Source organism: Protopterus annectens, chromosome 3.part0 (assembly GCF_019279795.1).
Source record: "Protopterus annectens isolate FY-2018-M chromosome 3.part0, PAN1.0, whole genome shotgun sequence".
NCBI lineage: Eukaryota > Metazoa > Chordata > Ceratodontiformes > Protopteridae > Protopterus > Protopterus annectens.
The window spans coordinates 441,576,735-441,865,092 of record NC_056731.1 but is presented as its reverse complement, the minus strand read 5'-3'; the positions used below and the strand labels follow the sequence as shown (position 1 = coordinate 441,865,092).

General features: G+C 39.7%; 1 protein-coding gene across 1 annotated transcript; it reads left to right on the top strand.

The window, feature by feature from the left end:
• The first annotated feature begins 69,603 nt into the window (after positions 1–69,603).
• Positions 69,604–70,971, top strand: LOC122797268 (chemokine XC receptor 1-like). Its single transcript, XM_044066112.1, has one exon. The coding sequence runs from the start codon at positions 69,716–69,718 to the stop codon at positions 70,769–70,771; it is 1,056 nt and encodes a 351-aa protein (XP_043922047.1). The 5' UTR covers positions 69,604–69,715; the 3' UTR covers positions 70,772–70,971.
• The last annotated feature ends 217,387 nt before the right edge of the window (positions 70,972–288,358 follow it).

Below are 288,358 nucleotides of genomic sequence, written 5' to 3'. Positions count from 1 at the left end.
CCGAGACTTGTCTTGCAGAGGTTATTGCTAGGAGCAGAGCTGTTTTCCAGGATAAGAATTTTATATCAGCTGTTGAGGCTGGCTCAAAAGGAGGCAGTGTGAGTTTTTCCAAGACATAATTGAGGTCCCATGCAGGTATTTGTGCTCTCCTTGGAGGTCTTATGTTTTTGGCCCCTCTGAGGTACTGCCTTATTAAAGAACGAGAGAAGATAGGTGGTTCCGTATTGTACTGGGCTGAAATGGCAGAGGCATGGATCTTAATTTATGAAAAGGATAGGCCTCTGTCCAGCATCTCAGTTAAGTATTGTAAAATCTGAGAAATGTTTGCAACAAACGTGTCAATTCCTTGTGCCTGGTTCCAAGCACAGAATCTCTTCCATTTTTCTGCATAAGATTTTCTGGTACTGGGCCTCCTGGCCTCCAAAATAACATCCATCACAGCTTTGGAGAGAGGAGTGTTCTGAATGGCTACATCATCCGCCATGCTGCCAGATTTAAGGTCCTGAGTTTGCTGTGCAGGATCTGATTGTTTTGTTGGGTCAGTAAGTGAGGAATTTGAGGCAATGTCCAGGCTGGACCTTGAGACAAGTTCTTTAGGATTGGGTACCAGTGCTGGCATGGCCAGTATCATTTTTGGCTTCTCTTGCCTGACCTTTAGGAGTACCTTGGGGAGGAGAGGCAGTGGAGGAAAGGCATATACTGTTTTTCCAGCTGAAGGATAAGGCATCCACTTTCCATGCTTGCTTGTGATAAGTCCTTGTGCAGAATCTCTGTAGTTGGCAGTTGTGAGGGGAAGCAAATAGATCTATGTCTGGGCATCCCCATTTCCTTGTTATCATGCTGAAGACTTGTGGATCCAGTTTCCACTCGTGGGGATCCATGAGGTTTCTGCTTAGTTCGTCTGCCAGAGTATTTATCTTTCCTGGCAGGAATTGTGCTTGCAGGTGAACTTGATAAGTCAATGCTGTGTCCCACAAAGTCATGACTTGTCTGCAGAGGGGGTAGGAATGTGTGCCTCCCTGCTTGTTTATATACCACATGACTGTAGTATTGTCCATCTTTATCAGTAGTTGTCCTGGATGAAGTAGATCCTTGAAAGCTGTCAGGACATTTTGAACAGCTAGCATCTCTTTTTGATTGATATGATGATGCATCTGGCTTGTGGGCCACGTGCCCTAAATACATTTTTCTGCCATGTGGGCCCCCCAGGTATAATCTGATGCATCCGTTGTTAGTGTCTGCCTGGCTGTGGGTAAAGTGAATGGCTGTCCCTTGTTGTGGTGACAGGCCTGTGCCCACCATCGAAACTCCTGTTGCAGGCAGGGAATGAGGGTAATTAATGTTTCCAGGCTGTGGCAATGTTGAGTCCAAACATGTTTTAGATACCATTGTAGTTTCCTCATATGCAGTCTGGCATATGGAATTAGCAGAATGCAGGATGCCATGAAGCCCAAAGCCTGCAGAATTTTTCTTGCAGATAACTGGGTCTTTGTTGCCAACATTTTGAAGTAAGAAGTCAGTTGCCTTTGTTTGTCTGGCGAGAGATAAGCCATCTGGTCAGTTGTATTTAAGCTTGCACCCAGGAATATTATATCTTGAGAGGGTACTAGTTTTGATTTATTTTCGTTTACTGTGTACCCCAGGCAAATTAGTAATCTTTTTACAAACGCCAGATGCTTTAGTAGAATGTCCTTGTTCTCTGCTTGAATAAGGCAGTCGTCCAAGTAAGGATATATTTGAATTCTTCTTTGTCTGCAAAATGCAATTACTGGTGCCAGGCATTTTGTGAAGACCCTGGGCGCATTAGATAAGCCAAAGGGCAGTGCAGAGAATTGGTAGTGCACTGAGCCAGCCATGAATCTGAGGTATCTTCTGCAAGATTGTCTGATTGGGACATGCAGGTATGCCTCTTTTAGGTCCAAAGTTACAAGCCAAGCCTTCTTGCTCAGCATGGGCAGAAGCTGCTGCAGAGTCAACATTTTAAATTTTGGAATGTCCAGAAATGTGTTTAGAATAGACAGGTCCAGTATTGGTCTCCAGGCTTTGTCCTTTCTGGGTACCAAGAAAAGTCTCGAGTAAAATCCTTGTCCCTGCTCTTGCTGTGGTACTCGCTGAATTGCCCTCATGTCCATGAGGGATGAAACTTGCTTTTGTGCCTCTGCCCATTGATTGTCTGGCAGGTCTGGCATACCTTTTGCCCTTGGCAGGGTGTGAAAGTGGAACCTGTAGCCCCAAGACACTATATTCAAGACCCATTTGTCCTGGGTGATCATGTGCCAATTTTGTGAAAAAAGTGCTAGTTTTCCCCCTAAGGGGGCTGCCAAAAGATAAGTGCTTGGTGCTGGCAGAGGAAAGTCATTGGGACTGTTTCCTGTATGGCTGTGATTTGTCTTCTCCGCTTTTGGAGGTAGACGCACCCCATTGTTTAGGCCTGTATGAGCCTTGGGGCTGGGATCTGCCTCTGGGGCATCTGTATCTGCCTCTTTGTGGCCTGTCTGACACTGGAAAGGACCAATTCTTTGTGAGCCAGTTCAGTTCCTGCTAAATCTGGGTGGCTGCACCTGTAAGAAATCCTTAATTGTTTGCATAGGTTTTGCTTTGTCCTCCATTTTCTTCAACACCAAAGTATCATGCTGTAATGGAGCATCTAATAATTTTGCTTTAACATGATTAGGCAGATTCTGTTCCTTTAACCAAGCATGCCTCCTAATGACAGAACCCGTAACAGCGGCCCTGCAAGAGGCCTCCAGACAATCAAAACCACATTGCAAAGTATGGCTTCCCACTTGTTCATTTGCATGTAATAAATCCTGCATTTCCTTGTTTTCTGCACATTTAGAATTTGTTAATATTTTCTGTTTAAGCAGTGACATTAAGTATTGCTGATATTTAAGCATATGAAATTGACAATTTAAAGCCCTCTCAGCGAAGGTAGCAGAAGTGTAAACCTTTTTCCCCCATCTGTCCAGTGCCCATGAATCCCTATCAGAGGGGATAGGGTTTTTTGCAGTGAAAGCCTTGACCCCTTTGGGACCCTGAGAAATAGTTTCTGGGTCAGCAACAGGGTTTTTATAAAGAAATTTATGTGAATCTGGAACCCTGTAGTATCTGTCTGGCTTAACAGGTGCAAGGGGTAAAGAGTCAGGAGACAGGCCGGACTCTGAAAATACATCATTTACAATGTCTAAAACAGGGGGCGATAGCAAGAGGCCTGTACTGAGGTATTAAAGGAAAGTCTCTGAGCCTTTTCTTAGATTCTGAGTAGTCTTGGCTCTCCCAGTAGAAGTGCTCCCTCATGGTATGCAGGGTTTCCCCAAAAGAATAATCCTCAGGAGGAGAGGCTGAAGGGATAGATTCTTCAGCAGCAGAATCCTCATAGGGAGGAAGAGAGTATTCCTGTTCAGAACAGGAGTCAGAGGAAATGGAAACCTGATCTGAAGATTCATATTCTGTCTCTTGCCTAGGCCTCTTATCAGGAGGGGGAATGGGAACCCCTGATCAAAGTAATTAGGTCTTCGGCCATTTTGAGAATCTGTTTTTTAGGCATGGAGGCCTGCCCATGGGCTTGCTGCACTTGTTTCTTTGTCTTTAGTGGTGCTTTAGTCTTTGCCTTTGAAGCTGTAGTCGGTTTTACATATAACTGTGTAGGCCTGAAAACACCCTCAGAAGCCGATGCCTGCTCAGCGGCTCCAGACCCATCTGAGGGAATATTTTACAAGTGTCCAATACCTTGAGTTTTCATCAGCCTTGTTTGCTCCATGCAAGAGTCGGAAGCAGCCTGCGGCTCTGAAGTAGCGGGTGTCAGGGGCTGTGAAAGTGCCTCACTGAGAACCGGCGACTGACTTAGAAGAAGCCTTGTCAGTTTTGGACCTCAGATGCCTGTCCTTTTCCTTTTCCTTGCGTTTCTTGTGAATTGCGGCAGTCGGGTGGCTATCTGACGACATTGTGTAATTAAATCTTCGGCCAAAGTAACGAAATGCAAAATCGTACAGATGCTTAATAGTGCATTGGTTACATCTAGCACAAAACCTGCAATTAGCAATGTCGTGATCAGGGCCTAGGCAAGGAATACAATAAGAATGAAAGTCCTTATGAGGTATTTGCTTCCCGCAAGAAATACAATTTTTCTGACATCGGTCTGGAGCAAGAAAAAAGTTTCCCCAACGGGGTACTTAGCTTTAAATGAAGACTTCGGATCTGAAATTCGAACACGAAAATCTCAGGAGTCGGCCGACCGGCACTTGCGAACTGCTTCTGCTTCGGGCACTGCACGGCAAGAAAGACTAGAGAAAATGGCGTCGGCTGCATCTTTTATACCCCTGGCACACTGAAGTCAGGGAAGAGGCAACAGCAACTGACGCCGGACCAAGACTTTGAAATTCAGGCCAACTGTGGGTAGCCTACCAGCAGGATAACCCAAGAGTAATGACTGCAACAGTGAAATACGATGAACATCCCCTTCCGGACCTCAGAGGTTTCAGTTAGAACTGTTTCAGACCTACACCAACATTACACTTCATCGGATTTTTTAAATAGAAGTGTTATGTGTTACAATTCCAAGAACAGCTCACAGAGCTAAAATATCTACAGCAGTACCTAACTTGGTTCAGAATATACCATGAAAGAGAAACTTTCTTCGGGGTGAGGGGTCTTTTCAAAAAATGTAGAGGATATCGGCACACACAAACATGGCCCACAGCATACAAAGCAAAACAAGGGCATGTAAACATGATACTTGCTGACGAGAGAACGTCGCAATTGCAGTCCAACTCGCTCTAACCTTTAAAACGGCTGCATGAAACACTAATGTGCAGCAGAAAAAAATATATATATAAACGAGCACGGCACACACAGATGCTGAAATGAGCATTAATAATAACATGCAAAAATTAGAAAAAACAAACGAGCAGCAGTAGTGATAAATATACGAGCTATCACTATAAACCAACACTTGCATAAAAAAAAAAAAAAAAAAGAAGAGACGGCTTATTCTGAGTATCAGTAATGAAGATAAACGCAGATAATACTCACCAAGCCGAATTCAGCATGCAGCATGGGACCTGGCTAAAACAGAAGGCAGCATTCACACACGGGAACACAACAACTAGATAATTAACCGAGAACCAGCAGTATCAAATAAAGTGTATAACCATAATACAATAATAATATACAAAATACATATAATTATTTATCAGCAGCAAGCAAATACAACAGAAGGCTAATCTAGATAGTCGGCAGAAGCATACACTAGTGAACCGGGGACATGTGCATTTAATTGAAAGTTTTGATACATACCCAATAACTGTTTCAGATCATGAGCCAATAATAAGTAAGATAAAATGCTGGATAATGAATGAAAAATGAGACACTGGCACTTCCCCACCTGTCAGTTAAATAGAGAGGAATTTAAATAAGTGGGTAGTGGAAATTATTCAGGAGTTATTAGGGAATATAAACATTTCTCCAGAGGATATAGCTAGAGAGTGGGGTAAAATGAAAGTGGAGGTTAAAATAGGTTAGAAATATAAAGAAAAGAGCTATGGTTAAGAAGTAACAAGAATTACTTGGACTGACAAAGGTTAAAGTATTGCAAAATATTTGAAATATGACAGAAGAAGAAGAGGCACCACTGCACAGTATTAGAGAGAAAATAAGGGACTATCTGGATAATATGCATGAAGTTAGAAAGATTGCTGTTAAGCAACTGTTTTTGATAGTAACTCCAGAGCAAAAAACATTTAGCATGTGGCACCCTCAAACAGAAGCATAAACTATATCAGGCAGCACAAAATAGGGCTATAATTGCATTCAAACAGGGGCTGTGTGTAGAATTACATTTTTATTTCACTAGGAAGACTTATCTTACCAATGAAGCAAAAATGCAGGCAATCCAAACTTTTCAGTAGTCCCTCAAACAAATGCAGTTGACAGGATACACGTACAATGAAAAGGAGTTCCACACACCACATGGATTTTATTAGTTTGAGTGGGCTGGGTAAGGCAGGTCTGACATCACAATGTGGGAAGAACACTGGCTCTTCTATACAGCATGCAAATCAGGCGGGGATTACATCACTTTGGGGGAGGAAACATCCCAATAGCTAGAGCAAGAGCAGATGGCAGATGTGACATCATAATTTCAGAGCCAGCTACAGGTTTTTCAGGTTGGTTTGCAACGTGAAACAAAAACAGTATAGAAAGCTAGGAAGCAGAACAGGGAAAACAGTTGAGTGGGTTATTTTTTAAAGCTGCAAGGGTGATTTTTTTAAGCTTTATCAAAGAACAGGGACTGGAAGAGTCAGCAGGTTGGGGAATCTGCTTTAATATCCTGTTGTTTTCCTTTAATGCACATACTATGGCTCAAGTCTGACATTAATGTGACTTTAGGTAATCTTATTGTAGATGTCATCAGCAGGCCTTGTGCAGGCCGAGAGTTTGGAAGCCTACATCAACTGTAAGGCCCAAAACAGTGCAAAACCATGCCAATGTGGAAGTCACACTTGTTCTGTAGAGAGGTGCACACACACACACAAGTACACACCAAGTGGGCTGGAGTGAGATTAGAATCCCTACCTATATAGTTTTATAGACTACAAAACACAGTACTTAACCACGCCACAGCTCAGGTCTGCTTTATAAATAACTGCAGGTGAACTAATCCTAGAGGACCTAACCAAGCCCTGTGATGAACAGCTTGGGAGGCCTACAGAGTCACATTACTTCCTACTGTCATCTGCGGCTATTCGTCTCACAATCAGATAACTGTTTAGTAGCCTAGCTATGTGACAACAGTACCTGTTTTGAACAATCAATTTGCCCTGTCCATTTCAGTTGATGTATGTGTGGTGAAATCCAGCAGACACAGGGGGCTGTAGTGAATTTGGCTGTTGTTTCTGGTACAGAGACAAACATATGGCTTCACGATACATGTACATGTTCATATTCATATTCTTATACTGTGCCATACATTTTCAAGGTTTCCACATGCAGTCTTAGGGAGGCATGTGGTCTTGAATAGTAGGGCACTATAACTCTCCACTGTCCAGATGTTCGCAGCAAGTCCACAGGTTTGACTAACATTTATGTGTGTTTCACCCTAAATTGTGGTTTGCTGTCAAATGTGGCATCTTTTACACATGAAGTGAGAAGACTGCTAGAAATCTGAACTTCAGACTTTCTAATAGTCCTCTGAATGCAACACGTTATTCTGTGCACTTCCACATTTTATAAGTTCATTTTCTAAAGTTGAGCCCTTACTTTTGGTCCTTTGTCCAACATTATATGTGGCTTAGTGCAGGTTTACTTTCTACAATTTGGGTATGTAGGGCACTACATACATATGCACACACACACACACACACACACACACACACACACACACACACACACACACGTGTGTGTATACATATATATATATATATATATATATATATATATATATATATATATATATATATATATATATATATATATATATATATATATATATATATATATATATATATATATATGTATATAGATATATGTATATATATATATATATATATATATATATATATATATATATATAAACATTTTTTTAAATAAATTGTGTGAGAAGCAGTGGATTTGCGCTCTGCGTAACTAAGTGTATGGGCATATGCGTTGGCAGTTTTTTTGGACCTGTTTGCATGTTGCTACAAGGGGGGTGTGTATTACTTACATCAGAGACTTAATGTTCCATAAACTGATTCCAGCCCACACCTAACTGTAGTCCAGGCCAGGATTTTGTTTGTTACACAGTCTGACCTCTGTCCCTGTTTCTGCACTGCTGCTCTTCACACAAACTGGCTAAGGCTTATTAAATAGGCTGCAGACGTGACGCAGAGTGCAAATGTGTAATTATTATGAGAAAGAGGTTAATAATAGTGTAGCACACACAGAGTCACAGTCTGTAAAACACAACTTATTATTAGTTCACATCCAAAATATCTGGATTAGAGCCCTGAATACCATCACACAAGCTGACTGCCTTAGTCCTTTGAGCCACAAAAGCTGCTTGACAGAAAGGGTATCATTCATCACACAATCACCTTCATAAATATGTACATTGCTATTCCTCAGTTACCTATCACATGCAATGTAAGATCAAATTCTGTATCCCTGTCCTGAGACTGTTTGGCATACTGACTTTGTGAAATGCTCATATATCATAGATGAATTACTGTTAATGGCAGTTATAAGGGGGCACTGCTGTTTTGAGTGGTAGGGGAACAAATCCTGTGTTCTGCTAGGATACACAGTAGTATGTCATTTAACCTCACTTTCTAACATATCTTTTGAATGATTTACCAGTAATCTGTTGCAGTAGGACTGCATGAACATTCCATGCATGAGACCTACTGATTACAAATGGTGATATGATAGTGGAATGGGTGTCTGTAGTCCCACGTGGATGTAATTTCTGTCCAAATAGCCCACTATAGTTACTTGCATAATGGCATATCATAATAATCCACTAGAATACTGTGTAGGTTATGGACTTACCTTGCAAATGCAGCAATTGACACAACTGTAGTTCAGAGCTAACTCTTTTTGATGCAAGCAGTACACAGCCAATACATGGATAGGTAAAGGATGTGTGAGTTGGCTGGCATCAATTTTAATATATGTATGTAAGTAAGTAGGAGTAAGATATTAGCCTCTAGGTACCTAAGTTGTCAGTGAATGTGCTATGCATTGTCTTTTAGCCAAAGCCAAGCCATACAGAGCATGCCTATGTCTGCCTACAGGGACATCAGCAGGAGGTTCCTCCTCCAAGTCCTCTTGTGAGTTGTGGCTGTGGTGACCTAGGCACTGATGGGGGGCTGTGTATCCCTTCCCTTTGCTGATCCTGCTGCAGCTGTTTCTGCAGTATCAGATTGTGTAACATAGCACTTACTGTAAATATTTCTGCACATGTACACATGTGCGTGGAGTATACTGCAGGGCTGTACCGGCTATATCAAGGCACCGGAACCATGACTTCAGATGCTCAAACACATGCTCTATGATGTTCCTAGTTTGTGCGTGTGCTTCATTATGGTATTCTTCTGTGGGTGTGGGTGCATTTCTGATGGGTGTCATCATCCATGGTTCCAGGGGGCATAGCCAACATTCCCCAGTAAATGGCCTTATGAGATGTCCCCCCAGCGAACATCTGGTACAGCTGTGATGTGTGCTAGATATGTGACTCGGGATAACTGCCAGAGTAGCCAGCACACGCATTCATGATAATTCCCTGGACATTGCACACAACTTGGTAGTTGATGGAGTGGTATCTCTTACGGTTAATATAGAATCTACCCTTACCACCAGGTGGTGCCTTCATGTGTACATGAGTGCCTTCAGTGGCACCTATACTTCAGGGTAGTGTGTTACATGGTAGAAATGTTGCATATTGCTGGCCCTCACCTCAGGAGAAACGGGAAAAGATATTTGCTCACCATTCAGGAATTGGTACAGTATCCTGGATGCTGATGCCTGTGACACCCCCATCATGTCTCTAGTTGGTCTTTGAAAAGTACCTGTAGCTAGTATGCTAAGGGCTACACATACCTTAGTTTCAACTGAGATGGGTTTCCCTCTGTTAGCTCTGGCTCGAAGTTTAGGGCAGCAGAGTCAGTGAGTTCTTGCAGTATGTCCCTTTCCACCCTGCAGTGCTGTACAATCTCCAGCTCATGTAGCTCCTGGAAGGTTACTCTGGGACTGGACACTCTTCTCCTTCTCAACCTAGGCCTTGACTTCAGCATCTACCACATACAGATGCAGAATAGCTGCAACAGCCCCTAGCATTATCTCAGTTAAAATTTCCATGTCTCTACTCCAGTGGTCCAGAGTATTAAGGGAAAATCAGAATGTAGGTTGTATGCATACTTTATACAGTTCTGAAGTAGGCCCACCATGTGGGATTGGCTAATTATGATGCATTTCACCTGCTTCTCATGATTTAAAGGCCCTACTTTAGTGCTTGATGCTGCACTGTGTTCAGCGTCATGCAGCATAAATATGCAAAACTGTATTTTGTTAATTGAATACATCTGGTTTTCATTTATAGCTGTGTAGCTCGTGACTGGGATGTGGGTGGTCTGATTATGCAAACAAGTTAAGCTATGCCCTGTTTGCGGCATGTGACATGCTGCACAAACATGCGCATTAAGCACACAAACTCCTAAAAGTGACATGAGACACCCCCTTGATGTCATCCCCATCCACTGGGAATATAAACCCCATGTAGGAGCCTACATGAAGTGGATATCCATACACAGTTGCTCCCTTTAACAGTTCAACACATCCACAACATTTAACCTTCATTTGAAAAATAGTCATGCTGACAGCCTAGAAAATACACAATTCATAGACGTGTAACCTGGTTAACAGCACTATAGCACAATTGTGTAGACCCAATGCAAGGTCTTACAGTACTTTTGACTAGGGTACATTATGGTGTTCTTTTGCTTTTTTTTTTTATTTTTATGTTAAGCATGTTTGCACTATGTGGTGCATAGTGCAAGCAAGCGGTAATTTAAAAGAAAAAGAAAATATTGATTTAACACAATTCCTGCTGTTTTCAGGCATCCGTAGTTTATGTTTCCAACATTTAGATATGGGATCTTATTTTTTCAAGGGAATTATGTCCATATTTATGGACATTTACATCCCCTTCTTTCCGTGTAGACTCCTGTATGTGGAAAATTTCTGCTTACAGTACTAACAAGGACATGGAGTCTACACAGATGCATTATGGGTTGTTGGATCACTCCACCTGGTTAATTTGCATAAAATTGAGCTACTTAAGCCAAAATCTGCATTACACGAAAAGTTCATTAGTTGAACGTGCATGCATCTGATTGTGCATTGCTACATGGAGATTATTGAATCTACAATTGTTCACATCTGTGTGCGCATCATGGCATGATGCCCACAAGGGAAAAAAAATTCATGTAAGCTTTATTGAATTTCCCAGGGTGTCTTCTCATCTCAAACATCATTTTTGAGTGTACCTCAGGAAAAGTTGCATGAGGTCAAGATGTAGGGAGAATATGTGATGTTGGAGAATAATTATGCCATTGTCTTCTGAGTCAGACTGTACCAGTTATGTGAGCTGTACTTAAGCCTTATAAAACTTGCAGCAGGTAAACTAAAATATATAACTGAATCTGAAGTGTGTCTTTCAGTGACATCAGAAATCTGAGAATTTGTCTTTTTTCCTGTGCAGTGTATAGAAAAAAGTATCTGAAGTTTGTAACTTAAATATGTAACTGCATTCTGCAGTGGAATACAGGATCTGTGCATAGGATGTAAAATGTATAGCAGACCCTTGGTTGCTGCTATGAATCTGACCTTAACTAAGACATTTGACACACTGCTACATCTTGCCATTTTATTAACATTAAACTTTCTTAAAGTAGACTAATAAGTAAAAAATTAGATTAACTGCTGTCTGTCAAACAGAGCTCAAAGGATAGTAATAATGATTTTAAGACAATTGTATATGCATAGGCCTTCCATATAGATCTGTTCTGGGTTTATCACTATTTACTGAAACAACAAAAACAACAGGCGGTGTAAGCAAGACTAAGAACCAAAAGAAACCTTGCCAAAACTGCTTAAGGCAGACAAAAAGAGTAAAATAAACTCCTGGTTAAGCACAGTACCAAAAACATGCCCCACTATTCTGCACCACTGATATTTTATTAAAGCATTTCAAACCAGTTACCTCAAAAGTAATCATAGTGTCATAATTCATATTGAGTTTGTCAAAATTCCATGTAAATTAAAAAAAGAAGTACAATTATTTAGGTTTTGTGCAAAATAATTAATGGTCCCAGTGGGTCCTGTCCATAAAATTATCTTTGTTTCTAAAAGTGGTGACTGAAAAAACAAAATAGAACTTGGAGAACTCAAATCCTATTAACAACCTGGTTTAAATGACATGATTCCAATACATTCACTACTAAAATTGAAATCTATATGTTTAAAATATTTGTGTGACATGGTCTACACATTTGTAGATGTTATTTTTATATTTAGTGTTTAATATTTAATTATTTTATTCAATTGTTTAAGTATATTCAAATGTCTTGTCTACTTATTTTAAGATACATATTTTTAAGACTGTTATTTAATTATTTATTTGATATTTGTTGACTGGGTTAGTCTGTCTGTGCCCTTTTTCAGCGGAGGCCCAAAGCTCCAAAGTACAAATTATACAAATAATACAGAAATTCACAATTTAAAATTTGCAAGTAATAAATTCATACTACTGTTTTTGGAAGTAATGTAAAATAAGTATAGTAAGAAATATGAACAATAATTTAAATAGGTGAACAATAATAGAACATATTCAAGAACTCTTCAAGATTTTTTTCATCAATACATTTATTTTATTAATAATGTGCATAATATTAAAAAATGCATAATTAAGTCTTTTGACACAATTTATGTAAAAAAAAATATCCTAAACCTTTAAGACAAGCCGTTGAAAGGAAATGATGTATGAGAGGGGTCAGATTCTGAAGACGTTACAGTTTGGGAATGAAAGCACGTCATTCTTTAATAAAATACCAGTGGTGCAGAATGCTGGAGCATGTTTTTTGGTATTGTGTTTAACCAGGAGTATATTTTACTTTCTTTTTGGCTCCCTTAAGTGGTTTTAGTGCAGTGTCTTCTGGTTCCATCACTCTTTAATTTGCTATTTTCCACCTTTCCCAGATCTCCACATTTGTGGCTTGGTAAATATGTGGGTGATTGTATAACATGGATATCTGTAACATGCAATAATGAAATAAGAATATTAAGTGAATATAGCATTAGAGAGTGGTTAAAAAACTAGGCTTGCATTTTAATGCATCTAAATGCAAATATGTGTTTTTTTGGTAAATATACAATAGATTGTAGAATTATATTATACAGTACATCCTTGGGTAAAATGATTGTGCTTAAGAGACTTGTCATTTTAATAGATAATTTACATTTTAACCTACTACTATTTAGGACTATGGCAACTAGGGAGCTACACCATCTAACATAGCTCTTTACATGATATATCAGGCCAATTTAAGAGTGCAGTCCCCCATTCTGTGTATATAATCAATACAAAAAACTATTCTTTAGGCTCTGAAATGTAGATTCACTAAACCTATACCTTGTTTGAATCACCCGACACAAGACAAAGTTACAGATACTCAGCTTATACACTATCACATACAGAATGTTGTACAGTAAGTTAAGTTATGTTTGGCTTTTAGGGTGTACACATCTGAAATAGTGTGATTAGAAAAGCCATAGTTTATCCACTAGAATGTATACAGAACTAAATAAAACAAAAAAGAGTGATGTGTGTATAATTCAGTTGCTTCCCTGGTGATGAAACAGACTGCTTGAAACAATTAAAAATGTTATTAATTTAGAACTTTTCAAAGAAAAGTTAGATTTGGCTGTATGGGAGAAGATGTTCTTCTACAACATATTGAAGTCAGTGTTCCTTGTTGACCTTAGACTCTAAACACTAGTTTGAGAATGTATGAACTTAAGAGCAGAAAACTGTAATTGTTCTGCCTTTTTATTACAAGATCTGTGGCTGTTCCTAACCCAGGAAGCTAGAAGCTATAAAAGCACTATTAGAACATTCTTAAAGAGAATAAATGTGAAACTGCTTTATTGCATCAGTGGTTTCTGTATGTAAGATATAAGCCATATACACAAAGAGCAAGAAGAAAAAGGTTCCATGGAGCTTGTGATGTACACACCTGTGAGTTTTTTATGCATTTATGTCTCTACCTGTGATATTTAGAAATTTGTCCACTGTGAGCTTAGGGCTCTTCAATTGTTTTCATTAAAAAATAGCTAGGAAAAAGCTTTGCTGTGGACAAATGTTTTCCTTCCTTATAATAAATTTGTTCAAAGGGATTATTTTCTGTTTTCCCTATGCACATTTATATTTCTGTGTATATTTAATTGTTAACTGTACCGCATAAGTCATTCCTTCTTAAGTAAATTATTTTTGTTTATTCATGTTTAAAAAGCTTGTGGCTGATCATCTATTTACTTATGTAGTAAATGATAAGAGTACTAGTATCCACATCCAAATGGCTAGAGTGCTCTGCTACACACTATCATTTGTGTTTACAGTTATCTGGAGTAACAGGAGTCTTCCACCTTTAGCCTGTACAGAAGTTTGTAGTGTTAGGAATATTACTAGTTTTCCCTAGAAATCAGTCTGTGTATCTGTGAATGTATAATTTATTCAACACATAGTTACTGTGAGCAAGGGTGCACTGGGATACATTAAAACCCAGAGACAGAGGTGAGAAAGGGGATCTGGGAAGATAGACCAAAGATTCTGCCAGATTGGGTGTTCAGTGTGAAGCTTATTTGTGGGTGTATATGGGGTAGACTACTATCCAGGGCAATAGTGCATATTTTCTGCATGGTCTTGTGGCTAGACCACACTTGAGTTCTGTAGAAATTCAAATTTGTGACACTTTTGTATACTTTAGTCTGCTTAGTATCTGTGGTGTGACTGAAGAAACCATACTGCTGGAGGCCATCAGATTTTAGATAATTTATTTTTGGACAGTGCAGCAGATCTGATGATTGTAGCCTTTCCCCACCATGCTTCCCAGTAGTGTCAGTGGTGGAATTTAAACCCTCATCTGTCTGTTACATAATTTAGGCTTTCATGTCTGGTACCAGTTCTAGGAGGCTGCTCTCAGAGCTAAACAATAATTTGTTCCTTCAGTCTATGTGCTGTCTGTTGCCTCTCCTCTCTTCTGTCCTTTCTGTTTAGAGCCAACACAAGTGGTATAATGCAGGAATTAAACCAAGAACCAAAAAAAATAAATAAATAAAAACATGATTCTTGCAATAGGAAAGCACAGATGACTCCCAGGTGGAAAACTAAATAATTTCACTCTCACACAAAAAAAAAAAAAAAATCATTACCTCTCTTCGCTCCTACCTGTTTAGGTTAATCCCTTAATGTATCCCTATCTTAATTAATTATAATTATTATTATGCATTTATTTATTGACATTTGATTACCAAAGAAGTCCAAATGGCTGCCCATTTTCAGTGGGGGCCTGGGGAGAAGTGCTCCAAAGTATTACAAAAACTTTTTAAGAACAATAATCTTACAGTTTTTAAAAATAATACAAAAACATCTGTGGTTTAAATGATTATACCATTATACCAAATTAAATATAATGTGAAAACATTGGTTAAGGTTAGATACAACTTATATGACAATGATTTAATATTTAGAGAAATGTTAACTAGTTTATAAAGAAATTAAAGGTAAGTTAGTATAATAAAAACAGGAATTGCAACATGAAGTGAGAGAATAAAACAGGATTATGGCATATTTAGAAAGAGTCGGGCGGGAGGGGGGGATTGATTGAAGTAAGGAAGTGAGTAAAGAAGTAAGAGTAAGGAGATGTGACGTATGAATATGTACCTGTTCATATTTGGGGATGTAGTTTATCCTGGGATTGAGTAAGAACAGTGCCAGATTTTTGGCTAAGAAGTCTTTTATAATGGTTTTAAAGGACTGGATGAAGGATATTGACCTGATGAATACAGGTAGTATAGCATTGTTCAAGTTTTGATTTTTGTAATGCTTGGAGGTTAGTAAGGATGGGAGCACCATAAAGTAGTGAGGGGAGGAGGTTAGTAGTGGCAAGTGTAGTTTTAGTTGCATTACTGTGAAGGTTTGTGGCTCTCTAAAGCATCCCCAATTTTTTGGTGATTTTTTTAATGCAATTTTGTATATACAGGCCAAATTTAATGTTATCATCCACTATCATCTCTAATAATTTGCTACGAGAAGCAACTTCAATGGTTGTATTATTAAGTGAGATGATTTTAAAATTTTTAATAAGATAGGGATTTGGGTGAAAAAAGTAGTTGTTTTTTGGGAGTTGAGCATGAGTTGTGAACTACAATGTCATATTTTACTGAGTGTTAAAGCTTCGTCAGAATTTTTTTGAAGATGTGCCCAGTTGTCAGATGTGCATCTGGAGTCATCTGTGTATTGCATTAAGGAGGCCTGTTGTGTGGCTATTTGGAGGGTGTTAGTGAAAAAGTTAGAGGAGGGGCCAAGAATAGAGCCTTGTGGCACACCAGTGCTGACTGGGAAGTGTGGAAAGGGGGTGCATTGCCATTTTGCCTATTAATAACAATTGGGTAAGTAGCTTTTGAGCCCTAGAAGGGAGCTATGATAGACCTAGTGAAGACATTTGAAGTCTGCTGTGACAATCTCTGTCAAAGGCTTTAGATAGGGCTAGAAATAAGGTGGACTCCAGAAGTGCAGTGTTAGTACTATGGGAGGGACAGAAGTTGTGTTGTGTGGGGATAGGAGGTTTCCTGCTGGTGATAGTTTAGCAACTGTTTTTGAATACATTTTTCAAGAACTTTGAGGAGGGTGTATAACATTGATGTAGGTCTAAAGCTAGTAAAGCCTGTTGAATTTCCGCCTTTGTTTAGACGGATAATGTGTGATTTTTTTCCTGAGAAAGGGAATGTGGGATTCCTGGATTTGATCTAATTATAAGGACTATGACAGGATAGGTATTGCTGTCAGTTGCTATTGGTACTCACTTGGAAGGTCTTCAGCTAAAGTAGGACACGGTTTGAGTTTATTTAAGAGTAGTTTTATATAGTATGTGAGCACAGGTTTGATTGTGAAAGTGAATGTGGTGATATGTTGCTGTTGGGCAGGTTTGGGATTGGATGTTGGAGAATCCTTGGTTATGGATGCTATACTGTCTATGAAATAAGAGTTGAATTCTATTGAAGTTTCAAGTGGTGAGTGATTGGAAGAGGGGTTAGGGTTGGGTTTTGGCCAGGATGTAAGATTTCTTTAATGGTTGAGCCCAAGTTTTTAGGGTTCTGCTTATTACTGTTCTGAAAGTTATTATAGTGTATTTTTTGTCTTCATTTATTTGTCTTTTTAGTAAGGTTGTGAAGCATTCTGAAGTTTTCGAGATATTGTGGTGTTTTATATTTTTACTATTCTTTCCACAATTTTTCTCTATCCCTCATTAACATTCTACCAGGTCTGCAGAATGAAGAGTTTGGGGTTCAATTAGTTTCTGCTCATAACTCTTCCCTCCATACTTTTTATCCTTATGGTGAACTTTGTCTGAATTTTTTCTGCATTGTAACATCACATCTTGTTTGACTTCCAAAACTGCAGGCAGTACTTGAGACATGGCCTCATCAGGGCCTTGTAAATTAAGAGTATTACCTCCTTAAGTCTGTGACTTACCTCCCTCAAATTGCACACTATTGACCTGTTTGTTTCCACTACTGCCCTCTCAAACTGGTCTTGGTTGTCTAATCATGGTGTGTTAATTGCTTCCTAGTATGTTTCCTATTCCATTACCTATAGTTCAGCTTTTCCATCTGTTATGTTCTGCTTGAGCTGTTGTTGCCTAAGTGCAGCACGCTTGTCTGTACTAAACCTCGGCTGCCACCTCTCTGTTAACTTCCTCAAGCTCTGCCTCTCTCCCTTTCTACTGTAGCCACTGTTGCTATACCATCTACAGAAATAGACTGAAGAAGACAGGACCCAGAACAGATCCTTGCAGGACTCCAGTAGTCATGTCTCCTGCTTCTGACAGCACCCCCTTACACTGTGTCCTCTTATTCCCTCTGTCCAGTCCATCATTTTCTGTCCCACTGTAATTTATTTTGTTTAGTTACTGCCTTCTAAGGCCTTTGCCTACCAGTTTATATTGGGACCCATGGCAGAAATATTCCAGATGCATGCTGCCGCATTTAAAATTGTATTTGCATAAGTTATACATATGACTATAAGAAAATAGCTAATGATGTTATAACTGACATATTAAATAATTCCAGTATGTACTGTCATGTATATGTATTCAAAAAGCAATAATTGGAGGTGGATTTATCCACAGAATGGGTCCTTAATGAGGATTCAGCACTACTTGTAGATTCATTAATTATATAATTTGGCAACAAAAACAGAAGCTTATTTAAGGGAATCTATCTATTTGAAACATTAAAAGGATTTGACATGAATGAAGGTTGTATGTTTTCCATACTTGCAAATAGTAATGGCATCAACTAAAGTGCTATTTACGAATAAAGAGATGTTTCAGATGAGAAGCGGTTTTGAGAGTCATACTTTCATTTTTAACCACCTTTCTGTTGGGTGATACTGGAAAGGATCTTTTCATCAATATATTCTTTTGGAGAACATGATGCCTCAACAGGGACACTGCTATTTGTTTTCCTGTAAACCATGAGGTTTTTAGACTGTTGAATGAAAGCAAACTTAACAAAGCAAATCTAAAGCAAAAATGTAAGGCAAAGTTTCTACAGAATAGTTATTATGACAAAGGGTCTAGAACACTCAAGAAACATAAGTCTAATGAAAGACTGAAACAGTGTGACAGCAAAGAATGGAGCTCAGAAGCTAGAGCTCTGTAGTCTGATACACCATGCCCTTATCAGGTACAGATTCCTAAGCAGTCAACTTAAGTAGAAATCAAAGACCTTTCAAGCTAGTTCATGAGAAGAAATGGCAGCAAACATCTGAAATTAAGTGTTGAGTGATAGTATCCATGATTCTGAAGCAGTTGATCTGAAGTAGTTAACTTCATTTGTGCATCAACCTATGGGTTATCGGATCCACATCGGATCCGAGCCAGCAGTTTCCAACAGCTAAGATCCGAGTTCCACGCTCCTCCCCCTTACCTATAACTCCCTGCCATCCCTTCCTGACCTCAGATCTAGTTTGCCGCGGTTACACCAGCAGCTTGATCTCGAGCTTCCAGGTCTTCAAGAGATTTTCTGTGAGAAAAATCTTTTCTTTTTCGATTATAGTTAAAGTTTTTGAGTGAGTTTTGTGTGTGCATTACCTTTCCATTAGTTTTAGAGTGATTGTTAGCCTTTCCTCCCCCGTTTCTCGTGAGAGCATTAGGGTGTGTGTGCGTGTGTGGTTTTTGGGGCCTAGTGTGTGCGTTTTTAGATTATTATGTCTGAGGCCGCCAAAACTTTTTTCTCCAAGTGTACCAAGTGTGGCCATAAGCTTTCCCCGGCTGATGGCCACACTCGGTGCATTATATGCCTTGGGGTTGAACATCTGCCTTCTGGCTGCTCTATTTGTGCAGCATTCAACCCCAGGGCTATCAGGGACCGGAGGTCGAAGCTGATTCTGGCGGGACTTCTGCCCCCAGACTCGGCTCCGTCCTCCAGTCCCTCTGTGGCTCCTGCCGTGGCTGTGGCAGCACCTCCAGATACTTCCCTTCCCCTGGCTGGGACTCATCCTCCCACCTTGGGCCAGGATGATAGGGAAGCCAGGAGGGAGAAGCTCCGAGAAAAACACCACAAGCGGCGGGTTGAAGCATCTGCTTCAGCCCCACCAGCCAAGCGAGCTTCTCCCCCCGGAACATCCGGGCCTTCTCCTTCCCAGCTCCGTTCTTCCAGCTTTTCGCCGGGGCCGGAGGAGGATGAGGCCCGGTCTCCCTCGAGGTCATCAAGGCGGCATTCCCATCCCGCCTCGGTAGCCTCTTCTAGGTCCACGAGAAGCCTAACAGATGCAGACTTGGACCGGATGATGAGAAGGTTCCTCCAGGCCCAGCTGCAGATGGGAGTGCTCCTGCCTCCCCCCCACCGGGGGGGAGCTCGACCCCTTTTTTTGCCACAATTGCCCCTTCCCCGACCCGCTTTCCAGGTTCGGGGTCTACGGAGCCGAGTAGCGTCGGAGCCGGGGGAATGTCGGCGCTGATTGAGTCGGGTACTTCAGCGCTGACAGCACTCTCGAGCCTGTCTGGTCCCTTTTCTTCAGATCTAGGCTCTCAGAGTCAAGAGTTGAGCTTCAAATCCAAGGCGGTCAGTATGCCTTTGGCTCCGGCTAGGTCAGAGCGTACTGGCCCTTCGGATCCGATCACATCGGCTCTGGCCCCGATCTGCTCGTCGGATCTGAGGGAGGGTCTGCTCTTGGATCCTAGGGAGAGCGGCTCTCCTTCGGCATTCGACATGGTGGAGAGGGTTCTGTCAAGGGATTCCATGCCCCCGGCCTTAGTTACTGCTCCACCCTGCACTCCCTCGCAAACAGGTCCGACTTCAATCACCCGGCCCCAGGGACAGCCTGCTCAGACATCCCAGATCGTTTCCTTATTGGAACAGGATGTGGTTGGTGAGGCCTCCTCGGACAGCCCCCCCGAGGAAGTTCCTCACAAACGCAAGTGCAAAAGGAGGCACTTGGACTCCCCTGAGTCTTTGACAGAGGACACGGACTTGGAGGAAGGGGAAGGTTCCCCAAGATCACCCCTCGAAGACGTCTCATTTGGAGACATCATGGAGATGCTCAGGATCAGAGGGGGGTGGTCCACCCCAAAGCCTACATTGGACGAGTCCGTGTTCCTGGAGGCATTTGAAGCAGGCCCGTCTACCTCTTGGGTATCCCCTCAAGCCGATCCCCTGGTAGATCTGATCACTGCCAGGGCATGGAAGGAGCCGGACACTGTGAAGCCCGTCCCTAAGAGGCTAGACAGAATTCTTAGCCCCCCCTCGGACAGGTCACATTGGAGTAAGGGAACCCCCATAGATGCCACCAAAAGGGAACTGGCCCAGGAGAGTCCCTCGGTCCATCCCCCGGACAAGGAGTCTCAGACAATGGACCGTTTGGGGAAGCGGATGTTTGCTTTAGCCACCTTCTCCATAAGGTCGCTGAACTACATGGCACACGTCATACGGCTCCAGCGGGATCTTATTAAAGAATACGCTGGGTCACCCCGAGAGTCCATGTTGGCAGAGGACAAACCGGTGTACTCTACCTGAATGGCCACTCTCAGGTCTATTTCCAATACCTCTATGCGGCTACTGTGATATGCTACAGAAGGAGCCGCTAGAGCTAGTGGAGCGAGCATCGTCCTAAGGCGATAGGCATGGCTCAGCCACTGTGATTTCGCGGAACCCTTCAAGGCGTCATTCGCTAATGCCCCATTTGATGGTTCTGCCCTCTTTGGCAAGACCGTACGCCCTAGAGGCAGAGGGGGCCCAAAGAACTTTGGGTCCTGAGAACTTTTCTCAGATCGGCCCATGCAGCAACCCTGAGGGATTACCCGACTGCTCCACTCTGGAGGCAGTCGGGGGGCATTTCTCAAAGCACCTAGCAGCTTGGGAGTCCATCACGACAGACCACTGGGTGCTTCGAATTATATCCAGAGGCTACGAGATTCCATTTCTCCATCCCCCTCTCAGACCCAGATACCTCCCCGATGTCCCACCCGATCAGAGGGAGGCCGCAGCCACAGAAATTCGTCAGCTGCTAGAAAAAGGAGCAATCCAGCACATCCCCCCAGACCAGTATGGATCAGGCTTTTACTCCAGGTTCTTCTTGGTGCCAGAAAAGACGGGGGACTTAAGACCAATCCTAGACCTATCCCTCTTGAACCTGGCAATAGCCAAAGAAAAGTTCCGGATGGTCACTCTTCAATCCATTCTCCCCCTCTTGCAGGAGAATGACTGGATGTGCTCCATAGACCTCAAGGATGCGTACTACCACATCTTGATGGACAGACGATCCAGGAGGTTTCTCCGCTTCAGGCTAGGAGCCAGCCATTACCAATTCAGGGTCCTCTCCTTTGGTCTCACCACGGCCCCCCCGGGTGTTCACCAAAGTGTTAACGGTGGTAGCGGCCTACCTGAGACTCCAGGGAATTCAGGTCTTTCCATACCTGGATGACTGGCTCCTGACCGCCCCCACAAGACATCTACTCTGCACAGCCAGGAATTTCTTTCTTTGACTAGCTCCCCGGCTGGGGATCACGATCCATGCTGGAAAATCCTCCCTGCTCCCGACTCAGATCATAGATTTTATCGGAGCCAGATTGGACACAAACCAGCTCTTAGCCTTCTTAACTCCAGACTGGATGTGATCTCTAAGACTCCATGTGCAGGCCATTCTTCATTGCCCAGCCCTTCCGGTGGAATTGGTCCTGAGGGCCCTAGGCTCAATGGCAGCTACCATCAATCTCCTTCCCATGGCGCGCCTAAATAAGATTTCTACAATGGACCCTCCAAGTCCAATGGTCCTTCCTGCGTTATCCCCTGAGCCATCCTGTCCCTCTCAGCAGGGTTTGCAGGAGAGCCCTCTTATGGTGGCTCCAGTCTCCGGACCTGCAAAAGGGGCGCCCCTTCTCTATGTCTCCTCCCCTAGCCACGGTGACCACGGACGCCTCTAGCCTCGGGTGGGGGGGGCATTGTTTGGGCAGGACCGTCCAAGGCATGTGGAACCAGACGGAGACCTCATTGCATATCAATGCCCTAGAGATGAGGGCGGTGCTGTTAGCGTTGCAAGCACTTCAGAGCTTTCTTCCCGTCGGGACTATTGCGATCCAAATAGACACTATGTCAGTTGTTTGGTATATCAACAAACAAGGGGGAACCAGGTCCTATCCACTTTGTGGAGAGGCCATGAGAGTTTTGGAATGGTCGATTTCCACCAACCGCTTTCTCATAGTGACGCACATTCCGGGCTGGTCCAACATCCTAGCGGACAAATTGAGTTGCACCATCCTCTCGCCATACGAGTGGTCTCTGAATCCCAAAGTAGCAAAGCAGATCTTCTCCAAATGGGGTTAACCTTGTTGCGATCTTTTCGCCTTTCCTTCAAACACGAAGTACAACACCTACTTCGCTCTAATTCCCCCACCCAGGGAATCACCAAGAGATGCTCTGGTGCATGCTTGGCCACCCGGTCTACTTTATGCTTACTCACCTCTTCCCCTGATGCTGAAGTTTCTGCAGAAAGCCAGACAGTTGGGGAGCCCAATAATCCTCATTGCCTCATTCTGGCCTCGTCAGACATGGTTTCCATATCTATGGTCTCATCTAGTGAATCCTCCCTGGATTCTAGATCCTGTCCCGGATCTGATATCTCTCGCTTTGGGCCTGCCGGCCCCGAACCTGGACAACCTCAAGTTCGCAGCTTGGTTGATCCAGTTCCACTGTTAGCTAGGACTCCCGGTATTTCTTCCCTGGTCAAAGCGATCCTAGTAGCTGCTCACAAGCCATCTACTAGGAAAGTTTATCATAGCAAATGGAAACGCTTTTCTATTTGGGCAGAACATCAGAAACTAGATCCTTTTACAGCTCCGTTACCAGCTGTGCTGGATTTTCTGTCAGGATTATTTGATCAGGGTGCTAGCTCTTCCACAGTCAAAGTCTAATTGGCGGCAATCGCTTATTGCCATGTTGGATGTGGTCTTGGCCCTTTGACCTCATCCAGATTGTGTAGGGCCTTCTTAAAAGGCACCTTCTTACTAAGACCTCCGTTGAAGGATGTAATTCCTCCTTGGGACTTATCGCTGGTACTCCAGGCTTTAACAGCTTCTCCCTTTAAGCCTGCTGCTTTGGTAGATCTCAAATTCTTATCCTGGAAAACTGCTTTTCTGGTTGCTATTACTTCGGCGAAAAGGGTTTCGGAACTTCAAGCCCTTTGTGCCAAGCCACCGTACTTGACTTTCCACAAGGATAGGGTATTCCTCAGGACCAATCCCTCTTTTCTGCCCAAAATTGCTTCCGAATCTAACATCAACCAGTGTATTAATTTGCCAGTCTTCTTTCCCAATTACCAAAATAAAGGCGAATACAAGTTACACTCTTTGGATGTACACAGACAGTTAAGATTCTATTTGCACAGGACAGCCGGTCATAGGCAATCAGACCAGCTGTTTGTGTCCTTTGCTAAACCCAGTTTGGGGAAATCTGTTTCTAAAGTCACACTGTCCAGGTGGATTTCCCAGTGTATTCTCCTGGCTTATGAGAGTTCTGGCTGGCCTGCTCCTCATGGAGTCCATGCCCATTCTACTCGGTCTGTTTCTACCTCTGCTGCTTTTCGAGCTAGAGTTTCGTTGGATGACATTTGCTCTGCTGCCACGTGGGCTTCTTCTCATACATTTATAAACCACTATAAGTTGGATCTGGTTTCCAGAGGGGGAGCATCCTTTGGCTTTGCAGTGCTCCGGAACATCCTTCCATAAGGGCCTCCCAAGATTCAGGTAGCTGGGGACTCTGTCCCATAGGTTGATGCACAAATGAAGTTAACTACTTCAGATTAAGAAGTTATGTACTCACCATAACGTTCCCTCTGAGTAGGTAAACTTAATTTGTCAGCAACTGTCCCTCCCTCCGTCCCCCTGTCCTCTTTGGATGTTCATAGATATTCCTGCTTCATGGTGGATTGTATCCAGTTTACACTAGGCAGGTTGTGATTGCAGGTCTTGCTTTTAGGCAAACTCGATCTGAGATCAGGAAGGGATGGCAGGGAGTTATGGGTAAGGGGGAGGAGCTTGGAGCTCAGATCTTAGCTGTTGGAAACTGACAGCTTGGATCCGATGTGGATCCGATAACCCATAGGTTGCTGAAAATTAAGTTTACCTACTCAGATGGAACGTTATGGTGAGTACATAACTTCTTATTCCAGAACCTGAGTAAAGGATTAGAGTTACTAGATCTGCTCACCATATCATGCTGTTTTATAAACTTTACACCAACCATAAATAATATGGTAATGGCAAGTAGCATCTATGATATTAGCGTAGATCATAAAACATACCATCCCATATTAGCAGTTGAAATTACACTGTGGTTTATTGATATTGTGTTCAAGGGTCCTTGACGTCATTTAGCCAAGGAGCTAGAGGTGATTAAATATCTTCTTTTATTTTGTGGCTGTTGTTATTTTATTCTAAGGGTTGGATGTCTGAGGGCATGTTATCAAGTTACTGATAGCAGCTTTTCATAAAGTGCCACAAGATTTTGTATTTATGAGGTAGGAGGTGGAAATGGAAAATATTACTTTAACATCATGAATAGGTTATTGGCAGTGAAACATAGATATTCTATCCTAGATCCTACAAACAAGGTACTATCGTATGTCACACTAATAAATGTAAAGCTAAGTATATTTTAAACTACACCATGGATGAAAGCAATGCTGAGATTTTTCACAGGAGAGGAGATGTATTTTCATGTGACAGAACATTAATACTCTGAAAGAAGGTCATGAATTTGAGCAGATGTGAAATAAGAATATGAATGCACGTATTACTAGTGGTATGGTAAAATAGCAAGACGAAGCATTCTGGTATAAAGTGCCAGGAATATTCAGTCTTTACATATATCCATAAATAATTAATTAGTTAATTAATTAAGCTATCTAATGGAGAAAGTAATACATGCTGGATTTTTGAGGTCTGTCAGACAAACTATGCAATGCATGGGGCCACTTATGGGCTGGATTCTTGCATTTACATGAAGAGAACTCTATGGATACTTTGAGAAGGAATGTATGCATATATTAGTGTCACTGCTAAAAAGAAGCAAGGCTTACATCTGCTAAACTATCAAGGCAAAAAACACAGCATCCATGGGACCGGATGGTGTCCCCGGCTGTGTGCTTCATGAACTCAATGAGGAATTAAACCCACAGTTAGGACAGCTGTTTAATCTTAGCCTCACCTCAGACTGTGGTCCCACTTCATATTAGCTTGACAAGCCTTATCTGCAAAGCCATGGAGAGGATCATAATGGAACTCATAAATAAAGACATAGGGAACTTGCAGACTTTGGATCCAACTCAGTTTGGCTTTGTCAAAGGCAGATCCTGCCTCTTAAACTTGGTTGACTTTTCGAGACAGTCACCAAGGCCATTGATGAGGAAAGGCAGTCCATACAGCCTACCTCGACCTGGCAAAGGCCTTCACACAATACCCCACTCAGGTATCATCGAAAACTCATCAGCTTGAATGTAAACCCATACATCACAAGATGGGTTGCAAACTGGCTAAGTGACAGAACCCACAGGGTCAGAGTTGCTGGAGCCATGTCAGACTCAAAGCCTGTCACAAGTGGTGTCCCACAGGGCTCAGTCCTGGGTCCACATCTACTTTTCTGAAGTACAAGCAAACACAGGAGGGTTATGGCTGACAAAGTTTGCAGATGACTGCAAACTGGTCGAAAACACATCTGACACAGATATCCTCCAGAAGGGCCTCACAGAAATGGATAACTGGTGAGCCATGGCCTGAAGTTAAACGCCAAAAATGCATAGTCATACCCTAAAAAACAAGGCTACCCCTAGCTACCATATAGGTGGCAATCCACTGAGCACAGAAAAGTCATCAGAGATCTGGGGACCCAGGTTGACAGTAGCCTTCGTTTGACACTCATGTTGCTAAAGTAGTTAGGAAAACCTTCTATATCACCCACCTGATCATGAAGGGATTCACATCTAGATCAAGGGAGGTCATCGTCCCCTGTACTCATCACTTATTAGACCTATGATTGAGTACAATGCAATGTATCTGACCAGACACCTGCTGCAGCTTGAAAGGCCCCAAAGTTCCTCACCAAAAGGATAAAGGGTCTCAAAAATATGTCTTATGCTGCCCGACTGAAAGAACTCCAGCTCTATTCAGTCTCATACTGCTTGCTCAGAGGTGACCTGTGCCTGACATATAAGGCCATGTCAAACCCAGATTTGATGAATATGCTTCACCTCAAAAATCTAGATCCCTCAGAACCACAAGGGCGGAGACTTAAACCTTGACACGGTTATAAATAGAACGTGCTGGAGGGACAGATTCATCACCCAGAGACTCCTATGCTGTGGAACAAAATCCCGGTACATGTGAGGCAGAGCACCTCTGGTCTTGTTCAAGAGGAATCTTGACCAATGGATGGAGATTGCAGATATACCCCAGGGATTACTTCAGTCACTGCTTGACAGAGGCACAGCAAAATGATAGGCATAGTTTTTATTCAAGCCACATAACTATGGGCTAGGCTTATAAATGCCCTTGGGCAGATAGCCTAGTATGAACCTATGAACCTATGAACCTATGAGTGTGACCCCTGCTCTAATTTGTATTTATGATTTTATAGGTGGTAGACAGTCATCTGCAGGGTGAGTTGAGAATAAAGTGTTATTGTGTAAGATGGTGGACTTGTACTATAGACTGGGCACAGGTGAAGGGAAATCAAAGTCTGAAAAGAAAACACATCCCTTAAGAAAATAATATAATAGATTTTGAAGTAAAATTTTTATTTGACTATTTTATTTGACTTCTGTTAAAATATTACATGCACCCCATTTTCTGTAAATGTATAAATGTAGACAGTGTTTTGCATGTTTTTATATTTGCAGTTTATGTATTCCTTAGTGAAATGTTATAGTGATATTGAATGGACTAACTACTGCAGTGGTGGTGCTGCGGTAGCGTTTTCGCCTCACAATTAGACATTGCACGTTCAATTCTCAGTTAGAGCGTCTTCTGTGTGTCGACATGCGTGAATGGGCATTCCTTCGTTGAAGGTTGTGCGTTAGGCCCGGCAAGCCAGCATGTAAAAATCTACTGCCAATCATTAGCGGACCGGAGTTCCACTGTGGCGACCCCTAACCGGGAAAAACCAAAAGAAGACAAAAGACAGACAGCTTCTGAAAAATTATACATTGTTATAGTGTTTCTCCAACTGGAAAACATTGTATATAATGTTAACATCAAACAAAATACAAACATGCAGCATTACTAGATAAACATACTTAAGTGATGTCAGATATGGCAGTGAGATATAAAGTAATATTTTCATGTATGTATTATGTGACCTAATGAGGACTCGAGCACTGTTAAGGCTCATTGCCTTAAATTAAATTCAGTTTACATTGTGCCAAATCACGATGATCAAATTAAAATTTTGTATTATTATAAAACACTTGGTTTCTAAAACAAAGAAGAAACACCTGTGCTTCAGAGATGTTAAGCTACTACAGAGTAATATTTTCTTTGTCTAATTCCCAACTACTTAAACAGTTATTTACTTCATAGGATCATCCTGTGCCTTAGAGTTTGTTAATAAAGTATGTATAGTTTTGTGTGTGTGTGTGTGTGTGTGTGTGTGTGTGTGTGTGTGTGTGTGTGTGTGTCTCAATGGTGAATACTTTCATTCTCTAAAAAAATTATTTTATTTGTCACTGAGTGTGGTTTTATACTAATAGTAACCATTACTATACAATAATAATTTGATATTTGGAGTCCTTGATTTATTCTTACTGCATTTTGTTTTGGTCATGACAATACCACTGATGGGTAAATCCTGATGCAATGCAGAGTACATAGTCACTATACTATAAATGATTGGATTCAGTCTACTTCTTGTTATGGATATATGTGAAAACGAGGTTAACAATTTGTAGCATACAAACATGGACATACTGAATTGCTGCCCTTTAATTCTGCTAATAAAAGAATTAAATGATGGTGGAAGAAACAGCACCTGGATAATTTATAAAAAAAGAACAGAAAGATAACATATGAAGCCTGATCAGAAAGTGTTTGTGCTAGAGAAAGAAAATGTAGTATACAACAATGCTACAAACAACACAAAAATTAACTATAACTAGAAGCATGCATCTTAATCAATTACCCATAAGTAAACCAACCTATACAGATATCAAACAAAAAAGCAGTTTTTCTGCTCCTTGCTGTAAATAAAAGCTTATTTATCACTTGAAACACCAGATTGTAAAAACAGGAAATAAGAATTCTTCAATTCCTTATGATACATTTAACAAGTAAAATGTACAAATATGGATTTAAGTTTCGAGACCATTGTTTCAAGGCATCATCAAAATGGAAATACCCTTCACCCAAAAATGGGATCCATGCTGTGCAAAAGCAGAACCAGTTCATGATGATCTTTTTATTGTGGACATATTTTAAAACTGCTTCTTCAAAATCATTAGCTGTATCATTTTTTAGTTTTATATGAAATCAGAGGATGATATCATGGCTACTTGTAGTGAAGAAATTAAATCTGTGTACTGAGGAAGTTGTAAAAATAGTATCTCAGATGTATTAGGCAAATAGGGTAGGGAAATGATGTCACAGAAAATAGTAGGCTATTCATTCAATGGTCACTTAACCAATAATCTAAAAGGATTAAAAGTCACTTTGATCTAAAGGAAGCTGCTACAGGAAAATATCCCATTTCCCTCTGCCAGAATAAATTTGGTTATTATAGTCAGAAAACTTGGGAAGGGGGGACACTCTGTATGAGGAATGTGAACAGTTTTGGCCTCTTCCTTCAGAAAATGTATTGTGAATTCTGCTTTGAACTGTGTGTTTTCGTTCAAATTTGGAATGCAATAAGGTCATTGGTCAGGTGTCCTAAATCAGTCACAGAAGCAAAGTATGGCCAAAGTGGGCAGATATCTGTTAGTGATCAATACATGCCATTGAACCGTGTTGTGTTTAATAAATGTTTTCTACATTTCTGTAAATTAGTGCTTAATCATTCATAGTAGAGATGAAAAATCCCATGATCAGAACACTTTGCAGTAAATAAAAACTGTATGAAATAGTGAATGAAAGAATATGCAGATTTTGCTCAGAAACATTTGCTTCTATTTCTGATTTGGGCTTTCATGTTTTCCATTTAACAGACTTCTGGTAGGAATGCATTTAAATAATCAGCTGTATGTACTGTATGATACAGTGTACCTATGTATCACAAATACACTGTCTTGAGCTCTTTTTCAAGTGATAAGACAAGAATACCTAAACTAAGATGGGATATGGTCAGATGAAGTGCAGAAGGTGTTTTATACTAATGAGAGACTAGCATCAGCATCCTGGATGTGTGGCAGTGGTGGACCTTTACAGCACAGGTCTGCTTTGAATTTTGTATAAGGTCTCTGGTTACACCATTCAATGTATGAGACTCTGACAGCAGGACAGATGAATTATGATTACAGAAAAAGGTGTAATGCACTCAGAGATGCATTAGCAACCTGTAATCAGAGACACCACATGTAATGGCTTTCCATGTTCCTAAGCTGCATATTACATGATTCTTGGATAGTTGTGAGAAAGGACTATAGAAATTGCCAAGATGAGCTATCGTGCCATTGAGGTCTAATGCTCTAGTAAAGATCCTTGCTTACTTCTGAGACAAACTGGAAATAAATTAAGATGTACTAGACATACTAGTCACATCTGGATTCCAAACAACTCTAGAGTCTATGAATAGCCACTCTTATAATAATAATTACACCAGCTGGAACGTCTGTAAAAAAAAAAAAAATAATAACTAATCTTGACATACCACCACAAGTACCTTTGGTTAAAAGTAATTTGTTACATACAGAGAAAGGGAATAAGCAGAAAGCTGGTGACACTTGCGTACCGTTGCCTATTGACTCAGATTGTAATACAGATTATACTGCATCTCATACTTTTGCGAAGGCAGCTGTGTCTTTGGAATTCCACCCATTAAGATGTTCAGAAAGGATAGTTAATCAGACAAACAATGATGTGGTTACACTAAAATGTTCAATGCAGGGTTTTTCCACACATCCTCAGGTGATGTACAACAGTACAAAAAGAAAGAAAAAAAAAACGGTATGAGGAACGGGACATTGGAATTTGTAGCCGTCGTTATTATTAGTTTGAAACATGAGGATATAATGGTGACGAGAAAAGCATTACAATATTTTAGCTACAGTAATTTATGTAGTAGTGGTAATTTTTTTAACGTATTTGAAAAAGGTTTTAATTTTGTCCCTACTAACCCTCTAGAGACACTGTTTAGTTATTGACAGCATTTAAACTTTTTATTAGGATGTTAAATTCAGCATGGCAATTTAAAGATGGAACCAATGTTGGGTCTCGAGATTAGTATGTTCAGAAAATGAAGAACTTGTAACAACCCCCCCCCCCCATATGCTAAAACAAAATTTTGAGAAAGCATGCAAAAATGATTTTTATCAACTTTTTTAGGAAGGAAAATAAATTCCACAAGTTCTTAAATTTATCTAAAAAAGAAAAATATCTTTTGGATTTTATCATCAGTGATGTAGGTATTAGAGTTATAAAACCTGACAAGGAGTTGGTGGGTTAGTTTTTATGGATACCATTAATTACATCAGTAGACTGTATACTTTATTACTTGATTCTGAGAAATATTTGTCAGTATTGCATAATGAAATAAATACTACCTATTATCCTTTAGATTTATTTTGATTTTTAAATGACAGTCTTATGCACGGTATTATCCCTTCATCAGTTTTTGAATTTCTATTCAACCCATGCAGTATTATCACTACCATCTTTGGGATCCCAAAGGTCCACAAAAATATTATGTACCCCACCCCCCCATTAAGGCCTATTGTCACAGCAAATGCATCTAAAGATGATATCCTTAGATGGTATGGCTGTTTACATAGGATGTTAAAATGTTTTTGTGATGATAATGTGTATTTATTGAAAGAGTCATGGGGCTTGTTGGAGAAATGAACTCCTGGTCTGTGGGATGAGAAATAAGTTTTGTTACCAATGATGTTGTGGATTTACTCAGTAGTATTCCATGAGAAAAAGGTTTGGAATATTTTAATGAAACTCATTTGTATGGAACTACTTCATCTAAGGATATCATCTTTCTTATTGAGTCAATGTAAATGGAGTTAAACAACAATTTTATCTATTTTCAGGGAGAATTTTTAAAACAGTTAAACTAAGAGTATAGCTATGGGGGCAGCTTGCACCCCCATGTTTGCAAATATGTTCATGCTGGCTTGAGAAAAGAAGTTCATTTGGTCATCTGAATTTGCATGTTGTTGGACTTTCTATGCTTATTTTTTGGACAATATTTTTATATTATGGACATATATAGCAAATAGATTATATGGCCCACTACCGAATTTTTGAAATTTACTTTTAAATACAATATGAAATGTATAGATTTTTAGATATGTTGATTTCCAAGATAACAGGTCAGTTTGTATATAACATATACAGAAAGTTACATTTTCAAATAGTTTTTCGCATTTTAATAGTTGTCAGACTATTCAGATTTAAAAAAGTCTAATTAAAGGACATCTACTGCGAATTGCCTACATAACCTCTGATTTTTATTTTGTTTGTACAAGAAAGAGATAACTTGTTGAACATACTCAAGGAAAGAAGTTCCCCACAAATGTTTTGAAAAATTATTAGTGAAGAAATCACCCCCCCTACATTAACATTCTCACTCCGAGATCGCACTACAGTTGTAGTCAGTACTATTTTTGGCAAAATGGATTTTCGGCGATTTGGACGCTATGTCAGAATTTTCAGCTAAATGGATTTTTGGCGAAATGTCATAGACTCGTAGCCAAAACATGATTCAATAAGAGAGACAGTCACAAGATCACATACAAGAGTGGCCAACATGCAACTCAGGTAGACTTCCTCCTAGTAAGGGAGGGACACTGGGGTAGAATCAATGATTGCAAAGTTATCCCCAGTGAAACAGTCGGCCCAAAGCATAATCTACTGGTTGCCAAAAGCAGCTGCAAGCAATGGTCAGAGAAGACTCTAATGTCAACAGAGACCAGACTGAAAACCTGAAAGTTCACTGTAGAGAAAGTACAGCAGTTCAAGGAATTATCCAGGGCTCCAGCACCCCAAGAAGAGGAAGAAATAGGTGGAGTTGAAGAAGAATGGCAGTGCCTCAAAATAGCATGTGTGAGGACTACAGAACTGATATGTTGCCACACCAGGTATGGAAATAAGGTACATAAGGAAAGCTGGTGGTGGGATGCAGAAGTCCAGGAAGTCTGCAAAAGGAACAAGGAGTACAAGAAAAAGTGGGAGATGGAAAAGACCAACCAGGCTAAGAAGGAACACTGGTTGGCTAACAAGCTAAGAAAGGAGTTGCAATAACAAAGAACAGGGCATCAGAGGCACTCTATAAGCTTCTGGAAAATGACTCAGTAAGGGGCACAAAGAACCTATATCAGGCTGCAAGGCAAAGACAAAGAGATAAAGAAGATAGTTAGACACCTGTCATATGGGATGCCAGCAACAACCTGCTCACCAGTTCACAGGACATCAAAGGCACATACAAGGAGTATTTCCAACAGCTTCTGAATGGAGAAAACCCCACAGAAGCTGTACTGCCCCAGAAACAGCCTACAATTAAAGAATAAGAGTAGCCCACCCTAGAAGAATTTAGAATAGCACTAAGGAAAATGAAGTCAAAGAAAGCAGCAGGCTCAGATGAGGTCACAGATATGATAAAAATGCTGGGTGAGATGGAGGAAGAAATCGGTCATGTAGGTACTCATAGCAGTGTGGAGAGAAAGGCATATCCCAGATGACTGGAGAATAAGCATACGTGTGCCAGTGTACAAGAACAAAGGGGACATCCACAACTGTAGGCAGTACAGAGGCATTAAACTCCTGTCACATTGCATGAAAGTCCTGGAGAGGGTGATTGATAAATGGATATGAAGAGTAGTAGAATGTAAGATGGGAGAGGAGCAGTTTGGATTTAGATCACGATGCAGCACAACTGACTTGATGTTTGCAGTGAGACAGATAGTTGAGAAGAAGCTAGCGATGAGGAAAGAGTCTAACTGGGCATTCCTAGACTTGGAGAAAGCAAATGACAAAGTCCCATGAAAGCTAATTTGAGCAGTACTGCGGTGGTTCAAAGTCCAAGAAACATTTGTAGAATTAGTGCAGGGTATGTACAAGGACCCAATGACTCAAGTATGAACAGTGTTTGGTCTCACAGAGGAGTTCCCAGTGGGAGTGGGTGTGTACCAAGGTTTACCTGCCTGTGAGCCCACTGCTGTTCATACTGGTGATGGACTACATAAACAGGTTGGCGGGGATAGATCAACAAATTTGGTGTATGCAGACGATGTGGCATTACAGGCAGACTCTGAGCAAGAACTTCAGCAAAGGATAGGGGAATGGAATGCAAAACTGAAGGCACATGGGATGAAAATAAGCACAGGTAAGACAGTGGTAATGGCAGCAAATTGGGGAAATCAGCAGAAGTTGAGAACTAAGACAGAAGGAAAGATAGTGGAACAGGTAAATACCTTCAAGTATGTGGGAAGGGTGTTTGAGGAGAAGGGAAGTCTGAATGAAGAGGTCAAAGCTCGAACCAGAGGGGCTGCAGCCAACCGGCATAGAATCTCAGGTGTAGTCTATGACAGAAGAATGCCAAAGAAGCTGAAAAGTTAGGTGTACAAGACAGTGGTGCGACCAGTACTACTGCATGGTACAGAACACTGGGCAGTAAAGTCAGAGCAGATGATGAGAAAGCTAGAGGTGATGGAAATGAAGTGCATGAGAAGAGTGGTAGGATGCACACTGTGGGACAGGCAAAGAAATGACAACATAAGAGCAGAAGCCAAAGTAGCTCCAATTGCAGAAAAGATCAAAGAGGACAGATTGCAGTGGTTCAGACACATGCAGAGAAGCAGAAGACAGTCTGGTGAAGAAGATTTGGGACAGACAGGAAGAAGGTAAGAGGAAATGAAGATGTCCAGTAAAGAGGTAGATGGATTGTATGAAAGAAGATCTGTGACAGTCAGGCATGAGTGTCAAAGAAGGCAAGAGTGTGGCATTGAATCGAGAGAGAGAGAGATGGCAACAGTTAGCACCAAACCCTGACTTCCATGTAGAAAATGGGGAAAAGGGAGCTGATGATGATGATGGTCATGATGATGACAACTTAGTAACATAATATTGGTTCTTTTTAGTCATGTGAGGGAAGACAGGGTTATTTGAACAGGTGTTTTTTAAAAGAATGTTCTGATAATGTACTTGGTGGATATCATTTGGATGAAAACACAACTAATTTTCTACATTAAATATGTTGTTTGTATGTGTATGTGACGTCACAGTTTTCCATTTTTTTTTATCAAGCATTCGTGCTTCTGCTCGACTTGTGGTGATGTGTCGAGAATAACCATTCTCATTTACTCTTCTCGCCCTAGAGAGTCCTGTCTTCAAAAATAATAAGAATCTTGGGCTGAGTTTTGTTCGAGTCAATGAATATAGACATTTGAAACTGTCAGTGCAAAGCAGTGCAACAGACAGTATCAGGTATCCATCACCCCAGCACTTCTTACCCAAGTCACATCTGCACATACAATGTTTACAGCAAGTGTGATGTGAGAGAGCTGCAAGGGAAGACTAGAACTACATGTTTTAAATGATGCTCCAAACCAAAGAGTAAAAAGTTACATACAAATAATTTAGCAAAAGCTGCAAGAAAGACCAAGCAAGGCTAGAGTCTTCACTAGGTGGTACCTTAAACCTCCTGTAGTAGAGGTCAATGGGATATATGCAAATGACCCACTTAAGAGCATACCATCTAGCCTGGCTAGGTCTTCCTTGCAGATTTTAAATAATAAGTTACTTTATTTCAACATGTTATCTTTAATTATTTATCTTGCTTTGAAGATTTGTGGAAAGGTTGTGTTACTGTATGAATGTCAGGTATGTGTGAACTCCCTGATTTCAGCCTTCTGATAAGAACAGCATGTTTTAGCAGTTTTGCCTTTATTTTATTTTATTTTAATTTATAAATTAATTAGTTGGGTGGTCGCGGTGGTGCAGTGGTCAGTGTTGCCATCTCATAGCAAGGGGTTCTCTAGTTTGATTCTCGGCTGGGGTGCCTTCTGCGTGGAGACTACATGTCCTCCCTGTGGTCGCATGGGCTTCCTCCAGATGCTCTGGTTTCATTCCACATCCCAAAGACATCCTGTAGGTGGTTTGGACACTCTAAACTGGCCCTAGGTGTGAGTGTGTGCGTGCGTGTGCCTTCTGTGGAGGGTTGGGTGCCGGACTGGCAACTCAACAGTGTGATACTTCACTGCCAATCCTTCTGTGGACAGTTGTTACACTGTGGTGACCCCTAACCAGGATAAGCCAAAAGGAGATGATGATTGATTGATTGATTGACTAATTAATTAATTAATTAATTAATTAATTAATTAATTAATTAATTTTTTGTATATGCTGGGGGTTGGAGCTTGGATTAACTTTTCCTCCTTTTAGGGCTGGGGTCTGTTTATGTTACTAGTTTCATTGGTGTTTTCTAGGCTATTAATCTGTGAGGATGTTAAGAAGCTTATGCACACCTATGCCACTTGTTAATACCTTGTTTAATAAAGATGTTTAAAAAAACCTAGTCTTATTCACATGGTACTTTTTAGCCCTTATATTTTGTGTATAAATAACCCTGAGACAGGCAGAAGTTGGGTTATTTGCTTGTTGCCCCTATCCATGAGTGTACATTTCTAGTGGATGAAACAGCATGAAAGCAGAAGGGGCAGTAGCCTGCAGTATCAGGAGGTAAAGCAGGACGTGGCTACTGAGAAAATGCAGGACTGAAGACTGAAGAGTTGCTGGTGGCTGTATGACGTCTGGAGTTTTGGTCATTGGCTGTGGAATTTGTAGGATGGTGATCCAGCTACAGAATGATGAAATTAGGTAGCTTTTGGGATTGATGTGGAAAAGAGGCATGCTTCAGGGTGTGAACATGTGGGGATAAGCACCTTTAGTCTAGTATGAGCACGTGGATGAGAGTACACCATGATTGGTGGTAATGCAGTACAATTACTTGTGGGCAGTGACACAGTATTATCAAGGTAAGGTAAGGTATGTAGGTGAGCAGATAAAGATGTAAGATAACACACAAGGCTGTGGAAGTGCAATATCAAGTGGAGGCATGAAGGGATGAAGAAGCTGGGGAGTAACTGATGGACACAGTGATAGCAGGAAGCAAGAAAGAAAGGTAAGCAAGATAGCCATTTTCTGGGCAGTAGATATGAGCAACCAAACAGAAACAGATTTTATCTGTTCAGGAGACAGAGATCTAGGGAAAGTGATAGAAGGAAGTGAGACTCTGGAATCAATAATATAGAATGGATTAGAAAAAGCACATGGTGACTAACATGATGAGTTAATGTTTGGCTGTTCTATTAACAGATAAATTAGATGTGGTTACAAAGGAGAAAGAAGAATGCTGGAGATGGCAGATTCACTGGCAAACTGGTCTTCATTATTGGAGGTGTGGCTCTGCTAAAGGCAGCTAGCAAGGAGAAACAGCCTCAAAGTGATTGTGCTTGTGAGGATAAATTGCTTAGCCAAAGAATACACAGAACTGGTGAAGCACTTTTAGAAAGACTTTCTGAGTATGCTTTGCAGGAGTTTGTGATCTGTTTCCACCTGAACTTTATTACCACACATATATACATGTAACTTTTCACAGCCACACAATATTGCTCACTTTTAATTTTCTTTCTATCAGAACATATATCTTTTGTGCATCTGTAAATTTTCTAAAATGCTGAGGTGGTACAGCGGAAGTGTTGTTGCCTCACAGCAAGAGGTTCTCCTGTTCGATTCTCGGCTGGAGTGCCTTCTGTGTGGAGTCTGCATGCCCTCCCCACAGTCGAGTGACCTCCAAAAGACATGCATGAATGGGCGTGCCTTCGCTGAAGGTTGGGCAACTTGGCACCATAATAATCTACTGCCAATCATTAGCGGATCGGAGTTCCACTGTGGTGACCCTTAACCGGGAAAAGCCGAAAAGACAAACAACAACTGTAAGCAATGGGTATATTTTCTTGCAGGATCATACCTCCAGATCAGACTGACATCTACTGGAAACACAACTGACTTATTTATATCACCAGTTAAATATAGAATCATGCAAAAGGTGGAAAGACTCATATTGCACACTAATGAAATAAAATGTAGTTGCATTCCACAAGTAGTTGAAAATAAAGTTTATCCAGTATACTAGCTAACTTTTTAATTCATTTATCCTTTACAAGTCACAGTAAAAAAGATTTATTTACCAACAACCAGTTGAATGTTTTATCAAATAGCACAATTTAAAAATTCAATCAATTAATGCAGTTTGAAGAACATAACATTTAAAGTGAAGAAATAACATTAAATTACAGTTTGAAGGTATCTCAGCTTTTGAGCACATTTTGTATTATCATTTTTTTTCATTTGAACCAAAACCTTATACAGTCTCATGAAGTAGTTGACACTTTGTTTCATATTTTAGAAGGTAAATTCTGTTGCCTATGTCTAATCCATTACATTTAACTACTGACAAAACCTGAAGCCAAATATTATCCATAAAACTGAAATTACTATAATATTTGCCAAAATCTTCTACCTTGTATTCCAGATTGCATTTCAAGAAATCATGTCAGTCCACCAAATGTATTCTTTTGCTATGACATTTAATTGAAAACTAAAGTCAGAAAACCACTTTCAATGAATAAAAAAGTGTGGGGGGTTGCGTGGGGGCAGCCACTTGCAACTCCGCCATATGATGGCAATTCCCTACTGCCTAACTTATTTCTACCAGCTCTGAGATCACACAGCAGTTTGGAAAAGTACAATCTCGATAATCTCTGAAAGTCATTTTCAGCCATTAGTATTACACTGAACAGCCTTTGGAAATAATGTTCCAATACTGTTACATGCAATGAGCATTCAGTTTTGCCTATGAAATTGATCATATTCAGTTTTGCCTATGAAATCGATCATGCTACAGTACAGAAGATAAACGGTGGTGGTGTGGAAGCAAAATGCGAGGACATCATGTGTGTTGATATGGAATAAACATTCATTTAAACACAAGTATAGAAATCAGAAAGAATAAAAATGTGCTTCTCAAACAGGATGCTATCTAAGATTATGCATTTCATTTAGGAAATCAAACAAAGCATCAAAGGAGCAAAACAGCAAAGCTACAGATTAAAGCAGAAGGAGGACAGAAAGAGAACCAGAAACCCAAAGTTCCAAACAGAGGAAAGGACAGTCAGTTTAGTTGGGCAGAAAACAAATCAATGTGAGAAACAATGGTGAGTTACAAAAAGGTTAGAGAAAGGTGGCGGTACAAAAGGGTAACAAAAAAGGAGCACTAAAAGAATACATTCACTGTATATTAAAAAAAGGAAGAAAAGGGAGCTTTATCAAATGCAGCCATCAGAAATATACAAGATAAGGAGGTTATCATATCCAGCCATTAGAAATGTCATAGATAAGTAGTTTATCAAATCCAGCTATTAGAAATATGAAATATTCAGGATAAAATGATTGATTACGATAATAACAGAAGATATACTTACTTCTTCCAGATTCAAAAGGCAAAAACAGCTGAAAGAGTCAACAAGAAGAGAGATAAGTAGAAGTTTGGCTTGTGCAACCAAAGCTCAATATATTAGCCATCTCAGAAACATGTTTCTGACCCAGCTCACCATTTTCCTTGACACTCCTTATGGAGACCATTTACATATACATATACTACGCCTGAGAAAGGCAAGTAGATGATAGTCACTTCATCTTGTAAAAAAACTGTATACTTCTCAGTACTAGAAATATGTCAGGGCACGTGTTTTTTTATTTAATAACAAAGTCAAGACAAGAGATTTTACTTAGCTACATATAGCCATGGCATACACAATTCCTTCTCCTTCAAACAGCTGTTTTCAAAAAATGTAGCTGAACTTTTATACTAATTTGTAGAAGAGACTAACTAGGTGATAGAAGCAGGAACATACAAGAAATAAAGACACATCTTGTAAGGTCATAAACAATACACTTACCTGTTAGTTCAAGCTAGTCAAAAGTCCATACCAAATATTAATCAGAGAAGGAATTCTCTGTAAGTTGTCAAAGTAACTGTTTAAGGCATAATTGTGAGATACTGGCTGGAAATCATAGAGAAGTACAGCAGACCTCTGCAGTGCTAAATGAAGGGGAGCAGGTAGTATGATATAGTCACATCACAGCTAATGACATGCAAGGTAAAACAAACCTATTGCATTGCAGGAAAGAGCAGCACTACACTGGCACATTGGATAGGTAGCGCTAAAGATGTGCAGGTTATTGATCTGCGAGATAGTAGTAATGTCATCCTCATTCATGTGCTCAGTAAAGCAGTACATGGCTGCCATTTCAGACAGCTTACTATTAGTCACCACATCAAAGTCCTGACCCACTTCATCATTGCAAAGATGTGGAAATGGGGAGAGAGGAAAGAGGAGCCTGGCAAGCAGAACAAAGCACACAAGGATAACCATGAAGTATGATAGGCGAGGCGAGAAGGAAGGAAGGGCAATTGTTTGTCGGGTAGAGAGCCCCATTTTCAAGATATGAAGAAGCAGGAATGGTTTGGGGATGGGCTAGAGGGAGAAGGGAAGTGAAAGTAGCAAGGGGCATACAAACACAAAATACAGCATATATGCACATAAAAAGTAGGGATGACAGTGCATGGACACAGACTGACAGAAGATGGATTACAAACAAAGTCTGGGGAATGATGTCACTAGATCATGGGGACCCGTCTGGGCCACTGTCAGAAGAGGAGTCTATGACCTCCTCCTGAGAAGCGCCCACATGGACCTTCAGCAATTCCTGCAGTTCACCTTTAGTAGGGTGACTCCATTCCTTGCTGAGAGCCAAATCTGGTGACCATTGGTAGCCCAGCACCATAGGCATGTGCTGACTTATGCTGAAGTAACTGCTAGGACTGCATGACCTCAATCACAAATGAACTTGCAGAAGGAGAAGAAAAAGAAAACACAAGACTGCACACACACAGAACAGCCACACTAACAGCTGCACATTTCACAGGACAGTGGCACAAATGTGTTTTGTTCAGTATGTAGGCTTATTTTTGAAGGACCTTATATTTCATTGGGTTATATTCAACAGACTATTGCAATTCCTGGGAGATTTACTTGTAAATCCAAGGGGTGAGTGTATATTAGTTTGTGTTTTGGGTGCAATTCTTTTATGTGGGAATGACAGCTAGAAGTTTAAAGAAAAGAATACTTGTGTTCTGTTAAGGTGAGTGATGAAAGAAATGCTATGTTTAAACATTTAAAAGTTTGTAAAAAATACAAAAAGTTCTTATTTTCTGCACAAGGACAAAACCCATTGGATTTTAGGGGAGGCAACCACAAGAACTGGGTTGAAATGAAAGAAGTTGAATGGCGAATTAAACTTGAGACTGATATTTATACCCTGCTTTAAATGACATGGTTGATATAAAATGGATTTGGGAGACAGATGATTAAAAGTAAATAAGTGATGCTACTAATATTTTTAGATATGCATTTCAAGGGTTTAACTAGTTTATCTCTTTGTTAATTAATTGTTCAATTGATTTTTGCATTTTATTGGGTGGTTCAAATGTATATAAGTTTGCATTTTTTGTAGGTAAATGTTTCGGAAGAAGTCTTGTGACAAAAGCAGTTAATAAAGATTTTTACGCTAATTCCTTGGTGTTCCTGCTGCACCTTTTATGTGGTTTTCTTGCTTTTCAGTCTGGGAAATGCAAATCAAGTTTTCTTTAACAAATACAGTATGAATGTAATTTGAAAATATGTGATCACAGCAGTAGAATGTACATTATATCCAAAACAATAAGAGGTACAATGTTTAACAAGTACAGTATAAGTAAAAATCGAAAACTGCATCTAAACAATTAAACATATATCTATACGTATGTGTGGTGTAAACTTTGGCTCAAGATGATTGTCACTGTTGAATTGACACCCCGACTCCATGTGCAAAATGGGAAAAAGGGGTTGAGGATGGATGGATGGATGGATATATATTGAATATAATTGTATATAATTGTGTCCTGGCACTATTAAGGCTGTCCTTTATATCCACTTTCTCCTGCTAGACCTCCGTTGTGATTACCAGCATAGAACCACGAATAAACGAAGTATACAAAAACTAATTCTTTAATAAAAATAAACAAAACAAACGTAGAAAAACATCAGATTTAGCGCTTTCATCTCCTGGAACAGAGACTTCTTCAGAATCCAGTTATAAACTAATACCAACAGTCTTTTATATTGTTCTTAATTCCCAATAGTAGTTGAGTGAATTGATTAATTGCTTAATACAATGTAAATTTAAAATTTAAAAGGGCATTTCATCTTCATGTTGAACCACATCAAATGCAATGACTAATACAGGGTAAAAATGTTCTAAGTATACATTCCTTAAAAATACTGAATAGTTGAATAAATAGATGTATAATAAGTAAATAAATAATTATATATAATTATATATAAATATGATTATAAATATATATATAAATATGAATAATGAATTATGAATAATAAATTATGAATAATAAATAAATAATATAATAAATAAGTAAATTATTTCTATATGGATAATAAATAAATAATTCTATACAAATAGTAACAATAGATAAAATGTCTTGAATTGTTTAAAAACTTCTAATATACAAAATGTCAACAAGACATTCCAAGGAGCTTATCAAAAAAACATTTCAAAAAACATTTCAAAAAACATTTCAAAAAGCATTATAGGACTATTTAAATCTTATTATTGCAACATCCCTTACAGTATTTTGATCACCTTCTTTACAACATATTTATGACATTTTTATATATATATATGTGTAACTCTTAAATAACATTTTATAACCATTATATAAACATTATATAAACATTATATAAACATTTTATGACATTTTAATTTTTGGGTCATTAGCTAATATTTTCAGTGCAGGGGTGATAGATATATGGTCATTCAGGCCGCAATTACCACAGGCATCAAGTCTGAGTTGCCATATCATCTCCCTATATTCAACTTTGGTTTCCCAATCACCCCCTCGTTCCATATGTTCTACCAATTCCAATACCCAAAATTTATAATCAGCATTTTTACACTCTATTGCATGTCGATATAGGGCATTATTTTCATTGTGCCTGTTTATATCTCTTATGTGCTCGTATATTCTATTTCTAAGGTGCCTTTCAGTTTTCCCAATGTAATATTTTTGACAAGCTTTGCACACCACTAGATATACAACACCTTTGGAATAACAGGTACTATATTTCTTAGCCCTTAAAGTCAGGTGTAAGTTAGGTAATGTTACTTCCTTTGTTTCTGCAATATATGGGCACTGTGCACATCGGCCACACTTAAAAGTCCCATGCTTTTTACTAGTCCCTTCCTTCTCTGTTTTCTTTCTCTCCAGAGTGTTCTTAATGTTCATATTTCTTCTAAAGCTGATTTTAAGCTCACTCTTAAATACATCAGTTTTAACTGCCATATTTTTAAACATGTTCCAAACTTTATAAATGCTCTTCTTCAACCACCCAATATCTTTATAATAAGTAATTGTAAGGTATGGTGTAAAATTGTTACTAATCACATTATGTACAATACCATTGTCGATATTAGCATTATTATTGTTGTTTGTCCCATTATCAATTATAATGTTGTCCGTCTTACATAGCAGTGGTCTATATTTAGTCAGCCTCCCCTGTGTTACATATTCTTTTATAGGCATTATAAGTTCCTTAGGATAACCTCTTTCAATAAACATTGTCTCAACGTAATTCATTTCTTTCAAAAAGTCTTCTTCCTCTGATATCATCCTTGCCATCCTAATCATTTGTCCCTTGATAACATTTTTCTTTAGTTGATATGGATGGTCGCTACAGTAATGGAGGTAAGTATTTGAAAAATGTTCCTTCCTGAATACATTTGATTTATAACATTTTCTTTCTTTGTCTTTACTTAAGTTAATGTCTAGGAAGTGTATTTCATCCTTCTCTATTTCATGTACAAAGCTCAAGAAGGAGGTGGTATGATTAATATACTCTAAAAATTCCATAATATCCTCCTTTCTTCCATTCCATAGAATAAAGATATCATCCAGGAACCTAAAATACTTAACACTGTATTGATTGTACACCGATTTAAAAACTCAAAGTATAATTTTGTATACTTTGAAGGTGATTATTATCACCAAAAAGAAGGGGTGGCGATGGGCTCTGCCTGTGCCCCAGTGTATGCTAACATAATTATGTTACACTGGGAAAAACAATATGTTTTTAAATTGGTGTACAATCAATACATTGTTAAGTATTTTAGGTTCCTGGATGATGTCTTTATTCTATGGAATGGAAGAAAGGAGGATATTATGGAATTTTTAGAGTATATTAATCATACCACCTCCTTCTTGAGCTTTGTACATGAAATAGAGAAGGATGAAATACACTTCCTAGACATTAAGTTAAGTAAAGACAAAGAAAGAAAATGTTATAAATCAAATGTATTCAGGAAGGAACATTTTTCAAATACTTACCTCCATTACTGTAGCGACCATCCATATCAACTAAAGAAAAATGTTGTCAAGGGACAAATGATTAGGATGGCAAGGATGATATCAGAGGAAGAAGACTTTTTGAAAGAAATGAATTACGTTGAGACAATGTTTATTGAAAGAGGTTATCCTAAGGAACTTATAATGCCTATAAAAGAATATGTAACACAGGGGAGGCAGACTAAATATAGACCACTGCTATGTAAGACGGACAACATTATAATTGATAATGGGACAAACAACAATAATAATGCTAATATTGATAATGGTATTGTACATAATGTGATTAGTAACAATTTTACACCATACCTTACAATTACTTATTATAAAGATATTGGGTGGTTGAAGAAGAGCATTTATGAAGTTTGGAACGTGTTTAAAAATATGGCAATTAAAACTGATGTATTTAAGAGTGAGCTTAAAATCAGCTTTAGAAGAAATATGAACATTAAGAACAGTCTGGAGAGAAAGAAAACAGAGAAGGAAGGGACTAGTAAAAAGCATGGGACTTTTTGTGTATGATGTGCACAGTGCCCATATATTGCAGAAACAAAGGAAGTAACATTACCTAACTTACACCTGACTTTAAGGGCTAAGAAATATAGTACCTGTTATTCCAAAGGTGTTGTGTATCTAGTGGTGTGCAAAGCTTGTCAAAAATATTACATTGGGAAAACTGAAAGGCACCTTAGAAATAGAATATACGAGCACATAAGAGATATAAACAGGCACAATGAAAATAATGCCCTATATCGACATGCAATAGAGTGTAAAAATGCTGATTATAAATTTTGGGTATTGGAATTGGTAGAACATATGGAACGAGGGGGTGATTGGGAAACCAAAGTTGAATATAGGGAGATGATATGGCAACTCAGACTTGATGCCTGTGGTAATTGCGGCCTGAATGACCATATATCTATCACCCCTGCACTGAAAATATTAGCTAATGACCCAAAAATTAAAATGTCATAAAATGTTTATATAATGTTTATATAATGTTTATATAATGGTTATAAAATGTTATTTAAGAGTTACACATATATATATATATAAATGTCATAAATATGTTGTAAAGAAGGTGATCAAAATACTGTAAGGGATGTTGCAATAATAAGATTTAAATAGTCCTATAATGTTTTTTGAAATGTTTTTTGAAATGTTTTTTTGATAAGCTCCTTGGAATGTCTTGTTGACATTTTGTATATTAGAAGTTTTTAAACAATTCAAGACATTTTATCTATTGTTACTATTTGTATAGAATTATGTATTTATTATCCATATAGAAATAATTTACTTATTTATTATATTATTTATTTATTATTCATAATTTATTATTCATAATTCATTATTCATATTTATATATATATATTTATAATCATATTTATATATAATTATATATAATTATTTATTTACTTATTATACATCTATTTATTCAACTATTCAGTATTTTTAAGGAATGTATACTTAGAACATTTTTACCCTGTATTAGTCATTGCATTTGATGTGGTTCAACATGAAGATGAAATGCCCTTTTAAATTTTAAATTTTAAATTTACATTGTATTAAGCAATTAATCAATTCACTCAACTACTATTGGGAATTAAGAACAATATAAAAGACTGTTGGTATTAGTTTATAACTGGATTCTGAAGAAGTCTCCGTTCCAGGAGATGAAAGCGCTAAATCTGATGTTTTTCTACGTTTGTTTTGTTTATTTTTATTAAAGAATTAGTTTTTGTATACTTCGTTTATTCGTGGTTCTATGCTGGTAATCACAACGGAGGTCTAGCAGGAGAAAGTGGATATAAAGGACAGCCTTAATAGTGCCGGGACACAATTGTTTTTGGTGGCATACCTTTTTGGTTACAAGTTTTAGTGGTGAATTGTTTTTTGGATCCGGACACGAGGAGTCCTTACATACGGAATGGAGAGCAGCGGAATGCTGAATGAATTATTGCGAGTAATTCAAGCTTACTCGCAAACTGATAATGTACCTGCAGGAACCTCTACTGAGATTCCTTGTGCGCAAAGCAGCCCTAAGGACCGGAGGGCTAATAGAGTGATGTCAACAGCCGGCGACCAGCAGACACGAGGTACTGGGAACAAGGAGGCGAACGCCAGTCGGCGAAATGCGTGTACAAGGGACAATAACCAGCATTTTAACAGGAACAATGACAGGGAAGTCCCTGTTACTTTTGACAACTACAGAGACTTGGATTTTGATGTTTGGCTTAACAAATCTTTCACGAGGAGCGGAAAAGGAAAAGAAAAACCAGGTACCAGGGAACCAGTAAATACAGTAACTTATAAAGACAAATGTAAGGACTTTAAGAAATTGTTATTTAAATATAAGTCCTTAACTGTAGAAAATTGGTACCTTGAAAAATGTGTAAAAGAAAAGATAGTCCCTAAGGGACTTAGAATTTACAAGTTTCCCAATAGTAGTTTTAATGATGAAATGTTTTTCAAAAAAGTATGTGACATTTTAAATGAGTGTGGACTGTTAATTTTAAGGGCAATGATTCAACACAATACTGAAGTTTTGGAGAAACTGAAAAATGATATTGATAAGATTCATGTTGATATTTATAATGACTTATTGCATTCTTTGGAAGAGTATAAGGTGGTTTATTACAGAACGTTGCACGATGCTGATATGGCAGCAAATACTAACATTAATCGTAAACTAAAGAAATTGGATAGGGACATTTTAGTTTATGAGAAGGGTAATGCATACAATTTGGGAAAACCTACCCCTAACCAGAGGTCTAGTAACTATGTTAAACCTCCCTTTCAGTATAGGAATAATAAGTATTTCCAACAAAGAGGGGTCTTTAGAGAAAGACGCTGGGAATGTGATGGAATAGATGTTAATAATCAATCCTATTATGACCAATTCCCAAACCTCGAAGGGGCAGGTAACTTGATTGACAATGATGTCCCTGTAGAAACAGAAGAAATAAGGAGATCGGAGAGCCTGAGAAATAGAAATCAGCAGACCTCCTATGCACAAGCTACATCAGGAAACAATACAGGGTTGGGGAGGGGATATCGTGAGCAGAATTTTCACTAACCCCTGCCCCTGAACTATTACACAATCTAGATATTGAATGTATTACTGATGCTGATGACACTAATTTTAATGGGATTTTAAATACTTACAATAATTTTAATATTTTTAACTATACAGACATTAATGTTGATAGAAGTTTTTTTGAATTGTTTATAAAGGGTTTTACTTTTGTTCCAGTGGTTAAACCTAGTATTGATAAATTCATCCTGGATATTAAATTATTTACACGTAAATTAAATTTTGGGCATATATTTAATGATAAAGTTGAACATAACAAGATGAATGTTTTAACTAGGCGAAGCACATACAATCCACCGTTACAATATGAAATTTTGAATTTCGAAAGATGTATAACTAATAAAATTCAGGACGAATATAAAATAAGAAATAAGGTGCAAAGTAATTTGGATAAAAAGGAAAAGAAACTATTGTATGAATTAAGTAACAACAACAAAATACGTGTGATGAAACCTGACAAGGGGGGAGGTATAGTCCTTATGGACAAATGGGACTATACTAAGAGAATGAAAGACATTTTGGACAAGGACCACCAATATTGTTTGGTGACCAAAAATGAGATCAACATACTATACAGAAAGATAGATTTGATTTTAGATGATAATTTGTTCAGTGGTATGATAGATCTTGAGTTACACAAGTTTTTGACAGTATCAAAACCAGTTATACCTGCAATTTTTGGTATACCAAAAACGCACAAGTCAGTGGTGGACCCCCCCATGAGACCCATAGTTGCTTCACATGGGTCTAAAACTCAGACTATGGCAATTTACGTAGACACCATGACCAAGGAATTTTATGTAAAATACGAACATATAATTAAAGATTCATGGGATTTCTTGACAAAAATTAGTGAGAGTGCCTACAGTGATGGAACGTATTTTATAACAGTTGATGTTAAAGATTTATTTTCTGTCATTCCACAAACCATTGGTATGGAATGGTTTGAAGAAGTTTTAACAGAAATGAAATTTCTTACACCTATCCAGTATAGAATTGTCCTAGAATGTATGGAATTGGTGTTGAAGTATAATTTTGTATACTTTGAAGGTGATTATTATCACCAAAAAGAAGGGGTGGCGATGGGCTCTGCCTGTGCCCCAGTGTATGCTAACATAATTATGTTACACTGGGAAAAACAATATGTTTTTAAATTGGTGTACAATCAATACATTGTTAAGTATTTTAGGTTCTTGGATGATATCTTTATTCTATGGAATGGAAGAAAGGAGGATATTATGGAATTTTTAGAGTATATTAATCATACCACCTCCTTCTTGAGCTTTGTACATGAAATAGAGAAGGATGAAATACACTTCCTAGACATTAAGTTAAGTAAAGACAAAGAAAGAAAATGTTATAAATCAAATGTATTCAGGAAGGAACATTTTTCAAATACTTACCTCCATTACTGTAGCGACCATCCATATCAACTAAAGAAAAATGTTATCAAGGGACAAATGATTAGGATGGCAAGGATGATATCAGAGGAAGAAGACTTTTTGAAAGAAATGAATTACGTTGAGACAATGTTTATTGAAAGAGGTTATCCTAAGGAACTTATAATGCCTATAAAAGAATATGTAACACAGGGGAGGCAGACTAAATATAGACCACTGCTATAAGGGCATACAAACACAAAATACAGCATATATGCACATAAAAAGTAGGGATGACAGTGCATGGACACAGACTGACAGAAGATGGATTACAAACAAAGTCTGGGGAATGATGTCACTAGATCATGGGGACCCGTCTGGGCCACTGTCAGAAGAGGAGTCTATGACCTCCTCCTGAGAAGCGCCCACATGGACCTTCAGCAATTCCTGCAGTTCACCTTTAGTAGGGTGACTCCATTCCTTGCTGAGAGCCAAATCTGGTGACCATTGGTAGCCCAGCACCATAGGCATGTGCTGACTTATGCTGAAGTAACTGCTAGGACTGCATGACCTCAATCACAAATGAACTTGCAGAAGGAGAAGAAAAAGAAAACACAAGACTGCACACACACAGAACAACCACACTAACAGCTGCACATTTCACAGGACAGTGGCACAAGTGTTTTTTGTTCAGTATGTAGGCTTATTTTTGAAGGACCTTATATTTCATTGGGTTATATTCAACAGACTATTGCAATTCCTGGGAGATTTACTTGTAAATCCAAGGGGTGAGTGTATATTAGTTTGTGTTTTGGGTGCAATTCTTTTATGTGGGAATGACAGCTAGAAGTTTAAAGAAAAGAATACTTGTGTTCTGTTAAGGTGAGTGATGAAAGAAATGCTATGTTTAAACATTTAAAAGTTTGTAAAAAATACAAAAAGTTCTTATTTTCTGCACAAGGACAAAACCCATTGGATTTTAGGGGAGGCAACCACAAGAACTGGGTTGAAATGAAAGAAGTTGAATGGCGAATTAAACCTGAGACTGATATTTATACCCTGCTTTAAATGACATGGTTGATATAAAATGGATTTGGGAGACAGATGATTAAAAGTAAATAAGTGATGTTACTAATATTTTTATATATGCATTTCAAGGGTTTAACTAGTTTATCTCTTTGTTAATTAATTGTTCAATTGATTTTTGCATTTTATTGGGTGGTTCAAATGTATATAAGTTTGCATTTTTTGTAGGTAAATGTTTCGGAAGAAGTCTTGTGACAAAAGCAGTCAATAAAGATTTTTACGCTAATTCCTTGGTGTTCCTGCTGCACCTTTTATGTGGTTTTCTTGCTTCTCAGTCTGGGAAATGCAAATCAAGTTTTGTTTAACAAATACAGTATGAATGTAATTTGAAAATATGTGATCACAGCAGTAGAATGTACATTATATCCAAAACAATAAGAGGTACAATGTTTAACAAGTACAGTATAAGTAAAAATCGAAAACTGCATCTAAACAATTAAACATATATCTATACGTATGTGTGGTGTAAACTTTGGCTCAAGATGATTGTCACTGTTGAATTGACACCCCGACTCCATGTGCAAAATGGGAAAAAGGGGTTGAGGATGGATGGATGGATGGATATATATTGAATATAATTGTATATACATATATATATATATATAGGTTCATAGGTTGTTACTAGGCTATCAGCCCTAGGGCCTATACAAGCCTAGCCATAACAATTCCCTGGATATTTCTTCCCAAAATATTTACTTCCCTGGACCCCTGTCTAGCAGGGTGACTGACGTGATCCGTGGGGTGAATTTCCTATCTCCCATCCAAACGTCAAGGTTTCTTTTGAAGAGGGTCAAGGAGGTGCTCTGCTTGACATGTATGGGCAGTCAATTCCAGAGTATGGGAAGTCTTTGGGTCAGGAACCTATCCCTCCAGCATGTTTTGTTCATTGTGATGACAAGGTTTAGATCCCTGGAGTGTGTGGCTCTGAGGGATTGGGATTTCTTTAAGTGGAGCATGTCCAACAGCTCAGAGTTTGACATGGCCATGTATGTTAAGCAGAGATCGCCTCTGAGCAGACAATATGCCACAGAGTAGAGCTGGAGTTTTTTTTAGACAGTCAGTATAGGGCATCTGCTTTAGGCCTGTGATTCTTTTAGTGAGGTATTTCTGCGGCCTTTCCAGCTGTTGCAGATGTCTTGTGAGGTACATACCAAATGGGGCGTTGTACTCTATAATGGGTCTAATGAGGGATGTGTACAGTGGGACAATGACCTCCTTTTTTCTGGATGAAAAGCCCTTAGTGATGAGTTGTGCCATATAGAAGGATTTCCTGACTGTTGTGGCGATGTGGTTATCGAAGGTGAGACCACTGTCCACCTGTGTCCCTAAGTCTCTTATCACACTTTCAGTATTTAGTGTACTGCCAGCTATGTGGTAATTCATGGGTACATGGCTTTTCCCAAAGGGGATAACTATACATTTCTTGGCATTAAGCTTGAGCCCATGGCTCTGGCACCAAGCATCTGTTTCTGTAAGGCCCTTTTGTAGAATATCCACATAATTTGGGGATTCAATAATGGCTCCCAGTTTGCAGTCATTGCAAATTTTGTTAGTATAAATATATATATATATATATATATATATATATATATATATATATATATATATGTATACGCTTATCTATATCTATTTATCTCTTTCTTTGTCTCTCTCTCTCTCTGTGTATATATATATATATATATATATATATATATATATATATATATATATATATATATATATATATATATATCTATATATGTATATATATATATATATATATATATATATATATATATATATAAAGTAGTTAATCATTGAATGAATAAATAGTGCAGTTCTGAAAGTGATAGAAGAAATTGTCAGGGAAAGACACTGTGAGAGTAGTAGTGGTCGTGAGTTTAGGTTACTTGACCAGATGAGATGCATTTGCATTTGGCTTGATTTAGAAGGTGTTTTTTTTTTTTTTAGTAGTGTATGAACTTTATTATTAAAAATGTCTTTAAGAGTGGAAGGGAGGGATTCCCATTGTCTGGAGCCCAATACTGAACAGGAACTTTGTGCAATATACAGTTTGGGTGGTGCAGTTTGCAGCAGTGGACCTGGGTGATTCAAGTTTCTGAGGTTGCAGATGTAATTTGTCTTATTAGTTTAGAGGCTAGAGGAGAGCAAGTCTGTTCATTTAGATGTTGGAACAGTTGTGAGCCAAGCAGCAGATCATCACATAGCCTGATTGGAAGTCATTTTGCTTTGTTCCAAAGTTAAGCAGTACGTAAATGTGCAGATTTGCTTTGTATGACTGTCACTTTTTTTGGGGAGGTGGGGGGGTCAATACTGCAGCAACCAATGGAAAACCATACTCTAGTTGTAAGAGTACTATACCTTCAACTATGGATGATGTGGAGGCCTGGGAGAGAAAGGAGAAGATCATTTGAGTCCCAAACAAGAGCGACTTCATCTTTTCATGTATAGATACTAAATGAGAGTAGGGTCTGCCCGTATTCCAAGATATGTGAAAGAAAAACAGTGTATAAAGGATTATTCCACATAAAATCACTTCAGCTAGCAGATCTAGGAGACTCTGTCTTTAATGCCCTCTGTGCAAGAGGAATAAAGATGCCTGGTTGAAGTTTCAAGAAATGTATTCAGTTAAGTAGGTAGATGGATGGGTGTTCTTGTCCTAATACATTACATTCAACAGGTCACTTATTTAAAGGTAGCTACAGACAATGGTGGGAGGTTCCAGGGGAGCTAATTGGAGGAAAATCTAGGAGATGGAAAAACATGGAGCCAGTCTCAAAACTTACAGGTTTGTACCTTATTTGAATATACTTGAAGGATCCGTGAGGATTTTTCCAAGTCAGCAGCCTGTGGAATCTCTTTCTTAATTAAAAGGTTTATTTTCATTTTTATCATCTTTAGCAAACAGACAAACAAGCAGACAAACAGAGGCAGCTCCTAAATGCTTCATCCTATACATGGTTCTCATTAAGGGTAATATATAATAATCGAGCATAGGCCCGCAAGAGCACCTGATCTTCATTAAGTCCAGTTTGAAGAGTGGTTTACAGTTTTGCTAATTAGAAATGGCTGCTTTTATGAGGCCATTGACAGACTCTCTTAACATGTTTGTATCACATGTAATGTGAGAGGCTATGGTGTTCATATTCCTTGAAGTGCACTATGAAAACTTTATTAAAGAACTTTTTTCATTCTGACTTCACATTATATATATGGGGCACATATTTACTAAAATGCATTGTGAAAGACTAGCCTTCCCTTGTTTAGCAAAAAAGATTACATTGCCTGCTTTTAAGAGGATGATATCCATGATTTATGTGACCATTCCCTGATGTTCATCATATTGATCACTGCTGCAGTATCCTTAGCTACATGAGTTAATCCTGGCAAGGATATGACAGCCGTCCAGCTTCCAAAACTTCTGTGTATTTTCCACATGCCCCAACTGTCAGGTAGTTTGCACTGACCTGACTAAAAGACAAGTTTTGGGCAGCAAGCTTTTCAAAGATTTACTGCCACCAAAGAGTACACTTCTCTGAGGCTTTTGATGACTGACATTTGTCTTGTGCTGTTCCTTTGCTGGGCAGATAAGTTCCCTTTGGAGAAAAACCTTCCATTCAATTTGTTTTTGTTGATTATTAATACTTTTCACTTCAGGAAAATTATTTTAAACCAAGGTGGTTGTGCTTAACAGGCTGTCAAAAGACTGTATTGTTTTATTTTTATTTTATTTTTCTTTGTTTACTGGGATAGTCTGACTGGGTAATACCTATTTTCAGTGAAGGCCTGGCAAGAACAGCTCCATTTGTTTACATTGCATTATACTTAGTTCCAGTTAAATGCTGAGTACATTTCTATTTACCTTTATACACATTGAGTAGTTAAATTTATACATTCTAAGATTTTATAGAGGTAGAACTTACTAAAAATAAAGCCCACGTGCAACTTAGTGGGTTGTACATGCAGCAGTTATGTATAAAAATTGTTTTGTCATTTTAGTTAGAGGTTGAGAGTATTCTGTTTAAGGAGAATATTTAGAAAGTATTGCACAAAGTCTTAACTTGGTGACAAGCATGTGCAGGACCAGGATTGGGTAAGATATTGTTTAAGCAATGGTTTAAAACTACTGAGTTTGTTGGAGAGTTTTATTTGTGTGGGGATACTTTTCCAGAGTTTAGCAACATATTGGGAGTACGAGTCTCCTTCAACATTATTTGACTTATTTGCGAGTAGTAACAATTTATTATTAGAACATAAGTTCCTTGCTGGACAGTAGGGCAGTAAAGATTTTGTAGTGCAGGGTATTTTTCTGGATGATGAATGAGTTTGTGTGCTGTAGTTAGTTCTGTATATGTTGAGTATGTTAGATTGTTTTGCAGTTCAATCTAGTTTAATTGAGGTCAACTTCAAATGCTCGAAGTTGCAGAACATCAAACCACACATCATCGAGGATGAGATGATTGATGTTGTACAACATCGAACATGAAAGCAGACTAAATTAAAAAAGATAAAAACTCTGCTTGCAAGTTTTTGCAGGGGGGTAAGCCCCATACCTCTCAACTGTACAGATTTTCACAGAACGTCCAAATTTTTGCCTCATATTTTTGGTCCATTTTTCTTAAAGTTGTGGTTTCGGGAAGTTAGTGGCAAATAATTAAAGACTGACATTAGAAAATAATGAAAGATATTTGAGTTTCAGACTGCAGTGGTGGTACTGCGGTAGCATTGTCACCTCACAGTAAGACGTTGTCCTGTTCAATTCTCAGCTAAAGCGTCTTCTGTGTGGAGACATGCGTGAATGGGTGTACCTTCGTTGAATGTTGTGCATTAGAGCTGGCAACTCGGCACGTAAAAATTTACTGCCAATCATTAGTGGACCGGAGTTCTGCTGTGGCGACCCCTAACTGGGAAAAGCCGAAAAACACAACAACATTTGAGTTTCAGACTTCATAACCTTTAGAAAATTCACACTAATGCAAAAACTGTTTTTCTATCAACTTTCTGTTTGTACGAGCAATATTTAAAAATTGTTCCTATTTTTGGAACTTTGTCCCACTTTTATTTATGTATCTGTCCAGATTTCTTGCTCTAAGAGGTTGAGAGGTATGGTAAGCCCCCCTTCACCCCCCCATACTCCCTGCTACTTAAATATACCAACCCCGAGATCGCACTACAGTGAAGAGAATGGTAAATTTCCCATTCCTTGCCATTCTGTTCACTGTACAGTGATCTCAGAGTTGGTATATTTTAGTAGCTGGGGGTGTGGGGAAACGTGAAATAAGAAGTTTTCATGTTTTTATTTTTGTTTTTTTTTTTGAGTTTGATATTGCAGAACTTCGATTCTCTGGTCCTTGATGATCAGAGGTTCAATGTTCTGCAATTTCGACACTCTGAAGGGGCCCCTTTAATTGCTTTAACTTATGACCAGAGGTGGGTCCTATGAGTGAGATTGGTGGCAAATTCTTCCATTTTATTGTAGCAGGAGTCAAGTTTCTTTCTTTGAGTATTGTTTAAATTTGTTAGTATAGGAGAGGTGTATAAGAGAGTTGTCAGTAAGAAGGTGGTGGCTAGAGTTTTTTTTTGCAGTATCTGTAAGGAATCCATTGACCTATAAAGGGAGACTAGTTTCTAATGTGGAAATTTAATAGTTTACAGTATATGCTGGTCATATTTGAGAATGTCATCTATTATAATGCCTAGAAGTTTACTGTGAGTTACAGTTTCAATGACAGTATTATTTGCTGACTTTATGGTAAAACGTTGCTTTTTATTTTGGCAACTTTTTGAGGTAAAAAGTATTAACTTAGTTTTCTTGGGGTTGAGTAAGAGGTTTGATTGTTTGAGCCAAGTTTCAACAGAGGAGAAGGATTTTTGGGTAATGCCTTGGAGCTCATTTATGCTGTACATATTAATGTTGAGTTGTCTGCATACTGAACTAAGCCAGCATGGTGAGTGGAGGTGTGGAAGTTATTAATAAATATATTAAATATGACAGGACCCATTATAGAGCCCTGAGGGACACCTGTAGTAACTGGTTGAAAGGATGAGTAGTAGGTGTTGCCATTTAATGGCTTGTTGCCTTCCAGAGAGGTAATTAAGTAACCATGACAAGGAGTTTTGTGAAGGTCCTCCTGAGGAGAGCTGAATGAGCACTGCTGAGGCAAGGCAGTATCAAATGCCTTTGGCAAGTGTAAGAACATGGTGAACACAAGTGGACCGTTGTTTCTTTGTTGGTTTATTATACTGGTAAAATGCAATAGAGCAGTAGTGTTGCTATGTTGGGGCCTAAAGCCATGTTGTGTTTTTGAGACCAGGTTATTTGAGGTTAGGTATTGCATCAGCTGTATGTGGATTAATTTCTGTAATATTTTGGAGGGGGGAAGAGAATCACTATTTGTCTGCAGTTATTAAACCCTGTAGATGTGCCACCTTTATGCAGTTGCATGATGTAGGATTTTTTCCACAATGATGGAGGTATCTTTCTGCTATGGACCTATTAATTAGTATGGACACAGGGAAGGCTATGACTTCTGCGTCCATTTTTAGGTAGACTGATGGTAGTTGGTCCGCAGCTGTAGAGATAGTTTTTAGTTTAAGGAGCAACTTCAGTATGAGTGAGATGAGTACTGGACTAAAATTGAAGAGCTGTATGTGGTTTTGGTTGAGCAGGGATAAAGAGAGGGGGTAGATGTATTAGCTGCATTCTTCTTTTAAACAGGAGAGCTCTTTTTCCACATCAGTTTAAATGTTTTTGAAGTATTTAAAACATTTCTTTTCTATAGAGAAATTGTGTGATTTTTTTTTGTGAAAAAAGTGACTTTTAAAGACCATGAAACAAACATTTAAAGTTAAGGTTGGTCCTTTTTCAGCCCCAAAAAGAAAAACGTTAAGCAAACAGCCTTTGCCACCACAGCAGGCTAGCAATTTGCCTCAGGTGGGTGACTCTGCTGTGGCCATTTGTTGCATCTTAGACCACTCGTCTTTTATTCCTCATCCCTATGGCGTAGCACTTATAGTCACTATGGACCGTGGGTTATCCATGTCCTTTGCAACTGCTGGAGTTCCCTCAGCTGGCAAGGGAGAGTCATTCTTGTTGGTCCTGGGAAAGGGACAAGGGAAGGCTTATCTGTTTCATCAGAATGCTGTGCCCAACCCTGGGAAGATACTGCTGCTGTTTATAACACAGTTGGCCACATTTGTTATGTCAAAAACAGAAAACTAAACATATATCTACTCCTCCTCAAATGAACTTAGACAAGAGTAGTATACTGTGTCTGGCTCAGGGTTTTATTCAGTTTTTAGTCTTCTTGTTTATTTTTTACTACTAAAAGAAAGAAGAATACTTCCTTTCCTGAAGATATTCAAGATTCTTGGTCTGGGCAGTAAGACGACTGGACAGATACAGGTTTTCTCCTCAGTTTTCTGATTCAGAATGAGCAGAGCTCAGTTTCTTATTCTTCCTTCAGGGTTACTTTTTCTTTGAGACTATTTTCAGAATGTGCTAGTGTTTTCAGTGGGGGTGCACTGAGGTTTCTCAGTCTGTCAGAAAATTTTATGAACTGTTACAGAAGGAATTTCCTGAACCTTCAGCATTTCCTCTGGTTCTGTCAGCTTTGGAGAAAGTGTGTGTCTCTGCCTTTATTTTTCCTGATGGCCAACTGCTGCCCCTAAAAAGTCAGATAGAATGTATAAAGTTCCTCAGTCTTTTAAGTTTTTATACACCCTTCCCAAACCTGACCATTAGCTATAGCTTTGGTTATTCCTACTGCTGTTAAACGGTTAGTAAATTCATACCCTACCCTTTCTAATAAAGATTAGAATATTATTGATTTGCATGGGAAGCTAGTATATGCTTCTGCAACTTTGATTTTTAGGATTTTGAATGATCAGGCTGACATGTAAATGTTTATTCTAAATGGAAAATGTATGAGGAATGTTTGGTCTGCAGTTTCTTATTCTGAGGAAACACCTGCTTTATTTAGATTCTGCTATTGTACTAGTCACTGCTTTCTGATTACAGTGTGTGTGTATCACTCAGTTGATACATCTTCCAGGGCTATGACCTCTGGTACTGTTTTGATGACTTTTGCCTGGCTACATTCTTGGAACCCCAAGAAGATGTGAATAATGAGATTTTATTTTTTCTTTTGGATAGAAATTTGCTTTTTGGTTCCTTTGCTGCAGAGGTGATCAAAAGTGTGAAGAAAGGGGGGTTCTAATTTTCGAAGGGATTCTCTAACACCTCATCCAGTTTAGACATGATAGCAAGGGTGTTCCAAAAAGAATTCAGGAGTCCCCAAAACCAAGAACAGTCCAACTAGTCAATTTGACTATTTAAGGGTGTTTGCTCCCCCTTCCCCACCCTGGCACTCCCTTTTCCCTTCCATATAGTCTGAATCTCCATTTTCCCTTTAACAATAGATCATTTCAGACAAATGGGTTCTGAAGATCATTCGTCAAGGTTATAAATGGCAGTGAGAGGATATTCCTCCTTGTCAGGAGATTATTCCTTATCTGCCAGACCAGACTCTTTTATTTTTACCTGTCCTTCATTACATGCATTAGGAGGAATGGAACCAGATCCTCCTTCCCAAGTTTGTTTAAGGATGTTTTTAGTGCCAAAGAAAGGAGATGCTTGGAGACAAGTGCTGGATATTTCTTCTTAGACCTGTTTGTGATAGTGGCGAGAATGATGTCATTTCACTGTCTGCAACCTTTTCTTCTTCATTCCAGTTTCCTGGTAACTCTACTTTTAAAAGATGCTTATCATCTAATTCCTTTTCATCCAGACTTCAGGAATTCCTTAAGGTTTGTCTGTCTGGATAACATTATCAGTTCTATGTTTCCACTTTGGAATATCCACTGCAGCAGGTGTGTCCACTAAATGGATAGCTCCAGTTAGAGCTCATTGTTGGCTACAGGTAATCAGTTTTCTTTTTTCCCACATTTACATGACTTGCTTACCTTTGCAGAGTCCTTTTCAAAATGTTAAGAATCTCTCACTTGGGTGAGAGATCTCTTACAAAAGCTGGGATACCAGGAGAACATTCAAAGGTTCTTTTTGACTCTTTCACATAGGATTGTGTTCCTGGGGTGTCAGTTGGACACCAAAGTTCAAAGAACCTTTCTTCCAAAGGAAAAAAAATATATTTATATCTAGATCTATTTCTAAGGCTTTCCACTCAGTCTTTGGTCACTGCAAAGGAATACCTCATGATTTTAGATCTTATGGCATATATGATTCTCATGATAACCCTGGCAAGACTCCAGATGAGAAAGATACAATGGCGTCTGAAGTCTCTTTGGCCTCCACATCAACATCCCTTGTCTTTCAAATCCAAGTGCTGGGGTTTCTCAATAGAAAAATTAATTGGTGGAGACAGCAAATATTCCTAAATTCAGTTTTCCCCTTGTCCCTTCCTGTTCCAAAGCAGTCAGTCATTACAGGCGTCTTGGACTTTGCTTGGGGTGCAGTTTCAGAACGGATAATAGTCCAACATGTGTGGGACACCAAGGACAGATAAAGGCACATAAATATGAAATAGATGCTTGCTCTGATCAAAGCACTCAACTCACTGAATTATCCTTGATTCTCATGACAATATCACAGTCATGTGGTACATCTTCATACAGTGGGGAACAAGGTCATGCCCCCTTTGCAGACTAGCCAAGTTAGCTTGGGATATAGATTCACAACACAATCTCACTCTACAGGCATCCTTCATTCTGTCAGAGCAATATTGTGTGGCAGTCAAGCTGATCAGGATAGGGCAGACCCTCATGTATGCAAATAGATCTGGGTTCTTCCAAGATTTGATCTATCTGTGGGGAGTTCCTCTAGTAGACCTATTTGCCTCTCCTCTAAATAATCAGCTGGAAAAAATATGCTCCTGGAATCCATGCTAGAAGGCCTGGAAGACAGATGGGTTTTCCTTTTATTTTGACAGAAATGCTCCTATATGCTTTTGCATCCTTTACACTGATATTCAGGGTACTTCTGAATATTCAGAAGGAATTCACCAAAATCTTTGTGGGACTCCCTTTCTGGACTAGGTAACAGTGGTTCTCCCTTCTTTTGCAAATGGTCAGGGATAATTACCACAGGCTTCCTCACAGAATGGATCTAATCATACAAGATCAGGGTGTTTTATAGACCTCAACCCTAATCAACATCACATTACCGCCTGGATGATAGGGTCTTATTTTCCTTTAAGCGCCTGTTTACTGAGGACTTGCAGCAGGTATAAATGGAGGCAAGATAGTCTGCTACTAGAAAAACATATATTAGGAAATGGCAACAACATAACACTCATTCAGTTCTAGTTAATCTCTGGTTTTAGAATATTTGTGTGAGTTACTTTCCTATGGCCTTTCTTACTCCTCCATCAAGATTCATTTATTGGCCATCTCAGCATGTCTGCCATGAATCCTCCTCTTTCAAGGCTTTCTCATGTTAAATTTTTTGAAAGGGGTTTTACATAAGAGACATCGAAGAAAACCAGTGTTCCCATCTTGGTATCTTAATTTTGTTTTTAAGAAGCTTACACTTGCTCCATTTGAATCAGCTGTTCTGGCTGACATGAGGTTCTTAACATGGAAAACAGTTTTTTGTGATTGCTCTGACCTTGGCAAGATAAGTATCTGAGGTGCAAGCTGTTATGGTCAGTCAACCCTATCTCATTTTCCACAGAGAGAGGATTTCTTTGAGAGCTAATCTATCTTTTATGCCTAACATGGTATTCTGAGCTTACTTTAAACCAAACTATCCATTCCTTAATTTTCTTTACTGATCTTAAAAATCAATGAGAAAAGATACTTGATACCTTAGATGCCCACTGACAAGGTAGTATCTTGACAGAAATAAATCTTTCATATCTTCAGATCTGCTATTTTTTCTTTTTTTGTGAAAGTAGGAAGAAGGAGCAGCTGTGTCAATATAGACTATTCCAAATGGTTGCCTAAAACTTTTACCTTTTTTTATACTCATCACAACAAAAGTTTTCTAGGCAGAGTCAAGGCTCACTCTACCAGGGCCTTGGTTTCATCTATGGCTTCCTGGAAAGGTTTGATATCTAGACGTATTGTAGAAGCTAGAACTTAGTCCTCTGTTTATCTTTTTAAAAGAAATATAAGCTTCATTCCTTCTCTAGGTGTAGATTAGGCTTTGCAGGGACCATTCCCCAGGAGTCCTGTACTTTTCTCCTTTCACCTCCCAAATGTACTAAGTTATGGTAATCTACCCATATCGCTAAGGCTACTGCAGCAATGATCAATATGATGAACAGTACAGATGCATAAACTTACCATAACCGTAGATGACTGAATGATCACTGCTGCAGTAACCACTCCCTTCCTCCCTCAATCCTTCTTATTTTTTGGTGTGTTATTTGTACCAGGCTGTGATTGTTTATTTTTGTTCTTCCTAGCATTATCCTTTCAGGGCTCAGCCTCCCTCTGTCCGCTGCCAGGAAAGCTCTAAAGGGCTTGGCACCCAAACTTGTCTTTTAGTCAACTCAGCTCAGCATGAGTTGCCTGGCAGTTTGGGTGCATTGAAGGTGCCCTGAAACTTTGAAAGCTGACCGGTTGTTATATCCTTGGCAAGATATAACCCATATAGCTAGGGCTACTGCAGCAGTGATCATTTGAACATTTACTGTTATGGTAAGTTTACTTACAAACTGTTCTTTCTTTTTCTTCCTAATGAAGACAGACTTTTTTATGCAAGGAAGGTAGTCCCTTGGAGACATACTGGGTGACTGTCATTTATTGAAAAATACATACTAGTTCATATTACAAGCAAGTTATTAATTATTTAGATGTACATTTGTACAAAGATTTTGAGGCTAGTAGATACCATTCTAGAATCCACCGCAAAGAGACATACTCTAATTCTTATTTACGTTTGTTAAGTGAACACTCATACCATCAGAAGAAAGATATAGTGAGGGCACAGATGATTAGGGTTTCTAGGATGACCACTAAACAGGAAGACTTTGAGGATGAGATAAGTTTTGTAAAGGGTTTATTTCTGGAAAGATGTTACCCTAGTAATTTGGTTGACAGTTTAGTTGATGAGGTGTGTAGGCAGAGAGAGCAGAAATATTTCCCCCTTTTGGGTAAAGATGAAATAGAGCAGACTCCAAGTACAGGTGCTACAAATACACATGACTTGGCATTTCTGTACAATTTTTCTGCAAACTCTACAGAGGTTTAGAGTATTATTAAAAAATAATGGAATATTTTAAGCCTCAACCTGAATGTAAATAAGGAAATAACAGGCCCGCCAGCATTTGTTAAGAGAAGAAATAGGAATCTGAAGGAAATCCTCGAGGCTGGCAAAGCACCTAATGGCATTAATAGTGACAAGAGGGATGGTACTTATAGGTGCTGTTTTTGTAATCAGTGTAGATTTATGGCAGATAAAAATGAAATGTATTTGGAGGCTAGGGGCACACGCATCAAGCCAAAAGGGTAATTTAATTGTAATAGTAGGGGTGTTGTTTATTTGGTTACTTGCAAAGCCTGTTCAAGTTTTTTATGCTAGAAAAACAGAAAGGGCTCTTTGGAAGCAAATATATGAACACAATTATGATGTTATTCATAGTAAAGATACAAATGCACATTTTAGACATTGTAGAGAATGTGTTGATAGTAAATACATTTTCTTTATCTTGCAACAGGTGAAACAAGACCTGAGGGGGGATCTTGGGAAGCCAGATTAGAGTATAAGGAATTGTACTGGCAATTAAAATTGGATGCAGCAAGGCCCCCAGGGTTAAATGACAGGATTAGTATCAACAGTGTTTTAAAGATTCGAGCTGCAGAACTGTAATTTATATAGTGTGGATTTTTGCATACTTTTAATGCAATGTTTTAAACTTACAGTTCAGCATTAGTTTTATTGCAGTATACATATCTTAACATTTAACAACTCTGTAAATGAAAAATGTTTGTGTCAAGGGTGGTTCATTGTAAAAAACTAAGGTTATGTCTTGAGCAATTGTCATGTTTTAGCATTGTTTTTTGTATATAGTGACACATTCACTTTAATAAGTGTGTGTGTCATTCGGCTTTTCCCGGTTAGGGGTCGCCACAGCGGAACTCCGGTCCACTAATGATTGGTAGTTGATTTTTACGTGCTGAGTTACCAGCCCTGATGCACAACCTTCAACGAAGGTAGGCCCATTCACGCATGTCTCCACACAGAAGACGCTCTAGCTGAGAATCGAACCGGAGAGCGTCTTACTGTGAGGTGACAATGCTACCGCAGCACCACCACCGCGGGTCTTATGAATAAATTAGAAAATACCACTCACAGGGATGAAGTGCCCCAAATAAAGCAAAAATAGTAAATCCAACAGAAAACTTCTTGAGGCACACCACGGCAAATAAAAGCGAACTTTTTATTAAACTAAAACATTGACATGAAAAAAAACATAAAAACAATCGGGTTCAACATGAACAGTTAGCGCTTTCACATTCATCAAAATGCTTCCTCAGACTGTCAGTCTCAGGAAGCATTTTTATAAATGTGAAAGCACTAACTGTTCATGTTGAACCCGATTATTTTTACGTTTTTTTTCATGTCAGTGTTTTAGTTTAATAAAAGGTTCACTTTTATTTGCCGTGGTGTGCCTCAATAAGTTTTCTGTTGGATATGAATAAATTAATTAAGGGGATGTTTGTTTGTGATTGGTTGGTTTTGGTATAAAACAAGCAAAGGTGCATGAAAATTTTGTTCTGATGACGTCTAACTATGGTTTCATATGAAAGCGCTTAACCTACTATTGTATTTACGTGTTTAATAAATGGGTTTTTATTCCGAGCCGGTACATTTTAGTTTATTATGGTGTTTGATAGGCAGGATGTAACAGTGTCTTTTGGTTGATGTTAGTGAGGAGAAGGGAGGATAAAGATAGTTTGTTGTAGTTTGTGGTAGAATGAATGGAAGGTAATGGAGAGGTGCAGTGGTGGGTGGAGGATGTGAAATGTTTTGGCGCAAAGTATATCAGTCTGGAAGGGAAATACAGCTTAAGACTTTGTAAGAATGCTGTGTTATGTTTTTATTTGCAGTTGTCAGTTTGTGTGTGTATAAGCAGGGAGTGAAAAAAACGACTAGAGTAATTCAGAGTAGTGCTGTAAATGGGAGTACATCTTATGTGTATTTAGGCACATAAGCTATAAGGCTGTGTTTGATTGCATAGGAAGTGCTATAACCATAAACTGGGTTAATGCAGAGTTTTAAGAATCGTAAGTGCAGTTGACGTGTGAATCTCTAAAACCTTGGATGAAGTAGAGTGGGTATTGTTTATGAAGAATGATCCTGGGGTGAGTTGCTGTGTGTGATGATTATAGCAGAGGTGACTAAGAGATGTGTAAGAAAATGAAGGTACTGCTGTAACAGTAGGTAAGAACATGTTAAATTGTAGGTAGGAAGCCTAGGTAATAAAGCTGAGGAGGGGAAGGGGGGTTGGGACGGGAAAAGTGTGTTACACCCGCTCATTAGTGGGAGTCAGTCAGTCTGTGCATGTGCAGATCGTGATCAGGCTGCCAGTGAGGAGCACTGCAGGTAGGTAAGAAACCTTAGTGTAAAAATAAACACTAAATAAGTAAATGGTGTATCTGACTTTTCACTAACTGTAATCTCTTATAAATAAGTAATGATATATACAGTACTGCTGATCTAAAACTGTCCATTCAGGTGGCACTAAATAAGGGCATTTATTAGTTCAGTTTACACAAAATTTCAGTGTGTTATTGTTATTTGAGTCAAGTGCTGTAAAGCATTACCTCTGTTAAAGAAACAGACAGCCACTGCTGTATCTTTATTGGGTGGGGGTGTTTTATAATTTCAGGATTTTCCCTTGTTCTATTAACTTTGCAGTCTGTTTATGTAGGCTACAACCCTTCTGTTAAGTAAACAGGAAACTACTGCTATATCTTTATTGGGCAGGTATGTTTTATATCTCCAGGTTTGCTCCTTGCTCTACTGACTACAACCCCATATTGGAACATCAGAATCATGTGGCCAGTTGCCTTGAGATAGATATGAAGTTACTTTGTTAACAGGGAGAGCTGGCTCGAGAGTGGACCAGACACCACCTCTTCATTAGTGCCATGATGTGTTGCATTTGGCTCCACCTGACATTTTCTTCTGTTGCTGCTGCCTTCATATCTCCAGACTGTACACCTCGCTTTTCTGCTGTGGGTCCTAATGCTACGGTAGGCCCTGCTGTGATGTTTTCTCACTGTTGCAGCTGGTACACAGCACAAGTATTTTGCTATAGTTATTGGTTGCATATTGCATCACCCCCAGCTGATATGTCAGTGCAGCAGGAGTAGCCTTTCAATTGTCCAAATGTACTTCATTACATTATTTGTTTTTCCATGGGCTATGTTGTATGCCATCTCTGATGTGGTCTGGGGATTGTGGATTGGTGGCATCATGCATGGCTGCAAACCATATCTGACATCATCTGCAACATACAGCAGTCACACCATTGTATAAGACGTCTATCTCTTTGCATGGTGTATGCGTATACTGCCCTGTAGTCTGTGTGCCTGTTTGTGCATACTTGATAACTCGATGGCCCTGGGGGAAGTTTCACCCACTGCAGAAACCACTGATATAGGTCAGATATGTGTCATTTGTGAATCATGGGAACTGGGATGTGCATGAACACATTACATATAATACTCTAGCAATTACACACCACCTTGCAATTAAGAGAGTGGAAGTCTTTCCTGTTGATGCATTTTATTAACCTGAGGACCAGGTCATGACTTGATGGATGCCACCACATTGGCAGTGTTCACCTGAGCTAATTGTGTACTATATAACAGGTGACACCTGGCCAAGAAAGAACCTTGGAATCCATACACCTGCAGAGCATCCCATAAAATATTCCATTTTAAAGAGTCAGATGCCTCTTGTAGATCTACATAAATATTCCAGTAGTGGTAAGGCTTCACTTTGCTCACTATATTATGTTTAGCCAGAATCTTACAGGGTCCAGTCCCACTTGTCTACCTTTCATAAAACCTTACTGGATATGCTGTACTTAGGCGGAGATGTGTCATTGCAGTTGTCTTGCCAATATTGTGGCACAGATATTAGGTTTTAGTGGGACCAATGAATCCGAGTTGTACCCCATCAACTTTGTTGACCTTGACTGTTTTTCGGTAACACAACTATTGTGGCAATTTGAGATGAGAAGAGAAGTCTACCCATTGCATTACTCCATTCACAGAGGTTCAGCAGAAGGGGAGCTAACAGATCCACATAGTGAATGTAAAAGTCTGTGGGTAAACCTTCTGGTCAAGGGTCCCTCCCTCTAGTCCAAAGCTTCATGATCCTTTTTATGTTATCCAGCAAGGTTGGGACAGCATTTCCAAAGAAGGTTGAGGGAGCTTAATACTGGCAAGGCCTGACAGTCTGCCACAATACTGTCCAGTTTGTTCTGGATGATGTCCACTACAGATCTTGCCATAATTTGACTGATTTTAAATAAATTCTACTGTAGTATGTTGTGCCCATCCTGTAAAACAGTAATCTGTATTTCCTTTTTCCATTTCTTAAGCTTATATGCTAATATTTTAGGAACAAAAAGCCTTTATCCCAAGGAAATTTCCTCCATTTTAGCCACCTGTTCCCATACATAAGATGCAGAAACAAAGAGCAACAGTCCAGACCTATATTTTTAAAAACAGTGAGCATGGTGGGCCATCATGCAATCAATAAAATCAATAAAGTACATTGCCTCAGGCAGATGCCTTTCCTTCCAGCACTTCCCCTGTTATTCAGTATAGCTAGGAGAAACACATTTATTGACCAGACCAGACCTTGCCAGGTCTAATAAATATCTCATATGTTTCATCCATTAGCTGCAAAACAGCAACAGCCTTAAAAATGTTTTTTTTAACACTACCCTAACAATACCCCAAATGCAATATAGACCCACAAAGCAAGAGAGAAAAAAAAGGAGTTAACAGCACCTGTTAAATCTGCCAAAGTAGTGGATTATGCTTAATCACAACTCCCTGTCTAATGCATCATTTCAGGCTCATGTTGTGATTATAACTGGTTTCCCTGTTATTTGTCTGTTATGGTGTTATTTACTCATTTCTCTAACTCATCCACCTTCAATATTTCTGGCTGTGGTGTACAGAAGATACTCCTATTAGGAGAATATTTATCAGCTGTTGCATTTGTTGAACCTGCGGCAGTAGACAAACAACCCTTCTGTGTGGTAACTTCTCTAGTACCTAGTCCAACATGTGTTTTTACTGGTTAACCCTTCCCTTCTACTTTGTTTGGTAATGCAGGTAAGACAGTAGGTGATCATGGCATTCCTTTTTGCCTTTTTCCAGCTAAGGGTCTTTAAGCTGACATCGTATTGAGCTCATCCATTCTGCACTTAACTGTCTGGGTTGCCTCTGTTTCCATCTCTCTTCCATCTCTCTCTCTGTCTGTCTTCCTCCTTCATTGTTTTAAAAGTTCTATTTTGAAGATGAATATCCAGAGATACATGGGCCTCTTCTGGGGTATAAAATGAGTCTACCTACCCTTTCAGTTCAATGTGTATGTCCACAGAAAATCTAACATTTCCCTCCAGTCCTTTAACTCTCCTTATCACTGGTACCACTGCTATCCTTTTCAGGAATAAAGCATTACTATAATCTCATATTCCACTCAGATTCCACAAGCACTGATCATAGATGTCTGTTCCATCTCCCTGCTCTTCCTGTGGGTAATTTATCTGTCTTTGTAATGCAGAAATCAAGCAATCGTATGTCTTAGGTAACTCCCAGTGGAGTTTGTATAGTCATTCAGTGAACTCTTTCCAGTATTGGTGGTGTAATTAGATATAGGGCCTCTTTAAACTCCATTCTCATGAAGTGTAGGGGATTGAAGAATTAAAGAACATTTTATTATTTATTTATTTTACATTTGTTGACCTGTAAAGTCCGACTGGATTCATGTCCAACAATGCATTATTTAGACATTTGGGTGGTTGTAAAAATATATAAAAAAAATCTTATTTGCTGTGTTTAACAAGTCCCTCTGGATCTAAAGGATTGTAAGAATCTGGTTGAAAAGAAACAGAATGGCAGATCAAGTTGGTAGCAGATCAATTTCCAGGACCGAATGAGACTATTAATATAAAATGCTTATTAAGTGATCTAAGACTTGCTATTAAATAAAGGGTTAAATTAGATTTTTATGTGTTAAGTAGTTTTAAATTGAATTTTAAAAGTGATTGGTTAATGTTTGTATTTAAAGACTGATTTTACGTTTGTTGGTATTTTGAAGTCTATGTTTGGATGAAAGCAGTTATTAAACGTCCTACACTAAAGTGTTGCAGCATCCTATTTTCTTTTGTGTACGCTCAATTGTTTTTTTTTTTTTTTTTAAGTCCTGCAGCACTACTTATATCACTTAAGTAATTTTATTTCTGGATTCTGCCACATTTTCCACTTTGTGTCAGGATTCCTGCAGGCCTCTGTCATCTTAATCCTGTTTGTTGCGAGGTTGTATCATTGATTAATCTGCAAGAAAAGCAAGTCCTTCATGACTAATGATCTCCAGAAGTGAAGACTATGGCAACAGAAATGCTAAGTTTAACAAATATAAAGATTTGGCATATAAACTCCTTTTTGTCTCCTTGGCAGAGGGAGCTAATTACCCGTGCATATTTACTGCTCATGTTCCTGACTGCACCCCTGTTCTTTGCCTATTTTTGCATGCCAGTTTTCATTTCCTTCTGAAGAAAGCATTGTAGTCTGTGACAGATATTACTCTCCCACATGTGGCTGCTTGGCTGTGGAGTTGTGAAGCAGCTGTGTGCTGTTAGTCATGGCAGCAGATTATGGAGGTTATGGCTGGGATTTGCTCTCTTGCTACTTTTTTGCATTATTTTGTACATGTGTTGATATTACTGTACCTGTGTCTGTCCAGTACGTATGTGTATGAGAGTTTGCATAGATCTTGCTGTATTTGGGTGACTAGGGAGTGTGGGCATGAGGTAATACCATTGTAGAATTGTTAGCTTCAATAGCAATGTTACACCAGCAGCAGATCAGCCTCAGTGTGGGTAGCAGACCTCTGTATCTCCATTCCAGTTTAGTGCTGGGTGACAGCTTAGAATACAGCATAGATAGCTCTATGGTGCATTATAACTGTTAGTTCTGTTGAACTGTTTGTTTACACACAAACTGAATACCAGAAGTATGTTTATTAGCCAGATGCATGACATTTCTTCAGCACTCATTTATTGTCATTTATGAATCATGTCCGCCTTTTGCTTACTAACAATATGCACTGCATATCTCACTGCTTGGTATGTACGTGTTTTGCTGTTTGTTGTTGTTATTGTTGAAAAAATGTCTAATTTAATTTCATTTTCTATGTTCATTGCCAGTCCCTAATTCTGTATGCTGTATGTAAGCTCATATGTTTTATAATGTACTGCTGAATTTGTTCTGTTATAAATTATTTTTGTTGTACTGAATTGATCCTTTTTCCTGGACTGCACCTGTAAATAAGCCCCTGAAGACTGTTATGCCTTACCTGTTTAATAATAATAATAATAATAATAATAATAATAATAACACAGTAATGAAGTAACTAATTCATAAACTATTAAACTAAATAGGCAAATGGTAAGGCTCATCATTTTATATTCAAAATGAATAATGCTTATGTTTCAGATTGAAAAAATTTGAAATATCATCTGATAGGATGCAAACCACTTAATACGTTGCCCTGAAATCACTGTAAAATCCAGTGGAACAGACATTCAGCATTGATAGAGATAATGATGAATCGTTAGCCTTCAGTAGTGAAGAAAACAAGAATTAAGAAGCAGAAGTTAACTTTAATTTTAAAAAGAAAACCAAAAGCACATTGTCATTTCCACTTTCATAAGTTTGATTTCCCAGATACATTCAAGCTTGCTTGCTGAGGTATGTGACTTCACCTTTTTACAAAGACAGAAGAATTTTACATGCCACTTTCATCCAGTTAAAATATGAAAAGCTGAGTATAAAGCTCTGTGCATGTCAGAATTGATAGATTCCTTTCTTTGCCTTTCAGAGTTGTGAACTGGCAGTCATTGCAGCAATGTCATCAGCTGTTACTACAGCTAATATTTATGAAGCAGATAGCTCCACAGCAGCAGACTATTACAGTTACCTATATGATGAAGGACCTGCTGGTGGCTACTGTACCAAATATGATGTGATTCAACTTACTGCTCTGTTAACCGCAGTATTTTACTCACTGATAACTTTTCTTGGACTCACTGGAAACAGTCTGGTTCTCTTCATCTTGCTTAAATATGAAAGCTTAGTATCTGTAACCAACATTTTTATTTTGAATCTGTCTGTATCGAACCTGATTTCCTGCTTGTCTTTGCCTTTCTGGGCTATATACCAAAGCCAAGGATGGATTTTTGGAGATGTGCTTTGTAAAGTAGTAAGTGCAGATTTTTCTGTGGGATTCTACAGTGGCATTATTTTTCTGACCATGATGACTATCCATCGATGCATTGTAGTGATTAGTCCATTGGCAGAGAAACCACAAAGAAGCTGCTATGGCATTCTATTCTGCAGCATTGCCTGGGTCACCAGCATTGTAGTGAGTACCCCTGAAATCATACTGTTTAATACTGAGACTCGGGACAATATTATATACTGTACAAATCTGGCTCCATCACTCTTCTGGAAATTTTTTGGAACATATCAGCAAAACATATTTTTTTTTATTTCTTTCAGTGTCATTTTATACTGTTATATTAAAATACTGAGGATACTGTGCCAAAATCACACACCGAGGAAAAGAAAGGCTATAAAGCTCATCCTTATAATTGTAGTTGTATTTTTTATGACTTGGACACCCTACAATGTAATTATATTTCTGAAGTCTTTACGAGATTTGAATGTATGGCAACTTGATTGTGAATACAGTAAGCAGATTGATTATGCCTTTTACATGTGTCGTAATATTGCTTTGTCACAGTGTTGTATTAATCCTATATTGTATGCCTTTGTAGGAGTGAAATTCAGAAGCCATTTGTTAAATCTGCTTAGTAGCTATGTGAAATGCTTTGGTAATGCTAATGTTATTGCTGCAAACACCAACAAACAAGATGGATCTGATTACCATCACCTTTATTAAAACCTTTATTATGAGAGGTTAAATTTGATTTAAGAACTTTCATCATCTTTACTTAACTAAGAGTATAATTTGTCACAGTAAATAAGACAGCAGACAATCAATAGAAAAAGTTTACTAAAAGCCAAAAAGTGAATACAAAAATGTAAATAAAATACTAATACTATTTATTAAAAACAGCATTGCTGTACCATTTGTTAAACATTATTGTTATCATCATACAATAGTAGTAGGGAATACATTTTATCATACTGAAAAAAAAAAAAAATATATATATATATATATATATATATATATATATATATGTATGTATGTATAGTTAAAAAGGTGATAAATTAAATATCATTTTCCTTATACTGAAGGTTGTGAAATCTATGTTATGAAGTAACAGCAATGAAACATAAACATTTATTTAAAACAGTATTAGCATGCTTGCCTTATGTGGACTTGAAGAAATAAATCTTGCAAGCCTGTAATCTTAATAAAGTTTGTCTTATATTAGGTACAAATGTTCTTGCTAAAGATTAGTTTCGATGCATATTCTACTATAACTTATTTTTTTCTTTGCTATCTGGCGGGTTTCAGGAACTCTTCTCATGGTCATCTTATGACTTCCCTGATCATGATCAGCTCTTTCTATCCTTAGCTACACCTACTGTATTCATACCAACAAGGCCCAGTAACAGCTTTATTGTTAATCTGGTCCAAGATCTCACGATACCTTCTTCTATACAGTATTTCATATAACACATCATTGTGGTTTATGTTTTAAATTGTGCAGGATGTTTGTAGTTTTGTATTAGACTGTCCTTTGTGCTAAATGTAATGTTTTTACCTAACATGCAGCATTTGAAAATAAACCAACCTGTGTTTGAAGACATGCTTAGTAAAATAATGACAATAACTATAATGTTCTCTAATGGTAAATAGACATTCCCTCTACAGTCACTATATTAGAAACAAAGCATTTTTATCTGCTTTACTTATGTAGGTATAATATCATTTTATGAGTGCAGAGAAGAAAATTAGAAATAAGAAGTGTTTGTTAAACAAGATCTGAAGACTATCCCACTAGTAAAGGGATAAACAGATTACCTGGATGAGGTGGACATTATCTGCATCATAATATACTTAATTATGAAGGATGTGGTACGTCTTCAGCACACAAAGGAATGGATGAATGACATAATCCCAGTGTCCTTTTCTGTCATGAGATTCTGAACTGCAGTGTCATAATTATTTAGCCTTTGTTTGTTTAGGTAATTGCTGAATGTTAAGAATTTATTTCAGATACAGCTGATATAAATTATAAATAGGAGCAGATTAGTAAACATGGTTAAGGCTTTGAGTTGCTAAGGAGTAAAATCATGCATCCTCCATGTACATGTAGTATGGCTGTAAGCTATTCATTTTGCAATGTTTTACTATGCCTTCCCCCTTCTCAGTCTTGGTAGCACAGCTTAAAAAGGTTATGTGAAGTTGGCATTGGTGACATCCCATCAACAATGTCCCTATCTCCTAGAAAGATGTAGGTGTTAAACCTTTTTGGTACTAGTCAAACAGTTGAAAAATGACTAGATTTGAAAAACTGATGTTAACGACTCATTATTTTAGTAACATTGGTATCAGGTAGCCTTTCAAGTTCTAACCTTTTTTCTTCCTTTTTGGTGTCATGAAAATTAATGCCAGTAAAGAGTACTTTGCTTTAATTCTGTTTTTGTCAGGAAGGGTGTTCTGAATAAATAAGCGGGAGCTCCCTTACAAAAAGAACCAGCAGTTAAACATTATTTTTTGCAATCACAGCAACATTATCAGCAATTCTGAAAAATATACTGGTGACTCTAATTAGGAACCTACACAAACAGCTCTTACTGTAGTTCTGAAAAACATACAGGTATTGTAAATCACTGCTAATCATTTAACTACACTTTTCTGAAGTTGGTATTTTAATTTATTCTGAAATGCACGGTTACCTCTAATGTGAAAGAAGTTATATAATATTGCTAAAGGCATTTTGCTATATCCCATAATAAAGAGGCTATTAGTCCCCCTACTTTCTTGTAACAGTGGCAACTGTCATTTGTATGATTAGTGAAATTACAGTGTGTTTTTGTTTTTGTCCTTCATCTCTTCTGACTAATTTGGAATCTTCTTCTTTTGGCTTTTCCTGTTTAGGGGTCACCACAGCGGATCACCTGTCCGCTCTTTATTGGCAGTGGAGTTTTATGGTGTCGAGTTGCTAGCCCTGTGCCCAACCTTCCACAGAAGGCACACACATGCATGCACTCACACCTAGGGCCAGTTTAGAGTATCCAATCTACCTACAGCATGTCTTTGGAATGTGGGAGGAAACCAGAACACCCGGAGGAAACCCATGTGACCATAAGGAGGACATGCAAACTCCGCACAGAAGGCACCCCAGCCAAGGATCGAACCAGAGAACTTCTTGCTGTGAGGTGGCAATGCTAACCACGGTCACCCTTCTGACTAATTTGGAATACACATACATAATTGTGATTGTGTGCAGTGCATTTCAGGGTTTATTTAAACTTATGTGAGGATCAGCAGTGTTAGATCCTAGTGCTAGTCTTTCCAGGATGTTCATTGTATTATATTATAACAGCTATTATACATATTTATATATTATGACAACTGCTGTACATGTTTATCAAGGAATTAAGGCTGCCCCTATATAGTTGTTAAGGATGACTTTAAGACAAAACAACGACAGCTGTTTTTAGCAAGCATGCAACTTTTTTCATTTTGATGCAAAGGCAGTCATTGATAAGATTAGCTCAGGTGGCAGAACACAGCAGTGATTATTTGTTTCTGATGTAACATTTGATGCCTGGAACCTCTGCTTGGTCTAAGCTCCTGGACAGGCATACCATGAGTGCTCATTCCATAATGATTATTCAGCTTATGTTTGTTGAGGTAATTGCTGAATGTTCACATGTAGTTTGTGCGCAGTTCAAAGATGGACACAGGCTAGCCTGTCTTATACATAAATCCATTTTCATGCAGAAATGGCAGTAAAGGGAAATTTAGACTGTGACAGTCCAGCAGAAAGTTTACAACTATGATAACAGGCCATCTCCAGTTTGTGGAAATGTAATGACTGAACTACATTATGAAGGACACATTAGTATAATTTGTAGAAAGAGCAACATAATATACCAGTGGCTAGCATATACACACACCACACACACACACACACACACACACACACACACACACACACACACACACACACACACACACACACCCAAAACCTTTGTATTGTCTCCTTACAGTATATGCAAATGAAAGAGCTGGCAAGTGTCCTTGGTTACACAGAATCAATAGTTCCTATTTAATTCAGTAGAGTTCATATATAGCGATATGATATGTACATTTCTGTGTAATGATGTGTATACATATTAATAGCTCAGGCTGGGTACTGCATTATATAACTGACAAAAAACCCTTTTATAACATTGTTACTTTACCATTATCGAAAGCGAATAAGGGAACGTTTATAATGTTTTTATACTATTATTCTCCATTATCTTACATTAGTCTTCTTGGAAATTTAGTAGTAAGACTTTCAGCATGTACATTCTGTTACTTAAACTGCATACATCAGTTAGTAAATATACATTACACCGAGCTGGTCACTAACTTACTTATATACTCATTGATAGATACAACTTTTATAACACACATCACTGACACTGGTACATTCTATATTAGTTGTGCTCTATGAAAAAGTAAAGAAAGATGCAAATGTAGCAGTAGGAAAGTACTTGTTTTGTTCTCTAAAATCACAAGTAATATGGCTGTGCAGAGAATGAGATCAGTGATTTACAACATGAAGAGGACTCCCTACAGCATTTGGATGTCATTCAGAGATTCATAAAGGTTTCAAGGCAGTCAGTTCATGACCTTAATCGAGGTCTGTATTAAAGGAAGTGAGGATATCAACTCTTTTTACTTGTATGGAAGATTATTCTAGAACTGGGGAAAACACTTGATAAATATATCCTTACAGCAAGACTTGTTTATTTGTTGATGGAAATGTTCAAGTCCTTAGCTTGAGTGTTTGTGGAGCCATTTGTTTGGGAGCCATTTGTTTGTAGAGATGTAAGAGACCAAGGATGGTTTGGTTCTTAACAGCAAGGATTACTGGAAATAAATCACTGTAGCAGGTCTTGGCTAGTTCTAGGTTTACTGTATGAACTGCATGGCTACTATCTATAGCTTTAGTGACTTTCTCAAAGAACCTTTTTAAATTAAGTAGACATGATCTCACTTTGACAAAACCATATTGTTGCTGGTTTAGAGCAATAAGAATTTTTTTAATATCAGATATCAGACATTCGATGGTTTTGCACATTAAACTTGTTAGACTGATAGATCTGTAGTTCTCAGGATCTTTGAAGGGGCATAATGGTAGCCATTTCCATACCTCAGGAACATACTGTGTAGATAAACAGTATTTAAGAATATTTAAATTAGTATTAATATACTTAATAATATATTATAATTATATATTATAATTGTTAATTATTATTTAAAAGTAAAGTATTTAAAAGAGAGTGTGTTAACTAAGCAAACTGATATATTGCCATAACCTACACAGGGTAGTATTTTAGCATTGGTCAGTGCAGTTAAGAGTATATTCCGAATTATCCTATGGTGAGAAATAGACACAGGAACTTTTGGAACGTCAATAACTCTTTTTGATATGAAACTAGAACTGAATTTATCTGCAAGCATATTAGCAATATCTTTAGGAATGGAGTGGGTTAGTGACAATAATTAATTCAGAGTATTATTTACTGCAATTTCTTAATCATGTGATGTAGTTAGATAAATGTTTATGATTATCCTTGGCTTTGGAAGTTAAGTTTAATTCACTATTTTTTGATCTTCCATATGGTAATGTTTTTATTTTTGCTGTTCATGTTCATGATATTCAGAAAGCGTAAGATCTGAGATGAATGACCCAAATGCATTTTTCATTCAGCTGAGATGGACTTTAATCAAGAAATATTGCCTTTTTACTGTCATCTGAGGATCCTGCAACATCTGGATCAGCAAAAGAATAGTGTGCAACAACTTCAGTGTTTTGTGATCCCCTTCCTGACACGAGAAAAAGGCGTACACACATGCATTTATAGCTAAAACAGATCAAAGTGTATAGTTCCAAAAATGAAGGAAAGCAATTGCAAGAAGGTATCAGGACCAGCATCCCTTGATTTCTCTAGAGAATCTCAAGGTAGAGGTGCATTCCCATTCATCTAAGTACTTGGGATCTGCTACACTGAATGTATCCATGAGGTTTAAAACTGTGAGTATTCAGTTGTGCCCCATTAAAGTTGTCACAAATTTAGGATGATTTACCATTATCAAAAGGTTGACTTAAAATGATCAACCATCTGTTTAAACAGTGAAAGCCTATACTGCTTGTAAAGTTAAATAATCCTATACATAACCATAAACTAATTATTTTCTTTTCTTACAGGTAGCCAATGAAAACAACCATAGAAAGGTAAATGTGTGATAATTACTGGGAGGTCTTTTCAATAACCAGAACCAAGCACTCCCCTGAATCCTGACTTGGTGGGGCCTTTGGACTTGGGCTCCCAAAAGCTGTTGAATTTGTTGCTTATGTTGGTTGTGGAGTAGTTGGTTTTCAGATAAAGGTGTGCATGAAGTAAGTCCCTTCCTGCCCTGATAGACTATGAATGTTTGGTTTCCTCCACTGCCTGCCATTTTGAATCAGTCTGAGTGAATGTAGATTCCAGCAACCATTATTCTAGTTCTCATCTTATTTCATGCTTTGGGACTGGTGAGCACTGTTGTGGGCTAAAGTTGTTTATTAATGGTACAAATTGTGCAGTGTTATGTATGGAATAGTTATTTTTAATTTGCAGACTTGTTTTCTTTAATAATCAAGGCTGTGTGTGTGTGTGTGTGTGTGTGTGTGTGTGTGTGTGTGTGTGTGTGTGTGTGTGTGTGTGTATATATATATATATATATATATATATATATATATATATATATATTTATACATTATTGTGGAATTTATACAACAGACACTTAAAGGGTTTGTAAAATGAGTGCTTTAACTGTCCATAACATAAACTTTCAGTCTATCTTTGCTAATAAGAGAAAATATAAAAATGTAAAACTAACAGGCAGGGTTTTGGTAAACAGAGGGTCAGTCCTTCTGGTGCTAGCAATTTTATACAGAGCTCTAGTGCTGACAATAAAACATAACTTTAAAGTCTCTCATAAAGCTGTCTTTGCTTCCAGTCTTTATAGGTGATTTCCATTAGCAGGACCTTCAGTGTTATTCCTGTGCAGAGTCCTGTCTCAGAGTTCATCTCTACTTCACAAAGGTACACCTCAGATTCCTCTGGATCTTCCATACAGAGTCCTCCTCTCTCTCTCACTGTGTCTCTGCCTTTACCTTAAAAAGGTATAAGCTTGCATTTAAAAACACTCTTGGACGTTTCCCCTTAAGTGACCATATTTTTGTTCATTCTGCTTTCAGGTTCAAATCAAGTTTTTTATAGTGCTTGATAACAAAGCACTTTACAATAAAAACAAGCGCTCAAACAGAATAACATTCTTTTCGACCAATTAAATCAATGGCAATAACATTTTTTGATTTACTAAAATTCTTGCTAAATAAAAATGTGGAATGCTAAACAGATAGCTAATAAAATGGTCACTGTACAAGCTACTGCTTCTCGAAGTAGCATATTTAGCAAACAAATGTTAAATAGCAGAAAACAGTCAAATAATGCCACATAATATAGTTAAAAAGGGAGTCAAAGTCACCAAATTTCCATTGATAACATAAAGAATAAATTGGGGATCTGTCCGATGCCTTTTCATCATTTTCTTCACCAGCCAGTAAAACAAATTTCATTTAAACATCATCCAAGCCTCAAACTGTAACTTAAAATGCTCCATCCAAGAGCTGTCTCTGGCTATACAAGGCACTATGATTAAAGTAAAACACGTTGGCTAGGGATGTGAAAGAACTTCCACATGTTCATATGCTTCTACTCAACTCAATTCAGGTGGTACTACAAATTGCAGCAGCCATACATAAACCAACAGATAACAGATTAAAAATGGCATAATAATCTAAACAGAGCAGAGCAGGAAAATATTACTCAATCCCCGTGAGGATTCAAATGGTGTAGGGGCTGATAGCTACCCACCACCATTTTCGGGAGCATTACTGTATCACTACCTTTGTCATAAAGGCACTTCACAATGATGCTTTACATCGAGTTACATTCAAAAGTACAAAACAAGTAGTTTTCTTCCAGTAATAATAATAGCAAGTACATGCCATATTTTATACCAGATGTGCATTAATATGCCACATAATGCCTGTCTTATACTGGTTTTAGCTCTGTACTGGTGACAGCCAATGTGCTGTTACAATTCAACATCCTCCCAGCTTCCCAGCTTGAACCTACTGGTTTCACACGTCATGTATGGTCAGAGTACCTAGTTTGTAATAGTGAACATTGGGATGGTGTTGTATTTTGAAATGAAATGGTTGTAATGCAACATCCTTCTGTTAAAACTTGATGTTGCCGTCCTTCTGTTGATGCAACCATTGCAGTGGGCATGGGCTATAAGCAAGGTAAACTGTCATAAGTTGATAAAAAATACTAGGCTATTAGTATGCAGACTATTATAAGCAAAGCCAATAACCAGAGGTCAAACCCTGTATCTTTTATGTCTGAGGTAAAGACCTTAACTGGTATGTCACCCCTCTCCCCCTGTGATTTTCCTAATGATCCTCCTTTCTGGAGGATTTCTCTGCCTAATAGGTAGTAGTGTAAATACCTCAAGACTCACATAATACCCTGGCACTATCCTTCTGTTGTGGAATATCTGTCTTCTGCCTTGAACAACCTTCTACTTAAAAAGCAGATGGGGAATTCCTTGTCTATTACCCTCTGGGATAGAAGTACACTGAGCCCCAACTCCTAAGCATCTGTAAATGCAATGAATGGCTTAGAAAAATCAGAGGACATTAAAATGGGCTCTGAGCACAGACTTTTCATCAGTTGCTGGAATGTATTCTCAGCCTCTGGAGTATATCTGATCTTATTGGGAAGCATTCCTTTAGTAAGATCTGCAAGTGACCATGCAATATAGGCATAATGCCATATGGATAACATACAAAGCTAAAAAGGACCTTACTATTTCTCCATCTGTGGAACTGGTCATTCTTTAATAACTTTCAATTTTTCCTTCACCTGAACCTCTTCAGTTTTTTCCTTCTGTAGCTTGACTGTTACCCTCTCATTTGCATACTCCCAATACCTTAGCTCTGTCATTCCTGATTTTTGTTTTGGGGTATTAACAGTAACTATGATTTGTTTTAAGGAATCTAACACTACCTGGACATTGGGAAGATGTGTATCTCAATCCTCTGAATGGATTATTATATCATTCAAGAAAGCTACAATGAGGGAGTATTGAAGTATGCAGTCCATCAACCATTGAAGTGTGGCTGGGGCTCCATAGAGGCCAAGATGGAGGATGATGTACTGACATAAGCCATCAGCTGTTGAGAAGGCAGTCTTCTTCTTAGCCTCATCAGTTAATCCATTGTTAAATCAAGGGTGTTTAGAAGAAACCCAGCCTTCCCTAATCTGTCTGGGGCAGAATGTAGCTATCAAATCTGGAACTACTATTTAGTCTCCAAGAATCATTGCAAAACCAAATGTTTCTTTCCAGTTTTGGGAAGAGAATGAATGAGCTGTTGCATTCATTTTTTTAACTTTTCATTTGCCTCCTCTAAATTTTAATATTTTCTGTATTAACTCCTTTCTGGACTCAGGTATCCTATAAGGTTTCATGTTGATTTCCCTTTTAGAAGTATTTCTATATGACATTTAAAAAGTGTAGTTATTCCTGGAAACCCTGAAAAAATGTTTTTGCTAAGGAGGAATTCTTGTAGTTTCTGTTTTTGAATATTTAAAAACAGTATCATCCGCTGTAACCTTTGGCATGGTTACCAGTATTTTCTCTTCCTCATAGTCCCAAATGTCTGTTGTTAGATTTATAATAGCAGGTTGCATCTCCTTCCAAGGTTTTAAGATATTTATGTGACATATCTCCCAAGTGTGCCTCTTCCCCGTTTGCCTAACTTTTTAGTTTACCTCATTCACAGTTACCTTGTAGGGCCTTGCCATTTGGTTGTAAACTTATCCTTAGCAGAAGGAACCAGGGCTAAAATTCCTACATGGAATTCCTGGTTATGGACATTCCTACTGTATATTTCTTGCTGACTGGCTTCTGCCCTGTCCATAGGTTCATGCACAACTGACTTTATCATTTTTAATCTGTCTTGTCAGTTGGTGTAATGCTCTAAGCCCTCTTAAAATGCAAGATGTTCTTGCTGGATGGCTCTAAAAGCGCGAGTTGGTTTTCCATCGGCTCGGCTCCCTTATATCCCACAATGGCTAGCCGTGAGTTACCCCCCCTCGCTTGCCGCTACAGCCCGATCGAGGTGTGTGGGTTTCTACCTGCTTCTTGGTGAGTTATAGTAGAGTAATTTTAGAGTTTTCCCTTAGTTTAGTTTTTTTTTTTTTTTTCTTTTTTATCTCTTCTCTTATTTCCCCTTTCCAAAGAACTATAAGGTTCTTCCCTGGCCCCTTTTTTCCATCTAGTGGTGTGTGAGAGTTTTTTTTTCAAAAAAACTTGATAGTGAGTTTAATTTTGAGTTAAACTGGTAGGTGGTGGGGGGTAATATGTGTGTTCTACTGTGTGTGTGTGGTTACACTTCTTCTGGCTATCAAGAAAGACAGAAAGGCTCTCTGCAGAAAATGTCTCTCATTGCTTGTCACAAATGCCTTGTGTCGTCTACCTGGCCTTTGTCTACTAGGACTCATGGCTTGTGCCCCATGCTTCAGCTTCATGAGAAAAAAAAACATAAAAAGAAAAATAAACTTATTTTTTTGACTTTTTTTTTACTTTTTGCATTCCTGTTTCGCCCCACCCTCCTTCAAAAACCTCCTCTCGCTCAGCTCGCCTGAGCCTGAGGCCTAAAGGCCAAAACCTCCAGGCTTCACGGTGCTCTCGTTGAGCATGACTCCTCTCGCTCTGTGGTTTCCTGCAGTTTCGGCGGGAGCGCTGGGTATGAATGGTTTCTTTGTCGGTTCCGACAGGTCCAGGTCTACCTCTGCTCCATATCTCTCATTCATCCAGCATCTCTTTTTGGAATGGTGAGCCATAGATTCACCTCTAGGTCAGCCAGATACCAGTTGGCTCGATTTCTTCTGGCTCGGACTCTAGCGGACTTCCTCATCCCGGCTCCGGTTCCTCATGGCCTCGAGGACCCTTGTCCGACCCCGCTCCCCCCTCCCTCGGGCTTAAACGTGAGTGAGTTTGGCTCCTTCGGCGGCCTCGCCATTGAGCTGTCAGTGCCGAGGTTTTTTTACCGAGACGGGGACCCTCTGCTCTGCCTGACAGGGTGCGTTGTTCGAGGTGCGGCGGTGGTGGGAACCTGGTTCAACTCTCCAGTCGACGATCCGCCCCTCCTCCTCGATTGCCTGGCCTCAGGTCAAGTCGACCCACTCCCTCATCCCAGACCGCAGAACCAGCTCCTCAGGAATCTGGGGGGATCTCTCATCCTCCGAGGCCTCTCCACAGTTGGCAGAAGAGCCCTCAGAGAGAAAGTGTAAGAGAGAAACACATAGACTCACCTGAGTCCGCCACCTCTGACACAGATTTATAAAATCCAAGCAGAGGGGAAATTGGCCAGCCCCCTCAACCCCTCGGAGGATGAATCTGTGTACCTTTGAGGCATAGACCCTCATCCAAAAATTATCACCGCACAAACAGATAAACAAAACAAATGAACAAGTTCTGGGATGCTATGCTGCTGTTGCTGCTGCACTAGAAAGGACTAGCTGATCCCCAGTGCCTGTCCATCCACCTAACAAGGAATCTAGGTCTATGGATGAATTACCTATGCCATTTTACTCATCTTCAAAGGGACTTGATCAAAAGCGAGTGACATGTTGAAGGGATCCCTCGGCTGCGGGTTTTCAGGACAAGATGAACACTCAGCTGGCTACCCTGAACTCCATACATGCCTGGATGCAGCTATGCAACTTTTAAAACTATTTACTAATTCCCCGCTTGATGGATCCTTGACTAGGTGTGAGACAGATGGCAAGACTCTTCTGCCTTCTAGGCCTTACCCCAAAGGCCAGAAAAGTGGAAAAATGTGGTTCATAAACAATCTCAAGGGACTTCACAGACACAGAATCGGCCAGAGGCAGTGTGGGGGGAACAACAATGGTAGACCTAGAGGCAGGGTTTCAGCATCCCTGTGTTGCCCGACTGCCCACCGAGGCAGTTCCTGACTCAAGACAAATGGGTACAGTCCATCATTGCTATTCCATTCCGATTCCAAACCAAAAAAAAAAATCCAGATGATGTTCCACCTCAAGGGAGGATCTTCAGCTGGAAATTTCAAAAAGCTGCTGCAAAAGAGCAATACAGCCAGTTCCAGCAGACCAGCAAGGATCCGGAATCTACTCCAGGTTCTTTTAGTTCCAAAGAAAACAGGGACTGGAGACCAATTTTGATCTCAGTATCTTGAACAAGTCAGTCAAGAAAAATCGATGGTCACGTCACAGTGCCATCCTTCCCCCATTGGGAAAGAAAAACTGATGTGCTCTATAACCTTCAGGATGCGTGCTATCACACACAAATGAACAGACGCCCAAGATTGGATGGTCAACGCTCCCTTCCCTATTGGGAAGGAAAGGAAACTGGATGAAACTGAATAGACCTTCAGGATCAGTGATATCACAACAAAAATGAACAGCGCTCCAGAGCTGGGAACCAGTCATTTTCAATTCAGGGCCCTGCCCTTTGGTCTCACCACTGCCCCTGGTGTTTACCAAATGCATGGCAGTGGTAGCTTCTCACCTGAGACGTCAAGGATTCCAGGTGTTTCCATATTTGGCTCCCACCAAGCATCTTCTTCTATTGGCCTACACCTTTCACATTTGTCAAAATTTATTTTTCCAATAAATTGCAAAAAGTCTGTTTTGTCTTTGTCGCGCATATATTACCTTCATAGGCTTAAATCTAGACACAGTCAACATGTCTGCAAGACTAACAGATCAGAGAATAACAGACATACATCCTCTTCAGCAGCAACAGAATCAAAGCCAGGTTAGTTCTGAAAGTGTTTGGCGGCTGCCATACCTCTGCTTCCATTAGCCAGATTCCACATGAGAATCCTTCAATGGATGCTCTTCACTTAATGGTCATACCAGCAACTTCCGATGTCCCACACCATCATGATTACACAAACATGCAGAAATCATCTTCTGTGGTGGACGTCATCTCTTGTTGGGAAGACTTCCCTCCTCCCTCCCTCCGGTTGCTACTTCTCTGAACGCCTCCCTCCTCGGGGGGGGGGGGCATTATGGCAGAAAGAACCAGGGGGCATGGCAACCAGAGAAATGCCACTTGCACATAAATGTTCTAGAGATGAGAGCAGTGCTTTAGACAGACAATATGTGCACTCAGACTGTGGCAATGGGTGATTTAAGTCCAATCAAATCGCGACAAATTTGAGCAGAGCTATCCTCATGCCTCACGAGTGGTCTCTGAAAGACTCTGTGAGAGAAATTTTCCCCAAAACAGCAAGTGCAGAGATTATTTCACCCTATTCCCTTTACCAGGCCAACCCACAGGCAGCTCTAGTCAAGTTTGGCCTTGGGGACTTCTGTATGCATTTCCTCCTTCCCACTAATCTCTCGATCCTCATTGCTCCTTACTGGCCTCGACAGGTTTGGTTCTTCATCATTTTGCATCTGGACCTAGTTCCAGATCTTTTGATCCATCAGTCGGGTCAGTTTCACCTTCCTCTGAACCTCACTGCTTGGTTCCTCCAGTTCCAACCTTAGCCAGGCTTCCTCAAATATCTCCTCTGTCCGAGATATTTTGATAAGCTCCCATAAATCTTCCACTGAAAGATTTATTTGAGTATATTGGGCTCAAGGAAGGGACATAGATCCTTTCACTGCTTCCATCCAAATGGTCCTTGACTTCTAGCTGAACTCTTCCATGCAGGTTCATCTCCATCTACTCTTAAAGTTCAATTGGCAGCTATTTCTAACTTTCATGTGGGCATTTCAGAGTCTGTATAATGTCCCACAAGCTTTGCAAAGCATTTTGAGTTTTTCTTCTCAGACCTCCTATAAGAAATCCTCCTCCTCCTTGGGACCCAAATTTAGTTCTTAGTTCTTTGATTCTTTCCCTTTTCAACCTGCAGCCTCCTGTTCTTTAAAATTGCTATCATGGAAGACACTTTTTCTAGTAGCTATTACTTCAGCTAGAAGAGTTTCGAACTTCATGCACTCAGCTCTGTTGTTCCATGCATCTAACCTAAATCAAAGCATTGACCTTCCTGTGTTTTTTCCAGAATATTCTAACAGGTCTGAACAGAAATTGCATTGGCTAGATGTTCATCGTCAGTTAAGGTACTACTTGGATAGAACCAAACAATTCAGAAAATCTGACCAGCTGTTTGTCTCTTATGCAAAAGGCAGAAAGGGACTTTCAGTTTCAAAGGTATCATTATCTAGATGGCTAACATCTCTGATTTCCCTTGTTTATGAAATTAGACACCAAACAAACCTAAAGCCCATTCTACCAGAGCTTTGGCTATTTCTATAGCCTTCCAAGACAGACTGCCTATTGACACCATTTGTGCAGCGGCTACTTGGGCTACTCCTCACACTTTCATTTCTCATTATAAGTTGGATTTAGCTTCTAGGCATAGAGCTAACTTTGGTTCCACTGTTCTAAAGAGTCTGTTCCGTTAGGCCACCCAGGACAAGGTGCTAGGGACGCGGTCCCATCCAGCAAGAATGAAGTAGATAGACAACTTAACATATAGAAGTTATGTTCTTACCATAGTCCCACCTCCTTCCCCCTGGCCTGGACAGACCTAGAGGAGTTTTGATTGTGACCTCTCTTTCTACCACCTCTTACTTTAGGTATATGCTGCTGTGCATATTTTCCTGGATCAGGATGTAGATCACCCTTCTCTTCCCTGGTTTATAGAGGTGGACTTTGTCTATAGTTATTCTGTTACTAGTATAAGCTGGGCCTAGCTTACAAACGAGATCTGAGGTAACCACGCCTAGCATTGTGGGATAGGTGGAACCAACTCTCGAGCTTTTAGAGCGAACCCATCCAGCAAGAAGAAGGCGAGAAGAAGACAACTAACATGGAACGTTATGGTAAGAACATAACTTCTATTTTCCTCCTCCTATATCTTTTTCGCTGCACCCTTTGTCCTAGGGTGTCTGCCATGTAAGAGTTCAATTAGGTTCGGCCCTATAGAAGCTTGTGCAACCTCTCGAATGGCAAACATTAAGTAAGTGGAAAAGAGCTAATTCCAATTATCTCCTTCTCTATGACTTTCATTACCATTAATTTTAAAGTTATTTTAACATGTTCTATGAGACCATAAGTCTAGCGATGATGTATGGAGGTTTTTATCTGCTTCACTTGGAAACACTAAAAGACATTGTGGATGTTAATATTTCAGTTGGTGTATCAACCCTGGAAAACAGCAATACAAATTATTTCACTACTCATCTCAAGTTAGTCTTTCTAAGAGAAATTTTCTAACATAATCTAAAACTACAACCATGAGTTAGAGCCCATTGATGAACCTCACTAAGGGCCTAACAATTTTGATTGCAATAAAAAAATGTAAAACATGCTGGACATGGAGTATACTTCATATTATGGAACCTATTTACTAAATCCAAAATTTAACATTTTTATCTAATTTACTGTTAGAGATTTCATCAGAATACACCTTCAATCAAAAAACAACTTAACAAAAATCACTTCCTTGTCACATGACCAAATACATCTAATCCATTCCATCTCATCACAAGCCTAATTTTATAAAGAAATAAAGCACTAGTATAATAGGACCATATTTACTGTATCATAAAGTATACTGTATGTTCAATGTGTTTTACATTTTTATTAGTTTTTTTGGGACAGACATGCTGTTAAACTTTAGTACCAGTATTTTGGTTTATTAATTTTGATAGCAATGCTTTTGGAAGGAATATGACTTACAGGCATTGGTGTGAGGAGATTCTTGAAACCTGGGGCTGAGGCTGTTCTTTGACACTCTGGCCATCCAGTGCAAAAGCTCTCAATTTCTGAAGGGCATCTGGCCAATAGAACCTTGCCAGGACCTGTGTCATAGTTTTGCCCATGCCAGAATAACTATGCAACATGTGACTGTGTTGCAACTTCATGTCTAAGCTCAGGAATGGTTTGTTTCTAGCAGCTGACCTATAATCTCTTCTTTTTCTTCCCTATACAACAGGTCATTCTGCAGTTCAAGATAAGAGTAAAATGTAGGTATCTCACTGGAAGAATCTTCTCCTACCACCTTGGATATATTCTTTTTGGCTCAGCTCAGAATTGTATTCTCCAATTGTGCCTTCTTGAAGCTCATTTGGCCTGATTAAAGATCAGTCAGACTGGGATCCCCTTCCTTTTGTGCCATCTTTGAAGGAGAGTGTCCATACTCTTCTCCTGCCAAGGCAGATCCTGGGATCTCAGTTTGCCATTATCCACAAGGTAAGGGTAGTTCATACCAATTGTTTGCCAGACCTTCTGTCATGCCATCTATATCCAGGGTTCCTTTCACTTTTTGTGGTTCATACTCCTCTCTGACATTTCTTGAGGTTTCCTAATCAATTATTCTGTGTTTTCTTAGGCACTGGATCTATATTTTTCCAGGGGCTTTCACCCTCTCTTCTCATGTTTCCTGTTCTACAGATCACTCTGCAGGAACTATAATCACTGGGACATTCTCCTCCACCTTCCTTGTCCACTTATCTGTATTTTTGTTTCCTCACAAACTTAAGATTGTTTTTCTGGGTCTCTTATAAACCCTTTAGTTCTGTACAACTAAAGGTTTGGGTAGGTTAACTCTGCCTGGGTACAGGCTGCTTAGGTTGGGAAGCTTCCTTCTCAACAGTATTGTCACCTTCCTACTGCCTCCATAAATCCTAAAAAAAATAAGAAACATTTGGTCAAATCATGGGCAAATTACAGAACTACAGCTGCTGGATGCAGTATTTCCCCAAACCTTGTTTGAATTTCATCATGAACAATAGGGTACGACATTTTCTCCCAAATTATGCAAGTAACCACTACATATTTTAGTGACTGAAATTTCTTTCTACAAATTTATTAGTCATTTATAAGAGTAATTATGATTCCAGAATATAATAATACACACAACTCCTTTCCATCTACCACTGTGGTACATATGGATAGTTCAGAACTGGTCAATAACAGAACACTGTTGTGACTATCCTGTCTGAAACCGGGTTTATATTAAATCACTGAATGCTTAAAAAAGCGAACAGTGATTGATCAACCCTATGTAAGCAAAAGCTTACAATGTCAAAGTGTCAGAACAGCAAATTTTTTCCCTTGGAAAAAATCGCTGTTCCAACAACAAAAAAAAAAAAAAAATCAATTTCAAACATTACATTAAGTGGGGGGCTCTGCCCCTCACACACCCCTTAGTTAAATATACCAACTCTGAGACCGCACTACAGTGCTGAAAACAGCAAAGTACCGAAGCAGCCAAGCAAATTCTTTCCCAGGGAAAGAATTTGCTTAATAGCCGCTTCGATATTTTGCATTTTCAGCCTTTTCAGTTCGACCAAGACGCATTCGAACTGTGTCTTCGGTCTTCTAATATAGACCCTCTGAAACCTTATCACATTCCATGACTTCCTTCAGAATTGTCTGTTCTCTGGCTATTTGCACAGTTACATTAGATTTACCATCACAATTATGTTTGGCTGTATAACTGTATGACCTGATGTCCCAGATTGGAAACATAAAATGAATGGAAAAGTCTCTTTTTGTTTTGATTTCACTTTCTCTGTTACTTTAGGTGACATCTCATTAAATAAGTTCTCATAAAGTATAATTCTATCTCGACTAATGTGATGAAGCTTTCAGCTTCCTGAGTGTCACATTGATACACCCACTTCTTCATGGTTGCCTACTAAGCTAAATTCAGTCTATGTGTGATAGCAATTCCCATCAATCTACACTGTTAATATGCTCGGGATCCAGCCACAATTTTATTATATATTTCTGTTCAGATTACTGTTCTGTTGCCATTTTAGTTCCAACAAAAGTGTTTAAGTGCAGAATTCTCAGCCATTACTCCCACTCTTGCACTTTAACAGTTCTTTACCATAGCAAAGTCACTGTAGTGTGAGGCTGGCATATGGAGTGGATAACCCTCAGCTGAGCTGCAGGTACCCACACTTAACTTACACAGTTCCATCCTCCCTGGTTAGTGATGCATTTGAAGACATCCAAATGGCTTGCAAGTCTTCTTTGATTAAGGGTTTGAGTGGAGACACAACTCACATATGAACCATTAGCTTGGCATCTGCTACCATATTGTCTGCAGCAGTATCTGTCATCTGCAATAGCTGCTCTGTGGCACTCAGACCACTGGCTTCTCTCCTCAGGAGCTTTAACAAGGATTCTCAGCATACCTCTCTGAGCCTCAGGATGACACAGAAACCATTATTTCAGCACCACAATACCAAGTAAAGAAAAGAAATTAACAGTTTTTTACAAGGAATTGTAACTATGCTCAGCCTTGACAGGTGGGCGTGGAATGTCAATAAACTGGCAGCTCCAAAGTCTCACTTGTCCACATTCTCCTTCAATGAGGAATTTAACTGAAACACATACATTTTGGGAAAAAATTTTTATTGACCAAACCATAAAACCTAGGCTGATGTCATCAATAAAAAAAATGTAAAAATAAATGGTTTATTTTCAATAAGCAAGCTGTCACTCTTTCTGGTGCAAGCAGTTTTTATACAGAACTCTGGTTCAGAACGTTATAACACAGAACTTTGGTGCTCACAATAAAATAAGACCTGGAAATTCTCTCTCTCTCTCTTTCTGTTTCTCTATCACTGGCTTGATTAGATTCATACAGGGAGGTTTCATACAAGGGCATGGAAGTCCTGATTTGAATAGGTACATGTTAAATGTCAAATTCAATTACAGTTTATTACTTTCAGAGATGGGGGTTTAGATTTTTCTAAAGCATTTGAGCATTTGAATTTTAATTATATATTCAACATACTATGGCTGATGAAGTTTGGTCTCCAGTTTTGTAAATGGGTAAGTTTCCTACATATTAACTTGTCTGCTCAGGTATATATGAACCAGTCTGTATTGTCCCTTTTCCCAGTGAGTCAGGGTTCAAGACAAGGGTTTTCCTAATCATTTATTTTCTTATTCCCTCTCCCCCTTTCTTTTTTTCTAATGTTGTAAGTCCTGAATAAGGTTTTGAATGTGACAGATATGGATATTAGGAGACCTAAGGCCTGATTAGCAAAAGCCTTGTTTAATGGTGATGAATGTGGTAGTCACTGTCTCCAAGCTTAAGGAGAACAGAGCGATAGCAGGCTTAGATGCCAGCTAGTACAACTTTGCTTTTATGATATCCTTCCCTTCATTTACTCATTGACAGAAGCATAGAGTATCCTGGAAGAAGTGGAATTGATAGTTTGTATAGGACCTGTGACATGTTAAGACACTTACCCTGACATTTAAAGTGAACTATGAGGTTGTCTTTTCCAGACAGAGAAGGTTATATAATAAGCCGGCTTTCCTATGACCAATTATCCTGGGAAGACAGCGGTGTTAAAGGAGATGGCATCAGCACATATTATTAGGCTTCTCCAACATACTCCAGATCAATATTCATTTCAAGACATCAAAATAACCCAGGGAAAAATGCAGAGCCATAACTAGGATAGGGCAAATGTGGCTACCCTGGATGCAAGCTGTTAGGAGGCACAGTCGGCAGTTGTTGATGGAGTGGGAGTGTAGGACCAGCATTCTTTTAAGGAGCTGGGTGATAATATGGCTTCTTAAATTAATGCTTATACTGCATTTGAGGTTTTGTTCTTAGCATGTTAGTAACTGTAGCAATCTCTCATGGTTGCTACAGTTATAGTTGAGTTTGTCTTTTGTATTTTGTCTTGAAGTTTTACACTTCTAAACTTCTGAAAGAGCCTTTTTTTCTAGTCCTTGTATTTGGGTTAAATGATCTTCATCTGTTCAATATGATAGCCAAATGTCTGCTTAAAAGAGGCAGTTCCCAAGTGGCTTTTCTTAGAAGAGAATATCCACAGCCAACTATATAAACCACACCGCAAGAATGACAATCAAACCTATCACTAGTTGTATACCTCTTACCATTGATTCTAGTACCAGAAATATTTCTCACCCTCACACATACCTTATATTTTCCACATTTATACATCCCCGCTTGATTTCTTATTACCCTTCAGTTACTATATTTACCATAGGAAAACATGACCTTCTTGGGAAATAAACATCCTAATTCAGTATCAGAAAATACAATAGGCCATAAACTATCTACTAAATTCTTCATAACAGATGAAAAAGTGACAAAAAATATTCTTTCCCCATTATCCTTCCTTTTACCTCTAAATGACCTATAAATTTCACTCCCAACTATAAAGGAAAAGCCACTAAGGCCATACTTTACTCTATTTTTAGCGTTCTCAGTTGAGACTTCCAAATAGCCTTTCTGTAATAACCTGTCCTCCACTTGCATAAATTCCTGTTCCAGCAAGTGACTTTCTGAAGTATGTGCAAAAATCCACTTAAATTAAGCATAAGGCAGGGAATTACAGAGAGGCTATTTGGAAGCATACCTCTCAACCTGGAAACATCAAAAATCTGGACAAAGGCCCATGAAAAATAGGTAAAAATCTGTATGCTGGTTAACATAAAATTTGCACACACAATTGTGTAACCCCACCCACTCCAATGGAATTGTGGGATATCAACTTTCAAACACTGCTGCTCCTAAGTGCTACCCTCACTTCACTCTCTACCCTACCCCCATTCCCACCCACCCCTATTTCAATTAAACTTATAGCAGCTAACCACTCCCCCCCATTCACACACCCAATCAAGCAATCAAACATACAATTACTCCCCCACTCAAACTTAACACATCACACCTTGACACCAACTCCCTTAAGTGCTTATCTAACACTTAGTCAACAGCCCCTACTTACACTCACCACTACCTTCCCATTAATAAAGATAACACAAAACTAGACATAGTAAATCAATAAAATGACTCTCCTAAAAATAAAGGTAGCATTCTACACATTAATCATGCTTGTTCTTCCTTTACTATCCAGACTTACATCCTACCACACACAACTTCATCACACCTATCCAACTCATTGGCAAACTGAAACCATAGCTAATTCACCTCAACTGAAACGGTTCCCCATATCACCATCCAACCTTACCCAAAGCCATCAATTTCTCCTACACCAATAATAAACCAACAAACAAAATCAACCCCCACTTATCCAGAAACAATATAAAATAATGCAAAAACTACTTAAACTCTGCCTATATCTAACTCAGAAACTCACTTGTTGTGGAGATATACACCCCAACCCAGGACCAAATTCTTCACTCCATACAAACCTTAACCATCCAAACCCTCTATATAGCAGGCCAACCTCTTCCCTTTTTCTCTTAAACATTAATATAAAAAGCATACTCAACAAAGTTCAAGACCTCCATGCCCAACTGGCTCTATATAAACCAGATTTAGCCATACTAACAGAAACCTGGCTTAGACTGGCTACTGTATTATATGGAAAGATAGGCAAGGAAAAAAAGGAGGAGGTGTAGCTATTCTGTTTCATAATAATCTCACATTGGAACAGCTTAACTGCAGCTCTCAAGACATAAGACATCAATGGTATAGAACTCATCCTAGCTAAATTAAAACTAAACTCTTGCAAGCACATAGTAATAGCTGGTGCATACATCCCAACTGGAAATAACATTGACACTATGGAAAACCTATTGCATTAGCTGTCTACTACCCATCCACATGAGACCATACTCTTAGGAGATTTTAACATTGACTGGACTGACTGTGCCAAATACAACCCCACTACCCATATTAATCTTCCCGGCTTTACCCAAATCATAGACCCCCCCCCATAAGAGTAGATAAAAATACCAAACGACAATCCATCTTAGATTGGATACTTCTATCTGACCACACCTTAGTGCACCAATCAGGCTGCCTTCCAGACAAGTTAAGCGATCACCAGCCAACCTACCTTATTAGGAATAAATCCCAACAATGTCACCAACCCATCCTTAGAATAGTTCACAACAAAACGAACTTCAAAGCCAAGGATATAAACAATGAACTAAAACACTGTGACTGGTCTCCCCTAAAACACTTATCACTGGAAGAAGCAGTAGACTACTTTAACTCAACCTTTCTCAAAATCCTAAACCATCATGCACCACCCCAAACCATCAGAGTTAAGACTAACTATGCCACTTGGCTAACAAAAGAAACTAAAACCATAATGAAGGACAGAAATGGAGCCTGGCACCAATATCATAAACAGAAAACCACTACCACAAAACAAATCTACCTAGCTCTCCGGAACAAGGCCAAAAAAACTCATAAAAACTGATAAAACTAATTATTACAAAACCTTACAAGAAAAACATGCCCACTGCCCTCAGAAATTCTGGACCTCGATAAATAAATTACTTCACCCAGGTAAAACCAGCACTCCACGCCTATAGTACCATCCAGAAATGAGGATATCCCCACCCAATTCAACAGACTCTTCACAGAAACAGTCCTAGCCCTATCTAATACCCTAAATAGCACCCCCAACCCCACATCTTCTCCCACCCTTTCTTCCCCAATTAAGCAAAATAATCCCTCTAACACATCATTCTCTCCAGTGCCCACAAAATCTATTACTAAACTCCTCAAAAAGCTAAAACCCACCACACTGGCAGCTGACAAACTTCCTGCAGATTTCCTTCGACTCTCAGCTGAAACCATATCTTACCCCATATCTATCCTCATAAATAGATCCATATCTGAATGTAAAATACCTAACCTGTGGAAAATATCCCATATTATCCCACTCCACAAAGGCGGCAACTCCCTAGAGCTCACCAACTACCGCCCAATCGCAATTTTATCACCATTATCAAAAATACTAGAAAGAGTAGTACATTCACAACTAATGCAATACCTCCTACAAAATAACCTTATATCATCATCTCAACATGGCTTTCGACCATCCCATAGTACCACACCAGCCCTACTCTCTTGCACCAACATAGTCAACACCCATAGAAACAACGGACAGTTTGTATCCTCTGTATTCTTAGACTTATCAAAAGCATTTGATATGGTCAACCACAGCTTGCTGCTCAAAACACTATCTACCCTTAACCTTACCTCCCCCACTATATCGTGGTTCAACAGCTATTTATCAGGCCGACAACAAGCAGCTATGTGGCAGGGCACACGATCCTCCCTCCTACCAGTATCCACAGGTGTCCCTCAAGGTTCCATTCTTGGTCCTTTACTGTTCTCCATATTTACAAATCAGATAGCTGTATCCTCCCCCTCTGCCTCTGTAGTTCAATATGCTGATGACACTACTATCATATGTGCACCCCAACCTTAAGCAAACTACAAACAATAACATAACACAACTTTACATTGGCTGAAGCATGGTTTTCTAGCATTAAACTTATACTCAGTCCCAAAAAAACAAACCTAATTCTCTTCACTCCTGGTAGATCTTCTGCACTAAACAATGTTTTCAACATAAACTCCAAGGATAATAACCTAATCACCGCTATATCACACACCAAACTCTTAGGAGTAGTAATTAATAACAAACTTAAATTTGACATACACATAGCCCAAGCAATCAAAAAAGTGCACAAAAAGCTTGGTCTATTGTATAGGACCAGGCAATTCATGACCAACCATACCAAAGCCACTATTGCTAGAACTCACCTACTATCCACCCTACTGTATGTCTCTCCAATCCTGACGAATCTTTGCTACAGCAAACAAAACAAAATGACAGCTTGCTATAACAAGATTGCCAGGTTTGCTACAGGCACCTCTAATAGGGACCATCACTGTCATTCCATCAAACAGCTCAAATGGCTTGAGTTCCCCCATCTACTTCTTACTACACAGCTCTCCACAGCCCACAAACTGTACTACCTCCCTGACAAAACCCCCATACTACAAAATCTAATACAACCCAACATCACTACCCGAGTCTTAAGATCAACAAACCAAAATCTCATAAATGTCATCAAACATAACAATGAAGCTGGTAAAACTCTCTTTGCCTCTACAATAACAAAAACCTGGAATTCACTTCCAAATCACATAACTTCTATAAGCTCTGCCCCACAAGTTAGGAAACTACTCAAAACCCACTATTTTAGCAACTAGCTGTGCCCATGTGACTCCCCAGGCTAATCCACTATATTGCAGTCATACAAGGATACTGTCAAGGATGACTCAGTACTGCCTATCCTCTAGATTTATTTTCTTTCCTAAAAATGCTTTATTTCAATGGTAGTAACTTATATGTCTGTAACTAATTACTAAATACATTCCTATATGCTAATTGTTTGCCTTAAAAACACAGCTATGTGATGTACATAAGCATGTTGAAGCAATGTTAGATATTATTTTATAAGTGTCTATTAAGAATACAAGGCTGTTTTTTATAAATGTACCTGTTTAGCAATTGTTTTAAGTGGAGCTTTTCTCTCTGGGCCTCCACTGAAAATGGACCTGTGTCCAGTTGGACTTTCCCAGTCATCAAATGTAAAATAAAATAAATAAATAATAAAAAAAATAAAATAAAAACTGAAGAACAGACGACCAAAATATGGCCCCAGACACCCAGACCCTGTAGTAAATGGTAGCCATTTTCTTTTAAATGTGTAGCAATGATGTTCACTGGCAAGGGAGAAGATAACAAATCTTAGGATTTTGTTTTCGGTGACTGGCAGTATGTGGGCTTTATGGTTAAAGCAGGGTATTTAATGGTAGACAATATTCTAATCTTAGCAAAAAAATATTATAGTTTGCTAGGACCTCCAAAAGTCATTCTTCATGGCCTACTGATCCATGGCATAGCTACAGGTTGTGCCACCCAGGGCTGTCTTTGACTTTGATGCCCTCCCCCTCTCACAAAATCATGGTCGAATGGGGCCTTCTTATTTACAGCCCTTCCCCCTGCAGCCATTCCAATGTCCCATTACTTGGCTATTTCACCCCATTTACCATAAACACTGTAATGTGCACTAACTGCACACTGCTTTACTTCTACGATGATTTGGATTTCATTTGAAAGTTTTATTTTACTGCACAAACACTAAAAGACATCTGCGAAACAAAGCAATGCAGTCTTACAATGAAAATAGACTTAGCATTAAAACTTCTCTGTGCCTTTGAAACTCACATTCATTGAAACAACATTGAAACCCTCATTCAAAGAAAATACATCTGGTGAGTGGCAGATAAAGATTACCTTTGGGCTGTTTTCAAATCATAGGCCCCTTGCACATGAAAACATACATGTGTTCTTTGATACACCTTCCTGATTGTATTAAATTATATTGGTGGTGCTGCGGTAGCGTTGTCACCTCACAGTAAGACGCTGTCTGGTTCGATTCTCAGCTAGAGCGTCTTCTGCGTGGAGACATGCATGAATGGGCATACCTTCATTGAAGGTGCGCTGGTAACTTGGCACGTAAAAATCAACTACCAATCATTAGTGGACCGGAGTTCCACTGTGGCGACTCCTAACCGGGAAAAGCCGAAAGACACAAACAAACAATATTCCTTGTATAATACAGTACAGTTGTTAGAAGGCAGTTTAAATTTATTGTTTTGAACAATGAAACAAAATGCATGCACCACTAATGACAAAACTGCACAATTCAGAACATTTCCATCATACAAAGTCTACTCAAACTTCTACACTCCACCAGTATCTGTAAATATGCACAATCTCTGCAGAAGTAAAAGTCATCTAAATAATTCCACATTAAAGAGATCTGTAACTAACGAAGAGGTTGTTGCTAGAAAACAACTTTATATTTCATTGTTTCATCTACAAATAAGGTGCCTGTTGCCCTTGAGGAATAAATTGCCTATGTTATATTAAAAAAAATGATAAGCTAGTAATATTGCACTAGGGAATGGATGGCAAACTGATAACAGGTTCATAGTTATTAGACTAGCTATCACCACCAAAGAGGACATTCTCAGGACTGCAGCATCCACCCTCTTTAAAACTACAACACAGTACGTATCAGCAATGCATCTACATACTGCGGGAGTAGAACCGACAGCCTTCTGCATCAAAAGCAAGTATTTAACCTGTTATGCTATTAACAATGCAAGCAGACTCACCATAAACAGCACTAAACTTCTCTTCCCCTGAAGCTCTCAGGTCCTTGTAAAATCCACTCAACACTCAACTGTATCTCTCAACTTTGCAGCACAAGAAATCTGGAAAAAGCCAAAATTTATTGGGGAGGGGGACAAAAGCCCCAAAACCAGGGACACATTTTAAACATTGCTTGTATAATCTTGGAAAGTTGCTAGAATAAAATGTTGTGTTACCACCATACATTTCACTGCCAGGCCCTGAACCCAGGACCCTATGCACTACACTCAGAGCAACATACCACTATGCTAAATCAGCAGTTTCCTGAAAGATAGGAAGACTGTAACTTAAATGGCTATCATTTAGTGAATTTAGTTTTCACCATAGCTGTCAACCTCTTAGCACAAAACACCTGTACAAAGCCAATAATGGGGGAATACAGCCCCCAAACGTATTCAGTTAATTCAATTTTCACCATAGTTATCAACCTATTAGCACAAAAAACCTGAACAAAGCCAAAAATGGGGGAATACAGCCCCAAAAACAGGGACACAGATTTCAAATATTGATCTTATAAAGTTAGAAAATTGCTAGAATAAAAGGTTTTGTGTTACCAATAGTTTGCTATATGGCACACTTTGCCAAGGGTACCTCAGAATTCACTGGTAAACCCTGTCCAGTGCTACTGTACATGAGTATGCTGATCCCACTAGCTTCTGCAAAGAAGTTTCCATGAAATGAGTTCATGTACTGCACACATGAACCGACCAGCATGCCTTTTCAATTGGGCACATAATATGTGTGCGTGTATGTGTGATACACAAAAGTATTAATAACAGCTTATGTGTCATTTTGAGGGGTCATCAACTAAACTGCTTCCATATGATACTGCTGACTGCCTGATGCCCCTGAACAAACACAAATGCCACCTTTGCTTGTATAATACCCTAACTCCACCAGCCCTCAGGTTAACCATGTTTTGTTATAGTTGTAAGGATTCCCCATGGATTTATGTACAGACAGCAAGAGCAAAAGAACGTAACAGATAACATTTGCTCATTCTCCAGTTACCTGCTTAATCCCCTTTTTCAGGGTCATGGGAGAGCAAATCCTATTGTGGCACTAGTTGGAGGGAGACAAGCTAATGTTGGAGATAGCATCAGACCATCACACGATGCAGACACTCATTTTATGGATGATTTAGAGGATTACCAGTTCATCTACAGATTGTATTTGGAAAGTGAGAGGAAGCTAGAATATCTGTTCAAATGCATCCAGACATTGTGAGAACTTTAATACAAAAATATTGGCATCAACAGAAAGCAAGTGTTTTTACAGGGAGCAATCCCTGCAGTACATGCAGACACAACCCCCTGCCATTCTAAATATATTAACTCCAATGTTACACAGCTTCAGAGGAAGGGGATAAGATAATTCATACTGTGGCAATGATGTTCACTCACACACACACACACACACACACACACACACACACACACACACACACACACACACACACACACACACACCCTTAACTAGCACTAAATGGCAGAATAATCCATTTCTTCTTAGCACTGCATAAAACTAAAATAACCAGCAGCACTAAATACCTCAGCATTATAATAATAACCACCAGCTTGCCTCTGAATGGCAGAATAATAACTAAAATACCTCGGGCTCCGAATCTGAACAACAGTAATCATTATGCCGGAAATGCTTGCGGGCATGTTATGTTCTCAGCAGAATTCCTTCTCAGCACTTATGTTCTCGGTAGAATTCACACACACACACACACACACACACACACACACACACACACACACACACACACACACACACACACACACACCCCTTATCCAGCACTAAACAGCAGAATAATCCATTCCTTCTCAGCACTGTATAAAACTAAAATAAGCACCAGCACTAAATACCTTGGCATTATAATAATAATAACCACCAGCTTGCCTCCGAATGGCAGAATATTAACTAAAATACCTCGGGTTCTGAATCTGAACAGCAGTAACCATTCCTGCACCAGCATGCATGTTATGTTCTCAGCAGAATTCCTTCTCACCACTTATGTTCTCAGCAGAATTCCATCTCAGTACTCCATAAAAACTAAAATAACCAGCGCTAAATACCTCGGCAGAATAATCTGACTAAAATAACCAGCACTAAATACCTCGGCAGAATAATCTGTTCCTTTTCAGCACTAAATACCTCAGCAGAATAACCACCAGCACTAAACTAAAATACCTCTGAACAGTAGCACTTGCTTATTTCACGTTCCTGGTACCACCAGCTTGCTTGTTCCATTGAAATACCTCGGAATGGCAGAATAATAACTAGAATACCTCCAGCTCCGAATTTGAACAGCAGTAACCATTCCTGCACCATTATGCTGGAAATGCTTGCATGCATGTTATGATGAGCTCTTGAGCTTAATTCTGATAGCCTGGCAGGCTGTTTGTGGAGCTGATGTCATTGCACACTTGATGGTACATAGGTCAGACTAAGTGAATGGTGTTTCATACATTTATCTTAGCCCTATGAAACCTGATTCTTTATGAGCTGAAGAAGGCTTTTAGCCGAAAGTGCTTATCATATACAAATCACCAAGGGCTTTGTTTTATCGCTTAACTTATAGGTTCATAGGTTCATACTAGGCTATCTGCCCTAGGGCATTTATAAGCCTAGCGGGAATGTGTTTGGCTTCCGCCACCCATTTTAAATTTATTTTGCTATGCCCTTTTTCGAGGTTAGTATACTGTGCCTCTGTCAAATTGTGACACAGAAGTGATACCCGGGGTAAACCTACGATCTCCCATCCACTCATCAAGATTCCTCTTGAAGAGAGTCAATGAGGGACTCTGCCTAACCTGGACTGGGATTTTATTCCAGAGTGAAGGGAGCCTCTGGGTTATGAATCTGTCCCTCCAGCATGTCCTATTTATTTCAGTGCTGAGGTTCAAGTCTCTCGAGCGCATAGCTCGATGGGATTTGGATTTTCTGAGGTGCAGCATGTCCATTAATTCTGGGTTGGACATGGCTTTATACGTCAGGCACAGATCGCCTCTGAACAGGCGGTATGCCACTGAGTAGAGCTGGAGTTTCTTTAACCGGGCAGCATATGGCATCTGTTTGAGCCCTTTGATCCTCTTGGTGAGGTACTTTTGGGGTCTTTCCAGTTGCTGCAGGTGTCTGGTAAGGTACATCCCAAAAGGGGCATTGGACTCAATTATGGGCCTGATGAGGGATGAGTAAAGAGGCACGACGACCTCCCCTGATCTAGATGTGAATCCCTTCATGATTAGGTGGGCTATATAAAATGTTTTTCTAACCACTTTGGCCACGTGGTTGTCAAATGAGAGATTGCTATCAACTTGGGTCCCCAGGTCCCTAATTACTTCTTCTGTACTTAATGGATTACCACCTATGTGGTAATTTGTGGGCACTTTGTTTTTGCCAAAGGGGATGACTATACACTTTTTGGCATTTAGCTTGACTCCATGGCTTGAGACCATGGCCATGGCCATACTTCTCATTTCAATTTTATTCTGAAGAACATAATTTTTAGTAGCCTGTGGTGGTGTGTTTCAGTTTTTATACAGACCTTTTGCTTAGTTTTTGAAACCACATTTGGCAGTCACAGGAGAGTTTCTCTTTTTTGCTTCCAAATGGTACATAGGTCAGACTAAGTGAATGGTTAAAGTTTGCATTTTGGAACATTTGGGTGATATTAGAAATAAGCAGTTGGACAGTCATATTGCAGATCATTTTCATAAGGTACATAGGGGACATGATGAAAGTTTATTTTTTAGCGTACTGGCTTAACCACAATTAGTGGGTGGGAGCAATTTTGCTCCAACGTTATTAGAGTTGGAAAGTAGATTTATATTAAATTGTAGGGGACTTACACCTAGTGGTTTAAATTTGAATATTAATTTGAATATTTAATTTATTTATATGTATGATTTTCACTTTGTTTATATGTATACACTTAGAAGACTATGGTATGCTGCTCTTTAAGGGCTGATGAATTATTTGTTTACTGATTATTTAATTGTATTAATTGAGAACTTGTATAAAAAGACTGCTTGGTGTGTGAAATGTTATTCCTCTAAAGGCAGTGAGTTGAGGTACCAGAGTGCTATTAAGATCTTTGCAGTATTTAGTGGTTCTGTTAGATTTTTTTGTTTTTTATGTGTTTCTGTGAGGTATCTGAGAAATTTGAGGTAACTTCCCCAGTATAACACTGAACATTGCTCCTTTACCCAAACAAGTCAGTAATAAAGTAGCAATGCTCACCTGAACGGATGGCAGCTATATTAAGCTGCAGGAGAAAAATCTGACTGAAAACACCTTCTTTGGTCATTCTTTAAGCTGTCAAAACATGGGGTTCTTTTGCACTCTGGTAAATGACCTGTTTGAGACATGACTCTATCCAATTTTAGATGGATTCCATAGTGTCATGTATTGTCTTGGTGGAATCTGGTTTAGTAAAGGCAGACACAGCATACCTATGGTCAGTTGCATTATCCATAAAATTTTACATTACATAATATGGAAAAACTTTTTAGTCAGCCTCCATGGAAATTGTGTGATCATTGCTCACCCTTCTTGCCAATAAGCTCGTAATGAAGCGGTACATTAACTAGTTGAATATAGTAGAACTACCAAATGGGTAGAATTTTGACATTCTACCTCAGGGGCTATATGCAACCACTGTGATCTGAGATGATTGTTTTTTGTATACTTAGGGTCTGTTTCATGTTTCCGGGGGGGTGGTTCATTTAGGGGACATTTGTTATTGTTCTTAAATAGTTTTGTTAATTATGTGCATCTTACATGAATCAATCCTTTATTTATTTTTATTTTCTTCACAATTTATTTATTTTATTTACCATTTGTTGATCAGGGTAGATCACTGATCTAGGTGGACCATTTTTTGGCACCGCTCAGGAAAAGTGAGTACAGAGTAAGCAGTACAGATGAAGAGTATAAAAATAATGTAGAGCATGAAGTGTGGTGATTATGCTCTGATATCCAGAAAAAGACAAATCAGTTAAGTGGTTCTATAGTGTGATCTGATCTTAACAATTAATCACTCTTGCTTCAGTTGTTAAGATCAGGTATGCTAGGCAGTTAAACCTGCCAGTACTGGCCAGCAAACAGCAGTGGCAGAATAAAAAAACAGATTTGTTTCTGCCTGCTGTCTGTATCAGTAATGTGTCCCTGAGTTTTTGTAATGTAACAGAATGTCTCACACTTCTCTTTCTGACAGTGCTTGCTAAGTGATTTACGGCTTTGAAAGGCAACAAAAAACCTAGCACTTTTTTTTTCTTTTGTGACTAGTAGTAAATGGACCAGATAAAGATCCATGCACTACGGAGAACTATGATTGAGTCTCAGATCATAACCCTTTATTATGTGTTCTCAACATGGATGCCAAGAGCTTTGCTCTTGAGGTAATTTTCTTGGCATCCATGTCTTGAATACATAATATGCCGGTTATGATCAGTGACCCACTCATAAGCCTCTATATTAAGTATGCATGAGATCTCTGGAACCCTAGCATGTACAGAGTTTGCATGTTATCATGTGTATTTCAAATGCTTTGACTATGTATATAAAGCTTGTATAATTGTTATGTCTTGGGCCATTAATTCAGTTGCTCATACAAAGTTTGTACAGTTTCCTGCAACACTATGTACATTTCAACTGTTTCAGTAATGCATTATTTTTATAACCAGTACTGTGTGGTACATATAAAGCCTTAATAATTTGTTTTTAACCTTCACTTTCCTGGTTTCAGGATTCCCTCATTCACCTCCCCATTGTCCCATTTATTCCCCTTCTGCGGTAACAGCTGGCCCATTAATTCTCAGTCAGGGTATGAGGCCTATGGCTTATTCATTCCCGGACTGTGATAAGAGCCCTATTAGCCACTGATTTCTCTTTGGGGATGAGAGGTGGGCAGTGAACAGGCAGGCCTTCATTCATACGAGGGTCTTCCCCCATTACCTAGGTTTCTGCTAACAGCACCTTGTGGCTTTGGCTCTGGAATTCTCCCTGTACATGCCTCTGTAGGCCCTGGGATCACCTGTCCTACCATATGCTAGCATGCAGCATGAGCCAGCTGACCTGATAGCTTTGTCCATCAGTATTGCAGCACTACACTTGGAGTCAGTGATGCTGCAGGTCACGTGACCTCCATAACCTCTTGATGGATGAGACAGCAACAGTTACTCACTCATACAGTCCCTTGCCTTAATCCTACAAGCAGTCAAGCCACTAACTGAAGCCACTTTTCTGGATTATAGTTAGTGCTTCAGCCGTTTGGGGGGAGGCTAAGTCTACATAATTTTTGAAGTCTGACATTGTGTCAGAAGGCAGTTAAAAGTATTCTTAACTCATTCAAACCTAAAATACCTGTTTTTAAACTTCCACTTTACACCCATAGCTCATTATGCATCTATACCTTTTTTGGGTCTGCATATTACCAGCTAATAATATGCAATATTAGAAAAGGCAAGAAGTTATTCACACAAAGAAAATAAGATTGTTTGTTTGGGATGTCCTGCAGCACCACTTATTATTCATATCTTCATATTGATGTTCCTATTTTCATAACTGTGAGACCTACATACTCTTGAGGGGTATGACATGGCATGCAATGTTGGGAGACAGGAAAATTCATAGTCACTGTCAGTTTGTATCCCACTATATTGTAGATATTGTTAGCTGTTTGTTACTAATGATGAAAATAGGCAATATTTCCATATGTACTTAATAATTCACAAGAACAAGTAACTTACAAAGTGTTGCATGGCATCAGTGAAACATAAAATATTGTTGAAGAAACTGTCATTGATATTGCACTATAACATGCATATTTTGAGAGATATTCAGCATTATTTATATTGCTAATTATATAATTAATAATATGTTTTTATATTTCTGTAAATGTCTCAATTAACATGCACTCAGAGAGTAATTTCTTGCTGCAGTATAAAAGCTTATGTTTGGTTAACAAAAGTGTTCTAACAATATATGTCTGGACTGTACAGTTTCCAATATATGACAATTTATTTATGAACATTTTAGCAAAAAATATAATTCTGGGTTTGTGTGAACTATTAAGATTTACTACAGGAAGGCTACATGGAGTTTACATGTTTGAGTGGTGAGCAGCAGCGCTAATTACATATTCATGCCTCGCACCCCATTAAACATAAACAAGTGTAGTTTCACGGCCAAAGCAACATGAATCACAGATCTGTTTACCTATGGGCAAACTAGGTTTGTGGGATTGCACAGAATGCCAGAGTGATTACCAGGGTTTATCATATAGCAATGTATATGGTTCAAACACATTACAGGACAGTGTATACAGTGCTGAGTATTGTGGAATCCCATTCCAGGCATTCTGTATGAAAGTTGTGTAAATGATCTATAACTGCCATGTAAAATAAACAGTCAGAGCAAGTATAAATATTGAATAAGGACATAAAGATTAATTGTAGGAATGAACACAGGGAAATATTACAGGTGAAACATCATCATTTACAGCAGATGAGGGCATGTAAATGGAACACAGTTGTAGCAGGAACACTGATCACATATCGACATGGTACAGTATGAACTGCACAGTGAAAATATATATTATGTGATTGTCAGGCAAGGTGAGATAATAATGGAGAAGATGTCTTTGTGAGATAAGCATCCTGACATGAACAGTGGAGAGAACATCTATTAGGGATGTTATATACAATTGGGGTTGGGTGCATATTGTGAAGCTGTGCAAACTAATTTGCCTGAAAATGACTGAAATGTCAGCAGAGGTCTCCAACAAGTGGGACACAGTTACAAGCTCATGGACAACATAAAAGAAACATGTACTATTATGGACAATATCAGAATAATACCACCACTATTCCCCCGTCTCTGAAATAACATAAGTTATTCTGAGTGTTCATAGATGGTTCTGCAAGAACACACTTGTACAACAATTATGACATGTCAGTAATCTTTGAGGGTGATCAAGCACACTGTCCTGACACTGTAACATCTGCTGGAAGTGTTAGGAGCGACACTGCTATACCTGTGACATTATGATTAATCCAGGCTAGTTGACTGGTGTGCATGGCATATATATGTGGCACAATTCACACTGTCATGAATGTAATCCATGCCATCAATGTTGTCAAACAGCTTTGTAAGTACTCTGTGCATCACAGAAACAGGCATCACACATGCATCTAATATAACACCTTGATGGGGGTTCCGCATCATCAGACAATAATGTTTATGCAGCAAAAAGAATACCTAGGTATGGCCAATAAGATGTGTGACAGCTCACTGCGACAAAGGTGGTACACTTCAGTTACACATCACTGGAAGATGTATAGAGAGGTACATGAAGAAGGGTGCATTATACTCAGTTCCTGGTGTGATGAAGGCTGTGAACTATGGAGGTATTATGGCCTGTCATGTGGATGTCCTGCACATACTCAGTAGTTGTGTTACATACAATGGAATAGTCACCATATGGCCAGGGGTCCCCTTCAAAACATCTAAAACCCATAACATCTAATTTCATAACATCGAGACCAGAACATCTAAAACCCATAACATCTAAAACTCATAACATCGAATTTCAGAACATCTAAAAGTCATAATATGTAATCATATAATAGTGTATCAGCACATATGTAAATGTTATAGTTTAATCTGTTAATTTTGTGGTATCACTATGAGATGATGTAATTTTCATTTCTGTAGTTATTATTTATATAGTGTAGGAATTAAATCTCTTTATATAGTGTTTATTTTGTCATTCTGTATGTGTTGTTTAGGTTATACAGGTAAGTGATATAGACATTATGTGTACATTCTTTATGGTGATTATGATACAGTGGTGTTAGGAAATTAACTTTTTCCCACTGTAGTGCAATCTCGGAGTTGGTATATTTCATTTCCGGGGGGTGTGGGGGCAGATCCCCTCACATAGGGGTGTAGGTGGGCTTGCCCCCCTGCAGAAACATAGCAAAAAGTGTGTTTGGTAGTTTGATGTTGTTATATGTGGAGGGGATGTTATTTTTATGTGATTTTTAGTGTTTGATGTTCTGATGCACATTTTAGATGTTATGAAATTCGATGTTATGGGCTTTAGATGTTTTGGGTTTTAGATGTTCTGGCCTCGATGTTATGAAATTAGATGTTATGAGTTTTAGCTGTTTTGAAGTAGACCCATGGCCAGATGCTGGTTGATGTTCCACATACCATCTACCCCAGGACACAGGTCACCACTTGGTCTGCTTATAGGGTGTGACGTCTACATTATCATTGGGCTGTGTGTTTGTTTTCATAACGTAACAAATCCCTCCATGTTTTTGTTTAGTCTCATGTGTTGTCATGGCTGTGGCAGCAATGTTTGGTGTGTGTTGATACAGTCTGTATTATACTAATATTACAGCTGGAGTCTGTGATTGCCCACAATCTGTAGTCCCCCAGACAGCTGTTTGGATACATGATGTGTATGTCATTTTTGACGTCAGTGACTTAAATAATGGACAGGAAAGGGCCTAGAAGACAGCCCTGATGTACGGGCCAGATTACTGAACTGAAGATATAGGTCACTTCACACATTTCAACATATTTAGGTGCCATGTATGTGATCCAGTGGTCTAGCGAATTGTGTTTATGACCACATCTGACAGTTTTAAGTGAATACCTTACTGCGGATTTGTGTCAAATGCCTTGGCTCGGACAAATTCCACAGGATGATAGTGTTGTCATTGTGTATGTCCTCGATGACCTATTTGAAGACATCTTACATATGTAACAAACATGGATGTAGTATTAACAACTCACACATGTCTTTTGCACATAGTTGGGATATTATCAGTATCCATTTAGAAAAGGTCCATGATTACATCTTGGTCTACCTCACAGATGAGGAGAGTCAGGAAGTCAGGATGTGTCTGTACATGCATGCATCTGGTGCTGTCCCACCACTCAGATGGATGCATGTTGATGTACACCCTTCTATGCAAACATATTTCATCTGGAGAGTGTGTTGAAGTGTGTATTCATCTGTGTCAGGAAGGTGTATGTGCTGAGTCATGCCAGAGGCGATCTGTGATGTTCTCACAGCCCATTGACTATGTGTGATAGGGCTGAATGAAGGTAAGACAGTGAATACTGCTTATCCTGACCTGGCCTAGGGTTTTGGCACATTCTCCCATGCAGGTATCATTGAGAAACTCTCCCAGCTGGGGATTAATCCTTATGTCACTAGATGGTTAAACAACTGGCTCACTGACAGAATACATACTGTGAAAGTTGGTGACTCAACCTCTACCAATAGAATGTTCACTAAGGATCTGTGCTGGGCCCTCTACTGTTTGGAATCTATTTCTCCACAGTCCAGGCTAAACTATACAGCCTTTGGCTTACCAAGTTTGCTGATTATTGCATACTGGGTGCAATCACTGAGTCCACCAATGATGTTAACATATTACAATAGGGGTTAACAATGGCAAATGATTGCTGCCAAAGCCACATGGTCTACAAATAAATGCAAACATGTGTCATTATATTTGCCTTCTGCAAAGTGGAATTCCTGCTAATTCCAGCATTGACAACAACCCCCCCCCCCCCGCATGCTCAAACCCAGTGGTGCAAGACCTGGGAACACATGTAGATAGTAATCTGAACTCTGACCACCAAGTTTCCACAGTAGTATGGAAAGGCTACATTGTGCACCTCATAAGTCAGGCCATCACATCCAGATCTGAGGATTTTATAACAGCACTGTACTCGACTCTCATCAGAACACTAATAGAGTATAATGCTCCCTTCTGCATGTAACTCACCAGACACCTGCAGCAGCTAGAGAGACTACAGGGGTTTCTCACCCAGAAAATACAGGGCCTACAAGCCATACTATGATGTATGTGGATAGATCGAAAGCCCTGTCAACATAACCTGTTTCGTATAGGATGACGTGACTTGTGCCTGACCTACAGGCCAGTCTCGACCCTAGTCTGATGGAAATACTGCACATTCACAAATCAGCTGTAGACGATGACATCAGCAGAGTCTGATGAGAGGAAGATGGTAATAGCAGTATTCCACAGGCTGGTGTAAAATACTCTCTCTCATGTCAAGCAAGTGCACAACCACACACACACACACACACACACACACACACACACACACACACACACACACACACACACACACACACATGCACACCAGTTGACTGTAGTGAGATTAGGATCCTTATGCATGCATACTTGCTTTTACAGTTAGGCTATACATGCTTACTTTGCTACTACTGTATAGAAAAGAACAATTTTCTTTAAATTTTAAAGGTACAATAATACTTCTCTTTTGCTGCATACATACCTCTTGCCTCCCTCAGTCTCAATAGACAATCAGCATGGGTCTGCCTATTCACATCTATTTCAGAATTAGCTGTGAAAAGAAAAGAAAAAAACAGAAGAACATTGGATGGCTTGGGACTAGCTAGTCCTCAGCTGTTCCTTCTTTTACAGAATGTGCCTGTTTTTCTTGCCCTGTCATTGGCCTCAACATACCTCAAAACTGTTCAGATTTTTGTCTCATGCTTTCGGTCTGTTCCACATAAAATGTGTGGTTTTCTAGCAAATCGTTGAAGACAGAAGTCACTAAATAATAGGTTCATAGGTTCATAGGTTGGTACTGGGCTATCTGCCCAAAGGCATATATTAGCCCAGCCATATTGTGCGGTATTCACCGCCCCTTTAGTAGTTCCCTAGACCCTTGTACTAGCAGCTAGTACCCTTGGCCCCTATCTAGTATTGCTGTTGGTGTGATCCCTGGTGTGAACTTTCTGTTACCCATCCACTCATCAAGGTTCCTCTTGAAGAGTGATAGTGAGGGGCTCTGTCTTATGTAGATTGGGACCCTGTTCCATAGTAAGGGAAGTCTCTGTGTAGAGAATCTATCCCTCCAGCATGTTCTATTCATTGTCGTGTTGAGGTTTATATCCCTAGAGCGTGTAGCTCGAGTAGATTTGGTTTTGCTAAGATGGAGCATGTTCAACAATTCTGGGTTGGACATGGCTCTGTACGTTAGACAGAGATCGCCTCTGAGAAAGCGGTATGCAACAGAGAACAGTCTTAGCTTTTTCAATCATGCTGCATAGGGCAATTGTTTAAGGCCAGTAATCCTCTTGGTTAGGTACCTTTGTGGTCTCTCCAGCTGCTGGAGATGTCTAACCAGGTACATTCCAATTGGTGCATTGTACTCAATAATGGGTCTGATGAGGGAAGAATAGAGGGGCACCATTACATCCTTAGATCTTGATACGAACCCTTTCGTGATCAGATGGGTCACATAAAAGGATTTTCTAACCACTTTGGCAACATGGTTATTAAAGGAAAGCTGACTATCTACTTGAGTCCCTAGATCCCTTATTTCTTCTTCAGATTTCGGGGGATTACCTTCTATGTTGTAGTTTGCGGTGACTCTGTTTTCTCCAAAGGGAATTACTACGCATTTTTTTGCATTTAGCTTGAGACCATGGCTTTGACACCATGCATCAGTCTCATTGAGACTAACATAATGACAGACATTTACATTTCAGACTTCATATCCTTTGGAAAATGGATGCTAACATAAAACATGTTATTCTAGCAACTTTCTAAGTATATACAACTATATTTAAAATATGACCCTGATTTGTGGGATTTATCCCTCCATTGCTTTTGACTTAGTCCATATATCTTCTGCTAAGAGGTACATCCCATATATTTTTCCAGGTAAACCACTGGGGTTTATAGTTAGTCCAAAATTCCTGGTGCTCTGTGCTTTTTTTCTCAGAAAATGTTTGTTGATGTAAAACCTGTTGTTTTACTGACTAAATGAATGTGAGTAACAGAAAAAGGCTGGCCTGTCAATGGAATATGACTAATGACTGCTTTTTGCTTATTATTTTGACTCTGTAGGATTACTGTAATTTGTGTGAAGAAATTTGGAATAGTTTCATGTGTAACTATGGTTTCTATGGTTCAAATCTGAAATATAATCAGTAGCTCAAATTTTAGTTATAACTGATATGTGGGGATGAGACTGCCTTGTAGAAAGTAAATGATCATCTTGTTTTTTTTCAGTTTAGAGTTACTGTCTCTCATTGTAGAACTTGTGTGCATTTGCAAGATACCTGTGATTTATGTGAAACAAGTTGGTACACTAATTCATGGCTACTGTTTCTATGGAACAAAGCTGGAATACCACACTATACACAAACGTAATTTTTAGCTATATCTGCAAGGTGGGTGGATGGCACTGTCTGTATAAACCAACTGACTGTCTTTTTTTTCTTAGTTTAAGCAGTCACTATCTGACTTTCAAGACTAATGTGCATTTGTATGAAGTAAGATGTGATGTAATAGTTTAGCAGTACTACATTATATTCTGCAACCTACAGTATTTATTACAACACAAATAAGGGATTCGTTACAGCAGGAGTCTATAGCTGTAATGCCTGCTTTTGAGACAGTTAGCCATAAATTACTGTTACAGAAAATCAACAGTCTCAATTTTAGGGCAAGCTCTCTAACATGATTTAAAATGATTTTTCTAACAGATCCTTTTAAATTTTTGCTAATAGCCAGTATTCTTAAGTAGACATACTTAACATAGGAGTGCCCCAAGGATCTGTTCTTGGTTCCCTACTTTTTCTCAGTATTTATCAGTGATGTAACACAAGATCCATCAGCACTTACTCTCCCTCTTTATGCAGATGATAGTTTACTCTTAGAAGCCAATAAATCCCATACTGACTTTCAAGCACAGCTTCACACAAGCTTATCAAACCTTTGCAAGTGGAGAGCATGTAGCAAACTCTGTCTTGATCCTGCTAAAAACAATGTTATGCTCTTTGCCACCCCTCAGAAAGTAGATAAGTTACCCATTATCCTCCTCAAAGACACACTGTATAATACTATTCCAAATATACCTGAATACAAATACCTCTGGCTAAATCTAGACCAGTCTCTCACCTTCTCAACCCACACTGACAATAGCACAACCAAAGTTAGCTCTCATCTCTCATCTCAAATTCTAAGATTTCCCATCTCCTTTCCCCAGCAACCAGGACAGCTGTCGATAAATCATACTTCTCTCCAAGCTTAAATATGGTCATCTCTTGTTATCTGTGTACTCCTCCCACAAGATTCAAATTACAGAAAACAAAATTTGTAGATTTGCACTCCTGGTAGATCCTCAGATACACCACTGCAACCTCATGAAAGATCTCCACTGGTTACTAATTTCTGACAGAGGTTCTTATCTGTTAAACTGTCTGCTATTTGAAATTCTAAATCTTGGCTATTGCCCTCCACTAAGAAACAAATTACCATTCAGGGAACAAACTTGCTGTATGAGACATTTTTGGAAGAATGATATTATACTTGTCAGACCAGCCTTCAAAAGATTAATATGAGAAAAAAGCATTTTCATGACTAGGTCCTGCCTCATGAAACAACCTACACGTTGACATTAATCTAGGCTCCACCACATAAGACTTCAAAAAAGCATTAAGAAGTCATCTTATGAATGACTCCGGCCACAAGGGCTTTAGAGACAATGGATAACTGTCTCACTAAACTGTCAACAGTGAAAAGGTACATCTACATTATAAACTGTAACTTTGTTAGACTTTTTGAAAGCTTATTTAATATCTATACTTAACTGTATATGCAACAATTGCATAGTATATATGTGTGTAATTGTATGTACAATAATAATTTTACTCTACTTGTTCATCTGTCTTATATTGCTCATTTTTTCTTTTTATTTAATTGCGTATTTGCTCTGTTCTATGAAGCCTGTGTTATGGCTGTAAAGGGTCAAGAAACCAGCCCACCTAAGTAAATAAATAAATACTTAATGGGACATCTGAGATATGCAAAGCAGCTAAAATTGTTGAGGGTTATCTCAAGAGGAAAATTACCCCTGCTTGCTACTGCTTGCTAATTATTCTGGCTTTATGAAATGTGTGAAGCAACTTGGAATACATTAATGTTTGGTAACTGTTGTGTGGAGCCGGTCCCAAGCCCGGATAAATGGGGAGGTTGCATCAGGAAGGGCATCCGGCATAAAATTTTGCAAAATCATACATGCAGACAACATTACAGAAACGCATGCCGAATTGGTCGAGGCCCGGGTTAACAACAACCGTCACCAGTACTGTTGGCCAACAGGGTGCTGGCGGAAATTGGGCTACTGTTGGCCGAAGGAGGAGAAGAGGGGCAAAGCATGCCCAAAGGCAGGTAAGTCTAGAACTGTGATAGTGAGGGTTGGAACTTTGAATGTTGGCAATATGACTGATATAGGGAGAGAGCTAACTGATATGATGGACCGAAGGAAGGATGGTATATTGTGTGTGCAAGAGACCAGATGGAAGGGGAGCAAGGCTAGGTGTATTGGAGGCAGTTTCAAATTGTTTTATCATGGTGTGGATGGAAGGAGAAATGGCGTAGGCATTATCCTGAAGGAAGAGTATGCTAAGAGTGTTTTGGAGGTGAAAAGAGTGTCGGATAGAGTGATGTTTATGAAGCTGGAAATTGATGGTGTAATGATGAATGTTGTTAGTGCATATGCTCTACAAGTTGAGTGTGCGATGGATGAGAAAGAAAAATTTTGGAGTGAGTTGGATGAAGTGGTGATGACTGTACCCAAGGGTGAGAGACTGGTGATTGGAGCAGATTTCAATGGGCATGTTGGTGAAGGGAACAGAGGGGATGAGGAAGTGATGGGTAGGTATGGTGTTAAGCAAAGGAATGCAGAAGGTCAGATGGTAGTGGATTTTGCAAAAAGGATGGACATGACTGTGATGAATACATATTTTAACAAGAGGGAGGAGCATAGGGTGACATACAATAGTGGAGGAAGATGCACACAGGTGGATTATATCTTATGTAGAAGGGCCAGTCTGAAGGAGATTGGAGACTGAAAAGTGGTGGCAGGGAAAAGTGTATTTAGGCAGTATAAGATGGTGGTTTGTAGGATGACATTGGTGATCAAGAAGAGGAGGATGAGTGTGAGGGCAGCACCAAGGATCAAATGGTGGAAATTGAAAAAGGGTAATTGTGAGGTGATGTTCAGGGAAGAGTTGAGACAGGCACTGGGTGGCAGTGAAGAGTTACCGAATAGCTGGGTAACTACAGCAGAGCTAGTAAGAGAGATAGCTAGAAGGGTGCTTGGTGTGACATCTGGAAAGAGGAAGGAGGACAAGGAGACCTGGTGGTGGAATGAAGAAGTACAGGAGAGTATACAGAGAAAGAGGTTGGCGAAGAAGAAGTGGGATTGTCAAAGAGATGAAGAAAGAAGACAAGAGTATAAGGAGAGGAGGTGCATGGCAAAGAGAGAGGTGGTGAAGGCTAAGGATAAGGTGTATGAAGAGTTGTATAAAAGGTTGGACACTAAGGAGGGAGAAAAGGACCTGCACCGATTGGCTAGACAGAGGGACTGAGATAGTAAAGATGTTCAGCAGGTAAATGTGATAAAGGATAATGAGGGAAACATACTCACAAGCAAGGAGAGTGTGTTGAGCAAATGGAAAGAGTACTTTGAGGGGTTGATGAGTGAAGAGAATGAGAGGGAGAGAAGGTTGGATGATGTGCGGATAGTGAATCATGACGTCCAGTAGATCAGCAAGGAGGAAGTAAAGATAGCTATGAAGAGAATGAAGAACGCAAAGGCTGTTTGTCCAGATGACATACCTGTGGAAGCATGGAGGTGTTTAGGTGAAATGGCAGTGGACTTTTTAACTAGATTGTTTAATGATATCTTGGAAAGTGAGAGGATGCCTGAGGAATGGAGAAAAAATGTTTTGGTACCGATTTTTAAGAATAAAGGTGATGTGCAGAGCTGTAGTAACTACAGAGGGATTAAACTGATCAGTCACAGCATGAAGTTATGGGAAGGAGTAGTGGAAGCTAGGTTAAGAAGGGAGGTGATGATTAGTGATCAGCAGTATAGTTTCATGCCAGGAAAGAGCACTACAGATATGATGTTTGCTCTGAGAGTGTTGATGGAGAAGTACAGAGAAGGTCAGAAGGAGTTGCATTGTGTTTTTGTGGATTTAGAGAAAGCATATGACAGGGTGCCTAGAGAGGTGTTGTGGTATTATATGAGGAAGTTGGGAATGTCAAAGAAGTATGTGAGAGTGGTACAGGATATGTACGAGGGTAAAGTGACAGCAGTGAGGTCTACAGTGGGAGTGACGGATGCTTTTAAGGTGGAGGTGGGATTACATCAAGGATCAGCTCCGAGCCCTTTCTTATTTGCAATGGTGATGGACAGGTTGACAGACGAGATCAGACAGGAGTCCCCGTGGACTATGATGTTTGCAGATGACATTGTGATCTGTAGTGAGAGTAGGGAACAGGTGGAGGAGACCCTGGAGAGGTGGAGATATGCTCTGGAGAGAAGAAGAATGAAGGTCAGCAGGACTAAGACAGAATATATGTGTCTGAATGAGAGGGAGGATAGAAGAATGGTGAGGATGCATGGAGTAGAGGTGGGGAAGGTGGATGAGTTTAAGTACTTGGGATCAACAGTTCAGAGTAATGGTGAGTGTGGAAGAGAGGTGAAGAAGAGAGTACAGGCAGGATGGAGTGGGTGGAGAAGAGTGTCAGGAGTGATTTGTGACAGACGAGTACATGTAAGAGTGAAATGGAAGGTCTACAAGAGGGTAGTGAGACCAGCTATGTTATATGGGTTGGAGACAGTGGCATTGACAAAAAGGCAGGAGTCAGAGCTTGACGTGGCAGAGTTGAAGATGTTAAGATTTGCACTGGGTGTGATGAGGATGAACAGGATTAGGAATAAGTATATTAGAGGGTCAGCCCAGGTTGGAAGGTTTGGCGACAAAGCCAGAGAGGCAATATTACGTTGGTTTGGACATGTGCTGAGGAGGGATGCAGAGTATATTGGGAATAAGATGCTAAGGATGAAGTTGCCAGGTAACAGGAAAAGAGGGAGGCCTAAGATAAGGTTTATGGATGTGGTCACAGAGGACATGCAGGTGGTTGGTGTGACAGAGCAAGATGCAGAGGACAGGAAGAAATGGAAACAGTTGATCTGCTGTGGCGACCCCTAACTGGAGCAGCTGAAAGAAGAAGAACTGTTGTGTGGCGCAAACGTGAAAAATATTACATAGACATCCTCTTCTGTCACAGTTAGATGTTTGAACTACAGACAGAAGTTGTCATTATTTTTTTAATTTTCATCACAAACTTCAGATGTGTTCACAGAGGTTTACTATATCTTGTATAGGAGCAGTGTGCTGTCCAGGAATAACAAGTTGGGAACATTACTAAAATCATTTTGTTCAATTTCTGCACAGTAATCTGATATGGATAGAGCTGATGGAGAGCAACAGGTTAAAATATAATATGTTATCTTTGTTTTTTTTTCCCCCAGTTTTCTCCCTGTCTGAAAGAGAGGTAGACAAAATGGTTGCTATCTTTTGGGGGTAAGGGTAAGGAAAATGCTCTGTGTATGTATGACAGCAGTAACTTGTAATATATACAACTGTTGCTATTTGGGCCTTCCATTTCTTTCCAGTCTAATACTAGAGGGGATACACAGAGGGTGACTTTATTTTTTTTTTGGGGGGGTAGAGAAGCAGGAACGTTTTTCAGATATGATTTATGTATCTTTGCAAACATTTGTCTTCACAGTTTATTGTGAACTGCTACTTTGTCAGTTGTGAACATTAAGCTTTGGACACATCTTACTTCTTCCTTGAAATAAAATAACATAAAATAAGACCACAATTGGATGTAAAGATTGGGAAAATACACCTGTGAGCATCTAGGACCCTTGTGGCTTTTTTTGGCCTGGGTGCCCTCAGACCCCTAGCTTAACTAAGTTATTTCCTCCAATTTTAGTCTTGGTCACTTAGAGCCTGTAGAAAGGATGCAGGAAAAAGCAAAATTAAAGAATAACACTAATGTTCTGTCCTTTGTCATGATTTTTTTAGGCCATAATTTGCTCGATAGGTTATAAAGCATTCTAAAATGTACCTCCAGCATCTAGAACTACCATAGCTTCTGAGGGCCTAACTAGCCCAAACCCCGTGTTGTTTCTTCCTCATATATTATATTCCAGTCCTGGTTATTTAGTGTGTGTTCAAAGGATGCAGGAAAAAACAAAGCTGAAGAAGTGACATTGACTTTTTTTCTTTAATCAGGATTATTGTTCAGGCCATCATTAGATGAATAGGTTGTTAAAAAAAATTGAAGTGCACCTTAATGCATCTAGAACCTCAATGGCTTTTAGGATCTAGTGTCCCCAGACTCCTGGCTTAATTCACTTACTTTTTCCACAGTTATTACAGTGCTGTCCTGGGCAGTTATGATGTGTTAAAAAGATGCCAGAAAAAGCAAAGTTGAAAAATAAGTCTGAATTTCTATCTTTAATCAAGATTTGTTTCAGACCATCATTAGAGTAAACAGGTTATTTAAAAAATGTGAAATTCACTTCAGAGCATCTAGGATACACCATAGCTTCTGAGGGCTTTACAGCTCCTCAGACTTCCAGTTCATTGCAGTTATTTTCTTAAAATGAAGTAGTTGTCTCTTAGGGCTCATTGAAAAGATGCAAGAAAAAAACAAGCTTCTGGAATAATACCAAAGCTTGGAAGAAGGAAGGGACTCAGAAATTCAAGGATATAGTTGGTATGGTAGTCAAGAAAAGCTGGCTCTATTTGCAGATGATATTATTTTATACCTGACAAAACCAGAAAGGGACATTACAGTGCTGTGGAACATGTTGAGACAGTTTCAGATCTTTTCTGGATAGAAAATTAATGAAGCTAAAACAAAGGCAATAGCGGTAAATTATGTTCCCACACACAAACCGGTTCAGCAATATCCATATTTATGGGGATAAGATAAAACAAAGTATTTAGGAATATGGATTAAAAATTATTCCAGTATGGCATCTAGGGATATGTGAGAAGAGCCTAAACAAAAGATAATGGAAAAACTGAGAAAATGAAAGCTGTGTTATATGGATATTGATAGTAAGATACAAGCAGTTAAAATGCTTTTAGTCCCTTTAGTCATATACACAGGTCAGGCATATTTTTATCAACTAGAGGAGAAATTGTGGATAACAATTAATAAAGAGCAGAATGATTTTATTTGGGAGGAGAAAACAGCAAGAGTCAAATGGGATAAACTGATTCTTCCAACAGAACAAGGCAGATTGTGATTTCATGATTTGAAGGGGTATTTCAGAGCAACACAGTTAAGGCTCCTATAGCACAACCAGAAAACTATAATTCAAAGTGGAAAGAGATGATGAAACAGGGGGAAGCTCAAGAAACAAGGAGAGACTGGGATTATGGATGCAAGCTTTTAAGGAGAATAATCATAATCATACAGAATATTATATTCATAAAGTAGCAGAAAGTATTCTAAGAACCAACTAAGTACCAACCTATGAAGAACTAAGCCAACATAAGAATGAGGAATGGAGAAAGGAAATTCTGTCAATAGGGATGACTGCAATTAGGGAAACAGGCAAAAGCAAGAGGGGCTGACATTTATTGGAGAACTGCAGGTTAGAGATTGTCTTCCCTATCAAAGACTGATATTAGAGTATAGGCAAAAGGAAAGAAATAGGGGGTCCTAAAGCAAAGACCAGCACTGGTAGAGTTTTTAGTAGACTCTAGAACAGAAGCTGTCATTAAGAAAGGAATAATTAGTAGAGCATATAAAATATTGCATGATAACTATAAAATTCAATCAGAGGAAGTTAGAAAGGATTGGGAAGAGAGATTGGATAAGCATGTCACAAAGAAACAATGGGGAGATAGATGTATGCCCCCCCAAATATTCAGTAAAGTCTAGAACATTTAGGATCTTTGCTTGGAAATGTTTACATAGGAATTTTTATACCCCAAGTAGACTCCAAAGAATTTTTCCTCAGGTATTCAGCAAATGTTGGAGGTGTGATGGGAAAGAAAGAGGCAACTGGGAACATATTTTCTGGAAGTGTAATGAATTGGCAGACTTTAAAGATTCTCTGCAGACTTCCCTGTCAGAGATACTGGGTGAGAAAATTGCTGTAACTAAGGAAATTAATTTTTGAGCTATGGTACAGAATCAGAATTGCCTAAACACAGTAAGGCCTTACTGACTCTAATTATGATGGCTGCCAAAAAAACAATTACTAGAAAATGGGATTTAAAGTCTAAACCAACTTTACTATAAATAGAAAATACAGTAACAGAGATAAAAAAATGGAATTGGGATCTTTAGAAAATGGTAGGGGCAAATTACATAGGAAAAATGGGAATTGTGGGAACAATACATACAGAGGAGGGATGAGGTTTAAAAGAAGGCAGGATTTGAATGAGCTTTGTAATGCTTGACTGACTATAACTGGATAGATTATAGGTGATGTATAATGTTTGCAACTATAGTTTTGTCAACATGGTTTGTAATGTATAATGTTTACAGCTATGTTTTATTTTCATTTATGTAGATTTGATTGCCTATGTCATATGTCATCATTTAATAAACATGTTTCCTGTTAAAAAAAGTTTGGAAAAAGGGTAAAAATGTACCTCCAGCATCTAGAGCCTTCACAGCTTCTTTGTGTGTGTGTGTGTGTGTGGGGGGGGGGGGTCTAGTAGTCCCAAAGACCCCCAGCTTAATCTAGTTATTTCCTCCATAATTATTACAGTGTAGTCCTGGTCAATTAAGGTGTGCTGAAAGGATGCAGGAAAAGCAAAGATGAAGAATGACACTGAATTTCTTTCCTTAAACATGATTATTCTTCAGGCCATCATCGGATGAAATGGCTATTTAAAAAAAATCTAAAACGCACCTCAGAGCATCTAAAACCCTCAGCTTAATTCATTTATTTCCTCAACAGTTATTACAGTGCTGTCCTGGTCAGTTAGGATGTGTTGCAGGAAAAAGCAAAGTTGAAGAATAAGACTGAATTTTTTAAATTAGGATTTTTCACATCATCATCGTATGAAACAGATTATTTAAAAAGAAAAACTCTGAAATGTGCATCAGAGCATTTAGGACCACCTATGGCTTAACACAATTATTTCCTCCATAATTATCAGAGTGCAGTTTTGCTTATTTAGGATGTATGGAGTGAATGAATGTCGGAAAAGTGAAGAATAACATAAATTCTAAGAAATGGAAGACAAAAGTAATCTGGATGGAGTGAATAAGCCAGAAAGAGAGAGATTGTGGAGGCACTGTGTGATATACATGTGTGTGGGTGTGGGGGTGCAATGAAGTTGTTTGTGTAGGGCACCAGTTCACCTAATGCTGGCTTTGTCTAGATGTGTTTTCAGATAATAAGCTTTAATAACTTTATCTAAATTAAACAGGGAACAGATACTGAAGAATAATTCAGAACAGTTCATGGTGCCAGACACTGTCTTACAAGAGGAAAAATAATAGATAATATTATGATAATTTGAAAGATACTGGGGCAAAGGATTGAAAATCTGAATAATAATGGAGTAATGATAGCTTAGATCAGACATTAGGGACAGATGTGAGCGGATACTGTGGAGTCATACTTCATGGCTACCTTTGTGTGCTTTCTTCTGCTTGCCATTCTCCCCTTTCTTCTCTTCCTATTTCCACCACTTTGGAAAAATGACGTGGGTTGGGACTTTGATGTGGTGAAAAACAGTAGGCTATCTGGAATGGCAGCCAAGTAGTGTTTTACTGTGCACATGAATGAGAATGAACTGTGCCAAGCCATCCTGCCTTGACATTAGTACCTCATTCCCCTGTTCATCCTTAGCACCTATAACCTGATACTGCTATACTCATTTGCTGGTGACAGCTCCAAGCATGTATATTGAATGTCTGTGAAACAAAATTCTGACCAACATTCTTATTATTTTTGAAGACAGGACTCTTTAAGGAGTGAAGAGTAGTGTTTATTTGTAGACTCCAGAGTTGTCTATCGCCCAGATGTGATTAGCATGACCCATATATTTTAGTTTCTTTCCATTTTGTCTCAGAAGTAAACAGGGATCTCTGTTATGAACATTAGACCTCAGTGGCAACACAATAGCTCATCTTGGCAGCTTCTATAGTTCTTCCCTCCAACTATCCAGGAATCGGGTGATATGCAGCCTATGACCATGGAAGAGCCATCATGGATCATGGAAGCCATCAAGGGTGCTCTCCCTGATTACAGGATGCTAATAACTGAGCGCACTACACCTTTTTGTGCAAGCATGATTTATCTGTCCTGCTGTCAGAGTCTCATTTACTGACTGGCGTACAAAAATCAGAGTAGACCTGTGCTGTAAAGGTCCACCAGTGCTTCACATCCAGGATGCTGATGTTGGTCTGTAATTATTATAAAATACCTTTTGCACCTCATCTGACCATATCTCATCTTAGTTTGACTATTCATGTCTTATCACTTATAGGGTAGCACAAGGCAATATATGTGTGATTCATATGGACAGTGTATCATACAGTACATACAGCTGATTATTTAAATGCATTCCTATCAGAAGTCTGTTAAAGGGAAAATATGAAAAAACAAATCAGAAATAGAAGTAACTGTTTCTGAGCAAAGTCTGCATATTTAATTCACTTAGTCATTCAACTTTACTGCATAAGTGGTCTGATCCAAGTGTGATTTTTCATCTGTACTGTGAATGATTAAGCACTAATTTACAGACATGTGCAAAACGTTTACTACATACAACACAGTTTAACAATATGTGTTTAGCACTAAAAATATCTGCCCACTTTGGCCATACTATATTTCTGTGATTGATTTTGGATATCTTATTAAATTCCACTTTTGAATGAAAACACACAGTTCCAAGTAGAATTCAGAATCCATTTTCTGTATGAAAAGGCCAAAACAACCCACATTTTTCACACAGAGTGCTTCATCACCACCACCACCATATCCCAATTCATGAACTATTATTATGTAAAAAAAAATACTGAGATTCTCACTCATCGGTTAGCAAAGTCATTTAATGCTGCTGTTGCCTGTGCCAAAGGTCCAGGATTTGAAATTCCCCTTTATCTTTACGTTTCTTTTAATAAGACTTGGGTAATATTTTAAAGTATCCATGTTGTCTAATGGTGCTATAGAGAACTAAAGTACTCTGTATGTGCTGCAAGTGTGCAGGGCTTAAATACTTGTTAGTGCCTTTAGGTCACTCAAATTTATATCTGTTGACTAGTTTACCCCTGATCCCCATCTTTCATGCTGCAAGGCTTTGTTGTTTTACTTTTCTTTTCAAGTTTCTTTAAGATACGTTGTATAGAATTATCCCTGGGGTTAAGTATTTCCCAAAATATTGCAGGATTTGCTTATAAGTCTTGGGGACTGTGGACATATGACCCCCCACACACACACACACACACACTCATACACAGTGTCGCCCACAGCCGATTGCACTCATGGACACTCATTCACCCATGCACACACACAAACCTACCCTACATAACTACCCTGTAATTTACCCCTCCTCCCATTTTAAACTCCCAGGCAGACACACACTTATTCATGCACTCATACATGTAGTCCCGTAGATATATATATATATATACACACACACACACACACACACACACACACACACACACACACACACACACACACACACACACACACACACACATCTCACAACACTAATTGTTTGCTAAACTCCCAGGCACTTACCTCTGGCATGATGAGGTGCACATGAGCTTTTCGTGGCTGATGTGACTTACATAGCCCAGCAATTCTCCGAATCACTTGGATGCATAAATGCCTTACTGCAGGTATTTTTGGTGGGAGAGCACATTATTGAATAGCATATTCCTCTCCCCTGAAATGTCTTTGTGTTGCAGCACCATGACAGGGCTGTCTCTTAATCAGAAATGGTTGCTGTGAAGTATATACCAGGTGTACACCTCACAGTAACCTTGTGAAGAAAAGTGAATGGCAATAAATATGAATGCAAAACATATTTGAAGTTTCATAGTTTCATAGCCTACTTATCTTTTCAAATCTCTATAGGCAGTGAGTGAGCTTAATTTCAGAACTTCCAATTTGGTGTTTCCTGCCTGCCATGCATTTATTTTCCTTATCCCTGTGATTAAACAATGAAAGTCAAAAACACAAACCAGAAACAAACTGTAAACCCCAGAAAGGAAAGACGGAATCCACACTGTGTAAATTTAGCACTTTCGTTTTTTAATAAAAACTTCTTCAGAATAGCATACAAACAAACAGCAAACAATACAAAACTGACCCATTTTATATCCCACAACCACCCAAATACATTAATTAGTAACGTCATAATTGATGAATTAATTAATTGACCCTTTTATACATTAACTACATATGTTTTATAAAATAACTAAAATGGTCATGTACTTTAACAAAACTAGCTTACAAAATTTCTAAAAACTATTATGTATGCATATATGATATATAGTGTGGAAAAACATTTATCATACTTGTCTTTGTACATCAATTTTTTATAAATAACCTTCCATTTTAAGCCTAAGGACAGAACTGATAGAAATACTAGTGTTTAACCCTGGGAACTGTGCTGCATTAGTTTTTAACTGCCATCTAAGTTCCCTATTTTCCAAATAGTCATTCAGGGGCCCCCCTCTATCCCCCAATGTAACTTGATCAAGCACTGAAAATCTAACATTATATCCTGTGTTACTCTTAATATGGCTAGACAGTACGTTTTTCATATCCTTCTTATTAATATCATAGAAGTGTTGGTACATTCTACTCCTAAGGGCATTGACTGTCTTACCAATATAAAAACAGGGACACTCAGTGCACATCCCTATATACACAACAGCCTTACTACTACAAGTGTATTTCTTTTTGTAGGTATATTTCCCATAATTAGGTATAAATAGTTCCGTCCCTTCCAAAATATGCTTACATTGTGAGCAAAACCCACATTTAAACATACCCCTAGTCCCGGGGCAACCTTCTTGTGCTCTTTCTAACATGTTTTTAATAGTCGTGTCCTTTTTATAAACTATATTAGGACCTATTCCTACAATATCCAAATACTCCTTGTTAGTACTAAACAAATTCCAATTGTGTTGTATTATGTTACTAATATTTATAAACTGCTGATTATATTTAAAAATAGCAGCTCTATTAAATGTTTTATTTTCCATTCTATATTCCCCTTCAAAAGGAATATCGGACCCTTGTGAAGAAAAGTGAATAGAAATAAATATGAATGCAAAACATATTTGAAGTTTCATAGTTTCATAGCCTACTTATCTTTTCAAATCTCTATAGGCAGTGAGTGAGCTTAATTTCAGAACTTCCAGTTTGGTGTTTCCTGCCTGCCATGCATTTATTTTCCTTATCCCTGTGATTCAGAAACATACCTATTACAATGGCACTGAGGCTGCTGTGGGTAAGATTTGTAGTGCAAAGCGCCTGAAGCCAACTATACATTATCAGTTAATTACCTGGAATTTCATGGCCCAGGATGCCATTAATTAGAAAATCCACCCTTGAAAATAGCAAACCCAATAAAGAGAGAGATTCATCCAACTGCAGCCAGGACTGACATGAAGAGAATTCGTCAGCAAGTGGCAGGTATGTGCCTGATTGTGTAGTTCAAAAAAACTTGCAAGCCACATTAAAGGGACTAGAGTGATGTTTATATATTTTTTAGATCTTTAAAAGTGGTGGAAATTGGTGTATAGGAAAGTAGGAATAGGGTACCAGAAGCAGCGGAACATGAACAAGGAAACAGGGAGGTAAAAAATGAGTGGGGAGGGAAGGAAGCCTATTCTTTTTTTTTTCCTTTGCAGGGACAGGCAGACATTTTTTGGGAAGGAAAGACAGGAAAGGATAGAAGAGTACAACAAGGGGAAAAAGGGAGAGGTTTTGAATCAGAGGCACACAAACAAACATAAAACACAGACAAAGACTGACAGGAGAGGTATAGGGGAGGTACAGACACACTTAGGGGATGAAAACAGAATTACAGACACCAGGATATCTATACTTCATGGACTACATTCCAAGAGGGGTCAGTTAGCACCCTTGTCCACTCTCTTCACTGGGCCCCTACTGAGGTGTTTTAAGCACTGCCAGGCCATGGTGTGACTCTTTAAGCTGCACAATGGCATTCTTCAGGTGACTTTTGCAGGCTTCCAACCATCACTCCACCAACTCTCCTGCCACCTGCACCAACTCCCACTGCTTGAAAAATTGTGCATCTCTCACAATACCACTGGATGGAACAATTTCACTCCCCTCCCGAGAATGACCACCAGAGGCCACAAGAAATGCAACTTGGCCACCTCCCACCACAGCTAATAGAGATGGACTTTTGGTGGGGGAAGGCTGGACTCACTGGGGGATGGGGACATGGGCTAAGCCACTGGTATAGATGTGGCAGATGTTGTGGAAAATGGAAAAATAAATACAGATAATTAAGACAATAAACACCAAATAAAATAGGAAAAAGAAATAGAAACAATAAGAGGGAGAGGGAGAAAGGAAAAAAAATGATTAGTAATTATGTGACATGTGGCATATGACATATCAGGGCGCTGCATGGATGTAAATGAAACAAACAGTAAATTTGCTTCTGTGACATGCCAGATACTCCTTCCTGCCTCCATTATGCCATAGGTCTATGGCTGGATGTGCAGGCATGTGTGCAGTTTCACAGGTCCCACTCTCTTGAGTGTGTGTGTGTGTGTGTGTGTGTGTGTGTGTGTGTGTGTGTGTGTGTGTGTGTGTGTGTGTGTGTGTGTGTGTGTGTGTGTGTGTGTCTGCTGGTGTATATGATGAACTAGTAGCAAGGTACTGTTATTTGCCAAAAGTCATGATCATTGTTAGACTAATATATCTGTGGATACCATAGAGGCACTATGCAGGTAAGCAGAACCCACCATTCTGCATAACAGAGCTATATCAGTACAGGCGTTTGTATGGCCAACAGTGACATCTGTTAGAATGAAGCCTGAGTAATATGCTGCCAGTGGGAACACAACCACCAATCAATATGGGGCTCTAACACAAACACACCCACAAATCAACCTATAATAACGTTCTATTCAGTGCCAGCACCCATAATGTTTCCCCACATCCTTTACACAACCATCATCCCTAAAAATGTATATACTCTAACTTAGACACTGTACGTACATGCAGCATGCAACAACACTTGTCAGGCCATTGATCAATAGATATAGTGCAGTAGGGCAAATGGACCCATGTCAGCAGGAACAAAATTCTGTGTAACCTGTACCACTGTCATCATGTGCCCTGCTTGTTTGTATATGTAAAACTGTGCCAGCAAGTACAAGAGTTTGTTTTTCCTTTCCTAACAGATTTTGCATCATAAAGCTGTTCTTCTTCTTTCGGCTTTTCCCAGTTGGAGGTTGCCACAGCGGATCACCTGTCCACTCATGATTGGCAGTGGAGTTTTACAGTGTCAGGTTGACAGCCCGGCACCCAACCTTGTACAGAAGGCACACACACACACACACACTCATGCCTAGGGTCAATTTGGAGTGTCCAATCCACCTACAACATGTCTTTGGGAGGAAACTGGAGCACCTGGAGGAAACCCACACGACCACAGGAAGGACATGCAGACTCCGCACAGAAGGCACCCCAGCAGAGGACCGAACCAGAGAACCTTTTGCTGTGAGGTGGCAAAGCTAACTGCTGCACCACCACAGCCACCCTGCAGCAGACTAAACTAAGAAGTGATAAGAAATTGAGGGTAAGGTGTTTAGAATGTTTTAACAGACAGGATGGGGTGGAGTTAGGGGTGGAATAGATTAGCTGGTTAGGTATAAAGGATATGGGGGGTGGGTGGGAATGGGAGCGAACGGAGTGGGATGGGCCAGGAAATGGCAGTCCCCACAAGAAACAATCAGCAGACCAGGAAGGAAACAGTAAGGAGCATACAGTGAGAGTCAGCAGGTAAGAAGAAGAGGTGGGGAGGTGTAGACAGAGAAGGAAGAGATGTTATAGCGAGGTATATTCAGGTATTTGCAGTAAGATAAAAATAGTTAAAAGGAAACCACAAACCGAAAAACAAAAAAAGAGCAGCTAACTAAGAGAGAGTTGACACTAGGGTACTGGCTAACTTATAGATGGCACAGAGAGACAGAGGCAAAGTTTCTAAACAGGTGAGTATGAGCGGGGGTCTCAGTGGTATGCAGGTATCCTGTACAGTAGAGAAAGACAGACTAATTTGTGATATGAGCTTAGAACATACTTTTAGTGTAAACTGGCTATACAATAGAGCACAGGAGTAATTCCAGGAGTTGGAGCAGTATCAGTAAAGGTAGATGCAGTTTTGAGGGAAGTCACTTTGCTTTTAACACCAAAGTCCCACAAATAGGTTACAACAGCATACAAAGCTCTTTCAGGTGAAGTAAATGCAGTTTAAATGTTGAGTACAAGTGAAAAGCTGTTTACATCAGTAATATTAGGGACCTAAACACCACTGACATGAAGCCACAGACTAGTAGGAAGAGGAAAAAAGAGAATTAACAACAGAGTTTAGGCTGACGAGCTGAGAGGCTACTTTGTCTGTGATGACTTCATCTACAGCTCCTTGTAGGGTATCTGTCAACTCATTTAGCAGATCCTTATGAAGTCTCATGACGTAGGTAATGTAATTCAGCGAGTGAAGAGAAGGCATGCTTCCCTTACCTAGCCATCATGCTAGAGTCCTTATTAGGAGGGTGAAAAGTGGAACTGGTCTCAAGAAAGTTCCTTTTTGGTGGCCACCACCATGACCATGGGATCCACAGCTACTCTTTTTTTTCTTGCCAGATGGTGATGTGATATATTTATTTGGCCTCCTAGGAATAATATCTGTGGTATCTGGGGGTCTCCCAAGCCTTCCAAGAAATTAAGTCAATAAGCTAATCAGAAGGAGGGGTCATCCAGGATGTGGAAGGGCGGGATCCAAAAAACCTTCAGATGTACCGATTCCTCCACCGAAGGGGAGCTGGACTGCCAGCCACCTTGCTGTTTAAGCATTTCCAAGATATCACCAAATAAGACATCTTCCTCGAGATCAGTACACAAAGTGACGGACTCCCCCAGGGAGTCTAGATGTTTCCTCTTACAAATACTCTTCTGAAGGACTTCCTCAGTGGCATAATCTGGGGAAGTTTCAGAATGGGGGGTCCCTGAGGCCCCAACACAAACACAATGAGAAATCACTATCTTTCCCAACACATGCAAAAAAATCAACCTATAATAGTGTTCTATTCAGTGCCAGCACCCATAATGTTTCCCCACATCCTTTACACAACCATCACCCCTAAAAATGTATATGCTCTGACTTAGACTCTGTACATACATGCAGCATGCAACAACACTTGTCAGGCCATTGATCAACAGATATAGTGCAGTAGGGCAAATGGACCAATGTCATCAGGAACAAATGCCTGTGTAACCTGTACCACTGTCATCATGTGCCCTGCTTGTTTGTATATGAAAAACTGTGCCAACAAGTGCAATAGTTTGCTTTTCCTTTCCTAACAGATTTTGCATCATAAAGCTGTTCTTCTTCTTCTTTCGGCTTTTTCCAGTTAGAGGTTGCCAACAGTGGATCACCTGTCCAATCATGATTGGCAGTGGAGTTTTACAGTGTCGGGTTGCCAGCCCGGTGCCCAACCTTCCACAGAAGGCACACACACACACACACAAAACCACTCATGCCTAGGGTTAAGTTAGAGTGTCCAATCCACCTACAGCATGTCTTTCAGATGTGGGAGGAAACTGGAGCACCCAGAGGAAACCCACACGACGGACATGCAGACTCCGCACAGAAGGCACCCCAGCAGAGGATCAAACCGGAGAACATTTTGCTGTGAGGCGGCAAAGCTAACCGCTGCACCACCATGGCCGCCCTGCAGCAGACTAAACTATGAAGTGATAAGTAATGGAGGGTAAGGTGTTTAGAATGTTTTAACAGACAGGAAAGGGTGTAGTTAGGGGTGGAATAGATTAGTTGGTTAGGTAAGGATAGGGGGGGTGGGTGGGAATGGGAGCGAACGGAGCAGGATGGGCCAGGAAATGGCAGTCCCCACAAGAAACAATCAGCAGACCAGGAGGGAAACAGTAAGGAGCACACAGTGAGAGTCAGCAGGTAAGAAGAAGAGATGGGGAGGTGTAGACAGAGAAGGAAGAGATGTTATAGCGAGGTATATACAGGTATTTGCAGTAAGATAAAAATAGTTAAAAGGAAACCACAAACCGAAAAACAAAAAAAGAGCAGCTAACTAAGAGAGAGTTGACACTAGGGTACTGGCTAACTTATAGATGGCACAGAGAGACAGAGGCAAAGTTTCTAAACAGGTGAGTATGAGCGGGGGTCTCAGTGGTATGCAGGTATCCTGTACAGTAGAGAAAGACAGACTAATTTGTGATATGAGCTTAGAACATACTTTTAGTGTAAACTGGCTATACAATAGAGCACAGGAGTAATTCCAGGAGTTGGAGCAGTATCAGTAAAGGTAGATGCAGTTTTGAGGGAAGTCACTTTGCTTTTAACACCAAAGTCCCACAAATAGGTTACAACAGCATACAAAGCTCTTTCAGGTGAAGTAAATGCAGTTTAAATGTTGAGTACAAGTGAAAAGCTGTTTACATCAGTAATATTAGGGAGCTGCACACCACTGACATGAAGCCACAGACTAGTAGGAAGAGGAAAAAAGAGAATTAACAACAGAGTTTAGGCTGACGAGCTGAGAGGCTACTTTGTCTGTGATGACCTCATCTACAGCTCCTTGTAGGGTATCTGTCAACTCATTTAGCAGATCCTTATGAAGTCTCATGAAGTAGGTAATGTAATTCAGCGAGTGAAGAGAAGGCATGCTTCCCTTACCTAGCCATCATGCTAGAGTCCTTATTAGGAGGGTGAAAAGTGGAACTGGTCTCAAGAAAGTTCCTTTTTGGTGGCCACCACCATGACTATGGGATCCACAGCTACTCTTTTTTTTCTTGCCAGATGGTGATGTGATATATTTATTTGGCCTCCTAGGAATAAGATCTGTGGTATCTGGGGGTCTCCCAAGCCTCCCAAGAAATTAAGTCAATAAGCTAATCAGAAGGAGGGGTCATCCAGGATGTGGAAGGGCGGGATCCAAAAAACCTTCAGATGTACCGATTCCTCCACCGAAGGGGAGCTGGACTGCCAGCCACCTTGCTGTTTAAGCATTTCCAAGATATCACCAAATAAGACATCTTCCTCGAGATCAGTACACAAAGTGACGGACTCCCCCAGGGAGTCTAGATGTTTCCTCTTACAAATACTCTTCTGAAGGACTTCCTCAGTGGGATAATCTGGGGAAGTTTCAGAAGGGGGGGTCCCTGAGGCCCCAACACAAACACAATGAGAAATCACTATCTTTCCCAACACATGCAAAAAAATCAACCTATAACAGTGTTCTATTCAGTGCCAGCACCCATAATGTTTCCCCACATCCTTTACACAACCATCACCCCTAAAAATGTATATGCTCTGACTTAGACTCTGTACATACATGCAGCATGCAACAACACTTGTCAGGCCATTGATCAATAGATATAGTGCAGTAGGGCAAATGGACCAATGTCATCAGGAACAAATGCCTGTGTAACCTGTACCGCTGTCATCATGTGCCCTGCTTGTTTGTATATGAAAAACTGTGCCAACAAGTGCAATAGTTTGCTTTTCCTTTCCTAACAGATTTTGCATCATAAAGCTGTTCTTCTTCTTCTTTCGGCTTTTTCCAGTTAGAGGTTGCCAACAGTGGATCACCTGTCCAATCATGATTGGCAGTAGAGTTTTACAGTGTCAGGTTGCCAGCCCGGCGCCCAACCTTCCACAGAAGGCACACACACACACACAAAACCACTCATGCCTAGGGTTAAGTTAGAGTGTCCAATCCACCTACAGCATGTCTTTCAGATGTGGGAGGAAACAGGAGCACCCAGAGGAAACCCACACGACGGACATGCAGACTCCGCACAGAAGGCACCCCAGCAGAGGATCAAACCGGAGAACATTTTGCTGTGAGGCGGCAAAGCTAACCGCTGCACCACCATGGCCGCCCTGCAGCAGACTAAACTATGAAGTGATAAGTAATGGAGGGTAAGGTGTTTAGAATGTTTTAACAGACAGGAAAGGGTGTAGTTAGGGGTGGAATAGATTAGTTGGTTAGGTAAGGATAGGGGGGGTGGGTGGGAATGGGAGCGAATGGAGCAGGATGGGTCAGGAAATGGCAGTCCCCACAAGAAACAATCAGCAGACCAGGAGGGAAACAGTAAGGAGCACACAGTGAGAGTCAGCAGGTAAGAAGAAGAGATGGGGAGGTGTAGACAGAGAAGGAAGAGATGTTATAGTGATGTATACACAGGTATTTACAGTAAGATAAAAACAGATAAAAGGAAACCACAAACAGAAAAATAAAAGAAGTGCAGCTAACTAAGAGAGAGTTGACACTAGGTTAGTGGCTAACGTATAGATGGCAAAGAGAGGCAGAGGCAAGGTTTCTAAACAGGTGAGTATGTGGGGAGTCTCAGTGGTATGCAGGTATCCTGTATAGTAGACAAAGACAGACTAATTTGTGATATGAGCTTAGAACATACTTTTAGTGTAAACTGGCTATACAATAGAGCACAGGAGTAATTCCAGGAGTTGGAGCAGTATCAGTAAAGGTAGACACAGTCTTGAGGGAATACACTTTGCTTTTAAAACCAAAGTCCCACAAATAAGTTGCAACAGCATACAAAGCTCTTTCAGGTGAAGTAAATGCAGTTTAAATGTTGAGTACAAGTGAAAAGCTGTTTACATCAGTAATATTAGGGACCTGCACACCACTGACATGAAGCCACAGACTAGTAGGAAGAGAAAAAAAGAGAATTAACAACAGAGTTTAGGCTGACGAGCTGAGAGGCTACTTTGTCTGTGATGACCTCATCTACAGCTCCTTGTAGGGTATCTGTCAACTCCTTTAGCAGATCCTTATGAAGTCTCATGAAGTAGGTAATGTAATTCAGCGAGTGAAGAGAAGGCATGCTTCTCTTACCTAGCCATCATGCTAGAGTCCTTATTAGGAGGGTGAAAAGTGGAACTGGTCTCAAGAAAGTTCCTTTTTGGTGGCCGCCACCACGACCATGGGATCCACAGCTACTCTTTTTTTTCTTGCCAGATGGTGATGTGATATATTTATTTGGCCTCCTAGGAATAAGATCTGTGGTATCTGAGGGTCTCACAAGCCTTCCGAGAAATTAAGTCAATAAGCTAATTGGAAGGAGGGGTCATCCAGGATGTAGAAGGGCAGGATCCAAAAAGCCTTCAGGTATACCGATTCCTCCACCGAAGGGGAGCTGGACTGCCAGCCACCTTGCTGTTTAAGCATTTCCAAGATATCACCAAATAAGACATCTTCCTTGAGATCAGTACACAAAGTGATGGACTCCCCCAGGGAGTCTAGATGTTTCCTCTTACAGATCCTCTTCTGAAGGACTTCCTCAGTGGGATAATCTGCGGAAGTTTCAGAAGGGGTGGGTCCCTGAGGAATGTTCTGAAGCTTAGAGCCTCGCTGCCCTGTGAATGGCGTAAAATAGAGAATAAAGGCAGTAGCAGGGAAGGGGGGAGATCATGTCAGGACTGAGTCTGAGACTGAGAAGCAGCCAAAGCTGTCCTCATAGCTTCAAAGGCTCCCCAGCACCGACAAAAAAGAAAACAAGAATTCTAAGGCAGAGGTAAGAGCTGAGCTCATCCGAGCCAATGCTCCAAGAGGCACGGTCCATTTCTAAGAAAAAGTGGTGGGATCCCTATCCTCAGGGCCAACCAGAGAGCTACGGCTCTTAGAGTCCTCCTGCTCCAACAAAGCAGAGGAACTCAGAGCAGATGTCGGAGCAGATGACAATGCAGGTTTCTGATCCAACACAGACACAATCCAGACATCAGAATCTTCCAGCTCTGAACTCAAAGGTTGGGTCAGAGGAGGAAGAGAAGCTACCAGGGTGGACTTTGTTGTCTCCAAAGCCGTAGGGTTCAAATCCAACAAGTTGGCCAGCATCATTGTCTTAAGTAACCTCTATACTACCCTATTCACATCTTCATCTGAAAGGCTCCTAGTAGACTGGGTAGAGAGGGTCGGAGACCTATTTCATCTGAAAGGCTCCTAGTAGACTGGGTAGAGAGGGTCAGAGACCTAAATTTAACCAATATTGGAGAAGGCAACCTAGAATAAATTGGTTCAATTGAGGGTGACTGATCTCTGATCCAAACTGGCACTGGAGCAGGAGTTGTCAGAGCAGAAAGCACTAAGCATTCCAAGGAACCTTCGGATCAGACTCTCTTCTGCTCCGAAGTACTAAATACAGCAAAGAGTTTTTGCCTTCTTTTGTGCAGGCTCCAATGATACCTTCAGAGCCGACAGAAGAGTCTTTTTTGGTTTATCCAATTTTGTTGAAGATTAAGAGGATTTCTGACTCATGGCTCGAAATGGCTTCAGAAAAGAGACTTTTCAATAAACCATTCAACATTAGCTTGTTCTTCCTCTAATATGGCATGGTGATTGAAGCCATGACAAATGCTGCAAGATTCTTGCAAGTGCAAAGGGCCTAAACAATACACACACACACACAGACATGCACACACCCACACAGAGAGTGTGTGTATCACTTAACAGCATTTTCTTGCCACACTCCACACTTTGTAAACCCTAAAGGTTTTTAGATCAGAGTGCAAAGTGTGTGTGCTATGCCTTTAAGAAGTATGAGAGGCTGAGCGTACAAGTATAAATTCCAGACATGTGCAATCCATAGTGCCATTTTGTAGAAGCAGCCAGTGAGTGAGCTTGTATGATCACAGTAGTTAGTTTGTACACAAGTTACTTAGTCATAGTCAATAAGCCTCTACAATGATGTGTTTGTATAGAATAAAGCTACTTAAACAGAATCCACAAAGACTTGTTTATTTGTGTACCAACACAAAAGTGACATGGCGCAAGAACCAGAATGGAAAAGAGAAGAACATTCGGAGCCATGAGATGTAAAGATGACAGCGAAAGTAAAACCAAGAGAAATAGTACAAACACAACCAGAAAGAATCAGAGGTAATGAAAAATAATACAAATTACTTACTCAATGCAAAGAGGCAAGAAAGAGCATTACAAAGGCACAAACCACATTATCAGGCAAGTGAAAAGTACAAAACATTTAACTAAGGAAAATGTTTAAAGTATTTGACAAGGCGATTGACTTTAAAGCACAAAATGAGCATGCTTAAGACAAAACGAGCATGTTTAAGGCAGAATTAGGCATGTTTAGAGTAAAACAAGCACAAAGAAAGCACATTGGGTATAAAAAAGGGTGTAAAAAAGCAAAAAGAATAAAATAAAGGAAAAAAAAGAAAAAAAAAGAGCACAGTAAGCAAAAATAAAGCAAGGCGACTGCTTGTGTTTGGGCAAAGTGCTGTGTTTGGGCATAACTACGACTTCATATTGTATCAAGGGTATAATTAAAGTTATTTAAGTATCTCAGAGTGTGTAAAACTGCTTAAAGTGTATGCTTATTACTGTGCAAGTATTTCAGAGAGTTCACTGTGTGCAAAGTGCAACTATCTCGTGTAATCCAGTCAAAGCAAGGTTGGTGAAGAAAAGTTCTTGTACTGGGTGTGTCTATTTGCAGAGTACCGCCATTACAGAGTGCTTTTTGTACTGTAAAGAGTTGCCTAGCAAGGTTCCACCATTTTGGGGATGTATATACAATGTACTGCATGTAGTCATTTGCAAAGTGCAGATACTTCAAAAGATATCGAATTTGAGCAACAGAAGTCGATTTATTTGCATTGTACAGTTACTTGATATGCTTCTTGCATTGATAAAAATGGTGTTTCTTGCAAAAGAAGACAAGAGTATTATAGTTCTCGTGAACTGCTCAGTTGTATCGTAAAGTTCTCGAATGTTTCTTAAAGTGATGACTTCGACAAATGATGGCACATGACTGTAGCATTCCTACATTTAATCGATAAAGTTCCAAGGGACGACTATAGCATTTTTGCTATTACCAATTTCGAAGCAAATGATTTTAGCATTTCTGCCTTTACCAATTTCGCAAGCATAGCAAATGATAAAATGACTTTAACATTTTTGCCTTTACCAATTCCAAAAGTAAATTACTTAAGCATTTCTGCCTTTATCAGTCGAAGATTTAATAAAGCATCACAAAAGTCCAAGAAATTATTCTGCAAAGTTCCGTAACATAACGAAAAGTTTAAAAGCTGCTCTGAAAAGCTATCTCGCAAAGCACAGTAAAGCATCAAGAAATCTCAAAAGCCATTTTGCAAAGCACAGTAAAGTATTGAGAAACCTAAAAAGCTATTTCGCAAGGTACAGTAAAGCATCGAGAAATTGAAAAGCTATTTCTAAAAGTACAATAAAGCACCGAGAAGCCAGAAAAGTTTATTTCTCAAAGTCCAGTTATTTGAAAGTACTATGAGGTTGTTCATTCACACAATTAAAAGCTCAAAGAGAGAAAGTATATTTGTGTTAATATTGCAGACAGATTTTGAAAACCTCAACCACTTGTATTTGATCAGAATATTGCAGAGAACTGGAGAATATCTGAACAAGAGTATGATATTTTCATACAAGTAGCTTATACAGATAAAGAGGCGTGCGCCAAGTTTTTATTTTGCTAAATCTAGCAGGCTCAGAGGCCACAGAAAGAGAACGTTCATTTGTATATGCACTAACAATGTATGAAGGTGAAGTTGCAGACTGCCATATTGTTGTACAAGCTGAATTAAATTAAGACCCAGAGAGTTTGAAAAGTAAGTTCAGAGAAATGTGTAACCCCCAAATGAAAATTTCATTAGAGAGGCATTTGTTTTTACACAAGAGATCAGAAACCAGGGGAAACATTTGCAGCTTATATAACTTGACTTCAGAAACAAAGCTAAAACGTGTCAGTTTGGTGATTTGAAAGATGAGCTGATAAAAGACAGACATGTGTGGTATTAATAGTGGTGCAGTGAGAAAGATTTTACTTTGACAGTGATTTGACATTAAGCAAAGCAATAGAGAATTGTCAGATCCATGAGGAGACAGAAGGACATACGAACATGCTTGTGAGTGACAAAAACACTGTTTCAGTAAGCTCCAGAGCAAACATAGATAGTATGCAACATGTGGCAAGCAGAAACAGACCTAAGCAAAGAGCAGCCACAGGGTTTCCAAAGAAGGCATGAAGCTTTCCAGAAAGAGTACAAGCTCCACTGCCAGCTCAGTGCAACACAAATGTGAGTCAGCAAAACCCAAATCTAGCTTTATTGTTAACTGTCGCAATTGTGGTACAAATCATGAGTCCAAAAGAGAGAAGTGTTTAGCATATGGTCAGCAATGCCACAAGTGTAAAAAAAGGAACCATTTCCACAAGTTTTGCAAATCAAGTAAGCCTCACTCATTTGTAAAGAAAGGTCACACAAACAACCAAATTGATCAAGTAGAGCCGAAACAGTCAGCTTTTTATGTGGATGGTGTCTCAGTACTTGGAGAAAGAGCTGATGCAATAAACTTATGAACAAGAAGTGAAGTGTTTTGTATGGTTTGGATCAATGGAAAATCCACAGAGCTCAAAGTAGACACTGGGTCAAAGTGTAATGTTATATCAGCAAACACATTTGTAAAAGTGAGAACTAAAAACAACTCAATATGACCAGCAGTGCAAGACTTCTTGCATATAGAGGTGGAGAAATTCAAACCGAAGGTTCAGTTATACTTCCATGTTATTTGGCTGAGAACTGTTACAGCTTATTATTCTACATAGTCCGACGACCAGTGCAATCTTTACTAGATCTCAAAGACAGTTTGAGAATGAATCTGCTTTCTTTTGCCATTCATCATGTGAGTGCAGTTCCAAGTTCAAGTTTTTCCGAAGCCATTTTCTCAGAGTATGCTGATGTTTTCTATGATAAGTTGTGCAAACTTCCAGTTGTGTATTCCATGAAGTTGGATCTGAAGGTCACTCCAGTAGTCAGACCAGCAAGAAATGTTCCAATAGCAATGTAAAATAAAGTCAAAGCTCAGTTGGATAAGATGGTGCAGCAAGGTGTGACTTGTCCAGTCACAGAACCAACTGAATGGGTGTTGTCCATAGTAGCCACTCAAAAGAAAGGCTCAGACAAAATCAGAATATGCATTGATCCTAGAAATTTGAATAAAGCATTAAAAAGGCCATATCATCCAATGTGTACAGTTTAGGAAGTTGCAACTCTAATACAGAATGCCACTGTATTTTCTCTTTTGGATGCAAAGAGTTAATTTTGGCAAGTGATGCTTGATCACAAATCCTCATTTCTAATTACTTTTGGTACTCCATTTGGGAGATACAGATTCCTAAGGATACCATTTGGAATAAATTCTGCAAGTGAAGTCTTTCAGCATGCAATGGAACAATTTTTTTCATGATATCCTTGTGTCATAATAGTAGATGATCTCTTAGTTGGAGGCAGTGACAAAACAGAGCATGACAGAAACCTCAAGAAAGTTCTAGACAGAGCATGTGAAGTAAATCTGAAGCTCAATCCTCTGAAGTGCAAATTCAAACTTCCAGAAGTAACCTATGTTGGACATTTGTTTACAACTACAGGCTTAAGACCTGACCCAACCAACCAAACAGCTATTTTAGAGATGTTAGCACCAGATAATGTGCAAAGTTTACAGCATTTTCTGGGCATGGTCAATTATTTAGGTACGTTTATACCAGATTTCAATGAGTTGACAGCACCTTTGAGAGAGCCAACATGCAAAAATGTTGTATGGTCATGGTTCTAACATCGTCAGAAGGCGTTTGATGATCTTAAGCAGAAAATGTACACCCTACCTATGTTAAGGTACTATGATGTGAATAAACCAATTGTTCTTTCCTGTGATGCTTCAAAATTTGGTCTAGGGGCAGTTAGTCTTAAAGAGGGCAGACCAGTAGCCTATGCATCTAGGATACTTACTCAAACTGAGATGCATTATGCTCGAATTGAGAAAGAGCTTTTGGTGATAGTTTCCGCATATTCCATGTTTCACTATTATATTTACAGTCGAGCTAGAGATTGAAACTGGTAATCAGCCTCTAGTTACCATTCTAAGGAAGCCTATGCATTCCGCTCCAGCACGATTACAAAGAATGATGCTCAAATTGCAGAAGTACAATTTCAAAATGGTCTACACTAAAGGTAAATTGCTCTATCTGGCTAATACCTTATCCAGATCACCTAGAAGTACAACAGAACAGCTTGATGCTGAAACTTTTGACTTTGATGTAATGTCAGTGCGTAATTTTTCCACCACTAGACTTGATGAGAGATCACACTATGACTTATCCAATTTTGCAAAAGCTTAACCACTACATCAATGTTGGATGGCCGTCAAAGCAATATTGTGTATCACCTGAGGTGCAATTGTATTTTCTTTACAGATGATGATGGAAGATGGCATTAATCTCAAAGGTCCTAAAATTGTTGTCCCTACGTCCTTACAGCAAGAATATATTTGTATTTTGCATTGTGGTCACACAGGTTTATTATCCAGTAAGAAAAGGGCAAGAGAACTTGTATTTTGGTCTTCATTATCAAAAGACATTGATAGAGTTCTTTCTTCTTGTTCAGTACGTAATAGTACTAGAGTGCAATTGCAAAGAGAACCATTTCAGCTAAATCCAATACCTGAGTTACCTTGGTCTACTGTAGCAACTGATATCTTTGAGTGGAACAAATCAACACTATTTGGTTTTGGTAGACTCTTACTTGAACTGGTTTGAAGTTGATCTGCTACCAAACTTTCAACTGCTGTTACCTCTTAAGTTAAAATGTCATTTCTCAGTTCATAGTATTCCACACACACTTTATTCTGACAATGGTACTCAATTTACTAGCCAGTTGTTTCAAAAAATTTGCAAGAGAATGGGACTTTGTACATGTCACTAGCAGTCCTGAATATCCTCAATCCAATGGGCTAGCTGAACGAGCAGTACAGTGTGCAAAGCAATTACTTGAAAAGCCAAAGCGTGACAATACAGAAGTATTCTTAAATTTACTTAATCTCAGAAACATACCTCATGATGATATTCTTTGTTCATCTGCTCAAAGACTACTTTCCAGACAAACCAGAACTATGCTACCTATTTCATCAAGTTTGTTGCAGCCCAACTCTAACAATAAAACCATCAAGGCTCAATTGTTGAAGCAGCATAATATCCAGAAATCTAGTTATGACAGATTGAGCAGATTACTTCGTTTGTTGAGGGAAGGAGAGATGATACAAATTCAGACAATGAAAGGTTTTGATCGAATAGGACAGATTGCAGCATCTGTGCCAAGACGAGATCCTACTTGGTAAGCTCCAAGGGTGGGGAGTACCTGTGATGCAAACTCTAAATCAAAGAATGAGTAAGACATTGTTTCCAGACCAGAATGTGTTTAAGAGTCTAATTCTGTTCCAGAGAATAATTTGAACATTCCACAGGTCAGCCATTTTGCATAGACTGTCCTAGTTGCTACATCTGATTCCCAATTTTATGTCATATGATATGGATGAGTTTCTAAGCCTAGTGTGAAATACACTGCAACATGCACTTGATTGTATATATCTGTGTACTTAGTATTGTATAACACATGTCTTTAGATTATCTGCTAAATAATCTCATGACAAATTGCACAATCTATTTTTTAAAGAGGGAGGATGCAGATCAGAGTGTAATGTGTGTGTGCCATGTCTAAGAAGCATGCAAAGCTGTACATGCATGTATAAATTCCAGACACGTGCAATCTTTAGTGCCATTTTGTAGAAGCAGCCAGTGAGTGAGCATGTATGACCGTAGTAGTTAGTTTGTATACAAGTTACTTAGTCATAGTCAATAAGCCTCTACAGTGATGTGTTTGTATAGAATAAATCTACTTAAACAGAACCCACAAAGACTCATTTATTCATGTACCAACACAAAAGCAACAAGGCATCATAAAGCTGTTACACCTTTAAAATGTTAAGTTGCCTGTCAGCACAAACTACACTTCATATTAACCATCAGTACACATCTGGACATGATAAGTACAATTACTTCACTGGTAATACATAAGATGCAGCAAATAACTAAATAATATCACTTGTGCAGGTACACACTCTGGCAGCATGCACACATAACTGGCTGCTATGTTAATGAATACTACAAAATGTCACAAAGTTGTGTGCACCTCTTCACCAGGAGATCCACTTTATTCTCCTCTGGAAAAGAAGGGAGTTCTCTAAACCATATATTAGGTAACATTTATGAATAATGTCATGACTATTTTGCATTACATATTTGTATTTGTTTAATGGGGTGAAGCTCAGATCCAAATGTGCTAATATCTATCTCAGCCTGGGAGATTTCTGAGACAAAAGAAAAAATATACCAATTTGTCCTGAGGAAGCACAAGAAATCATATAAAATACAATTTACAATAATTTCAGTAGATAGCATGCTGGTAAAGTCAATAAGTCGATCACAGAGGAAATTAAACCGGAAATGATATTTGAAACACAAATGATGAAACTGCATTTGTCATACACTGGTCACACGGTTCAATGGTAAAGATCACTGGAAAAGGATATTATGATTGGAAAGATTGGGAGTGCAAGGGCAGAGGAAGACCACCAATCAGATGGACTGATATGATCACAACGACAACAGGTCGGACGTTGGAGGATTTCATCAGACTAGTACAAAACCGAATCCTTTTTAATTCTTTAGTCTATCAAGTCACCAAGACTCAAACTCGAGTTTATGGGTCATATAACATAAAATAACATAACATAACATAGCATGTTGGTAGTCTGCATATTATACATCTTGAAAGAACAAATATAGTTTACCCTTAAGAATTCAGGAGGTACACATTTCACTTCCTGAACTACTTTGTCATTTAGCTACTCAAACTTCTAAGAATAACCATTTGTGGCAGTGGAATGCTATTCAATGGAGAAAAAAAGACAGTCTGCAGTTAGAAAACTTTTGAAAGTTTCTGCACCATATACATTTCTTTTCAAGTTTTAGCTATTTACTTATTTATTTATTTTATATTTATTTATTTATGTGTTTATTTATTTTTGAAGAGCAGTAATCTGTATTTATTGCAAACACCGAGTTTACATACTGTGCAAACATCATAGAACATGCACTAATTTTCATTACAGTGGCCGCTGGTTGTTTTCTTCTCTACTGTAATTTTTCTGTGTCTTAGTATTTCATCTGAACTCAGCTCAGAACCAGTAATGAGAGGGATTCAGTAAAGCCTACTCATTAATTTTTGATCATGTTTGTGCTGTGGCGCCACATGCACATGGCTGTGAATATTTTTAGATTCAGTAAACTCTACGTAGCTGCACACACTCACATGCAAACATGGCAATTTCCATGCTATGCAAATTACAGCATACGTAGCTAAATTGTATACTAATGAAGCCAACCAACATGGTGAAGCAGTTTAACAATCTGTAAAGCAACTGTGTAGATTTGTGCTCATGTTTCCCATGTATTCAAAAGTCTTCTGAATACAACAACTGAAAGGAGTCTACATGGAAACAAGACCAAGTAAAAGTCCATATATTTGTACAGAACTGACCGTAACATGTAACCCTACATACATTATGACATTATTAGACATGGTGGATGTTAGAAAATTAGATTAACAATAGCAACAATTTCTTTTTAAGTGCCATTACATAAATGCAGCTTTGCTTCCCCTCCCCCAAATGAAGAATGTACTCGTAATTAATGTAAGCAGCTAAAAGTGTAAACCCCATGAAACATACTATTCATATTGTCATGTAAGCATATGCAGTATGTATCTGACAGGATACAGTCAAATTTTTATCAAAACCTGCATTACTCTATGCAGATATATAGTGAAGTAATACCCTTCCTTGAGTGTACAACATTGGACTCCCTTTCAGTTTCCTTGCCTATACAGTTGCCAACCATGTAGATTCAGGGCTATCAGCACAGTGAAATTGATGAAAATGAGGTCAAAACTCATTAGAAATGCTGAATTAAAAAAATGTAACTGTATAGGGACATTTACTTTGTGTAGGTACTTCCACAGTGTTTGTGCTTAATGGATGGCAACAGTGAATAATGACACTGGGGGATATCAGGTTACACTTACAGAGGTGTACATGTAGGTCTGTGAGGTGTAAAAGTGCATGCAGGCAGTGCACAATTTATAAGCTCTGTTTCATCCTCTTTATTGTTTATTAAAATGTGTCATCTCTGCTTTAAGTTAAATTTTCTTTTTTAATTTTTGTCATTGTTTGTGCGATGCATCATTTAGTGCAACCAAGTGGAACAGAGCAATGAATGGCAGGTGTCTGGGTGTTTGCCACATAGCTATTTCTGTGGCAGCACACATATGTGTAGGACTAGTGCAACCTTTTCTTCACTTTTAGAGCTGCATGTTTGTGTGATATCACAGGAATGGAGAAAAGTAATAACCCTTATTTAAGTGTCAGTGCAAGCAGCAGTGGGTAGGTGCACTAATGAGCATGAACAGAGTTGATATGTTCAGTAAAGTAGCAAATGTTTTTCATACATGCTAATTACAGCATAAGCAGGTGATTTTTAGTATGGTGGAACTATTCAACAAGCTATAAAACATCACGTAGCCTCCATTCTCATTTTTCCTGAATACTTCAATACCATGGGAGTAGAGACAATGAAAGTTTAGCCCTGAAATAAAATTGTGTCAACTGATGCATTTGCAAGGTAAGTCCTGAATCAAGAATGTATTCTTTAATAATATTATGACATAGCATTATATTTTCTTAACTTGGTCCAGTAATGAAGCAAATAGGGGTGGATTTGTGCAGAAAGTACCTTAACATGTGACAGCGGACACCTATTCTACTTATATGTGTCCATTACTAAGTTTTTTATGTCTTATCTTTCCTGTTTTTAATTGCACTTTTTGTGTGATGTGCCACATAGTGCAAACAGTGGAAGCAGGGAATAAATAAATGTCCAGGTTTGGTTATGTTTATCTGGTTTGCATAAAACAAGGCAGACCACCCAGAAAGCAGACAGCCCAAAATAGACACGATACATTCAATGAATGCCCTTGGCCATCATGAAAAAGGAGTACAGATTGTACTGGGCTCTAGTACAGCGTGTGCAACCTTTGTTTTACTGCTGTGACATTGCAGTTCACAGCAATGAAGTGCAACATAGACAACTGCTTCCTCAACATTCATATGGCAACAGGTGTAAGTGTAGGCCTGCCATACATATGGTCCTGGGTTTGAATATAGCATATCCCATACAGTATTACTTTTACTGATGAAGTAATCTATGTATTATCACACTTATCATCTAATGTATGACTGCAGGTATACTGTGTACTATAGTCCTGTAAATGTATTCCTGCTCTCTGGACTGGCATGGCTTTAACTTTTGCAAAAAACACATACGCAACTGCCTATACATGGAATTGCTTGCCACTGTAGCATTCTGCTTGTCAGATGTTAGGCAATGCAGCTTACATTTACGCACTGTTTATGTAAGTGCAAACAGGTGTAACTCAACTCACGTGTGTACACTTTGTTAACCATCACTCAAATTCACTGCTCACTGTGCCATAGAACTGTATATATGATGTTTTCTTTTTGGTGTTTATTGTCCATTTCCTTTGTATGACATAAAAGTACATATGGAAACATTGCAAACTAAGGGCACATTCTAAGTATACATCATATACTCACAATACATCTATGTGTTGCCCCCCCCACCAAGCAGTACAACCCTGGGGTCTCAGTATTTTTTTACACACATATATCGACCACACTACAAAGTATAATATGTAATGTGTGCTACCTCATGGATAGGGCCAGTCAGTGATACTGACAACCTTGCTCTGTTAAACTCAAGCATTCAGCTATGCTCATTACCATGGATAGGGCCAGTTGGTGATGCTGACAACCTTGCTCTGCTAAACTCAAACATTCAACTATGCTCATTAAGGGTACTTGTGCTTTTTCACAGCTAGGCTTCTACACACCCTAGTGCTGTTAGGTTACTGGCCTCATATGAATCTCTGAATCTATGTGCCTATGAAGGCCTTCCAACCTGTTGTCCCTCACATGGCCTGCTGATGTCATCTACTATAAGTTCACTTGCAGCCATAAAATAGTCAGACTTGTGCTGTGGTGCTTGCAGAAAGTACTGTGTTTTGTAACCTGTGTATCTAGATAGGTAGGAGTTATTTTGTCACTGCAGTCAGCTGGGTGTGTGTGTGTGTGCATCTCTACTCAGCAGAGTAGAAGTGCTATCCTATAGTTACTTTTGCAATGGCATGGTTTGCCAGTATTTTGATACTTGCACAAGCCTACACATCCATTTCATGCAACCCTCACAACCTCTTGTCTCCTACATGGCCTGCTGATGTCATCCACTATAAGTTGACCTGTAGTCATATAAAAGTCAGACTTGTGCTGTGGTGCTTGCATAAAGTACTGTGTTCTGAAGTCTGTGTACTTAAGTAGGGATTCTATTCTTGCTGCAGTCAACTGGTGTGTGTGTGTGTGTGTGTGTGTGTGTGTGTGTGTGTGTGTGTGTGTGTGTGTGTGAGCTGTTAATTCATATTACAGAGAGCATTTTACACCAGCATGTGGGGCACTGTTATTACCATATGCTCAATAGACAATGTTTAAGTCATCCGTTATATCGGATTATTGTGTATGCAGTCATGCCACCAGGGCATGATCAGACACTGACTTGGATCTCAGGTAGATGTCACCTCATCTAATACCATACCAGTTACAGTGACGTGTCTTTTAATCTAGCCACATACATCATGGCATGGTTAGTAGGCCCTGTCTTATATTGATGAGAAAGCCCTGTGGCCTGTCCAGCTACTGCATATGAGGTTCATGCAAAAGAGAGCATTATACTGTATTAGTCATCTGATGAGATTTGACTATAGTGCTGTCATACAGTCCTGAGATCTGAATGTGATGACATGACTTATGATGTGTACCATATGTATGTACTGGAAAAATCATTAAAGAGAAAGAGAAATGTTAGAATGTAATGTGACACATTGCAGTTCCTGACTTCACAACCCTTACAAGAGACTGCACTAGAAAGTAGTATCATGATGATGCTATGCCCTGTATAACTTGACAAGGCATATATAAGTGACAGGTAGAATTATCAGTTCAACAACACAAATGCAGATATAGTAAGCACTAATGTAGCTATGCACCCTGTGCATCAGATACAAAGCATTTGTATCCCTGAATCCAAAAGAGAGAAAACAGGGATATGGCTCAGTTATCATCACTTGCACAAGGTGTTGTTTGGGGGAGGCAGGAGACCTAGGCCGACATAAAAGGTCAGTGAGTGTGTGTGAGTAAGAAAGGGAAGCAGGCAGGCTGAACCATATAACTGTTTTGTGTGTGTGTCTGTAGGGTCCTCCATGTGAAAGTGGTGTGTGAGAGTCTGCGTGAACACAGCCAAGCTCAGTGCTAGCTCTACATCTTGGTATGTCGGACAGGTGTGAGCCATGCATGGTAGATGAGAATGAGAATGAAAATGAGAACTGGCTATGCCAGGAGTTGCACTGGCACCTCCACACCCAAGATCAGATGTAGTGCTGCCATCTGATCATGACTGGTGTCTGCTGAATGTGCTGTCTTCATGGGAGCACCCAGGATCACAGCCCCATGACCTGCCATGTCTGGGTCTGGACAGTACACTTACAGATGGACAGTAGAAGTATTGTCACTACAGGAGCATGTTCAGGCATGGCCATGTTGGCTATCAGCAGATGTTGTGGTTAACCTACACCCACGAGGACACCATTCCCCTCCCAGCAGACACTCCATCACAGACACTGTTCATTCCATGACAGACACCCCTTGGTACATCACAGACACCCCTCATTCCAACATGTCATTCAGCCAATCCAGTGAATTGGTAACATGGTGGAGGCAGTCAAGTATGTCAGCCTGTTCCACATCTATAACCCTGAACATTTTGTCTGGAGTGCCTTTCTGAACATGTCTGTGCCTCCATGATGACCCTAAACATATGTTGAGTGACACGGGAAGAGATACCTTCACCAGGTGGAGGGGGGACTGGAGGCCCCCTCCAAGCACTCGTATCAACCCTGTTGTGTGGCACCTTACCCACACTTTGTCTATGTCCAGAGTCAACAGGCAGTGAAGCCGCAGTAGCCACACTTCCCTGATCAATGTCCTTACCCTCTACCTGTCCAGTATCTGTGGGCTCAGTGGACTGGGTAGGCATAGGTCTACTGGCTGTATCTGAGGAAAATGAAGAGGGTGGCTGGATGTCAACTTCTGTGTAAGATTCAACCACTGCACCCCCCCAACTGTGCCTTAGTGTTCCTACCATCATCATCAGTGTCTGCTGATACACTGACATCAGGTGGCACAGGGCCCACTCTCCCGCTGTCATGATCACCTGTAATTAAAAAGGAAGAAACACAGGCATACATTAATACCTGCACTACTATGGTACAATATATGCTAAACAACTAACAGTGCTGCCACGATTACAGATAGTACAGCAATACATACAACAGACCTAAAATGACAAATTATGATATTTCTTTAAATTGATCTGTAGTAATGACATAAATTTATTTGTCTTACCATATGCAGGATGCATAAGTTACTGGATTCCTGATGGCCTTTGTGACACAGGGAAATACTGCCAGCCCAGTTATCTGGAATTTTGTAAACAATTTTATGTCATTTGTGAATATTGATATGATTTATACAGAGGTGTGTTTTAAGTACTCAGCTAAAATGTAATCACAGCATGCCCTATTAGAATAGAACAGGTATGTACTTGCACTATTGTGACTGTTTAGATGCATATGTTTAGTGGAAGCTGGAACACAGGAGGTTAACTTATTTACTGTATTTGTATTTATTTATTTATTTGGCATTTGTTATACGGGTTAGTCTGACTGGGCTAGAAGCCCTTTTTCAGCAGAGACCCCAGGAGGAAAGCTCCAAAACTAAAGAAAATATAAACCAAGAACAAACAAAAAGAAAAACATAAACCATGACAAATACAACAGTAGGGTGTCTACTATTAGTAACAATAAAGAAGTCTAAGTTATGTCAGTACAGAAACAGACATTTAGACAAAGCTTATGTCGTTTCCTATATACAGAGGGTAACAATGCAGTTAACAGTTAGAAAATAACAGTTATAATCACACTGGCATAAGGAGTGTAATTTGTAACTAAAAAGAAATTTAGAGAAAATAGTTTAAATTAAATTGTTTCATAACCACGTAATAACAGAGATGTTATCTTCCAGTTTCAGTGCAGTAGCAGCCACAATGTCTAGGGCTAGATTTTTTTTTTGTATTGTCTTGAAAGAGAAGTAATTACTAGGTTTGAGATGTAAAAGTGTTTTATTGTTTTATGACTTCCAGGATCTGCAAACATATGAGAGTTATGCGTTTTTTACAGGGTGATGCTAAAAATGCTTGTACTTTCTAACAATGGGGGCTTAGCTTGGGGACTGAATTAGGTGACAAAAAGTGATGTCATCTAAGTTAACCCAAGTAATATTTGATATTAATTTAAGAACTCTCCCAGAGAGAGAGAGACTGTGCATTTTGTATTTTGTCTTTGACCTAAGAAGAACATCCACTCTTCACCACATCTGCACTTGCCTTGCTCTTAGTAAGTTTTTCGGACATACTTACTCTTTTAGATTCAGATAGGAATATAGTAAAGTGTAGCTTAGATGTTTTCTTTATTTATTTGAGACTGTCCTGTAATGTTTTAAATATTTCCTGTGATTTTGGACTCTGATGTAACTGATTACTTACTGAGTGTTGTCTTGTTATTTTATTATTTGTTATTAAATATAGTTAATCATTTTAATTGTGGCTGGTCTGTTTAGAGATACTTAAGCTCTTAGAGTACTTGCATATCTATTTGCTGACACTGTACAGGCCACTCCTAAATAGCCTTGCTCTTGGTCAGACTACCATTTGGATTAATAGTAACATTACACAGCATGATTGGACACCCTTTGTTAAGGGCCTTAAAGTAGCTGATAAGAGTTTGCTGGTGGCAGTCAGAACTACCTTATAGTCTGGGCAGAAGTGAGCATAGCTAGTAAACCTGTGCCAGCCTTCACCTGATGTGTGTGTATGTGTGTTTGTATATAAATCAAATCTCAAAGAGTGTGTGTGTCAGCTACTTGGGCAGGAACACAAAGCAGTGGTTGGACAGAGAGGGTACTGGAGATCTTGGTTTAGGCACACAGCTGAGATCTCAGTCATATAGCTGTGCCAGTGGGGAGTCTTACTGAAGATCTGGAGAAAGAGGGAGAACCCGCACCAGAGTGACTGTGATCTCTGTGTGCTCTTAAGGGAAATTGCACTTTACTGTGTGTGAACTTGTCATCCTCCAAGTGTGTACATTCCCCACTGTTGCCAGTGGTGAGGATTGAGGCTTCTTGATTACTAGGCCAGTGCAGGGGCATCACAGTCCTGAAATAAGTTAAGCAAGAGGTAAGGGCAACATCATCACAGTAAGACAGGGGATAATACATGTACTCCTCTATATCTGCATTAACTCTACATTCAACAAGAATGTAGCTGAAAGTTCCAAACTAAACATATAACTGTAGTAATCTTCAATCTGCCCCAAAAATGACATATGACAAAGAAGTAACATTTATTTCAGTTGTTTTGCTATAGAACAGTATTCAACCAGCCATATAACAAAGCCTACATGGAAGCTCTTCTTGGGACAAAGAATGAGTGGCGCCCATGTCAAGGACATGCTGTGGCCCATTCTACTGTGAGCTCTTATGTTGGAGGATATTCCCCAGGAACTCTTCATTGGGGTAAGAGGTGGTTGTGTAACAGGTCCTCCCTGGTTCCCCTTTGGTCTCAGGCAACTGCAGCTGCTCTCCTCTGTGCAGGAGTAATTGTATTAGTGGATCTGTGGTGCACCTATCCATATGTCTGTCTGTGGCCACCCACAGAATTGATGTCAGCAATGTGTTGCCATAATTGTAGCCTGTGTTGCAATACTGGGCCAAACCTTTCCCAGCAGAAATGCCCCATGTTGAAGGAGAGCGTCAGCAATGATATTATTTTTCACTTCACTGAATGGGGGTCTCTACCTCACTGACACTGTTTGTTTCCTAAAACACGACAGAATGATAATACACATAAGTATCACTTAACTACAAAGTAATTGTTTCCAGATAAAACAGTAAAGGTAGGCAGTCAGTAGTACCCACCTGAAAAACATAAAACAGTCTACAGATGTGAAATACTAACAACAGGCAGGATGAAAAACAAGGAGAGTAACAAGAGCAACATGTCCTTGCTTGTGCCATAGCAGTGACTCAACTGTGAAGAACAGTCCATTCTAGTTTGTGACATAACAGTAATTCTTCTTTGTTCTATCCACCCACAAAACAACAGGCAAATGAGCCATGTTGCTAATAAAACATCTTTGAAATGCTAAAAGTGCTTTGTATATTTGTATATATTTATCACACAGCATTCTGTTTTCATGTATTGTCAATCATTTGTACCTCTAAAATGGCTTGACAAACTTGGCCATCCCATCAGTACACTTCCAACTAATGCATACAGATAAAAGTGTAAAAGCCCTTGCTTCACATTATTCATTAATATATTCCGGTATATGATTTATGTAGGTAACAAAATGGGAGCATACCTCCTGGAGATCAGTACTCCTCTGTAAAGATATCTTTGGAAGAAATTCACTTTTCTGAAGTCCTGCAAACATGTAGCAAGTGTTCTCACCATCAGTTTGGCTAGCTACACATTTGCCTTTTTTATAATGGAGTAGATTATTCATAGATTACATCTGTCTTAGCCTCTGTTTCAGAGATACCAATTACAGCATAAGCAGTTGAATTTGCATGTTAATCAACCAATCAGGTGGAGCTATTCAACAAGTTATAAAGCATCCATGTAGACTCCATGTGGATTTTTCCTGTAGATTTCAGAAGTAGTGAAGTACGAACACAGAAAGTCTACACAGACAGACCCCGGATTCATGAATCCTCCGTGTAAGACTAAATAAGTCTTACTCGGAGGCTGCAGTTGAACGGTATGACATCAGCATGCCATGAATATTCATGAAGGCACGCTGACCCAACTGCAAGTTTAACACGGACGTGCAGGAAAGCAGGGGGTGTGTCCGACGGCCGAGCAGTCTAAATGTCCACGCCCTGCAAGTGTCCGAATTGCAAAATGTAAACACACAAGAGCTAGTCCGCTCAAATGTCTATGTACCCAGCACCACACTCCCTGACATTGTAAACCCCCAGCACAGTTATAAAAAGTAAAACATTATTTTTTTCTAATTCCTGAACTAGCTGCCTGTATGTGCGCGTGTGTGCGTGGGTGTGCCCATTGCTTAGCTGCAGTTAGCAATCCCATCATGGAAGAGCATAAGAAGGAATGTTTATGCAAATTATGCCAAATAGCAATAGTGTAATGGTAGAGCGTTCGCACAAAGAGAAGGCATTCACGGTTCGAGTCCCCCCACTCCCCTTCCTATTTATGTTTTAAATCAGTTATATGAAATAATACCTGACATATATGATTACAATTTTACTAAAAAGCAGTGAAATGGCCTATGTATCAGTGAACAAAAGATATATTTATAAAGGATCCTGATATATAATTGCCTGAAGTTAAGCAGCGCTTTACCCAGCGCAATAGAGTTGCTCATAGCTAAATAGCACTTTACCCAGCGCAATGTAGTTGCCCATAGCTAAATAGCACTTTACCCAGTGCAATGTAGTTGCCCATAGCTAAATAGCGCTTTACCCAGTGCAATCGGTTTGCTCAGAGGTGCGCTCCATGCCAACCAGCGCACCGTAGGGCAATGTGGAGCAACGTAGAGCAAAGTTGCTTAAACACAGCCACACCCCCTAGCCTGTCTGGACAGTAGTAAAATAAAATGCAATGACAAGGTTTGAACCCAGGACTCTGAGCACCATAATCAAAATACTGAGCCACTAAGCCATGACAGCTTAGGATAAACAGCCACTGTTAACATACATATACTCATAAATGGTAAATTAACCATTACTAAGCAGGTCAGCAGTCAGCCGAGAATTTTCAAAAACAGCAAATCACAAAAAAAGTGTGGGAAATGCGGCATATTTAAGCCCCATAGGTGGGAATACTCACCATAACTGACTGTAGCTCACATCTGCAGTTAGAATGGCTGATGCTGGAGAGGGTACATGCTTCCAAGCACAATGCTGGGGCATCGAGGAGTCAAAATACATGGTTTGGCTCCTTGTCCACCGTCATGAGTTAAGACTCCTGCAGGGCCAGTTCCAAGGGACAGAGTACAAGGCAGAGGCTTGGAACCAGTTAGCTCATGACCTCACCAATGTCACAGGCATTCCTCGGACTGGTGCACATGTCCGTCACCACCATGCAGACCTGAAGCGACCGAAGCAGGACCTACTTAACCAATGGATACAGGAGGTCCATGGGATGCAAGATGCCCCACAACTGAGTAGGTAGCCATGGAATGCAGTATGTAAGAAATGATAATTGATTCTGTATAATGGATAGGTATGTTTCAATATCCCTTCATTTACTTCACAGCTGCAGGTGACTGTGCTGCGAATCAGCAAGCCTATGCAGATAGGCTGCTAAGGCTGTGCCACCAGGCAGGTTAGTGATTATTCTGCATGTATTGTTATATAAAATAGGGGAGAAAGCATGAAAGAAAGTGTTGTAGTCCAATAATACAGCCATAAAATGCCCTGAATAAGTCCTCTGTATATACTTTTATATGAAATAAGTCAGAGAGCCAGAAAAAGAGCATAGTAACCCATTAAGAAAGGTAAAATATGTCTGGAATAATATCACTGCAGGTACTGTCATATAAAATAAGTGAGCAAGCCTGAAAAAGAGTGTTCTAACCTATTAATAAAGGTATAATATGTCATGAATATGTCTTCCATATGCACTGTAATATCAAATAAAGGAGTGAGCCTGTGGAAAAGTGTGTAATGTAATTAATAAAGGTATAAAACCTGGAGTGTGTCTGTGTCACTTACTTTGAAATGTTGTTGTACCCTTGCATTATACAAATAGTACTGTTTTAATAAGTGCTGGCTACACACAGTTGGGCAGTCCCATCTAAAGTGGGTGATGGAATTGCTAGTAGCTAAGAAGCATATATACAGTCCTCAACAGTCAGTTACTGGCTGGCATGCATAAGTAAATCTGGCACACGAGTAGCTTGTTAATTTGTTCCCCAGAAATGTGAGTGTGCTACAAGAAATGCAGGGTTCTGTACAAATTGAACCGAAAATGTCATGTGAACACATCCAGATATGTAGATAAAGAAATATAAATACAACAATAAATATGGAGCAGTAACATCTGCATCCTGGGCAGATAGTATGTCAGATATAGGTCAGGTATATAATGACCTAGCCAAACCCATTACACAACCTAATGCATGTTGCCAAGTGTAATAATACATGTAGGGGATATACACCTGCAGTCAATAGTGTAGACTAAAAGTACTTATAAGATGTTAATTGAGGTTTCTTTCTACATCCTACTGATGTGCATAAACAATCAATTCCACAACTCAATGGGTATGTGTAATCTCGAAACATTTGTTGGGACATATGTCCTATTGTTCTATAAATATCTGCATTCACTTTGATGCATGTGCCCTGTTCAAACACCACAATCATGGTGGCCTGTTGCCACTAATCATCCATGCATGCTGTTGGAATGTCCACTGTTGTTCAATTTATGCATGTGTTATGCTTGCTGTTCAACTGTTGGAACCTTGGTGTGCTGGGTTAATGGGAATATTACTGCATGCTGTTACAACTAATTTGGAATTCTGTTGTTTATGTTGTAATTAAACACACCTAATCACAGAACATATGGGAAGGCCGGTCCCAGCGGACCCACCTGTCCCTCCTCAGCTGGCGAGTGCACCTGGCACCAGCAGGTCTGGTGCCCAGCCCGGGCTCCCCTCTCCATTGGTCCTGTGCCACCTTTGGGTGGAAGCGCTGCAGGGGATGGGGCTCACCCCCCCATGCAAGCGTGGGTGGAGAAGGGCCACCTGTCACCCTTTGAAGGGTCCGGGTTGTGGTGCATAGGGAGATCCAGCTTTCAGTCGCTGATCCCCTACTCCAGCTCAAGGCAAGAGTGGCACGTCTCACGGGTGAGCCTGCCCATCCTACGCAACCCCCAGCACAGCCACTCTCGGGGCTGTGAAGGTGCAGTGGTGATTGCCCATGGGGGTGGATCTCAGTTCCACTGTTACCATCTGTGGGCTCATGGGCTTGCGATTTCCAAACATCCATCCCCGTCAATTGTGCTCACCCACCCCATGTGTCATACACAGCCCCTGTATGCATCTTGTCTGTCTTGTCTGTTTACCTCCCCAACCTACCTCCCCAAATATACCTACTTCCTCAACCTCATTTTCCACTCTCACCTGAAAAAAAAAAAAAAAAAAGGGCAATCTGTACCACAAAAAAATTATGCCCCATACATAGCTGCCCATTTTGCACACATGTCCACTGGACATGTAAACTGATAATTATAATTAGCAGTACAACATGCTTTGTTGTCCTCACCCCTCTCCCAGGGGTGGAAGGTTTCAAATTTCACTCCAAATTTCTTGCATATGCACAGCTGTTGCTGTTAAAGAAATGGGCAGCTATGGACCTTCCCTACACCCATCCTGCACATCAAAAGCTTGTTTTCCTACTGTGTTTCCCTCTTTGTGCCCCCTTTTTCACCACTTTCCTATCACCCCATTTTCTTTTCTTTCAAAGAAATTAGCACAGGGGTTAGCGAGAGTAAGCACTGTTAAGCAGTAGTAAGTAGGTTTAAGCGAGTGTGCGCATGTGTGCGCTTAGCTAAGTATTGCTAAGCATCACGCAAACCCGTGAAAACCCGCTTACAACTGCTTAAAAGTGCCTTAGTCACTCTATGTCAGGGCCCTTGTTCTGCTTAGCAGCAAAATAAAATATCTCTGCCAGTTTCAAACCCCAGACCATTGACACAATAGACTGCATGACTTACCACTAAGCCACAGCAGATATACAGTAACCTGGTGCTCAAATAAATATATCATGCATTTCAATGACTGAATGTAAAGGATAAATAGGAAGGCCACAGCACAAAGCTTGTTTTGTTGATCTTTATCAGCAATTGTTATGAAATGCATTACATGAGTGTGATATGAGAAGCAGCCATTCTAGCAGCAAATAAAGTTACAGAGGCACTTTACAAACCCCACACAGTATCATAGCAGGACAAACAGTGGCAAATCTGATTGGGGCAGAGGCCATACTACCCAACTGTGACTACTTAACAGGGGTCTCCCTGATTGTGAAACATATTGAAGCTGTGTCCCTCTTAATCCCTTTGAAAAGTACTGACGTCAGTCAGAAAGGTGGGGTATTACACAATGAATACTGACAATAATAACAGTAGACACTGCTTGTACTTCATAAAAAGAGTACGTATCCATATGCACTACTTCACACAAGTCTAGACTTTTACTGTCTCTATGATGTGTAAGGTGTACTTCACATTTAACTACCTATCCCTGACTCCATGCAAAGATGTATCTGAGTGTTTCATAGGCCTAGCAGAGGCACAAACACACAGGCATAGCAGCTATCCTGCTGTTACACACACTGCAAATAGCTGTGGTAGGACTTTCACAAGCATACCCTTATATAGGAGTACAACACAGAAAAACCAAAGGATGTAGCCATGTACTGGTAGCAACTGACTGCAGCAATGCTATTGTACTAGTGATGAAAACACCTGTGGGTTGCACAGACAAGAATAACAGTGTAACATTTGACTACCATCTGGATAGGTTCACAGTTGGGACCTATGGAGACAGACCACCTGCCTTGATAAACCAACAGGTACCACCAGTCCTTTAAGTCCAGTAAGATAATATTCACACAATAATACATAATGCTCTCTGTAAGTCAGCAACCCCCCCACACTTTAAATACACTTGTGTGTTTAGGGTCTACCAAGGATGTAGGTAGGCATACACAGTACTGGAATTGTCCAGTTGTCCTGTGAACCCTGTGCTAATGTCAACAATAAAACCACAAACCCTGCAGAAGTGCCTACATTAATATTCACAGTATAACAGTTCACAAACAGTTCATGTGCCAAAAGAATACTTCTCAATAACTACGTTTGTATGGCAGTTAATTATATGAGTGGAAAAGAAACTACATAGTCACATAAATGTGTAAGCATTTGCAGGGGTGAGTTAAACTCTACACTGATAGCTCTGTACTGCAAATGGCAACAGTCAGGCCTGAGTACAACATGTACGTCACTGTCTACACCTCTAGCTTCAGATATAAGAAGTATACCAACCTTCTGACTTACACAACAGTGTCCACAGCAAACAAGCATGGGCCCCACTCTGGAAATCTGAAAGGGCTACACCTACATACCTTAGCAATTTATAGCATTGGTTTGCTATGACAGTGAGTACTACAATTACCACACAGCAGGCTGCATGCATTTACCAAATGCTGGGCACCAATTGGTGCAGAGGGCATCACATGCACATGCCCAGATAACTATAAAAGCAGATTGTACTTGCTATCCCCACATGCAATCATTACATTGCACATGTCAGCAACTACTGACAAACTTTATTACTTAATAAAGAAACCTTACTTAAGTAAATATTATATTTACTTCTTTAAAAACTAAATATATTAATTAAGAAAAAAAACGTAATTAATAACCAATAATAACTAATAAGTAAAAAACTTTACTTAATAAAAAAAAAAACCTTGAAAAGCATGCACAGACGGACCTGACAGTGAGTAACAGGTATGTAACAGATTTGTAGTTACCGGCAAGTAGTAGATGATTAAGAATAGTACTGTACATACTCAGAAACATGCATAAGTGGCAGCAGTAAGTATGTATGCAGTGATGCCATGCATAACTACTGCCATGGACAAATTAGTGTGTAGCTGTGTGCAGTGGGACATAACTGTGACATATGTATCTCAGCATTATATGTCGAACATCTGAACATGTTATCTATGGTCTGTACAGTACTGCGTATAATGGCAGTTTGGGGGAGTAGTGCAAACACCTATATAAACTTGGATGTGACAGAGTAAGACATGCATGATAATAACATAATTTGTAGCTCAGCATTGGCAACTGCTGTACCAGGCTAGTATAGTAGTGTTATCATTTGCAGCTATATATACTCCCTGTACTATTACTGTATGCATACATGTGACAACCGTCCATGTTGTAGCAAGGCCCAACAGATCATCCGTGAGGTGTATGGACTTACAACAGTGTGAACCCTGTGTGTGTATGGCACACACATATGGAGAGATATGTATGTGTCTGATAAATTAGCATCTGAACATGTGCATAGAGCAAGGGACATACTGCAACTGTTTGTGAAAGGTGGACAATTATATGTTGTTGCAGGTTATGTGCATTTTTATATGTAGGTGGTAGTGTGTGGAAACAAGACAGCATACTGTGCTGGCATATGACATGTGGCGTTTAAACGCCGTGGGTATGATTCCTCAGGTTTTAGTCTTCCAGATAGGGGGTCCTGCTAAAGGCACATGGGCTGAGACTACCTTCCATGCATTCTGCACAAGACTGTGCAATATTAATTTATAACTGCATCCCTCTCAACCTTTGCATAACTGGTATTCCCACCGTGAAAGTGGACTGTATATGTGCCTATATGTATATCTATATGTATACCAATGGATGTTCATATGTATGCCCAAGCTCAATGTTGTAAATGTATTGCCATCCCTCATGTTAAAAACCCTGTACCCATGAACTACCACATAGGTGGTAGTCTACTCAACACCAAAAGTGTGATGAGAGACTATGGGACAAAGGTGGACAGTAGTGTCCCTATTGATAATCACAGTGCCACACTAGTCATGTAAACTGAGTAAGGTCCACATGTCAACAGAAAAGGTGTGTCATCCATGGAATAAAATGTCAGTGGTCCACTGTACTCATCAGTCATAACACCCATCATAGAGTACATTGGCCCTGTCGGTATGTACCTCAGAAGACATCCACAGCGACAGTAGAGGCCAGACATATACCTCACAAAGAGTATTACCGGACTCAAACAGACTGTCCTACAAAACCACAGCTACACTGTGTCACATACCACCTACCCAGAGGCAACCTCTGCCTAACATACAAAGCTATGCCAAACCCACAGGTGTTGGACATGCTCCATATATACAGATTACACTCCATACAAAACTACACACTGTACTGATCTAAACCCTGTAACGTGAAAAAGCAGAACATGCTGGAGTGGTACATTATCATCTCAGACACATACCATACTCTGGAACTAACTACCTATCAATAGCAAATGAAGGTCCTCATTAGCAGTTGTCATGAATAATCATGATGAGTGGGTGTGAGATAGGAAACACAACCCGGGAGTCACCACTGGGGCTCTGCATGACAGAGGCACATGGACCTACATTACATGGGTGTGGAAGGGCAGGGTACCATATGGCTATGCTTCCATAGGTCCTACTGATAATAGCCTTTTAGCTACCTAGGACCCGATACACACACACATGCACTTGTTGCATTACTTGCTATGTGAGGTTGACTGGGTGTGATGGTGAATGTGTAGGTGAATGTGTCAAAGTTGTATATATGTGTGATAGCCTAGTGTGAAACTGTGTATATCATGGTATGTAGTGTTGTAGCTCAAATCCCAGCAAAGGATATGTATGCTATTGCTAGGCAGGAAAATCAGTAAGGCATATGGTGTGACATAGTCCCATGGTGTTGACCGGAGTGTGCCATTGTAGGCTTAAGCAGTACATGTATGCTTATTGATTGGTAACACTAGTAAATACAAATTCTGTATGAACAGTAGTACTACCTGAAGCTGTAGGCCTAAACAGCACAGTATGGTTTACATCCACATTGCTTGGACACATTGTTTTGTTTGTTACCTGTAGTCCTCACACATTACAAACCTCAGGCATGAGGTTTTGTAGGTGCTGACACACAGTACTGTATGTTACACAGGTAAAACTGATCTGGGTTGCCATACCTATGTGTCCTGTAGGTATGTCTGATGTGTGTGTGGGTATGCCTGTAACATGGCCTTGGTGGTATGTGTAACTCAGGATATATGTGCATATCTAGAAACATGTGTAGTGTATTACAGCAGTATGCCACCTATAGTGATGAATGTGCACATTTGTTACTGAGGGGTTTGCTATCAACAATTAGTGTGGTGTATTGATAGTACTTAAACTGTACTTAACATTCATTTCAATGGATGACAAATGTCTGCATGCATTAGCTTCATACACAGCCCCTGTGGCTAGGTGGTGTATTGTGTCACATATAGTGGGCCTTGTACTGTTGTATAGTCTTACATACTGGTTCCACTTTGTTGCTGTGCAGAACATGTTTTGGAATATAGTATGTGCCAGGCACTGTCAGGCAGTTGTGGGCTGAGCAGTCCTATGTGGTATGAAAGGTGTGTATCTACTGACAGCCAATAGGTTGCTATATATGCATTTCATTGATGTCTGTACTTTAGCATGTTAAGTGTGCCACATGACATGCTCACAATGACTGTGTTATTGTCTTACAGGAATATGTCTCACAACAGGAAGCCTGCCTATTCCCCTGAGGAGGAGGAGGTCATCTATGATGCCCTGGTACAGCATTACAACTTGCTGTTCTCCAGATCTAGCCAGGACCAGCATGGAAGCACTGCACTGTGGCAAGATGTTGTACGTTAGGTGAATGATGTAGGCATGCATAACTGGACTTATGAGCAGGTACGCCATCACTGCAGTGATTTAATCAGACATGTCCGGCAGCATGCCTCTGATGTCCACAGACAACAGCTTGCCACAGGTGGTGGTGCATCAACACATCCCCCCTCACCAGGGTGGAAGAGCTGCTACTCAGCGTGGTGGCTCCTGGACAAGCAGTACAACAGACATGCGTCATCATGGAGGCCGGAGTCACTCAGCACGTAGATACAGAGTGTGCAGGTAACATGGCATATCTGTAGACTACTGTTAGATCAATTGTTAGAACATGCATTTACCAGATGTGTACTGTGTATTCAGAAGATGTGGAGCCTGGTGTCATGCAATACTGATAATTTGGAACATAGTTTGTATGCCTGTGACTGTCACCTCTTGTACTACTGTGGAATTGCAAACACACAGCAGCAATACCATAGTTGTTGACACTGACAAACTGTTTCATATCCTTGTAGGTCCCTCTGGTGTGATAGCAAGACAGCACACCCATGCTGGTGAGTGTTCTACATTTAATATAGCATATAACATGTGCATGTCATAGACGACCTGTAGGCCATATACACATGTAAAACACCTACACATAATGCATGCTCTGCATGTTCTCTGTGGGACTATGCACATCCCAGTAACATGAGTATCCACCTCAAACACATGCAATACACAGAGCATCCCAACCAATTGTGGTACACTGTAGTGGACATTGTATAGGCAGAGTCAATACACATGCACACAACATACACCACTTTGTCATATGCAGTTAGTGTTAATTTGATACACATGGCATATGTCGACACCTGCTGTAAGGTCATACTCCAGTATCCCGAATGTCAACAACACAGCACACATACTATACCTGGGGGTAGAGGACTATCATGGGGAGGTGTGACACGCTTCAACACACAACACATTCATGTGAGGAAATGCTCCCTATTGAACACCTTACATACCCATGTAACAACTGCCTTTGAAATGGTTAATGTAGCCAAAGTGGTGCAGGTCAGGTACAGCAAGATAGTTGCCAGTGTGACATACATTAGTGGCCTTGGTTGATCACATGATGCTGCCTGATGATGGCTCATGGTACTACACTACATCCAGTTACAGTAACTACAGTACTACACATAGCATTCATTGCTATACACCTGACAGTTGTGTGCATCCGGCCATGGTATGTATACCTATGAGTGATGGTGTACAGGACATTGGAAAGCATTCCAGACTTGCACAGCAATGTTGTGTCCATGCACACATTGCGTTCCAGGGTGAGGCCAATCATTGAAAAACACACATGCATCAAAGACATGTATACTGTTATCAACAAGGACTCTCCACATTCGCACTACATGCTGTTGAGCAACACACATCCTGCATGCTGACATGTGTGATAGGACTATTTGGCTTGTGATACTGTACTGAACCATCAACCACTAATGGATATGTTCCGTATTGCTGTTGGTGTGTGTGTGTGTGTGTGTGTGTGTGTGTGTGTGTGTGTGTGTGTGTGTGTGTGTCAACTTGACTGAGTAGTGTATGTGTGCATGTGTGCATGTGTTCATCTGTTCATGTGTTCATGTGTGCATGTGTACATGTGTGCATGTGTGCATGTGTGCATATGTTCATGTGTGCATGTGTGCATGTGTTCATGTGTGCATGTGTGCATGTTTTCATGTGTGCATGTGTGCATGTGTTCATGTGTGCTAAAATCCTGTACAGATTGTGAAGTATGTTTCCTGTCTTCCTCTCACAGGTGCTGAGGTATTGGATGAGTGCAGCAGGGAACCTGAGGTCACTGCCACAAATAGTGGGCATGATGACATATGTGTAGTGGCACAGGCAGGTTTGTCAGGGTCTGTCATTGGTCCACCAATCGACAGTACACAGCTATCCACCCCATCTATGTGCACATTCATACTGCCGACACATCCCTCAACACCAATGGCCTTAGTGGAGGAACAGCATACAGCAGGCACCGTCCAGGATAGTGTGGTATCTATGGCACATGCAACCCCACACAGCAGCCATACCCAGACACCTGGAATGGTACCACATATGCATATGTCCAGGGGTGCTCGTGGGAGCACTGCTGGTTGTAATGCCCCTGGCAGACGTGCCCCCACAGGTCTCAACACCTCAGCCATGTTCCGGTCTGTAATGCAGGCACAGGCATATATGGAACGGTACACCAGGCAGGGACTAAGGGCGCAGAGGGCTCACAACACCGCTATCAATGACAGTATCCGTAACCTTGCCGGTGCCATCCGTAATTACACCGAGGTCATTGATAGACGTTGGGGGGAGACACTAGATGTCCTCCTTAATGTAATGTCCATGTGCCAGGACAGTGCAGGATGGCTGAGACATCGACATGGATGTATGCCAGCAACATCATCAGCTGGCACTCATCGCGGACGACACACAAGTCCCAGCCACTCCTGTAGTGGCAGTACCAGCTCCAGCAATGTTGGGGCTGGGCTGTCAATAGACCATCCTAGACAACCATGTGCACGTGGCTCTGGCCAGTCCCAGCAGGGACATGGGTCCAGTCGACATCCCTCTGCCTCTGATGATAGTACCCAGTCTGGCTTGGTACCCGATACTGCCCGTGGCACCCCTGGCAGGCACAGGTACTGTGTCCATGGCTGGAGACAGTGAGCTGTACAGCCTGGCAGGTACAGTCCATGGCTGTCCCACAATCACCCATATGTGGCAGCCACAAGGTGGAACTGTGTGCATGCAGACACACACACATAAACCAAACACCTAGGGCTAACACATACACACACACATTACACCAACATTGACCCATACTGTACTGTTGTCTCTCACACACACACACACACACACACACACACACACACACACACACACACACACACACACACACACACACACACATATGTCGATTGGATGGGTCATTGTCAGGTTCTGGCAAACCAATAACACACCCTGTGCACATGATGAAACTGTGCCACCTCCTGTCATCTGTGACAATGATGCAGGAACAGGCTTACATGGTGCTGATGCACAGGGTGACCTAATAGCAGTGTAGCAATGTTAGCATGTTGTCAACAGCAAGGTGTACTGCTATCCTTGTAGGTATATCTGAGCAGGCAAGATGCATTAAAGCTATGATTGTCAATGTAGTATTGTTTACACCAGTGTTAATTCCAATACTGTATTGTCCGCCCATGTGCCACTTGGCTGATGTGTGCGGTACTGGCAGCATGTGTTGGTGAGTGGATGGTACATGTGTGATGTGTGCAGTACAGATTAGCAGGCGTACATTTGTGAACATGGTGGAGGTGCACCATCTGCATGTATGTGCATAGTGGACACATGGAAAGGGTGACATGCCCTGTATTACACAGTGTTAACACTTCATATTTCCTATTGGTGGCCATTATGCATTTTACTACACATATGTTATGACTTGGGTACACATATGTGTATGACATGGTTTGCCACTATGCTGTGAGTGATACTGTTTATATCGGTCATTGTTTTGCATACTGGTAGTATACATAACCTCAACAGCCTGACTTTACCAATCGATAGCTGATGTCTTGACAACTGACACACAGATGTAGGATACACAGTAGCATTTGAGTCCTTCTGGTACTATACTATACCAGTAACCAGTGGTATTGGCCACCACCCATTCTTGGGACCACTCCTGTTTGGCATGTAGACGTCCCGGGTACAAGCAAACACACTAGGGATATCTCTGTCCAGATCTGGTAATGCATACAGTGGCCTACAATGCATTCTCCAGATGAGACACTTATCCTCCACAAGGGTATCATACAGACAGATACCTGTTGACCAACACATGCTGTAAAGCTATAAGCCAACTATAGCATAGTCATCCACATTTACAATACATAGTATCCTGACAGTACCACATTGTTAGTAACCCACAACATGTAGCAGGGTTACCAATGTGTACATACAACCACATGTTATGTCATCTGTCCTTTGGTATTCACATTTCCAAAGGTATGCTGATGTCCCTCAGTGAATCACATAAGCATGAAGGGGTCTGTATGCATATCCATGGAGGTGTTGTACACCTGTAATGAATGGCCATAATTGACAGACTGTGTCTTTGAACATGTCTGACATATACCCCAGGCATGAACCCTCACTCACACTATTCTATAGAAACTGTCATGGGTGTGTGTGGCACAGATGACCTAGGCCACAGATCACTACAGTGGCTGGCCTTGACACATACATACATATGTGACCTAAGGTCTGAGAAGCAGCAGCACAGACTGTCAATGGTAACAGATGTATTCATGTAGAAAGCAGGCTGACATCATCAGACTTGCCAAAGAAGAATCTACCTCTATTCATGTGTTTTCCTAGTCTCCAAAAAGGGAACTCCTCTCACAAGAAATCACACCCCCACCCCCACCCACACAAACAAAGCAATCGCAAGATTCAAACCCCTACCTAACTATGCTATGATACTACAGAGATATGAGTTCATTGAGGTCACATGTACATATATGTATTTGCCACACAGATAACGGAAGTTTGCAATGCACATACTGTTGTTTTACTGATATGTCATACAGTTGTAAAAGCAAAACCCACAACACATTAACCAACAGTGTCACACACACAGCAATTGCAGGATTCAAACCCCTATCTATCTATGGTTATGATACTAGAGAGATCTGCAGTAACACGATGCGCTATATGCTTTACTGGAAGCTTTCATTTCCACTGCTGTATTTCTGGATACTGACATCATCAGAAATGCCAAAGAGGAGATTACCTCTTTGAATGTGTTTTCACAGACTCCATAAAGGGCACTCCTCTCAATGCAAATCAAGCACACACATACACCCCCCAACACACACACATTCAGTGTTTGCAGGATTCAAACCCGTATCTAACTATGTTATGATACTACAGAGATACATATTAACACGACGCGCTATATGCTTTACTGGGTGTTTTCTTTTCTCCTGCCATATTTGTAGGATGCTGACATCATCAGACTTGCCAAAGAAGAATCTACCTTTATTCATATGTCTTCCTAGTCTCCAAAAAGGGAACTCCTCTCACAAGAAATCACACACACACCCCCACACATACAGAGCAATTTCAGGATTCAAACCCCTACCTAACTATGTTATGATACTACAGAGATACGCATTAACACAATGCGCTATATGCTGTAATGGGTGATTTTATTTCTCCTGCTATATTTCTAGGATGCTGACATCATCAGACTTGCCAAAGAAGAATCTACCTCTATTCATGTGTTTTCCTAGTCTCCAAAAAGGGAACTCCTCTCACAAGAAATCACACACACACCCCCACCCACACAAACAAAGCAATCGCAAGATTCAAACCCCTACCTAACTATGCTATGATACTACAGAGATATGCATCAACACAACACACTTTATGCTTTACTAGGTGTTTTCATTTCTCCTGCTATATTCCTAGAATGCTGATATCATCAGACTTGTCAAAGAAGAATCTACCTTTATTCACGTGTTTTCCTAGTCTCCAAAATGGAACTCCTCTCACAAGAAATCACACACACACAGAATAGTCAAAGGATTCAAACCCCTACTTAATGATGTTATGATACTACAAAGATATGCATGAACACGACACGCTATACGCTTTACTGGGTATTTTATTTTCTCCTGCTATATTTGTAGGATGCTGACATCATCAGACTGGACATGGTAATGTGTGTGCACTTTGTTTTATGCAATCCCAGGAATGAACCATGTGGGTCAACAGGTGTTAACAGCTTGAACAGGACTCCACAATTCCTAGCTTGTGTGATCTCTCTGTGGACAAATTTCCATTCCTTCATATGACAATACATATTTATGTACAGGTTGTTGAATTTGTGGATACAACATGTGTCTGTGATGTTGATAAAGGGCTACTCAGAGTCTATGTGGGATGTGTGTAGCTCCCTTCGGTGATGTGTTCCTGGGTGGCTGCCTTGCAAACAGTCTAGCAGGTCTGGGAACCATGATCTGCCCATGATCATAGCACAGTTGATAGGGGTGTGGTTTGTCGGCTTCCAATAGCTCTGTTTATGACTTCAATCATGATGGACTCAATGGTTCATAGGTTCATAGGAGGTACTAGGCTATTGGCCCTAGGGCCTATATAAGCCTAGCCAAAGGTACCCTGGCTTTTGCCACCCAAGAAAATTAATTCCTGTGCCACTGTCAAGCAGAGCCACAGAAGTGATCCTGGGGTGAATTTCCTATCTCCAATCCAATCATCAAGATTTTTCTTGAAGAGTGCTAATGAGGAGCTTTGTTTGATATAGATAGGTAGTTTGTTCCAGAGTATGGGAAGTCTCTGGGACAGGAATCTATCCCTCCAGCATGTTCTGTTTATTGTGGTGACAAGGTTTAGGTCCCTAGAGCATGTAGCTCGTAGGGATTGGGATTTCTTTAAGTGGAGCATGTCTAAAAGCTCTGGGTTTGATATAGCTTTGTGTGTTAGGCAGAGATCGCCTCTGAGTAGGCGATATGCAACGGAGTAAAGCTGCAGTTTTTTGAGATGGTCTGCATAGGGCATCTCTTTGAGGCTGGTAATCCTCTTTGTGAGGTATTTCTGTGGCCTTTCCAGTTGTTGTAGATGTCTTGTGAGGTACATACCAAAAGGGGCATTGTACTCTATAATGGGTCTAATGAGTGACGAGTAGAGGGGAACAATGACCTCTTTTTTCCTGGATGAGAAACCTTTTGTGATGAGGTGTGCCACATAGAAGGATTTCCTGACTACTGTGGCAATGTGATTATCAAAGGAGAGACTACTGTCCACCTCTGTCCCAAGGTCCCTTATCACACTTTCGGTGTTAAGTAGACTACCACCTATGTGGTAGTTCATGGGTACTGAGTTTTTACCAAAAGGAATGACAATGCACTTTTTGGCATTGAGCTTGAGGCCATGGCTTTGACACCAGACATCTGTCTCAGAAAGGCCCTTTTGCAGGATGTCGACATCTTTTGGAGTTTTGATTATGGCTCCTAGTTTGCAGTCCTCTGTGAACTTCATTAGCCGAAGACCTTCTGTGTTGGCCTGTACTTCAGAGAAGTAGATACCAAACAGGAGAGGAACCAGGACTGAACCCTGTGGTACTCCACTTGTCACTGGTCTGAAGCTGGATTTGGAGTCTGCTACTTTCACAGTGTGGGTTCTGTCAGTGAGCCAATTGGCAACCCATCTTGTGACATAGGGATTTATACCTAGTTTAGTGAGTTTATCTATAATTCCAGAGTGGGGGATGGTGTCAAAAGCCTTGGTGAGATCTAGATAGGCTGTGTGAACCACCTTACCCTCATCTACGGCTTTTGTGACTGCTTCAAAGAAGTCTATCAGGTTTAGGAGACATGATCTGCCTTTAACAAACCCGAACTGGGTGGGGTCCTGAGTTTGGAGATTACCAATGTCATTGTTTATAAGTTCCATGATGATACACTCCATAGCCTTGCAGATCAGGCTCGTTAGGCTAATGGGGCGGTAGTTTCTGGGGTCTGTGGTGGCTCCCCCTTTGTGGAGTGGGATTACTGTCGCTGTGCACCATTCACTGGGCACATAGCCTGAGGTGAGGCTATGATTGAACATGGTACTTAGGTGGGGTGCCGGTTCGTTCTGTAGTTCATGTAGAACACAGCCTGGGATATAGTCAGGTCCCATGGATGCTGTGTTCTTGGCTTTGGATAGTGTGTTTTTTACCTGTGCAGCCATGATTACAGGAACTTTGCATTCTTCTGGTATAGAGATGGGCCCTTTAGGGGATGACAGAGGGTAAAGTTAGCACTGAACCTATCTGCCAGGATGTTGGCAATATCCGTTGGTTCAGTATATTTAGTGCCATTGTGCTGTAACTCAGAGAAGATCTGAGTGTTGCCATTGAGATTCTTGACATAGCTATAGAATGCTTTGTGGTTGTCTTTAGAGTCAGTGGCGATTTTGTTTTCATAACTAGCTTTGGAGGATTTTATGAGGGGTCTCAGCTTCTTACTGAAGCTGACCAGGGAGTTTCTCCAATCATGGGATTTTACTCTTTTTTGCAACAGTTTCTTTCTTCTGTTGTAGAGTTTGTTTATAGCAGGGGACCACCAGATTGGCTTCCTTTTTTTGGAGGATAGCATCTTGGTTCTGTTAGGGATTGCTCGATCCATGCACTCATGTAAGTGCTTATAAAGTGCATTTGTGTAGGATTCAGCAGTCATACCTCTATTGTCTGTCAGCATGGGTGTTGTGAAGTTTGCCACTTCTGTCTTAAAAGCGTGAAGTTGGCTTTGGAGAAATTCTTTACTGTGGTTTCCCTAATGGGGGGTGGGGGAGGGATGTAGATGTCTAGGGTGATTAGCTTATGGTCAGATCTGACCAACGAGGAATTGACCTCTGGTGTGGAGCACCAGTTGCCCATGTTGGTAATAACCAGGTCTAGGATATTGCTGCCCCTGGTGGGGAGTGGATAAGTTGATCCATGGCATTGTAATTTATGAACTCCAGAAAATGTTGAGCAAAAGAGTTGGTACGTGAGTAGTTTTCCCAGTTAATGGTAGGGTAGTTGAAATCACCCATTATTAGGGTGTTAGGTTGTACCCTAATATTTTCCAGTGTATTAAGAAATGAGGAGTGGGAATCCTGGGACATGGTGGGGGATCTGTAGCAAGCTACAATTTGGATTGCAGTCTTGCCCAGAGTTAGTTGCACTTGGATAATCTTGGATGCATTATGCTGAGCAACTAGCCTGGAGGTGTGGATATCCTTAATGAATATGGACACGCCTCCGCCTTTAGTGTTAATGTCCAGGTTAGGTGGCCGAAAGGTGTGGTATGAATTATAGCCTGGTAATGCAGGGGTATTTTCTGGAGCCTTGAACCAGGTCTCTGTCACTGCACAGATGTCGATGTTCTCCATTTTAAGGAGTGCCTCAAGAGAGTGCATTTTGAGGTTTAAACTTCTAGCATTGAGTAGCAATACCCTCAGATTCTTCTTGCCTGTACCTGTTAGGGTGGTGAATTTGTCATTTGAACCTTGCCTAAAAAAGGCACTATAGGGGTGGCTAGAGCCTTAGCTAGTATCCGGAATCCCAGGGGCGACAGGTGCAGGCCATTTCTGGCAAAGCATCGTGGCTTGTCGATCATGTCATCCCAGGCAGACAGATACTGGATCCCCTTAGAATGACACCAGAAGCTTAGCCAATTGATGAAGTCAATCATTTTGTCCTTGTACTGTGGTATCATTCTGGGTGATGGCAGGATGCTACTCAGGGCTAGGGTCATACCTGCCTGGGCTACAAGATCAGACAGCTCCTCCATGTCCCTTTTCATGTAGTCCAAGGAGGTACATCTCAGGTCATTCACACCAACATGGACAATGACAGAGTCATATTTGTACTTGTTGTTGAGTGACCTGAGTGCATGCATTATGTGGCGGATCCTGGCACCCGACAGGCAGCTGACAGTAACTTTCTCCTTGTTTAGCCTGGTGAGTGGAACATCAGTGTGCCTGACTATAGAGTCACCTATGACTAGAGTGTTGGGTACGTTGCTATGCCTTATGGGCTGTGATTGAGTGGCACACTGAGTTTGTGGGCTATGTGTCATTTGGGTTGTGTTGGGAGGTGGAGGTTGCTTGTGTTTCTGCTTTGGAGGTTCCTGTTGCTTGGGCAGGTTTTTACTGAGAGCCTCCATGAATGTAGGTGTGTGTTTTGTGTTTCTATGTGTGTGTTTTGGTGGTGTAGGTTTTGAGGGACTATGTGCTGAGTATGGTGTGGTGCAAGTGTATACCTTCTCCTCTTGACTGTATAGTCCAACCTTTGGTGAAGAGAGTTTTGCTTCCAGTTTGGCTATATAAGTGCATCTCTCACAGGTTGTAGTGTTGGGTGGTAGGAGGAGAGGGTTGTCTGTGTACATGAGGCAATTACTGCATTGCCCCAAGATGCCCACATTCATCAGGTAGACAGGAGAAAACACCGGGGGCTGACCCTTAGACATGCCTGGATAGGTGCTTATTTGTTAAGTACTAGAAACTGTTTTCCTCTAGACAGTGAGGAAAGTTGAGTGCTGTAGTAATTTGTAGCTTATTTAGTGCTTACAATAAGTTTTGAACAAGTGCTGAAACAAAAAACTGGCTAGTTCTAAGAAACAAAATTAGGCTAGAAGGCTTCCCTCCAACACAGAAAGGCTTGGGGGCCTAGAAGCCTACAAATAGTCATGGACACAGCAAATCTATATCCAGGTTAGACTACTCACAATAAAGGCAGGAAACAAGCTTAGAAAAAGTATTTTTTTTTAGTGGCAAGAGAGAAAGGAATTTCAGAAACTAAGCTGATTGGCCTTCTCAAATGTTCTCCCTGTACTGGGTAGAATGAGGTAATGACACTAGACTGGAAGGAGGGTCCCAGATCAAATTTACACTAGGGGTGGGCAACTGCAAAGCCACCAACTATAAAAACACTATACCAACAGGGAGGGAGGGTGGGAAACAAACTGCAGAAATGTTTCTCACAGCTGAAAAGCAGCAGTGAGCCTTTAAATGAAAGTTTTAAACAGCTAAAGGAGCCTCTAGAAAAAAAGAGTTTAACTGCAACAAGTTATGAGAAACAAACAACCCAACAGATGCTTAACCAAAGTGGACAATTTCCAGTTAATACCTCACACACAGTGAAACTAGCTAGACAAATACACAGTACACAAAGTGTTACAAATAACAAAGAAATAAAGAACAAAATAAGCAAAAAACAGGATACTTAATGTTATATATTATAGTTCAAAGTTTGCTCAGTGTCCTTCCTTCGATTAGCTCAGTGTGAAATGGCAGAAACACTCACAACTTAACTTCTTAGGTAACAGAAAGTTGAAACCTGAGACAGCTTTTAAGACCGAAATCTCAAAAGAACCAATGAGGTGCTTAGTCTAAGCTGTAGTCCAGATGACCTCAGTCAGCCAATGACCTCAAACAATTCTCTCTCACTTAAATGCCTGATGGCTTTGGCTAAACCAAGATGTCCCTGAATATGTGCTCAGATACACAGCCTCCACAAATACTAGGCCCAAATACAAGTCTGAATATGGAAATGCTACAAATATCCCCACTACTTAGAAACAAACTGCAGAAATGTTTCACACAGCTGAAAAGCAGCAGTGAGCCTTTAAATGAAAGTTTTAAACAGCTAAAGGAGCCTCTAGAAAAAGAGTTTAACTGCAACAAGTTATTAGAAACAAACAACCCAATAGATGCTTAATAAAAGTGGACAATTTCCAGTTAATACCTCACACACAGTGAAACTAGCTAGAAAAATATGCAGTACACAAAGTGCTATAAATAACAAAGAAATAAAGAACAAAATAAGCAAAAAACAGGATACTTAATGTTATATATTCTAGTTCTGAGTTTGCTCAGTGTCCTTCCTTCGATTAGCTCAGTGTGAAATGGCAGAAACACTCACAACTTAACTTCTTAGGTAACAAAAAGTTGAAACCTGAGACAGCTTTTAAGAAAAAAATCTCAAAAGAACCAATGAGGTGCTTAGTCAAAGCTGTAGTCCAGGTGACCTCAGTCAGCCAATGACCTGAAACAATTCTCTCTCACTGAAATGCCTGATGGCTTTGGCTAAACCAAGATGTCCCTGAATATGTGCTCAGACACACAGCCTCCACAAACACTAGGCCCAAATAGAAGCCTGAATATGGAAATGCTACAAATATCCCCACTACTTAGAAACAAACTGCAGAAATGTTTCACAAAGCTGAAAAGCAGCAGTGAGCCTTTAAATGAAAGTTTTAAACAGCGAAAGGAGCCTCTAGAAAAAGAGTTTAACTGCAACAAGTTATTAGAAACAAACAACCAAATAGATGCTTAATAAAAGTGGACAATTTCCAGGTAATACCTCACACAAAGTGAAACTAGCTAGAAAAATACGCAGTACACAAAGTACTATAAATAACAAAGAAATAAAGAACAAAATAAGCAAAAAACAGGATACTTAATGTTATATATTCTAGTTCCAAGTTTGCTCAGTGTCCTTCCTTCGATTAGCTCAGTGTGAAATGGCAGAAACACTCACAACTTAACTTCTTAGGTAACAGAAAGTTGAAACCTGAGACAGCTTTTAAGAAAGAAATCTCAAAAGAACCAATGAGGTGCTTAGTCTACGCTGTAGTCCAGGTGACCTCAGTCAGCCAATGACCTCAAACAATTCTCTCTCACTGAAATGCCTGATGGCTTTGGCTAAACCAAGATGTCCCTGAAAATGTGCTCAGACACACAGCCTCCACAAACACTAGGCCCAAATACAAGTCTGAATATGGAAATGCTACAAATATCCCCACTACTTAGAAACAAACTGCAGAAATGTTTCTCACAGCTGAAACGCAGCAGTGAGCCTTTAAATGAAAGTTTTAAACAGCTAAAGGAGCCTCTAGAAAAAAGAGTTTAACTGCAACAAGTTATCAGAAACAAACAACCCAACAGATGCTTAATAAAAGTGGACAATTTCCAGTTAATACCTCACACACAGTGAAACTAGCTAGACAAATACACAGTACACAAAGTGTTACAAATAACAAAGAAATAAAGAACAAAATAAGCAAAAAACAGGATACTTAATGTTATATATTATAGTTCCAAGTTTGCTCAGTGTCCTTCCTTTGATTAGCTCAGTGTGAAATGGCAGAAACACTCACAACTTAACTTCTTAGGTAACAGAAAGTTGAAACCTGAGACAGCTTTTAAGAAAAAAATCTCAAAAGAACCAATGAGGTGCTTAGTCAAAGCTGTAGTCCAGGTGACCTCAGTCAGCCAATGACCTCAAACAATTCTCTCACTGAAATGCCTGATGGCTTTGGCTAAACCAAGATGTCCCTGAATATGTACACAGACACACAGCCTCCATAAACACTAGGCCCAAATAGAAGCCTGAATATGGAAATGCTACAAATATCCCCACTACTTAGAAACAAACTGCAGAAATGTTTCACACAGCTGAAAAGCAGCAGTGAGCCTTTAAATGAAAGTTTTAAACAGCTAAAGGAGCCTCTAGAAAAAAGAGTTTAACTGCAACAAGTTATCAGAAACAAACAACCCAACAGATGCTTAATAAAAGTGGACAATTTCCAGTTAATACCTTACATACAGTGAAACTAGCTAGAAAAATACACAGTACACGAAGTGCTATAAATAACAAAGAAATAAAGAACAAAATAAGTAAAAAGCAGGATACTTAATGTTATTTATTATAGTTCCGAGTTTGCTCAGTGTCCTACCTTTGATTAGCTCAGTGTAAAATGGCAGAAACACTCACAACTTAACTTCTTAGGTAACAGAAAGTTGAAACCTGAGACAGCTTTTAAGACTGAAATCTCAAAAGAACCAATGAGGTGCTTAGTCTAAGCTGTAGTCCAGATGACCTCAGTCAGCCAATGATCTCAAACAATTCTCTCTCACTTAAATACCTGATGGCTTTGGCTAAACCAAGATGTCCCTGAATATGTGCTCAGATACACAGCCTCCACAAATACTAGGCCCAAATACAAGTCTGAATATGGAAATGCTACAAATATCCCCACTACTTAGAAACAAACTGCAGAAATGTTTCACACAGCTGAAAAGCAACAGTGAGCCTTTAAATGAAAGTTTTAAACAGCTAAAGGAGCCTCTAGAAAAAGAGTTTAACTGCAACAAGTTATTAGAAACAAACAACCCAATAGATGCTTAATAAAAGTGGACAATTTCCAGTTAATACCTCACACACAGTGAAACTAGCTAGAAAAATATGCAGTACACAAAGTGCTATAAATAACAAAGAATTAAAGAACAAAATAAGCAAAAAACAGGATACTTAATGTTATATATTCTAGTTCCGAGTTTGCTCAGTGTCCTTCCTTCGATTAGCTCAGTGTGAAATGGCAGAAACACTCACAACTTAACTTCTTAGGTAACAGAAAGTTGAAACCTGAGACAGCTTTTAAGAAAGAAATCTCAAAAGAACCAATGAGGTGCTTAGTCTACGCTGTAGTCCAGGTGACCTCAGTCAGCCAATGACCTCAAACAATTCTCTCTCACTGAAATGCCTGATGGCTTTGGCTAAACCAAGATGTCCCTGAATATGTGCTCAGACACACAGCCTCCACAAACACTAGGCCCAAATACAAGCCTGAATATGGAAATGCTACAAATATACCCACTACTTAGAAACAAACTGCAGAAATGTTTCTCACAGCTGAAAAGCAGCAGTGAGCCTTTAAATGAAAGTTTTAAACAGCTAAAGGAGCCTCTAGAAAAAAAGAGTTTAACTGCAACAAGTTATCAGAAACAAACACCCCAACAGATGCTTAACAAAAGTGGACAATTTCCAGTTAATACCTCACACACAGTGAAACTAGCTAGACAAATACACAGTACACAAAGTGCTACAAATAACAAAGAAATAAAGAACAAAATAAGCAAAAAACAGGATACTTAATGTTATATATTATGGTTCAAAATTTGCTCAGTGTCCTTCCTTTGATTAGCTCAGTGTGAAATGGCAGAAACACTCACAACTTAACTTCTTAGGTAACAAAAAGTTGAAACCTGAGACAGCTTCTAAGAAAAAAATCTCAAAAGAACCAATGAGGTGCTTAGTCAAAGCTGTAGTCCAGGTGACCTCAGTCAGCCAATGACCTGAAACAATTCTCTCTCACTGAAATGCCTGATGGCTTTGGCTAAACCAAGATGTCCCTGAATATGTGCTCAGACACACAGCCTCCACAAACACTAGGCCCAAATAGAAGCCTGAATATGGAAATGCTACAAATATCCCCACTACTTAGAAACAAACTGCAGAAATGTTTCACACAGCTGAAAAGCAGCAGTGGGCCTTTAAATGAAAGTTTTAAACAGCTAAAGGAGCCTCTAGAAAAAAGAGTTTAACTGCAACAAGTTATCAGAAACAAATAACCCATCAGATGCTTAATAAAAGTGGACAATTTCCAGTTAATACCTCACATACAGTGAAACTAGCTAGAAAAATACACAGTACACAAAGTGCTATAAATAACAAAGAAATAAAGAACAAAATAAGCAAAAAACAGGATACTTAATGTTATATATTCTAGTTCCGAGTTTGCTCAGTGTCCTTCCTTCGATTAGCTCAGTGTGAAATGGCAGAAACACTCACAACTTAACTTCTTAGGTAACAGAAAGTTGAAACCTGAGACAGCTTTTAAGACCAAAATCTCAAAAGAACCAATGAGGTGCTTAGTCTAAGCTGTAGTCCAGATGACCAAAAAAAAACCGGGTTTAATAAAAGAAAAGAAAAAAACCCAAAACAATTTTTTAAAAAAAATTTATTTAAAACCCCCGAAAATATTTTAAAAAAAAAAAACCCATAACAAAAAATAAAAACTTTAAAAAAAATTTTTAAAAAAAGGTCTATTCTTTAAAAAACCTTTAAAAAAACCCAAACAACTTTAGAAAGAAAAAATTTAACCCTTAAAAAAATCCAAAAAAGCCCAAAACCGGGCCAACCAAAAAAGTAAAATTTTTTTAAAAAAAAAAAACTAAAAATTTTCCCAAAAAAAAAGGGGCCCTTTAAAGGGTTTCAGAAAACCTCAAAAAAGAAAAAATAAAGAAAAAAAAACCCAAAAAAAAAAAAGAATTTTTTTAAAAAACCCAAAATTTAAATAAGAAAAACCAAAGGCCTTAAAAAAAAAAAACAAAAAAAAAACTTTAAAAAATTTAAATTTCCATTTTTAAAAACCCCCGAACTATTTTAAAATAAAGAAAAAAAATTTTTAAAACAAAAAAAAAAAATTTTAAAAAAAACCAAAGTTTTTCCCAAGTTCCCTTTTTGGTACCCAAAACCCAAAAACCCCTTTTTCCCCTAAAAGGGGGTTTTTTAAAAAAAACCTTTGGAAAAAAAAAAAATTTTTTTAAAAACCGGGGCCTAAAAATTGAAAGCCTAAAAATTTTTAAAAAATCGAAAAAAAAACAGGGGAAAAAAGTGGTTTAAAAAAAAACAAGGCCCAAAAAAAAAATAACAAACAAAATAAAAAAAAAAAAAATTTTTAAAAAAGTAAAAAATATTTAAATAAAATTTTTTAAAAAAAAAAGTTAAAATAAAAAAAAAAAAAAAAAAAAAGAAAAGGGTTTTTTTTTTAAAAACCCAAAAGGTTTTGAAACAAAAAAAAGGGGAAAATACAAAAAATAAAAAAAAAAAAAGTTTAAAAAAACCAAAATTGCTAGCCCCTTTAAAACCTACCCCCAAAAAAAAAATTTTTTTAAAAATTAAACCAATTTTTTGAAAAAAATTAAAAAGAAAAGATGTTTACAATTATCCATCCCTAGACCAAACCCTCAAAAATTTCTCCACTGAAACCCGAGGCTTTTAAAAAAGTTAAAGGCTAAAAAGCCCCCAAAAAAGGGAAATAAAAGGGAATATGGAAACCAAAACCCCACACTTAAAAAAAGGGAAAATTTTTCCCAGTAAAACCTACCAAATGAAACAACTAAAGGAGCATCTAGAAAAAAAGAGTTTAAATGCAACAAGTTATCAGAAACAAACAACCCAACAGATGCTTAATAAGAGTGGACATTTTCCAGTTAATACCTCACACACAGTGAAACTAGCTAGACAAATACACAGTACACAAAGTGCTACAAATAACAAAGAAATAAAGAACAAAATAAGCAAAAAACAGGATACTTAATGTTATATATTATAGTTCCAAGTTTGCTCAGTGTCCTTCCTTCGATTAGCTCAGTGTGAAATGGCAGAAACACTCACAACTTAACTTCTTAGGTAACAGAAAGTTGAAACCTGAGACAGCTTTTAAGAAAGAAATCTCAAAAGAACCAATGAGGTGCTTAGTCTAAGCTGTAGTCCAGGTGACCTCAGTCAGCCAATGACCTCAAACAATTCTCGCTCACTGAAATGCCTGATGGCTTTGGCTAAACCAAGATGTCCCTGAAAATGTGCTCAGACACACAGCCTCCACAAACACTAGGCCCAAATACAAGCCTGAATATGGAAATGCTACAAATATCCCCACTACTTAGAAACAAACTGCAGAAATGTTTCTCACAGCTGAAGCAGCAGTGAGCCTTTAAATGAAAGTTTTAAACAGCTAAAGGAGCCTCTAGAAAAGAGTTTAACTGCAACAAGTTATCAGAAACAAACAACCCAACAGATGCTTAATAAAAGTGGACAATTTCCAGTTAATACCTCACACACAGTGAAACTAGCTAGACAAATACACAGTACACAAAGTGTTACAAATAACAAAGAAATAAAGAACAAAATAAGCAAAAAACAGGATACTTAATGTTATATATTATAGTTCCAAGTTTGCTCAGTGTCCTTCCTTTGATTAGCTCAGTGTGAAATGGCAGAAACACTCACAACTTAACTTCTTAGGTAACAGAAAGTTGAAACCTGAGACAGCTTTTAAGAAAAAAATCTCAAAAGAACCAATGAGGTGCTTAGTCAAAGCTGTAGTCCAGGTGACCTCAGTCAGCCAATAACCTCAAACAATTCTCTCTCACTGAAATGCCTGATGGCTTTGGCTAAACCAAGATGTCCCTGAATATGTGCACAGACACACAGCCTCCACAAACACTAGGCCCAAATAGAAGCCTGAATATGGAAATGCTACAAATATCCCCACTACTTAGAAACAAACTGCAGAAATGTTTCACACAGCTGAAAAGCAGCAGTGAGCCTTTAAATGAAAGTTTTAAACAGCTAAAGGAGCCTCTAGAAAAAAGAGTTTAACTGCAACAAGTTATCAGAAACAAACAACCCAACAGATGCTTAATAAAAGTGGACAATTTCCAGTTAATACCTCACATACAGTGAAACTAGCTAGAAAAATACACAGTACACAAAGTGCTATAAATAACAAAGAAATAAAGAACAAAATAAGCAAAAAGCAGGATACTTAATGTTATTTATTATAGTTCCGAGTTTGCTCAGTGTCCTTCCTTCGATTAGCTCAGTGTGAAATGGCAGAAACACTCACAACTTAACTTCTTAGGTAACAGAAAGTTGAAACCTGAGACAGCTTTTAAGAAAGAAATCTCAAAAGAACTAATGAGGTGCTTAGTCTACGCTGTAGTCCAGGTGACCTCAGTCAGCCAATGACCTCAAACAATTCTCTCTCACTGAAATGCCTGATGGCTTTGGCTAAACCAAGATGTCCCTGAATATGTGCTCAGACACACAGCCTCCACAAACACTAGGCCCAAATAGAAGCCTGAATATGGAAATGCTACAAATATCCCCACTACTTAGAAACAAACTGCAGAAATGTTTCACACAGCTGAAAAGCAGCAGTGAGCCTTTAAATGAAAGTTTTAAACAGCTAAAGGAGCCTCTAGAAAAAGAGTTTAACTGCAACAAGTTATCAGAAACAAACAACCCAATAGATGCTTAATAAAAATGGACAATTTCCAGTTAATACCTCACATACTGTGAAACTAGCTAGAAAAATACACAGTACACGAAGTGCTATAAATAACAAAGAAATAAAGAACAAAATAAGCAAAAAGCAGGATACTTAATGTTATTTATTATAGTTCCGAGTTTGCTCAGTGTCCTTCCTTTGATTAGCTCAGTGTGAAATGGCAGAAACACTCACAACTTAACTTCTTAGGTAACAGAAAGTTGAAACCTGAGACAGCTTTTAAGACTGAAATCTCAAAAGAACCAATGAGGTGCTTAGTCTAAGCTGTAGTCCAGATGACCTCAGTCAGCCAATGATCTCAAACAATTCTCTCTCACTTAAATTCCTGATGGCTTTGGCTAAACCAAGATGTCCCTGAATATGTGCTCAGACACACAGCCTCCACAAACACTAGGCCCAAATACAAGCCTGAATATGGAAATGCTACAAATATCCCCACTACTTAGAAACAAACTGCAGAAATGTTTCTCACAGCTGAAACGCAGCAGTGAGCCTTTAAATGAAAGTTTTAAACAGCTAAAGGAGCCTCTAGAAAAAGAGTTTAACTGCAACAAGTTATCAGAAACAAACAACCCAACAGATGCTTAATAAAAGTGGACAATTTCCATTTAATACCTCACACACAGAGAAACTAGCAAGAATAATATACAGTACACAAAGTGCTAAAAATAACAAAGAAATAAATAACAAAAAAAGCAAAAAAACAGGATACTTAATGTTATATATTACAGTTCCTAGTTTGCTCAGTGTCCTCCTTTTGATTAGCTCAGTGTGAAATGGCAGAAACACTCACAACTTAACTTCTTAGGTAACAGAAAGTTGAAACCTGAGACAACTTTTAAGAAAAAGTCTCAAAAGAACCAATGAGATGCTTAGTCTAAGCTGTAGTCCAGGTGACCTCAGTCAGCCAATGACCTTAAACAATTCTCTCTCACTGAAATGCCTGATGGCTTTGGCTAAACCAAGATGTCCCTGAATATGTGCTCAGACACACAGCCTCCACAAACACTAGGCCCAAATAGAAGCCTGAATATGGAAATGCTACAAATATCCCCACTACTTAGAAACAAACTGCAGAAATGTTTCACCAGGCTGAAAAACAGCAGTGAGCCTTTAAATGAAAGTTTTAAACAGCTAAAAGAGCCTCTAGAAAAAGAGTTTAACTGCAACAAGTTATCAGAAACAAACAACCCAACAGATGCTTAATAAAAGTGGACAATTTCCAGTTAATACCTCACACACAGTGAAACTAGCTAGAAAAATACACAGTACACAAAGTGCTATAAATAACAAAGAAATAAAGAACAAAATAAGCAAAAAGCAGGATAGTTAATGTTATTTATTATAGTTCCGAGTTTGCTCAGTGTCCTTCCTTTGATTAGCTCTGTGTGAAATGGCAGAAACACTCACAATTTAACTTCTTAGGTAACAGGAAGTTGAAACCTGAGACAGCTTTTAAGACTGAAATCTCAAAAGAACCAATGAGGTGCTTAGTCTAAGCTGTAGTCCAGATGACCTCAGTCAGGCAATGATCTCAAACAATTCTCTCTCACTTAAATACCTGATGGCTTTGGCTAAACCAAGATGTCCCTGAATATGTGCTCAGACACACAACCTCCACAAACACTAGGCCCAAATACAAGTCTGAATATGGAAATGCTACAAATATCCCCACTACTTAGAAACAAACTGCAGAAATGTTTCTCACAGCTGAAAAGCAGCAGTGAGCCTTTAAATGAAAGTTTTAAACAGCTAAAGGAGCCTCTAGAAAAAGAGTTTAACTGCAACAAGTTATTAGAAACAAACAACCCAATGGATGCTTAATAAAAGTGGACAATTTCCAGTTAATACCTCACACACAGTGAAACTAGCTAGAAAAATACACAGTACACAAAGTGCTATAAATAACAAAGAAATAAAGAACAAAATAAGCAAAAGACAGGATACTTAATGTTATATATTCTAGTTCCGAGTTTGCTCAGTGTCCTTCCTTTGATTAGCTCAGTGTGAAATGGCAGAAACACTCACAACTTAACTTCTTAGATAACAGAAAGTTGAAACCTGAGACAGCTTTTAAGAAAGAAATCTCAAAAGAACCAATGAGGTGCTTAGTCTAAGCTGTAGTCCAGGTGACCTCAGTCAGCCAATGACCTCAAACAATTCTCTCTCACTGAAATGCCTGATGGCACTGGCTAAACCAAGATGCCCCTGAACATGTGCTCAGACACACAGCCTCCACAAACACTAGGCCCAAATACAAGCCTGAATATGGAAATGCTACAAATATCCCCACTACTTAGAAACAAACTGCAGAAATGTTTCTCACAGCTGAAAAGCAGCAGTGAGCCTTTAAATGAAAGTTTTAAACAGCTAAAGGAGCCTCTAGAAAAAAGAGTTTAACTGCAACAAGTTATCAGAAACAAACAACCCAACAAATGCTTAATAAAAGTGGACAATTTCCAGTTAATACCTCAAACACAGTGAAACTATCTAGAAAAATACACAGTACACAAAGTGCTATAAATAACAAAGAAATAAAGAACAAAATAAGCAAAAAACAGGATACTTAATGTTATATATTATAGTTCCAAGTTTGCTCAGTGTCCTTCCTTTGATTAGCTCAGTGTGAAATGGCAGAAACACTCACAATTTAACTTCTTAGGTAACAGAAAGTTGAAACCTGAGACAGCTTTTAAGAAAGAAATCTCAAAAGAACCAATGAGGTGCTTAGTCTAAGCTGTAGTCCAGGTGACCTCAGTCAGCCAATGACCTCAAACAATTCTCTCTCACTGAAATGCCTGATGGCTTTGGCTAAACCAAGATGTCCCTGAATATGTGCTCAGACACACAGCCTCCACAAACACTAGGCCCAAATACAAGCCTGAATATGGAAATGCTACAAATATCCCACTACTTAGAAACAAACTGCAGAAATATGTTTCTCACAGCTGAAAAGCAGCAGTGAGCCTTTAAATGAAAGTTTTAAACAGCTAAAGGAGCCTCTAGAAAAAGAGTTTAACTGCAACAAGTTATCAGAAACAAACAACCAACAGATGCTTAATAAAAGTGGACAATTTCCAGTTAATACCTCACACACAGTGAAACTAGCTAGAAAAATACACAGTACACAAAGTGCTACAAATAACAAAGAAATAAAGAACAAAATAAGCAAAAAACAGGATACTTAATGTTATATATTATAGTTCCAAGTTTGCTCAGTGTCCTTCCTTCGATTAGCTCAGTGTGAAATGGCAGAAACACTCACAACTTAACTTCTTAGGTAACAGAAAGTTGAAACCTGAGACAGCTTTTAAGAAAGAAATCTCAAAAGAAACAATGAGGTGCTTAGTCTAAGCTGTAGTCCAGGTGACCTCAGTCAGCCAATGACCTCAAACAATTCTCTCTCACTGAAATGCCTGATGGCTTTGGCTAAACCAAGATGTCCCTGAATATGTGCTCAGACACACAGCCTCCACAAACACTAGGCCCAAATACATGCCTGAATATGGAAATGCTACAAATATCCACACTACTTAGAAACAAACTGCAGACATGTTTCTCACAGCTGAAAAACAGCAGTGAGCCTCTAAATGAAAGTTTTAAACAGCTAAAGGAGCCTCTAGAAAAAGAGTTTAACTGCAACAAGTTATCAGAAACAAACAACCCAACAGATGCTTAATAAAAGTGGACAATTTCCAGTTAATACCTCACACACAGTGAAACTAGCTAGAAAAATACACAGTGCACAAAGTGCTATAAATAACAAAGAAATAAAGAACAAAATAAGAAAAAAACAGGATACTTAATGTTATATATTATAGTTCCAAGTTTGCTCAGTGTCCTTCCTTCGATTAGATCAGTGTGAAATGGCAGAAACACTCACAACTTAACTTCTTAGGTAACAGAAAGTTGAAACCTGAGACAGCTTTTAAGAAAGAAATCTCAAAAGAACCAATGAGGTGCTTAGTCTAAGCTGTAGTTCAGGTGACATCAGTCAGCCAATGACCTCAAACAATTCTCTCTCACTGAAATGCCTGATGGCTTTGGCTAAACCAAGATGTCCCTGAATATGTGCTCAGACACACAGCCTCCACAAACACTAGGCCCAAATACAAGCCTGAATATGGAAATGCTACAAATATCCCCACTACTTAGAAACAAACTGCAGAAATGTTTCTCACAGCTGAAAAGCAGCAGTGAGCCTTTAAATGAAAGTTTTAAACAGCTAAGGGAGCCTCTAGAAAAAAGAGTTTAACTGCAACAAGTTATCAGAAACAAACAACCCAACAGATGCTTAATAACAGTGGACAATTTCCAGTTAATACCTCACACACAGTGAAACTAGCTAGAAAAATACACAGTACACAAAGTGCTATAAATAACAAAGAAATACAGAACAAAATAAGCAAAACACTGGATACTTCATGTTATATATTATAGTTACAAGTTTGCCCAGTGTCCTTCCTTTAATTAGCTCAGTGTGAAATGGCAAAAACACTCACAACTTAACTTCTTAGGTAACAGAAAGTTGAAACCTGAGACAGCTTTTAAGAAAGAAATCTCAAAAGAACCAATGAGGTGCTTAGTCTAAGCTGTAGTCCAGGTGACCTCAGTCAGCCAATGACCTCAAACAATTCTCTCTCACTGAAATGCCTGATGGCTTTGGCTAAACCAAGATGTCCCTGAATATGTGCTCAGACACACAGCCTCCACAAACACTAGGCCCAAATAGAAGCCTGAATATGGAAATGCTACAAATATCCCCACTACTTAGAAACAAACTGCAGAGATATTTCTCACAGCTGAAAAGCAGCAGTGAGCCTTTAAATGAAAGTTTTAAACAGCTAAAGGAGCCTCTAGAAAAAGAGTTTAACTGCAACAAGTTATCAGAAACAAACAACCCAACAGATGCTTAACAAAAGTGGACAATTTCCAGTTAATACCTCACATACAGTGAAACCAGCTAGAAAAATACACTGTACACAAAGTGCTATAAATAACAAAGAAATAAAGAACAAAATAAGCAAAAAGCAGGATACTTAATGTTATATATTATAGTTCCGAGTTTGCTCAGTGTCCTTCCTTTGATTAGCTCAGTGTGAAATGGCAGAAACACTCACAACTTAACTTCTTAGGTAACAAAAATTTGAAACCTGAGACAGCTTCTAAGAAAAAAATCTCAAAAGAACCAATGAGGTGCTTAGTCAAAGCTGTAGTCCAGGTGACCTCAGTCAGCCAATGACCTCAAACAATTCTCTCTCACTGAAATGCCTGATGGCTTTGGCTAAACCAAGATGTCCCTGAATATGTGCTCAGACACACAGCCTCCACAAACACTAGGCCCAAATACAAGCCTGAATATGGAAATGCTACAAATATCCCCACTACTTAGAAACAAACTGCAGAAATGTTTCTCACAGCTGAAAAGCAGCAGTGAGCCTTTAAATGAAAGTTTTAAACAGTTAAAGGAGCCTCTAGAAAAAAAGAGTTTAACTGCAACAAGTTATCAGAAACAAACAACCCAATAGATGCTTAATAAAAGTGGACAATTTCCAGTTAATACCTCACACACAGTGAAACTAGCTAGAAAAATACACAGTACACAAAGTGCTATAAATAACAAAGAAATAAAGAACAAAATAAGCAAAAAGCAGGATACTTAATGTTATATATTATAGTTCCGAGTTTGCTCAGTGTCCTTTCTTCGATTAGCTCAGTGTGAAATGGCAGAAACACTCACAACTTAACTTCTTAAATAACAGAAAGTTGAAACCTGAGACAGCTTTTAAGAAAGAAATCTCAAAAGAACCAATGAGGTGCTTAGTCTAAGCTGTAGTCCAGATGACCTCAGTCAGCCAATGACCTCAAACAATTCTCTCTCACTTAAATGCCTGATGGCTTTGGCTAAACCAAGATGTCCCTGAATATGTGCTCAGACACACAGCCTCCACAAACACTAGGCCCAAATACAAGCCTGAATATGGAAATGCTACAAATATCCCCACTACTTAGAAACAAACTGCAGACATGTTTCACACAGCTGAAAAGCAGCAGTGAGACTTTAAGTGAAAGTTTCAAACAGCCAAAGGAGCCTCTAGAAAAAGAGTTTAACTGCAACAAGTTATTAGAATCAAACAACCCAATAGATGCTTAATAAAAGTGGACAATTTCCAGTTAATACCTCACACACAGTGAAACTAGCTAGAAAAATACACAGTACACAAAGTGCTATAAATAACAAAGAAATAAAGAACAAAATAAGCAAAAAGCAGGATACTTAATGTTATATATTATAGTTCCAAGTTTGCTCAGTGTCCTTCCCTTGATTAGCTCAGTGTGAAATGGCAGAAACACTCACAACTTAACTTCTTAGGTAACAGAAAGTTGAAACCTGAGACAGCTTTTAAGAAAGAAATCTCAAAAGAACCAATGAGGTGCTTAGTCTAAGCTGTAGTCCAGGTGACATCAGTCAGCCAATGACCTCAAACAATTCTCTCTCACTGAAATGCCTGATGGCTTTGGCTAAACCAAGATGTCCCTGAATATGTGCTCAGACACACAGCCTCCACAAACACTAGGCCCAAATACAAGCCTGAATATGGAAATGCTACAAATATCCCACTACTTAGAAACAAACTGCAGAAATGTTTCTCACAGCTGAAAAGCAGCAGTGAGCCTTTAAATGAAAGTTTTAAACAGCTAAAAGAGCATCTAGAAAAAAGAGTTTAACTGCAACAAGTTATCAGAAACAAACAACCCAACAGATGCTTAATAACAGTGGACAATTTCCAGTTAATACCTCACACACTGTGAAACTAGCTAGAAAAATACACAGTACACAAAGTGCTATAAATAACAAAGAAATAAAGAACAAAATATGCAAAAAGCAGGATACTTAATGTTATATATTATAGTTCCAAGTTTGCTCAGTGTCCTTCCTTCGATAAGCTCTGTGTGAAATGGCAGAAACCTTCACAACTTAACTTCTTAGGTAACAGGAAGTTGAAACCTGAGACAGCTTTTAAGAAAGAAATCTCAAAAGAACCAATGAGGTGCTTAGTCTAAGCTGTAGTCAAGGTGACCTCAGTCAGCCAATGACCTCAAACAATTCTCTCTCACTGAAATGCCTGATGGCTTTGACTAAACCAAGATGTCCCTGAATATGTGCTCAGACACACAGCCTCCACAAACACTAGGCCCAAATACAAGCCTGAATATGGAAATGCTACAAATATCCCCACTACTTAGAAACAAACTGCAGAAATATTTCTCACAGCTGAAAAGCAGCAGTGAGCCTTTAAATGAAAGTTTTAAACAGCTAAAGGAGCCTCTAGAAAAAAGAATTTAACTGCAACAAGTTATCAGAAAAAAACAACCCAACACAATACACAGTACACAAAGTGCTATAAATAACAAAGAAATAAAGAACAAAATAAGCAAAAAACAGGATACTTAATGTTATATATTCTAGATCCGAGTTTTCAGTTAATACCTCACAAACAGTGTGAAACTAGCTAGAAAAATACACAGTACACAAAGTGCTATAAAGAAATAAAGAACAAAATAAGCAAAAAACAGGAAACTTGATGTTATATATTATAGTTCTGAGTTTTCTCAGTGTCCTTCTTTTGATTAGCTCAGTGTGAAATGGCAAAAACACTCACAACTTAACTTCTTAGGTACAGAAAGTTGAAACCTGAGACAGCTTTTAAGAAAGAAATCTGAAAAGAACCAATGAGGTGCTTAGTCTAAGCTGTAGTCCAGGTGACTTCAGTCAGCCAATGACCTCAAACAATTCTCTCTCACTGAAATGCCTGATGGCTTTGGCTAAACCAAGATGTCCCTGAATATGTGCTCAGACACACAGCCTCCACAAACACTAGGCCCAAATACAAGCCTGAATATGGAAATGCTACAAATATCCCCACTACTTAAAACAAACTGCAGAAATGTTTCTCACAGCTGAAAAGCAGCAGTGAGCCTTTAAATGAAAGTTTTAAACAGTTAAAGGAGCCTCTAGAAAAAAGAGTTTAACTGCAACAAGTTATCAGAAACAAACAACCCAATAGATGCTTAATAAAAGTGGACAATTTCCAGTTAATACCTCACACACAGTGAAACTATCTAGACAAATACACAGTACACAAAGTGCTACAAATAACAAAGAAATAAAGAACAAAATAAGCAAAAAACAGGATACTTAATGTTATATAATATAGTTCCAAGTTTGCTCAGTGTCCTTCCTTCGATTAGCTCAGTGTGAAATGGCAAAAACACTCACAACTTAACTTCTTAGATAACAGAAAGTTGAAACCTGAGACAGCTTTTAAGAAAGAAATCTCAAAAGAACCAATGAGGTGCTTAGTCTAAGCTGTAGTCCAGGTGACCTCAGTCAGCCAATGACCTCAAACAATTCTCTCTCACTGAAATGCCTGATGGCTTTGGCTAAACCAAGATGTCCCTGAATATGTGCTCAGACACACAGCCTCCACAAACACTAGGCCCAAATACATGCCTGAATAGGGAAATGCTACAAATATCCCCACTACTTAGAAACAAACTGCAGACATGTTTCTCACAGCTGAAAAACAGCAGTGAGCCTTTAAATGAAAGTTTTAAACAGCTAAAGGAGCCTCTAGAAAAAGAGTTTAACTGCAACAAGTTATCAGAAACAAACAACCCAACAGATGCTTAATAAAAGTGGACAATTTCCAGTTAATACCTCACACACAGTGAAACTAGCTAGAAAAATACACAGCACACAAAGTGGTATAAATAACAAAGAAATAAAGAACAAAATAAGAAAAAAACAGGATACTTAATGTTATATATTATAGTTCCAAGTTTGCTCAGTGTCCTTCCTTCGATTAGCTCAGTGTGAAATGGCAAAAACACTCACAACTTAACTTCTTAGATAACAGAAAGTTGAAACCTGAGACAGCTTTTAAGAAAGAAATCTCAAAAGAACCAATGAGGTGCTTAGTCTAAGCTGTAGTCCAGGTGACATCAGTCAGCCAATGACCTCAAACAATTCTCTCTCACTGAAATGCCTGATGGCTTTGGCTAAACCAAGATGCCCCTGAATATGTGCTCAGACACACAGCCTCCACAAACACCAGGCCCAAATACAAGCCTGAATATGGAAATGCTACAAATATCCCCACTACTTAGAAACAAACTGCAGAAATGTTTCTCACAGCTGAAAAGCAGCAGTGAGCCTTTAAATGAAAGTTTTAAACAGCTAAAAGAGCATCTAGAAAAAGAGTTTAACTGCAACAAGTTATCAGAAACAAACAACCCAACAGATGCTTAATAACAGTGGACAATTTCCAGTTAATACCTCACACACTGTGAAACTAGCTAGAAAAATACACAGTACACAAAGTGTTATACATAACAAAGAAAGAACAAAATATGCAAAAAGCAGGATACTTAATGTTATATATTATAGTTCCAAGTTTGCTCAGTGTCCTTCCTTCGATAAGCTCTGTGTGAAATGGCAGAAACCTTCACAACTTAACTTCTTAGGTAACAGGAAGTTGAAACCTGAGACAGCTTTTAAGAAAGAAATCTCAAAAGAACCAATGAGGTGCTTAGTCTAAGCTGTAGTCAAGGTGACCTCAGTCAGCCAATGACCTCAAAGAATTCTCTCTCACTGAAATGCCTGATGGCTTTGGCTAAACCAAGATGTCCCTGAATATGTGCTCAGACACACAGCCTCCACAAACACTAGGCCCAAATACAAGCCTGAATAGGGAAATGCTACAAATACCCCCACTACTTAGAAACAAACTGCAGAGATATTTCTCACAGCTGAAAAGCAGCAGTGAGCCTTTAAATGAAAGTTTTAAACAGCTAAAGGAGCCTCTAGAAAAAAGAATTTAACTGCAACAAGTTATCAGAAAAAAACAACCCAACACAATACACAGTACACAAAGTGCTATAAATAACAAAGAAATAAAGAACAAAATAAGCAAAAAACAGGATACTTAATGTTATATATTCTAGTTCCGAGTTTGCTCAGTGTCCTTCCTTCGATTAGTTCAGTGTGAAACTAGCTAGAAAAATACACAGTACACAAAGTGCTATAAAGAAATAAAGAACAAAATAAGCAAAAAACAGGAAACTTAATGTTATATATTATAGTTCTGAGTTTGCTCAGTGTCCTTCCTTCGATTAGCTCAGTGTGAAATGGCAAAAACACTCACAACTTAACTTCTTAGGTAACAGAAAGTTGAAACCTGAGACAGCTTTTAAGAAAGAAATCTGAAAAGAACCAATGAGGTGCTTAGTCTAAGCTGTAGTCCAGGTGACTTCAGTCAGCCAATGACCTCAAACAATTCTCTCTCACTGAAATGCCTGATGGCTTTGGCTAAACCAAGATGTCCCTGAATATGTGCTCAGACACACAGCCTCCAGAAACACTAGGCCCAAATACAAGCCTGAATATGGAAATGCTACAAATATCCTCACTACTTAGAAACAAACTGCAGAAATGTTTCTCACAGCTGAAAAGCAGCAGTGAGCCTTTAAATGAAAGTTTTAAACAGTTAAAAGAGCCTCTAGAAAAAAGAGTTTAACTGCAACAAGTTATCAGAAACAAACAACCCAATAGATGCTTAATAAAAGTGGACAATTTCCAGTTAATACCTCACACACAGTGAAAGTATCTAGACAAATACACAGTACACAAAGTGCTACAAATAACAAAGAAATAAAGAACAAAATAAGCAAAATACAGGATACTTAATGTTATATATTAGAGTTCCAAGTTTGCTCAGTGTCCTTCCTTCGATTAGCTCAGTGTGAAATGGCAGAAACACTCACAACTTAACTTCTTAGGTAACAGAAAGTTGAAACCTGAGACAGCTTTTAAGAAAGAAATCTCAAAAGAACCAATGAGGTGCTTAGTCTAAGCTGTAGTACTGGTGACCTCAGTCAGCCAATGACCTCAAACAATTCTCTCTCACTGAAATGCCTGATGGCTTTGGCTAAACCAAGATGCCCCTGAATATGTGCTCACACACACAGCCTCTACAATCACCAGGCCCAAATCCAAGCCTGAATATGGAAATGCTACAAATATCCCCACTACTTAGAAACAAACTGCAGAAATGTTTCTCACAGCTGAAAAGCAGCAGTGAGCCTTTAAATGAAAGTTTTAAACAGCTAAAGGAGCCTCTAGAAAAAAGTGTTTAACTGCAACAAGTTATCAGAAACAAACAACCCAAAAGGTGCTTAATAAAAGAGGACAATTTCCAGTTAATACCTCACACACAGTGAAACTAGCTAGAAAAATACACAGTACACAAAGTGCTATAAATAACAAAGAAATAAAGAACAAAATAAGCAAAAAACAGGATACTTAATGTTATATATTATAGTTCCGAGTTTGCTCAGTGTCCTTCCTTTGATTAGCTCTGTGTGAAATGGCAGAAACACTCACAACTTAACTTCTTAGGTAACAGAAAGTTGAAACCTGAGACAGCTTTTAAGAAAGAAATCTCAAAAGAACCAATGAGATGCTTATTCTAAGCTGTAGTCCAGGTGACCTCAGTCAGCCAATGACCTCAAACAATTCTCTCTCACTGAAATGCCTGATGGTTTGGCTAAACCAAGATGTCCCTGAATATGTGTTCAGACACACAGCCTCCACAAACACTAGGCACAAATACAAGCCTGAATATGGAAATGCTACAAATATCCCCACTACTTAGAAACAAACTGCAGAAATGTTTCCCACAGCTGAAAACCAGCAGTGAGCCTTTAAATGAAAGTTTTAAACAGCTAAAGGAGCCTCTAGAAAAAAGAGTTTAACTGCAACAAGTTATCAGAAACAAACAACCCAACAGATGCTTAATAGAAGTGCACAATTTCCAGTTAATACCTCACACATGGTGAAACTAGCTAGAAAAATACACAGTACACAAAGTGCTATAAATAACAAACAAATAAAGAACAAAGAAAAAAAACAGGATACTTAATGTTATATATTACAGCTCCGAGTTTGCTCAGTGTCCTTCCTTCGATTTGCTCAGTGTGAAATGGCAGAACACTCACAACTGAACTTCTTAGGTAACAGAAAGTTGAAATCTGAGACAGCTTTTAAGAAAGAAATCTCAAAAGAACCAATGAGGTGCTTAGTCTAAGCTGTAGTCCAGGTGACCTCTGTCAGCCAATGACCTCAAACAATTCTCTCTCACTGAAATGCCTGATGACATTGGCTAAACCAAGATGTCCCTGAATATGTGCTCAGACACACAGCCTCCATAAACACTAGGCCCAAATACAAGCCTAAATATGGAAATGCAACAAATATCCCCACTACTTAGAAACAAACTGCAAAAATGTTTCTCACAGCTGAAAAGCAGCAGTGAGCCTTTAAATGAAAGTTTTAAACAGCTAAAGGAGCCTCTAGAAAAAAAGAGTTTAACTGCAACAAGTTATCAGAAACAAACAACCCAACAGATGCTTAATAAAAGTGGACAATTTCCAGTTAATACCTCACACACAGTGAAACTAGCTAGAAAAATATACAGTACACAAAGTGCTATAAATAACAAAGAAATAAAGAACAAAAGAAAAAAACAGGATACTTAATGTTATATATTATAGTTCTGAGTTTGCTCAGTGTCCTTCCTTCGATTAGCTCAGTGTGAAATGGCAAAAACACTCACAATTTAACTTCTTAGGTAACAGAAAGTTGAAACCTGAGACAGCTTTTAAGAAAGAAATCTCAAAAGAACCAATGAAGTGCTTAGTCTAAGCTGTAGTCCAGGTGACCTCAGTCAGCCAATGACCTCAAACAATTCACTGAAATGCCTGATGGCTTTGGCTAAACCAAGATGTCCCTGAATATGTGCTCAGACACTCAGCCTCCACAAACACTAGGCCCAAATACAAGCCTGAATATGGAAATGCTACAAATATCCCCACTCCTTAGAAACAAACTGCAGAAATGTTTCTCACAGCTGAAAAGCAGCAATGAGCCTTTAAATGAAAGTTTTAAACAGCTAAAGGAGCCTCTAGATAAAAGAGTTTAACTGCAACAAGTTATCAGAAACAAACAACCCAACAGATCTTAATAAAAGTGGACAATTTTCAGTTAATACCTTACACACAGTGAAACTAGCTAGAAAAATACACAGTACACAAAGTGCTATAAATAACAAAGAAATAAAGAACAAAATAAGCAAAAAACTGGATACTTAATGTTATATGTTATAGTTCCGAGTTTGATCAGTGTTCTTCCTTCGATTAGCTCAGACGTCATAGGCTTATATGACTATAGTTCCCATGGTCTGTTGTGCACCAACACTTGTGGGTTGTGCCATATGTTGCTGTAACACATTCAACAGTTTCAGATCCTGTAGAGAGGGTATGGCTCAACAGACTGTTCAGGTGCAGTGTCTGTTTGTTCTGTAGCTCACTTATGACACATATTGGGAAACAATGTCATCCAATTGATGCCATGTTTTTGGCTTTGGATGGAGCTGTTTACCCATTCTACATGTGATATCTCCTGGTATGATGATAGGGACATTTGTCAGTGGGAGTTGGGTATGTATGTATGGGCCTGTCTGACAGGATGTCAGCATTGTCAGTCAGGTACAGTTTGCCCTGACTCAGGACATATATGTGTGTACAGTGCTGTGTATGGCATAGCTGAACGAAGTGTCATGGTTCTGTCTGGACTCCTTCGCAGATAATTTTTCAAAAACACCAACATACCTGAGCACTAAACCCCTGTAATACTCTTTTACACACTTAACACCCTACTGATCCCTTTTGATCAGTCAACAGAGAGTATGCCATCATAATATCCTGGCTTGTCCAATGGTTGGTTTCGTGTGTACTCTCCAGTCCAGCTGGTGGATATGGGACTTTTGAGTCAATGTTACAACTGCCTTATGTACACAGACAACCCTCACCTCTTCCCAACAAACTCAGATATATGTGGGAGATGCAAGCATATAGACAAATGGGAGGCTGAGCTCTTTCAACCCATGACCGGCACAGTCTATCAGGTGGTGAAGGTAACCACACACACCACAACTCCATCACACATAGACCTATAGCGATAGCAAACAAACTACATTATCACACAATTACATACTCAGAGGCTCTACATAATATCTGCCTAAGCAGCAGAGACCTCCTAAGCAGACACCCAGACAACTGCTACCCCATGAAATTACCCACATATCACATGATTCACAAAGTCAGTGTGCCACACAGTCACTGCCGTTAGGGGTAGAAACACACCTAATACACTTGTAATAGATGACTCTGTTGTCAGACATACTGGCATCACACTCACCAGGCTGAACAAGGAAAAGGCGCTGTCTGTCGGGTGGCAGGTTCTGCCACATTAAACATGCACTCATGTCACTCCAAAGCAAGTACAAATATGGCTCCATCATTGTCCATGCTGGTGTGACTTACCTCAGGCATCCCTCCCTGGATTACATGACAAGTGACATAGAGGAGCTCTGTGATCATGTAACCCAGGCCAGTATGACCTGACCTTGTGTAGCATCTTACCCTCACCAAGAATGATGGCACAGTATACAGACAAGCTGATCAATTGTAACAGTTGGCTAACACATTGGTGTCATTCAAAGGGGATCCAGTGTCTGTCAGCCTGGGATGACATGCTCGACAGGCCACGTAGCTTTGCTATGGACAGCTTGCACCTGTCACCCTTGGACTTTTGAATACTGGCTAAGGCTGTTGCCAACCCCACAGTGCCTTTTTTGGGCAAGGCTCAAATGGCAAACCCACCTTCATGGACAATACACGGTAAAAGAAAGTACGGGTAATGCTGCTCGACACCAGATGTGTAGACCCCAGAATGCACACACTCAAGACTCTCCTCGGTATGGTGAATGTCGATATCTGTGCAGTAACAGACACCTGGTTCAGGCTCCCAAATGCACACCAGTACTACCAGGTTATACTTCATACCATGCTTGTCGGCCACAAGACTCGGACTGACCAACAACTTTAGGGGGAGTATCCGTATGCATCACAGATACACACACCTCCAGGTTAGTAGCACTGCAGGAAGCATCAGAGACCATACATGTGCAACTAACAGTGGGTAAAACTGCCTTTCAGTTTGTAGCCTGCTACATAACACCCTCCCAAACTCAGGAACCCCACTCAGCTTTCCTGGGAACACTGGAGGATATGACGGTCTCTACAAACACCATTATATGGGGTGACTTCAACTACAGAAACATTGACTGGGAATACTACTCAAGCCACAACAACCTCGCCCAACAGTTGTTAGAATTACTAAACACAAATGCTATGTCACAACTGGTCACCACATCCAAATGAGGGGAAAACAGATTGGACCTGATCATCACCAACATGGGGACTCCATGTTCCACACCAGAGGTATGCCCTTCATTGGTAAGGTCAGACCATACATTTATCTCAATGGACATCCATATCCCGTCCCCATCCCCATCCTAGGTTCTCTCGGTGAAGTACTTACCAACAGCAAATGTCACACTTCTCTAAACCAAGGTGGTATCCTTCAAAGACCCTGGGACAGAGGTAAGTACAGCTCAGACCGCTGAATCCTTTACAAACACATTCTATTGACACCTACTGGAATGCATGGATCGTGCTATCCCAAATTAGAACAAGACTCACTCCTCCAAAGGCAGGGGACCTTTCTGGTGGACCATGGCCATAAATAAGCTATACAACAAAAGGAGGGGGCTACTACATGATAGAGCACAATCCCAATAAGGGGTGGCATCTCTGATCAATGCTAGCAAGAAGCTACATTGACTCATGAATTCATCTAAGACCCACTTTAAAAGGTAAATTGCACCACACACTGAGAACAATCACAAGGCCTTCTTTAGTTATGTCATGAACCTGGGTGCCAACTCCTAGATATGCTGTGTGTTACTGCGAAATGACAATACATACACTGAACCCACAGACATTGCCATCATCCTGGCAAACAGGTTCAGTGCAAATGTCACCCCCCCATTCCCCCTAATGAGAAATGTCCATCCCAACAGAGTGTAGCCTCCCTGACATCACAGATGATCAGGTGAGTGCTGCCCTCTCCAAAGCAGACAACACAGCATTAATGGGACTGGACGGTGTCCCGGCCTGCATCTTACACAAGCTTCATGATGAACGTAACCCTCACATGAAGTCACTGTTCAATATCAGACTTACTACAGGATATGTACCCAAGGAATGGCATACAGCAACAGTGGTCCCGCTCCACAAAGGTGGTGCCACAACAGACCCCGGACACTATCGCCCTATAAGCCTATCTAGCCTGGTCTGCAAAGCTATGGAGTGTATCATCATGGTACTCATACACACAGACATCGGGAACATACAGGCATTGGATCCTACACAATTCAGCTTTGTTGTGGGCAGATCTTGCCTCTTGAACATGGTTGACTTCTTTAAACAGTTACCAGGTCCATAGATGTAGGGAAGGTAGTCCACACAGCCTACCCGGGCCTCGCATACACCTTCACAACAATACCCCACTTGGGCATCATACATAAGCTCACCAGCTTAGGTATCGACACATATGTCACAAGGTGGATTGCTAAGTGGATCAGGGATGGAACCCACATGGTATGTATTGCAGGTGCCATGTCTGACTCTACACCAGTTACATGTGGCATCCCACAAGGCTCAGTCCTGGGACCTGTCTTGTTTAGTATATATTCCTCTGACATACAGGCTAACACAGGAGAAATATGGCTGACCATGTTCGCAGATGACTGCAAACTGGGTGCCATATTTGACTCTCCAGCTGCCACAAGCATCCTCCAAAAGGGTCTCACAGAGATGGATAACTGGTGCCAGAGCCATGGCCTACAACTGAATGCCATTAAATGCATAGTCATCCCCTTTGGGAATCACATAGTGCCCACACATTACCACATAGGTGTTAATACATTAAGTATGGTAGAAGTTCTTAGGGATATGGGGACATGGGTACTTTGTAATCTTGCCTTTGACAATCGCATTGCCATAGTGGTTAGACAGACATTCTATATAGCCTTCCCTATCCCAACAAGTTTCACATCTAGATCAAGTAAAGTCATTGTGCCCCTATACTCATGAGGCCCATGATTGGATACAATGCCCCATTTGGGATGTACCTTACCCGACACCTGCAGCAACTGTATTGGCCACAAAAGTACATCACCAAGTGGATCTAGGGACTCACACAGATGCCCTGTGCAGTTCGGCTAAAGTAACTCCAGCTCTACTCAGTCACTTACCACCTACTCGGATGTGATCTGTGCCTGTTGTTTACAGCCATGTCCAACAGAGAATTAATGGACATGCTCCACCTCAGATATCCAGATCCCTTAGAGCTACACGCTCCAGTGACTTACACCTCAGCACAGATATTTATAGGACATACTGGAGGGACACATTTCTATCCCAGATGCTCCCCTCACTCTGGAATGGGATCCCAGACCCACATAGGCTGGGCCCCCACTGACCCCCTACAGGAGACATATTGATGAGTGGATGGGTGATCGTATGTTTACCCCTGGAATCTCTTCTGGGTCCCTGCTGGACAGAGGCACAATAAAGCAAATGTAAAGGGCCTATCTTGTGTGACCTACTATTCACAGGCACAGTCTACTAATCTAACAAGGCTGCAAAAGCCAAACGCACTCTGGCTAGGCTTATACATGCCCTAGGTCAGATAGGCTAGTATCAACCTATGCACCTATGGTAATGTTCGGGATGCACGTTGTTTATTGATGATACTGATTGCAGGGTTTTTTCTCTTCTTTGCTTTCACACTTTCTACGAATAACCTAAGTATCTGCAGAACATATTTTATTATGACAGGGTTCCAATATATTATATATGTGTCTGTTGTCATATAACTGTGTGCACATGGCAGATTGGTGAATAATGAGAGGTTCCTGTGTTAACACATGCAACTGCCGGATATGTGTGGCCCACTGCTATACTCAGACAGGCAACAGTCTGTCCTTTCAGTGTTTTGTTGCCTGACATTTGTCTCATTTATTCAAGTGTGTGAGAATGCCCAGTCTGTCCTTTCAGTGTTTTGTTGCCAGACATTTGTATCATTTGTTCAAGTGTGTGAGCATGCCCAGTCTGTCCTTTCAGTGTTTTGTTGCCTGACATTTGTCTCATTTATTCAAGTGTGTGAGCATGCCCAGTGTGACCTTTCAGTATGTTGCTGTCTGAAGTCCACTACATTTGTTGATGTGTGTGAACATGACCAATATTAACAATTATACTTTATGTGTGTTGAAAATCAGGTTCTATTCTTACTGCAGGGCTTACCTTTGTGTCATAACTTGACAGGGATTATGCTGTGCCTGCAGGGTTTCCATGAGATACGTTGCATAGGCTTATCAACATTTCTTCATACAGGCTGACCAGTGCAATACTGTCATGGTTTAGTGGTTCAGTAGTATGACTGTAGTGCACAGTATCCTGGGTTTGAGGCCTGTCACTGCTTTATATTTTCATACTGAGCAGACCAGACTGCTTAAGGGCCAGTAGAGCAAATATGAGTATGTTGGCTTTTGTTCAGCTATGCCCAACATAGACCAGGCTTGTCCAACATTGCTCAACATTAACCAACATTACAAAACATTGCCCAATATTGCTCAACATTGACCACAGTTGTGCTAGTGTTAGTGTTTGCAATTGCTTTACATATACTGAATGGTGGTGAAAGCTGTTTAGCACTGCTTTATATTGCTTAACGCATGGCAATCATGCCTCAGGTGGTGCTGCAGGGCTGCCTATGTTGGATGCACATACTGCACTCCCTATACATGTTTGGAAACAGATAGTGTCAAGTTAGGCATCCCTTTTACTAGTTGTGCAAGTCAGAGAGAGGTATCATTTCCAGGGTTCCTACTGAGCCAGTGTATGTGCTATGCGTTGCCTCTTTGCCAAGGCCAAAGCATACTGGGCATGCCTCCTTCTGCCTACTGGGGCAGGCTCAGGTTGTTCCTCCTCTGAGTCACGCTCTGCCTGTGATGGCCTTGGCAATGGTGGGGGGCTGTTTGGCCCAGGCCTATGCTGCTCCTGCTGCAGCTGTTTTCACAGGATCATATTATGTAGCATGGCACATACCATGACAATTTGGGTACATGTAGTTGGTGAGTACTGCAAGGCTCCACCAGATGTGTCCAGGCACCAGAACTGTGACTTGAGCAGGCCAAACACACGCTGGATTACATTTCGTGTTTGTGCGTGTGCCTCATTATGGTGTTCCTGTTCAGGTGTGTGTACGTTTCTGATGGGTGTCATCAGCCACAGCTCCAGTGCATAGCCAGCATCCCCCACTAGGTGACCATGAGGGATGTCCCCGTTGGCAAATGTCTGGTACAGCTGCGTCACATGGGAGATATGGGAATCATGGTAGCTTCCAGGGCAGCCAGCACACACATTCAGTATTATGCCCTGGGCATCACACATGACCTGGCAGTTGATGGAGGGGAAGCTATTGTGATTGAAGTAGACCCTACCCCGTTCACCGGCTGGTGCTTTGATGCGTATGTGCGTGCAGTCTATTGCACCCACTACCTCAAGGTATTCCGCTATTTGCTGGAAGAGACGCATATTGCTGGCCAATACCTCATGGGAATTGGGGAAATATACGTGATCACCGACATGTGCTGACATGTTATTCAGGAACTGGTGCAGTACCCTGGATGCTGATGCCTGTGATATCCCCATCATATCACCAGTTGGTCTCTGGAAGGTACCTGTTGCTAATATTCTTAGGCCAACACATACCTTGGTTTCCACTAGGATGGGTTCACCTCTGCTGGTTCTGTGTGTGAGGTGTGGCCTGCACAGCTCAACAATTTGCTGCAAGAGGTCTCTGTCCATTCTATAGTGCTCCACTATCCCCAGCTCAAGTAGCCCCTGGTAGGTTACACTGGGCCTGTACACTCTTCTCTGTCTCCTCACCGTGGGTTGTCCAGCAGCATTCGCATTGTCACCACCCTCAGTATGTTGCATATGTTGCCTTATAACAGCAATGGCAGCCCCTAACATTTCTTTGTCTTAGTAAAGCTTTTTCAGTTTTCACTTCTATTAGCTTACTGCAGTGTTGCAGTGTCTCTTGAGAGAAACACAGTGGAATGTTGTTTGCAGAGTTTTAAGTGCTGGGCTGGGCTGGGCTAGTGTATTGCCTGTGTAATTGCCCGATTCTGATTGTTTTCACCTGCTAGCTCTGCTAGTACTCCCTGGTTAACTTCCTACTATTTGTTGTGTCCTTTTCCCTTTCTGTTTCCTCAGGGGGGCAGTGCCGTGCACACAAGCGCAAACACGCGCACACCAGCTCACATGCGCGTAAACATGCCTACACTGACTAAAACTTGCTTATTCTTGCTAAAACACGTGCACACCAGCGCAAACGCGCTTACACAACTTTAAACAACCTTAGACATGCTTACTCTGGCTTAAACGCACGCACACAGGCGTACACGTGTGCACAAAGTCTTACTCGGATATACAGGCGTGCACCCGCTCGCAAAAACGTTGCAAGCACTTATACAAGAAACTTTAGTGTTATCCACGGCATACGCCTTCAATTTCTTGCCTTTACCTAGCCTACCTGTTGACACACTTCTTCCACTGATGTGTAAATGACAGCTGACACATGCCACTCTGCTCCAATGAGCTTCATTTCTTTCATACATACCCCCCTCGTGATGTCACCTATCTTCTACTCTGTTACTCCCCTTATCCTACTCCTACACTCCACTGACTGTGCTCATTTGCTATGTAAACTTGTGATTCACTATCCTAACCCTCATTTGCATAGGATTGCCTACTAATGCTTGGTTACATCTCTTAGACTTAGCTTCCCCCCTTAGCAACCTCTACTCGGTAGCCATGTTGTCTTCAGCCTGCCATTCCCTTGCATTGTAAATTAAGAATTACAATAAAATCCACATTTGTGGATTTTAATTATTGGTTTTCTGGTTTTTAGAGCACAGCGCATTTGCGCGGTGCTGTGCTACACTTAAACACCGGAAATCGGGATAAAAAAAAATTATTTTATTTTTATTTTGCATCGGTGAACATTGCCAATGGCCGTATTTTTGGCCATTGGCATGCTTCCTTAACAGGATGCATCCTTTTCTTGGAGCTGTCACAGCTCCGTTTTGCTATTTGCAGAAGCGTACTCAGTTGTTAACTGAGTACATTTCTGCAAATAACTCTACTCTTACTCGGACTGGTTCGGATTTCCTGGATCACAAATTTACCTCATTTGCATAGCTTTCACCTGCAATTGAGGTAATTTGCATATCCAAGCCCTGTCCGTGTAGGACTCGTTTTGGGAGCTCTGTTGCACGCCCCTACCGGCTGTTCCTGGATTGCTCGGTGGACATATTGGCTGCATGGAGTCTTACTCTACTCTTAGACTCCGTGCAAGCCTTCGTGAATCCAACCCAGAATGTTAGGATCTGCTTCTGCTGCTGCTTAACTACATTTGTATGTGCTACAGGCTGCATGCAATGCTGCTGCCAATAGCCTAGGCCAAGATAGAGAAGAGTTTTCAGGCCACGTTTAACTTTTCACAACATACAAAATGTGGATGTTGTAGAGTGCTACAGGGTGGACAGGAACACACTACAAGAACTCTGCAGTGTCTGCTGTCCTCAACTCAGAGACAGAGCCTTTACCTCCCCATGTATTGGCTGTATCACAGTCAGCCCTGAACTAACATTGTGGCAACTGCTGCATTTACAAGGTAAGTCCTGAACATGTACTGTATTGTATAATAATAATATTATGATATGTTCTTGTATTTCATCACTTGGTACAAAGTAAAAGGTGGGAGATTTGTACAGAAATTACTGTAACAGGTGACAGCAGAGAGCTATTTGACTTGTATGTGTCCATTAGCAAGTAGTAGGCCTGAGGCATCAAGGATTCACACACTCATACCTCTCCAAAGTACTGATTATCACTTCAAGCCCTCAGTTTAGCACCATATGTTTGTAATGGGAAATCATAGCAGAGAAAAGTTAAAAATTAATGAGACACATTGCAGTTTCTGACTTCACAACACTGACAAGATCAAACAGGTAGGATGAAAAACAAGGAGAGTAACAACAGCAACATATCCTTGTTTTTGCCATAATAATAGCTCACCCTGGGACCCCCTTTAAAGAACAATGTACCCTTGCATGTGCCATAACAGGAACACACTTTTGCTCCCCTCTCCAAAAGAGCAGTCTATGCTTTTTTGTACCATCCAACCTGCCCTTCATTTGATGGCAACTGCATATCATAGTATTCCCAGTTAATATCCTCACACATTTTAAAGTAAATGATATAGACTGGCTTACACATTGCATGTCTCAGAGTACTGGTCAGATAACTAATGAATGACCAAGAAACACAGAAAGTAAAGACAGAGCTGTATATTTTCAAGGAATAATCATAACAGGTTGTATGATCACTAAGGGCACTACATCCAAATATAGTAAATATAATAAATATGCAACTAACAGTTTATGCCTTGATATTAGTGTACATTCAGTTGTACTTGGTTGTGTGAGGAATTACTTCACTTCTTTGCTGCAAAGCTGTTTGTGTAGCAAAGATGGATAAGGCACCCATCCTGTTTTCTGAAGGTGCATTGAAGTGAGAGTTGAAATTGAGACCTATGTAAACGTATGTAATGTGTACTAACATTTTCTACTGTGTATGTCATAGTTTGATTTTGGTCATTTTAACTTTTTCTCAGTTTTTTATTTTATTTTTTTTTTTTTAATTTTAGGGCCACTATTTGCATGATGTGCTGTTTAGCACAAACATGTTTGGCTATGCTCATCTGGATTGCATGTATAGCGGCATTGCAAAACCAGGTCAAATGGACCACCCTGGTAGCAAACAGGACCCAGACAGCCACAAACATAAACCGGATTTATTCAATTAAGACTGTTGGCCATCATATAAACACATTGCCCATAAGTGCACATTCTCATGCACCATGTTTTTGTGATGGTAAATGATGGGCAATACTTTCAAATGTTGCAAAACCAAAAAGTGCACACTGTCAATAACCATGGCACATGCAATTGGTGAGAAAACATCATTCTACATTGGTCTTAATCTCTGGTAGGCATGGCAGGCATTTGTGGAGAGGTTTTGAGATTAAGTGCTCAAAGATGGGATGCCCAGGAGTACAAAGTGTTTGTTGGACTCCTAGTGAATGAACATGGACCCAGGCTTTTGCAGAGGGGCTGTCGTGGCTTGGATTATAAGTCAGAGGCATGGGATAGTCTTGTCCAGGCTTTGACCAGTGCTACCTGTACCCCATGTACCGATGAACAATGTAGGAATCACTACAGAGACCTCCAGATGAGGAAGAGGGATACCCTCAAATGTTGTATTGAGGAATGTAGGACTGGGGGCACCCCACAGATGTGTAAGTATCACTTACAGAGACTACTTGTAAGATTTAAAACCTGGATGTAGTCAGGATTGGTATTCATAGGATCATAGGTGGGTACTATACTATTGGCCCTGAGGCCCTTATAAGAATAGCCAAGAGTTTAGCCCATGTTTAGACAAGACAGCACCAGATGATCTTGTCCAGCAGGGACACTAGTGAAATCCCAGGGGTATATTTTCTGTTTCCCATCCAGTTATCCAGGTTGCACTTAAAATGGGCTAAAGAGGTACTCTGCTTGACATGGAGAGGAAGTCTATTCCATAGATGGGGGAGCCTCTGGGGCACAAATCTGTCCCACCAACAAATTCTGTTGTTGTCAGACCAGGTTGAGGCTGCACGTGTGAGTTACTTGAGTGGAGCTTGACTTAAAGACATGCAGCAGTCCCATTAAGGTGGGGTCCATGATTGTCTTATATGCCAGACAGAGGTCACCTCTGAAGAGTCTATATGAAACTGAATAGAGGGATAGGGCTTTTAGCCTTTCTGTTTATGGTAGATGTTTGAGGCCCAGGATTCTCCTGGTGAGGCACCTCTGTGGTCTCTCCAGCTGCTGCATGTGCTTTGCGAGGTACATGCCAAAAGGGGCATTGTACTCAATAATAGGCCTTACAAGGGAAGACAGGGATGTATGACCGCCTTGTTCCTGGATGAGATACCCTTACCTATGAGGTGGGCCATATAGAAGGCTTTCTGTACAACAGAAGCAACATGGTGGTTAAAAGTCAGGTTGCTATCAACCTGGGTGCCCAAATCTCTCATGACTGATTGTGTGCTTAGGACATTGTTATTAATGTCATAATTTGTGGGGATGTCACTCTCCCCAAAGGGGATAATGATGCATTTTTTGATATTCAGCTTGAGGCTATGGTTCTGGCACCAGTCATTTTTCTGAGTGAGACCCTCTTGGAGGATGTCCACATCACTAGGGGAATTGATGACAGCACCCAGCTTGCAGTCATCTGCAAACCTGGTCAGCCATAGCCCACTGGTTTTGGCCTGCACCTCAGAAAAGTATATCCCAAATGACAGAGGCCCCAAAACCAAACCGTGGGATACGCCTCTTGTTATGGGTAAACTACTTGAGGTGGCTTCCCCTATTTTGACTAGTTGGGTTCTATCACTATTCATAATGGTATTCTGTTCTGTTTTTTCCACAGTCATCACAGAATGAGAACTGAATGTGTGAACCCATTCAGCTAGATTGACACTGATGTGAGAAGCATGTGGTATGTATGCATCTCAACAGTACTGTTATTTTAGTATTAAAGATAAAGGCACATTTGCTGGTTTATTATACAGTTGTATCGAACTGAGCATCCATCTCTTGACAGTAACAGGAAAGTATACATGCACTAGTCTCTAGGCCAAAACAACAGTTCAGTATTAGAGAGTAGTCAGAGGTTGTGGATTCAAAAACCACACTTCTGAAATATAAAATACTATTAAATTTTCATCAGTATTGCAATGTAATGTCAGCTCTAAAGCAGTGGCACCAATGGCCTGCTGTAAACTGTAATCAGTATAATGGGAACATGCATATGTGCAATATATGTACACATCAAGGACTGCTTGCTGCAATCTGTAGTATAGTGTGCATCTGTTATAAGTTGCATAGTCCTAAGAGTAAAAAAGTTATTTGTTAGGAGTTGGTAGTCTTGAAAGTAAAAGTAACAGAATAGAGTCAAATAACTGTATCAATGCATTGTATGTCACAAATGAAGTTGCTAATGTTCTCCATTGTTTATCCTTTCACCTCAACCCTTATATTCTCTCTCTTTTTTTTTTTTTTTAATTTTTTGTTTTTTCATACAGCACAGCGTGGTAGGCCTGCACCACAGTATCCACCTACTTCCACTCCTCCGACTTCAGCACCAAGGACCAGCACATCTAGGACACAACCTGGTAGCACTCCCCTCTGCTGCCCCTGCACTACCTGGCTCTTCAGGTAGTTCTGACTCACAGGATAGGCCAGTGCTTCCCTCTGGGAACAGTGGATAAGGTGGTAATTTTTTCCACCCACAATGAACTACCAGGGTTGGAGTGCAGGATTGTGCATCACACAGTTTTTGCACATCTTCACCAGATGGAGATACTACTCTCCATCATTGTACTGAATAACATGAGGCGACACAGACATCAGACACTGCAGACATCAGCACAGTGAGGTGACAGCGATGACAGTCCAGTGGGTGATGACTTGATTCTCCCTGTCATCCAGCTTGATGCCCATTGGTTCATGATGTCCCCAACCTATTCCAACCATGGTGTTCACTCACCTCTTGTCTCCTTTACCATCTCTGTGTCTTGTCTTGTATGTCCTGTCTATTTTGTTAGATTGCTTCCTCACTTACCCAACTTACCTGACCCAGACATATGTCCCTTCCCCAACATTTTTCTCTCTCTGTCTCTCAAAAAAAAGGGCACCTGTCCCAAAAAAAAAGTCATCCCGTACATAGGTCATCATTTCGCAACACACTTGATTTGGTCCAGTTGGCTATATGACATGATTGTGTTGTGGTCACTCCTCTCTCTCTGGGATTGACACTGCAGATTCAGCTAATAATCTGCATATCTAAACATTTTTTACTGTTAAAGGAATGCATAGCTGTGGTTCTTTCGTACATCTGTCCTGCACATTCCTGCCCTCCTTTCACTTAGTTTTCCACCCTGCTTGCTCCCCATTTCACCACTTTCCTATCTTTCCCATTTCATTTTTTTAAACATAATTGCATGATGGTGTGCATCGTGCAGTAATGTGCGGCCATGGCAAAGAGCAGTTAGAAGTGTTATATACAGCTGTATTGGAAACCAGTACAATCTAGCCATATTTTAGAGACTCCATACTAACAATCACACTTTAGAATTTGGATTTACATGTAAAAGTATTTGAAAATGCTACATACACCTGGATTCAAATCTAGTACCATCTGACCCCAAATATTAATGGATCAATGCATTACCAGATAGTGCTACAGACTCAGTTGTGCAGCCAGTCTATTTTAGAGACTGAATAGCAAATGGCAGACTTTGCTGTTGTCGTATACACCTATTACTTAACCGACTGTCTGGCTGTAGGTATTCATTCACTTAATGCAGTAATACATTCCTTTTTTGGGGCCAGATGGTACTGATTCTGAATACAGCTGTAGCTAATACATTGAACTACTTTTGTATTAGGGTTGTTTAGTGATGGAGTGCAATGCACACCATTGCCCACCATTGCATACGAATGCTTTATAAAATGAAATGGGTATCACTCAATAATGTTTTATAAAACATTACTGGGGACTGTGCAATGTTGCTTCATACAAAATGAATGATGAAGATACAGCAGTAGTGATATGGGGAGCAAGCACAATGGAGTACAAAGGGAAATCCTTGATAAACAGTGTCAGTTACTATAGACTGGGTAAAATACATCTGCTACCTAAATGACTCTGTGGCAGCATGTATTAATGCATTGTTTTGGGAGGCAAATGTTACTGGATTTGAATACTGGTGTATGTAATTTTACAAGTGTGTATGATGCTTTAAATACATTTACTTATATCGCTGCCATTCAGTGCTGCTTTGCATTGGTGTTTGAGGAGCACCATCGCACAATTATGCTTTAAAGAAAAGAACTAGGGAAGACAGGAAGGTGGCAAAATGAGGAGCAAGCATGGGGAAAACCAAAGTGAAAGAGGGAAGGAATGTGCAGGAGGGATGTAGGAAAGAGCCACAGCTATCCATTTCTTCAATAATAAAATTATCATATATGCAAGATATTAGCTGAATTTTGACTATCACCTCCAGAGAGAGGGGTGACCACAACACAATCACGTTGTATAGCTGAACCAAGGGTGTCAAGAAGATACATGTGCAAAATGGAGAGCTATGTATGGGACAATTTTTTTTGGGACAGGTAACTTTTTTTTTTTTTTGCAGAGAGAGAGAGAGGAATGTTGGGGAAGGGATGTAGATATGTCTTGGTCAGGTAAGTTGGGTAGGTGAGGAGGCAATGGCAGACAGACAGGACATAAAAGACAAAACATAGGGATGGTGAAGGACACAATGGTTGGGGAGAGGGTGCATGCACGTCAAGCTGGGTGACAGTGAGAATCATGGCCTCACCCAGTGGACTGTCATCACTATCACCTCACTGCACCTCTGGCTGCAGTGCCCAACATTTGCATCTCCTATGGGTATTCTGTACCAGGATGGAGAGCACATGCTCTATCTGGCATAGGAGTGCACCCACAGTACAGCACACAATCCTATGCACCATCCATGGCAGTTTTTCTTGAGTGATAAATTTACCACCTCTGCCACTGCTCCTGGAGGGAGCCACATGCCTATCATCTGGGGCAGAACTATTTGAGGGGCCAGGTAGTGCAGGGGCAGCAGATGGGGTACTGACAAGTCACACATCAGATGTGATTGGCAGCGGTGCTGGAGCAGGTGGAGTCAGGGCAGGAGGATTTGTCTGCTGTGGCTTGGTGGTACTTCATGCAGTCTGGTGAGGCCAGGGTCTGGGGTTTGACACTTACAAAAGGTATTTTATTTGGGGTTGGGAGGGTGGCCTAATGGTTAAAGTGTTTGCCTTACAAACACAAGGTGAAGGGTTTAAGTCTCACAAGGGATAATTGGCTAGGCTTAAAATGGCTTGCAAGGGCAGTTAGCTTAGTACTAATCTATGAACCTATGAACCTAAGCCTACCCAACTGTGCTGTCGGTATAAAAACTGAAGAAAAGGGTTAGGGTGAGGGAATAAAAAGGGAGAACATTAAGTGACATGCAAACCACTGATACAATGATTTGACTCTCTTCTGTTACCTTTACTTTTAACACTACAAACTCTTAACAAATTTCTTTATTACTTTTAAGAGTACCCAGTTCATAACAGAGGCACACTATAGTACAGATTGCAGCCAACAATCCTTGAAGTGTGCATGTATTGCACATATGAGTGTTCCAACTATACTGATTACAGTTTACAGTAAGCCATTTGTGCCACTGGTATAGAGGTCTGAAGTTACATTGCAATAATGATGAAAACTTAACAGCATTGTATATTTGGGATGCCTGGTTTTTGAACCCACAACTGCTGACTGCTCTGTAATACTGCACTGTTATTTTGTCCTACACACTACTGCATGCATACTTTCCTTTTACAGTTTAGAGGTGCATGCTCACTGTTATTTGAGAATATGGAACTGTTACTTTGTGCTACAAACTAAGGCATTTGAACTTCCTTTCACAGTTGAGATATGCATGCTCAGTTTGATACAACCTTTATTCAATACCATCTAAGCCATCCTTAGCTTTTAATGCTGCAATAGCAGTACTGTTCTGATGCATACATACCACATGCTTCTCACATCCTTAACAAAAGAGCAGCATGGTACCTCACATTTAATGCTCACTGCATTGAAGCTGTGGAAAAAAAAAAACAGAGCAGAATACCATTATGAATACCAGTCTTGACTTTATTCATCTCTTAACTCTTACAGTTAGTCACTGTAATTGATACTTACACATCTGTGGGGTGTTCCCTGTATGACATTCCCTGAGCCAATGATAGAGGGTATCCTGCTTCCTCCTCCAGAGGTCATCAAAGTGATGTTGGCATTATTCGCCAGTAACACTGTTCAAAACCCTAACAATACTATTCCAGGCTTCAGATGTATATTCTGACCCTGAATAGCCCTGCTGCAGCAACTGGGGCTTATGCTCCTTTACTAGGAGTCCAATAAAGACTTTGGATTCCTGAACACCCCACCCCTGAGCTCGGAAGCACACTTCTTCACCAGATACACCAGACTAGCCTACCATAGCTCAAGCCCAATGTAGAATGAGCATTTCCCAACAATTGCATTTTGTATCCTGATGTTTTCCTGTGAATTGCACATATCATGCTTATTAAAACTGTGCACTTTTTGGTTTTGCAATATTTGAAAATGTTGCCCATTGCTTAGCATCGCACAAACATGGTAGTCAAGGGTGCGCACTACCAGGCAATGTGTTTGCACAATGGTAAGTGATGCTCAACGGTGGCAAGCAATGGAGTGTCAAGATTATCTGATATACAGGCACTTGTGTAAATGTGTTAGTCAAATGGCCCATGTGTACGGTAGTCCTACACTTTCAACTGCTGCCACAAGAAGGTTGAGAAAACAGTGTGTGTGTTGCACTTCATTCCTGTAATCTGCAATCTCTCAACAGTAAAAGAAAATTTGCACACCTTGTATTAGAACCCTAGACCATCTGCACTCCAGACCTACACTTAAGACCTGCTGACTTAGGATTAGTGACATGATATTCCTTATCTTAGTATTCATTGTAAAGTTCATGCTGTTAATCACAGAGCAATGCTGTTTACAGTGTTTGTGCAATGACCAATAGTATTAATTGAATGCATCTAGTTTATGTTTGTAGCTGTCTGAGTCCTATCTGCAGTTTGTGCACTGCTGTGCTTTGAGCAAACCAGATGAGCACAGCCAAACATGTTTGTGCTAAGTGGTGCATTTTGCAAACACTAGCCTCAAAAAACAATGGAGACATGGTTGAAATGCGGAAAAACAATCTATGGCTGTGCTCCAAACAAATTTTACTGAAAAAAACTAAAGTAAGGGAAAAGCAATTGCTGTGCTGTCCTACAAGCCACGTTCGCAGCCAGCAACCTTACATGGAAATGCTACCACATCATACCTCCCAACTGTCTAGAATTTTACAGAATGTCTAGATGTTTGCATCATATTTTTGAGCTGTTCCTTGTAAAATTTGTGATTTTCTTTAAAATCATTGAAGATTGAAGTCAATACATAATGACATACATTTGGGGTTCATACTTCAAATCCTTCAGAAAATGCCTAATAACACACATCCTATTATTCTAACAATTTTCTAAGTTTATAAGAAAATATTGTAAATCTGTCCCTATTTTGAGGCCATTGTCCCCTCATTATTTTAGTCTTTGTCCAGACTTCTTGCACCAAAATGTTGGGAGGTATGACCTGCATTCATGTTAGAGGTTTTGTGGCCAGCAACACTGGTGCGAGCTGCGAAACCTTCCTTACACATTCCTCGCTTCCTTAATATGCATGGCACGATGGTGCATGATGAGCAGCATTGCATACACAAAAACACTCCTTGTAGGCTCTGCGTGAAAACTACAGAGTTTATTGAATCTTGGGGTATATCTTGGTCTGAAGTTATTTAGATATGGAAAAATTAACAATAAACATACCCAGCCTATTAACTTCATATTTTTCTATCACCGCCCTTAAATTTTATTTACTTAACTAAGTACTTATTTTAAGCAACTTATATTAAATCTGACCACATCTTAGTAAGAAAATATTTAAAACTTTTCTTATATTTGTTTAATTCTAAGGTTATATCCAACTCATTACTTATCTTCCCAGGGTGTATTGTCTGTTTTCCTTTATTATTTTATACCTTCCCAGTAACTAAAATGTATAGCTAACAGCTTTCCCTTTTCATTCCATCTTCTGTTAACTCTATTCTCTTATTCCTGCCTTAGCTACCTTTACCTCTTCGAATGTATCTTTATTTCTTGTTTTCCATTTTCTTGTGATGGCCTTTTTTGCAGCTAAGAATGATAGAGAGATCAATGTTTTATATTCATTTTTTTTAATTTTCCTGTCTCAGCACAGCAACAACAGTTCTTTTGTGAGCCTAATATCCTCACCTACAATGTTGTTAATGTTATATGTAATTTTTGGCATTCTTTTAATTCTACACTTTTCTAAAGCACATGATTCTGCCTTCCCCCTTCGGCTTTGTCACATTTCCAACATATGACACCTGTTTTGTGGGAACATTTTCCACATTCCAACCTAGCAGGGGTATAGAAGTATATATGAAGGCATTTTCATGTGAATGTTTTACATTTCTGAGAATTAGTAGCAGAACTGGGGATTAAATATATCTCAAACCACTCCTCTTTTGAAAATGTAACATTTAATTTTTCATTCCACTGTTGGCTTACTTTGTCCCCTTGACCTTCTTTGTATACTGTCCTTACCTTTTTTCTTGTAGTTGCTAATTCTGTCCTAACTTCTATCAAAAACATTTACTATAGCAGGCATTCTCTCAATTTCCCTGTTGTTTCAGCAAGTCCTTCTTTCTAAACCCAGGTGTTAAAACCTTTCTGAACCTTGCAGACCAAAGATTATATTATCCCAGACCCTTACATCTGTGTTCCAACTCTTATCTGTTCCCAGTATATAAGATCTTTGTGTCTTTTTTTCACTTTATGGCTGCTGTTTCTTTTTCCTAACCATAAATTCATCAACATTGTACCTTTAGGAATTAGCTTATTTCTCTCTCTCTCTCTCTCACTATATATATATATATATATATATATATATATATATATATATATATATATATATATACATGGATTCACTTCATAACCTCGAAATACTGAAATCTTGAATTTCAGTATTTCGAGACTATAAAGTCGAAAAATAAAAACATCGAACCTACAAAATAACGAATTACACAAAACCGAAGCCCACATGAACAAAATTATTTCTCTTAACTAAACTACCGAGGTACCCACACCTCATCTCATAGGACCGAATATCATAATATCAAAACTATAAAGATACCTTTAATGCACGCAAAACAATATCATCAAGTAATACTCCATAAATAAGATGTCCATTCATACACTGTATAAACAGAAACTCCAGCTGTACATTCCGTTGCGAAACAATTTCCACGTACATAATATTTCTTCATACAAGTAAGCGACTCATAATGTGGATCCCGTACCATATTCCAATATCTGTACACTAACAAAACGATATGTACAGCCATACTATCAAGTTAAGCTGCTGATACTTCTTCCAAATAAAACGTGACGGTACAAGTCATATATGGTAGATTTGCAAATTAGCGCAACCATACTAAAACAAATAGAAAATAAACTAATCTAAAGTAAAGAAAGATCACCAACACATACAGTGGATATACCGTCCTGTTTACATCTTCAGTAGTCTAGCAATTGACATTAGAAACTGCGTTGTAGAATACGTATCCCTGTTTTGAAGCACATTTTCGAACTGAACATGCCTCTTTATGACATTACGTCATTTAGGAGAAGGCGGAGCTCCACATGTCATTCTAATACGGAGTTCTTCAACTCTGTCCTGTTCTCTTGCTAACACGGTCATAAGTACTGTTAAATCACAAGCTCGATGACCTACTAGTGCTTTCAATCTGCGATGCCAAGCTTCTGCGCTATTCTGAGTACGAGGCAAAAATAGTGTATTCAATTCACTCACATTCCAAAACGATACTGGAAAGAGTGGAGGGAAACGGGAACATCCTGTACTTCTAGTACAAAACTTCCTTAACTTTCCTAAAATGTACCAATCTGAAAAGTACTGCAACAACAGTCTCCCTTCTACAGGAAATATTTCTCTCACTTCCATGAAACTTGCCATAACATCACTTTCAGGTACAAATGCTAAAGCAACTAAGCACTTTACATGAAGTTGAAACTTCATATCCGTATTATATAAATGTGAGAGACCTAACTGTTGCACCTTCCTCCAAATATTTTGCCCAAAGTGAAAGAGGCATCCCTTTGAGACAGCACCTTGCAAATTCAAATGCACACTACGTTTTGCAGCAATTTCAAAATCACTTAAGGTGTATTTAAGACTTAATTGTAAGCCTTCCTTATCTAGGAGATTTAAGACACATTGCAACATAAAGTTGTACGACTTTAATGTCTTTCTTGTCAGTAAACAGGACAGTAAAGGGACACTTTTGTTAAACCCACCATAATGTACCAGTCCATAGATGCTATATAACTGTTGACACATAATCCCTTATAGAAATATGTGCCATCTACTAACTAAATAGTAGCAGTGCTTAGATCACACAAGTTTTGCTGTGTAGTAAAGACAACAACAGTCGTGTCACTACTGGTATCACACATTTTAGTAGTTATGAAAGGTCCACTCTTAGTTGGGTAGTCACATATGTTTATATCATTTATAAAACAAATCTTGTCTCTTGTACTATTTTTTCTACGAAGTCTACCTACGTGCTGAATGAGGGCTTTACGAGTGGGAAGACTAGGTGTTACATCAGTGGAAGTTGATGCCAATACATTGTCAACTACAATACATGAGTTATCACGAGAAATAGTAGAACGTGTTCTTATCTCATCGCATACCCTGTACTTTTCTGTCTCAGTCGGATCACCTCCATGTGAGTGCTGCACCGTCTTGACCAACTTCTCACCATCTGGAAAACTAACGGTTATAGCTCTGCCTTTGCACTTCATACACTGTTTCCACTTGCAGCACCAGTATGACTTCTCATTAACTATTCTCTCACAATGCAGGACAAAACCTTCCAGTATCAAAATAGACTTTCCCTTTTGTGAACTTATTGTGTTGTATACCGCTCCTAAAGTACCTGGAGCAGTTAGAATTGACTTATCCATTGCATCCATTACTTAATCTTACAACAGCACATTACAAGTGGCGTTCGACATTTTTATGAATATATAAACTATCGACATTTCAAAATTCGCATTTTTTTAAGCGATATTTTGAATGTTCGACTTTATAGTCTCGAGATACTGAAATTCGAGATTTCAGTATTTCGAGGTTATGAAGTGAATCTATATATATATATATATATATATATATATATATATATATATATATATATATATATTTACATATAGCAATCCAAATCCTCCCTGCTGTCTCATCAGTGTAAACTTTCCCCATATTACCCTTGCTCTTTTACTTTCCCCAGAACACTGCTTTATCTCTTGATCCATTCTATCTCCCATGTTCCCTTGTTTGACTGGTAGAAATAAGGTTGTTCTTTGTGCAACACAAGTGGTACCAAAAACATTTTTATTGTTTGAACTTTACTGTTTATATCCATTGTCATCGTCTTCCATTGCCTATGTTTCCCAGTGATCTGTGCTCCCACATTTCCACTGTGGCTTGTTCCACTATCTCCGCTGTCAGTATACCCAAATATTTCATTTTCATTTGGTGTCAAAGAAATGAGTAAGGGCCAGATTCATTAACAGCTCCACAAAGTGTAGCGATCGTGTTAGTGGCACGACATGATAGTGCACTATTTGGTATTCATTAAGCAGCAGTACATGATGTATACAGCTGCTAAACAAAGGAGCAGCAGTACATGATGTATACAGCTGCTAAACAAAGGAAAATGTCAGACTATGCTAATGAAAGCAGAAAGAACCAAAGTACATGCTAATTAACCAATCCAACATGGTGGAGCTATAAAGCAGTCATGTACACTCAGTGTAGGCTTTTTCCATATACACCAAAACTGTTTGGAATACAGGCACAATTACACTTAGAAAAAATATGTTAAGGGTTGCTGTTCTGTTTTTATGCTGCATGTGCAACAAGCTTTAAACCAAGGTACTGCTGTTGCTGCTGCTGGCAGACATCAGGCAAGAAGAAGAAGATGAAGAAGAAAGGACCTTAGACCCCATTTAACTTATCATGAACTGCATGAAACAGAAATTGTTGAGAGATACAGGGTAGATAGGGAAACATTAGAGGAAATATGCAACCTCTGCCACCCTCACCTCAGGCTCCAGAGAAATTGCGGGCAGCCCATCCCATTGGAAACAAAGGTACATATAGCATTATGTATACTAGCTACTGGTACTTTCCAGATACCTACATGACATATATTATGGGTGTCACAGGCATCTGTCTCTAGAATATCACATCAGTGCAAAGCTTCTACATGAAAGGGAGTATATATGTTTTCAATGAACACCACAGGAGAAAACAAGAACCATGCAAGAATTCTATGCAGTAGCATGCTTCCCTGAAGTTTTGGGGCTATTGATTGCACATGCATAAAAATAAAAACCCTACCTGGGGAAAGTGAAGGAGAAACATCAACATAAAACGTTTTCACTCTGTAAACTGTCAGTTTGTCTGTGATGCCTAATGAATCATCTACAATGTCTGTGCAGGTAACCCAGGCAGTTTCTATGACTCACACATATGGCACACCTGTGAGCTGCACACCAAACTTTCTAGGGTTGACGTTCCTCAAAGGTATCTAGTGGGAAATACAGGTTATATACTTGAGCCCTGGCTCATGACCCCTATGAGAAACCTACACAAACCCACTGAGTAAGGATGCAATGAGGCCTATGCACAAACTAGGAATATCACAGAATTTGTGTTTGGTTTGTTTTTTTGTTGGTTTAGGACTCATACTTTCTTCCCCAAGCCTCTGTTAATTCTTCTTCAGCTGTGATAATATGCCACACACATACATGGTGTGACTGTGGTTAGTAATCATTCATAAGTTGATTCAAGGCACATTTAAGGTTTATGTTTACCCTCAAATGGAATGATTCTTCAGGGGGGTTTCAAGAATACACAATGGTTCCTCTTTTTTGCACAGCCTGATTGGACTAATTGGCTTAAACTCAAAGGGCTCTGTTTAGACTCACACCTACCCACAAATGTTAAATGCCTTACTTTTAAGACACAGCTAATTTGTTTTTCTCTCTGGCACAATAACCCTCCCACTTCAATCTCAGCACCGGGCACCTGCAATAACAAGAAGATCTTTATTTAAACACAATCACAGCTTGGTTCACATGCCTGTGAACAGCTAGGAAGGTACATTTGTGGACATGGCAAATACAACCCAGATTCAGTGTTAGACCACCATTTTGGCAAACCTAGAGAGACCACCACTTCCAATATAATGTTTTGGTCTTAAGTATTTTTTTTTTTTTTGCCTTTTCATGTTTAATTTTTATTTTGCATTTTGATGGGTTTGCTATCATTTCCAGGAATACACAAAGTATCTCTGTAGCAAAAGTGCTTTTTAACATTTACTGTAGGCCTAATTAAAAGAACCTGCTGATTTACAACTTACAGTGTTATTGAAAATGAAATATTGGCAAATGTTTTTTTTTTAATGTGCATATAATTCCAAGCGTCCAGATGGAATGAAAAACTGATGACTAGTATATTGTACTGCTTAAGTCTTAGAAATGATTTATACGGAACAATAATAATCCATTCTACTAGGTTTGATAGGTTTAACAAAGCAAGACATTATTTTCTTTATTTTATTTGAGTATTTTGGGCATTATACCAGCACCTTAAGGGTTAAGGATGAAGAGCAGTCCTAAATTCCAAAAGGGTACAGCCCCTCAGCCCCTCCCATAACTGAGGCATGGCCTGGGGGCATAGTTAAGATTACTGCCCACCTTACATTGATCATGATAAATTACAGCTCAGTTGAACACTATCTCAGAAAGCACTCATCTGCCTAACTGCACTGAATAAAGGACTGGTCCAGAATGAAATGTCTCCAGGCTTTTTTTTTCTTTGACCAAACCTTACCTGCTGGAAAATTCTCTAGCAAGTAACTTCACTCTGTAGTAGCCAGAGAAAAGAATACCTTTGCTTCAGCATGGAAGCTAACACAGCATCGGTAACTAAAACTGCACAAAATATAATGGGTTTTGCAGTGATACTTCTAATCTGAGATGTGACTGGCTCCCATGGTCCTTACAGGTAACCATAGGATTATTAGCTTTACTTTTTTATTGTTACCTCCTCTGCCCACAAGCAGGGAGGTTGCCAGCACATTAGTTATTAACATCCTTATGAGAGCACAGTATTCTGGCTTATTTGATTACCATCATTATACAACAGGATTTTACCATACTCTCTGTAAACTAGTTAATAAAAGGACAATGTGAAGCAATCAAGGTTCAGCGAGATTATCTCTAAACCTTCCTTAACAATGGATTTGGAGCTCAATACCCAAAATGGAAGGGATTCTGATTCTCCAACCAATTATCAACTACTGGAGTAACTGGAATATACCCTCTGTAAACTTAAAGGCCTGCAATGGAAAGAACTATACCTAAATTATTGCCTGGATAAACAACAAGGACCCAAAGAATTGAAAATCCAAAACAGACTCCACTGTCGCTTCAATCAAAAAAATGGAATGATATCCTCAGGGACACTGGACTAAGACTAATAAGCTGACTACTTTTTCACAATAAGACCAAACAGTCTTTGACCAAGCCTAACCTTATTAACCATGAAGCAGCATGCAACACACTAGACTCCCAGTTTTGTACCTTGCTGGAAAAAATCAATAACTTTAAAAACTCAGGATTTAGAAAATTCAGAAAATGAAAAGAGACCTTATCAGAGATCAAGACATGGATCATACCTGGGACCACAACCACACACAGAAAAGGAACCATTACATTAGAAGAGGTTTCAAAAACACCAACAATGCAATTGAAGTTACCCCTCCTGAGCTACCTTTAAACCCACTTTTTTTAAATGATTATGCTCCTCTGAATACTGATGCACCACCACAGATTTTTCAAGTAGGCCACACCTCACTGAAACTGGACAATGGAGCCATGAACCAAATGAACATAAAAAACACCCAGACAGTATCGGACCACACCAAACCACTAGGGCTCAACCTCCCAACCACACCATTCCAATGAAAACTGGCACCCCAGACTGACAAACTCCTAATTAAGCAATCATTAACAGAGAGATCGGACATGGCAGGGAAAGAAAGATCTGAAATATTCATGGAAACCTCCCATTGAACTTCCCAATCGCCAAGTTTGAAGGAACAAAACAAACCCACAAGAAAAAACTAAATTTGGAATCATTCTAAGAAAGCACTCACTAAAAGTGAGCAGGAAGTATTAGAAAAAGGCCTCACTTTTATCCCTCATCAAAGAAGAAGTTTAACCCAGTCATTGACTTGGAACTGTTGACACAGAGGCTCAGCATGGAAATCTTTTTCACGATAAAGAAATACAAAACTGGAGCCCCATGGAAACAGAGAGACACCAAAAAGGGGAATAAAACCCAACAGCTTTTGTCCTCTCCCAATCATGGCATTTGAGAACAAATGTGAAGCTGATATCTGTAAGATTCTAAAAGAATCCCCATGAAGAAATTCTATAATATTCAATCTAACAAACTCTCAGCTCTTAAAAACCTAGAAGAGACCCGAGCAGAAAAGTGATGAAGGCTGACAGGGGAGGTGACATCCTTGTAACAGACACCACCTCTTACAATGAGAACATTTTATCCATGCTTGCAAACAGGAGATTTTATGAGGAATGCAATATTGGTGTTGTTAGGACAACATATGAGACAATTACAACAGAATTTAATTTAGCTCAGCAACAAAGGAGTAATAAGAGGAATGAAGAAGGTTAGATGATTGTGGATTTTGTGAAAAGGATGGACATGGCTGTGGTGAATACATATTTTATAAGAGGGAGGAGTATAGGGTGATGCACAAGAGTGGAGGAAGATGCACACAAGTGGATTATATCCTATGTAGGAGGGCCAGTCTGAAGGAGATTGGAGACTGTAAAGTGGTGACAGGGGAAAGTGTAGTTAAGCAGCATAGAATGGTGGACTGTCGGATGCCGTTGATGATCAAGAAGAGGAGGAGGAGTGTGAAAGCAGTGCCAAGGTTTAAATGGTGGAAGTTAAAAAAGGGTGATTGTGAGGTGGAGTTCAGGGAAGAGTTAAGACAGGCACTGGGAGGCAGTGAAGAGTTACCGAATAGCTAGGTAACTACAGCAGAGCTAGTAATGGAGACTGCTAGAAAGGTGCTTGGTGTGACATCTGGACAGAGGAAGGAGGACAAGGAGACCTGGTGGTGGAATGAGGAAGTACATGAGAGTATACAGAGGAAGAGGCTGGTGAAGAAGAAGTGGGATTGTCAAAGAGATGAAGAAAGTAGACATGAGTATAAGGAGATGAGGCACATGGCAAAGAGAGAGGTGGCGAAGGCTAAGGATAAGACATATGGAGAGTTGTATGAGAGATTGGACACTAAAAAGGGAGAAAAGGACCTGTACTGATTGGCTAGACAGAAGGACAGAGTTGGGAAAGATGTGCAGCAGGTAAGGGTGATAAAGGATAGTGAGGGAAACGTACTCACAAGTGAGGAGAGTGTGTTGAGTAGATGGAAAGAGTACTTTGAAGGGCTGATGAATGAAGATAATGAGAGAGAGAAGGTTGGATGAGGTGGGGATAGTGAATCAAGAAGTGAAACAGATTAGCAAGGAGGAAGTAAGGACAGCTATGAAGAGGATAAAGAATGGAAAGGCTGCTGGCCCAGATGACATACCAGTGGAAGCATGGAGGTGCTTAGGAGAAATGGCAGTGGAATTTTTAACCAGATTGTTTAATGAAATTTTGGAAAGTCAGAGGATGCCTGAGGAGTGGAGAAAAAGTATTTTGGTACCTATCTTTAAGAATAAGGGTGATGTGCAGAGCTGTAGTAACTACAGAGGGATTAAATTGATCAGTCACAGCATGAAGTTATGGGAAAGAGTAGTGGAAGCTAGGTTAAGAAGGGAGGTGATTATTACTGATCAGCAGTATGGTTTCATGCTAGGAAAGAGCACTACAGATGCAATGTTTGCTCTGAGAGTGTTGTTGGAGAAATACAGAGAAGGTCAGAAGGAGTTGCATTGTGTCTTTGTGGACTTAGAGAAAGCATATGACAGGGTGCCTAGAGTGGAGTTGTGGTATTGTATGAGGAAGTCAGGAGTGGCAGAGAAGTATGTAAGAGTGGTACAGGATATGTACAAGGGTAGTGTGGCATTGGTGAGGTCTGCGGTGGGAGTGACAGATATGTTTAAGGTGGAGGTGGGATTACATCAAGGATCAGTTCTGAGCCCTTTCTTGTTTGCAGTGGTGATGGACAGGTTGACAGATGAGATCAGACAGGAGGCCCCATGGATTATGATGTTTGCAGATGACATTGTGATATGTAGTGAGAGTATGGACCAGGTTGAGGAGACCCTGGAGAGGTGGTGATATGCTTTAGAGAGGACAGAAATGAAGGTCAGCAGGGCTAAAACAGAATATATGTGTTTAAATGAGAGGGAGGGTAGAGGAATGGGGAGGATGCATGGAGTAGAGTTGGTAAAGGTGGATGAGTGTAAGTACTTGGGATCAACAGTTCAGAGTAATGGTGAATGTGGAAGAGAGGTGAAAAAGAGAGTACAGGCAGGGTGGAATGGGTGGAGAAGAGTGTCAGGAGTAATTTGTGACAGACGGGTACCAGTAAGAGTGAAAGGGAAGGTCGACAAGAGGGTAGTGAGACCAGCTATGTTATATGGGTTGGAGATGGTGGCATTGACAAAAAAGCAGGAGTCAGAGCTGGATATGGCAGAGTTAAAGATGTTAAGATTTGCACTGGCTGTGACTAGGATGGACAGGATTAGGAATCAGTATATTAGAGGGTCAGCTCAGGTTGGACAGTTTGGAGACAAAGTAAGAGAGGTGAGATTGTGTTGGTTTGGACATGTGCTGAGGAGGGATGCTGGGTATATTGGGAAATGGATGCTAAGGATGGAGCTGCCAGGTAAGAGGAAAAGAGAAAGGTCTAAGATAAGCTTTATGGATGTGGTGAGAGAGGACATGCAGGCGGTTGGTGTGAAAGAGCATGATGCAGAGGACAGGAAGAAATGGAAACAGATGATCCGCTGTGGCGACCCCTAATGGGAACAGCCAAAAGAAGATGATGATGATGAACGAAGGAGTAACGAGTAACAAATTATTTGAATTCTTCCAAGTCTCGCACCTAAGGCTTTCCTGTTTCTTTGGTATCCCAAAACCTCTCAAAAACATCCAGGATCTCCCATACAGACCGGTCATTGCAAACAGAGGAAGTATGACAAGCCCTTCTCCATATACCTAGAAGTCCAAATCGAGCATTTAGCAGAGAAAAATAGATACTTTATCCTTGACACCTTGGACTCAAGGCCATTCCTTTGACTCATGATGAGATCCTCATCATCATTGATGTAGAAGCTCTTTTACATTGTTTTGTCCCATGACTACTGTATAAGAGCAGTTATTGAAGCATACAAAGACCATTGGAACAGTCCGCTGGAGGAAATTGAAATCCTTAGCAGACTACTAAGGCTTCTTCTGGAAAGCAACTATTTCAAATTCTGAGACAGATACTTCAGGCAGACCAATGGCATAACCATGGGCATGGCTATGGCCCCAAGACTCATAAATACTGCATTAGGGAAATTGGAAAATGATTACCTCTACAACTCCCTACATGATGAATCTCAAGTAGCATCCCATTTTTTTAACATGTGACATGTTAAAAAAATGGGATGCTACTTGAGATTCATCAACATTTTCATCATTTGGAATGGAAACGAGACCCAACTTGGCAAGTTGCTACAATATATATTAACAAATCAACCCCATTCCTCAAATTTACCACTAACCACAATAAGGAAACATTAAATTTACTTGATGTCCAGATCAGCAAATCATCTGTCAACAACAAAATGACCAACAATTTATACCACAAACCCATCAGAGTCAACCTACTTCTGCACCAAAATGGCAGGCATCCCTTCAAGGCTAAAATGAATGTCATCAAATCCCAAGGCTTGAGGATGGCACTGGTCTCTAAAGAACTGGCTGACTTTACTAGGAACATCATAGACTCAAAAGTCATAAAAGGAATACTAGACCCAATTATTTTCAGCAAAACCATGGATCTGAACTTTCCTGATAACATAAACCTCCACAACCCAAGACCCCACAGGCACCTCAGGAGAAACAGCAATGACAGGGACAAACCCAACATCAGTATGATTATGATGTATTCTACTGACTTTTAAGAGCTCAAGAAAACCATCACTGATAATTGGATTATTATCCAAGACAATAACACACTCAGCAAAATACTTTCACCTAAACCTAGATTTACTATCAGAAGGAACAGGTACATTTGTGACTTTGTTGAATATAATAGCAACCCAATGACCTCAGAGCTTTCACAAGGCACTTTCCCTTGCAGTCCATCTTATTGTATGTATTGCCAATATGTGAATGGCAAAGATGGTTTTTACTACACTTATAAGAAAAAAATTCTACAGATGTAAATCCTGCGGAAGCTGCAGCACCGAGTTTGTGGTTTATAGAGCACAGTGCCAAAAATGCCAGGCTTTTTACATCAGCAAAACTATCAATAAACTTATAATTCTGATTGCAAGGCATTACACAGACATCAGACAGGACTCAAGTTCACTTTAGCAAAGAACGCAAAGGATAAGCTTGGCCACAAGGTTTCCTTCCTCATCATTGAACAGCTAACCAGAGATCCATATGAAGGCAAAACCAAAAACAGCCTAAAAAAATGGAACTTGAATGGCAAATCAAGCTCCAAGCCGTCAAAAACCCTGGCCTAAGCACATCAGTGTCTATTAATTGCATGCTAAATCTAAAAAACCTCAGCCATCATTTATACTATTGAACTATAACACATTTCTGGATATCTAAGTTCCCCAGAACTTTAGGTCAAAATAGACTCAGTGGGTAATGAGCTTAATGTTCAGTTGTCATTTGTTTCCCAGGATCTCAGGTATATACGGACTCAAAAGCTAATAAGGCAGTGATTCAGTCTTTTAATCCTTAATTTTCAACTTTAGAACTTCACACTTCATACTGTTTATTTTGATTTTTCTCTTTATTATTATTAATTTAACCTAGTTAATACTGGCATGAATCACCTAATATAGTTAATGGACTGTATGCAGGGCAAGATACTTATTTTATTTGGTTCTATCTTATTTTGTTCTGTACCCAGGCTTGTCTGTAACATTTAACCACTACCTACCTCCCTCTGGTCATACTATTCCTCTTCCACAAAGCAGATACATACACACACACACACACACACACACACACACACACACACACACACACACACACACACACACACACACACACACACACACACACACACACACACACACACACACACACACACACACACACACACACACACAGTGCTCATTTGTGTTGGCCCTATTTCATTGAAAGCCAGAAAGTAGAAGTGGGGATTTTGATAGCTCTCAGTTTGTCAATTTTCATGCAGGTAGATAATAAAATAACTAATGACTCCGACTGTTTTGCTAACTTTATTTCCAGTGATAACACATTTCCACATGACCATATTTCACATTTAATCCCTTGATTTTAAAATGTAATTATTCTTTTACAGACACACCATACAATGAGTGATCCTTCTGTCCCTATATTTGTTAGACATGGACATGAGGACTGCTTAACCTAATAATGTCTTGTTTTCCCTTCCAACCCCCCCCCCCACAACAGTGTACCTTCCTATAGGCTTCTTAGATTTTCCCCTCAGACTTGCAATAAAATTTTAACAATAAGTTAGGCAGTCAGATTGCATCATAAACTTGACAGCACACTGCCTTTCAAACAGAAACTAAATTTCATTTATCTCACCACACACATGTGGATAACTAGAGGTTGTAAATTACAGGTTAGAAGCTGAACAGAACACTGCCTTTTAAACATATGGGGGGATTCAATAAAGCCTACATGGTCATTTTTCACCATGTGCGCATTGGAGTGCAATTTGCACAAGGCCGCAAATATTTTTAGACTCGGTAAACTCCGTGAAGTGGAGCACAATCACACGCAAACATGTTAATTTCCGTGGAATGCTAGTTACAGCATAAGTAGATGAATTGTATGCTAATGAAGCACACCAACACCATTTAACAAGCTGTAAACCTACCATGTAGACTCCTTGTTCGTGTTGCCTGTGTATTCAAAAACTTTCCAAATGCAGCCACGGAAAGGAGTTGACATGGAAACAAGAGTAAGTAAAAGTTCATAAATTTGTCATAAATCATAAACTGACCTTAACATGTAACAGCATATACATTATTACATTATTAGACAGGGTGGATGCTACAAAAGTAGAGTAACAATAGCAACAATCCTTTTTAAGTACCATGACATAAATGCAGCTTTGCTTCCTCACCCCCAAATTAAGAATATTCCTGTAACTAATGTAGACAGCTAAAAGTGTAAACCCCATGAAACATATGCAGTCATATAAGCATATGCAGTATGTAGCTGATGGAATACAGTCAAATTTTATCCAAAGCTGCATTCCTCTGTACACATATATAGTAAAGTAATACCCTCTCTCATGTTTACAACATTGGGTTCCCCTTCAGTTTCCCTGCCTACACGGTTACCAACTGTGTAGATTCAGAGCTGTCAACATGGTGAAGATGCGAATGAGGTCAAAACTCATTAGAATAGCTGAATTGCAAAATATAGTAACTGTGTAGGGATGTTCACTCCATGTAGGCACTTTCACAGTGTATGTTTTCAATAGATGTCAACAGTAAATGATGACATGGGGGTGTCAGGTGGTTACACTTACAGAGGTGTACATGTAGGTCTGTGAAGGGTAGAAGCACATGTAAGCAGTGCACAATGCACGTGTTCTGCTTCATCTTCTAAATTTTATGTTAAAATGTGTCATCTCTGTCCTCTTTAAGTAATTTCTTTTAATTTTCGTCATTGTTTGAGTGATGTGGTACTTAGGGCAATCACAGCAAACTAAGGAATGAATGGCAGGTTTCTGTTTGTCATGTAACTATTCATGTGGCAATATGTGCATGTGTAGGGCTAGAGTGTACATGGGGGTGTGCAACCTTTCCTTCACTTTTTGTGCTCCATGTTTGTGTGATATCACAGGAAGGGAGGAAAGTAATACCAATTTTGCCTCTACTTATTTTGATTTCATTTTTTTATTTTTTATTTTGATTTCAGATTTTGGTTGATGGAGGTGCACATAGCAAGCAATAGGTGTGTTTAATAGTTGCTAATGATAGCATAAGCAGGTGAATTACATTTTAATGAACCAAGCCAAAATGGTGGAGATATTCGACAAGCTATAAAACATCCATGTAGCCTCCATTCTGTTTTTTCCTAAATACTTCAATACCATTGGAGTACAGACAAGGAAATTTTAACTGGGCACAATGCTAGGGTTTGCTGCAGCTTTGCTCTATATGCATGTGCTAGTGGCTGAAACCAATGCTGCTGTTGTGCTCTGCCAATCTCAACTCAGAGCCACAGCCAACTGAGGAGAACCCATCCCAGTGGAAACTAAGGTATGTGTAGCCCTTAGAATATTAGCTATATGTACTTTCCAAAGACCAAATGGGGACATGATGGGTGTGTCACAGGCATCAGCATCCATGATCCCTCACTAATTCCTGAATGGTATGTGCATACATGCCAGTGAGCACATATGGTTTTCCCCATATTTCTGAGGAGAGGGCCATCAATATGTGACAGTTCTACCTTGTAGTGCACTACCCTGAAGTAATGGGTACCATAGATTGCACTCATGTATACATCAAGGCACCACCTGGTGAGCAGGGTAGAGTCCACATTAACCTCAAGGGATACGACTCCATCAACTGCCAAGTCATGTGTAATGCCCAGGGAATTGTCTTGAATGTGTGTGCTGGCAACCCTAGGAGTTATCATGACTCTCATATCTGGCACACATCAGAGCTGTACCAGATGTTTGCTAGGGGGGAGATCCAACAGGGCCATTTACTGGGGGATGCTGGCTATGCACTGGAACTGTGGCTGATGACACCCATCAGAACTGCATGCACAGCCACATAAGAACACCATAATGAGGCACATGTTCAAAGCAGAAACATCATAGAGCATGTGTTTGAGCTGCTGAAGTCATGGTTCTGGTCCCTAAATACATCTGGCGGAGCTCTGCAGTATAATCCATGCAGATGTGTACAAGTCTTCACAGTATGTGCTATGCTACACAATATGATCCTGCGAAAATAGCTGCAGCAGGATCAGCAAGGGGAAAGGACACACATTCCACCATCAGTGCCTAGGTCACCACAGCCTCAGTCAGAGGAGGACTTGGAGGGGGAACCACCAGCTGCTGTGCCTAGAGGCATAGGTAGGCATGCTCAGTATGCCCTTGCTTTGGCTAAGAGACAATGCATAGCACATTCACTGACCATCTAGGTGCCTAATACCTTTCCCCTAATCACATACATATAATAAAATTGATGCCAGGCAACTCACACAACTTTACCTCCCATGTATTGACTATGTACTGCTTGCATCAGACAGAGTCAGTCCTGAACTAAATGTGTTTCAACTGCTGCATTTGCAGGTCAAGTCCTGAACCTAGACAGTATTCTTGAATAATATTATGGCATATCCTTGTATTTTTTAACTTGGTACAGTACTCAAGTAATTAGTGGTGGATTTGTACAAAAAAGTATTTTACCATGTAACAGCAGAAACGTATTTGACTTATAGGTGTCCAGTAGTACATAGTATGCCTCAGACATCAAAGATTCACACAGTCACACCTCTCAAGAATACTGATGATCATTGCATGGCCTCAATTTAGCAACATACCTTTGTACTGGTAAATCATTAAAGAGAGAAGTTAGAAAGTAATGATACACATTGCAGTTTCTGACTTCACAACTCTTCCCAAGATCAACTAACAGGCAGGAGACAGAAAAATGACAGTAACAAGAGTATCATATCCTTGTTTGCACCATAGCAGTAACACCTTTGCTTCACCACAATGAAACAGGCTATGCTTGTTTGTGACATAACAGTAACTGAACTTTGTCCTACCCAAAAGAGCAGTGTACCCTTGTTCGTGCCATAACAGTAACTCAGCTATGCTCTCCCCAAAATAATAATATATGCCTGTTTTTATTATCCAACCTGGCCTTCAGTTGCTCCCAGTTAATATCCTCACACATTTTAAGGCTAATGATATGGAATGGTTTACATGCTACATGTCTCCAACTACTGGTCACATAACTGATGAAGTACCAAAAAACACAGACATGTAAGACAGAGCTGTATATATGCAAACATAATAATAACAGGTTGTGTAATCACTAAGTGCACTGCATCCAAATATAATAGAGAATTAAATGCACAAATCACATCTGTTGGTTTGATGGCAGTGTACATTCTGGTGCAGTTGGTTGTGTGAAGAATGACTTCAGTTCTTTATTGCAAAGCTGCTTCTGTGGCAAAGATGAATAAGGCATCAATCCTATTTTCTGAAGATACATTGGTGTGGTAGTTCAAATCCTGAGCTATATAGAACTATCACATGTGTACTATCATGTTCTACTGTCTATGTCATACATTGGTTTTCCTCATTTCACATATTTCTCCTTTTTTAAGTTCCATATTCCTGTTACTTTTACCAGATAACAAATACATTACATATTTGGATGTGCTCATTTGGTTTGCCCAAAGTACTGCATTGTGGAAACAGACCACCTAGGAAGCAGACAGCCACATATATAAACTTAATATATTGAATTAATGCTCTTGAGTGTCACAAAAAACAAGCCTGGAGTACAGATGGAACTATCAGACATTTGCAATGTAGCTCATGTTTGTGCACTGCTTACTTATGTGCAAACGGATGTATCTTGCATACATGTACACTTTGTTCACCATCACCCAAACCAGCTGCTCGCTGCATTATGGGGCTGTAGAGCTATATATATATATATATATATATATATATATATATATATATATATATATATATATAAATATACATGCACACACACCACACACACACACACACACACACACACACACACATATATATATATATACATATACATACATACTTCATTAGTGGTGTTTATTCTCCATTTCTTTTGTCTGACATAACACTACATATGGAAACATTTCAAACCAAGGGCCCGATCTAACTAATCATCATATATTTACAATACATTCATTTGTTGGCCCCCCCTCCCAAACCACCAAGCACTGCAACACTGGGGTCTCTGTACTTTTTCCCCGTATATACCAACCACACTACAAAATGTAATATATAATATTGTGTGCTTCATCATGGACAGGGCCATTTGACGGTGCTCACAACCTCGCTCTGCTAAATTCAAACATCCAACTATGCTTAAGAAGTGTGCTTGTGTTGCTACACATCTAGGCTTCTAAACAGCCTAGTGCTATTACTGCTGTTAGGCTACTAGCATCATATAATGTTATGAAGCTATGTGCTTAAACAGGCCTCCCAATCTGTTATGCACCATATGGCCTGCTAATGCCATCTACTATAAGTACACCTGCATTCAAGTATAAATCAGACTTGTGTTGTGGCATTTGTGTTAAGTACTGTGTTCAGGTGTTCAGTAGTCTGTGCACTTAGGTAGGGGTTTAGTTGTCACTGCAGTCAACTGTGTGTGTGTGTGTGTGTGTGTGTGTGTGTGTGTGTGTGTGTGTGTGTGTGTGTGTGTGTGTCTAGTTAGCATAGTAGACATGGTATCCTACAGTTACTTCTCCAAGGGCATGAATTACCAGTATTTTGATACTTGCATAAGCCTACACATCCCTTTCATGCAGGCCTCCCAACCTCTTGTTTCCTACATGTCCTGTTGATGTCATCTACTATAAGTTCATCTGCACTCCTATAAAAGTCTGATATGTGTTGTGATGCTTACATTAAATACTGTGTCCTGTAGCCTGTGTAGCTAGATAGGCAGGGGTTCTATTCTCACTGCAGTCAACTGTGTGTGTGTGTGTGTGTGTGTGTGTGTGTGTGTGTGTGTGTGTGTGTGTGTGTGTGTGTGTGTGTGTCTGTGTATCTGCACTTGTAGTCAGCAGAATAGATGTGGTATCCTACAGTTACATCTCCAATGGTATGGATGGCTAGTTTTTTTGATAGTTGCTCATGCCTACACATCCCTTTCATACAGGCCTCCCAAAGTCTTGTTTCCCACATGGGCTGCTGATGTCATCTACTATAAGTTCACCTGCACTCCTATAAAATCCAAACATGCTGTGATGCTTGCATTAAGTACAGTGTTCTGTAGTCTGTGTTCGTAGATAGGTAGCGGTTGTATTCTGACTGCAGTCAACCTGGTATATGTGTGAGTTGCTGCTGACATTGCAGAGAGCATTTAACACCAGCATGTGGGAGACTGTTATCTTGATCTCCACAGACAGTGCTGATGTCATCAGCTACAAACTGTTATCTGACACACTCAAAGTCAGACTTGATCTGTGGCACTTTCATCAAGTAATTTGTTTTGTTGTCTGTGTATGTAGACATAGGTAGGGGTTCTATTCTCACTGCAGTCAACTGGGTGTGTCTGTGTGTGTCAGTGTGAGCTGTTTGATATTACAGAAAGCATTTTACAACAGCATGTGGGACACTGTTATCTTGTCCTCAGCAGACACTGCTGATGTCATCAGCTATAAACTGTTGTCTAACACACTCCAATTCAGACTTGGTCTGTGGCACTTGCATTAAGTACTGTGTTCTGTAATCTGTGTACTTAGGTAGGGGTTCTATTCTCACTGTAGTCAACTGGTTATATTTGTGCGTATGTAGGTGAATTGTTGCTTGACATTACAGACAGTGTTTTACACCAGCATGTGGGAAACTTAGTCTGGCCTCAACAGACTCTGCTGATGTCACAAGCTATATGTTAGTCATGGATATTCAGTAATCCCACAAGGACATGATCAGACAGTGGGCTGGAGGCCAGGCAGATGTGACCTCATCCTATACCTGGCAGGTTACAGTGACATGGCTTTTATTGTATCCACAAACATCATGGCATGTTTTGTAGTGTCTGTATTATGCTGATGAGAAAGGCCTGTGGGCTCTCCAGAGACACTTTCTAGATCTAAGCTGACCAACTTAGTGGTAAGTAAGACAGCCTGCAGTGCTGTTGTGAATTCCTCCTCCCAAACAATAATAACTCATAACTGCAATCCATTATTAATCTAGATTCTACACCATATAAAAAGGCCACCCTGTAGATAGGAGAGCTGATGTTGAGGAGAGTTCTATATGTTTAGAACACTGATTGCAAGTTTTTACTACAGGATATCTATACACAGGAGTTCTGTATCTCAGAAGGTATGTTTATGTGTCACCTAAATATTGGAATGTGTTTAACAATAATGTGAAGCGCCAGGCTATTACAATGTTACCTCCTTGCACTCCTTAGAAGTATACCAGTGGCCTGGTCATGTTTTCAAGCCATTTCAGAGGTACACATGATTGCCAAGAATGGAAAGGACTGCTGTGTGAGAAATATTTACAAATGTTTCAGGGACAGGTACTTTGACAGCACTTTTAGCATTTCAAATATATTTTTAGCCAAAAGGGTCATTAGCCTGTTTTGTGGGAGTGGGGGCTAAAGTGAGTTACTCATATGGCACTAAAAAAGATATGTTGCTCTTCTTACTGTCCTTGATTTGCATCCTACCTATTGTTAGTATAGCAACTCTACAGACTGTTTAATGTTTCTCCAGTGGGTAATAGTGACTGGCTACCTTTTATGTTGCATCTGTAAACACTTATTGTATAGTTATGTGATACCTATGTCTATTTTACATCTGTTTTCTTTTAGAACACCTACAATAATGGCAGGGAGACACCTCAACTCACACAAAAGACCATTTACAGATGCTAAAAGCCAGGTTATCATTGATGGTTTACAGTAACATGGTGTTTTCCTACTTCACAGGGGGAGGTGAGAGATGGCCCTTCGTCGCACATATGGCAGCAAATTGTTGTATATTTCAACTAGGAGATAATACCAAAAACTGCACACCCTGGAAACACTTCTATCACTGGAGGATCTAGATGTCTGTGCTGTCACAGAAACCTAGTTCAAGGCCTCAGAGAGTACCCTGGCAATGCAAGGCTACAATGCCTTCTGCACCTTCAGACTGCAAAATGAACGTGTGAGAGGAAAAGGAGGTGCTATTTCTATCTATATTAGGGATAAATACACCTACAGACTAGTTAGATTGGACAACTGCATGGAGTTACTCCAAGTTCAGATTACTGTAGGTAAGACTCCCATTCAAGTCTTAGCTAGTTATAGATCCCCCTCCACATATCATGCTGCATATGAGGTCTACTTTACCAAACTGGAATCAATCCAAATATTGCCAAACACTTTGGTCATGGTGGGGTTTCATTTATCCCACCATCTACTGGGAAACCTACTCTAGCCCTAACTCACTAGTGCAAAAGTTCCTTGACGTTGTTAACTCAAATCCCCTGGAACAAATTCTTCAAACACCAACAAGAGGAAAAAACATACTAGATCTGGTCCTCACTAACATGACAAACAGATGCACCACTGCAACTGTAGGACCATCATTAGTCAAATCTGACCACAAATCAGTTGCCTTCGAGCTGGCACTAATACCAGAACTCACAAAGGGCCAAGTCAGACTAAAAAAAACTTTATCAAAGCAAACTATACCCTCCTAGGGGAAGGTATAAATGCCTTCCAAGCCCCACCCCCAGCTGGAAGTGGTAACTACACCAAAGCTTACACTTAAAGCCCTGTGCAATCACTTGTGTAAGTCTATAGACTCGGCTGTTCCAGAGAGACTCAAAGCCAGAGCCTAAGTAAAAACAAGACACCCTGATGGACATCCAGCATCAACAAACTTTACAACAGATGCAAAAGGTTGCTGTTTAAAAAAACAAAGGCGAGGCCCCAACAATGGAAAAGCACCCTCCTCAACCTTAACAGACAAATAAGACATATCAAATCCTGTAAGGATAACTTTGAGAAAAATTTAGCAATCACAGCCAAGGATAGCCATAAGGCCTTGACTAATGTTATCACACACACTGATCCAGCAGTGATATCAAATCTGATAGTGGATAGATTTGATGAAAATTTCACTCCCTTACCTTCTCCGAAATTATCACAAACCTTGCCACCAATTTCCCTGTCCCACCCTACATATCCAAAGAGCAGGTTATTAAAGCCTTGTCTAAGGCAAAAAATACAGCCTCTGTGGGACCAGATGTCATCCCAGGCTGTCTTCTAAACAAACTAAAACATGAACTAGCATCACCATTAAGTACCTTATTCAATCGCAGCCTAACCAGAGGCTTTGTTCCTACAGAATGGAGAACAGCAACAGTTATTCCCCTCAACAAAGGTGGCTTAGCAACAGACCCAAGGAATTATAGACCCATAAGTCTGACCAGCCTCATCTGTAAAGTCATGGAACATATCATCATGGACCTCATAAATAAAGACATAGTAGAACTCCATACATTGATTCCGACCCAATTCAGCTTTGTCAAGATCAGATCCTGCCTGTTAAACCTGGTGGATTTCTTCAAAAATGTGACCAGGGCCATTGACAAGGGCAAATCTGGGAACACAGTATACCTTGACTTGGCAAAGGCCTTTGACACAATCCCACACTCAGGCATTACCAATAAACAGCAAATTGAATGTAAACCCCTTTGTTGTAAGATGGATTGCCAACTTGCTCACAAACCGGTCACACACTGTCATAGTAGGTGACTCCACATCAATCAGCAGACCTGTTGCCATCAGGGTGCCACAGGGGTCAGTGCTGTGCCCCTCTACTGTTATATACTTCTCAGAAGTTCAGGACAAAACTAAGGGTCTGTAGCTGACCTAGTTTGTGGACAACTGCAAACTGGGTGCAATTATTGAATCCCCAAATGATGTCAGTATACTTCAGGAGGGTCTTACACAGACCAACAACTGGTGCCTTAGTCATGGTTTCAAACTTAATGCAAAGAAATGCATCATCATTCCCTTTGGTAAAAACAATGTCCCTTCACACTACCAAATTAACAATACCCTATGCACCTACAAAGTGGTAAGAGATCTGGGATCAAAAGTAGACTGTGACCTTAGCTTTAACCACCATGTATCTACTGTAGTAAGGAAGACATTCTATGTAGCACACTTGATTTGAAAAGGCATCACCTCTAGAGCAAAGGAGGCTATAACCCCTCTATACTCATCACTAATCAGGCTCATAATTGAATATAATGCCTTATTATTATTATTAAAGGGTTTGGCATGCTTTGTACAAAGCACCTGCAGCAATTGGAGAGACTTCAGAGGTTTCTAACTAATAAGATCAAGGGAGTCTAGCACATGCATTACACAGACCGGCTAAAATCCCTGTCACTAGCAATCTTCAACCCAAACGTAATGAATTTGCTGCACATCCGTAAAGCAAACAGGACTAGAGCTACCCATTCCAGGGACATAAATATGGTCTGTGACTTGAATAGGATTTGCTGGAGGGACATATTTGTCTCCCAGTGACTGCCAAATCTTTGGATTAGAGTGCGAAGCAGAGCACCTCTATGACACTCTTCTAAAGGAACCTTAACGGGTGAATGGGGCACCGTAAATTCTTACTGGGGATAGAGCCAACAACTCTCCTGGACATGAGCAGTGACTACTAAATACAATTCTGGGTATTGACGAGAGTATCTATGGTATTACATCAGGATGAAATGGCTAAGTTTGAAATGACCTCCAGTTTGATAGCCTAGTAGCCTCCTATAATCATATGATCAACTCTGTTGGTGGCCATGGATGAAGCTATGAACAGGTGTGCCACAGGGCCACTGATATGATTACCTGTGCAAGAAGTTGAGCAGCTGCAGTAGGCTATAACCTCTTGGTTACAGGTGGAAGCCCTCCTAGGGAACCACCAGTGACTCCCAATGAGCAGTTCCTAGCAAACCTAAGGGACACCAACAGCTCCCAGGACACTGCTGTTCTACACCTGCTGGATGTGAGAACCAACATTTCAGAGATACCAACCACTTCCCAGGAGGAGCTTCCAGGTAGGCCTCATTATCTGAACAGTTGAATACTGTTGTGTAGTTAAAGAATTTAAATGAATAAGTTAAATCTGTGTGACATGTATTTATTTGATTGGTGGGGGATTGAAGATTGCTCATAAGCTTAGCTTGGAGTTGTCAGCCACATTCTTGTTTAAACAATTGTTTACTGCAGCTATAAAGGAGCAAATGTATTAACCTCTGTGTTACTGTTGGTTATGATGTTGTTGCCCTTACCTCTTGTTTAACTTCTTTCAGGGCCATCAGGCCTCCAGAAATACTTCCCTTCTGTAGTTGGTAAACCAGTTAGTTTGATGCCAGTACTGCTGATTATTTTAAACAAATATTGTAGTGTGTGATATTGATCTCAGGCATGTTGTATGTATTGTTGGACTCTCTGTAATAGTGGCAGTGGTGTTACTTTGTTAGCATATATTGCATGACAGTAGTACCATTATTAATGTATTCCTGTGTTTCTTACTTTTTTATCGCAGGTGAGTCTGCCAGTGGAACTGTGGGCCCTGTGCGACATGATGTCAGTGTCTCAGCAGACTCTGATGATGATGGTGACCAACCTGAGGCAGAGTCAGTGAGTGCAGAGGTTGAATCTGACACAGAGGTTGACATGCTGCCATCCCCTGCAGTTACATTGCACACAGCCAATAGGCCTATGCCTACCCAGTCCACTGAGCCCATAGATATTGGACAGGTGGAGGGTGAGGACATTGATCAGGAAGTGTGGCTACTGCGGCTTCAGTGTCTATTGAGCCTAGGTGCCACGCAGGAGGATAGATAGTGGTGCTTGGAGGGGACCTGCTGTCCCTGCTCCACCTGGTGCAGGTGTCACTTCCTGTGCCACTCTGCGTATGTTTAGGGCCATTATAAAGGCAAAAGCACATTCCCATAGGTGCTCCAGACAAATGCTTAAGTTTGTGGATGCGGCTCAGGCTGACTTGAGTGACTGCCTCCACTGTGTTGCTGATTCACTGGATTGGATGAATAATGCATTGGAAAGAGGGGTTTCTGTGATGGACCGAGGGGTGTCTATCATGGAACAAGCAATGTCTGTGATGGAACATCTCCTGGGAGGGGAATGTTGTCCTTGTGTGAATAGGTCAGCCACAACATCAGCTGACAGCAAATGTATCCGTGCCCACTCACGGTCATGTAGTGACAGTACTTCCACTGCTCCATCAGTGAGTGTGCTGTCCACACTCAGACATTGCAGGCCATGGGGTCATGGTCCTGGGCATTCCTGTGAAGGGAGCTCATCCAACAGACAGCAGTCATATTCAGTTAGCAGTACTGCATCTGAGTGTGGTCCTGGATGTCAATATGCAAGTGCAACTCCTGGCAGAGTCGATTGTTATAGTCAGGTATGACAATAATGAACTGCCACCTCTACCATGCACAACTCAGACCTGTCCAACACACCACGACATAGAGCTAACACCCAACTTGGCTGTGTTCATGTACACAGTCACACACTAATTTCACTTGGAGGACCCCTACAGACACACACACAACAGTTACATATTTGCCTCACTGCCCTTTTTTTGTCCATATGTTTGCCTTCTTCTCCTTTGTACTCACATACCTACCTCTTGCATCAGCCTAGACTTCCTGCTGCCCCACATAACACTCTGCACAAGAGATGATAACTGTGCCATATCCCTGTGTTCTACCTTTCTGATTCAGGGATACAAAATCTGTGTCTGATGCTCAGGGTGCATAGCTAACTTATTGCTTACTATATCTGCATTGGTGTTGTAGAAATATTCATTGTACCAGTGACTTATACTGCCCTTGAAAATTTAGAGAGTTGATAGCATCCATATGTCACAACTTTATAGTGAATGCTGTTGTAAGGGTTGTGAAGTCAGAAACTGCAATGTAAATCATTACTTTGTAACTTGTCTCTGTAATGGCCACCGAAAAAACACCCTGTGCAAGTGATAATAACTGTGCCTATCCATGTTTTCTATATTTTGGATTCAGGGAGACAAAGGCTTTCTATCTGATGCTTAGGGTGCATAGCTAATTTACTGCTTAGTATATCTGCATTTGTGGTGTTTAACTGGTCATTGTATGTTTAAATTATATTGACCTTGGCAAGCTCCACATTTGATAGCATCAAAATTTCACCATGTTACAGTGGATGCTCTTGTGATGGTTGTGAAGCAAGGAACTGCAATGTGTATTTTTACTTTTCTGACATGTCTCTTACAGGATTTTCAAGTCCAGATGTATGGTGCATGTCACAGGTCACACCATGATATTCCAATCTTAGGACTGTATGACAGCACAGCAATTTATTTTCCCTTTCCTTAGTATTCTTCATTTGTTGCCATTGTTTGCATTTGTGTCAGAGGAGAACCACCAGCTGCTGTGGGTTTAGGCAGATAGGCTTGCTCAGTATGCCCTTGCACTGGCTAAGAGACAATGCATAGCACACTCACTCACCACCTAAGGGCCTAAAAGCTTCCTTCTACTCACATACATGTAGTAATATTGATGCTAGGCAACTCACACAACCTTTACCTCCCCATGTATTGGCTGTGTACTGCTTGCATCAGAAAGAGTCAGCCATGAACTAACACTGTGGCAACTGATGTATTTACAAGGTAAGCCCTGAACCTGGAGTATCTTGTTTAATAATATCATGGTATATCCTTGTATTTCATCACTTGGTACAGTAAGAAAGTCAAAGGTGAAAGATTTGTATAGAAATTACCTTAAGATGTCACAGCAGAGACTTATTTGATTTATATGTGTCCATTAGCAAGTAGTAGGCCTCACACATCAAAGATTCACACAGCCATAACTTTACAAAGTACTGAGGATCACTGCATGCCCTCAGTTTAGCAACATATGTTTGTAATGGAAAAATCATTAAAGAGAGAAGTTAGCAAGTAATGGGACACATTGCAGTTTCTGACTTTACAACCCTCACAAGATCAAACAGGCAGGATGCAAAACAAGGATATAAGGAAACAAGGATATTTTGTGTGTGTTTTATTCCATGAAGGTGTTTTTAGTGAGGCACTAGAATAAAGGATTGGTTTCAATAGCTGCTTTCTCTGTTTGGAGTCTAACACATTGGTATCCTGTTGTATTCAGAAGGAGTGGAGAAGAGAGGTGTTGTTGAGAATTTTTTGGTATGTCTTCGGATCCAAATGTGGATGTTCCATGACTATTTTGTGAGGAAGCTCTCTCTGTTTTTGGTAATGTTGGAAGTCTTGGTGCTGCAACAGGTTCTCAAAGAACTATGGAACATTATTTAAGCAATCCTGTTAATTCCCCAGGACAAGCCATGGAGAATTGTCCAGGGAATCAAGGTACTGGTCCTCTTATTGATTTAGTAATTTCTACAATAACTAAAAGAGTAGCTGATCCCTTTATGTTGGTGGGGCATATAGGAGATGTGGTGCCTTCTGACCAAAGGATAGCTTATGACAAGTTTGAAAAAATGTTAGAGAAAGAGACTAAAACTTATCTAAATATACTTGGACTACAATGGTATTTGGACCTGGATATTACTCTCAGGGGTCTCCGTTTTGTAAAAAATCCAACTACTCCATTTGACCTAAAGTGCCCTGTTGACCAGCAGCTCAGGGAGCCCTGGTTAAAAGCCTCACATAGATGCGTGACGGAGTGGTTACTCATATTGTTAGAAAGGGATCAGATCAAGTATAAGAAATTAAAACAAGAGTTGGCTTCACTTTCACAATCCCTAAGTAATAAACTTGGGGAGCAGAACACAAACAACTTGTTGGAGCGTATTAATAAAAAATTACATACTTTGGAAGCTGATGTGATTGAATATAAAAGAACAAAATTAATACGGGATATCAACGATTATGAGGCAGGGAGGGCATTCCTGCCACCACCCAATAGAAGATCGGGGAAGCAACAGCGTTAGCGAGTGAGGTTTGAAAAGACCACTTTTGCTTCCTATGCTTCGTTGGAGGGAACGAGCTATTATAGCACTGATGATAATGAAGATTTTCCAAACTTGCCATATCCACAGAGACCGGAGGAACGTCGTCAAACTTTTTGAGGCACAAATGAACATAACCAGTAGTATCAACAGGGACAACGTCAAGGACAGAAACGGAGATGGAATGGAGGCCAGAATGGGTATAGAACAGATGAGGGACAATTTTCAGACTCCAGAAAGGGACAAGGTACTGGACAATATTATAATAAATACTTTAGACAATAAGGTTTGTTCTAAACCTAATTTAGTAGTTAATCTTTTTAGCTGTGATTTATCTGATGAACAAGTAGCTGTTTTAAATTTAGGTTTGAAATTTGTACTGACAGTAATTCTGAGAAATCATGTAAGGAAACAAGAAATGTTTAGATTCATTCTTAAAGTACACCTTAGATATCATTTCTTTATGCAGGACAATATGAAAGCTTTAAATAATAGTAATGCATCTTTTATTGATGATTTTGGTAAAAGTTTTTTTCATGTAATGATGGTGAGAATGAATTTATTGATGTTAATGAAAGTAATATGGAACTTCCAAATGCTTATTGCAAGATAGATACATCTATTATTTCTTCCATTAATAAGTATATACCTCCCTTTGTTAATATATATATTTCACATTTTAATTCTATGATAAATTTTGAAAGTGAAAATATTTGTAAAAATGTAAATAAAAAGGACATAGAATATAATTTGACATTTAAGGAGTGGCAAGCCCTAAAAGTATTAAGCAATAGGAAGGATATAATAATAAAGCCTGCAGATAAGGGCAATAAAATAGTGATTTTGAACACAGCACAATATTATAAAATGTGCACGGAGCATTTGAATAATACAGAAGTATATGTGAAATGTGATAAAAAAAGAATATGAACAAGCAATGTTAAACTTTGAAAGAATGTTGGAAAACAGTGTTTGCTTAGGCTATTTTACAGAGAAAGATGTTAAGAATAAATTGCTAGATAGGAATAGCAAAAGAGCCACCTTTTTTTGCTTGCCAAAAATCCATAAAAATATGGAAAATCCCCCGGGGAGGCCCATTATTTCTGATGTAAATACTTTCTACATAACATTAGTTTGGTGTTGCACAAGATATTATTATCCTTTGTACAGAAGTCTCCAGCATATATCCAGGATAGTTTTGATTTTTTATCTAAGATCTCTACCATTAAATGGAACGACAAAAGATATTGGTTGGTTTTGGATGTTAAAAGCCTATACATGAGTATAGAGCATAAGGATGGAATCCAAACCATAAGATATTTTATAAGTGATAGTCCTTTTTGTTATTTTGTAATTGATTTAGTAAATTTTTGTTTAAAGAATAATTATTTTTAGTTTAATAATGAGTTATATAGACAAAAACAAGGCACAGCGATGGGGGCAGCTTTTGCCCCCATGTACGCGAATATTTTTATGACCTTTTTTGAGAATTCATTTTTATCTAGGTTAGAATTTGTGAAAAAATATGTTAAATTTTATTATCGTTATATTGATAATTTAATTTTTATTTGTGAGGATGGGTGGATGGAAATAGAAGACTTTATACATAAATTATATGAAAATCCTTTCAAATTAAGCTTCGATCGTTTACAGAAGGGTAAAAAAGTTATATTTTTAGATCTAGAGTTAGAGGGTCAGAAGAATGGAGAAATTATAATGAATGTACATAGGAAATTTAGTGACGGAAGCCAGTTTTTGTGGGCCACAAGTTGTCATCCACCACATATTTTAAAGGCATTGCCCTATGGGGAAATGTTGCAAATTTTTAGGTTGTGCAATTATAAGGAAACTTTAAAAAGTGAGTGGGATGAAACTAAAAAGATGTTTAAAATGAGAGGATATAACATCTTGGACATACAAGAAGCTGAAAGTAGGGTATGAAAAGAATCAGAAAAATTGCGACAAGTTAAGAAGAGTAGGGGGATGACTGACACATATACGAATGAAAATAGATATAAAAAATAGAGCCTATATATCTTGTAACAGGTTATAATATTAAAAGTAAGGAGTTTAAAAATTTAATAGAACATTATTGGGAATATTTAATACAGGACAAAGTGTTAGCAAGTATATTGCCATATAGACCATTTTTTCTCTTATAGTAGGAGAAAAACTCTGAAAGATATGGTTGTGCATGCCAACAATAGAATTGACTACAGCACCTTATATTAAGGGAACAACAGCTTGTGGTGATTGTAAGGTTTGTACTCATATAGTATACAGTTTTCAGTACATTAATAACATTAAGTTTGAAACTAGGGGAGTGTTTTCATGCAGAAGTAAGGGGGTTATATATACATTGAGGTGTCCCTGCCAAATGTACTACATAGGTAAAACAAAAAGAGAATTTTGCATAAGATGTATGGAACACCTGAGGGACATAAAGAATTGTAGGGAAGAAAAAATGGTTGCAACACATTTTAAAATGTTTCATGATAGTAATGCTGATTTCTTAGAATGCACTATTTTAGAACAAATTGATAGTATGAATATTAGTGAATAATTGTTAAAACAAAAATTAATGTACAAAGAAACTGTTTATATTTTGAAATATGGTACAATGATTCCAAAAGGCTTGAACAGTGATTTAAATTGGAAGTGTTTGCTTTAAGAAATATTTTATGAGACAATTGACAGATTGGTAGTAATTAAGAAGGTGTTATATAAGAATGGTTATTTTGTATGTGCTTTATTCCATGAAGGTGTTTTTACTGAGGCGTTAAAATAAAGGATTGGTTTCAATAGCTGCTTTTTTTGTTTGGAGTCTAACACATTGGTATCCTGTTGTATTCAGAAGGAATTGAGAGGAGAGGTGTTGTTGAGAATTTTTTAGTAACAAGAGCAACATATACTTATTTCTGCCATAACAGTAACTCAGCTTTGTTAACCCCTCAAAAGAACAGCATACCCTTGCATGTGTCATAACAGGAACTCACATTTGCCCCCCCAAAAGAGCAGTCTATGCTTGTTTGTACCATCCAACACGCCCTTCAGTTGCTGACAACTGCATATTATATTATTCCCAGTTAATATCCTCACACATTTTAAGGTGAATGATATAGACTGGCTTACACACTGGATGTCTCTGAGTACTGGTCAGATAACTGATGAATGATGAAGAAATGCATAAAGGTAAGACTGAGCTGCATATTTGCAAGCAATAATCATAATAGGTTATGTGATCAATAAGTGCAGTACATCAAAATATACTAAATATAATAAATGCACAAATAATAGTTTATGCTTTGCTATCACTGTACAGTCAGTTGCAGTAGGTTGTGTGAGGAATGACTTCAGTTCTTTGCTGCAAAGCTGTTTGTGTGGCAAAGAAAGATAAGGCACCAATCCTGTTTTCTGAAGGTGCATTGGAATGAAAGTTGAAATCCAGACCTATGTAGACATATCTCATGTGTACTAACATTTACTATTGTGTATGTCATAGATTGATTTTACTCATTTCAAGTATTACTCCCTTTTTATTTATTTTTATTTTTTGGGCCAGTGTTTGAGCAATGCACTGCTTAGCACAACCAGGTTTGGCTGTGCTCATCTGGTTTGTTTGAAGTGCAGCAGTGCACAAACTGGATGAATGGACCACCCAGGTAGCAGACAGAACCCAGACAGCCACAAATAGAAACTATATACATTCAATTAATACTAAGCACATTGTCCAGCAGTGCGGACCCTCAAGCCATCTGTGCGATGCTAAGTGATGAGCAAAAGTTTTAAATGTCACAAAACAAAAAAGTGCACACTTCCAATAAGCTCTATACCTGCAATTGGTGGGAAAATATCATTCTACATTGGTCTTGCTTTGTGGTAGGCATTGCAGGCAATCGTGGAGAGGGATTCAGATTTTGTGCTCAAAGATGGGGTGTCCAGGAGTCCAAAGTGTTTGTTGAACTCCTAGTGAATGAACATTGGCTCAGGCTATTGCAGAGGGACTATTGTGGCTCAAATTACAAGTCAGAGCCATGGAATAGTCTTGCCCGGGCTTTGACCAGTGCTACCGGTAGCCTCCACATTGATGAGCAATGTAGACATCACTACAGCAACCTCCAAAGGAGGAAGAGGGATACGCTTGAGTGTTGAACTGAGGAATGGAGGACTGGAGGCATTCTACAGCTGTGTAAGTATCAATTAGACTACTTGTAAGAGTTGAAACTGAATGTAATCAGGAATGGTATTCATAATGGTATTTTTTCTGTTCTGCTTTTTCAGCAGCCGTTACAGGCCAAGAACTGAATGTGCGAACCCATGCCACTAGACTGGCAAGTATGAGAGAAGAATGTATGTATGCAGCAGAACAGTACTGTTACTGTTGTATTAAGAGTTTAAGATATTTTGGGGGGTATCTTCTACAGTTTTATCAAAGTGAGCATACATATCTTAACTGTAACAGCAAGTATGCATGCATTATTCTGTAGGCCAAACCAACAGTACAGTATTAGACAGTAGTCAGAGGTTGTGGGTTCACATGCCACACTTCTCAGCTATACAGTACTGTTAACTTGTCATAAATATTGTATGGTACCTTCAAACTTCTATAGGAGTGGCACAAATGGCCTGCTGTAAACTGTAATCTGTATAACTGGAACATATATCTGATATATGCACACATCAAGAACTGATTGCTGCAATCTGTAGTATAGTGTACATCTGTTATGAGCTGGTTAGTCTTAAAAGTAAAAAGTTATTTGTTAGGAGTTGGTAGTCTTAAAAGTAAAGGTAACAGAATAGAGTCAAATAATTGTATCAGTGCATTGTATGTCACATATGAAATTGCTAATGTTATCCCTTTTTTCCTTTCACCCCAACCCTTATCTTCTCTTTTTTCCCCCACAGGATTCTCCTGTCCCCACTCCACTGGCTATGGCATCAAGGCCCAGCACATCTGTGATGCAACCTGGCAGCACCCTCTCTGCTGCCCCTGCACTACCTGGCCCCTCAGGTAGTTCTGCCCTGCAGGATAGGCCAGTGGTTCTCTCCGGGAGCAGTAGCAGAGGTGGTGATTTTATCATCTGTTATGAGTTGACAGGGATTGTTTGTGGCATATTATCACAGCTGGTGCACTGTTCATGCACACCTATGCTGGATGGAGACACTGCTGTCCATCATTGTACTTAATAACACAAGAAGGAGATGCAGATATCAGATACTGCAGCCATTGCTGCAGTGAGGTGACTGATGACATTCCAGTGGGTGATGACTTGATTTCACTAACGCCCAGCTTGATATCCATGGGTTCACAATGTCCCCACACTCACCCCAACCATGGTGTTCACCCACCATCTGTGTCCTTCATCATCCCTGTGTCTTGTCATGTATGTCCTATCTGTCTGCAATTGCTTTCTCACCTACACAACCTACCTGACGCAAACATATCTACATCCCTTCCCCAACACCCCCCCAAAAAAAGGGGCAATAAATAAATAAATAAATGAAAAATAAAATCATCCCATACATAGCTCTCCATTTAGCAAACATGTCTTCTTGACACACTTGATTTAGTCCAGTTGGCTATACAGCATTATTGTGTTGTCTTCACCCCTCTCTCTAGAGGCGACAGCCCAAATTCAGCTAATATTCTGCATATATGATCTTGACTTTTGCAGACATGGCTGCTGAGGGAGAAAATGCTAAATTTAAACCACAAAAGTGGGGTGTTGAGGGGTCCAGGATATTTGTGGCACTCCTCATGAAGGTCTACATGAATAATCTGCTCTGGGTGGGGTTATACTGGGTCTCAGTATAAGGCTGAGGCTTGGAATAGCTTAGCCAAGGCTGTCTCCACTGCAGCTGGAATTCCTTGCAATGGAGAACAATGTTGTCACCACTATAGTGTCTTTAAAAACACAAGCAGGTCCTCTTAGATTAATGGGAGACTGAATTTAGGAATGGAAATGCCCCCCAGTTCTGGAGGTATACTGACCCATAACCTGTCTATGATATGGCAGTAATTATGTAGCCAGCTAATGCAGTTACTATTTATATGGGGTGCACCAGGTGAAAAATGTATTTTAATTTGTGCACTGCTTCTTTGATGTGCTGGATCCAAAGTCTTCTTAAGACACAAAGTCTTGCTTGCTGTTTACTGCTGAATCAGAGACACAGAGCTTTGCATGACTCCATCTGTAGTCTGTTTAAAGCCCCAAGCCTTTCAAATATATTTTGCAGCTATTTCACTATAAGCATAGTTACAGATAACTTATTTTTATAACAAACGACACGTACTCTTTCTGTCAATTTGTAGCATATATTTACAAAGTTTTCCTTCACAAACAGTATAGATGAAGACTTTCCTTTCTCCATACAATACCTCAAAACAAGTGTGTTTCTACCAAAATACCTCTAACATATCTGAATGAATACAGTTATTTACAGTTCTAGTCACGCTCATAGATTTTGTTTTTTCCTCTTGGTAGACTTTTCTATTGTCCTTTTGTGATTTACTCGTAAACACTTTTGCTGATGTGAGGATGCCATTAACAGAAATCTGAAAGGAAACATCTGTAGAAGCTGTTCTGCTGCTGTTCCTGTCTGTTAATGGATATTTGTAAACTGTTCTGCAAACATGAAAAAAGCATATAATACTTGCTTTTCAATATTGCTTTGTTAGGCTTTTTCTGATGCTGTGAAGAGAAGCCTGTCTGTTATACATGTAGTATGAATGCCCGTTTTACATTGCTAAACTCTATACATATATCAAAGCAAACTTTTTATTCTATGCTTTATCTTTCAGCATATTTACAACAGAATTAATTTCAGCATTATATTCATAATCTGTAAGAATTCCCTCTTTTTTTAAACATAGTCAAAACACTTTATACTGATATGCATTTTTTGATTAGATCATATAGAAACACATTAAAAAATAAAAACCTTTAGTCTTTTTTTGATACAAGTCAAAATGCAATTTTACACAGTTAATACAAAGATATTAAGTATTACTACCACAACTGAATGTATCTAACAACCTTTTCTGCAGTCCATTCTGTGAAAATATTTTTATTAGTTATGAGCTGTGTCTGCTTGAGTTTTATTTTTAACTTGATTAATTTATTCTTTTGCAATCACAGAATTTAATTTATGACTTAGAACTGTTCCATTTACTCTTTGCAACTGTTGAATTAACTCTTTACTTTTATTAATAATTTTATATCAAAAGATTAGAAATAGACTAATATCTATAAAATACAAGAACTTTGTGCTACTGCAAGCATTTATACACTGCTGAAAATATACAGTTTCAATGTCATTTTAACCATAACATTGTAGTTATATTTCTGAACTGCTCATAAACTTTAATTGACAGTGAAATATACTCTGAAAAATGTTTACATATTAGTCCATTAGCTGTATGAATACAATATTTTAATATATTTTTCTCTAGCTGGAGTAACCAATACTAGTACAGATAAAGTGATGGTCCAAAAACCAATGCTAAAACTGCAACTTGAAACCAGTGATAATATTACAACTTGACAAATTACTTTTGAACTTATTACAATGTATCCTATATAGTATGTATTTACACAGACTGTTCGCTATTCATGCATTTCAATCTAGTAGGTACCCTGGACCCATTTTTTTAAACATGGTTTTTCACACATATTCATTACTAGACATTAATTTCATTTGTATGGAATTCTTCTGCATTTGTACCTACAAAGACTGTAAAGTACATTTAGTCTAATCTTACAAATTTAATAATATTAATATTAAGCAAAATCTTGGAAAATGTTTATGTCTCTTTAGAAATATCTAGAGGAATTGGCACCAAAGGCATACTTCCTGTTATTTTAAACTACATACTCAGCAATTAGAAACATTCATGCTTTTTTATACCAACATTGTTTTTCCAAAAACGTATTAAAATAGTGACCAGTCTTGTTCAATTTTTTTACATATCTTTACTCTCTCTTATATAACTGTAATAAAGCAATTTAAAATCATCTTGTGCATAGCTTTACAATTACATGACAGTATTGCAGTGTTCAGCCAGTATGAAAGAATGTTGACAAGTCTTTGCAAACTATCCCATGGAAACCCTGCAGGCGCAGCACAATCCCTGTTGAGTTATGACACAAAGGAGTCTGGCAGTAAGAACACAACATGACTTCCAACACACACAGTATAAATGTCAGTGTTGGTCATGTTCATACACAGCCACAAATGTAGTGGACTTCAGATCACAACATATGGAAAGGTCACACTGGGTATGCTCACACACTTGGATAAATGAGACATATGTCAGGCAACAAACCATGGAAAGCCTGAACTGGGCATGCTCACACACTTAGGCCATGTCTAAGTATAGCAGTCGGCCACACATATCTGGCAGTTGTATGTGTTAAGCCAGGAACCTCCCACGATCCAGCAATCTGCCCTGTGCACACAGTTAAATGACAACAGACACATATATTAATATACTGGAACCCTGTCATGATCAAACATGTTACGCAGATACACAAGTTGTTCATAGAAACTGGGAAAGCTATGGCAAAAAAGACCTGCAAACAGTATCAGCAACAAATATTGTGCATCCCCAACATAAACATAGGTGCAGAGGTCGATATTAGGCTGTCTGCCCTAGGGAATTCATAAGCCTAGGCAGAGTGTATTTGGCATCTGCCTCCCCAGTAGAGTAGCCTATTGTGCCTCTGTAAAGTAGGTCACAGAAGGCACCCTTTAAGGCTAGTTTGATGTGCCTCTGTCAAGCAGGGACACAGTGGAGATCCCAGGGGTGAATTTGCAGTTTCCCATCCATGCGGCTGGATTTTGCTGGAAGAGGGTTGGCGAGGGGCTATGTCTAATTTTAATTGGGATTCAATTCCAGAGTGAGGGGAGCCTCTGGGTAATGAATCTGTCCCTGCAGCATGTCCTATTTCGTTTTGTGCTAAGGTTTAAGTCCCTAAAGTGTGTAGCTGTAAGGGTCTTGGATGTTATGAGGTGGTGCATGTCCATTACTTCTGGGTTTGACATGGCTGTGTATGTCAGGCATAGATAACCTCTGAGTAGGTGTTAAGCAACTGAGTAGAGCTGGAGATCCTTTAGTTGAGCTGCATAGGACATCTGTGTGTAGCCCATGATCCTCTTGGGGAGGTACTGTTGTGGACACTGTAGTTGCTGCAGGTGTTGGGTAAGGTACACCGCAAAAGGGGCATTGTAGTCAAACTTGGGCCTCATGAGTGACTAGTAGAGGGCCACAATGACCTCCCATGATCTACATGCAATAAGGATGTGATAAGGAGGGCTATATAGAGGTCTTTGCAATGACTCTGTCAATGTGATTAGCAAAGGAGAGGTTACAATCTATGTTGGTCCCCAAATCTGTAAATACATCTTCTGTACTTAATGGATTACCACTTATGTGGTGATTTGTGTGCACCTTGTTTTCCCCAAAGGGAATGACTATGCATGTCTTAGCATTTAGCACGAAGCCATGGCTCTGGCAAAAAGCATCCATCTCTGTGAGACCCTAATGGAGGAAGCATGTGTCAGCTGCAGTGTTGCTTATGGCCCCTGGTTAGCAGTCATCTGTGACGTTTGTTAGACATAATCCCCCCGTGTTAGTCTGAACCTCAGAGAAGTACATACCGAACAGGACAGGTTCCACAACTGAGCCCAGTGAGACACCAGTTGTAACTGGTCTGGAATTGGACATGGCACCTGCAATTCTGACCATGTGGGTTCCACTCCAGAGGCAGATAGCAACACATCTAGTGATATAGGGGTTGATATTTAAGCTGGTAAGCATATGTATGATGCCTGAGTTGGGTATTGTGTTGCAGGCTTCTGCAAGGTACAGGTAGACTGTGTGAACTACCTTGCCCTCATCTATGGCTTCAGTAACTGTTTCAAAGATATGAACTATGTGTAAGAGGCAAGATCTACCCTTAACAAAGCTGAATTGTGTATGATCCACTATCTGGAGGCTCACAATGTTTTTGATTATGACTTCCATGATAATACGCTCCATAGCTTTTTCTACCACACTAGTCAGGCTTATGGGTTGATAGTTCCTGTGGTCCGTTGTGGCACCACCTTTGTGGAGTGTGAGCACTGTATCTGTATGCCATTCTCAGAGTACATATCCTGTAGTAAGGCTAAGTTGAAACAGTGACTTAATGTGAGTTTTCAGTTCTACTCAGAGCTCATGTAGGACACAGCCTGGGACACCATCCGGTCCCATACATATGCTGTGTTATTTGCTTTGGAGAGGGCACCTTTCACCTATGCATCTGTGATGTCAGGGAGGTTACATTAATTTGGGATGGGCATCTGTACCCTTGGGGGGTAAGGGGGGACGTTTGTGCAGACTCTGTCTGCCAGGGTGTAGGCTATGTCCATAGGTTTGGCATATTTTGTGCTGCTATGCAACAATTCAGAGCATATCTGCGTTGTTTCCACACATATTCCTGACATAACTAAAGAAGGCCTTGTGATTACCTGTAGTGTCTGGTCAATTTCACTGTCAAAACATGCAAGTGATGATTATATGAGGGATTGAAGTGTCTTGCCAATACTGTTCAGAGATGTTCTCCCTCTGTGGGATATTGCTCTGTTATGTAGTAGCTTCCTCCTTCTGTTGTACAGCTTATACATGGCCGGGGTCAACCAGACAGGTCTCCTGTTTTGGAGGAGTCATGGTTTTATTTGGGATAGCATGATCAATGCATACCTGCAGGTGCTCATACAATGCGTTTGTAAAGGATTCTGCAGATTGGGCTGTATTATCCTCCAGCACTGGGCCTTTGAAGTATTCCACCCCAGTCTTCACAAGTGCAAAGTCTGCTTTTGAGAAATTCTTTACAGTGATTTCCTTGACTGGGGGTGGGGACGGGATATGGATGTCCAGAGAAAGTTGTTTATGGTCTGATCTTAACAATGAGGGTTCTACCTCTGGTGTGGAACATAGAGTCCCCATGTTGGTGATGATCAGGTCCAATATGTATTCCCCCTTGTGGGTGTGGTGACTGCTTGTGCCATAGCACATGGATTCACAAATTGTAGTGTCTGTAGGGTGATGTTGTTGAGGGCCTGAGTAGTATCCCCAGTCAATATTTGTGTACCTGAAGTCAACCACTATAATGGTGTGTGTGAAGACCTTCATATCCTACACTGTTCCCAGGAAAGCCAAGTGTGGTTCCTGGCTATGGGGGGTGGTCTGAACTACACACCAAACCAAAAGGCAGTTTTGCACAATGGTAGTTTTATATGTATGGCCTGTCATGCTTAGTGCAGTGGTACCAACCCAGAGGTGTGTGTGTCTGTGATGCATATGGCTACACCCCCTACTTGTGTTGTGTGTTACAAGTCCTGTGGTCATGAAGCATGGTATAGAACAGAACCTGGCAGTGCCAGTGTGCATATGTGACCCTGAACTAGGAGTCTGTTAATGCACATATATTGTTATCCCCCATACTGAGGGACAGTAAAAGATGTACATTCCTCTTTGGAAAGACTGATGAGGTCAGCACCCTATAAATACAACAGGAGAAGAGAAATCATCCAGTAATGTCAATAGCGCACTGCGCTAATGCGTCTCTCTCAAGTATCATAGTTAGGTAGGGGTTTGAATCTTGCAAATGCTGTGTGTGTGGGGTGGCAGGAGTGTGTGTATGTATGCAATTCTCTGTGAAAGCAATGGCCTTTTTGAAGACTGGGATAACACACTAAAAGATGTACATTCCTCTTTGGAAAGACTGATGATGTCAGCACACTATAAATACAGCAGGAGAAGATAAATCATCCAGTAATGCGAATAGCTCGCTGCGCTAATGCGTCTCTCTCAAATGTCATAACATAGTTAGATAGGGGTTTGAATCCTGCAAATGCTGTGTGTGTGTGGAGTGGTGGTGGGGGGTGTGCATGTATGCAATTCTCTGTGAAAAGATTGGCCCTTTTGAAGACTGGGATAACACACTAAAATATGTACATTCCTCTTTGGAAAGACTGATGATGTCAGCACCTTATAAATACAGCAGGAGAAAAGAAATCATCCAATAATGTGAATAGCGCGCTGTGGTAATGTGTCTCTCTCAAGTATCATAACCTAGTTAGGTAGGGGTTTAAATCCTGCAAACGCTGTGTGGGGTGGCAAGGGGATATGTATGTATACAATTCTCTGTGAAAGAAATGGCTTTTTTGAAGACTGGGATAACACACTAAAAGATGTACATTCCTCTGTGGAAAGGCTGATGATGTCAGCACCCCATAAATACAGCAGGAGAAGGGAAATCATCCAGTTATGTGAATAGCGTGCTGTGCTAATGCATTTCTCTCAAGTATCATAACATAGTTAGGTAGGGGTTTGAATCCTACAAATGCCATGTGTGTGTTTGTCGCACAGTTTGTCAATGTATTGTGTGTTTTGCTTTTATTATTGCATGACATATTATTATAACAGTAATTTCAATGCACACATCAGGTATGTGTGTGCCACATACAGATATGAACCTGTGACCTTTAATAGTTCCTATGTGTGAAGCCTGCCTCATATGAATACAGTTGTTACCTTTGCCAGCATGTGCCGCAGCTTACCAGACCTTAGGCCATACATGTATGTTGGTGACAATGCAGGCTACTGCAGTGATCTGTGTCCTAGGCCAACTATGTGACACACACCCATGAAAGCTTTGATAGATTAATGTGGGTGAGGGTTCATGTCTGGAGTATATGTCAGACATGTTAAAACACAGCAAAGTCTGTGAGTGTTGGACATCCAGTGTAGGTGTATGGCAACTGTTGCCGATATGCATACAGACACCTTCTTGCTTAGGTGATACACCGAGGGACTGCAGAATACCTTTGGAAATGTGAATATCACAGGATAGACAAGATAACACTTGTCCACATGTACACACCATTACCCATTCTACATGATGGGTGCTACCACCTACATAGTACTGTTGGAATACTATGTTAACTACATGCCGATGACAATGCTACAGTTGTGTTACAGCAATACAGCATGGCTTGGACAACAGGTATCTATCTGTATGATACCCTTGTGGTGGTTAGGTGTGTCATATGTAGAATGCATTGTAGGCCACTGTATGCATTTGCAGTCATGGATGGACATATCCATAGTGTGTTGACATGTATGTGAGACTGCTATATGCCAAAGAGTATTGTTCCCAGGGATGTGTGGGGCTCAGTAAGAATGGCTACTGGTATAGTGTAGTACTGCAGGGATATCACTGACACCAGGTTCCTACATCTGTGTATCAGTTGAGGAGACACCATGTAATGACCACTGAATGTCAGGCTATGTAGGCTGTGTATAGTACCAGAATGCAGACCATTGACATTTGGAAACCATATTACCCACAGCATACTGTCAAACCATGTCATGTTCCATGCTAACCATGTTCAAAAATGTACACCTGCAACTCTGTGCTGCAAACATCACACATGTACTGTCCACATCCCAACACATGCAGGCACAGGTACACACAACAGCCATGTGGTACATGTGCAGACAGTACACTTGGGGAATTAACACTGGTGTATACAAAACTACAATGACAATCATAGTTAATGCACCATGCATGCTCGAATATACCCACAACAATATCATTACACTGTACTCTTAACAACATGATATTATTACTACAGTGCTATGTAGTCACCCTGTGCATCAGCACCATGCTATCCTGTTCCTGCATCAATGTTACAGATGGCAGGAGGTGGCACAGTTTCATCATATGCACAGGGTGTGTACTTGGTTTGCCAGAGTCAGCCATTGACATATCCAATCAACATGTATGTGTGTGTGTGGGTTTTAGTGAGGGACAACAGTACAACATGGGGCAATGTTGATGCGATGTGTGTATGTATGTGTTAGCCCTAGGTGTTAGCATTATGTGTTTGTGTATGCATGCACACAGTTCCACCACGTGGCTGCCATATATGGGTGTTTGTGGACAGCCACAGACTGTACCTGCCAGGTCATACAGATCATTGTCTCTGGCCACGGACATGGTACCAATGCCTGGCAGGGGTGCTACGGACAGTATCAGGTACTAAGCCAGACTGGGTACTGTCATCAGAAGCAGTGGGTTGTTGACTGGACACATGTCCCTGCTGGGACTGTCCAGAGCCACGTGCACATGGTCTTCTAGGACAGTCTAATGACAGCACAGACCCAGCATTGCTGGGGCTGGTACTGGCACTATGGGAGGGCTGCGGGTTTGTTGTCATCCACGACGACTGCCAGCTGATGATGTTGCTGGCATACGTCCATGTCGACTCCTCAACCGTCCTGCACTGTCCTGGCTCCTGGACATGTAGTTGTGGAAGAGATCTAATGTGTCCCCCCAACGTCTATCAATGACCTCGCTGATATTATGGATGGCAGCCGCAACGTCATGCATAGTGTCATTCATAGCAGTGCGATGTGTTCTAATCTCCCTCAGACCCTGTCTGGTGTACCGTTCCATACATGCCTGTGCCTGCATTACAGCCCGGAACATAACTGAGGTTGAAAGACCTCTTTGGGCATGTCTGACAGGGGCAGTACGACCATGGATGCTCCCACAAGAACCCCTGACATCTGTCTGTGTGGTACCATGTCAGGAATCTGGCCATGGCTGCTGTGAGGGGATGCATGTGTCAATGATACCACACTACCCTGGTCAATGCCCACTGTATGCTGTCCCTCAGCTAAGGACATTGGTGACAATGGATGTATTGGCAGGATGACTGTGCGCATTGATGGGGTTGACTGCTGTGTAGTGTCGATTGGCTGACCAATGACAGACCCTGTCACACCTCCCTGTGCCATTACACATGTATCATCATTATCACTATCCCCAGCAGTGGCTTCAGGTTCTCTGCTGCACTCCACCAGAGCAACATCAGAACCTGTGAGAGGAAGATAGGAAACACAGTTTACAAATGTGTACATGATATTAGCACACATGTTCACAAGCACACAGGCATACAGGCACACATGCACAGGCACACAGCCACACATGCACACAGGCACACAAGCACACAGGCACACTCCTCAGTACAGCAGATACAAACACAGACACACCTGCAATCCAACACATACACAATACTGTTTGAGGGTCGGTGACAGTATCACAAGGAAAAACATCACTGCACATGTGTCAGCATGCAGATTATGTGTTGCACAGGAACATGCAGTGCAAGTGTAGACAGCCCTTGTTAATAACAGTATACGTGTACTTGATGCTTGTGTGTAGTTGTTCAGTGATTGTCTCCACCCTGGGACACAATGTGTACAAGGACATAACAATGTTGTGCAAGTGTTACAAGCTGTGGGTGCATATATTTGCACACACACACACACACACACACACACACACACACACACACACACACACACACACACACACACACACACACACACAACACATGACGGTGCTACGCAATAACTGCTATGTGTATTTTGTGGTCAGTGGAACTGGATGTGGTGTAGTAATGTGAGCCATGATCAACATGCTTCTTGTGGTCAGTCAACAATAATAATGTGTGCCAGACAGGCAGCTAGCATGCTGTACCTGAAGTGTAGTAACATGACTACATCCACAATTACACAGCCACTTGTTACATGGGTGTGTAAGGTGGCCAATAGTTAGCATTGCCTAACATGAATGCATTATTTGATCAAGACTGTTGCACAAAGACATGGTAGGCCTCTACCCCTCAGGTATATTATGTGTGCTGCATAGAGGATAAGTGGGATACTGAAGGGTGGCCATACAGCAGGTGTCATAATTGGACATGTGTAGCAGGCTAAGGTGTAGTGTCTATGCCAAACATGTGTGTGTTGTGTACATGTGTATCAGGTATGCCTATACATTGTCCAGTACTGTGTTGCCACACATGTGTGTCATGCTCTGTGTATTGCATGTGAGTGTGGCAGGTACTGAGAATAATGGGATATGCATAGTCTCACAGCAAACATGCACAGCATGCATTATGCGTAGGTGTGTTACATGTGCATGCACTACACCTACATATGACATGCACATGTCATTAGCAATAGCATTGTTATTACACACTCACCAGCATGGATTGGCTGCCTTGCTGTCACTCCAAAGGGACCTGCACAAATATGACAGTGATTGCCAGTGGCCACAACTGTGCCATTGAGACTGTGAGTATGATAAAGTACAGTAGTACAACAGGTGGCTTTCACAGGTGTACAGATTATGCTCAGAATATCAATCTTGCAGAAGAATAGGCAGGTTAACAGCTACATACACAGTACATATCTCACACACGCATAAACTACCAGTACAGAGAACAGTCAACTACAGATATGGCATGTTACCTGCACACTCCATTTCAACATGCTGGGTGGCTCCGGCATCCATGATGACACATGTTTGTGGATGTTGTTGTTGTTGGCCTGGAGCCACAACACTTAGGAGGTGCTCCTCCACACTGGTGAGGGGGGGGTGGATAGGTACCCCACCACCTGTGGCAAGCTGTTGTCTGTGGATATCAGACGCACGCTGCTGGACATGTCTAATTAAATCCGGTTATGCATGCCTATGTCATTTACCTGATGGACAAGATCTTGCCACAGTGCAGCCCTCTCATGCTGGTTCTGGTGGTCCTGGAAAACAGCACAGAGAAATTCTGCACCAGGCTCTGGTGGATCTCCTGATCCTCTGCTGCTGTATAAGGTGGGTTACGCTGATGCACCAAAGAAAAGAAAAATATGTGAGCAAGTCATGTGGCACACTTAATATTCTAATGTACTGTTATCACTTAACTGCCATATATAGCATCTGTCTGTCTATCAGGGGATACACATGTTCGATACCACATATCAGTGTTCAGCCCACAACTGTCTGACAGTGCCTGCCACACTCCATACAACAAACTAGTATACACCAGCACTTGGTACACTGTTTGGGATACAATGCACAACCTCACACTGGGGGTATGTATCAAGCTAATGGATGAAGAATATTGTCATCCCATGCAATGAATGCAATGCACATTTACAGTTTCAACGGTAATCCACCCTAGTCTTTGATGCCATACCCCTACCTGCCAGGTACACACATATACCCTGTAATACACATGAGATTGCGGCCATGGGACAGGCATCATTACACACACATTACACATACATACAACACACAAATGTATGACAACACAGATGAGCATTAACTATGTACCTTATAGTACTGTGTGCCCCTACTTACAGATACATATGCATGATGTATGTAATCTGTGCAGACTACAGGAAAAACACCAGACGGTGTTACCAGGGAATGTGAACATACACCATACTGTAGTGTTTAGGCCTACAACTTCAGGTAGTACAACAGTTCATATGTGAGCTGGATTCAACAGCAGTACCACTTACTGAGCGTACATGTATTGCTTCTGCCTACGATGGGACACCACAGTTGTACACAGGGAACTACAGCACAACACATGCCAATCTACTATGTTTGCATCCCAACAATTGACACATCTTTCTCTGGCCTCACACCTACGATACAAACTACCATGACAGACACAAACTCATGCTAAGCTATTACACCGTTGCAGACCTTGCACACAGTCAGTGTCACACTCATTCAGCCGCACATAGCTGGTATTGCACTGAGTACATATGTGTGTGCATTGTGTCATAGGTAGGTACTATGCTATTGGCCCTGGGCCTAGGGCAGCCTAGCCATATGCTACCCTTCCCTTTGGGACACATGTAATGTGATTTTACTTGCTCCTGTCAAATGGTTACACAGAGGTGACTCACAGGGCATATTACCTATCTCCATAACATTCATCAGGGGTATGTATGACATCTACTAATAAGGAGCCTTGTTTGTTAATGCTAGGTGGTTTAGTCCAGGGTATGGCATATTTGTGTATAGAAACCTGTACCTCCAGCATGTGCTGTTTAGTGCAGTGACAAGGATTAGGGCCCTAGGTCATGTAGGCTGGACGGATTGTGAGGTGTTGCCATGGTGGTTGGCCGACTGGTATGGGTGTGACATAACTCTGTATGTCCAGCAGTGGTAACCTCTGTGTAGGAAGTATGCAAGGCACTGTAGCTGTGGTTTTGTGCATCAGTCTGCATAGGCAATGTGTTTGAGGGCATTATCAGTCTTTGTTAGGTATGTCTGTGGCCTTTCCACTTGCTGTAGTTCTCATGGGAGGTACATACTGCATAGGACATTGTGAGGTGTAGAGGGGCACACTGACTTACATTTCCCTAGCTGACACACCTTTTGTGATGACATGTACCATGTACAGGGATTACAAGACTAGGGTGCCACTGTGGATATCAAAGGGGAGGCTATTTTACATCTGTGTCCCATGTTCCCTTCTGACACCTCCAGTGGTAGGCAGGCAACCACCTATGTGGTAGTTAATGGATAACATGTTTTGGAATGGGGTATGGTACTGCAGTATCAACACTGGTGTTCAGTCCATGCCTTGGTCACCAGGCACCTGTTGCAGTACATCTGCCCTCATGTCCCCCTCACTCACTCTCTCTTTATATATATATATATATATATATATATATATATATATATATATATATATATATATATATATATATATATATATATATATATATATATATATATATATATATATATATATATATATATATATATATATATATATATGTGGGTCTAATTCATTTCACCTAACTTCCAATTCACTGACTCTCATTTGACTGAGACCAAATGACTGAAATTTAATTTCACTGACACTTCATTTCACTGACAGTTCATCTGACTGACAAGTATTATTAGCAAGAAAATGGAATATGCCCCCTTCCCCACTGTAGTGTGACCCTGGAGTTAGAATATATAGTTAGGGGGTGTGGGGGGCACAGCCCCCTACAACGGGGGTGTGTGGGGGGCGAAGCCCCCCCACTTACTTTTCTTTTACTAAGCAATATTATATCAAAACTTAACAATATCATATGAAATGAAGTATATATACACACACACACACACACACACACACACACACACACACACACACACACACACACACACACACACACTTCTAAACATCCATTGCTGTACATGCACATGTAGGCACATAGACTGCCCACCTTTCATGGTGGGAATATCACTTTTGAAACAGTTATGAGACATACCATTCTGTAATGATATTGCACAGTATTGTGCAGAATGCATTATGCTGTCCTCAGGCCGTATAGCTGTAGCAGGCCTCACTGGCTCAGTCCCACAAAAGTTCACCACCACATGACATATACCTCCACTTCATGCTGTTTTCAGTGCCACACACTACAACCTACATTGATATGTGCACATAGCAACCTTCAACTACTTATGTATGTTCAGCCTTCACTAACAGTTGCAGTATGTCCCTTGCCCTATGCACATCTGCATATACATATAGGTACAGACTGCTAACACATATGGAGGGTTCACAGTATGTAGATTATTAGATTATGTAGTTTACATTACCTTTGTCTCTGACAGCTTTTTACTTCTGGCTTGCTGGCTTGCTTGCTCACCTGCTTGCTGGCTTTTTTTTTTTGGTCTCTCTCTCTCTCTCTCTCTCTCTCCCCCTCCCTCCAGTTGCTGCAATGATATTATTGCATGTGTGGACTGGCAGATATTCTGCAGTTGTGACTGTGGGGTATTTTGAGCATATGTATTACTACACCATTTCTGACATGCAAGTAGTGTCTACTGTAACTTATTGACAGTTACCATTACGTGGGATTCCCACCTTTCTGCCTACTGTGAATACATTTCACAGGGAGTCAGTGGGGCACAGGTAACATCTGTTTGCAAATCAGGGACATCCCTGTAGATCAGTCACAGTTGGGAGGTCTGGCCTCTTACCTATTCAAATATGGCGGTGTTTATCCTGCTCTGATACCGTGTGGGGTTTGTAAGGTGCTACTGTAACATTATTACCTACTAGCATGGCTGTTTCTCTTATCACACTAATGTAATGCAATTCCACAAGAATTGCCAGTAAAGATACACAGAACAAGCTTTGTGTAATGGCCTTCCTATTTTCCCTTTACATTCACTCCTTGTATTTCATGATATATTTCTTTCAGCACCAAGCTCTTGTATGTCTGCTGTGGCTCAGTGGTAATTCATGAAGTCTAGTGTTTCCAAGTTCCTGGGTTCAAGACTGACAGGGGTATTTTATTTTTGCTGATGAGCATACTACAGGCCTTGTCATACAGAGTGACTAAGGCACTTTTAAGCAGTTGTAAGCAGGTTTGCGTGAGTTTGCGTGATGCTTAGCTATGCTTATCTATGCTTAGCTAAGTGCACACCTGCTGACTACTGCTTAAAAGTGCTTACTCCCGCTAACACCCGCGCTATTTTCTTTTAATGAAAAGAAAATGGGGAAATAGGAAAGTGGTGAAAAAGGGGGCACAAAGAGGGTAGAACAGTAGGAAAACAAGCTCGGGATGTGCAGGAAGGATGTAGGGAAGGCTCATAGCTGCCCAATTCTTTACCAGCAACAGCTGTGCATATGTTAGAAATTTAGAGTGACATTTGACACCTTCCACCCCTGAGATAGAGGTGAGGACAACAAAATATGTTGTACAGCCAATTGTAATTATCAGTTTACATGTCCAGCAGCCATGTATGCAAAATGGGCAGCTATGTATGGAGCGTAATTTTATTGTGGGAACAGAGTGCCCTTTTTTTATTTTCTTTCAGGTGAGAGTGGAATGTGAGGTACAGGAAGTAGGTATATTTGGGGAGGTAGGTTGGGGAGGTTAACAGACGACAAACAAGATGCATACAGGGACAGATTATGACACATGTAGGGGGTAAACACAACTGACGGGGACGGATGTTTGGATATCGCAAGCCCATGAACCCACAGATGGCAACAGTGGAACTGAGATCCCCACCCATGGGCAGTTACCACTGCGCCTTCACAGCCCAGGCCAGGGCTGTGCTGGGGGCTGGATAGGATGGGCAGGCACACCCATGAGTTGCGCCACTCTCACCTCAAGCTGGTGTATGGGATCAATCACGGAACGCCTGATCTCACTACCCACCACAGACCGGACCCTATGGAGGGTGAGTGGAGGCTCTCCTCTGGCCATGCTTGCAGAGGGGGGATGAGCCCCATCCCCTGCAGTGCTTCCACCTGAAGGTGGCACAGGGCCATTGGAGGAGGAGGTCCTGGCCTGGGCACTGGTGCCAGATGCACTCGCCAGCTGAGGTGGGAGAGGTGGGTCCGCTGGAACCCACCTTCCCTGTTGTCCTATGTTTAGCAGTATTTTATGGTATTTTGGGTTAGTAACAAACAACATCATTCAAAATTAGTTGTAACAGCATGCATCAGTATTCCCATTAACCAAACACACATGCATTCCGAACATTGAGCAGCAAGCATAACACATGCATATTTAGAACAACAGTGGACATTTCAACAGGATGCAGAGTTGATTGGTGGCAATGGGCCATCAGGTTTGGATATGTGAACAGTGCACATGCATCAACGTACATGCAGATATGTATAAACCAACAGGACAAATGTCCATGGGAATTAATTATGAATACACATACCCAGTTTGGTGTGGAATGGCATAATTTGTGAAAATAGGGTAGGGTGGGGAAATATTACATTAACAACTTAAACTACCTATACATATACTGTACATTCCTAGTAGATGCAGATATATATCCCCTACATGTATTAGTACAGTTTCCTGTTTGTAACCTTAGGAATATTGGTGATAGGGATGATACTGCTACATTAATATACATTCCATTTTTATTCATATATGTTCATATCTGGCTGTGTTCAGGTAAAGCATCATTTGATGCATTTGATTATATGTCTCTACACAACTGTGGATGTTCAGCATTTCATACAACCATACTATCTCCATAATGCAAGGGTACAGCAAAATATCCAAATTGTGGGATGGACACAGTCCAGGTTCTGTACTTTATTAAAGACATTTCACTCTTTGGTTGTGGGTGTCTCATTCATTTCATTATGTAGTGAATGCAGTATACCTTTATTCCAGACTTATTACAGCTTTCTTGGTAGCTTCAAACTCTCTTTCTCACACTCTCTCATTTATTTTATATTTACATTTCAGGATGGTACTTAATTCTAGGCTTTATTAACATTTATTACTGGGTTACAACAATCCTTTCCAGTTGACTCACTTATTTCATATGGCAGAATTTACAGGGATGTATTTGACACTTGTCTATCCTTTGTTGATTGATTACAACACTCATTTTCAGGCTGAAGCAGTTATCTGATATTACAATACAGGTGGAAACTCTATTTGAGACTTATTTAATCTTTATTACTGGATTGCAATACTCTTTTCCAGGCTGCATCACTTATCTAATCTTACAATACTAGAGAATCTTTCTTCTAGGCTTATTTGACCTTTATTACTGGGTTACAACACTGAACTCTTTTACAAGCTGTCCCACTTATATTCTATAACAATACCAGCAGAATAATTACTAACCTGCCTGGTGGCGCAACCTCGACAGCCTATCAGCATAGGCTTGCCGATTCGCAGAACGAACACCTGCAGCTGTAATATAAATAAAGGAATATTGTAACATACCTATCCATACTATAGGCTAGGATTTCATTTCTTACATATTAATTACATGGATACTTACTCAGTAGTGGGGCATTGGGCATTTGGCGGGCCTCCTGGATCCATCGGTTCAGTTGGTCCTCCTTTCATCACTTCAGGTCCGCATGTTGGTGACGGACTTATTCACCAGTCCTCGAAATGCCTGTGGCACTGGTGAGATCATGTGCCAACCAGTTCCACGCCTCTGCCTTGTATAGTCCCCATTGAACCTGGCCCTGCATGAGTTGTGCTTCATGATCATGGACTAGGAGCCAAACCATATATTTTGACTCCTCAACACCCCACCTTTGTGCTCTAAAGTGATTTCCCTCTCCTGCACCTGCCATCCTGACTGCAAATGGGTACCACAATCAGTTATGGTGTGTATTCCCACCTATGGGGCTTATATATGCCAGTTTTCCGCACTTATCTGTGATTGGCCATTTTGGATATTTATCAGCTTACAGCAAACCTGCTTTGTCATGGTTCTATTTTCATTCATTCCTATATGTATGCTAATACTGTATTTCTAAGTACAACTGTCATGGCTTAGTGGTTCAGTACTTTGACTATGGTGCACAGTATCCCGGGTTCGACCCTTGGCATTGCTTTTTATTGTACTACTGTCTAGTCAGGCTAGGAGGTGTGTCTGTGTAAAGGCGACTTTGCTACAGCTTGCCCAACGTTGCCCGATGGTAAGCTGGTTGGCGCACTGCGCAGCTCTGCGCAAATGGCTTACGCTGGGTAATGCGTTATTTACCTATAAGCACTCATATTGAGCTGGGTGAAGTGCTGCTGAGCTACGGGCACTCGTATTAAGCTTGTTAAAGTGCTGCTCATCTACAGGCACTCATATTAAGCTTGTTAAAGCGCTGCTCAGCTATGGGCACTCATATTCAGCTTGCTAAAGCATTGCTAAGCTATGGGCAATTATAATCCTTTTTTATATATTATGTCGGTTTTGTTCACAAATACATGGGCCATTTCCTTATATTTTACTTAAATTATAGTTTTATATATATATATATATATATATATATATATATATATATATATATATATATATATGTCAGGGGACTGTTTCATACTTATTTAAATAAAAATGGAGAATGATGTTGTGGGGGCTTGAACCGTGACTACTTCCTCTTTGGCCGACGTCTCTACCGCTATGCTATTGCTACTTGGCTTAATTTGCATATGTAGATCTTATATACTTTTCAATGTCTACTAACTGTGGCTGAGCAAAGGGAATACCCGCGCAAATGAGCGCAAATGCAGGCAAACATTTTGGAAATTATTAAAAAAAAAATGAAACTGCTATTTTTTACATTTTACACATTTTCAGTAGGGTTTAGTCTGTGGTGAGGTGTGGTGTTGTGTTCCTTGACATTTCAGCGGACTCACTCATGGGCGTTTGCTTTCAAGACTCTGATTCTTCTGGTGGTGTGTCCCTTTGCAGTACTCGGCATTCGGACACGCCCCCTACTTTCCTACATGGACAGTGTTAGACTAGGGTATGATTCAGCATGCCCTCATGAATATGCATGACATGCTGATGTCATACCGTTCAACTGCAGCCTCCGAGTAAGACATATTAAGTCTTACACGGAGGTTTCGTGAATCCGGCCCTTGGTTTTGATCTTGTTTTTCCAACATTTTCTGTAACTATTTATCCAGCCTGGGAAGGTGTGAGCTCACATTTTAAACTCTGCAAACTATAGTTAACCTTTTAGCATTTTTCTTTAAATCATTTGTTAATACACTTACAGTTGTAAAACATTTAGAAATATTATAAGTATATGTGATTTGCATAACTATGCATTTATACTGCATAAATAGACATTATTTTACAATTAGCTTACATGGATTTGAGTATTTTTTATTTATTTAACTGTCCTGCCATTAATTTTACAAAAACTGTTTGACTAATACCATCTGTGATTTTATTTCTTTTTAAAATTTAGAACTTTAACTGTTTGATGTGGTGTTACTATACAATTATAAAAAAATTGTAAAAAACAAAAAGATATTAGCTTAACTAACATTTGTATTTACATTATTTATATTTGCTGTTGTCTGCCTTTTCTTCTTGTGTATTGTACTTCAGATAAAAAGAAAATGCATGCATGTCAGTCTTGTGACTTTAAATCTTTACTAGTAACTATTTCCATTTGATTTTTATACACTAAAACTGTTGTGTACCTTTTGACTATGCTATTAGAATAGCAGTTATATGGTCTATTTTACTGTACTACTGATAAATGTATTGCTTTAACTGAATGGAAGTGTTAAACATTTGAGGATGATTTGTCCAGACATCAGATCCTACCATCCTACCATGTATATTTAACCATTTTCAAAACACAAACATATTATAAAATATATTTCTTTTGCACAGATTAGCTGTGTATGCAGGAAGTCAGTCTCTGTCAGTTTAGCTAATTTATTTTCTTTATCCTGCAACTGCTGTTCAAGAGTTTCCTCATAGTCTGCCTGATATGTCTTAGGAGCCTGTTCTGCTGAATCTGAAACTCCTAAGCACTTTTGAAAAAAATATGTATAACTTGTCTAAGCTTCATGAACTCATTGTGTCTGTCTTTTAGAAGTTTATTACATTCTTTTGTAACAAAATGTACTAGAGGTTCTGTAAGTAACTGATTTGACTGTTGTTGCAATTCTGAAATAAACCTTTTACATCTGGTGACAGAACATAACTGTCTAACATTTGAATATAATGTCAGCATATTAACTTTTCTTGGTTCTTTACCATTAAAACTTTTGTCTGTACAGTTTAACCTTTTAATAGTGGCATGCACTGTATTTGTATGACATTGTACACACAATAAACATTTTTTATACCACACATGATTTTGTTTCAGATACCTGTCAAATATTGCAATCCATTTGCATAATGCCTTACTATTAACTTGCCCTAATAAGGTTTTACATTTGCTAATATGCTGTATATACATTTCATTCTGTTATTATTATTATTACCTTTATGGCATTCATGCTGTATGTAACACAGAACAATTTTCTTACCAGTCAACAGAGAGGCAGATGGCCAGGCTGCTTTACTGTAGATGGTTGAAAAGTCTCTGTAGTCACTTGTGAAGTTGGTACAGCAAAACTGGCAGTTTCAGTCTTACAACTTTGTATTGTACCTTTTTTGGAGAATTTATGACACTGCTCACCTTCATGCACTGCAGTCTCACTCCGGATTTAGACGTCTAATAAACTGTATTATTGCTGCAAACTGTAGAAAACTGTAGAAAATTGAAGTACTTCACATAAACGTTGGTTACTGTGCTTTTACAGGAGTGACCTTGTACAAGGCATTACCCACTCACTCCCCCTGTTTTTGGATACAGGCTAGGAATGTTCGCAGGGTCACCATTAAAAAATGTATTTTAATTTGTGTGCTGCTTCTTTGCTGTGCTGGATCCAAAGTCTTCTTAAGACACAAAAAACTTGCTTGCTATTTACTGCTGAATCAGAGACACAGAGCTTTGCATGACACCATCTGTAGTCTCTTTAAAGCACCAAGCCTTTCAAATTGTACACTGATAAAGAAATATATTTTGCAGCTATTTCACTATAAGCATAGTTACAAATAACTTATTTTTATAACAAATGACACTTACTCTTTCTGTCAGTTTGTAGCATGTATTTACAACGTTTTCCTTCACAAACAGTATAGATGAAGACTTTCCTTTCTCCATACAATACCTCGAAACAAGTGTGTTTCTACCAAAATACCTCTAACATATCTGAATTAATACAGTTATATACAGTTCTAGTCATGCACATAGAGTTTGTTTTTTCCTCTTGGTAGACTTTTCTATTGTCCTTTTGTGATTTACTTGTAAGCACTTTTGCTGATGTGAGGATGCCATTAACAGAAATCTGAAAGAAAACATCTGTACAAGCTGTACTGCTGTTGTTCCTGTCTGTTAATGGATATTTGTAAACTGTTCTGCAAACATGAGAAAAGCATATAATACTTGCTTTCCAATATTGCTTTGTTAGGCTTTTTCTGATACTGTGAAGAGAAGTCTGTCTGTTATACATATAGTATGAATGCCCATTTTACATTTTTAAACTCTATGCATATATTCAAGCAAACTTTTTATTCTGTGCTTTATCTTTCAGCATATTTACAACATAAGTAATTTCAGCCTTATATTCATAATGTCTAACACCAGGAGAGATGATATCACCTCAGACAGGCGGAGGGTAAGTATGATTCATGTAATAATTCAAGCCATAATGTTATTTTCATTCCTTTAAGCACTAGCATCTTGAGAAGGCATACCGCATCCTTCATCTCAAGCATGTATGCATGCCTTCCCCAATAACTTTTGCTCCTTGCATTAGGCGGCTAGAATACCAGCTTTACTGTGTGTGGGTTCAGTACCCAGGAGCAGCATTTTTTTTAAATGTATAATTATGTATAAGATCTTAACAGCTGCCTGTCAGAGAGAATTACATTATGGTAATTGTAATTATTAATTTAAAAGGCATAATTCTAATCTTTCATACTGAAATAAAGGCAGCTGTTTCTTATATCAGAACAGTGACAGTTGTTTGCTTAATGGCACACAAATACCTTTCCATCATATATGGATATTGCAAAGATGTGCAATAGTAAATTATCATAATTGTTTATTTATTACAAAACACAGTTTGTTTAAAATATACAGTAGTGTGACATACTATGTATCTAATTATCTCTTTTTTTGTCTCCCCCACTTCTATTTTTTGGGGGGGTTATAATTTATTAACAATCTGATGTTTGCATAACTTGAGGATGAAAATTAACCATCAACAGCTCACAGAAGTACACCGATCACTGCGGCTCTGCCCGCCATACCTCCACAGATGGTAGCACAGACACCCAGCACTTCAGGGTCACAAACTGTCAGTGTTGCTTCCACAACCCCTACCCTATCTGCTCCAAATGAGTCAGGCAGCTGTGCCCAGCTCCTGGTACAGTGGTATCCTCAGGGAGCAGTACTCATAGAGGTGGCGATTTTGTCACCCAGTAGGAGCTGACAGGGCTGGTGGAGGATATAATGGAGACAGGCCTCAGTGTATGTATCAGCAAGGTTGAAAAGATCCTGCATCACATTGGAAAGATGATTCCACATCTGTCACTGACCCAAGGAGGAGCTGCAGGAGACAGTGATGACAGTTAAAAGGGTGAAGACTAGATATTCACTGTTCTCAAGCTGGATGTGGGTGCACCTTTGATGTCCCCTACCTATCCCCAATCATGGTGTCCACCAATCCTATGTCTCCATAACTGTCCCTGTCTGTCTTGTATGTCCTTTATGTCTGCCAATGCTTACTAACATACCCTACTTACCTGACCCCCTCATTCACCGGCACCTTTCCCAACATCCTCCCACCAAAAAAAAAAGCCTGTCACACAAAAAAAATGATTACCCTTACATAGCTCTCTACTTCACCTATGTATCATCTTGACACAAATGATTTGGTCCAATTGGCAATGCAACATTATTTTGTTGTGGTGAATCTGCAAAGTCATTGAATTGTGTGTACAGTTGTACATATACATTGTGAAGAAGTAGATAGCTATGGTGCTCTTTCATGACCCTCCTGCAAAGTCTTGTATTCTTTTCCCTGTGTCTACCCTGTATTTGCCAGCCCTGTTTTCAACATTGTCCTATCCATCCTTCTTAGCATGTTTTATCTGGTAAAAAAATAGATCCATACACAGCATGCATGGCCAGAAATAGTCCATGGAACCCCCTTTAGTTTATTCCTTGGCACTTGCATGGAGTTTGGTATAGTGCAGCAATGCTGAGTGACAATGAGTGCTGCTTAACTTTTTATTGCAAAATCTGAAGTTTTCATTTTAATGTGCAATAATACAGTTACTGTTGCACTAATGTGCTTAACTCCACTGCTCTCTGGGAATACAAAGTAAAGCCATACTAAAGATAATACTGTGATGCAGCTAATTAAAACAATTCTTTGGCTGCTGGGTGTATTAAACAAGCAGTTCCTTTGTGGTATGTTGAGATAATTGCCCTGTTTGTAGCCTGATGTTTTGGCATTGTGTCATGGGTTCAATTACAACTGTATGTCAGTTTATTACTTCATGCAGTTCATATGAGTAGCATATATTTACTTGCAAAAGTCTGCATTTCTCTACATACAACAAATTTCCTGAACATAGCATTGGAATAGTGCAGCAAGACATCATTTTCAAAAACACTACAACGGGGAGACTTAGTAAGTCAACCTTATCCTGGTTATGTATTCATGTTTATTGCACTCTCCCATGCCTTATTTGTACCTGTAGACATAAATGTATTGTACAGAGCATTACAGATTAATAATGATTTGATAAGTTAGACTAAAACACCATACATATAGTCTTACATGTCCCACAAAACAAATTGTTGCTATTCCTCTCTACATCTGTTTCTAACTCTCCCTGTTCGCCCCTTCTTCTTCAATACATTGTCAGTGTGCTTCAGTAGTAATGCTGTGAAGTAGTAATTCCTTTGTGGTGTGATGACTTAATATTTAAATGTGTAGAAAGACTGGTGAATAATTTCAAGGGTTCTAATCCAGCCATTTGCTAAATGTTACTGAGTGTTTTGGTTCACTAAGTTAGGTGTACCTGTTGACGACATATTGTTGTGAGCTACCATTATCTTCTCCCTTCTGTGTCATTATTCTTCTACTGCTGAAATGTCTGGTACTGGGCAACAAATGCAAAGAACAGCACATAGAAGTACATGGAAGTATACAGCTTATGGCAATATCTTTGGGTTTGATTGCCTTTGGTTGTATTATGCTGTCTCATTTTGCACCGCTGTGGTAAGCTATGTTTATTCAGTATAATCCAGCTTTAAACAAGGCTGGCTGCATGGATTACAGTGGTCAATAGGGTATTAAAGATGAATACATACATTCACTCTAGCTGAAATCTGCAGTCAAATATTAACTATCACAATTATGAATATCTATGTGTTGTGCTAAGATAATACTCAGGTCTAAATGCTGAAAATGTTCACATATGAATGGATGACACCAAATTTCATGATGTTTTGTCTGACTAGTGTGTCTGTAAATGTTAGTTAAGCCTTTACTTAACACAACATTATCACTAATCTACTTGCTAACTATTCTGAATGCTGTCTTGTAAAGATCTTTCTGCAGAAGTCAGCACAGAGCAACTCTGAGTACTGCCAGTTGCCATTGTAAGTTCAACATTTCAAGATATGATTACGCATGTGTTAACACTTTACCATCAGCAGTGCAAACCAGCTTAATAGTGCTACACTCAAAGGGTACAATAAAAAAGGAGAGAAAATCAAATATTTATATTGTTTTCTGTTACACAACATTTGCATGTCTGTATTACTGTTGTCAAAAGACGATCATGATTTCTGAATGATGTTGACTCACTTCATTCATTCAGTAATATGTCTGCTACACAGTGTTTAGTCTTGCACTGTGTTACCAGCTTGGTTAACCTATTCTCACTAAATCCATCACTGTCATTCTGCAGTGCACTGCCCTACGTATGACTTACATATTTGTCTTGCCAATGCACATAGTGCAAGTATGACATAATACAAATGTGCAATAATCACAACATGATGTCACTACAATGTTTGATTGATAATCCACTGGTGTGTAGCAGTCAATGTGTATGTCAGAGTATTATGTGGAACATGTCAATATCTCTCACTGTAACACAATGTACAGTAAGCACAATATCTAAATTTCATTATAAAATCATGTCAGTACATGTGACAATCATAGTGATGTCATGTTGTCTTACTCAGACATATATGCATTTGTTACAAGTGTGCAATAATCCCAACATGACATCACAATACTGTTTGATTGACAATCCAGTGGTGTATAACAGTCAATGTGGAATAAGTAAATGCCCCTCATGGTAAAACAATGTACAGTAAGGACAGTATCCAAGCTTCATTATAAAATCATGTCATTACATGTGGCAATCATGGTGATGTTACACTGTTCGGTGCAAACATATGCATTTGTTGCATGACCTGTGATGCACAGTACCATCTTTTCAAGCACTGCTTTTTATGAATATTCCAATGTCTGATTTCTCATAGATACTGCCTGTCTTCTCTTGTGGTGCTCGCAGTTAGTACATTGCTCTCTGGATTGTGTAACCTAGATAGGTAGAAGATTCAATATCCTCCATGGAAGACTTGTATGTGTGAGTAATGCTTGTTGCTGTCTCCATTTCCCCTGAAGAGGATGCATTTAAATATGTGCACAACTCCCTTATACCAACTTTTAGTAAAATATCCTGTATCAAAAACACCGATGAGGCCATCCTAACAGAAGTGTAATTTCTCCCCTAAAAAGTCAAACTTCTGCTATGGTGCTAGCAAGTAGTACAGTGCTTTCTAGACTCAAAATTGTAGAATAGAATGTTTGAGGTTGTTTATGCATGTGCTTAATCAACCTGTACTCTGGATAAATGTTTTAAAATCATAGACGACTACACAATCCACTAAGCCCACCTTTCACATCCACAACTTCATTGCTACTCAAGGGTATAGCTATGCATACTGTTTGTAATGCAATGATTACAATTTTCTATGTATTATGTAAAGAAAACTTTGCGGTTTTTAGGCAATACTATGCAAATTTTTAAATTAATGCATCAAATAACAGTGTCATGGGTTGAAACATAGCTTTTTAATATTTTTAGAGGCAAAGTGATGCAAACATTTCTGAAGTGGGGTGGGGGAGAATTTTTGCATTCTTCAAATGGCAGGTATTTTGTGTGGCATCAATAAGATCACACAATTAAAACAGTATATTGTTTGCCTACACCCCTGGTTGAATACACTGATGAGGTCATTGTTTTACAAGTGAACTGACATTATTTGAATGTCAGATGTCTCCTGGGGGTACCTTCATGCCTCACACCATTCTGTATAATGTGTAACTAGATAGGTAGGATGTTCGAATATAGCAATGCTTATCTTCTGCAAATGTGACTGCCAATGGATCCATGATTGTTTTACACACATTTGTAGAGACAACTTTTACAAGCCTTGCTTGGCTGTAAAAATAATGTTACCAGATACAACTCCTTGGCAATACACTACTGATGTCATCCATTTATGGATGCTGTATGCCTCAGTTGCAGTCATTATTCTCCTGTGGCTACTGATAATGTGCTGTGGATATATAGGGGGTTTGATTCCATCACTGCTTCAATAGTGTGACAGTTATTGCTTTCATATAGTGTTGGCCACCTCATAACCACCTTTATGTATCCTAATTATGAGATTAAACTACAGTGGCGCTCTGTGACACTACCAAATCCTAACATCACCAGTGAAAATAACATTTTGCCCACACAGTGACTACATAATGCTAACATGCCTGTAGTATGTCATGTTTGGACTGTGCACTCTCCTGTGTTGTGTGACTTTGATAATGTGATTTGTACATTGTGTAACTGCATATGTCAGATTTTGGAGTCCAGTTGTGAGTGTATCTTTCACACTCATACTGTATATACTATTCTGCAAAGACATATATGATGTGTAGCCGTACCATGTTATTGTGCACTTTGGACACTTTTTAGCATAAACATCCAGCTAATGAACATTGGTGTTGTCACCTATTTAACTGTGCACTGTCTCAGTTGTACCTCAACATGGTCGTGTGACATGTGCGATTCAAGCAATGATGTTTAAATTGTGTTCTTGGGTAGTTATTTGAAATCCATCCATTGCTGCTCAGACTATGTTGTGTCACTATTGTTGTGACTATACATGTCACTGACACTGTTGTCAAGCACATTGGCTTTGTACACCTATAGATATTGATCTCTTTTACTAAAAGCTAGGATAGTTTATCACATAGCAATGCTTTTATTCAGAGTAATAATGGCATTTGCTTTCATGTTCCTTACATAACATAAGTAAGAAATGTTATGCTCTGGCACTAGGGAATGAGACAGCATGCTATCTTTTGTTGACGAACTATAGCAATTACAGGCACACATATCCCTTGCAGAAAGAACATGATGTAATATCTTCACATGACCACATGTCTCACAAGTGTACTGACATTCATCCTTTAAGATGTCATATATTATGCTGTCAAATGCTCATGTGTCCAACATCCACATTCAGTGCCTGTTAGCATTGTTGAGCCTTATACTATAATGCATGAATGACATGTGCTACAGTTATAATGTGTCCATTTATAGAGTGAGAGTCCTCCACAATCTCCTTCATCTCAGAGATTGTTTGCCACACATACATCTGGTATAATAAGTTAGCACAGGTGGATTGTCATACTAGTAGTAAGACTTCCACTGTGACACTTGGGGTTCATACAGATGGCATTAGTCTGTAGAGTCACATTGCTTGCTGTTTAATTCCTGACAGGTGCAATATTATATGAATGTACTGATGTTACATAAACACTGTTGTATCTAGTTATTCAGATCCATTTTTATTTTGGACAATGATATATCATTACAGATTGTGAAGCACGGCAGTATAATGTTTATTTGGTGCATGTCATGCTGTCAGTGCTCCTCTGACATGTCCATTGAGTATTGGCTTTTATAGCATACCTACACAGATAGACTATGGTTCAGTTCTGGGACACTGTGTGTCCTACATGATGGAAACAGTTTCCTTGTCAAAGATCAATGATATTGTAATGCTCCATGTTGTGTAGACCTTAACATGTGCAGTTCCTTTCCAGAAGTCTGATTGTTAATACTATATCCATACATCCTGTGTTAACACACACATTCAGTTCAGTTACTTGTGACAGCCTCCAGTACTATCTGACATGGCACATGTTGTCAATGCGAGGTCTGAAGAGAGTCTTGTGTAATAGGCAGAGGTTGGAATCTGGTAACATCTGTCTGTCAGATGAATGCGTCAGACAGCAACGGCTTACACACACACCCACACCCACAGGACCATGTTTTTCAGGCATTTTCATAACAGGTAAGTTGTCAGTACACCTTATATGGTATGATAGTGCTGCATGCCCTTTGAGGGTGTTCTTCCTTACATGACTGATATTTGTATGTCTGTGGCACCCATGATTGTTATGCATCTCTCTGATATCAGTTCAGGCATGTGTTCTAAAAGGACATGAGGCAAATGCTTCTTAGGTCAATCCTTGATTATATGTATTACCTATTTGCAAGATAATTATGCTCTGTTTTGCATTTCTTCCTCCAGACATGTATTTAATACTGTAATTGTTTCTGTCACATTGGCCAACAGGGTGCTTGCAGAAACTGGGCTACTGTTGGCTGAAGGAGGAGAAGAGGGGGAAGGCATGCCCAAAGGCAGGTAAAGGCTAAGACTGTGATAGTGAGGGTCAGAACTTTGAATGTTGGCAGTATGACTGGTATAGGGAGAGAGCTAGCTGATATGATGGACCAAAGGAAGGTTGGTATATTGTGTGCAAGAGACCAGATGGAAGGGGAGCAAGGCTAGGTGTATTGGAGGTGATTTCAAATTGTTTTATCATGGTGTGGATGGGTGGAGAAATGGCATAGGCATTGTCCTGAAGGAAGAGTATGCTAAGAGTGTTTTGGTGGTGAAAAGAGTGTCAGATAGAGTGATGTTTATGAAGCTGGAAATTGATGGTGTAATGATGAATGTTGTTAGTGCATATGCTCCACAAGTTGGTTGTGCGATGGATGAGAAAGTAAAAGTTTGGAATGAGTTGGATGAAGTGGTGATGACTGTACCTAAGGGTGAGAGACTGGTGATTGGAGCAGATTTCAATGGGCATGTTGGTGAAGGGAACAGAGGGGATGAGGTAGGTATGGTGTTAAGAAAAGGAATACAGAAGGTCAGATGGTAGTGGATTTTGCGAAAAGGATGGACATGGCTGTGATGAATACATATTTTAACAAGAGCGAGGAGCATAGGGTGACATACAAGAGTGGAGGAAGATGCACACAGGTGGATTATATCTTATGTAGAAGGGCCAGTCTGAAGGAGATTGGGGACTGTAAAGTGGTGACAGGGAAAAGTGTAGTTAGGCAGCATAAGATGGTGGTTTGTAGGATGACATTGGTGATCAAGAAGAGGAGGATGAGTGTGAGGGCAGCACCAAGGATCAAATGGTGGAAACTGAAAAAGGGTAATTGTGAGGTGATGTTCAGGGAAGAGTTAAGACAGGCACTGGGTGGCAGTGAAGAGTTACCGAATAGCTGGGTAACTACAGCAGAGCTAGTAAGAGAGATGGCTAGAAAGGTGCTTGGTGTGTCATCTGGAAAGAGAAAGGAGGACAAGGAGACCTGGTGGTGGAATGAAGAAGTACAGGAGAGTATACAGAGAAAGAGGTTGGCGAGGAAGAAGTTGGATTGTCAAAGAGATGAAGAAAGTAGGCAAGAGTATAAGGAGATGAGGTGCATGGCAAAGAGAGAGGTGGCAAAGGCTAAGGATAAGGCATATGAAGAGTTGTATAAAAGGTTGGACACTAAGGAGGGAGAAAAGGACCTGTACCAATTGGCTAGACAGAGGGACCGAGCTAGTAAAGATATGCAGCAGGTAAAGGTGATAAAGGATAATGAGGGAAACATACTCACAAGCGAGGAGAGTGTGTTGAGGAGCTGGAAAGAGTACTTTGAGGGGCTGATGAATGAAGAGATTGAGAGGGAGAGAAGGATGGATGATGTGCGGATAGTGAATCATAAAGTGCAGTGGATTAGCAAGGAGGAAGTAAGGACAGCTATGAAGAGGATGAAGAACGGAAAGGCTGTTGGTCCAGATGACATACCTGTGGAAGCATGGAGGTGTTTAGGTGAAATGGCAGTGGAGTTTTTAACTAGATTGTTTAATGAAATCTTGGAAAGGGAGAGGATGCCTGAGGAATGAAGAAAAAGTGTTTTGGTACCAATTTTTAAGAATAAGGGTGATGTGCAGAGCTGTAGTAACTACTGAGGGATTAAAATGATCAGTCACAGCATGAAGTTATGGGAAAGAGTAGTGGAAGGTGATGATTAGTGATCAGCAGTATGGTTTCATGCCAGGAAAGAGCACTACAGATGTGATGTTTGCTCTGAGAGTGTTGATGGAGAAGTATAGTGAAGGTCAGAAGGAGTTGCATTGTGTCTTTGTGGATTTAGAGAAAGCATATGACAGGGTGCCTAGAGAGGAGTTCTGGTATTGTATGAGAAAGTCGGGAGTGTCAGAGAAGTATGTAAGAATGGTACAGGATATGTACGAGGGTAGTGTGACAGCAGTGAGGTCTGCGGTGGGAGTGACAGATGCATTTAAGGTGGAGATGGGATTATATCAAGGATCAGCTCTGAGCCCTTTCTTATTTGCAATGGTGATGGACAGGTTGACAGATGAGATCAGACAGGAGTCCCCGTGGGCTATGATGTTTGCAGATGACATTGTGATCTGTAGTGAGAGTAGGGAGCAGGTGGAGGAGACCCTGGAGAGGTGGAGATATACTCTAGAGAGAAGAGGAATGAAGGTCAGCAGGACTAAGACAGAATATATGTGTGTGAATGAGAGGGAGGATAGAGGAATGGTGAGGATGGAGGGAGTAGAGGGGGGGAAGGTGGATGAGTTTAAGTACTTGGGATCAACAGTTCAGAGTAATGGTGAGTGTGGAAGAGAGGTGAAGAAGAGAGTACAGGCAGGATGGAGTGGGTGGAGAAGAGTGTCAGGAGTGATTTGTGACAGACGGGTACCAGTAAGAGTGAAAGGGAAGGTCTACAAGAGGGTAGTGAGACCAGCTATGTTATATGGGTTGGTGAAAGTGGCATTGACAAAAAGGCAGGAGTCAGAGCTTGACGTGGCAGAGTTGAAGTTGTTAAGATTTGCACTGGGTGTGACGAGGATGGACAGGATTAGAAATAAATATATTAGAGGGTCAGCCCAGGTTGGAAGGTTTGGAGACAAAGCCATTGAGGCAAGATTACCTTGGTTTGGACATGTGCTGAGGAGGAATGCAGAGTATATTGGGAAAAAGATGCTAAGGATGAAGCTGCCAGGTAACAGGAAAAGAGGAAGGCCTAAGATAAGGTTTATGGATGTGGTGAGAGAGGACATGCAGGTGGTTGGTGTGACAGAGCAAGATGCAGCAGACAGGAATAAATGGAAACAGTTGATCTGCTGTGGCGACCCCTAACGGGAGCAGTTGAAGGAAGAAGAATTGTTTCTGTCACAATGTATAAGGTAATGTCAGATGTGTGATTTCATACATGTTTCTTACTGTATAGCATACAGTGAAAGCATCAGGAAATGTGATTGATCCTCTGTTATAACACTTTCTATTGTGTTGTTGCAGTTGAATTGCTGTTCTGGTACTGCTCTCTGTAATTGCATGTGGACATGCCCGTTATTACTATGTCGGACGTTTGCAAATCATCAATGACAAAACTGGACTGCTAATGTGTTGACCACTCAGTCTTATCATTGATCAGTCTTATCATTGATCACTTCTGTATTTTTTTATTAGACTGGCATGTAGAATCTATATAACCATAGAACACTTGTTTGTCTATTACATGCTTGTTGGTGATACACTTATCTCCCATTGGTGCCAATGTCATTTCTTTGCATAAACATGTCTATGTGTGAGTTACTTGACATTACAGCTGTAAGGTCCTTTTGTTCCTGTGTATACATGCTGAGATCAATAATACAGCAATCCTGCCCGCTTGTATACATCAATTCCCTGTATATACATCCATATATGTAATAACTGCATTCTATGCATCTCATAATGGAGCTTCTGTCCTATCTGTTATCTCAAGTCAGCATTTAATTAACATATATAACATTTTCACTCCCTTTTGTGACACTGCAACTTTTTGTCCTTATCACATCCTTTATCAGCATGTCTGTTATTATTTATGTGCATAACTGTGGAATCAACGTTCACAGTACTTATCATTATATCTGTATTACAGGTTTTATATCAGAAATGCTTCTTATATACTTTTGGCTCATTTGCCTGTGAGATATGAATACACTTTAAACATTTCTCCTCTCTAACATTTCTACATCATTATTTTGTGTAACAAGTGTCTCATTTCACTTCCACTTGTTATGTATTGTTTCCCTGTAATTGCCTTTAGTATGTCTGGGCTACAGTGTGTACTCATATCTGAGCATTGCCTACATGTGATCTGTTTTGTTTATATTGTGCTTTTGTGCTTGTAACCACCTTTCCTTGGCCGTGAAGACTATTGCTGGCCACGGAAGGGTGGCTGCTACCATGCAGGTGTGATGAGCATGCATATTTGATTAGCACTGTTGGTCATTGTGCTAAAACTCTTACATTGTGTAGGTGTAGCATGGTGCTTACACAGTTGTTAATGAATCCCGGGGTATGTCTGTCCATATTATAAGTTGGTGTGTAATTTAACACTGTAATTACAATAACAAGAATTTACTAAGAAGGTGATGGGGTTTCCTGCTGAAACTGGTCTATGGCTTTGACTGTGTGACCTTACCTCGTTGCTGATACATAATAAACCCAGTGTTGATTATTGAATAGAAAAGGCTCTACTGGCTATGATTTTAGTCTTGCTAGTCTGTTGCCATGCATGCTTTACAGGAGCTATGTGTGAGCATTGTCATTTTGGCTGCTTTAACATAATTACCTTTGTCTTTGTTTCATTTACTTTGCGTCCAGCTAACTTATTATATCTTTGTACCCTGTTAAACACTCTCTCATTAGGTCATATTCAGGATTGATACTGTAAAGCATTAGACAGTTTACCAATAATGGTATTTTACTTTGGTTACCATGCCAGTTATTACCCTATACTTTGAATTGCTTGACTTCTTTTGTTAGTGGTTCCATGTATAGTGCAAATAACAATGGGGAGAGTGGACAACCTTACCTCATGCCCCTGGTAAGCAATTTTTTTTTTCTGACAAAATGCACACAGATTAACCTTGGCCTCTGTATCTCTGTACATCCTGAAGATTAATCGTATTCTTCCCTACAGAAAACTGCATGCATATAGAGTTACGTTTCAGTTGAAGTTTGGTCTTTTCGTATGGGCACTGGATGTCTGTTTTGAACCTTAGGTCTTTTAACTGGTTACCTTCAGGACTTCAGAGCTGGCTTCGTATTTTGGATGTGGTAGTGTGTGATATAGACAGCAAGATCTCTCTTTGTATCACAACAATGAGATATTGATAGCATCCTTATAGTAGACACTTTTCATGCCAGAGGTATCAGTAATACAGCCAAAAGTAACAAGGTCTAAAGATCAACAAGAACACTGTGAGTTCAGATAATTTTTAAGGCTTTGATGATTTTACCAGAGGGTTTACAGTAACTGGAATTTGGAAAAAAATAGCTGTTGCATTTAAACAAACTAAAAATGTGATGTAAAACAGAAGAACAGAAAGGATATTAGTGGCATTACTTAAAGTTACGGGATGGCAGCGGTTTAGTCTATACGATTGACAACTGGCAACTCATGTGGTGGGTGGCTATAGGGACAGGCATATAAAGTGGGTTGAGCAGCATGCTTAGCACAGAACAATCAGCTTTTGTGCATGTGTAACCGCTTAAACCACTTTATGCATCTGCAAACAATTCATTTTCAAATGATTATATAGGATTATTGGCAATGTTTTTCAAAACAGAGTTATATCTTTGAAACTGTTGGATGTTTTCTGCTAATTCTTTTAGCCAACAAATCTAGATATTAATTTCTAGACTGTACTTAGACTATGATTTGTTGTGTAGATGTCATGAAATAGCTAGCTGTGTGTTGAATTTCTGGGTGACATTTCACAATTCTGAGTAATAATTTTTTTCTGTCTAAATATTTTAAATGATTGAAAGCTTCACTTTTAGTGATTTTAGTTTTTATGTTAGAACAGCACAATATATTTCTGACTTTATGAATTATGCTCTTGCCCCACGAGAAAAAGGAAAATGAGTGTGTTTCTTGCGAATTAAATCTAAAGCCATTGGCAGAGGTATACTATGGAGTGGCATTCATAGTGCAGTGCTTTACAGATGGGTAAAGGGAATCTGAGTATTCTGTAGTTAAGCTTATATTTAAATGAACAAAGCATAAAGAAGTGGTGCTGATTTTCAAACTTGTCAGCCTTGCGATAGAACACCCAGTAAACTTTCTCATATCTGAATCGGAATATTCTGACAAGAAACAAGTGTAGTTATATGTGAAAAAATGTGTATGTATTTAAAATCTTGAATGCTCTCATGTATTTTTATCAAGAGGCTGCAAGTGCAAGCTTGCACAGATCTCTTTAGATTTGCTTACAGCATACACAAACTGTTTAAGGTGTTTTAATTCCTTCTGAAGGTATCTTGTATGGACACCCTATTATGGCATTTACAAAGTTGGAAAGGTGGAAGATAGGACAGCTAGAAATAGGGGAGAGAGCTCACAAGGGAAGCACAAGAGGAACACATTAAAAGGATTGTACAGGTAGAGATGGGAAATGCTCTGTACTGTGTTTTTGATGGGGATAGATCCCCATTTAAATTTTTTTATTAATAAGAAAAGTTAGGGAAGGAGGAAGGATAGAATATGTCTGTCTATGGCACTCTCAACTGTAGACTCTTTCAGGCCCAGAAGCCTACAGTCCTGGCTTACCAGGTTGCCACACACCAGGGGCCTACAGGTGCGATGGGCCCTATCATATGAAGTGGTCTCTTCGTGGGCAAGGGGAGATGGTGATGTGTCCCTCACCTGGGGGACTTGCAGGTAGACTGCCTTGGATACTACTGGACTTGGAGAAAACAGAACTTTAAAGGGGGAAAAACAAAAGAAAGAGAGAGATGGAAACAAAAAAAGTCTCAGAAGTGTTTGGTAAAAACACCCTTATTTAAATTACACAAACAGGAGAAAAGAAACAGTTTATTGCTGAATATGAAAATGTCATTTACAAATTATCCATATTAGAAATGCAATGACTAAATACTGAGAAGTACTGGTTGAAGTTTAAATGTGCTTTCCCTGGTGTTACAACATTTACAGTAATATGACAATAACAGCATTGCTTTCTTCTATGAAATAACATAAGCAATTAGCAATAAAGTAGTGTAAGTGTAAATAATGACAATTGAGGGCCACATGTACTTTAATTTCCAAACTACTTGTTACTGACATATTACATTTTCCCAAACTGACTAATTCAGTATAATAAAATCACATAAATCTCAAATAATTCATATATTGATGACTTGATGATTCTGTACGTGTGCCATGCTGACAAGATGAAATCTGTTATTCAGTTATGCAATATCATTTTATTTTTATGTTATGCATGTCTATTATTTCCTTTTGCTGTTTATTTTCAAACTCACAAGCTCATGACACCAGTCAGGCAGCTCTCCTCTGAAACTATACCCAATTGTAGGCAACCTCCTTAGGACCTGTGGAGAGATGAGCCTAATAGTTGAAACAGACAGTGGATTACTGATCCTGAATGTGTGTGTGAATGTGAATTGTGAGTCATGCCTTAAAGCATTGCAACATTTCATATTTCTACTTGGCTTGCTAATACAGCCTAAAGTATGCCAACACCTTACCGCTGTTCCTTCACTGTATTATGTACTCCATTCATATTTTTTTGAAAATGCAGCATGTTACACTGTAAATTAATTTGGAGGGGTCCATAAAGAAAGAGGTCACAGCTGTATCCCTTATGAGTTACACAGAAATTTAATTTTTCCTACTCTCAAACTGGTGCTGTTGTGTTCTTAAACTTATCTGTCTTTCTAGTTGCCTACCCCTTAAGTTCATTTGACCAAGTTTTTTTTACCCTCCTTGCATAGCTTGGAGACATCTTTTAGAACTCAAATCTTCCCTGCTAGATTTAATTACTGTGGTGTCCTAGATGTGTGAATGTCTCTAAATTCAATCTACCTAGGGGCTACTTTCATTAGATTTAACCTACAACTTGTTCACCAGACCTATTTGCAAGCTGTCTCACAGTTTAACAGGGCACTTTAAAAGTTTCAGCTGTCTGGTGTCTAACAAGCACCCAGTGTATGTTTATCTTTGTTTTCCTGTAACTTTGTTCATTACTAACAGAGACTCACAGTCTAGGACCTGCGCCCCCCTGCATTTTCTTTGCATGACTATAAATCTTTATTTTATTTAGGTAATCTTGAGACTTTCCTGACTCACTCCCATTAACAGTGTTGTCTGCTCTGAATTTAGTTCCTTGGCTCATGAGCTTCAAATCCTCCTCCATAGGCTCTCCTTAGCATTTCATTGGCTCCCTCACTAACACTCCTTATTTACCTGCCCACTGACAGCAGATCAAACGTTTTTTACCCTACTTGCATAGCTTGGAGCCATCTTTTAAATCTCAACTCTTCCCTGCTAGATTTAACTACTGTGGTGTCCTGGATGTGTGCATGTCTCTAAATGTAAGTACAGTGTCTTGTTTCCTATTACACAGAGTATAAGTTAAATACACTACCGAATGCTACATACCATGTTTTGGATGCTGTTATTGGGAATTTAGTCTCTTATGCTTATAAACTTTATCATTGTTTGTAAGTACCATGTGGAATGCTGGCAGAACTCTAATGTTATTCCATCTGAGCTTGTATTAAGTCTGGAGCTATACTTACCTGAGCATTGCTGTAGGAAACTGTGAAATAAGAGAACTTTAGAACATTACAGTGTGGAAACAGTCCTAGTGTATGGTTACATACACTGTAAAGCATTAATGCAGCACTGGAAGTTAGTTGAATAAGAAATTGAAGCAACTGTCAGATAATCTTCATATAACTGCATCTGGTGGCTAAAAGAGCCTTGATTATGAAAGTATAACCACTGTGCTGCAAGATTTATGTCTAATACTGTTTTAAGTACAACTGTTTTACTGCTAAGTACATGTTTGTGTAGGGATTGTTGGTCAGTTATTGGGATAACAGGCAAAACCTCTCAACTGCTCTAATCATTGTAGTATTTATTAAGAACAAAAAACAAAGTTTCCTCCTTCCTTATCTGCTTTATCTTGACCCCCTTTACTAAGCAACTGTAGCTTTATATGCTTATTGTCTCTTTTTTCTTTTGCAGTCAATGTACCTTGAGGCCACTTTCACTAGAGTTAATCTGTAACAGTGTGCTGATACCTATTTACCAGACTTATCTGCAAGCTACCTCACAGTTTAACAGGACACTTTAAAAGTTTCAGCTTTCCGGTGTCTAACAAGTATCCGGTGTAGGTTTACACTTAAATATCTTTGTGTTCCTTTAACTTTGTTCAATAATAGCAGAGACTTGCACTCTGGGACCTGCACCCCCCCTGTATTTTCCTTACAGGACTTTAAATCTTTATTTGTACTTAGGTAATCGTGGGTCTCTCCTGACTCACTCCCATTAACAGTGTTGTCTGCTCTGAATTGAGTTCCTTGGCTTATGAGCTTCAAACTTTCTTCCATAGGCTCTCCATAGTATTTCACTGGCTCCCACACTCTCTGTCTTTATTTGCATGCCTACTGATAGAAGATCAGTATTTATTTATTTATTTATATATTTATATATTTACATTTGTTGACCGGGAGTGTCCAACTGGATGAAAGTGTCCATTTTCAGCAGAGACCCAGGGAGAAAAGTTCCACTGTTAAAATAAACAGACAGTAGTTAAATTGGATTACATAGTGATTAACAATTTAACATAGCAATTAATTACAAACATATTTACAGATGAAGAACATAGTACATCAGTAGGCAACTAGAATATTTATCTGTGAAGTACATAACAGACATTAACAAATGTTACAATAAGAAGTTCCCGCTGTATAAAAAGTACTAGGATTATGAACATCTGAGCTTGCTATAAGCAAGGTAGTTAGTGGGGTGGAAAGAAAGGTAGTGGTTGGATGGAGTGGGTGATATTAGAGTGGGAGTTGCAAGGGCATAGCCAGCATGTTTTTAGGTGCGCTTTTAGTAAAGTTTTGAAGTGGGTGCATGATGGTACAGAGGTAACTGTGGGTGGGAGGGAGTTCCATAATTTGGCTATGGTGCAAGAGAATAGTGCTTCACCAGCAGAGTTATTGGCTATAGTGATCTGCAAGTGATTTTTGTTGCTGGATCTTAGTGGTCTGGTGGTGCGATAGGGTTAGAGTAGATTCTGGAGGGATGGGACATTTAGTGGATGGTTTACTAGTTTGTGGGAGAGTGATAGTTGATTCCATTGAAGGAGGTGAGGGAGTTCAAGCCAGCCTAGTTCAGCAAGTGAGAGACAGTGGTGACTACGGTAGGATGCCTCTGTGGCGAATTTGGCGATTTTGTTGTAGCAGGTCTCTAGCTTGTTTAGATCGCATTGCCTTAGGTTGGTATATATCGGACAGGCATAAAGTAGGGTGGAGATAAGGTGGGAATTTGCTATTGAAATCTTTGTTGCTTTGGTGAGAAGTTGCTTATTTCTGTATAACGCTGCTAGTTTTTTGTGGACTTTTTTATGGTCATGGATATGTGACTATCAAATTTTAGTTTGTCTATTTCCACTCCTAGCAATTTGGTGTGTTCAGTTGGGTATATAGTGGTGTTGTCTTTTGCTGTGATGTTAAAGTGAGAGTTGTTTTGAGTATGCTTGGTGGGTTGGAAGATGAGTAGTTTAGTTTTGTTTGGGTTGAGTATTAATTGGGCATTGTATAGCCAAGTTTCAACAGAGGAAAAGGTTTCCTGTATGACTTTTTGCAGTTTGGGTAAGGATTGGGCTGAGCAGATGATGGTTGAGTCATCTGCGTATTGTATGAGTGTGCCATGTTTGGTGGCAGAGGCTAGATTACTGGTGAAAACAGAGAGGAGCAGAGGTCCGAGGATGGATCCTTGGGGAACCCCTATGGAGACAGGTAGTTGGGGAGATGTGTCATTCTGCCATACAATGGATTGTTGGCGGTCAGACAGGTAACTCTGAAACCAGTTGGTGACTGATTAAGAGAAGGATAGGTTACTAAGGACATAGATGAGTTGTTTGTGTGGGACCATGTCAAATGCTTTAGCTAGGTCTAGGAAAGTAACAGAGGAGAGATTGCCATTGTTTTTATGCTGAAGGATAGTGTTAGTAAAGGAGAGTAAGGCAGAAGTTTTTTTTTTACCTTACTTGCATAGCTTGGAGCCATCTTTTAAATTTCAATCTTCCCTGCTAGATTTTTTTTCCAAAATATTTTTATTTATTTTATAACACAATAACGTAACAGTATAGTAACAAGAAAAAACAAACTATATACAATGTCCATAACAATTAAAATATATATACATAGAAGAACACTTAATATTTCTCTAACAGATTAGACAATTTTGTCCAAACTATTAAATGATGAGTTATGTTTTTGGTCCTTGCTTTTATAGTAGCAATCTCATTGTTACAAATGTATTTCATAAGATGAATAAACTCAACTTTAAAGACAGGAGTAGATTGTGATTTCCAATTTTTAGCAACAATTTTCCTTGCTATAGAGAGGATAGACCATAGTACAAATGTCTGTTTTTTAGAAATGACTTCAGGAACACTGAAAAGAATAAGGGAGTCAGAAATTATACAGTTGTTATTCCATAGAGCTTTACAAAGATATTTAAAGTCTACCCAAAATGGGGAAATGATTTTGCAATTAACAACCGTATGCATCCAGTCAGCGTCAAGGTGTCCACATCTCCAGCATTTAATTTCATCTTTCTTGTACATTATTAATAGTCTATGTGGGGTGAAAAGACATCTATGTAAAAAAATGTCCATGTGTATACTTGCCAGAACAGGGAAGATGTGGATTCCTTCAACTGTCAACGACATTTTTTTTATGTTTTTCTGAAAATACTTGTTTATTAACTTCACATGAATAATTCCAAAAAGAAACATCTGTTTTGTAAAATCATTTCTGAGAATTTATACATAACAGATAAGTATAAAGTGTTCTTGGGTGAGCTATTAATAATTGTCGAGATAAAATCCAAGATTTTTAAGTTACTCTTATTGTATGCTCTAATGAAGGTATGATCTTAGAATGTATAAAATCTTTACACATTTGGATGTCCAGCCATTTGCAATTTTTCAAACTATATCTGCTGATCAAATAGTCTTCAGAACTTATTTTCTTAGCTGAGAGAAATTGATTCCAATATAATAGGTCGTCCTTCTTAAATTCTAACATTTTTTGAGTATCAAAAGATATCAAACATTCATTTGTGTAGGCAATAGGGACATAATTATTAATAAATTCTTAATTAATTGATTAGAAAACATTAGCTTTTTAAACAGCAATATTTGGTTTGTAAGAGGTGTAAGAACAAGTTCTGACCTTTCAGTTTGAATGTAAAATCCATATAAAGATGTTTGTATGTATTTGAGCATATGGTTCAAGCAATGTCCTGTTACTATTAAGAAGTAAGGTTTCATGTATTGATTTCCAATATTATATATAAGAAGTATTACTCCAAAGCAACACTATGTTAATAAATGCAGAGTTTTAATAAAAATGAATATTTGGAAACCCTATACCTCCTTCAACCCAGCTTGTGGTGTGCTAGAGAAGAGACATTCTTGATTTTTTGGTCTCTCCTGACTAGCTTCCATTAACAGTGTTGTCTGCTCTGAATTGAGTTCCTTTGCTGTAAATGTTTATTTGTGCTTAGGTAATCGTGGGTCTCTCCTGACTCACTCCCATTAACAGTGTTTGATCTGAACTGAGTTCCTTGGCTATACATCTTAATTTGTACTTGAGTAATTGTGGGTCTCTCCTGACTTACTCACATTAACAGTGTTGTCTGCTCTGAACTGAGTTTCTTGGCTCTAAATCTTCATTTGTGCTTGGGAAATGTTGGGCCTCTCCTGACTCACTCCCATTATCAGCATTGTCCACTCTGACTTGGGGTCCTTGGCTCCAAATCTTTACTTCTGGTTAGGTAATCTTGGGTCTCTCCTGACTCACTCCCATTAACAGTGCTGTCTGCTCTGAATTGAGATCTCTGGCTCTAAATCTTTATTTGTGTAATCTTGAGTATCTCCCGACTCACTCCCATTAACAGTGTTGTCTGCCCTGAATTGAGTTCCTTGGATCTAAATCTTTATTTGTAGTTAGGTAATCTTGGCTCTTTCCTGACTCACTCCCATTAATAGTGTTGTCTGCTCTGAATTGAGTTCCTTGTCTGTAAATCTTTATTTGTGGTTAGCTAAGCTTGGGTTTCTCCTGACTCACTCCCATTAATAGTGTTGTCTGCTCTGAATTGAGTTCCTTGGCTCTAAATCTTTATATGTGCTTAGCTAATCTTTGGTGTCTGCTGACTCACTCCGATTAACAGTGTTGTCTGCTCTGAATTGAGTTCCTTGGATCTAAATCTTTATTTATAGTTAGGTAATCTTGGCTCTTTCCTGACTCACTCCCATTAACAGTGTTGTCTGCTCTGAATTGAGTTCCTTGGCTCTAAATCTTTATTTGTGCTTAGCTAATCTTTAGTGTCTGCTGACTCACTCTCATTCACAGTGTTGTCTGCTCTGGGTTGAGTTCCTTGGCTCAGCCCCTCCATTTGCCCTAGTTATGCTCAGCTCACTTCGCTCCTCACCCTAACCCCCTATTCCCACCCACCTCTGACATCATTTCCTTTATCATTAACAAGTTGCTCCACCCTACACCGGGTCACTCCCCCTTTTTCCCATTACAGCAATACAGTCATCTACACTTTTTTTCACTACCCTCCTGCACATTACATTTCAACCAACCAATATCTCTCCCTGCATTCTTCCTATACTTAGTTTACTTATTGTACTACCTTACTTTAAGTGAACATAGTCCATCCTACAACAGCTATCTCATACCTGTACTTTAACCTCTCAACACTCATTCACCTCAGACTACTTTCCTCTATCTTCCTCTCAACTATCTCATCAAATTCTCCTGCCCCAACCTACTAAATTCCTGCATCATGACAATATTTAATACACAACAAAAATAAAAAAAACCACTCTTACTTCTCTTTCACCATATTTTCTCCCAACTAGTTACCACTCTATTATAGTCTGCTGACATTCAGCCTAACCCTGGACCTCCTTCGTCCACCAACACCCACTGCAGCCCCACTCCAAACTATAACTCCACCCTAACTAATAAGCACCTCAAGCTTTATGCTCTAAATATCTGTAGCATTCTGAATAAGACTACATAATTACATGCATGGATAGACCTGCACTACCCAGACCTACTTATTGTCACAGAGACCTGGCTCAAACCACATAGCTCAGATAAAGAAATGCTCCCACCTGGCTATAACATACTATGTCTGGATAGAATAAATAGAAAAGGTGGAGGAGTAACTATCCTTTACCTTGACCATCTCACAGTCACCTCTTCTAACACCTCTCTACCTCCCTTCCCTCTGATGAAATTCTGTCAATAAATGTAATTCTCAACAAACACCTTACCTTAACTGTTGCTACCATATACATACCTCTTGGTGATATCTCCCTTCTTGAACAAATGCTATCCTGGTTATCCGAGAACATTACAACAGAAACAACCATCCTAGGGGACATCAACATAAATGGGTGTCCCTTTAAAACAGACTCTCCTTGTCAAAGTATAAACCTTTATGGTTTCACACAGGTCATCTCAACTCCAACCCACTTAAATAAACTCTCTAAAACTCGCACTCAATTATCAGCTGGATACTAGTATCTCATCCCAATAAATACCATAAACCTGAATCACTATCTGACTCTCTTAGTGACCATGCACCTATCCGTGTATTTAGATACACCTCCCAGACTACTAGTGCTCATAAATATAAAACTTTAAATACACTGACCAACTTCAACCCAGAATACTTAAATAGCCACCTATCCTCCATTAACTTGTCTACACTCTTTTCACTGCCTCTTAATGACACTGTCCTACACTTCAATTCAACTTTCTTAAATATTCTCAACACTCTCACCTCTCTCTGAAAAACAAGAGTTAAATCTCAAATCTCACACCACTTGTTCCTCTATCCATGTCAGAGATCTACTTTGGAAAAATGCACTAAATCAAAATCTCTTTCAGACTTACAAAAATATAAAGAACTTGGAAACAAAACTAAAAAAAATGATAGCATCTGATAAAAGAAACTTCTACTCACAATCCACCTCTAATCACAATAATAACCTCAGGGATTTCTGCAAGTCAATTAACCACATCTTACATTCAGGTAACCCACCTTCTCCCAACCCTGATCCTAACCTCTGTCCCACAGAAATAGCCACCCAGTTCAGTTCCTTTTTCATCAGCACCATTCGTAAATTATTACCTCTAGCTCCAGATCTCTTCCTAACTCTACCCTTACTTCTGATTCATCTAGCCCTCACTGAAAAACACCCCAATCCTCCTAAAAAACACTTTTCTCTTCAACCTGTATCAACTGCCTATATCAAAAAACTTCTTCAGAACCTAAAGCCATGCCTCCTTCTGCTGACAGCTTGCCACCATACTTCCTAAAATAGTTGCCTGTTTCATCGCATACCCCGTATCTATTCTGATAAATTGCTCACTGTCTAAACCTACTGTTCCATCTGTCTGGAAAAAATCCTATACTATCCCCATCCATAAAGGAGGAAAATCTACAGACTTTTCCAATTTTAGCCCTATAGCTTTTCTCTCTCCACTCTCAAAAATCATGGAACAATGCATCCATGCACAATTACTATGCCACCTATTACTAGAAAACCTTTTAACACCCACTCAGCATGGCTTTTGACCGAGCCATAGTACTTCCACAACTCTCATCACTTTTACCAATTCATTTGTGCAATCCAGAGACAATAACAAACTTGTGCCTGCTCCTGGGCTTATCCAAGGCATTTGATACTGTGTCTCATCCTTTACTCATTTCTAAACTAACGGAATTTAATATGTCCCCAACCCCTATCTCTTGGTTCAGCAGCTACCTGTCCAATAGGCAACAATCTGTTAGATGACTTTCTACACTGTCCCCTCCTTTACCCATCACCACAGGTGTGCCCCAAGGTTCCATCTTAGGACCTCTTCTATTCAACATTTTTACTGACAATCTTTATAAATCCTGCTCCAACTCAACTTTCATCCAATATGTGGATGATTCTACAGTCATCACCTCCTTTGATTATTTCTCAGACCTGCTTTCCAAAACCCAGCAAACTTTCACAAATACTGAGACCTGGCTAACCAATAACCAGCTAATACTCAATGCTAAGAAAACTAAACAACTTCTATGTCTGCCTAAATCACTCTCTCATAACACTGCAACCTTCACTATCACCTCATTAGACAATGCCACCATCAATGTTGAATCCCATACCAAACTACTAGGGGTCATAATTGATTATAAACTAAAGTTTGAACTTCATATAAATTACTGTATCAAAAATACTAACCAAAAGTTTGGCTTACTATACTGAAACAAAAGATATCTCACACCAGAGGCAAGACTGTTACTCGCTCTTGCTTATCTCCTTCACTGTCTCTTCTATGGCTCCTAAATCCTCACTAACCTACAGGCAACACTACTGAATAAGATAGAAAATACATATCACAAAATAGCTAGATTTGCCACTAACACTCAACCTAAATCCCATCACTGCCTGGCCTTGAAAACACTGAATTGGCTTGAGTTCCCCTGTCAACTTCTTTTCTCTCAACCTTAATATTATCCACTCCATCCTGTACAAACCCTCCTTCTGCCATAACATTTCCAACATCTTAAATCACTACCTCCCAACCAGAAAACTTAGAAGCACCAGCCAAAAACCTCCTTGACATTTACAAATCTAAAAAAATCAATTGGTGCAACCTTCTACAACTATCTTCCCTCTATCCACTGGAATAAGCTACCTTTAACAATCAGATCTATCACACAGCCCCACCCATATAAAATCTCCTTAAAATGTCTACTAATACCTGGACTTGCTCCTGTACACAACCACCGTGAACTTAATCACCTGATCCCCTTTGCATACAGCTCCTTCTCGATTCATGCATATTTCTAGCCACAGAATCTAATTCCTAATACCTTTTTTCACTAAAAATCTCCACTACTCATATTTACCTCCCTCCCTTCTTTTCCCACTTAGCTTACTACCCTTTCTCAGATTTCACTTGATTCTAACTACTACTACTCTCCTCTCATATTTATAAATTAAATAATCTCTAATTTTCCCTCTTTTACCCATAGCTACCCTTTTTTTCTCTTCACACTTAACCTTTTTCTATCACCTGCTCTCTCTATCAACTTCCCCTCTGCTTCTGATTACTGATGTACATGCCGTTGCCGCCTGTAAGAACTAAGATTTGATATGCAGTACTTTCTGTACTCTTATCTTAAACTCTGAGTTAATTGTCATTACTTGCCCTCTAAATGGGGAATTCCTTATGTATTGAAGATATATGAATGACTTTAACTTATTGTTTTTTTTGTAAATAACACCTTTTAAACTCTCGTGCTACAAGTGAGAATCCAAGCATTATAATGCATGTTTATGTTATCTCATGTATACCGTAATGTTTATAAACATTTTTATGGTGCATGTAATACTTTGTGGAGCTTTTCTCCCTGGGCATCTGCTGAAAAAGGCTGCAAGCTCAGTCAGACATTCCCAGTCGACAAATGTCAAATAAATAAATAAATAAAACCACATATTTCCTTTCCACTCCCCTATCATTGGCTGTTGTGAGTAAGCACAAATTTATCATTTTGTGAAATCACTCCCCTTCAGCTATTTACATTTATTGGTCATTCCACTGTATTCCATAGAACCAGAATACAAAGTGCCATCCCCCTTTCAGCCTGTCTTGCTATTTGAAAAATAGTGGCTCTCCACTTAGCTAAAGCTTAGTTACCCCCTCTTTCATATCTAACTGTTCAGTGAACACTGAAGCTCTTAGGGTATTAACCCATTTTCCATCTTACCTTTAAAATCTGCAACATCTGCTCCAAGTCCACAGTTATTGGATGGCCCACATTCTTCCACTCAGTAGTCATCTTGGGATTACTGCATCCATTTTACCTGGTGAGAGATGGAGCACAGGGGCATTATTTCCTGGAGACTGCTGATCACAGCCTAATAACTGCTTCTTAGGTGCCAGTTTGGAATTTGTGCTTATATTTTGCTCCTGGTGGCAGACGTAGTGGGGTGCATTGATTCCTGACTATTTCTGGTTGGGCAGTGAGTGTTTGTGCTTGACGTTCATGTTTGGTCTGGTTGCTCTTCAAGTCTTCTACCAAGAAAAGGCTACAACAAGCCTGCAGATGCTTGCATCATCTGGGACAAGACTGTGGATCAGCAAACAGGCTGTGGTCTGCTTCTCATCTTGGGATTGGTACTGCTGTTTTGCTTCTGGTGAGAGAAGAAGCCAAGGAGTATTGTATCACAGCAGAGTGAAGCTGTGGTGAGACCAGCATTAGCAGTAGCCAGGCAATAGCCATGCATGTGACTGCCCTCTTTTCATCATTGTTAACAAGCTAATTCTTTGTTTTCAGTAAGTACTGCTTGATTTGTTTCTAACTTCAGAATATCTGCCTAAATACTTCATCCATTAATCATCAGGGTCTACTTATTAGCTTCTCCTCAAATGTTTGTCAGTCCCTCTATAGACACAGACAACTTGAGTGACAATTTCGACTGAAATTTCACTAATACCTAGTTGACACTGGGTTACTTGTTTGCAGTGATAAAGCACTGCCCCCAGAGTTACAAACTGGATACTCCTAACATCGCTTTATATTCTCATTCCAACTATCTATGCAATAAAAATGGTCTCCTGCCATGGATATGAACTTTCCCACTATCACCATTATCAGCTTGGTGGTTATGGGCATCCTAAGGCAATATAGAAATTGCCTCATGTTTACTGACAACCAGTTAATTCTCAAACAAACTGATATGATATGTGAGAGATGTATTTACACAATGTCACTGGAGGCAAAGCTCTCACATAAAAGCACTCCTAATGTCAATCAAATTGTCAATAGTACACATACTACACCCATCACAAACAATTTAAAGCAGGCATATAGACCCACTTATGCTGAGACACTTAAATGTAACTTTCCTCAACCCCAATGACCTCCTAGGTGAAGTACATGTAACAAATACCCTCAGCAGCCCTGAATGCACTCTTTCAAAACAGCACCCACATCAATATATACAGCCACATCTCATAGAGCCTCCATTTCTAGACCCATAAGGCAAGCCACCAAAGTACAACTTTCTGGTCATTGGAGACTCCATTGTGACACAAACTGATATCCCTCTCACCAGGCTGAGTAAGGAGAAAGTCACTGTCAGTTGTTTATCGGGGCTGGTATCCACCACATTATGCACACACTCAGGTCATTGGACCACAAGTGCCAGTATAACTCAGTCATAGTCAATGTGGGTGTAAATGACCTGAGATGCACCTCCCTAGACTATACGAAGAGAGGCATTATGGAGCTCTCAGATTATGTGTCCCAGGCTGGTATGAGCTAGCAGTGAGCAGCAGTTTACCTTCTCCAAGGATGATGCCACAATATGAACAAAAAATGACTGACTTTAATAATTGGAATAGTTTCTGATGTCATTCTAAGGGGGGCAGTGCAATTTTTGTCAGCATGGAGGGAGATGGTCAACAGACCACACTGCTTTGCCAGGGATGGTCTGCACCTCTCCCTTCTAGGCTTTCGAATATTAGCTAAAACATTGTCTTGCCCCATAGTGCCTTTTTTAAGCAATGCCAACCTGAAAGTACTTCTGACACAGCAATACAATACTAAAAAAATCTAAAGGTATTAGTGCTCAGTGCTAGGAGGCTAAACAAAAAACTCCACTCACTGGAAGCTCTCTTCTCCCTAGAGAATGCTGACATCTGTGCGATCACTGAGATATGGGTTAAAGCCGCAGAGAGCACACTGACAGTGGAGAGTTATAATGTCTTCTAAACATTTAGGCCAGCTACTGCGCAGATGGAGACTAAAGGCGGAGATGTCTCAATTTACATCAAAAGTAAATATACCTCAAGGGTGGTCAAACAGGACAATGCACTTGAGTTTTTCCATGTTCAAATCACCACAGGCAAAATCTAATAGCACTTCCTTGCACGATATAGGTCCCCCTCTATGTCCCAGGAAACGCATACAATTTATTTAAACTTATTCGAAAAACTCACCATCCAACCCAATACCATATTCATAGGCGACGTTAATTACCCCACTATAAACTTGGAATCCTATATGACACCAAACATACAGTCAGAGCGATCCTGGATTTTGTAAACACAAACTCCCTGGACCAGATTGTCAGCACACTGACAAGGGGTGCAACCATACTGGATCTGGTTCTGGTCCTCACTTATATGGGAGAGTGCTGCACACCCCATAGTGTAATGTCTTCCCTGGTAAGGTCAAACCACAAAATGGTCTTCTTTGAAGTAAGAATAAAAACTGGAATATTCAGGAACTACTCTATGGCTAACTTCCTACTATTGACTGATAACTTGGCAAAAATTCAAGTCCCCACACACTCTGAGAACACTGCTGCCAATGCAGAATGGTTCACAGAAACCCTGTACAAACATGTTAATAGTTACATAGAGGCAGCTGTACCCATCAGGGAGAAGTACAGAACTAACTCAAAAAACAAGGCACCCTGGTGAAATCACAAAATCAAGCAGCCTGTAAATGTTTCATCTCCCAGGTCCCTGCTTGTAAATGTTTCCTTTCCCAAGCCCCTGTTTTTATCCAGGGTATCAGAACTTGTCAGAGATTTGGGATGCATGGCTAGGCTTAAAACACCCTTGTGGTAGTTAGCCTAGTAAACACCTATGAACCTGTGAACTTATATGGAGGAAGTGCTGAAATATCCTTGAGGCAGAAGCCTGTGAGATACCCTCCATGTCCAGAGTTTGTCTCTGGGAGGTCCTCTTGGCAAGTATAACGAGGGCTATACATTCCCTGGTATCCACAGGTATAGGAAGGCTATGCATTACTCAAATTCCCATCTGTAGGCCATACAAACTCACCAACACCTGTATAATATTCCTGTCCACTCTAAATTT

Excerpts from the sequence above, each read along its gene's own strand:
- LOC122797268 (XM_044066112.1), top strand. The coding sequence starts at position 69,716 with ATGTCATCAGCTGTTACTACAGCTAATATTTATGAAGCAGATAGCTCC.